The sequence below is a fragment of the Chroicocephalus ridibundus genome, chromosome Z (genome assembly GCF_963924245.1).
Source record: "Chroicocephalus ridibundus chromosome Z, bChrRid1.1, whole genome shotgun sequence".
NCBI classification, from domain to species: Eukaryota; Metazoa; Chordata; class Aves; order Charadriiformes; family Laridae; genus Chroicocephalus; species Chroicocephalus ridibundus.
Genome location: NC_086316.1, coordinates 35931398 through 36219755, shown reverse-complemented (window position 1 = coordinate 36219755; position 288358 = coordinate 35931398). Strand labels below are relative to the sequence as shown.

The window sequence follows — 288358 nt, the reverse complement described above, 5'->3', positions numbered from 1 at the left end:
ATATGCCTTACTTGTAATTTACACAATGAAAATAATGAGATGATAGACCCTATGATTATTTTCTTAACTATACATCATATTTTATTCAGTAAGGCATGACTTTAACCTGGGGTCTGAAAGACTAATCAGTGAGCAAAACCTTCTAATTAAAATGTACTTATATTTATAATATACTCTTAATGTTCCCTAAATCTTTAGCTGATGATTGAAATGTTTTTCTTGATAATAATACGTGCTATTTTATCTGGTTTTCTTTTTCTCTAGAAACATCTGTGAAACAGAAGGGATGAGACTTTCTGTTAAAAATTGTGGGAACACATAAAATATACAGTACACTTCCTGTTATAGAAGGCTATTTATTAGTCTAAATACTTGTGCAATATTTGGCAAATGATCAAAACTAGTTTCTCTTGATGTGTTTACAGTGTTCTAAATTAAAAGCAAAGACCATTTTTAAGTGACATTTGTCATACAAACTGAAATGTTGCTCTCATGCTGCATGTGGTTGTACTTTCTGCTTGACAGGATAAGCTCCAAATGTTGAGTACAAAGTTTGTAACAAAGTTCTTGTGAGAATTTTATTTGCCATCTAGCAATTCTTCTTATAAGAAGAACCAAAGGAGTCTTTCCCCCAGTGTCGAATTTTTTTTCTATGACTGTATGTTTACTTAACTTTCTGCCTGATGCTGTACTTAATCAGCTACACTGAGAGAAATTCTTTTTATTTCATTGCATATTCTGTTGCTCTTTACCCCATTTTAATGTTCTTTCCCATAACCTTTGAGTGGTAAAATGGTCACAGACAAAAACAGAAGAGCTCCCATTTCTCAAGTGAATGCTTCAGAAATGAACTAAGGCATAAATTTAGCAGAAGTTTTGAACAGGCACTGTTTTCTGCATCAAACTGTGAAAAAATAGCTTGGAGTGCTACAGAAATGCACTTTCAGTGTTACAAAAATTACTCAGCACCATATGCAAAACATTTTCTTTTCAACTCAGATTCAAAGCCCATAAAAATACAAACCCATTTATTAATTATCATTACTGTTTCCTAAGGGTTTTTGACAAGTCTTGAGAGAAAACTGGGTCAGTTCATAATAGCAGCTTTTGAGTGTATTTCACCATTACATATGTATTCAAACCCCATGCAACACTTAACATGTTGCACAGGAAAAATGTGCTTGGGTCATGTTTCATGTTATAAATAGACAGATAGACAAACACATACAATGTATCATTTCCAAGAAAAACACTTCATATTCCAGTAACCTGTCCCTCTTTTCATATCTCAGATTTAGTAATCTCTTTACTGAGTTGCAGACTGCCCTTGGACTTTTAGTCATCCTTGAATTTAAATAAAAATTATTGGCATCTGTAGTTTTATTTCTTTTTTTCCTTTACCTAAGTGCTTTAATAACCATGAATGGTCCTGATTGAAATTCAAATGAGAGAATGTGCTGCAGTTCAGGAAAGCCACCATATGCAGGCAACTGCCCTGTGGATATTTTAGGACTGTAGCTTCAGCTGAATCAGGGATACTTGGAAAGAGAGTGAGTAAAAAATTGCAGTCTTCAAAAAAAAATTTTAAAAAATTGTCTTGTGTCCCAACCCTTGAGTAACTCTCTAAGGAGTACCTCTCTAAGGAGCACCTCTCTAAGGAGCACATTTTACCTCCTGGTCAAAAGGCCTCAAGTGGCAACAAAAAGGGTTTTTTTCCTCTGAAGTGATTACAACATAATTAACAAAAAACAGTTTTTGGAGCCAAGCATTTTCAGATATGGTGCAGAAACTGTTTAACAAAGCTGAGGCAGACAATCCAATATAATATTGAAAGCTAGTTATTACACCACATTCTGTAAAGAAAGACCGGTATAATAAATAACAAATATGCTATCAAACAAATGAGCTATCAAACCACAGTTGCATGACAAAGAATACACTGTTGTTCCTTTGCCTTTTTACATTCTCCCCATTGCCAGCACCCCTATTACGTTGCACAAAAAAGATTCTACCATAACAAAATGAAATCCTTGTTGAAGACTGAATCCTGTTTCTCTCTTCTGATGTAAATATCGAGTAATTACAGTGTTGCCAGAAAATGTATGCCAAGTTAAAGGCACAATAAGGTAGTAGAATTGAGATTATCTCCCTGCACAGGAGTCAGGAAAAAATTTGGATGGAAAGTATTCTGTGTATACAAGAACACACCATAATATTGAAATTGATATTGAGAGATATAGTCTGGAGGGCAGGAGTAAACAAGGAGGCCAAGTTCCTTTAGGCTCAACACTACATATTTTCAATTTGTAAATATAATTCAGATTACTCATTTATGCTTAGACACCCATAAATGCTTTATGAGGAGATACAGATAAAGGCAGTAAAGATGCAGGTAACTGAAGAAATAAATATTTCAAACTCACCAAGGATGCTGAAATCAAAGAACTGGCCATGGCTAATTTGAGATTTTAGTCAACAGATGCTCATGGGACTGAACTAATGACCCTGTGATTTCCTTATTTTAGGAGATGGCTTCAGCAACTTATGGAAAATTTGAGCATCTGGAATGTGAACTAACTGCAATGGATGGGAAAACGAAACGGTTTCAACTAGATCACTACTGGTACTGAGGGAGCTTTCTGAGATCCACCCATGGGAATATAAAGGACGGAAAAAACATCTTTATCAATGACTGTGAGACGTGCAGTAATCACTCTTGAGCAGCACCAATGTATTTTAGGCCATTGTTATCCTGATACACTCCAATGCTCTTTTAGGAAAACAGTTCACTTCCAGCCACATTATAAAGACGTCGTGTAGAGAGAGGAGACTCTGGCATGAAGTCTGGAGTCTCTCTGCAATCTCGAGGCCACACATGGACAGAAAGAGAATATCTTCCTTAAGGAGTGTTATCACCTGAGTTTTACCTGAGCAGGCTTATCAGAAGAAAAATAAACACTAACAAACACTGCAGACTCACATGAAAGCAGCTAGTGAGTGAAAGCATCAGGTTAGCAAGTGTTACATGGACAGATTGTAACAGTGGTAAAATGGCTCAAGAGGCTCTCAGGGTTTTCTTAGTACTCAAATTCATTATATCACATCATACTCATAAAGTAATCTTCTAAGAGCCAGCTGACTTTTTGTACAATCTGACATGCTACTTAACTGTTTATCACATCAAGCATGATGATAATACATAAAAGTGAGGAGTCTGTAGCTTTTTTTTTTAAGTTAGAGAAGTCAGTTTCCTTCTCAACCATAATCCTGCACTTGTTAAAATGAGAGACTTCTGACAAACAGAGGGGTTTATAAAGAACTCAGAATGCAGATGAGTTACTGTTCTCTCTGCATGTCATCTACAGGCCACACTTTCATTTTTCTATATCTGAAGAGACTAGCGCACAGATACTACATAAACCACATACCAGGGACCCAGTACAGATATAGCAAGTTCCATAGTGGACTCTCAGATACAAGGCATTCTTTTAAATTTCCATATATCTCTCACTGTATTGCTAGGATTTACAGTGAAACTTGTTACTAATCTAGAAATTGATGTAGATTAATGCATAAACCAAAAGACTGTACCTTCCTTCCATATCTGTTAACACTAGCACTGATGAGTTATTCTATAGGCAATTAGGGGAAATCTTTGGATTGGTAGCCCTTGTCCTTATGGGAGATTTCAGATCTGCAGACATCAACTGGGAATACCATCCTGCTGTGACAAGCAAGTCTTGGGAAATTCCTGGAGTTGGTTGAAGATAATTTCTTATTGCGAGTACTCAGTGAGCCAACTGTGAAAGCTGCTCTTCCAGACTTCTCATTTGTGAATAGAGAAGGACTCATGGGAGATGTGATGTTGATGGTAGGTGGCTGTCTTGGCCACAGTGATCATGAAATGGTTGAGTTTAAAATTTTCAGTGTAATGAGAAAAAAGTTCACCAGAGTTGCTATCCTGTATTTCAGGAGAGCAAACTTTAAGCTACTCAGGGAGTTACTGTTGGGGGCGGCTAGCAGAAAAGTACAAGTATGCAAGAAATTCGAGGGTATGCCGACCTTGCAGACCTGAGACAAATAAATCTGAGGAGCCAGGGAACAACTGGCCTTGCAGGTCTGAGATAAATAACCTTGAAGAAGTAGGGAGTAGGCAACAAGTTATCACTGTAGCTTTTAGCACATTCCAAAACTGTAGCTTCTAGCATGTAGCGGAACCGCAAGTAGGAGGGATTATTGTAATGAAACATTTAGAGCTAAGCCAATTAGAAATGATAGAATTTGTGTAATTTATGTAACTGTTAAGTAGCTGTATAAAAGCTTTCCGACGCGTCTAATAAACTGACATCTTGCTTGCATCAAGCAGCGTCCCGTCTCTCAATCGCGGCAAATTGGTGACCCCGACGTGATGGGGTGGTGAACCGCCTAGCTGAGTGGCTTGCTGCGAGTCCCACAGAACTTTGAATGAGCTGCTGAAAGGAAGCAGGAACTGGCCAGGAATCCCTCTGGAGTTAAGAGGTGAGCTGTGGGAAACGTGGGGAATCAGATGTCCCCCGCAGAGAGAGACATATATGAGGTTATGAAAACGCTCCTCCGGAAACATAAAAAAGATATTTCCGGGCAGGACTTAAAGATCATGCTTAAGTGGGTACAAATCCCCACTGTTACGGCCTCCAGTATTTTTACCGGGGAACTTTGGGACGATGTGGGGGTAAAGTTGTGGGACTTAGCGATGTCAGGGAATGCCGAGGCTCAGCGTTTGCTTCCGTGGTGGAGAAATATCTTTGAGGCTATTAAGGCACAGAAAAAGGGCCATAAAGACTCTCCAGATACTAAGGGGGAACCTTCATCAGCTCCGCCTTTGCTTCCCCCTCCGCTACCTCCGCGACGTGCTAAGTCACCCGGACCCTTAAAGGTCTGTGCCGCAGGCTACCCTCCTGAGGAAGATCCGCTTGACCTGGGGCCCGTTGATCCTGATAAAGAGCCTGACTTGTACCCCCCTGACCCTCGTGATACGTGGGCGAATATTAGACGTCAAGCTTTAAAAGAAGGTGACTTGGAAATAGCGCGAACGATAGTCGCCCCTGTTATTTATCAAGGCCGGGGAGTGCAGTGGAAGGCTTTGTCCTTCCCGGTGATTAAAGAGCTGCGCCGTACCGTCACAGAACATGGGCTCTCTTCCCCATATTTTGCGAGCCTGCTGTCTTCTGTCTTTGATACGTACGTTATGACTCCCCATGATTTAAAATCGCTAGCACAATTGTTATTAACCCCTTCCGAGTATTCCCTGTGGGAGTCGCATTGGAGGGGGGGCCTTCAAACTCTCCTCACCAGCTACATGGGTCATAATAATGCTGCTCTTGCCGCACTGACCATGGAGCACCTTATGGGTACGGGTCAGCACTCTAATCCAGCGGCACAGGCTCGAGATTGTCCACGAGAGGCCCTGGAAGCGATCCGCGAAGAAGCAAAAAAGGCTTTACTTAAAATACCCGATTCCAGTAAACCTCAAAAGGCATTCACCTCTATTACGCAGGAACCTCGGGAGCCGTACATGCAATTCATTGATAGACTTAAGCAAGCTTTAGAATGCCAAATAGATAATACCGAAGCTCGAGAAATTTTGCTATTAAAATTAGCAGTTGAAAATGCTAACGCCGACTGTAAAAAATTACTTAAATCTCTCCCTAACCCAGCTCCGACTTTGGTTGAAATGGTAGAGGCTTGTAATCGTATCGGTACTGTGGACCATAAATTTGAAGCGATGGCAGCTGCTTTCGCAGCTATGAGAGGCATGTCTGGGGGAGGAAATTGTTACGGTTGTGGTAAACCAGGCCATATCAAACGAAATTGTCTCGCTTCTAATGGGGGGGCCAAAGCCCAAGCCCCTGGGATCTGTCCCCGATGCAGGAAGGGGCGTCATTATGCTAATCAATGTCGTTCTAAGTATAATTTTCAAGGGCAGCCGATACAGGGAAACCGCTTGCGGAGCGCGGGGCAGCGACGCGCACAGACAGAAGTATCGTCGCCGGTGAATCGAGCCATGCAGATGGGTGTGACCCCGCCACAAGTCTTCGCCCAGCAACAGCCGGTAGCGCCGGATTGGACCTGGCAACCTCACACGCAGTAACGTTGCTTGATTCCTCTGTTCATTTATTAGCAATTAATGTTTCAGGTCCTTTACCCCCGAAAACACAAGGGCTACTATTAGGGAGATCATCAGTTACCTTAGCCGGACTTTTTGTATTGCCGGGCGTAATTGATGCGGATACCATTGGGGAAATTAAAATCATAGCCTGGACCCCGTTTCCCCCTTGCACAGTACCCAAAGGAAGCCACATTGCACAATTACTACTGATCCCGCAGAACGCAAGCTCTCTTTCGCCTCACCCACCTCCGCAGCAAAGACAAGGAGGTTTTGGATCTACTGGGGATCCACAGATTCTCTGGGTACAGTCCATTTCCCAGAAGCAACCACTTTGTCAATGTACTCTTATTCACGGCACTCAGCAAGTAATCCTAAACGGGATTATTGACACAGGGGCCGATGTTACCGTAATTTCACAGGTGAAGTGGCCTCCACAATGGCCTTTGGCAGCTGTGCCTCAGGCACTAGCCGGAATCGGAGGAGTTGGTAGAAGCCACCAATCCTCGGAATTGATCCAAATCAAAGGCCCAGAAGGACGAGTGGCTTCCGTCAAGCCTTTTGTGCTGCCTGTTCCTATGGTCTTATGGGGACGTGATGTGCTATCACAATGGGGAACTTCCATTCAGTCGCATTTTTAGGGGGGGCCATTGAGGTGCGCGACACCCTGAAACTGACTTGGAAAACTCAGACGCCCATTTGGGTAGATCAATGGCCCCTGCCACTCGAAAAGCTTCGCGCTCTCCAAGAACTGGTTACGGAACAATTAGCAAAAGGACATATAGTACCTACTACTAGTCCTTGGAATTCACCTGTCTTTGTTATTAAGAAGCAATCTGGCAAGTGGCGCCTGCTCCATGATCTCAGAAAAATCAATGATGCTATGGTAGATATGGGAGCTCTGCAGCCAGGGCTCCCTTCTCCAACTATGATCCCCCGCAATTGGCATCTCACCGTTATTGACCTTAAGGATTGCTTTTTTAGCATTCCACTACACCCTGATGACGCTGCCAAATTTGCTTTTTCAGTCCCAAGTGTCAATATGCAAGCCCCTGTGCAACAATATCAGTGGGTTGTACTGCCACAGGGAATGAAAAATAGCCCGACAATTTGTCAATGGTATGTCGCTAAGGTACTTAGCCCTGTCAGGGTTGCGTTGCCTCAAGTTCTGTTATATCATTATATGGATGATATCTTGATGGCTGCGCCTCACCTTGAGCTCATGGAAAAGGCCATAGCCCTTGTCACGGCCGCTGTCAATTCGGCAGGCCTCTGTATTGCGCCCGAAAAAGTCCAGAAAATGCCCCCTTGGACCTACTTGGGTTGGCGCATCAGGACCTAGACGATAGTTCCCCAACCTGTGCATATACAAGCCGACATTAAAAATTTGCATGATGTTCAAAAATTATTAGGGACCATTACTTGGGTCCGATCCTTGCTAGGAATCTCCAATTCAGACTTAAGCCCTTTGTTTGAACTCCTCAAGGGAGATTCCGATTTACGCTCCCCTCGTCGACTTGGTCCTGAAGCCGCTGCCTCATTACAAAAAGTAGCGGAAGCCATTGCCTCACGGCAAGCACACCGCTGTGCACCTGAATTGCCCTTCAATTTAATTATTTTGAACCCTGCACGTCAGCCATATGCTTTGATTTTTCAATGGGACCCTAACAACCCTGATCCCTTATTAATCATTGAGTGGGTCTTTTTACCCAACCAGCCCACTAAAACAATTTGGACACAACATGAAATGTTTGCTTCCTTGATAATTAAAGCACAGCAGCGCTTGCTTGCCCTGTCAGGGATGGACTTTGCTTCTATCTGTTTACCTGTAACTAATATGTACCTACAATGGTTATTCCAACAGTCTGATGCTTTCGTGTTTGCCTTAACAGATTATACGGGTCAACTAACCTCACATCCTCCGTCCCACAAGCTTCTACATGCTCATTTTAACTTAATATCCATACCAAAGAGATGTCACCAGCCCCTCCAAGGCCTTACTGTGTTCACCGATGGGTCTGGAAAAACACACAAGTCGGTGATTGTCTGGTGGGATGACCGCTCTCAACAATGGGAGTCAGACGTTGAGACAGTCTCCGAGTCCCCTCAAATCGTAGAGTTTGCTGCTGTTGTTCGAGCTTTTCGTAAGTGGTCTACACCACTGAATCTTATTACTGATTCTGCTTATGTTGCAGGCGTTGTCGAACGGGCAGAGGCCTCGGTGCTGCGTCATACTTCGCATGCTGATTTGTTTGCTTTGTTGCAGGAACTTGTTTTCCTTTTAACCTCTCGAACACATCCCTATTTTATTTTACATGTTAGATTGCACACCTCTTTACCTGGGTTTATTGCAGAAGGCAATCGACAGGCCGATATGCTCACTCTGCCGGTACAAGTTTTACCTGACCATATTGCACAAGCTAAGCTTAGTCATTCCTTTTTTCCATCAGAATGCAGGGGGCCTCAAACGTCAGTTTGGCCTCACTTCTCAGCAAGCAGCGAACATTATCGCTGTCTGCCCTGATTGTCAAAAACATTCTTTTCCTACGGCACCAGGTGGGGTTAATCCCAGAGGCTTACAAAGCCTGCAATTATGGCAGACGGATGTCACACACTATCCAGAATTTGGGAGATTAAAATACATCCATTCCTCTATTGACACCTTTTCAGGTGCTCTATTTGCCTCCTGCCACGTGGGGGAGGCGGCAAAAGATGTTCACAGGCATCTGCTGCATGCTTTTGCTACCTTAGGCATCCCTGCACAAATCAAAACAGACAATGGCCCTGCTTATATCTCGGCTGCACTTAAAACCTTTTTTATCTCTTGGGGGATCACTCACATCACTGGGATCCCGCATTCCCCTACGGGCCAGTCCCTGATTGAACGCTCTCATCAGTCTTTAAAGCGCTTGTTACAACAACAGAAAGGGGGAGTAGGGACAGCCACCCCTGAAGAACGTCTGCAGAAAGCCCTGTATGTTTTTAACTTTTTAAATTGTTCTTTAATAGATAACAACCCTCCGATCGTTCACCACTTTAACACAAACACTTCTTTCGAAGCCAGCGTAAAAGCTCCAGTCCTGATCCGCGACCCTGAGACAGGTAAGGTCTTGGGGCCATACCCCCTTGTCACATAGAGCAGAGACTCCAGTAGAACATATTCATTGCGTCGCCTGTGGTAATTGTGACCCTTACGTTTTATGTGACTGCTATCGCTGTGGTAAGAGATGGTAGCGATGGTTAACATTGGCCAATAGATGGTGTGACAGTTGCCTAATGTATGAAGTTAGCATTGTAAGAATTTAGCATTGCAAAAAGAAAAAAAAAAAAAAAAAAAGGGGTGGGGGGAAGAGTCCGTCAAACATTATGATCCTGTTAACACTTTTTTGTATATGTGCAGCCTGGACACATGCCAATCCTTTGCCAGGGTACCATCCTCACCTTTTTGACCCCCGTCAAAACGTCTGGGTTACTCTGGCCAGGTCGCTCAATACAACTAGCTTTTGTGCCAGTCTTGCTACGCCCAGCTCACCCTTCATCACCTGCTTAGTAGGGGTACCACTGAATAACTCGACCTTTTTACTGTTTAATAACTCTATGACAACCTTACGGAAGCAGTACAATATTTCTGGAAGGCTTCTTTTTTCATGGAAAAATCTTAAGAACCTTTTTGAAAAATATGATAATTGGGATGATAAATTACCAATAGGGCCCGAGCCGCAGGAAATTGACTTAGTAGATTCTCTTAATGCTTCTCACTGTTTGTTTATTGGCCTTAGGTCATGGTCGGGGGCCCAAAAAGAGGGGCGCTTAGTAAAGGATTCTCCACTGACCGTCATCTCACCTATTGGTAATGCTACCCTCTGGCAACAACAATGGTGTTTGAGCATTGCTCGAGATGCCACTCACTCAGCCCCCGGTACCATGCTCCCTAGGCGGCTCCCCTTGGGGTTCTTTTTTATTTGTGGAAATAGAGCTTGGTCTGGGATCCCTTCTAACCCTAGAGGAGGCCCGTGTACTATTGGACAGCTTAGTCTTGGCACTCCTCACTATCATCCAAGCCCAAAACAGCGGTTACGTTTTACTCGTGACACAATACAAGCATTAGAAAATACCTGTGACGATAATGTTAAGCTATGGAATCGCTGGGAGGTTTTTTTTCGCCTCGCTATTTACCCCTGGGGTGGCAGCAGCGAGAGCCCACAGAAACTTAGATGCAATTGCCTGTTGGGTTGTTAAGCAAGCAAATGCTACCAGCCGCATACTATCTGAGATGGCTGAAGACTTGTCTACGGCACAACATGCAGTCCTGCAAAACAGAGCCGCTATTGACTTCTTGCTACTAGCCCATGGATATGGCTGTGAGGATTTTGACGGAATGTGCTTCATGGACTTAGAGGACCACTCTTCTTCGATACATAAGCAAATTACACAACTCCTCGCGCATTCACAAAAGGTGCAATCTGATACGGACTTCTTCGGATTGGGTACTTTGGGTGATTGGTTTGGGCTAAAGGGCTGGCTTAGGAGCCTGGTACAATCTGCTGTACTCATATTAGTTATTATATTGGTAGGCCTCTTGATTCTAAGCTGCGTTCTTTCCTGTGTCAGGTCTATGGTGACTAAAATTGTTCGATATACATGGTTTATTCAAAACGGCGATATTCCGAAGATTTACGATAGTGTTAGTTCTGTCCAGCTCACTGAGTATGATGACCTTTAAACCCGCGCCTCAGTTCTGCCTTTAAAGAAACAAAAAAGGGGGAGATGTTGGGGGCGGCTAGCAGAAAAGTACAAGTATGCAAGAAATTCGAGGGTATGCCGACCTTGCAGACCTGAGACAAATAAATCTGAGGAGCCAGGGAACAACTGGCCTTGCAGGTCTGAGATAAATAACCTTGAAGAAGTAGGGAGTAGGCAACAAGTTATCACTGTAGCTTTTAGCACATTCCAAAACTGTAGCTTCTAGCATGTAGCGGAACCGCAAGTAGGAGGGATTATTGTAATGAAACATTTAGAGCTAAGCCAATTAGAAATGATAGAATTTGTGTAATTTATGTAACTGTTAAGTAGCTGTATAAAAGCTTTCCGACGCGTCTAATAAACTGACATCTTGCTTGCATCAAGCAGCGTCCCGTCTCTCAATCGCAGTGTCCCCTGGGAATCTGCTTTTGAGGGCTTAGGTGTCCATAAGTACTGGTCAGATTTGAAGAACCACCATTTAAAACCACAGGAGCAGTCAATCCCATTGTGTCACAAGTTAAGAAAGCAGGGCAGAAGACCAGCTGGGCTCAACAAGGAGATCTTCTTGGAACTCAGGAGGGAAAAGAGATTGAATGATCGCTAGAACCAAGGTTAGGCTTCACAGGAAGACTACAGAGCCATTGTTCACATATGCAGGGAGAAGACGCAAAAGGCCAAAGCTCAGCTAGAGTTGAAACTGGCTATTGTTGTACCAGACAACAAGAAAGGATTTTTAGAGTATGTTAAAGTGTGTCCAAGGAACCGTACTTGTTGAAGATGGTCTCCTGGCAAATAGTGGTGCAGAAAAAGCAGAAGCATTCAGTGCTTTTTTTGCCTCAGTCCTTGATACTAATGATAGATCTTGGGCTGTCCAGTCCTCTGAGTTGGAGGACCACAACTGCAGGAACAGTGACTTTCCATTTGTGGACACAGAAATTTTAAGGGGCCAGCTCTATCAGTTGAATGTTCATAAGTCCATGGGACCTGGTGGGATTCTTTCCAGAGTACTGAATGAGTTGGTGTATGTGATGGCAGGATCCCTCTCATTAATCTACCAAAGGTCTTGGGTGTCTGGGGAGGACCCCGCTGACTGGAAGCTAGCCAATGTTTTTCCAATTTACAAGAAGGGCATGAAGGAAGACCCAGGAAATTACAGTCCTCCTAGTCTAACCTCAGTATCTGGAAAAATGATGGAAAAGATCCTACTGGATGCTACTGAAAGGTATTTCAAGGACAATGCCATCATCAGGTACAATTAGCATGGGTTCACAAAGGGAAAGTCCTGTCTCACTAATTGAGACCCTTCCCCAATAAGGTCGCCCGACTAGTGGGTGAAGGGAAGGTGGTAGATGTGGCTTTTCTGGATTTTAGTAAGGCTTTTGATACTGTCCCTCACAGCATCCTTCTGTACAAGTTGTCCAACTGTGAGATGATCAGGCACACGCTGCACTGGGTGAAGAACTGGCCTTTTGACATTAGGAAAAAATTCTTTAGCAAGAGGGTTGTCGAACACTGGAACAGGCTCCCTAGAGACGTGGTTGATGCCTCAAGCCTGTCAGTGCCTGAAAAAGAGTCATTTGGACAACACTTTTCATAACAGGCTTTAACTTTTCATTAGCCCTGGGGTGGTCAGGCAGTTGGACTAGATGATTGTTGAAGGTCCCTGCCAACTGAACTGTTCTATCCTGTCCTAACAAATGGGTTCAAAAGGGCTAGTTGAATCTGTTGAGTCAACAAATGGTTACAGAACGGGTGCTGCAGCCAGGAGCTTGGCTACTTAGACCTTTGTAGCTTGGCTACGTGACCATGGGATTTGCTTTGAGAAACGAGGGCTACTGAGGGCTGATGGGGTCCATCTGTCAAAGAAGGGGAAGTGCATCTTCAGTCAGAGGCTTGCCAAGCTGGTGAAGAGGGCTTTAAATTAAAGTTGCTGGAGGAGAGGAACATCAATCCATCCCACTCGCCAGTATGATGCCAGTGTCAGCAGTAGATACCTGAAGCCTGGAGAAGGATCACAGGTCAGCAGGAGAGCACCTGGAGTTAAGCACAAAGGAATTCCAGGCACTCCAGCCAATAAGTTAACTTCATGAGGGGCCCAACTTAAATGCCTCTATGCAAACACACGTAGCATGGGTAATAGCAGCCTTCGAGTTCTTAAAGGGGGCCCTCTTAAAGGTGGGCGGGACTCTTTATCATAGAGCATAGCGATAGGATGAGGGGTAACAGTTTTAAACTGAAGGAGAATAGATTTAGATTAGATATTAGGAAGAAATTCTCAACTCCGAAGGTGGTGAGACACTGGAACAGGTGCCCAGACAGGTGGTCAACACCCCATGCCTGTCAGTGCCTTAAGAAGAGTCATTTGGACAATGCCCTTCATAATGGGCTTTAACTTTTGGTCAGCCATGGAATGATCAGGCAGTTGGACTAAATGATTGTTAGACGTCCTTTCCAACTACCCTATCCTATCCTATCCTATCCTATCCTATCCTATCCTATCCTATCCTATCCTATCCTATCCTATCCTAAACAAATGTTTGTCAAAGCTGCTGAACCAAACGAAACCAGAAAGTCAAAACCTTCTGGAAGCTGTTGCACCTTTGGAAACCTTTGCTGTATTTCTCACTGGCAGTACTGTCTAATGCAGGACTTCAGCAAGCATCCCTTCATGGGCTTATGACAGCTGTGCTCTGGGTTGTGGCCACTCACATCTTGAAGACCTCCAGGCTCAGGGATCCTACAACCTTGGATGGGTTTTTGTTTTTTCTTCCTTATCTCCACCCTGAACCTCTCTAGTTTCAGGAGATGCCACTGTCTCTCACCCTCCTCCCAGGCAGTGCTGGGAAGAGCCTACCCCCATCCCCTTGATGCCTTCGCCACAGGTACCAGAGTGTGCCGTGAGGTGCCCCAACACCTCTGCTCCAGCCTTGAACCAGCCCCAGCCCCACAGACCCTTCTTGCCTCCCCTGAGCCCCTCTGGTTTGTCAACCTGTCTCTGGGACCCCAGAGAGGCCCTAGTCCCTGGATGAGGCCTGACCGGTGCTGAGCAGAGGGGATTACCCTTCTGCCTTCTGGCTAGGGGAGAAAGATAGGAGAAAACCTGCCAGAGTGAGACAAGTGCTGCCGTTGACCCCTGTGGGACGGACCAGGGGAGCCCAGAGGGCTGGCCAGCAGTGCTGGGCTGTGGGGAGAGCCTGGAGGACTTTGTCCTGCAGCCTCCCAGGGATGCACAAGGTGCTCCTGAATCAACCCTCTTGCCATATGTGCCTGCAGACATCTGCTATGGCCAGAGTGACCTGAGGGGGTCCTGGGGGGACACAGCTGAGGCCCTGGTGACTGGTGTGACTGTGCATCCCTCGCTGCTTACATCTGGGTGCCATCTCACCCAGCTGGCTTCTGCCTGCACGCCAGCTGAGCAGTTTGCAAGGTTGGTGTGTTGAGAGAGACCTTTGGTGCTGGTGGTGTGCTCGGGGAGCTGCTCCTTGCAGTTCTCCGTGCCTGACCCCAGAGCCCTCAGAGGACTTTCCCCCGCCCTGACAGTTTCAGGCAGCCGGGGCACCCAGGAGGTGCACTCACAGCAGCAGAGGTGAGCTGGGAGGGAAAACCTCACCCTGGGGAGATGGAAGGGTTTCTTTCTCGGGGGACCTGGGCATTTCTTCCACCCCTCCCCAGGGCCAGCCAATGACCGTGGCCTCTCTTCCTTTTCTAGCATGACACCAGCTGCTGCGGCTCAACATCCCCACCTCCCTCCAGCCCACCGCAGCACTTGGAGACCATGGCCACAGAGCTGGAGGACCGCTGTGCCATCTGCCTGGACAGCTGGGAGGAGGCCAGCTTTGTGATGCCATGCCTCCACCAGTTCTGTTATCCAGGCATCCTGCGGTGGGCTGAGAGCAAGCCTGAGTGCCCCCTCTGCAAGAGGAGGATCCTTTCTGTCTTGCACTCTGTGCAGGCGGACAATGACTTTGAGGAGAATGTCCTCACACCGTCCGTGACACCGTCAGTTGTCGTCCGCCAGGTGGGACGAGCTCCCAGGCACCCAGCTGCCCACAGCCCCCATCAGCCTGGAGCAGACCAACGGTGGGCAGCGGAAGAGTCGCCCAGGTGTTCTGTGGGTGACCTTCTGCCTGAGGAATGGTCGATCCTGTTCCGGTACCACCCAACGCTCCTTGAGACCCTGCTGCCCTGGATCCAACTGAGGCTGAGGCAGCTCTTTGGTAACAACCGGGTGGAGGCAGCTAGGGTGGAGGACACCATCATGGCCATCCTGACCAACCATGGGATGGATGAAGAACTGCTGCTCCATATGCTGGAGTTCTCCCTGCTAAACCACACAGTGACATTCGTGCAACAGCTTATCCATGCCGCTGTGCAACGGTGTGGCAGGGAGGCCCACCGGCTGCTGGGCCGGCGGAACGCCCATGTTGCCAGGGAACAGGAGGGCAGCCCCACGAGTGCCTCTGGCCCCGCTGCCTCCTGAGGAGGGTCTCCCGGCCCTGGCCCAGCCAACGCTGGCAGCCCTGCAAGATCCATCACGGACGAGCTCCCTGGCACCTCGTCTGCTGCCACAAGTGGGGGTCCCAGCAGCCACCCCTCTGCTCCTGTTGCCATTCCCGTGGAGCAAGAAGAGCCCCAGGAGGAGCCAGGGGAGGCTGTTCCTGGGCCCTCCACTTCCAGCCGTGGCACTGAACGCTTCCCTGGGGGACCACAGCGACCCCAAAAGAGGAGGACTGACAGCTCTGAGGGCTCTCCAGACAAGAAGAGGCCAGCACCACGTCGGTGACCATGGAGGATGCCTGCAGAGACAGGCAGACCCGGACTGGGCAGACCTGACAGTGCAGGTGGCATTGCTATCCTTGCCCTTTTCTGCTTTTTTCTGGGAGAGGTGGGATGTTAACGCTGACAGGTCCCTTGTTGTGTGCCAGGTACTACTTCACCATTTCCCCAGAGGCAAGTGCTGCCCAGCTCCAGGCCTGCATCTCTGCAGCTGGTCCCGGGGCAGATGTTTCCAGCCGGGGGCTTTCCAGGGCCAGCCTGTGCCCCATCGCCATCACCCAGGCCTGTCCTCCTCCTCCCCACACCCTCTGCCCCCACGTCCTGGGGCTCTGCTCTCCTACTAGCCTGCACTGCCCGGTGCAGCCTCGCCACGGCGGTGCCCAAATCCTCCATTCTATGCGGAGTCATGACTTGGTGCCGAGGGAACAAGGCCCAGAGAAAGGAACACTGTGTTCTGCTACAATGGCTCTCACTGCATTTTACCATTTTTTTCAACTATTTTATATAATACAGTATCAGGCTTTGATATTTTCTGATTGTTATACAGACCATTAATATCCTGGCCTTCAGTGCTGCATAACACAAATCCTGTGGAAATCCATGCAATATGTCAGCAATATATTTATATACAAAAATAAAGAGAATGTTTAGAGGTCCAGACTGCTGGAAAGAAATATGTTTAGTATCATACCTCAGAAACAAAGACACAATGGATGCTGACTCTGACGCATACAGATAGCAGGGCAGACTGATCTTTTTACATATGTAAGTTATTAACTTAATGCCAATTGAGGCGTTTGCACACACAAGAATCTGAGTAACATGGAAAAGCGTAACAACTGCCTGACGTTTTAAGTTGTGCATCCATTTGTAGGGGGAAGAAGGGATGGTGGAGGAAAAATTGGCCATGTTATCTGAGGATCAGTAGTATTAGATGGCTGTTTAGCTTCCCCAGAGCCTTTGGACTGATGCAGGCTTTCTCAGATCAGATCTCTCTCAGATGCAGGACAAGCAGAAAGGGCTTGCATGCAGGAGACTAAAACCCACATAAAAACACGGCAGAGTTGTAGGGCATTTGGTCCTCCTGAGCACTTCTGTTCATAATCCTATGGACCTCCATAGTTTTTAAGGAGGATGAGCTACCGTAACTCTGATCATGGCCATTGGGATTGGTACGCAGGTAACAGCTGGTCAAATCATAAAAAGCATAGATGCATTCCTGCTGTTTTTTGGAGTCCTAAACACAAATGTCTTCTGATGCTATCTCTTTCAAGCAAATAGACACTACGCCTCTACTCAGAGCTTTTGCTCATAATTCACTGTGTCCTTTTAGAGATATTATTGAACAAATAATAGTTGAATATCTGGCTGCCTTCTCTTTCATATGTGAGCAAGTTCCCTGTAACCCAGTGATATGAATAAAATTACTTATATACCACTGTTGTCTCACAAGGCTTGAGTTAGCCTTTGAGACAGAAAAATCAGTAGGAGTCCATGCCATGAATGAACTCTAAAGATTATGTCTTGGTAATGTTACACATCTTGAGTAGGTGCCTTATTCTACACCTAAGAAGTCTGCTTCATTAAGGAAAGTAGAATCTAGCACTGGGTTAAAAAGCTTTACGATTTGTCCTACTATTTTTAATTTGGCACTGTAATAGAACAGTATGTGCTACTCATTCTTATGCAATAAATACCAAAAATTGGTTTTTTGTATTCTTGTAGTTACCAAGTTTGTATTGTGCAATAAACTGTAAAAGTATTTTTAAAAAAATATATTGTTAATAAAGGCCATATTAATTGGATTCTCTGTGAGTTTTCTGCTAAATTCATTGCACACTGCTTATGTTCAACAGCGTATTTATGTATTAGCAAGTGGAAAAGACTTTTGAAAGTTGGTATTTTAATAAAATTTCAGAAATGTGTTTGTGGTGCGATTTTACTTTTCTGTTAAGTTCTACAGAACATAAATGGTCTTTTTTAGTCTCATTAACTGCTTACATGGACATAAGGGCCTTAATGAAAACACCCAAAATCATAAAAAAGGTTAACCAGGAATTGCCAGTTACCTGTCTCCTATTCATGAACAAGGGGATATTTGGCTGTACAGAATATTAATAAAATTTAAATATATCCCATGCAATATATAAGTTTTACTGAAGTTGAGGGATCCAGAAAGTTGTAATGTATGGGCTTGGTATATGTATGGGCATATTGACATTCAATCTTTGTACCTACCAAAATAGAGGTGTTGATAGAATATGAGGATATATGACTGTGTTTATACATAATTAAGTTAGGCAGATTTAACAGAGGACTCACACTTCACAGTGTTGATTAGCCCCCAGTTGATGTCACTAGGAAAAAACTTACTTCGCCAATCAACACTTATTTGCCATGGACTTTTCTTAAAACATTCCATGAAGCTCTTCATACTAACGATTATCACAGGCAAGGTTCAGAACTAGCCGAACTGATGTAGCATGGTAATTCCTGTGTTCCCATGAAAAATGACAATTTATATTGATAAGTCTCTGGAGTTCCCAGTTTCTGTATGTGGTTTTCCTTAACATTCTCATTTGAAACACTAGTTATTTTTGTTACTTTCTAGTCAACTATGTTCCTTCGCATGACAAAGATTCCACTTTCAGCATGTTTTACATTGTTTTGTCAGTTAATCACTGACCTTACAAGTGTTTTTATAACTTCAAGGTTGTGATACCAGTTTATACGCTCTTAAGTAAAGCCCATTTTGTGCTCAAACCAACCTTCTGATCTCCAGTGGAGAGACCAATAGACCAGACAAGGATGTTATTTCCATGAAGACTCGTTCTGTTTTCTACAGCACAGGGAAGGCAGGCTGGAAGGGCACGGCTACCCCATTTCCAGCTCCTCCGATCATACTCATATGTAATGATGTACCAGCTGAAAGCTGGAGCAGAGGAGCAGAGTCCCACTGAGCTCTCTCCCTCCCTGCCACCATCAGTGTGACTCTCTGTCTTTCCCGGTACCATGTGCTGAAGGAAAGTGTGCTAAAGACAGGTGAGGAGGGTGAGGGTCTCTGTGTAAGGAGGCCATCTACACCACCTTTACTGCAGTTGAGCAGTTGAGGTTTTGTCTGGCCAGTTTGAAACTGTAAGCCAAGAACAACAGGGCTTTGTATGTATGGCCCACACTCCTGCGTTTTGTAACTTCACAACGCCTGTGGAAGATATTCCAAATATTAGCTGCAGAAATCATAACTTCAGCACAGGAAGACTTGTCATCAACTGCAGCTAAAACCTCTGTATTGGAGTAGGACAATGAACATAACAGAAAGTCATGTTGTAATTAGATCTGGTTTTGAACAAAAGACAAATTATTTATTTCTTTCTTCAAATGAAGCATAACACTAAGGTATAAAGGAAGTATAAATAACATCTGATTGTGCTCCTAAGCTCCATGCTATAACTTTCTTGCAATGACATCCTTCAACAAATTAACTACATCATTACTGTTAAGTATTAATTGCACAAAACAGATACACAAAATATATGAGCTAGAAAGAGGACAACATTCTTCCATTATGACAAACAACTGTAACAAGAAATGGAAAAAAACCCAATAGATCTAGGCTTACACAGATGGCAACACTGAGAGTTTTAAGTCCTCTCCTTGAACACATTACATGTGATAAATAATATGCAAAATATTTAAAGAATTTTATTGTTGCTTACAGAAGATACTTAGCAAGCAGAGACAGTAGCAATCACTGCCTCGTGTCTCATATCCCCATCATTCAATGCAAATTTTTACATTTCATGCAATAATCCTGAGCTTATTTTCAGTAACATTGAAATGTCATCTATAGTAATTACCAAATACATACAGAGCCCAACTATGGGGTCTATTGTATTATTAAGGCATGAAAAAAGAATAACAGTTTATTAACTCTGAATGCCACAAATACAGCACAGCAGTTAGAAGGCTCAAAAAAGCTCAGAAAGTACCAGTGATTTCTGTGCCAAGGTCCTCCCAGTACATGGCTGTGAATCATCAGCTCCTGAAAAGGTACAGAATCAAATCCTGGCCTTGCTGACATCAGGGAGTTTTGCCATTGCCTTGACTGCTGGACCAAGCTTCAGAGCTGTCAGGAGTGACTCAGACTCCTCTTCATATCCCCAAAAAATTGACAAACTTCCTCTCACTCAAGTCAAGTATGAATTTAAAAAACAATACCTACATATTGTTTTCTTAATTAGTATTTTAAGCCTATGGAAAGGTTCCATTTATTATACAGTATGGTGATTAATAAAAAGGCTTTTCAGAAAAAGCTTGTTAGTCTGATTTATTAGGATGTTAAAAGAAGGGGGAAGTATCATGAAAAGAACCTCTGCCAAGTCTATGCTCTATTTATAAATTATTTTTAATTTTAAAATGAAAGACTTCGGTAAGCCAAACCAAGGATATGTGATGCAGTTCTAGTCTCCATGGTTCAATGGCTCTTCTCAAAGACACAGAGCACTGCAGCCCTGCCCAGTCATCAAGTGAAGAACTTATCATCTGCAGAAATCACGAGGGGCTAGTACTATCTTGGTTGCTCAGTTCTTCACATAGTCTCTATTTTAGATTAAGAAGTTCTTGCAAAATACCCTGTAGTGAGCCAGGGTGTTCCAGTTCAGTTAACTAAGCCATTGAAATCAAGGCCAAATAGGTGGTAAGTCTTGCTTTGTACTTACAGCTGCATTATGTCCCACACTGGGAATGAACTTAGCAGATGGTCTCATCTAACTCCGTTACTACCACTGCCTGCCCCTTCTGTAGATATTTGCCTAGCTGAACTCAGAGTTTACAGATCCAGTAGCCTTATCCTTCACCTGCAGGTGGCCAACAGCCTGCTGTGGAAAGAACCATGGTACGCAAGAGGGACAGACCCTTCTGTGCAGCCTTTGTGCATACTTCTTTCCAAGCTTGCACCCCTTGAACACACAAGCCACCCCTTGACAAAGATGGTTGTGTCCAATTCTGTCACTGCAAGGCTCTGAAAACTTTGCAGATGCATAAATCCAACTTAACTAATTTAATCTAAAACACCAAGTTATAATATTGAAAACATGGTTCACCACAATAAACCATTCAGGAAACTCATTACTGTCTCATCTGAGATAGGAGAAAAAAAGGTTGTTGATATTAGAACCCAGTAGGGTTAAAATTTGCATGGTTTTTGGTTAACTTCTACTAATAAATAAGTTACAGAAGGCTAAGGCTATAAATTGGTACTGTTTCATTTATAAATATTCACTTTATTTCTATTCTCTTCTAAAAAAACATATTAAGGAAAAAGGTGGCCAGAAGGATTACACATTGTAAATTGTAATTTGGTTGTTAGGCTGTAAAAACCAAACACGTAAGTGAAGTTGAACACAGTGTAAGAAAAAGCCAGTTTTTAATTAACAACTTATTTACAAGTTCATAAAATCAACTGAACTGGAGTAGATGTTCTGTGTTTGTCACCAATATTTTATTGTAACTGGTAACTTGCACGCTTTGTAGTAGAACAAAAAGAAAATAAAGTTCACTATATACAGCCTTTGTACAGGCTACTTGACTATACACAAGGCATAGTGATCATAACACAACCTATTCTTCATAGTAATTTGTGCACAAAAGGACACCAATCAGACATTATGTGAACATTACAGTGAAATGACATCACAAGTCCAGTGAAAATTCAGCATAATACAAAACATATTGATCTACTGCAAATGACATCCTTTAAAACAACAAGCCTTTATTCAGTAGTAACTTAACCAGAGTCTGATGCAGAGATTTGTTGTGTAGTTATAAGTCTTTTAAGTGAAGCAACCTCTGCAGATAAGTTTGCTATGCCCTGCTTCAAATACAGGTTCTCTGACTCAGAGACATTGTAGATATTGTCTTTTATTTCAACAACTCCAGTTTTGCAACCACTCTGAATTTTTACATTGAGTTCTTTCTGATGCCAAAGTTCTGGTTTAAGTGACCAGTCTTGGATATTAGTCACTTGAACCGAGAAAGGAGTGTGAGAAGAATGCACCAAGTTTTGCGCACTGTGTTTTTCAAGCTCAAAATGTCTTTTTGAGGACATGTCAATGGGTGATGACAATTTCTGTGTTGCATCATAGTCATTATCCATCGCTTCCACTTTAACTTGCATCGCTTTGGCTTTAATTCGAAGCTTGTGAGGCAAAGCTGAAGAATTCACTTCTGGAACTTTAACTGTTGCATGAACATTTTTATGCTCAACTGGGGAATGGATTGGACCCTTAGGAACCTGCTGCTCATCTTCTCCATCAGATGACTTTCCAACTACACCATCATCAGTTTCTGATGTTCTGGGGGAATTACTGGATGACCTATTAACTTGCAAGAGAGGAGGAGAATGTGAGTACATGTTAAAGGTAGCTCCCATGTAGTTTGGATATATGGATGCTTTATATGAAGCTCTGTCATCTCTTTGCTCTCTCTCTAATTCCACGGGCTCCTGTTTTATAATCTGGAACTTGTTTTCAGGACTTCTGCAGTTGCTTTGTATACGACTTGGTTGAGTATGCTCTACAGATGATATTTCAGACACATCGGACATTGAGCTTTGAGGAGAATGTTTAATGACAGAAATACAACTGCTACCAACTATAGATGGTTCATGTTCATCTACAAATGAGTTAATATTTGATTTGGAACTCTGATAGTCTTGGAAATACACAGTTGTTGAGCTACTGAGTTTCTGTATCTCTTGGGCATAGGCTGCAGAACTAATTAAACCAAATTTTAGCTTCAATGAGAGCAGCTCCGCCTTCAAAGTGGCGTTCTCCTCTCCCAGTGCAATTAGTTTGTTCTCTAAGACAAGGTCATTCAGTCGTCGTTTTTCACGAGATCTTTTGGCAGCTTCATTATTTTTCCGCCTTTTCTCCCAATACATAGCATCTTTCTTTTCATCTGGAATGAATTCTCGCTTTCTCCGGCAAGCTGAAGATTTGCTTTTTCCACTACTTGCTTCAGTAAGTAGCATATCTTCATTTGTAGATAATTCTTCAGACACTTCTGATAAAGTAGACTTAAGTACCATAATTTTGTCGACATTGCTACTTGTGTCAATAGGTCCGTGTTCCTTTTTAAGGGTCTGCATTTTTCTTAGCTGCATCAGAAACAATTTGTAGTAGATCTACAAGAAGCAACAGAGCAAGCTATTTCCCCTGTACTTTTCACTCCACAACAACTTGATAAATACAGTAATTTTAAATCCACACACATTCTTCCTTTTCTTTCATATTCTCAGACAGAAGTGTCTAGAATGAATTTTCTTGGCAGAGGGAATGGGAATCTTCTTAAAAATCTGGAATAAATAGAGAATTTGATTACTATTTAGGAATTGCTTGTTCAGGACATGCAAAAGTAGCTTTTGATAAAAAGCTTAGACCAGAATTTGGTTCATTACACCTGCTTTAGTATGACAATAGCTCAACACTGAAACAACTGAGATTCTAACCTTTATGATACCTAGGTAGCAGATTTGCTTCCAAAACAAATGCAGTACGATCCAAGGAAAAATCAATTAAAAAAATATTTGATCCTACAGTAATGTTGTCACAGAATTTTCCATGATATCACTAGCCAACCTAAACCTCCAACACATTTAACACTGCAGGACACCAGGCATGTTGATGAGCAGCACTGGAAAGTATCTTGTTCTTCCACATTAAAGCATCTCTTCTAAAAACAGCTGTGGTGTGTGATTTAGAAACGCTACATATTTGGGTCCTGCATGGATTAAAAATAACATAAGCTGATTTAGGAAAGCTGGAATGCTTTCTGTTGTCCGAAATAACACCACTATCCATTAAAGCTATTAAAGATTTAATTATTATTTTTGCATCCTATAGAAAAAATAGATAGAGATATATATCTATATACAAATGCTTATACACACACACTTGGAATTTTAAAATGCCTTTTTGATCAATCATATCTATTCAAACTAGTAAATGCACACATATAATTTGGGCAAATACCTAACTATTAAAAACTATTGAGAAGAAAAAAAAAATGTATTATTTAATTTTTTTTCTTACAAAGAAAACTTTTAAATTGGTATTGAAAAATACATTAGAGAAATAACATTTAATTAATAATTTGCATTTGAAAAATAGTCTTATTAGATCAAAGTTTAATACCATTGAGGCATGTGCACCTTTAGAAAACAGTGTTTGCATTAAAGTGGAAGTTTAGATCTAAAAGTCTCACCATTAACTAATGAAAACTAGCTTAAGCTTTAACTTCAGACATTTTAATCATGAAAATTGAACTTAGCATTTAAATTGGACTTTGTTTTATTTAGTCCCTATTAATGCAAAAATATTCTCATAAGATCAGTTGGTCTTGATCTCAGATACAGCTTCTAAATAACTCATTTTCCACAGTCAGTCACGTTCCTGGTAAAATAAATGTTAGTATGCCAAGTGCTTTTATAGAACTGACTATCAGTCAGCAATGATTCTTGCATGTAAAACAAACAAACAAAAAATCAGCCACTTCAGATTAACGTCACTATTTATTGGGAACGTTTTTACAATAACTAATGAAACTAATTTTAACATTATCAGTTGGGAAAGTTATAAAAGAATTAATGAATTGTATTCTGCCAGTTTCTCTTGCTTTTTCCAGAAGGCAGAGGAGTGAGTGATGTAACAACAATTAAGCAGGGTCATAAAGACTCAGGTTTCAAGCTGGTTTCTGTTCCATCAAACCATGCCAACCCTTCTGTCATGAAAAATTAACACATTTAATAGAACAGCTAAGTAGAAATTCCTAAAATACATGGTTAATTACTGACGTGTAACTATTTGTCTTCGATAATACAGCCTTAATGGAAAATAGAGTTAGAAGCCAGCCACACCAAAGACAGCATCTAACACTGTAGTACAAAAGCAGCTCTATGAATTGCCATGTTTATAGAGGAGAAATATACCTCCAATATACAAGCAATTACACAGTTAGATCCTGATCCAAAATTCAAATTGAAGTCAAAGGGAGTTTCCTGTCAAGTTAAATAGGAGCTGGATCAAATTTAAAAACAAAAATAAGCCCCAGAACTAAGTAATATCAGTTTGTCCAAACATTCAGTACAATTTGATTTGTGAAGAAGCTCTATAGCCATTCTGCCCGTTTCACTGATAGATGCAATCAATAGTTTAATTAATATGCATATCATTTTAAAGCTAATGCAACCCATTGCTTTAAAAAAAATAATCATTGTTGAACACACATAATTTAAAAATAAAAAAAAAGACAAAGCCACTCTGTAACATGACTTTACCTTAAAAGAGTAATACTGGAGTTTTATTTCATTATTCTGTAGCATTGGGAATGCACAGCTATTGATACGTAATTGTCTTGATATACTACAATCACTGTATTCACTTGTATCATTAACGACTTACGTGTTTCTGAGGAAATGTGTGCACCTCCTATGGCACACAGCAGGAAGCAGTATAGCATGTACTGAATACCTATGAAATCATCATTTGTCTCAGTACGCCTCTCATCCAAATCTCACTGGTCAAAGGGTTCAAAACAACTTTTATGAAATTTCGGGGCCTTACTAATACAGGTGTCTTACTGAATTTAACAGTACTAGAGAGCAACACTAAAAAACAAATAAAGATATTTATTCTTTTAGAAAAGGGATACTAACATGCATACATCTTTATTTTCTATATATTTATCTGCCATATACCCTGAAACACCTACACTTACTTGAAACAGTAGCAACAGCAAGGAAGTACTCGTAAACATAGGATTTGTGCATATTTTAGAAGAATGAAACTATACCTCTTATATTCCAATCTTTCATTTCCACACAATACAGAAGCAGCGTGTTTAGTCCAGAACAAGACTGTTTCAGGATAAGAACTATGACTTTGTGTCTATCTGTATGGTCTCCAGCTCAAAGTGATCCTGCCTTGGTGTTTTTCCAACACCAAATCTAGGTGTTGTAATCTAGGAAAAATACTAATAATGATAATTAGCAAAACATTGTTAGTTTGTGGTTTGTTTCCTTTTTCTAAATGAAGGTGGGCTACTGGCATAGTTCATCAGTATGACCATCTATCTACGTATCAGCAAAACCTCAATCACACGTCAAAACGTAATCTCCTGCCCAACACAGGCACTGAGCTGCAACAACACAACAACCTGTGAAATTCAAGTCCTTTGTTCCACAGGTATTCTGCAGTTTGAGCCATCCCAGTGTACAATCTGCTTACTATAGCACTGATAACTCTTGTTTTGGCCAGTCTTCCTGCTGTACACATCGTTCCTGACACAGACAGAACGTAAGTAGCATGCAAGTCTACAGCAAAATTAAGTGTGCACCAAAACCAACCATGTTTTTACATGCAGTATTCAACTTTGCTCTCTGAGTCCACCAGTAAAGCTGTCAAGACAGACATGTAACCCATTGACATAGTCCTACTGGTTTGCTATTTATGTAGTTAGTTCTAATGCCATTACTCTAGTGAACTAACAAAACAACAATAAATCTTTAGCTCTTCCCACATCTTCCTTGAGCACTTTTGTCATGGTAGCTGGAATTTCTGCTTTACAAACAGGAGTCAAAGCCCTTGTTTGTTAATACTTTTCCATGCGGATCAGCCCAATGCTGAGTCTGTAAACAAATTAAATTCCATCTGATGATAATGACAAAATGCCTTCAGTGAAACCAGCCATTTCACTTCACTTGCATTTTATAATTCCACTGGAAAACATCAGTATTTACACATAAATTAATAAACTGTAATGATTCCTCTGACTATATTTCAAATTCCAATGTTTTCCCTTATGATTAATTTTTCAATTGTTTTATCACTCCCTCATAAAGTGTTATAAACCCAACATTTAATACTGCCTTACATTAGTCATTGTTAAAGATTTTTTTTGGGGGGTTGTTTGATGTTAATGGCATTGAGTACCAATTCAACAATGTAATAACAGTCAACCCTATTGACTTAATTACATACCCAGTCTTGCTCCCACAGCAATTTTGCCATTGGCTTCAATAAAAGCAGGATACAATCCCAGATCCAAGCATTACTGAGACTGTTGTGCAGAACTCATGCTACAGAAGCAAGAAATGATGTATGCAGAAATCATGAAAAGTTAATTTATCCATAGACTTCAAAAAATACTTAAGTAATCTGATTTCATCAAAATAGTACATAAAGATCCTGGGGATTTGTGTATTCACACTGTAATAATGGAAATGTTTCAAAAAGTTGAAGGACAGGGCCACAATCTTTCCTCTCTCTCTTCTGTGTAATTTAATTACATAAGTAATTTCTACTGTAGAATATGCATGTGGGCCTCCCCATGTACTATGTTTCCCCACAGACTAACTGTGTATTATTTATATTTAGCAAAATAATTCATGCTATCTCCATGCGTAATTTTTCAAACATATTCTAGAATGAGATAACTAATTGTTTAATTCTATTGCTCTAAGATTTTGATAGTGATTCTATGAAACTAAATTAAATCCAATTTCTAGCAGTTGGATGCTCAAACACAATTTGCTTTTGTATCACCATGCATTCAAAAAATTTCTCTCTCAGTCCTTCAAAAATGGAAAAAAATAACGGCTAAGTACAACTTTTTGTTCTAAAAAGAACCATGCCTCTATCACCATAACCACTATATGGCAAACTGCAGAAAAACAATAAAAGCTCATATTGATATGTGTCTGTGCATGTTTTTAGCTGTTGTTGTCCACACTTCGTACAGGTATCATTAATTATATTATTGCTAGCATTCTGTCACAGGTTATCTATTTTGAAAACCTGTCTACATACCAGAAGTGCTATTGTAGAACCTGCTCATAGATACAAAAATAACCAGTTTGCATTCCAAACTTCAAAAAACTGAAGAATATAGTTTTCACTTTGTCTTCAGGGTGTTTTAAAAACGCTTGCTATCTGTCTCGAGACTTATATGAGGTGTAGAAAAAAATATCAATCTATCTCGGACAGGACTCTGAGTTTAAGCCTAGGTGGTGAATACACAGCGTGCCTTAACACTGATGAAATACTCTGGAGCCACTCCACCCCTACTGCTCTTCACAGACAAAAATTATGCCATGAAATTGTGCACCTCTCAGGTCTATCATGACTCACAAGTCCTCTCCAACAGAGGATGAGGCCCCATTCCAAACTCCACTGAAATCCTTCAACCTACTTTTTCTTGCCTTTTATCTAGCACCATTAGTAAAATTATGTTCCTGTTGAAGAAAAGCTTTAGTGTTGGCTCCACTGGAAGAGTGATATTATCTATCCCTAAGGTAGATTTGCAGGCAAGAGGGTCTAGGCAATGTGGAGTGAATAAAGTTCAAACTTTCTCGAAAAAACTAGGTGACTGCATTTTATGGTATGATGAACAGGTTATCCACAGTCACAAAGGGGAAAAGCATTTACACTACAAATGTTACCACCAATTACTGACATTATATAGTTGAACTCAGTGCCATTATATAGTTGCACTCAGACTGTGACTCCATTACAACAGCATGGAGCAATAGAGAACTATTGCTTCTGTACACAGTTCCCTTTTCTTACAACTTCACGGGCATCTTAAGTGCTTACGGTTTCAGGATCAACATGTAATTAGGTCAGTGGAACACTGATGATGATAGCTTTGTACAAGATGACCCATTTTTGCTAAAATGTTGATCATCTTATTGAAACAAAAAAATGGAAGATGTCTACACAATATAGTCCATTGGGAACATCAAAAATCATTTATTATGACACTTTCCAATCAAATATAAAAAAAACTAATGAGATCGTCATGGAACTTGGAACACTATTGGACTTTCATATTATCCACCTCCAAGCTGTACCCAGAAAGTTGATGTCATATATAATTTTTATAAAAGGCTTTCATTGTTAGGAAAATTACTTAAGTTACTGTTTATCTTAATAACTACAAATTAACTCATTAAAGTACAGCCTGTTTCCCAAAGGTAAATTACACAAATTATGCAAATAAAATTATTATTTGGATAGCATGAAACATATGTTAAAGCTAGCTTTTGCCCAAAAAGGTCAAGGTTAACAGGTTAAATTTGACCTATATTTTCTTCCATTTCCTTAGGAAGACAGTATGGTTCTATTAGAGCTGTTCAATTTTTCCAACACAAGCCGTTTACTGCTCTGATTTAAGGGGGAGGTGGGAGGAGCAGAGGGAATAAAATCTAACATTACTCAAAGTGCCAGGAAAAACTTTAAAACTGAGAAACAAAGGAAATGTGTATATAACTTGCGTAAACATTTAATTATATATATATATACACACTTTTTATATATATAGCATGTGTACATAAATCATGCCATTTTAAATATCACTTCACTTTCACATATTTTTAATAAAACCCCATTAGAAACAATGGTTACTGAAGTTACAGTACTATGACAGTATGCTTCTCATTTCAATAACTATGTGACAGCAGGAAAAAACTAGACTGCAAAAAGCTCTAACTTAAGAGTAACAATGTTCTGGAAATACAGTCTCAGCCTTCCCCTAGTTACGAACCATAAAAAAAAAAACAAACCCAAAATCAAATGTTAATTATTCTGACAACAAATGGCTTTCTATTATTGAACTGTGTTCTTAAAATGCCAATCAGGGACCAGACCTTCAGATGACCTAAATTTACATAGCACTATTTAAAGGCAGTAGAATTATGTCAATTAATCCCAGCTGATGCTCTAAACATGCATCTTGTTATATAACAACTGAAGTACAAATATGTAAAACAAACACTGCCTGTAAAACCTTGGTATCTACCATTCACTGCAAACACAACAGAGAAACAGCAATTTTTAGAGCTCAGATTCTGTGAGATGGTCCAGGCAGGAAAACCCCTGCCTATGCAGAGCACCATTTTCTTTACCAGGTTGTGTTCCACTTGAAATAGGTGGTGTCATAGCACTGACACCTATGCTGCTAACTGCTGTGCAGCCACCTCTGTGGCAAAAACTGTTTAATTATTCAAATACTCCACAAAAATTAGGCTTAGATAGAGCAACTCAAGAAAGGGGGAAAAACAACCCTATCTTTAATATGGCACTCTTTCTGATCAAAAATAGATTTGTGTAATATCTGTCACGAGATTCAGTCTTATAGTATGCTAATTTGGACATGGATCAAGGCAACATGTGAATTAGGAAAAAAACAGGATATCTAAGGAGGTCTTAATAATAATTCATTTCAGATTTACCTTTTAATACAACCAGTTTTTAAGAACGTTGCTTCTATCACATTTTGAGCCAAGTCCAAGTATGCCCTTGCTTACACAATCTTATTTTTGACAGTCATGTTTAGCATCAGTATTAGACAGTTACACATACCTTTTTTTAAAAAAAAAAAAACCCACGTTTTGTTATTTTCAAACACTGTAAAATACTGTAAAACACAGAAATCAACTGTCATTTTCTTTTAGAACCAGCAGCAGGAATTGGCCATCTATTTGCATTTTTTTTCTATTACATATCCTAAGCACATTTATATCTCATAACTGGCTGTAATGATCATGGCAAGGTCACCTAGAAGAGTCAATTAAGCTGATGAGTCAGATACATTGCTTAACAGTGTGTAATAAGACTCAAACAGAGGATTTTATTGTTCCTATTATTGCATCATAGTGATGTTATAACAGCAGTGAGATTGCTGTCTGGAAAAAATGATTGCATAAGGCTAGTTTGCATAACTATTTGTTAAAATAAGTCAATTTAAAATGAGCTAAAGGTTTATTTTATTTATGAGTTTTATTTGAAGATACAAGATTGAAAAAAGCAGCATGTTACCGGTATCTTTCACAGACTCCATTTGGACTTTATTGCAATAAAAACAATGTCTGTATGTTCTACAAATTTTGGCCAAAGCATGGGCAAATACTGTTCCTTCTTAGGATGAGATAAGCTGTGAGGAGGTCATATAAGTTCATATTGCTCATAGGAGGACTCTAAGCTTTTTGACACCTTTTAGATCAGTTCCTTAAAAAAAAAAAAAAAAAAAACAAACAAAAAAACCACCAAAAAAACCAACCCAAACACCACAACAGAAACTTGAGTCTTTGAAGTCAAATCCAGGAAGCTGGATATTTTAAAAGCTAGTTAAGAGTCCTTTGGAGACTACAATGAGTGAAAAATATAAAGTAAATAAAAATGGAAAGTAGAGGCAGATCATTCTGAAGAGTGTTAGAACTTCAACAGTCAAAGACATCTGTAACATGAGAACTTTGATAACAATAATTGTTAGTGCCAATGATATTATGGATCTTTATTCAGTAATCCTTGAACTTGTTGGTTTAAAATCAGGTCTTTGGACCAAAACCCGAATCCTTGTTCATTCAAGTTTTCCATCAAAGTCTACATTTTGATTGAATGAGGACCGTAAAAGCGATGCATATAGCAATACTTTTAACAAGGCTCTGGATTGAATTAATTATTGAGGAGTGCAAAGATGACTCAAAGTAGGTTACATACACAGGAGTGAACACAATGAAATTGAGTGCAATCATTCAAGTTACAAGGAAAAGGGGGGGGGGGGGGGAAGAGGGTTGTTTGTTGTTTTTAACACAACAGTAACTTCAAGACAGCTTCACAATCAAAGCTGTACTTGACCCCAACAATCAAGTGGCAGAAGACTTCATGCATGTTATCAAGAATACCACATTATTTTAAAATACTTTGCTGCTACTACCTATGGCAGGTAAGATAGCGGTTGTGGTACTCAATTTAGAGTCTGGAGGTTTTGGTCACAAAATGTTGGTTTCATCTACTTAGAAGATCGTTTTAGTCGCACACAAAGATCACCTCACCTTGAAAGCCAAGCTATCACCAGCAAGTTTCAAGCCATGCTCCCATCAAGCACAGATCACAAGCTGACCCCAGAGTACAGGACATCCAGCCATAGCTTTTGACACTGCAACGCCGAAGTGACTTGGCAAAATAACAGAATTGGGCAATGGCCATTTTTTTTTGTTGTTGTTGCTGCTGCAGTTCGTTACGTAAGGAAAACGACGAAAATACTCGTGGGGGTGTGCGAGTCAACCTCATGCCTACCTGCGCCCCTTTGTCTGGCACTCCCTGCCTGCAGGCCACGGTGGGACAAGGCGCGGGGCGGGGGGAATAGGGACGCTCCGCGGGGCCCGCCACAAAGGCTGCCCGGCTCCGCGGCCCACTACGTGACCGGCGGCGCATGGCGGCCCGGCCCGCTCCCCCCCTCGGCACGGCCCCGCCGCGCTATCAACCCGCCGCTCCCCCCCCCACATAACCGCCCGCCGCCGCCGCCCCAGCCCAGAACAAAGGGCTGAGGGGGAGCGCCAGCGCCCCCAGCCCTCGCTCGCCCGCCGCCGCGCCGCCGCCGCGCCCCAACGGCCACCAACGGCTCCCAGCGGCCGCTGGGGAGACGGCGACCCCCGGCAAGCCCGAGTCGGGGGGGAAGGTGGGCGCGCGATCGGGCTCTGCGTACCGGCTCCGCTCCCCATCGGGACTGTCACACTGACCTACTTGCGGTGCTGGCGGCTGCCCCGAGGGCCCGGCTCCGCTGCCCGCCCCGGGGGCCCGGCGGCACCTGGCCTTCCGCCCGCCGCGGTCGTCAGGGCACGGGCGGGACGGCTCTACCTCGCTCCTCCGGCGCGGCTGACATCTCCTAAACGCCTTCCTCCCTTAAATTAAACGTCGTTGTCCGCCACGCACCCCACCCCCCTTTTTTTTAAAAAAAAAAGAAACGACAAGTGAAAGCCCGTACCGGAGAGAGATGGCTCAGCGTCTGGGCGAAATGCCTTCCTAAAAATACAGCCTTATCAAAACCGTCTCTGAAGGCGTGGAGTTAAAAATCCGAGCAAATGGCCTCGAACGTCTTACACGCACAGCTCTGGAGAAAAGACCAGAAATAGCACATGAAGCCACAATTGCTAAAATGCGATGGGGCTAAATATAGACCGACACAAATCTCGTTTTAAGGCACCCGACACGCAGACGGCGAGCGCGCCTTGCCTCCCCACTTACCCAGTTGTCTACTTCCCCTATTAAACGCACTTTAACAAAATCTGTCACAGCTACAGGGGGTTTGGGGCTTTTTTTCAGGGCGAGATTGTCCTAGTTTCTTTGAAGCGAGATTATAAAATCGCATAATTAGCTCCCTCTTCCCAGCCCGGCTGCCAGCGAATTCTGTGGTTACATAATGCAACATTTCCAGGAACTATTATGCGATCGGTCCCGCAGCGCCTGAAAAACAGCGACAAAAGTGACGGAAAGGGCTGGGGCAGGCGCAGCCCCGCACGGCGGAGGGACGGGCCGCTGCCATTAATCCTGCTAGCCCGCGGGCAACATACCCCAGCGCCGCCCGGGGAAGGGGGGGATCTCGCCGGCAGGCTCCGGCAGTCAGGCGGTTCCCGGTGCCTTGGGGGCCGCGGTGCGGTTTGGCGCTCGGGACCCGGCCCTCCACCCCGCACGGCGGCCGCCGCGGCAGCCCGCTACCCCCCAGCACATTATGCAACGCGGGAGAGCGGCTCCGGCGGCGCTGCCCCGGGCTCGCCCTGGGGAGAAGCGGGGGGGGTGGGGGGGGTGGGGGGGCGGTTGCAGGGCGCAGCGTTAACGAGTATCCCCCGCGAGGGAAAGCGCTCGGCGGGCATCATCTTCCGGGCTGCCTCCCGCGCCACCACCCCTCCGCCGAGCCGCCCACCAGCACGAAGAGCCGCCCGGCTCGGCGGACCCCTCCCCGCCCGCGGGAGCCGGCTGGGCTAGCCTTACGCAACCGCCGCCCCCAGCCGAAGTGCGGCGCGGCGGGCGGACACCCCAACTTCATACCCGCGGACGCGCGCCTTCCTACCTGCAGCGCACCGCGGGGCGCCGAGCATCCCCCGCCCCGCGCCGGGCCGCGGGTAAGGAGAGGCGGGCGGTGGTGAGATGAGGAGGTGCGGTGCTGCGCTGTGCTGTGCAAGCAGCAGCGGAGCGGCCGGGCGGGAAGCGTGCGGCGGCGGCGCGGAGGGATGTGTGTTAGTAGGTCAGGGCTGCGCGGCGCGGGGCTCATAGCCCGCATGCCAGCCGCGCCGCGCCGTGACGGGCGGCCGCGCCGCCCCAATCGGCGCCGGGCGCTGCCGGAGGATGGCCAATGGCAGCGGCCGGGGGCGGGGCGGGGCGGGGCGCGGGGCGGTGTGTGGTACAGTAGGTCTGTGTGCTGGCGATTGCATAACCGCCGGCGGGGTGGGGGGCGGCGCGGGGCGGGGGGTTGAGCAGCGCGGGGGGCGTCGTCACTTACGTAACGGCGGCGGCGCCCCGCGGCAGCGCGCAGGGGGGCGCTCGCCCTGCGCAGCCTCCGCAGGGGCGCAGCGTCCGCGGCCGGCACCCCACTCACCGCGGGGGCTGGCGCTGCCGGGGCAAGAGGGAGCGGGGGGGCCGGGGTGGGCTCTGGCAGCCTTACCGCCGCCCTGGTGCGTGGCGTCATCAGGTCGTCTCTGTATGGCGTGTAAAAATCGCTCCCTCAGCCCCGGCGGGAGCGGTGTGGTCTCGGAGAGATTGCAGCAGAGCCGGGAGCCGCGGTCCGGGGGCACGTACTTGCCGCCTGAGCCACGCGTACGGTTCATCCGCCGGCGCATCGCCCTTCGTCTTTTGACGCGCGGAAAACAGTAATAATAATCGTTACAGGGAGGGGAAACGTAAAAGAGGGGAAGGAGCCCGCTGGCGGCGGCCCGGCTCCGCGCTGGGCGTGCTCCCCGCTAGTACGTCGGTTGGCACCTCGTACCGCGGGCTGCAAGGCTTGCGCCGGCCGCTGCTCGCCTTCACCGACCGTCAAGGGTGAAGGATTTTGACTATTTCTTCCGCCGGCTTCATCTCTGCCCTCAGCCCCGAGGCGGCAGCGCGGAAAGGCTGCTCAAAAGCGAGGTCGCGTTTTGGAGAAAGTCGCTCGCCCTGCCCCTGGTCCTCTCGGGGCCACCCTCCCCCGGCGCCGGGCGGTGCCTGCCTGCAGTCCCCCACCTCTCCCGCACCTGCGGGCCCGACTTCTTTTTGCAGGGCACTACAAAGGGCGGAGATTCAATAACAGAGCCTTGTGCTGTCTTGACCCTTGTTTAACCTCCCCTTTAGAAAATGACACATGGCCAGCAAGAAATCCAGTTCTCTCAGAATGTGTTTGAATGCACAGGCGTTTGATCAAGTGTGCAATATGTATCTTCATTTTTTTTTCTTTGCAGGTGGTTTGTCACTCCCTCTCTTATTTCCTTCACGAGTCAAATTTATGGAGACAACAAAAAAAATTCTTTATTAAATCCTAGTTCCAGAACATGAATGATTCCTGATTTCTTCCTGTTAAACACACTTACCAGAATAGCGCAGTCCTCACTAACATAGCCCTGTTATATTACTCTGTCATCCCATATTTATATGTCAGCAGAGGTAGCCCTCTGGAGCAAAGCAAACCTAACAGAAAGCAAATTTAGACATCAGAAGAATTCACTGAATACTTTTTGGTTTATCTCAGCCCTCAATCTTTTATCACCCTTACCCATACCATCCCTCCACAATAAATCCAAGTGCCTTGAATTCATTTGTATGTATCTCCTCAGATTATTTGTTATGCAACCCTAACAACCTTTACTGGCATCAATTTTCTCTTCCTTCTGTGTTTTAATATCTAGATATGGAGCCTTGTTAATGGCAACAGACTATGGGGCCCAAAATGACTGGAAAGGGGACTCAAAAGCAGCCCCAGTTCAAGAGATCAATTGCTGCCTCCATCTGTTTTTTTGCCGTGCTTCTGCTTGCCAGTGGATGCACATATATGCAAAGACAGTTGGCATGCTACTGGGGACTTTGGACGTGAGCTCTTGCAATAAGCTTGAAGACCTACTTGCTCATAAATATTGGTGGTCTACTTAAGGTCTTAGGAACACTGGAGAACCTATGTGAGGAAACTTGTGCCGCACACATTATGCCTGATACTATGCATATTGTGCTAATACAATGCACCAAGAGTCACCAGGACTGTCAAAAACTAAAGTAAATCCCCAAACTTCAGGCAATTTTCTAAATGGAAAGGTACATGCTGTTTTCACCACAGAAAATATATGTCCAGGATTGTATATGCCTTGGGCATATGCTTTCAACAACTTTAAATCTCGTATCTAGAAAAAATAAATGCAGTAACTCAAATCTGCCTGCATAACTTAGATTCTTGAAATATAGAAAGAAGACTCCAAGGCAATAATATCCTTCCTAAGTGGGTGAACAGTCCTGGAAATAATATTTCAGATGGAGTTTGGTCACCTATTTGGTTATTATATGTTTGTCAATAATTATAATCAGCCATAAAACCAGACCTGATCTTTCTCCCAGTTTCATAACAAAGATAATTTCTATATTTCACATCACTTCTACTCTGTGGAGGTCAGGAGAGTCAAAACTTTCTACATCAAAACCTGTTCTTACTCTCCAAACCTTACTGCGGGCACTTGGCAAATCCAAGGATAAGGTGAGATAGAGGGCTGAATGCTGATGTGGCAGAAGGAACATATTCATCACTTTTCCTTCTCTCCTGAGGTACAGAAAAAAAATAGCATGGATGAAAGCCATAGCCAGCATTCTGCACAAAGGGAGTCTAAGGCTTTTGGGAAAACTCTAAAAAGAGAATCTTTCTATGATTATCCACCTCTGCTGATTTTCCTACCAGAGGGATGAAGTAGGTCATGAAGATCTTTAGCGAAATTCTCAGCTGACTCTAGCATGGTAGGATTTATACTTGCTTTTAGATGGCACATTATTAACTTCAGCTCCTTTAGATTCATCGGTATTTATTACTACATGACTCGAACCCTCTTAACACCATCCCTGATTTTGGCTTAATGAGTATTGCTGAGCCTATACTGAGTCATAGTACTACATGGAGGGTCTAGAAAAGGGACACTGGAGAAGTAATTAACAAAAATACAGCAGAAACTAATGACTGTCATCTGTAAAAGTGATTGACTCCTTTGCATTCACTTGTGGCCATGCCTCTTGGGCTTTCTGTAATACAAACTTTGAGTATGACCCACCCTGAAAATCAGAATCTGTTGAAGTTGACAGTAAAAGTCCCAGTGCTTCCAAAGAGGAAAGGCTTTAATTCCTCACATTTATTATAGTTGACAATTGAAATAACATATAATTTGAGGAAAACAAGAATAAAAAATACTTTTTGAGATTATGATCTATTAAACATATTTTAATGATTTTTTTATATATGTGTGTGTATACACAGGCACACAAACTGGAATTAAATAAAGATATGTCGACTTCTGCTATAATCCTTGATTTACTTGCATTACATTCTTTATATCTGCAGGAGGTTTACTAAATAGAAATGCAATATGCAGAAAATAGGGATGCAGAAAAATATTCACCAATCTTTTTATATATTTAATGTGATCAGTGTTCAAAAATGTTTAATACTAACCAAGTCCTCCAGGGCTTCCTGCTCAAGATGAGTAGTAGTGAAAGTTCCATAAAATAGATGATATTGTGATTTATAAAGATCAAAGCCAGAAATAAAATACATTAAAGAAAAAGGCAAGTCATTTGACTACAGTTCAAAGTATTAATCAAAATACTTCCATGTGTCTGGGAACATTTGTGGAAACTGTACTGGAAAAATATTTGTGCTGTAATGTACTCTTGCTGAAAGCAAACCCAAGAGAAATAGATGGTCACATTGTAACTTACGCAGACATAAGTGAGGCAATGTTTACTGGAGCTGTTAAATGTGAAGAAACACCAAAAATTGCACAATAAGTGCATGGACTAAATAAAGAAAATTTACGTGATACTTTTGCACTACAACAGCCAACTTAAGATTGATGGGTCATTCATAACCTTCATGCAACATGAAAGTGCAAAAGCAAAACTCTGAATGGCTTTCATAATCTTAAGCAGAACTACAATGTAAAGCAAGCACAAAAGTTAGAAGGTTGTGATGTTCAAATATTTCAGATGTGTCTAAAAGCAAACAAAATTGTTCTATTTCTTAGGACAGAGGTAGCAATTCTGCCTGCAGAGCCACTAGCATGTTGCTTTACTTAGATTCAGAGATGATTTAGAGAACAGCAATATCTTCAGGACTGAAGGAAGTATCTGATTTCACCTGAATATTTTAAACAGAAAGAGAAGTATTTTCAAATGGTTCTTTAATTAATGAACACATAGGCTGCTAATGCAGATAACCCTGCCATAACTAAAACTCTGAGGTTCCTGTGGAATGTAGAAACATGTATTGCCATTCATTTTCAAGATTGGACAGAAAAAAAGTAACTGGAAAGCTGTCAAGAATGTGAAAATGTACCATTTTATGAAGTGTGTAGTATGTATACAGAAAGTGGGAAATGCTATGAATATCCCTCGGAAAAAAAAAAAAAGAAAGGATGAATCCTAGCTTCCCTCTACGTATGACTGAGCAGCAGACATGATGAGTAGGAAATCTGGAGTGCACCACATAAAAGCACTGGAGAAGGAAAGCAGCAAGCACACTGCAGTGACTGAGAAGGCAGGGCACCCACACACATTTGAAACGGAGGGAGAGATGACACACACGTAGGGAGATCAGCAGTTTCTTGTGGCCAACAGCACAGGAGAGAGACAAGTGAACGCCACCAGGAACAGCTGTTTCCAGCCTGTGGTGAAACAAACTCACCAGGCAGCACGCTAAGTTCCAGCTTCATGGCACCTTGCTCAGAGATTGCCAAAGACCAGGGAGGTTTGAAATGTGAAGTTACTCAGAGCTGCCTTGCTGATGACATTTGAATCATTCCAATTAAATGAGACAGACCAATTATTTGCAGGATTTCTGAGGCAAAGTGATGATTTCTTGAGAAGTAAGAACATTTCTACTAGAGAGGACCCGAAAATCCCTCATGTCTAGAGGCTCTCTTGGTCTACAGTAACTGAAGCAGTTGCTGACAGATTCTAGTCTAAAGCCCCAGCAAATTAAGCTTTCTGACACAGAAGAAAACAACCCCAACATTTTCACGTTTTTCCCTTTAAGATAGTTTTCTGTCCACATGGATATGAGCAATTGTATCTCCAAAACAAAATAAAATAGTCTTGCATAAAAGTTACTCAAATGACAGAGTTAACACGAAGACTGACTCATTTAGTCATTTAAATGAGATTACTCAAAAATGATGATACAAATCAAAAACTTCACTGCCTGGTCTCCAGCAGAACAAGACAAGGAAAAGTCAAAACTCTTAGGCAGAATTTTTTAGGTGTGACCTAACACTATTTACCACTACTTTTCCAGTTATCTACTTTTCTGCTTCATTTGTCATACTCCAAGGTGAGAGGTGTGTAAAGAAACCCGTGGGATGTTTTTTTTTGTAGTCATTTCTTATATACATATGAGACTTGGTCTTGGCATTTAATCTTTGTTCACATTAGTCATCCCACTGTCTTTGAGGATTTACATTTGTGAGTAATCCATACTTAAGTGACAGTACTAAATCTATAAGAAATGTACCTTACTTGATTTTCACCAAAATATTTGGAAGTGTAGTATGCTTGACCACTGAAGGCAGACAGACACTGAGGACAGATATTTTTCTGTGATATTGTGCTTTGAGGAGTGATGCTGAGAGCAACCATCGCATGATGGATTTTTACAGCCACCATAACAACTAAGAATAGTAAAATACATATTAAAATACCGAGCAGTTGGCTCTCCTATGACAGTAATTATCAGTGAGTCATTTGTTGAAGCCACTATGCTTTGCAAAATAGTTGGAAATATGTTCTATTGAAGTGAAAATTGAGTAGTAAACTTAAGGACATCAAGGGCTATAAAAAGTTTGTCACACAGCAATGATTAGCGGAAAGACAAGAAGAAGCTTTTGTTTTATGCAGGGGATGTCTGTGCTACTGTTTTATGGTTATTGTACGTTAAAGCTGTGCAAGCACTGGGCAGGCTAATTGTGAGAGAATGGAATATAATTCTTAGTCTTAGACCCTCTCTCTCAAGGACTGTAGACTCTGGAAAACACCCTTAGCAGGGATCACTGAAAAACATGCTCCTGGTTGTTCAACAGCTGTTGTTGCATGGACTTCACCATTTAAAGCCAGTCAGGTGGCTTAATTCAAACTTTTCCTCCTGAAATTCTCTGCTCAGCTACTTGGTAACCTTGGAGGACTACAAATAACATTGCCATCATTCCTTTTCACCCTTAATGTGCTCAGATGACTAAAGTTTTTCCCTATGTGCATGCAGCAGTGAGGTGCCCTTCTTGCAAATGAGTCCAGCTGAGACCTAGATATGTGGGAAACTGGGAACTCTTATACCCAAGTCCAGAGCAGGGCTTTGTCTGATACACAATCTCTACTAACCACTGCTGTTATAAACCCCTGTTGCACTGATGACTTCCTAACTCTTGGACTGCAGAGTTCTAAAACTGGCATCCAGGAGGGTGGGTAGAAAGTGGCCTAATATGCAAAAAAAGAGTTTAAAAGTCAGAGCAGACACAATGTGTAAAAGTGAGCCTGCCTTTTATAGCGTAGCCATCAGGACATGGGAGAAGGGTATCTGTGTCTCATTACTTACTTCAAGGACAGTTTATGCAGAGTGGGATGGACTGGACTCTGAAGAACATCCTTTTTTAACTGGGATAAATAGATAGTCATCATGGATTTGTGCAGACATGTTGTATTGATTCTGTCCTGAACAACCCTCTTTCCCTTCTAGAGCACCACATGCAAAAACCTACTTATTAGCTAGCTCAAAAATAGTTTTTTAAAAAAAAGTATGATGGAGACTTCCACAATAATGCATACATAGTTTTCCTCATTGTGTTTCATGCAAGAAACAGATGGCAAATGCAAAAATGATCTGAATGTAGTAAAAGAGTGGGGTTGGAGAATATGTAGTCCAATGAAGCCAGTAAGGCTTAGCAGTCTGTAAACAAAGCTATTTCAGAGATATCTTGTCTGTTAATGACTGTGCCTTTCCTTTAGATAGGAGATGAAAGTCTAGTGTGTTAATCTATTTCAACTACCATGCCCTTGTTCTTCATGCATAAACACCAATCCCTCAGCAATATTCAGTACAAATCTCTTATGTTGGAACAGATAGACGTGGATAAAATCTGTTGTGAAATTAAACTGGAACTAGAGAAAAGGAAATCCTCATTTAATGTTCCGTACACCTGTGTGGTTGCAACACTTACAGCGTTACAAGTATCTTCTCTCCAGAAAAATTCATTCATTTACGACTTCAGAGCTGCTGCTAACATAAGTCATAGCAACACCGGAAAATGTTAAGCTTGACTGTAATCCTGCTTTTACGTTGAGTTGCCTGAAACACAGGGCAAAGGTTTGAAATAATGCCATAAGTCAAGTAATAGTTTAAAAAAACCTGCAGCGCTGGTGGCAAGCTAGCTTTACCTAGTATTGCTAGCCATCCAATATTCCAGTGAAATATTTTTATGTTAGAGCAACTAGAGAAATTATTTGAATTAACTCTAAAAGCTGAGCTGTGGCAGGCCAAGAAGGAATGGGGCAACAAACTAAAGGGATGGAGTTTTTTCCCTGCTGTCCCGTTGTTACTGCCTGCACGTGGCACACGCTCTTGAAAGCCACTCAACCTCCCTTTGGAACATAGCGGAATCTGTCCCTTATGTCTGCTAGTGACGATGCATCCTATAGGAAAATTTTCTCAAGATTTGTTAAATTAGCTTCTGAGGTGCCTTTCCTCATATTCAAACAGAGAAGGAGACACCACACAGGGAGAAGGACAGAGCTGAGGAGAGCTGGTGTTTGCCCAGAGGCAAAACCTGATGTAGCTGCATGGTTTTGTGTTTGAGGTGTGAACCACTAGCTGTGAACTCTTTACCGAGTGGTGAAAGAACCATGGTCCAGAATTAGGTCAAGGTGATCAGGCTTCCACTGCTGGTGATGAAGAGTACAAAAAGATCTGCAAACTAAATATTCTTTCAAATGTCCCTGGAAAAAATCTGAGGAAAATAAGGGATCAATGAAGCAAGACTTCCTGATGGTGTTTAACAGTGAGTAAACATGGAAAGGGTAAGAGATTGTTTCTTTTTCGAGGCCAAATCCCAAATGTCACCTGTTGCAATTGGTGAAAATAAGCCTAGAATTTGTCTCCATAGTCCTTGGAAGTTCTAAGGCAGTGTTTTTAATTTGATTTTACTTGTGCTTCACTCAAAATGTGTGAGAAGAAAAATGTTATTTCCTTGGTACAAATAGTCTTCTCAAACATGAGCCTTTTCCCTTTTAAACTGAGTATATGTCTTGAAGGCACAAGACATGCCGTCTTGAGCTATGTGAGCTGAGGAAGCAGTTTTGATACAAAAGTCAGCTAAGGTAGTTGATGCAGCTGTACTCCTGGCTAGAGTACCAAAGATAAACTCTGCTTGGGCTAAATAGCCATAAATGAATGTTGTCAAGTCTCAAAAGAATAAACATGGACAATTCCTTCCAGGCTGACGTATTATTCTCTAACAAAAATCTGTTTTAGCTTTCTGTCAACAGTTTTCATGGAGATGAACTGGTGTTAGTTCCAGTGGCTGCTAATGGGAATGCAGTAAAATGGTTGAAAACACGTTTCATCCAAATCCCCACTTTGCCATCTTTGTTTATTGTTCCTCAGGTATTATTCTTAGAATAAAATCTGTTCCCTGACAGAATAGAAAAAAAAAAAACAAACCCAATAAACCTACTAAAAAGAAAAGTTTAAGAAGTGTTTAGCAAGACCATTTTCTCAGCCACAGGTTCTCAGCCCTCATTCCTACCCCAGGCCCGTGGATAACCAGCTTGCACAACTTGTTCGTCTATGGAAAACTTGGGATCAATGGGCAGCAGGCAATGGGGAGCTGAGTGACAGAAGCCCACTACTACCCATCAGCCTTTGTGTATCTCCTTCATATTAGAATCATAGAATGTTTGTGTTGGAAGGGACCCTTATAGGTCATCTAGTCCAACCCTCCTGCAGTAAACTGGAACATCTTTAACTATATCAGATTGCTCAGAGCCTCATCAAGCCTGGCCTTGAATGTCTGCAGGCACGAGGCCACCACCACCTCTCTGGGCAACCTGTTCCTGTATTCTTTTCTATTACATGTCAAGAGCATATCCTTTAAAGGATAGAGACAGTAAGAGGCCCCAAAGTTGCAAATAAAGATAGACTACCACTTCCAGAATAACTCACCCAATATATGTCCTATTCCCTTTCATGTTCCTGACTTGTTATTGAGGGGAAAAAAACCCACAAAACCTGATAGAGACATGTTGTTTGAATTGCCACTAACACTTGGGATGTTTCCTGGGGCAATCACAGACCTGTGCAGAACAGCAGGTGCATGGTGAGTCCGCTGCTCCTGAGAAGAACTTGGTCTACTATCCACACGCAATGCAGCCACTCTATAGTACACATCAGTAAACTGGGCTTAGTACAGGCCCACCATATGACAAAAAGGGCTCTGCTGCATATCCTCCCCAGCACAGAAAGAAGTTAACCTAAGCTTAGAGGAAAAAAAAAGTTGAAACACTTTTTTGCATACATAGACACTTTGATCGATAGGAGTCCAAGTAATTGAGCCGATTTCGTGACCCCCTCCTCAATGGGTATCAGATCCAGAACTGGAACTCCTCCCAAATAGGGTCAGCTGCAGGACTAACCAGGGCAAAAGGAAATGGGTATTTTGCCATCTTTCTTCCAGCCCTACTCCTCCTCACCCCTCATTTACCACCTCTGTTACAGAAGTCCCAGGCAAACATTGTTCTTGCCCTTCTCAGGGCAGGCAGCCTTTAAGGCTGGTAACCAGTCTAGCTGTGTGATGGACAGCCTGCAAGCCCAGGGTGCCCCAGCGCTGAGGCACTTTGTTCAACAGCCTGCCCTAGCACTGGGAAGTCTGAAGGCCTGGCATTTTTTCTCCCCAGCAGACTGCTGGGCAGACTGCTAAGGATCTGAGTTGGCAAGCTGGCATGAAACCGGGCAGGCTTTTGACTGAAACCTGCCTGGCAGGCGAGTTTGGAGATGTGCCTGTGTTTTGTCAGAAGATTTGTTAAAACAGACACATTCCCACAGAATGTTCTGCTTTCGATTAATCAGCATTTCAGGCTGGGTATCATGTTCCCCTGGAACATTTCTGACCATCTTTGCTGACGATTCGCTGCATGTTTACAGCACATCCCATTGCAATGATCCTTCAGTGCTTCCCACTCAAAATGGTCACGCTGACAAGAGTCTGAGTGCTACCCTGCAGGAATGCTAAGCTCCACTGTGCCCATCATGAATAAGGGCAGGGTACAACATGGGCAAAGACTCCAGGCCTCGACCATTTGACATTAGAGGAATACTTTGCAAGCAGACAGACAGAAAAAGCCTCTCCCATGTATTAAAGTACCTCACAAATATTCATAATTATGAGTTGCATTGCTCAAGTTAGTTCATCTCAAACAAACTTGCTCTCAGTTTGTAATTTAGTATTACGAATTATGGTCACTAAAACTGATGAATTAGGAAAATAAGGATATGGAAAACATTATGCAAGTTAAAGAAAATAAACTCCTATCATGCTCTGCTTTGTTTTCTCTGCTCTTGCTTCTTATTACACACCTCCCCCCTTGCCCCCCCACCCCCAACCAACTAATAAGTCTGGTATACACTTTAAAAGCCAATGTTATATGTTTTCATCCTTGTCTTTTTGAGAATAACAACAAGGTTCTGCTTGCTATGACAGACCTAACTTATGCTCAGGCCTTGTATTTCAAAGCAGTATTTGACACACAGGAAACCCAGAAGAGAATAAGCCTGTCACATTTGTTTTTCTTTTTTGTTTAACTGATTCATTTATTTTCTTTTAGGATATTGTAGGGCATCTAATGATTCTCCTGCACTTTCTTGCATCCGTGACTCAGGAGATAGGCTGGGTCTAAGAGAGGGGCCAAGCCACAAAGTTCACGTACAGATTCTCATTTTTCTAAGGTCTGAGGAAGTTCAGATTTGAGGCTTGGGGTTTGGACCATCTCAGGAATGTACAAGGATTAATTTCCTAGCTAAGTAATTTGACGCTTTTCTCTTTTCCTTCCACTCTTACCACTTTGGATTTTATTTCACTGATTGTGTTAGCTGTAATTGGAAAAATGAACAAAAAAGTCATCCCTATTACATTGTCTTTCTGCTGGGGGTTGGAAGGGAGAAGGAACACAGAAGTCTTCCACTGGATGATAATAATATTTCCCACATTTGCAGTTATCTATGGCTAACTAGTTACTGATATTGCTACTTAGCAATAGTATCTGAGTGCCTTACCAGTAACATCAGTGGCAATGACAAAATGCCTAATGGACTGCAGGACCGACTATTTTCAGGCTTTTCTTTTTCAGGTCAGATATCTCTTTTGTTGGGGAGTGAGGAGGCTAGAGTTGGCAATGAAAAGATATATCTGAAAGGAAGCATTTATGACAAAAAGGCTCTCTCAATGTAGAGAGTCGCGCTTGTTCCTGAAGACTGTCAGTCTCCAGGCTTTCTCATCATCTCTACTGAGGAAACTTAACAGAGGACATTTTGTTCCTAGTTCTCAAGTTCTTATCTTGGACTTTGAGATTAGTATTGTCCAGAGATGCACAGCTGTAACAATGCATGGGCTGATTTTTATACTACTATGAGACACAGTGGAAGCAGATAGCCCTACAACAGAATTGCTCCAATGCTTTCTGTACAACAAGACTGGGAGAGCAGGAAGTATAACTTTTCCCTCTTGATTTGCCCTTCATTTTGAAATTCTACAGAGATCCATACCATCTCACAATATCCATGTGAGTATCATGGACTTAGGGCCCACCTATAGGTATTTGACTAATTTAAACATGACAACGTGAAGAGCATTAACCTGCTTACAGGAAATCAGGCTTTGGATAAAGACCAGCTGCTGTGAGCTGAGATCAGGCAGGAGTGCTACTCTGAAAAGGTTCGTCTGAAAGGCACACAGGTCTCTTAATCAAAACAGCTAGAGACCCTGGTATTTGCATACCATGCAAGGACCCCCAAATGCGCTCCTCCAAGTTCAGTGTGCTAAAAAAAGTCATCCTCCCTGCTCATGAGGAACCTGTCCATCAGGAGATTCATTTCCAGAATAGATGACTGTAATATGGAAGATAGTGTCTGGGGCTTTAACACTTATTGTGGCTGCCTGACATCCCTCTGACTCAGGCCAGCATAATCAAATTAATCTAGCATTCAAGTTCTTTCTATGGTTTCCACTCAGCTTTTAATGCCAATTTAAGCGTTTGGTTAATTTAGCTTCAACTTCGTCAAAGACTGATTTTTGATGTTGGGCTAATTTTACTCTGGTTGTCTCTAGTTTTTGTTGTTTTCTGCAGCAGGAGATTAGAATCCTAACTCACCATAAAGTGTGCAAGTGCTGCTAGCTCTTCACCCTTTTTATTTTACTTTCTGCATGTTGCTATGTAATACCCTCTGCAATCCTTTCTGTCAGAAATCACACATCTGCATGTACACTTTTGAAATGTGTAATTAATTTCTTCAAGCATATTTGCTTTTTTGCAAGTTGGTGGAAAAAACCATTTTATGGCAATATAAAGCTTGGCCCTAGTACATAAGAAGGGAAGTAGTGGTAACGGGAAGAGGGAAGAAGTGGAGCTGTGTGGGATCACCTGAAACACACCTGGGATGTTAAAATCAAGGGAGTAGTTGATCCTGATAGCTCAAATAAAACAAGCTTCGTTTAGGAAAGGACTAAAGACCATGTTATGTTTGCTATTTAGCATTAACAGAGAAGTACCAACTAGTTTTTATTGGCTAGAAATAGCATCAGTAAGGTGACTATGGAGATACGGAACTATGAAGAGTATAAAGACTGGTGTCTCTAGTAAATGAACGATGTAGATCTGCAGGTTGTGACTCAAACAGAAACATAAACACTTTGAAGTAAAAGATCACGCTATGGGCTGTTACAGTCAGTACGTTTGACGGCCCACATCAGCAAAGGAATCTAACGGGAAAAGAAGGCAGGAACTCCTGCATACAGATGACATGGCCAGGCGGTAATCTTAAAAAAAAAAAAAAAAAGGTAGAGGAAGTAGCAAATTAATGGCAGTAAAACAAGGAAACAGACATAGGAGCAGCGTGAGTAAACAGAGGTTGTGGAGATCAGTAAAGATGCCAGAAGGAAACTGGATGCACAGATTAATGGGTCTGGACTAAATGAGACTAATGTCACTACTTCGGGCAAGTTACAGAAGTCAGAGAACTTGACCATGAGAACCAGTCTATACTTTGGAGTGCAGGAAGAGCCTGTAGTAAAAATATCAAAGATGTGGTATAGGAGAACCATATGCCACCAACCGGTGGGCAAGCAAGCACTGGTAGTGTTTACTGTATAACCTGACCTCAGATGGTGGCACATAATAATCTAGTTTTCAGTTAAATTTTCTCAAAGAGAACTGGGATATTCCTTCCATGTTCACTTTTCACAGCTGTGCTTCATGGCTCAAATTCACTCAGTTTATTTCAATCATAAATCTTGCCCATATCCTTCTGTAATTTGAAAAGAATTAGCCATAGGCATTCTGGAAAAAAACCCCACCCTAATAATAAGCCATATCACTGGATGCAGAAATACCACTTGTATTATTCTATATGAATTTAGAGATTAACAGCAACATAGAAGGGTTTTTTCCTCCCATTCTGTTCCGTCTCCTTTCTTCTTTCTCTATTTGCAGCAAATAAAAATAAATCTATTTTAATCAATAAAAAACAAATGTTTGTCACACAACAGTTTTCTGCAACAAACTAAACGAACCCTCAATGTCAACACTTGTGCCCTGACTGACTCTACCAACCAAGCCAATATTTAACTGACTGTTCATATGGAGTCTTTTTATGAGTCTTATTCTATACAAGGTGCAGCAGAAAGAACAAGGGTCTTATGTTCCTATTTGCAGAATTCTGTAGCTCAGGAGTACGCATTAGAGAAAACTTCTTTACTACAACAGGTACAAATCTTTTGACATGGGTATGCTCTAGTACCTCAGTGACTGACCTATCACCTGTTATCCAGGAACATGTTCTGCTACTCTTTGATTGACAGCCACACTCTGAGTGGCTGTCACACACACAGCCCTCACACTTGTCAATAGATTTAATTTAATTCCTGGCCTCTACAGAGTAATGGCCACACCTCCTCAGTGGAAGAAATGAGATCAGGCTCCTCTGTATCATGGCATATGCCAAGTTTAACTCCAAGGACACCTAAAGAGCAAAAATAAGCTTTTTGAGATTTGTACACCTTTTTGTGGGTCGTGGTTGAATAAACTCCATGAAAGCTAACTTTGTGTAGATCAGATGGGGTTTTAGCTGCACTCTGTGACCACCACATCTGTACAATACTGGCAGTTTTCATACTTAGACTGCTAGCAGGGACTTATGCAGTGAATGCTGCATCAGCACAGTGTTTTCTACTCCTCAGAACTACACTAGTTGCAAGCTACAGTGCTCTGTGTTACTGTTTGAAATGGCCATGCTCTGCACACAGGGCTGGGCCTCACCCAGCCGAAAATGTCGTGTGTTCAGTGCTGGCTGTGGGCTGAGCTGGTAGGTGTTTCACATCCGAGCAAAGCGAGCTCGAGTTTCCCATTGTGAAGCACCAGGAACCAAGGCTTTTATTACACGCTTATTAGAGCAGATGCTCTGTGGGTTGAGCTGCCATAAACTAGTTCTTGACTACTGTTACCTCGCTGCTAGTTAAGTTGTTAGTGTTCTTACTCACTGCAGGCTGAACTTTGGAGCCGAGCCAATTTGGTTTTTGTACTTTCTTCTTAAGAAGCAAGTTTCCGTCTTTCTGTTTCTGATGTCCCTCACCACAAATTCAACGCCTACTCATCTTTTTGACGTGTCTGAAGATGATCTGTCTATGGTTATTGTCATGGCTCACCAGCAGGGCTTTCGGGGAAAGGGACTGTCATAGACATGAAACTTCTCCAGTTATATAAATATCTGTATGGTGCTTCAGATTGGAGGGAGTCACTAGTATCCAGCTTCCTAGCAGGTTCACAGCAAACTTTGCAATGGCTGGAAGCTGTGAGTCACTCCTTGACTTCAGGAGTGAAGCAGATTAGCTGCCAGTTTACAGCTAGAAAAGCCTCCATAGCACCTGAGGACAGCAACACAGGTTCCCTAACAGCTTCTTTGTCTGACATATCTCTACGTCCTGTACATTTGTACAATACACACATATGTCTGAATAACATGGGTTTACACTCATGAATTTAAAAAATTTATTTGCTCTCTAAATTAATATCAGGTGTGTATTTCCATTTCTGGGCTCTATTTAAGTGTCTGATCATTACCCATGCACAGATGCCAGCAGTTTCTATTTCCTTTTGCAAAATGCTCAAATAAATCTGGGCATTACCAGCCATCTGTGTTTGTTGCTGAAGCTGCAGTAACATGTGCTATACATGATTGGACATTACTGGGCAAAAAGTCTTCAAGAAACAGGTTCCTATTTTTCAAGGATTGGTATATGTTTCCTAAAATCATACAGGATTCACTTTCAAGGGGTCTTGCTGCTACTATGGAACAAGTGTCAGAGCTGGTACTGCATAGACAAAACTCAACGTCATCCTGGGAACAATTTTATGAGGATGTCCGTGCTGTTTGGCATGTGCAAGGAGAGCTAGCCAGCAGATTTTTATTTTCTGAAGCCTGAGGTGCATACAGAGCCTGAGTCATGTGCAGGGCTTGATTTAGGTGAGTACCTGCCCAGTGCCACACTGTGTCGGGGATGTGGCACATCAAGTTCCCCCTTGAGATGGGATGCCACTAAGCAGCAGTCTCAGCACGGCTTCGTTTTTTTAATAAGACACATCCCAGGCAGTATTAAGCACTATGAGGAGATGCTCATCTAGGAAAAGCCAGCACATGGTCCTTACCACTGGGCTGGAGCCACTGAACCCTAAAGGCATGCCACTGTCTCTGTTTTGCTACTTCATCAGCTTGATCAGCTTTTTCACTCATCCAGTCATCTTTCTTCCTGACCCTCAGCCAAGTATTTGAAGAATAAAGATCATTACACTGGTTTTACATTATAAACGTCATTTTACATTGCAATAGTTTTGAGTTTGATAGAAATTTAAAAAAAGAGGTTAACTAGATTGGTGAGAAACTGAAAAGCAGTCACATGATGAGAAAAAGAGGGAAGAAGGTGGAGACAAGAAACAGCTGGGATGGTGGAAAGAGATCTCTACATCTGGCTGCACAGGCAACACACCCTGCCCAAACCAAACCTTGCTTAGACCGTATATATACTTTCATATATATACAAACTCCACTGGCTCTATTCACCATTCGACCTGCAGCAAACTTGCAAAGTAGTTGATATTGATGCAGAGGAGCTTTGAAAGTACACAGCCTGCTTAAGTTGAGTGTATTTTCTGCAAATCTAATGACCGTGCTGGTGAGCAATATTCTGGAGCCAGTTTCAGTGGGAGGACACTGATGTAACGGCACGCATGATTCAGGAACCCCCTGCAATGATAAACTGCCATTTTTATACACCACTGTGACAACTGTAGTGGGGGAAAGCACTATGTGATGACAGAGGTGAGGCTTGAAATTTAAAAAAGGATTGTAGGAAGTTTTCTTTTGTGATAGTATAATATTGCAGCGTACCAGACACAGCGTGTTCTCCCATCTCCACAACAAGAACACGTTAGTAATTTTGACCTTCACACCATGAGCTGCTTAATGTTTCTGCATGTCTGTGTTTCTTAAACATAACCATATTGCTGGTCATGATTTCCTGTGAACCGTGAGTTATTAGTATTAGTACTGCAGCTAGATTAGATGTGCAGAGCTGCTGAAGCTGTTTAAGATGGTGACAGCAAAGCAAGTAACTCCTACTCTCCTTGGACCAAACAAAAGCTTCAAGTAGTCATGCAAGCTCTCTAGTTTTAAAAACATACATGAAGTGCAGCCTTCAGAAATGTCTTCAAAACAGAGGTAAATTTAAAGAAATAAATTGGATTTTTCTTTACCATTTTCTGTGTTCATAAAAATGAAATTGCCATAATACGAACAGCGGGGGGAAAATAAGCAGTGAAAGAAAATCACCATTAAAGCATTAATCGTGAAGCTGACAAATGTATTTTCATAGTATTATTTGAGTTCCAAAGATAGCTCTGAAAAAGGAGGTCAGCCTGGAATTGGGGCATTAAAAAAATGTTGGTTAAAGACGGGAAAGGTCACGACTGTTTGCACAGTGCTCTACTTTCTCCATTTAAAAAAAAAAATACAGTTAAGGAGAGATGATGATTCAGTGCTGGAGGAAAAAAAGCAATGTGTGTGATTGGTGAGCACACTCGCCCCATCTATGAAATCATCTACATGCGTGGCTAGATGAACATCTGCTGCATAAAGTCAGCACTGGTTTCAGTATGCCACAAAACAATTTGGCTTTTGCTTTTTTTCTGAGGAACGGTACAGGAAGAATGTATGCTATACCCGAGTAGCTAATAATGTAGCATTTAATAATGGCACCAGTGAGCAAGCAATGCTAATAAAATTCAGTATCTTTGTCTCAAATGTGTTGTTAATCCAACATGATTCAGAAATGGATGAACGGGGGTGGGAAAGTAATCAAGCATACTTGTTTACGTTATTTCCTCTATTCTTTATCAAGAAAACTAAATGCCAGCACGTGATCAGCTCTGACTCCAGCACACTGCATTTGCAATGAATGTTTTAATGGACTGCTCAAACTGATGGCAGAATGAGAAAGATCATCCAATAAATTCAGCATATACATACAATATAAATCTGGCCTGTATTTATCAGTGACTAAGTATGACAGGGAGTAATAGTTTATCCAGGAAATTCCATATGCTACGTGGGCCAGATCCTCAGCTGGTATAAACCAGTTTAGCACCAGTGAAGTACTAGCAGTACAGTAGCGATGATCATAGCTGCCAAGTTTGATGCTGCACCATGTGTGATATTCTATGCCAATTATTTAACAAGCTTATCAGGTATTTGCATCTAATTTGCATATAACCAACTTCCTTTTTGAAAGCCTGCACTACTGCCTTGGGGGTGGAGAGCAGCCCTGCTGAACAAAACCCTCAGCTTAGCTACTGACCAGTCACCACTGGAGGTTTTCATAGCCACTCACATATCTGTAGTGCCTTCCCTGTGAGCAATAGACCCATACTACATCTTCTAGTAACTAAAACTGTTGCCAAGGAATTTGTGTCTACGGGCTGCAACTGAGAGTCCTTGCTTCTCCTATCCTGCTCCCTGTCCCCAGCCCCAAAATCCTGTGCCTTGTAACAGCCACAGAACATCAACTACATGTGAGCAGGTTTAAGTCTACAGATCCAGGTGAGGTTTATGCTGGTAAACTACAGCCAAAGATTATAATCAACAGTGCTCCCAGGCAATTAGTCTTCTAGTAGAGTGCTAGTAACCTTCACAAGGGAGATATCAGGGGTTCTAGTGAAGGTTTCTCTGTGGAAGTGACGACTGAGATTTGAGAGCCACCACTATGTAGGCACACATTATTTCTATCACTCTACCCCACCCTGTTCCTAAAAAGGCAACTCTCATCAACCCAGATATCGACAGCAGAAGACGGTATATGCAAATTCACCTCTCTAGTGCAATATTTACATCACAGGAGTATGAATGCTGACATTTACACATTTTTTTCTTTGACTTGGCTTTGGGATGACCACCTTGAAGGTGTTGCACAGTCCTCCTGTATTCTGCCAGCAGAGGAAGTGGTGGAGAAAGTCATGCTGTTATCTGCAGAAGAGCAGCCCTTCGAGTGCAACACCCTTTGGGAGTGCAAATGTTGGGTTTCAGGATTTCCTGGGTACTTGCTTCAGGAGTACATTATAATTTAGCAGTCAGAGATGCTTTGGGGCTTGGGTTGACTGCAGGAAACTAAATTCAGGAGAATTCTTTTCAATTCATAGATCTATCACTTGAGATAAAAGACCGTGCACATTAAAATGGAGACTTATAAACTACTATGCATTGTCTAACCAAGGATAAATACCTTTCCTGCATCATGAGCTTGGCTCCTTACTGTGAGAGGAAGCATGGCAAAGTAGAGGAGAAATAAGTCTACAATGCTTGAGAAATAACTCTCTAACTCCCTCTGTAACCTGTAAAATAGATGAACGGTTACTGGTTTCCTGATTTGGAGCAGGATCCATTGATAAGCAAGATCATGAAGTGCCCAGGAACACAAGAGGTTGTCTTTAAAAGCTGTAGTTTGCTGGCTGATGTCTCATTATACTTTCTCCTTAGGTTACAGAAGGTATGGGAAGAGCCCTCTGTCAGCAGAAGTGAATGGCTGAGTACTGCTAGCAGAAGAGCTAAAACACACTAGTAAAATGTGAAGGTCATATAGGGCCCACAACTTCTAGCTGGTTTGACGAGGGACCAGGCTTTGATATACTCCTAAATGAGCAAGGGCATCACAATCTGACCTAGATAGGAAGCTCGTGTGGGAGGATACCAGGGTAGTGACAACATCCCAGTACAAATGGTTACAGCCAGTATGAACTGAATGTCATACAACACATTCTCTGGAATAACAAACTAAAATAATGTGAACGCAGCAGAGATTTTCTTCAGCTGGTGCTGAGACTGGCTGCTGCTTCAGTTTCTTCCTTTGGAGCTCTCTAGAAGTATCCCACAAAACCTAGGTCTTAGGCAGTGTTCCTCCTTCTCGTTTAATCCTTTTTCCTTTGCTGTGTTAATTTTCACTGTGTCCCTTCTTCTGGCTCTTCATTCATTTGAAAAGCCAATATCAATACATTTTGGCCCGTGCTGTGCAAATACACGCCCAAGGTGTGCTCAGCATGGTATTAGCAATTCCAGCTCCAGCACCAACATTAGCTCTGTCAGTGCAGACATCAAATTGCAATACATAATCTTAATGCAACGCTGTCAACTGGTTACTTCATTATACCTACTGTATAGTATTCCCAGGTCAAAATTATATTAATAATAGAGTTAAGACAGTGAGCATAGATTAAAAATGTAGTAAAAATTAACATTATTAGCATTATCCCCAAAACAAATACTAGAAACTCCTAAGATTCAAAGTTCAATTTATACTAATAGAACGTCACAGTAAGGTCATCGAAACAACCTCAACTGTGACAAGTAGCAACAGCCTGCAATAAACAAGCAAGTTAGCCTTATAACAGCAACAGCTTCGGTAGCATGAAATATTCCTACAGGTTTAAAATAATTCTTTCTTCCTCATATGTTCTCTTTATAGTGAATTTATATATGAACGATAAATATCAGTAGTTTTGTTTAACAGTGTATGTAGCATGGCTTTCTTCTAAAATAGAGTGGAAAATACAGTAAAAATGGTTGTTATGTTGGACATACAAGCAGTTTTGAACAAAAGCCATGTGTTTTAATGCAAAGAGACTCCAAAAAAATTTAGTCTTAGATATGATATAAATCAGATCACCTGCTTTTACAATGTGTCTTTTGCCTTGCATTCACGGAGTTCATGGCAATAAAATAACATGCATCTTTAGCATGTAATTACATGTTCAACTGCCTACAGTGTAAATAGTGTGCCTTTTAAAAACAGTTACTGGCGTATAACTAATTAATGAAATTATTCAGGGTTATTGCCCACATACCAGCAATATTCGTTACAGAACAGTTTACATTCAGGTTTAACCAGTTTGCAGCCCTGCTGGCTTGCCACATTATTTTCCATGATAATGCTTTTATCTGGTTTAAGAAAACCGCATTTTAAGGAAAAAACAGCGATGGTACAAAATAAGGCTGGAAATAAATAACACTGAGGGCAAAATCCAGTCTTGGAGTCATGAAGCCACGTGCGGCTACAAGGGAAGAGCCTGTAGTCCACCAGGCTGCAGGCAGAAAGGGTGAGAGCAGCTGCTTGGGGAGGAGGGGGGCTGGGGGGGCACACATACTTGGCAACATGCTTTGAGAAGTTGCGTATGATCTCCCTCTGGGTCCTGTTGGGAAAGGTAACATCAGCTGAAAGGAACCAGGAGTTTCCCCCACAACCTGTCACTCAGGGTAGTCCTTGGCTGGAAAAGGACCCTGTTCCTGCGCGTGTTGCTCTGCCCTTCCTCTCTCTGTCTGAGTTCAGACTGGCAATTTTTTTTTCCCTTAACACCCAAGCCCCAGCAATGTGAGCTGAGGTTATGCCGTTGGCCCTAGAACTGTGTTTCCTTTGTTTGCATCGGTTTAAGCAAATTCCTCTTAATCACTTAATGTAATTTAAACATATAGTTGTGGGCCACATGGGTGTAAACAGGTCGGTACAGCACCAGAAGTGCTCGCGGAACTGCCTTTGCTTACACTGAAGGCTGAATTTGGTCCAGTATTTTTGCACAGAAAGGCAATGTGTAATGTTACTGCAACACATTTTCTCTGGCACTGTCTCACTTCTGTTGGCACAGACACAACTCTTTGATATTGAGTAGGTGAGTGATTTTTCTCGCCAGCTTTCTATCTGTAACTTTGACTCCCGGTAATATTTACTAGCTGCCATCAGCAGGGCAGCTTTTAAGTTTCATTTCAGTCGTAGGCCAGCCGTTAAAACAAAGCTAGAGGCGCTGCCTGTCCTGACAAGTCATGATACTCTGTGGTGATGCACTTCTGCGTCATCTCACAATGACAGTACGTGCCATGAGGAAGAAAAGGAAGGGGGAGCAGGCTTACGTCTGCATTTAGCAGCAAGCACAAACACACATTTCTCTCTTCTTGCCTGTGAACAAAATTCATCCACAGCTCTCTGGAAAAGAACAGACTGCAACACTGTAAAACAGTCAATAAAATTGGTTGGGGGAGGCTGGGTTTTGGGATGGGAAAGGAAAAAGGTGAACAGTGACGAAATACCAAATTTTACCTCCTACACCTTACATATTTTAAGACATTAAAGGAGGATAGTTTCACACCAACAACTACCCATAAGACACAGGAACCAACTTGTACTTTAACAGCAGCTTGTCAACTGCAAGGTATTTTCTATCAAAACATCAACAAATGTGATTCAGCCTGTAGGGCTGACTGTACAAATCCTACGTAATTTATTGCCTCCCTTCTTCTCTATACTGATAGCATACTGCAAATGCAATGCCTCCTTGAGTGCCTAAAAATAGAAATAATATTCTAATAGTATTACACATAAAATTCTAATCAAAACACGGGAGCTGAATTAGAAAGGTGCAGTGTTTCCCACCTATGCAGAAGCGTGTGCCTCACCAATGGGAGGGGGTTGGTGCAGGAGAAGCAAGGGTGATATTTGGCTCCACATGTACATGTGCTTTGCTCGATGTGCAGCTTCACACCACAGCCAGCTGAATGCAACTGTCAGATTTGTTCACAGGAACTCCTGCTCCTCGTCCTCCCGCCCCCTTTTGTTCACTTGCTCCTTCTCCTATCTCCTCTTGCTCTCAGGGGTTGCAGGGCTGGCCGGTGAGCAGCTTGGACAGATGGTGGATTAGCCCTTGCATTGGTTCAGTGAACTGAGCCAATGCACCCTTTGGCAGAAAGATCACTGGATCTGATGTATTTCTTACGCCTGCGTATGTGCTAGAGCTGCAGCCACCTCTGGCTCCACCTCAGGGACCCGACAGATGAAGTACCTTGCAATCCTGTTCCACCCCAGGCAACCACACGTCTCAGCTGGCTCCTTACAAAATGCTTTGAAGATACGTGGAGCAACAGAAATACTACTAAGTTTTGTTACTATGAAATGTAACTTTCACCTTCTCAGGAGTAGTGCAAGGGGACGTAGGTTTACCCACCAGTCAGATGCCAGAGGAGGACAATGCCAAGCCCAAGCTGAAAGGCAGCAGCAGGGCATGCTGAGGAGCCATGGGACAGCTGCAGTGACCCCAAGCCTCATCTAAAGCCAAACAGCTAACTTGCATCTGTGGGGCTGGCAATCAAGCACCTATTCCCAGCCCCTGCTAAATTAAGTTAAACAAAGACAGCTAATTTTGTAATTTAAAGTGACGGTGTTGACGTTACACCCAGTGCGGCTTTTCTTTGAATGCTGCCCGCCAGCCTGCCCTACTTTCTGAAGGTTGTGGGGATGCTGTAATGAAAGGGATGCAAATATTTCATAATACTAGCACATCTTCATAAAGGCACTATTTCTGAAAATTGCCAATCACCACTTGGGGCCTGTTATTGCGAGCAGCACTCGGGGCTTGCAGCCCGAGGAATGCCGCTGCCACTTCTGCACTTTTGCACAACTTGTTTGTCCTGTATCCTCCACGTCCAGAACGTTCTTCGCAGGTCAGATTGTAATCTTGGGTGAATTGTAAGCAGCATCGTGAACCTGGAAATGTCTGCAGAGATACATGATTATGCATGCTGTGTGCCCGAGATTAGAGCTTGGCCCGGCACCAGGAGTTAGGAAACCAGACCCTACCCAGGAGTTAAGAAACTCGCTTACATTTGTTGTGTACTATTTTAAACGTAAGAACAAAGAGGAAAACACTCTGCACTGATCCTTGCTGATGTGGAAAGTCAGACTAAGACACCTATTTATGTTTCACAATGTTGAGGAATATCTATTACTTCAGGACGACAGTCGCGCTGAGCCTGTTGTGCAACAGGGATTTACAAGAACTTCTGCAAACTTACCCTCTTAGGTACTAAATGAACTTAAGCCTCCCCATGTTTACTACACAAAGTTCATTTTAGCACTAAAATAGTTCATGGCACTGTTTGTCCCATACTTGCTTCACACCCTTCAGCAAGTGGCACGCCACGCGGGGCTGGAGGCTGATCCCCACTGACACAAAGGGGATCAGCCTTTGAGCCAAGAGCGGGGTTCCTTTCACAGGATTTTTCCACAGGTTGGTTGTTTTTTTTTTTCCTTCGTTTCCAAAGGGAACAGAATAAAGCCAATAAAGCCTCAGTTTCCAGGAATGCTATTTAAATGGAGCAAACACTTTGAAGCGTCACGTCTCTTATGTGAGCAGCTCAGGGAGGCTCCAGGGGTGGCGTCCGGTGGTCCCAGGTCACTCAGAGGCAGACGATGGGGTCTGGGGAGGTGGCCTGGGAGCAGGCAGCTCTCAGGGCTGTCGCTGCAGCCTTGTGGGGCTGCTGTGGCTGAATCACAAAGAGCAGCTGCGCACCCACAGCCTCGCCGAGAAGTCTTAAAAAGGTAGATGGGGGGAACCCCAGTGTGCCAGAGCGAGTTTCCCAGGCTGAAAACAGCTGTCAGGGCCTCCACTCTGGTCAGCAGTGAGCGCAAGCCAGAGGCCCAGCTTTGAAAGGTTTCTGGGCAAAGTGACATCTAGCCCTTGTAAAACTAGGTGCCGAAGTTGGTCTCTTACAGCAACAATTAGTTGCTTACATAAGTGACCTGATTTTTCAAATGCGCTGAACATCCGACAGTTCCCATGGACTCCAATTAGGGCTGCTGGCTGCTCAGCAGTTTTGGAAATCAGACCATTTCTTTGGATGCCTAAATATGGGCTTGGGGACGCTGGCTGTAGCCACTCCAACTTACAGATTCTGGTCATGCTGTTTCTGTAGCAGAGGCAACCCTAAATTAAGGTCAGCAAAGTTAGAAGTCATTTTAGAAAAGGACCCTGACTGCACTTTGAAAATCTGTCTGGTCTGCTGACATTATTAAGTAATTAAATAGAAATTCATGTATTATTTACTGATAATCATCTATAAGATAAAACAAGAGTGCACACATACTCCATCCTTTGGTGTTTGCTGTTATGCTTGCACTTGGAGAGGTGCTGCAGAACACCAGAAACTGATTTTAAAAAACTGTCCATTTAGTTCCAGTTGCCCATCACAAAACACAACGTACTTTACCATGAAGAAAGACTTGGACTTCCTTTCATAACAAAGAAAAGAGAACAGTGATAAATAAAAGGACTAGCAGGCAGCGGTCAGTGTTGAAACTTGTTCTCAGGTTGTTCTGCAAGACTTCCTTCCCTTTGCCCTCTCCTCCTTGCCCACCACAGGGAGAAATGCTCAGGGTGACAGGGAGCAGCAGGCTTCAGAAACATTCTGACAGTTACAAGAAATTTTGTGTTCACCTTCAAACTTCAGACGATCCAAAGGAAGCTCTTGTTTGCCATCAATAGTATTTAATAGTCATCTAACAGTCAGGTTAGCCAGGAGTGAAAGTATGCAGCACAATCTGAGTTTGCTCAGGTTCCTTGTAGCACTGGTGTGCATCAGACAAGCTCTGTTCGAGATAGTCATACCTCCGTTCCTTTCGCGAGCTTTTTCTATATACTTCTTGACTTCCAAGCCACTCTGCCAGCTCTCTCAGCACTGTCTGTTTAATGTGCCTCCACGCTAAGCTGGAAATGTGAAAATGAGGTTGTGAGCCATTGCAAGTTGTCTGAACAGTGACAGAGAAGTGCTCTTGCTAGAGTACTTGGCTTAAGCTTCTGTATTTGGGCCTCCAAAATAGGCATGCTTGGCAGGTTTGATGTTAAATGAATTACTAATACTGGCTTTCAGCAAATTTCCTGTAAAGCTTTTACACTGATTTATTCTCCTGGCAAGATTTTTCTAAGTTCTGAAAATGTATTTAGATATTATCACTAACTTATGTAACACTTACAGAGAGCATGTCAAGTAGTATGGAAAGGGAGCTAATTTTCATTTGTGTAGCTGATAGAATCACATAACTATATGTTTGCCCACAGCCTGTTTGCATGCTGATTCCTGTCCCTGTAATTTTAATATAATTATGTAGAATCTTCGCCATGACTCACATAGGAAACTTCAAAGACAATGAAGTTCATGCGTTTGTGTGCTATGTATTTCCCAAATTTAAACAGGAAAGTTATCATCACAGCATCCCCCAAGGGGAGCCCAAGTGATAACAGTTGCCTTCCCTTTCCCTGTAAGTACTACTCAGAGTAGTAACTAACTTTCTCACGGACATTCCAGAGAGGGTAACGTGTAACCTGCACCTTCACAGAAGGCAAAGAAATCCCTGCTCACCTCCTATAATGGATCTCTGCTGAATAAAGACAATTCGTTCTTAAACATATTTACTTTGAGGTGACAGGGGCATTTCATAGCCTGTAATAGCAGTTTCATATAAATATCCGTTTGCACCAGAGAGCTTTCCCTGTGGTATTGGAGGCAATGCTGCTGGTAACACTATTTGTCTCTCTCTTCTGTTTGCATTCCCCCTAAATGTCTAAACACCGAGTCCCTATCTTCTGGTGGGTGTTTCTTCTAAATAAATAGAAGAAGGAATAGTACTCTGGGGTTGGCTGGCATAGAGCTGTGTTCTTTGAGAAAACCCCCATCATTCCAGATTTTGATCATCTGGATGAAGGGGCCTGGGCATACTGCAGAAAAGTTAGCCGTATGGGCTGCCCAGGAGCTCCACTGCAAGGTGTTCAAAGGACACTCTGGCTGTACGGTCTGGAAAAAGGAAAGATTTTTGTTGCAGAGCTGAGTGGATCTTACTATTCAGCATAGGATAATTTCTGTATTTTTTTCTTTTGGGCCCTGTCCCATCACTGCAGTTACATTTAGAATTCGGTTTATTTTTACTGATTGCTGATGGGAAGGGGAATATTTACTTTTTTAATCAGAGAAAAAGAGAGAATGCCACTTTCACAAGACAACAAGAAACTGGGCTGCAGATCCAGAAGATCCCAGTGGTGCTACACATAGGCCTATAATTCATTGGTGAAGTGATGTTCTCAGATAGGTGGCAAACTTTAGAGACTGAGCCACTGACACCTGAATTTAAAAGGCACCTTCATTCCCTGAACTACCCTCACCTCTTTCTCATCTGTCCTTGCCTCCACCCTGAATCCCACAGCAGTTCTGTTGGTTCAAAGGAGGCCACAGCTGGTGCAAATTTCCAGCAAGCAGGTAATAGAGACGCTTTGCAGGTAAGTATGGGCTATGCTTGTTTACAGAAAGATCTTATCTCCGCTTTGATTGGAGGCCTTGAAAACATATTAATGGCAAAATTATTGCTTCTCCAGCTCCTGCACAGATCAATGTACTTAACTTTAGTAAACATATTAAATGCAATTCCAGTTACTGACTGTTTAGAAACAACTGGGTCAACCAAACTCATCCCAATAAAATCTTTCTGTCAAATGTTTGGCATACATTTTCTTTGTAGATTATACATGTATTACCCACAGAAAGCTCACCTTAATACTGTTCTTCTAAAAGATGACGAAGTTAAGCATTCAGGATTTAGGAAATCCCAGTGTTAAGGCCCCTTGCGCAACCTTAATTCAGCCTCTGTTGTATATATGTTTTGTCATCATTTATGGTGACACAATTCACATAGAGGTTTCTTCTCACAAGACCTCTGCCTCATTCAGTTGCTTAGGAAGGACAGTGCCCTGTAGGTGTTTAATATTTTATTCTTTCCTTGTTCAATACACTGTTACCTAATGCGTTATTCATCGAACACTATTCAAGGCTGCTCTGAAAAAAAGAATATAAAATTTCCTCGAGGGCTTTTCTGTGGTGCTTACCATAATAGTGCTGGAGTGATACACAAATGTTAATGAATCATTTCAAAGATTTAGAAGAGAGGCAGAGATTTTCAAAGTTGGTAAGCAATTTTAAATGTCTGCAACCTGTTTCTTGTGATTATGTAGCATTGTATTTTCAAAGCTCAGCTTCCACTAACTACAGTGCAGTTGTGAGCATTCAGCATTTTTGCAATACAGTCCTACAGTCTCAAGTCAGAAAACCAAGAAATATGGGGAAATAAAACTGGCCAGGCCTGGAAAGTCACCTGGAAGTCGCCTAGTTAGGGCTCCTTCCTGGAATAAGCCAGGTTTACAAAACTGGTCTGAACCAGCCTTAAATAGAATCTCTCATCATTACGATTCCAGTCTGGACTTGAGAAAAGTTTTGTCAAAACTGGAATGAGTACATTAGTGTCTTGATTTTGATAGACTGGCATTTTGTGACAAAAACATTGTATAGAAAAATTCCCAAACAGCTTCAGTTGCAACGAAGACACACCTGGAAACCAAATTAAGGTTGCCTCAGCAACATTCATTTTTTGATATTTCTTAGCTTTTTGAGTGGTTTAGAGTACATCCTTAATAAAAATCTTTTACCAGTGTGTGTGCGCAATCTAGTTCCATATCAGTAAATGCAGACATATTCGTATTTACATATGTGCACAGACATAGATATGCTTGGACACGGTACTACACGGACTATCTTACTTCCATTCGCACACTGTGATTAAGCAAGATAGGAATAGTATATAAACAAGCAGATAATCTGCTACTTCTGACATTTCATTTTTTTTAAACAATGACATGAAACTGCCTGAAGGTTTAGCTTACGCCAGAGGATCTCATTGCTGGTGATTTTCACAGCTATAAACAAGTGTATAAAGACAATAAATAGATTTCCAAAATATTCTTGTATTCAGTGTTGCTATATTATTTAAATCTCCAGACAGGTTTCTAACACATTCAGGAAGAATATTATGTGGGGGTTTAGGAGATGGGGAGGGAATAGGCTATACTTTTACCATAGATGTTATTCAGAAAGAATTTTAATAAAACCACCAATTGTATTACATCAGTGCATCCTCTTAAATCCCATGGAGATTTTCCTAAACAGAGCTAAGCCATTTGCTTCAACCATCTTATCTATTTCTGTCACTACACAAATCCCCTAAATATTTCAGTCACTGCAAGGCCAACTGAAATGGTAAATTACCTCGTATACTAAAGGGAAAACTTGAATAACACTAGGTTCAGATACTGCTGAAAATGAGACTGCTGGGATTGAAGACAACTGCAGGAAAATCAGAATTATAAGCAGTATCATCCCCATCCAACAATTACACTATTGCCTATTGGTAACATTCCTTTATATTTCTCCTTGCTTTGCTTTTGTCTGATGAGAGATTCTGTTATTTTCCTAAGCACATGTTGAAAGACAACTGACAAAGGATGGCCTCACCTATTATTCTTTGTAATGGAAGTGTTTGCAGACAGGTCACCAGAGGCTACTGCAGCTTTTGGAAAAGCTGACGATAATACAATGAAAGCATTTCTGAAACCTAAGGCTGCCACTACTGTACTTTTACTTCTCCATTTCACAGTGTCAAATGCTTTCCTTAGTGCCCCTTAGCTAATTCTGGAAGCGGGGACTTTTAGTAGATGGATGGTTTAACCTGGGAATAAAGGTAGCAGCACCAGGGGACAGACCCAAGTGGCTCAGATAAGATTCAAATTCACTTACAAACTTATTCATAAAATTCTACAATGAAGGACAAATCCAAAGAACAATTAGCTTCTGCCACTACATGAATTATCTTTCTAACATAACCACCAGAGCGTTAGCTGTGATCTCAGGAACTGACAATTCATGATGATGACATCAGCCTACAGAGGGAATACAGAAAGAAATGCATAGAAAGGATTATTATCCCCCCTTATTCTCTAGGATTATTACTTATGGTTTGTGGTACCATTGCGCTTGTGACACAGACATTCAGTTTTAAGCTTTGCCACTGGCTTTTATTTAAGACATCCTTATCAGGAAAAGACATAAGGATTCTATTTTCAGAAAAACAGCTCTTTAGTTTTGTGGCTTTTCCACAACCTTTGTAGGCAGTTCTGAAGTTTAAGTGAAGTGGGGAGGCAAATGACATCTTTACTAATGGAGAGCAGATCCAGAACACATACCTGTAATTCTCATGTACTTTTAAAGCACTTATTGTTGCATATTATTAAATACAGAAAGGACAATTCAGCCACAAAAGGATGACTGATCTTTCCAAATTTGACCTTATTTACACTAGTAAACAGCTTTCTGGCCACTCCAGTGTAAAATCATGTAGGACACCTTCAGGAAAAGGCTGAGCATACACCTTGCTGTATATGCCAGCAGATAGGCATCATTAGTGCAACCCCATCCCAATGCTTTGAAGGTGGTCCCAGTGCTCTGAACTTTTCAGAAATCAAAACTGCCTCAAATCATGCTAGTTCTGGCATGGTCATCTCTTTCTCCTGACCACCTTCAGGACAACTCCTGTACCACATTAAACCTGTACCACATTAAACACCTCCTCTTCCCATTCTCATTTCTCTGTCCTGCCCCTTGTCCCACCAGTGCTGGCCCCTGTGCTGCCCTGCTGCTCAGTGATGCAGGGAATTTGGGGTCTTCCTCTCACATCAGGGCATAATCTCTGGACCCAAGCAGCCCTACACCTGGCTTGCTGCAATGCCCTTCCTCAGGAAAAATGCGTGCATCGTCTGTTCTGCTCGCTGCTCGTATAACAAAATTGCCCACTGTTTGCCAGGGACTGGCCTCGAGAGCTTGGAGTGTTGCCATCCTGCTGTCAAACACCCACACTGCCACCCCTGTCTTTGTTTTCATTGATGTCTAGTACTTTAAAGCATTAAGTCTGCCCAGATATGATTGGATGTCAAGTGGGATGACAGTGTGGCAGTACTGTCACAGAGGAAAATTAAGACTGTATTTCTATTTTGGCAGAACCCAGTTGCTCACCTGGGACTGGAATCTCATTGAGTTGTGTCTTGTATCATTTGCACCTTAAGGACATGGACAAGATGCCTGATTGAACACATGTGTCTGCTTAGCATTTAAATTTTAAGATACAGCTACGTCTTCACTAGCAGAAATGCATATTTTCATGTGAACTGACTGTGATGCACGGATTCAGAAAATTCCCTGTTGGGCTTTTTAAAGAGGCTGTTGTATTTACATGCCTCCAAGAAGGAAGTTCAAAAAATTAAAAATAGTTCTCTCTCGTACAATGATGACATGATAATACCAGTATTTTTTCCCTGTTCTGAATCGAAACTTGTGCTCAGGAGGAAGGGGAAGGGAGCCTTCACCTCTCTTTTTTGGAACTCTGTTGAAGGCTGACACCAAAATGTAGTCATACTGGTTGGGCACATTGTTTTTCCTGAAAGAGGTCAGAGGGGTGAAATCCCAATTTCCTCTGCCTTCCCTGTGGAAAGAGGCCACAGCATATTTCTGCTGAGCAGCACTCTGAATGTTTTACTTTTCTTGGGAAATGTCTTTCTTTTTCTTCTTTAAACAATTTACGGCATTTTCTGAAAAGCGAGGGCAGCAGCAGTATGCTCAGATCAACTTAGAAAGCTAGAGGTTCACACACACCTCTGGACAAAGTTTTCCAATGGACGTTTTTGAACCGAAGTCAAAGAGGGAGGTCTAACCCCAGATTTGGTTGTATTTGGTTTATAACTGTTTGGAAAGCAGTGGCAGCCTCTCCTCAAGTGGAACCTGAGTAAAAGATGAGGATGAGGAGAGGCTGTAATTTCCATATAATCTGTGTGCACCTGCATGCACACAGGCACGCTCTGTGTTTTACAGATGAGTGTCTCCAACTGCAGCATCCCAGGTACAGCACCCAAGGGCTGCTCCTGATCTGTGCAGGTTGAGAGAAGTGAAGAGGCAGGTTTGGTGTTGCAACGAGCGCACGCTCTCCCAGTGGGCGAGGGTTGCCCAGTGACCCCCGTTCTCCTTCTGGTATGAGTGGACTCTGCAGCCTTCCTGCCGTGGAGCTCTTTCTCAACATCGTAGCCAAACCACAAGCCTGGAAAGCAACGCTGGAATGATCACAAGAGGGAAGAATGTTGTTGCCAGGTACTGCTCAAAGCCACTTCAATCCACTATAGAAAAGATTGCTGTTTGTTTGAAAGAAAAAGTGTACTGTACCTGTATGTAAAGAGCTAATTGAAGTCAGCAATAAAAGAAGGATTAGCTGATCTGTGAAGTATTTACTGAACTCCCCCAGCTACAGTATACAGTTTCCTTGAATTTAATATCTTAATTGTGTCCACAGTTCCTTTGGACACAAAATGAAAATGCAAGACTGCCATATTCCCTGGTGCGCAGGCTGACATCAGCTCTGAGTCAGTGCCTTCATCTCTTCATCTAACCCTCATAGTACAGAACAGTTGCTAGATACGGGAGAAAAGAAGAAAGGCGTGATTAATACTTGAAGCTGTTTGCTAGTTTCTTGGCAGAGGCTGTAGCAGCAATGATCAGATCGGTGCTAGCCTTCCTATACTGTGGTTTGCACAATCAAAGTCCCCTGAGTCTGGGTGCAATCTACAAAAATCCTGGAAGGCTGCGCTTGGACCATTGATTTCTGATGTTGCCCATTTCTAATGTTGCCTTTGGCTAATCTATTTTAAAATGGTTTTGGTTTTATTTTCAATAGGATCATTAGGAGTTAATACAACTGTTCACTCACTATGGGCTGTGCAAACACTGGAACAAAAATTCAGCCTGAATACTTTTCATTCTAGTGCCACCTTCTAGTCAAAGATTTCAAACCATTTTGCAAAGCACTAATGAAATAGCCAAGACTCATAACCCTCCTTTGAGACTTTTACATTTTCTGATGGTTCCTTTCCTCATAAAGAAGATGAGACACCACAGTTATAAGTAATTTGCCCAGATTTTGCAGCCCAGGACAACGGAATGCTGTCTGTGAAGATACATGCGGAAAATGACAATAGAGCCCTATGCTCCAAATAATACTCATGCTCACTTGTCCATGAATTAATTTTAACTTATTCCTGATAATTATCACTTGCACACAGGTTCTAAACTACAGACCCATAGGAATTAGTAAGACTCCATATCAGTTTATCCAAGTTCCTCTCTACTTCAGAATAAAGTTCATGTTGTTATTTTTAGACACCAAGCAATAAAATGCTTCAAGTATTCCTCCACCACCCAGATGTCATTAAAAATGGCTCTTCAACTATTTGATTACTGACTAATGAATATAAGAAAGAAAAAGAAAGGCAGAGTAAAACTGTTCAGCAACATCAAAAAATAATGAAAGCAAGTCTCTCATCCAATTTAAAGACAGAGATTTCTTTGGAAAAATAATAAAGCAGACTTGACAGTTTAGAAAGAAACAATTGCAGTTAAGAATGCCAAAATACAACAACAACAACAAAAATACAGCAGAAGAACAAAGTCGGCTAATATTGAGGCCACCAGACTAAACTTACACATTGCACAAAGATTATATTTTTTCCACAGAGAGAAATACCTCTCTACATCACTCTTGATAGGGAAAATCCCTTCCAAGTTAGATGTAGCAGCTTAGACAGGAGACAGAAATTCTGCATCAGGAAATTAGCCAGGTAATTAAGTATTTGTCAGCAGGAAAAAAAGCTACAGGCACAGATGGATTCCCAACTGAGATTTTTAAGCTTTTGGAAGTAATATCTTCTCCTAAGCTGTTTAGAATCTTTAATGATGTTTTTAAGTCAAGGGCAGTTAAAACTGAATGAATCTGATGGAAATATTGTCCCCTTTAATGAAGACAAACCAGTAAGTCTGTTGCCATTTGCCATGCCATTTGAATATCAAAAATACCTTCAAATAATTTGGCACACAGGTTGGAAAATCACATAAAGCTCTCGATTAGCAGAGATCAGGTTGGTTTCAGTACTGGCAGGTGGATAACATCTGGTAGTTTATGGATTGAGTCAGTAAAGGAATGAAAGTGACATCATTAAATGCCATAAAAGTTTTTGTTACAGTAAATGGGGATAATTATTGTAAGCATGGCAGATAATGGAGGAGAAGCAGATCTGAATGGCTAGAGCAGTGAGATCAGGCCAACCATTTTGCATGAAGAAAGGATTTGTACACTTTTGAAGGAACAGGTAGGCAACACTGACCTCTCTCTTCCACCTCTGCTTTTCAACCTATTAGGAAAGGACAAGTATAGCAGATCCAGAGAATGATAAATGAGGAAACAGTAATAATTAGCTAAGCCAGAGGAATGGCTAACTGCACCAATGCAGGCATAACAGTTAGGTTAAATTAAAGTTTTGCAAAATCTGCTAACAGATATCTACTGGTAGCTGACAGAAATATTAACAAGCTGCCTTTTTTGGAGTACTAGCAAAGGACATAAGTATGTCCATAACCCTAACACCTGACGTGGCTGAACTCCTCCAGATTGTTTTAGGCTGATGTTATCCAAGATACAAAAACACATTGGTGACTAACTTACTATCTGGCAAGTACATCTTGATTGGATGCAGCCAATGTTGTCTCCATTACTATGTCTTTTGTCTGCTCATATTCCCAAATACTTTTAGGAGACAAAAATAATTTTTGGAAGTGCAGAATTGGTGAAAGAAATTACCAAATATTTGCTAAGATATCAAGGACTCTTTGATTACCTTGCTTTAACAAGCAAGAGAATCCATCTGTGGGATTCTCAGGACGTCCCCAGAATCTGTCACAGTGAGCTAGGTGGGCAACAATGCTGAGATACCAACTTCAACTCACCTCAGACACACCTCTGCAGGCGACAAGAGTGACACAATTCACCGCTAAGATTACACAACATGTACCATTATAGACACCCCAATTTAAGTTCTTCTGAACTCCTAACAGGCCAGATACAGATAATCCATCTCTGCTATTCTGGTACAGAAAGTCCTAAAATATTTCATGTAGAACAAACAGTATTAATGGGCATCTTCAGAGGAGCCTAATGGAGTTAAGTGTCCAGATCCCATAAACTTTTCCGCCTAACTCTGATAAGCTCTGAAAATTCCAGCAATTTGTATAGACAGATGAAAATTACTTTGTTTTCCTAGTTTCATTTAAAATTACATTGCATTTCAAACCCTTCAGCTGAAATTCCCCTCAAAGTCCAAGAACTTTACAGTCATTCTTTCAGCATTTAATTTTCAACCAGATTTAATGTTGAAACACAAACATTATATTAGCTACAGTTCAGTCCTTTCCTAAAAAAAAGTATCAGCACCAATATAATGAGGATATCCAGGAATTTTTACCACAAACATGGAAAGAAAAGCCTTAGTATAAAATCTTTTACTTTGGTTTTTCATTTGTGGTTTGGGGTTTTTTCGCATTTTCTTTAAAAAAAAAACTTTTTGGGGATCAAGATATACGAGACAAACACAGAGGACTGTAATCGCAACTCTTCCTTTTCACTTTAACTGCAGGGTCCAGTAACGCCTTAAACAATTCCCATTTCCCAGATGATAGTAAGCCTTTTTTCCCCTTTTTCCCCCCTTTTTTCCCCTAGGAAAAAGCAGTCCTCCAAAGCACAAGAGAATTAATTGAAGGAAGGAAAGTCATTGGACTTTGAGATATTACAAAAGAATTCATATAAATTTAATTTGAAAAAGTTGTTATTTCAAACCTCTGAGAAAGGGTAGAATTTGCAGAGCACATGCAGAGGCAAAGAGGTGATAATTAATTCTATGGAAGGTCCAAGGGCAGAATTTCAAAACACAGCAGTGAACTTAGTAAGCCTGATACAGAAGACAAAAGTTAATTATATGAGTAAGTAGGGTAAAGCTTCTGATAAGGAAATTTCCATTGTATTTTGGTCCCTTAAATCAAAGGAGGGTGGCGCTCTCTTCAAGATTTTTTCCTAGGGGTAAAAAAAATTCATTAAAAGTTATTAATTCAGAAGCATTACAACAATTTCTTCTTTCAAGATAATATACAGAGATGTATCACTGGCTAGGAGAGAGGGTGGGCTGAAAGGTAACTGTGTACAGATATGGTAGACCCAACCAGAACATATGGACATTATTAGATGTCTAAAATGATGTAATATCAGGTAAAAGATGAAATTACCACTTCCTGTATAAGTACTATAACAAGATTCATGAGTATATGCTGTAAAAAGAAGTACCGTTAGCACACCGAAATGTGAGTGATAAGCCTAATTTTATTAATTCTGGTCAGTTATTGTGCATATTTAAAATCTGGATACATAGATGGCAACTTCAAAGCTTTCTATTACAGAATAAAAAAGGTTAGAGCCATACAGGCTTCCTCTAATATTTTGGTGACACAGTAGCAAGTTGGGTTTTGTTGTGGGCATATGGAATTAGTTTGCATTAACAGAAGAAATATGTGCAATACACCCAGAAGTGGTTTATCCTGCCACTGGAAGAGCAGTGCACATAAACACAGGGAATATCATCATGACATCCACACTACCCAGGCCTCTAAGCCAGTATTAAGACACATATTGAGCTGACTCAAAAAGAGCACAGCAAATACAGTAAACCAGCACTGTGTTGGAGTATCCTAAACCAGATTGAAAATGGGCCAAGAAGATGCCAGCCACACTAGCAAAATCCTAGGATTTTATACATGTTACCAAAAAAATATTTTTTTTTTTAATGGTACAAGCTGTAACATTCTATTCTTTTGCTTCTGTGTTGCAATTTTATTAAAGAAATTTGAAGATATAAGAAAGATTCAAGAAAAAGAAAAAAAGAGGTCAAATACTGAACGGACATTCATTTAAAGAATCCATTGGTCTTGTAAAACAGTTACTGTTTTTTCCTCTTTGTCTTCCAAATAAGATTATTTGTATTTGTTTCACTTCTGCCTCACAATTTAGAGTGCACTCAAAGAATTCCAGCATATTCATCAGGCATAATGTTTATTTCAGACACCCGTACAGCTTGTACCTCTCCACTGAAATATTTCTAAGTGCTCATAACCCTGGTCTTATTCAATGTTTTCACCCTCTTCAGCTCAAAAAATATTTAAAAATGTGTCAAAAGACAACACAAAAACCAGAAGCAGCTCAGAAAGAACTTTCTGATAAAGTCAGTCTGTCATCCATACAACCTAGTATGTTACCAAAGGAAGTTCAGAAATGGAGTAAATTGCTAGTTAATATCCCCGTGACTCCTCAATCCCAGATCTAGGTTTTCATTTCACTTTTGGTTAAACCAGGATTCACACACCTCCTTTTGCACAGCTCACACTTGGGAGTGAAGTACAAGATTTTTTTATGGAGCCTTATTTGTAGGCTCCACTGGGGAGAGTGGTTAGAAAGATGTGAGCCTAACAGGCATGGCTGCCATATAGGCAGCAAATGCTTCAGCCATGCAGGTTTTCTGCCTGTATGACAGAAATGCTCACAGCTACTCATAAACTTTATAGACTCCAATATAAAGCACACCAGCTACTCTTTAAAAGTTTTAAATAAGATCTGTGATTCTTTGTCACTGTAGTCCTTGGAGCACAAGAAGTAGTCCTGGAATTATTCACCAAGCACCCTCATTATCCTCACTCAACCCTCTCCTTAAATTTTCCCTTTTCCATGCTAAGCTCAGAATTCCACTGTAAATGATAAATACTCCGTATCGTGCCACTCAGTGCTACCTTGCACCTCCCTGTGCTCTAGCTCCAATCCACTGCACACACCTGCATGCTTTTTGAATTTCAGGTTTTGTTTCATTGGATCATTCCCAATAGTTAGGATGATTCCTTTGGCTTTTGGCAGACTCCACAGACTGAGGCTATTTGGCCCATTTTATTTTCTCTGGCTAGCTACCAGTTTGTCTAAGAAGCTCCAACAAATGCAGGCACATTTGATAGTGGTCCTGTCTTATCAAGAAAGTCAGCACACAAAGTTGTTTTTCTTCAGCTGATAAATACTGCCTACAGATCAGCACATTATTCAAAGAGGCCTGTCTTATCTTCTCTCCCTCTCCCTCTCCCTCTCCCTCTCCCTCTCCCTCTCCCTCTCCCTCTCCCTCTCCCTCTCCCTCTCCCTCTCCCTCTCCCTCTCCCTCTCCCTCTCCCTCTCCCTCTCCCTCTCCCTCTCCCTCCTCTCCCTCTCCCTCTCCTTCATCTTCCTCTCTCCCTTCTGCAGTGGATTCCATCCTGGTGGACACTGCCTTCTTGCTTTCCATAAGACATTCAGTAGAGACATGTGAAACAGTATTTTAGTATTTCAAGGGTAAGTTTCTTCCCCTGTTTCTAAGAGCACTGCCTGACAAATAAGTCTCTAAATAGCAACAATCAAGCTGTTTGCCCTGAAGGGGTCTGAAGACCAAGCAGAGCTGTTGTCTAGGGTTTTTGTTGTCTCTTCCCAAGCAGCTGAAATCAGTCTTGATAATAGGCACAGGCAACAGTGCCTCCTTTTTTCCAGGCCAGAAACATCCCAAAGAAGATCTGAATCATGGAGAGAGGTTTCCAGCAGGTGATTTAAACTCTGCAGTTTCTTTCCATGATCGTAAGTGCCAGAAGGACCTTGGCTCACAAACTGAAGGTCCCTTCCCTTTCCAGCACATGAAGGACACTGACAGCCACAGCACCCTGCAAAGACTGTCCCCTCACATTCCCAATTCCTGAACTAAAATGGCAGCTAAGCAGGGAGGAGATGCACGTCCAGATGGATGATGAAGTCCTCATAGCCTGCATTCCACATCTGGGTTCTTTACCAAAAAGAGACTTTCACACAGATAAGACAGAGGTATTCAGAAAAAAAAAACAAGGACCCTGAAAGAAAACCTCTTTTCACATGATGCCTATTTTTTTTTCAACTTCTTTTGTTCCTTTACAGTCTCTCCCACATAAAGGGGCAGCCTCTGAGATGTGAACAAGCTTGGACCTAAATTTGAGGTGCTTGTAGCATGCCTTCACTATCAAGACTTTAAAGAAGTTGAGTGGGGAAACAGAGAGTAACTAATATTGAAAAGAAATTCTTCTTGGCCTCTGTGCTATTCACCACCTTCATATTTGCCTGTAATACCCCAGAATCTGTCACTAACTGTCATAGCTACCAAGGGGGCAGATTTTCAAAGTTAAGTGCACGACAACATCCATCAAACAGTAAGATACAGTAGGTCTTAAATCTTTACTTCTTTTCACCAGGAGTTAATGATGCAGCCAATTTGGCCATCGCAAGGAATAGAAACAATAAAAATATAATGATTTAAAGAAAATAAGTTATGACAAGGCAATTTTAAAAATGTGCTTACAGTCACCGATCCAACCCAAAGCAAACAAAAACAATCATTTCACAAAACTGAAGTGTGTGCCACAAGAATGTACTGCTGGCTGGTGTTTTCAAAAGAATTCTATTGTTCAAAGTAGCTGACATTGCCAAAAGATACAATCATTTTATTACATTGGCTTAATGAACAGTAAACTCTGTGTACCATAAAATGGAGGAAAAACTGCAGGATTTTGAAAAGAAGCAAAATCTGCAAACTGAAACATTTCAGCTGCATGCTTTGGCCATGCAGCTGAATCAGTCCAAAGGAAATATTAGATATAGAAATGAATGACCCAAATTTTACCAAAGACCCAACACCTAGCTGTTTGTTTCTACAATTAATTATCTATAGACAACTATAACAGCTGAAGTTTGGAGATCTGTGCTTAGGGTAATTAGAAAAGGTATGTAAATTTAGACAGCTAGTCAGTGGAAAAAAAGGATGACATGATTAATCAACAGGATTAGATAGAAAATTTCTTTACATATAATCGTAAGGAGGAACTGCGCTTTAATTGTAGCATTGAGAGAATATGTCTTTCAAATGCTAAATTATTCATCGTGTTAGATACTTGAATGATCCTTTCTTAAATCTTCATATAGGATGTAAAAATTCTACAGACAATACTTAAGGGAAGATACTGCAGGAAAATTTATATGAAAAATGTAGAAGTCTCTCATCTGCCTAGACTAGTAAATAGTAAACATAAAAAGGGGAAAAAAGTGAAAAGAAGAAGGGAAAAAAAAACCAACCTTAAAGGAGAGCCATGATTTGAGAAGCCTGTTTCTTAGAACAACAAATAGTGAGTCATCATAATAGAGAAAGAATTAGTCATTCTTTGCAATGCTACAGTACATCCTCTGCATGAGTTATGCAGAAGATATGCAGAATATGGACTAGACTCTAAATCAGGACATAAATGGATGATTTTTAACAAAGGTTCAGAGAACAATCAGCCAAAGGCTGAAATCCCATGCATTATAGCATTCTGTATACTGCAGCATCAAGCCGTCAACAGAATACAAACTGGACTCAGGCAGGCTGATCAGAGATGCGGTTAATCACAGAGCCTAATCCTAACATCTCACACAGGGAAAGTTACCCTGGATTATAGCAAGAGATCTTGCCAGAATGAGGATGACAAGAACAAGATTAGGCATTCCTTGCAGAAACAAGTTGACTAACAGCTGACGTCATCTATAAGGATTACCAGTTATCTGGCTCCCTGATGCTATTTTTATAGGCAAATGGGGAAACATTGGGCCAAATCATCAAATCTTTTTTATGTGGGAAGTAGTCCAGATTAAAATGTATAAAACAGAATATTTTATTCTACCCCAAAATATTTTCATGTGTGAAGTTGTGTAAGTATCTTTACTTTGGGAATAAATACTCCAGTTTTACTCTTGAATAACTTAATGTGGAACACTGACCAATGAATGAAGACTTTTTAAAAAAACCTGCCTCTAAAAGGCAATTACATTAAACTTGAATGAGACATTCTTATTATGCTTTTGCATAAATGCTTAGAATATATAGTATCTTAAATTTAAATTTTACTTGAATCCTAGTTAACTTTCAATGTAAGTGTTCAAGGCCAGGCTGGATGGGGCTTTGAGCAGCCTGGTCTAGTGGGAGGTGTCCCAGCCTATGGCAGGGGGTTGGAACTAGATGATCTTTAAGGTCCCTTTCAATTAAGGTCCCTAAGCCATTCTATGATTCTATGTAAATAGAAATCATGTATTTTTACTTTTTAGATTAACCTGATTCGAAATGATACTGAATAAAAACCTGCACTTTTAATGGAGGATAAGTACGTCTATATAGAGATACATAAAATATTTATAAGGCAGTATATCATCACATTAATATAATTCTTAATTTCCACATGTGGACAAGACTTTTGTGTCCAGAGACTGACAATGCTACCTACATTACTTCTGTAAATAAGGACATTTGTACTCATTTGTAGAAACAATATCATAAAAGTATGCCAACAAAACACAGGATCAAACAAAACCCGAAATATATTCAAAAGAAGGAATGAGAGAAGCAATTCACTGCTCTGTTAATGAACAAAAACAGGTTTGTCTGGCTGTGGAATGCACGTTACATCTTGCACTGCAAGCATGAGCTCAATAATATACAATTAAGGAATCAGAGAACAGTTGTGGATCCATAATGGACAAAGGACACCCCAGAGCCCCCAGTCTTCTCAGTGGAAGACAGACAGTTGCCTTGTAGGAACGTGTTGAAAGCCTCCTGCCTTACTGCACTTTTACTGCCTCTGAAAGGCCCATATTATTTCTTCCCATCACTCTCTGTTAATGTGCCAATGTTTTCTGTTTGTTTCCACTACAACTAACGAAGTCCACAAACTAAAATGCAGCTGACTCAGTTGGACCAGGAGTGCTTTTTCTAAATTGTGTTTATATTTATGGCATGCTCAGGTTTATGCTGTACTCGGTATCTGTTCCAAAACATTTCAGTTTTAAAGAAGAGCCAAGTTAGCCAAAAGAACAGTTTATCTACATAAAGAAGTTATACCTAGAAATCCTGCCAAGTGAGAAAAAGGTCAGCTATTTAAGTAAGCAGCAAAGCTAACAAGTAGCTTCTCCTCCCCGAAGCCTGTTCAGATCTATCATGTGTGAACTGTACGTCTGAAGAGGGAAGAACTAGCATTACCATTGTCTTAACCTGACCATTCCACAGCTGACTCTTTCTTTCTTTTTTTTTTTTAATGAGGGCTCTTTGTATGGTGGGCACATTTTATTCTTATTTCCTGAGAAGTTTCATAATCTAACCTAGCTTTTTCTACAAGGACAATGGAATATATCTAAGGGGACTGAAGTGCCCTTTCTTTATAAAATGTGGTTACTTGAATGAATTTATAATCACCCAATTTTTAAGACGAGAACTGTGTCGGTATTTAGGTAGAGCATTCAAGACACCACTGTTTGAGTTTGGGGCTTCAGCTCTGGACCTCCCAAGCTCAGGTGCCAGTGAAGACTGGAGCTGCCCAGCATCTGATTACCGCATTCCCAGCTACCTACAACAGCAACTCCATGGATGGCCAGAACTGTCCATCTTTTTTGGTGCCAAACAACTGCTGAAAAAAGTAACAAGAATTCAAGAACAAGCTGTGTTTCTGCCCAAGCCCTCTGGGAGATGCACATTACAGTGGGTACTCTTAGAGCTCACCTAACCTTTGGCAACAAGTCACATTACAGTATCTTCTTACAGTATTTCTCTTGTTCCTAATGCTTCTTGTATTTCTTGTTTTGCAGGAGAAAAGCTTACACAGGAAGGGTGGGGATTGCCTCCAGCCAGCTTCACAGCTACCCTGGTGCTGACAGGACTTTCCTAGGAGAGAGATAGGAGATAAGGTTTTTGACAGCCTCAGGCTGAGGTGGGCAAGTAATTCCTCTCTCTTGTTTCCTAGGCAAAAACTCCAACCACTCGCTTAACCACTTTTGCTTAAGGCAAGCCCAGATACCATCTTCCTCCTCCTCCAGCCCAGTTTTGAGTCCTTTGTAAACAGTCACTTGTCTCTTGACTCTGGGGACAGCCCCAAACTGCGAATCTGTCGGGAACAGAAGAACTAGGTGCTTGAATAGCACGCCTTCACTCCCTGCACGGGCATGATTTCCAGCATCTTGCTTTTTTGCCAACCTCCCTGATAGCAACTTGGTCGGGAGTAAGGCTGTGATTTTCTCCCTGTAGCTCTTTCAAATCCCTGCTTCTCAGCACACACCATGTGGAGAGCTTATATGTGTTAAGTAAAGTCAAGTCATGTGTTGTTTTTCCCAGACCAGCCAAGCTCCACTGCTGGGTGTGTGAGGAGATCACCATCCCATGTCTTTTCCCTCTCTACCCATTTGCCTGGCTGCCGCTGTGCATTTTTCCAAACCATGCCATGCAATTGCCGTTGAGCATCCTTCTCCATTAGAACTGAGGTGTCAGCCTCTAGGTCGTTCAGCTAAAATAAGTGGTGCTACAGGAGCTATCCTCAAGGCATTTATGGTCTTTTTTTGGATCTCACGATTACGAGAGTTCAAAATATGTTCCAGAGTTCAAAGCCAAAAACAACATACAGAAAAAATCCTTCACAAATTAAACTTCTCAGTCTGACTTTGATATAGCGTGCAACTAAAAACTCCGCCCCCATAATAGTGATTAGGTCAAATTGCAGTGATTTGATAAACTTCAGTGGACTTGATACTGGTGAATACTGGTTCAGGTTTTCCCCTAGACAGCATGAAAATATTAGTCAGAGCACTTTGTTGGAAACTAGCTAAACTTTTTTTGCATTTGTGTGAAATAGGAAATATTAATAAGATTTTGAGATATTGGAGAATTAGATTAAATTAAATCCCTCATAGAAATGTTAGTGCCCACTGTGGTCAGGGTTGTGTTCCAGATTCAGTATCAAATTCAGTACGATACACACATTCCCAAAAAAGGATGCTGATAACTGAAATCAAAGTAATAATAAAGGAGCTATTAACTTGCTTTCTGATTGGGACTCCAAATTCTCATCAAATCAGGAGCAAATACAAAAAGTGATGCTGATCACTTCTATTTTAGGATTTTTTGATTTGTATTCAACATGCAGATATGGAAAGATGTTTTCTTTTTTCAAAAACATGCCTCGATTTTGTTGATTGTTGAAAATTAGCTTCATGAATATTTCAGTAAGGAAAAAGCATTTCATCAAGTATTCACCGACTTCACAGAGCTAATACACAATTGACTTAAAATAACTTATGTTTACAAGGCTGTATTACATGGAAAAAGAGCAACTTGGTTGGTCCAAAGCTGAGTATTATTCATCCCAGATATCAAGGCAAAAGATCTGCAATCCATTTGGATGCAATCAGAGTGAAAAATATTGCAAAGGGCAGTCCTTTCCAGGCTATATATTTTTATCTGGGTCAGGTCCAGAACTTCTGAACTGAGTGCCTCTATTTTGCCTCCTTAATCCATTTCAGCATTTCAGTGAATGGACTAGACAAATTCAGACAAAACGCTGAGAATTTTTATGGATTTAACAATACTGAAAATCAAAATCACATTAATATTTCTGATGATGCATAGCCTGTAGCAAGATTTCCTTGGGAAATCACAATTTTGTGACTGAGAAACAGAACAAATTTGACTAGCAGCTATGATAAGTAAGTACAAACATTCCTCTCTGACAAACTGGCTGGAAGCCCATTTACTAAAAACTGTCACTATCTTTATGTTGGTTTGCCAAACACAAGGTTACAAAAATTCTGTTGGGTGGGTTTGAGTTCATACATCAAACCTAGAAGGCATACAGACTTCAAATACAAAGTGCTCTTGTCACGTACTTACTGCTATTTTGAAGACACATTTAATAAAAGTCATCAATAACATACGTTTGCTAGGCTTTTTAAAGAAGCAAGCCACCATCCAATCAACCAGGGAATTCATGCTATAATGGGAATGCTTTGAGCCTCGATATAAAAGGTAAGACTCAAAAATAGTAACAACCCTATGTATAGTTTCTTAATAACAAATCTAATATTCCCCATTTATACTCTGCATTTTCTGAGTGGTAATAAACAGTGCAGTCTCTACGAACATCAGCAATACTGTTTTTAACTGCTATGCTTAAAAGTTTAACACTTTGGCTTGTTACCTCTTAGATTTCATAGAAGGGAGGATGTCAAAGAAACATTTTGCTTATATACAACACACTATGGAAGGCCAGGGCACTCTCCAGAGACCTGAAGAACAAGTGTAGAGGTAGTATTTAGGCTTATGTTTTTGGATTTATGCTGTTGAAACTAAATGTAAATATATATAATTAAATTTTTACCATGTAAATCATATTACCTAAAAGTATGGCCATCTCAGGAAACCAGCTGATCTTACAATTTTTGCCATCTTTTAAAAAAGATCTGTCTAGAAAGATATTCCACTGCTGTAGGTAAGTAAAGATATGCCAGTTCTCGCCAGAATCTGCACTAGCTTGAATGGATAGCAGAAAAAAATCTGTTGGACATACAACCCAGACTCTTTGGGTAAACAAATTCAGCTCAAAACCAAGAATTATGTTAGTTCTAAGGCACTAGTTCTGGAACAAGCTTAGGCTACAGATAAATGTCCACTCTTAATTAGAAGGTTATATTGATACCTGTATTAAATATCATATTTGCGTGACACTTACAAAGACACTCACTAAAATGAAGGCCAACTGGTCAATTACAAATGTTTCGTATAGTCTATCTGCATGCTAGCTTTGTCCAATGGAGTCTGATTCTGCAACCTTTTTAAATGAAAAGTATATCTTATAGGCCTTTACACAGACTTGTAAGTAAACATGTTACCCCAGTTGATTTTATCTGCTGAAGTTTTAAATGTTTTCTGTATTGAAGCCCTGCAAAAGTCTACCGATTGATATCAATGGTGTTGCTGCCAATTAATATATTTGAATTCTTATATTTCTGAGATGTATCAAAATTTTTCAATTGTAATCTTTGACTAAAGCATGTGACTTTTTCTTTTTCTAATTGAATTTGAGAATGATTTTGGAGAAAACTCATTATTCCCAGAGCATATTTGGCAGAATGACAAACAAAAACAATGCATTTCCCAGATATACTTCACAACTGGTGTTAAGTTGTGTAACATGAGCTCATCTGGACTCAATATCAGAGACAAGTAATTATCTCCCTCCTTCCCCTACTGCTCCCCCGAAATAAGGGAAAATTCATGCCATCAGCAGTGACATGACAATACAAAATGGAGTCTCAGGTATACACACATGCTACCTGAGAAGATCAAACTGCTGCTATGTGTCAGCGTGGATTTGCAATTAATGCTAACATGAAGATTTTTCATACCAAAAGAATGCAATTAAACACTGAAATGGTGCTGATTTGAGATACCATTGACTAGTTTGTGTCACAGAATGCCTTAATGAAAATCACTTTCTTTCATAGCAAGCTGTAAATGTTATCAATCAAAACCCAGTTGCCTATGGATGTGGACACCCTTTGAAACAACATGCTATCAGGATAAATAAGGACACTTCCATTTCTCAGCGTCAATGGAAAAGCGCTCAAAGCTTTTGGCTGCCTGTTTATGAATTTTAATGAGGCCTGGATTTGTCTCAGAAGGAGGCAGCCTTGGTTTTCAAAGTGATTCAGACAAGTTATTAGAAAACAGTACAAAAGCATGAGCGATAATATAATAAAGCACTTTGATGAAGCTATGTTCGGGAGGGGAAGCCGGCTTATATAAAATCACCCCTGCTGTTTCTCCTCCTCAACTACAAAATTACTAACTTTGGATCTCAGTTTCCAACGTCATTTTCACCTTTTGTCGCTAAATAGTTTGTGGTATGGAATGAACAGTACAAACAGAGGCTGATTGTTACATTTTAGTCTCAGAGGATGATTTGACACTTTTCAGCCATCAGGCAGTCACTGGGCAGACTCAAGTTAATTTTGGCTTTAGAAAATGTTTGCTTACTTGAATTACTTTAGCAGAGTATTTAAACCCAGAATATGATTTGCCTTTAGCAGAACCTAATCCATTAGCAGGGCCTTTGAGGTTCCCAGTCTCACCTCTGCTCCTCAAGTCCCCCAGACACATGCGCATCTCTATGTACCACAGCAGCCCTGCAATGCCTTTGTCCCAACTATGGCCATGAATGGAGGGAAAAGCTGCCCTGGCTGGGCCCAGGAACCTATTCCAGCCTCTTTCCTCACTGTATTTCTTATATTTACTACATTTCCTAGCTATGGGCAGGCCTGTGCATTGTTTTCTTATATGCAAAACAGGGAATATCACTGCCCACTCGTTTCTGCAGCAGCCTTGATTTCTTCCACAAGCCAGCCTTCAGGGCTCCATGAAAACCTGGGTTCTGCTGGCGTGGGCTCAGGAAGAAACAACAGGTAAAAAAAAAGTCAATATTTGACAAACAGAAAAAGCCAGGTCCTGCATAAGGTTTCCACAGCCTAGTGAGTCATGTGGAGTGAGAAAGGTCATGAACACTGGATTCATTAAAATCTAGTTGCTTTAGTAGCATGTCATGGTTGCTACAGAAGGCCAATGCTTAGAGCAAAAAGCCAGCCCCAGGGTAGTTGCCCTCTGAGCAGTGGATGAGCTATCAAAGGCCCCAGAGCTGGGAGGAAAAAAGGTACCTCTCCAGTTGGTGTAAGAAAAAGCCAAGCCAGGAACCCCACGAGTTGGGAGAACAAACTGATTTCTCTCACTCTCCCAGGTCCATCACCTCATCCGTCAGCATGAGAGGCTCCCCTCCATGCTGCCCTGTCCCTGTCTCTCCTGCTGGAAAAACATGGGGTGGGAGGGTCCCTCATTCACACTCCCTTCTGCAGTTCTTCCTGATGGAAAGATGGCATTTCTGTAAGATCTAGCTGGAGAGAAGAAATAAGTGGCATGACAATTCCTATCTTGATGATAGGGAGTAGAGTATGGGGTTGTTAAAAATCTCTCAGGGAAGACTTTTATTTGTTCTCTCATCCAAGTTATGTAGCACTTGCTGTACAAATCTTCAGGATCTCCACTTTGCTTTCTGAAGGCAGACACTTAAATGCAACAGCGAGTGGAAATCCCAGGCTTGTTAGGAGTCTATGTGAGTTTTCACATGTTCGAAAAAACTCTCAGTTCCTCCTTTGACCATACTGCCAGTAACTTCTGAAAACACCATTCTGCAGAAATGAATTAGAATCATGTAAGCTTGATGCTGCTCTTCTTTTCATGTTGCTATGCTCATTTTCTTCTACCTGCTTGAATTATTCTCATATTTACCTACTGGAATTTTTTCTTCTCCAACCTTATTCCATGTTCTCATATTCCTTGTTCATGCCTCTTTCTTACGCAGCAGTTCAAGACCATAATTAGTCTTCTATTTTCTTTTACCTTTCATGTTCATTCTGCTGCCTCTTTCTTCAAATGGCTTGCTTACACTGAGGTCCAGCTCTCAAATTCTTTTTAATTCCCCTGCACTTATGCGTAGTGGCACGCCCCATCTGATATTTTTCATCTCTGTTGCGTTTCCCTCATCTTTCCCATACTTGTCCTTGTTGTGAAAGATAGAGGAGACTGTATTCTGCATTGCAAATAAATAAACGGAACAACTGAGCCTTTGGAAAAATCAGTTTGTCATAGCCCCGAATGGCAGAGTCTAAGCCAAGTTAAGTATTGTGGTAGTATTCTTCAAAAAAAGGGTGGAAGTAGGTGGGAAAAATATGGTTCAATCCTAAAGTCCTAACGGGTTACTACTGTATGAGAGCACATGGTATGTTATATTCATCACACAATTAATGAACTCAGTTGAAGGTATAAAGCGAAGTTAGGAAGTGGTAAATTCATGCAATATATAAAATGCTTTATTCTGGCATTTAAACACTGCCACACCCAGAGGAAAATTTTTTGCTGCCTTGCCATATGTTAACCATTAGCCTAACACTAGAGCAGTTGTTAACTGACTCTGTTTACTGTCTGGGCAGGTGATAACCACACCTCTCCATGAGGAAAGTCATTAACATTTTCCTGAAAGGGGCATAAAATAGTTTGGAAATATGAAACTTTTACCTGTTGAGGGCTAGGGCATTGCTACAGCCACATAGGATATATTTGGATCATTAGCAAAAAAGCTCCCAAATCCCCTCTACCATCTGTAAATGGAAAATATAAGGACATATAAGGACTCACCCAAGAACCACAGACTAAGTCATGCAGGTGTGAAACATCACAACCAGCTATCAGCCAGACGATATCAAGTAAAAGACACTTTTGGATCTAATCTAGTACGTAGGTAGGTTTTATTCTCTTTTCATTGCTGCTCACTTGCTTCTGTAACCATTGACACCTTGTGACCTACATTTGGATTCTATCAGAGAAATTATTTTATATTATTTTAACTTAGTTTTTCTTAGATCAGTTATAGGGTAACTGGCAAATGTGAAGGTCTTTGTAGGCTTTGCAACAGTGAGTTTTTAAGCACATGGTAGTGTGCCAGTTTTTCAGACAGATCACAACCCTAGCACATTGCCGCAGGACATCTAAAAAGTAAGCCTGAATTTCTTGAATTTGCAGTGTTCAGACTGTAGATAATAGCCACATCTCTTCCACATTTTTAATTCCCATTAATTTTTACATTATCCTGGTGCCAGGGAGTCACAGTAATGGATTTGGGTCCCCTATGTGCTGGCTTGGGAAGCAGCCTGTAAGAAAACCACAATCAGTGCCTCTGTAACCCAAGTATAAGGAAACATGTTCTGACCCCAGCCTCCCAGTGACACATTTTATTGTCCACCAATGTATACTACAAAGCCTCATCTGCCAACAAGAGTTTATATATTAGGTCAGAAGATTCCCCTCCCTAAATGTTGCAATCACCCAGCTAAGCCACGTGAAAGGGCTGCAAGCTGGTCCAGGGGACAATTAAGAGAATTTCTGTTTACATGAGAGCCTTTTGCTCAGGATTTCCAATCTCCTGACAAAAGGGCTTCTTAAGAATGCAGTAAAGATTACGAAACCGGATAAGAACGTACAAAGACTTTAAACAGGGTTGTAAAGATAGGAATATTTATTAAAAACCGGGTCCTCATGCATCTCAGGGCACCCCATCTAAGGAGAACAATCAAAACATTTAACAAGCATGTTAATTTGGAACTCAGGTACTTCCTCAAATGTCTGGTGCTATGTTAAAATAAAAGTGGCATTTGTTGCCCAGTAGATGGACAAAACATTTGATACCCAAAATGGCAATTCAGTTCATTGAAATGCCCATGAGATGTGATGCCCATTTTGCTATGAAAGAAACAGAGGGTTTAAAATTTATGTAATGACATGACTTTCCATGTCCAAGCCATGGACAGCATTTGTAGTATCTGGCATTAAAGGTTAGGCATTCCTGGGTCCCAGTCCCAGGATGAGATTTGTCAGCTTGTTTGCACTCACCATAGAGTAAGCAGTGACAAGAAAGAAGTGCTTGAATATAAAAACAAGCTTTAACCTCATCAAGTGGGAATGAACTTCAAAACAGGAAAGCATAAAGCAGTACAAGCCCTAAAGCCACATTCTGTGTCTTGAGATGGAAGTTATGAACCACAGAAATCCTGTGTCAGCAGATCTCAGATCATGGCAGGCATGCAGGGAATAAAGAGATTATCAAAACTGGGATGAGCTAAACCCATGACGTACAACTCTGCAAATGATCTGCTATTCAACAGATGCCAGCACAGGGCTTTCAACACTGGGGACAGATGTTTGAAATGCTTAATGGGAGCAAGAAGCCCTGCCTCTGCACGTTGAACCTGCTCCTGGAGCGTCTGCAAGCACTTGGCCAGGCAAGTACAGCGGCAGTTTAATTTTCTGCTCCCAGAATGATGACTTCCTGCACAGACTGTTAGAGACCCTGCTGCAGATCTAGGTGAAATGATCATGTATTATATTTTCAAATAAGCAAGTCTCTGGCAACTGCATGAGTTTTGTTTGTTTTTCATACATACAAACACAGCAATTCTAAGCACTGCAGCTAAAAGCAAACGAATATTTGTTACAGAGGATGTGAATTCACAGACTACTAGGTACTCATAAATCCAGTCTCACAGTATATTAGAAGAAAATAATGTATTTAGTGAAGTGATCTATATCTTAATAAAAATACAGTGATTAATATTTCCAGCCACTGCAAACAAACAATCTTAAAAATATCCTCTTCGGTATTGGGGAATTGTACTTTTGTCATCATGCCATTTTACTGATGAGAAAATCAAGACCGCAGCTTCTTGCAAGAGGAATCTGTCATAATTTACATCTGATCTCTGAGGATGATTCCTCTGAGAGGAATCCTATATAAGCCCCTTTTCAGCTGTAACTCAAATTAGCTTTACTGCTGCTTTGCGTGTATGTGATTCTTTCAGGACCTCGAACTGGGAGCAGGACCATTTGAGATAAGGCTCAAATGATCAGCTAGCATAAATAAGCAGTCTGTTTGACTAGAACAATGAAAATACAAGTAATTATATGATCATCCTGTTTCATTTTATGGTAGTCTGAAAGTATTAAGCACTTCAGATTTCCCTTTCTTAATAATTACCATTAGGAGAAATTGTCTAAGTGGATAATGGCATCAAAACAGTAAACTTTACTGGCCTATAAAGTCTGTCTTTACTGACAACTGATTTGTTTTTCTTTGTTATATCCATTGCTTACTTTTTTTTTTTTTTTTAAAAGGATTGCTTTTTTGTCAGATACATAGAATTATTCTAAATACAACCCTGGGTTGAGGTTTTATTCTTTGCCTCATAAATTCTGAGGTTCATTCACAGATTTTTTTCTCTTAATTTGGAAAGGCTTATGGCCTGAAAGTGGAAACACAAAGACCATACAAGCATTGCCCTTACCTCTAGATTAGGTATCAGTCTGCCTGTTTAGCTGCCCTCTGGACACTGTAGTTTATGGTACAGATGCTGGTAGGAGAACAGAGAAACCAGGAAAAATATTTCTCTGTTCAGAAGATTTATACTCTGTACGTATGAAAGCCAAATTCTCCATCAATGGAATCTTTGGTCACCTTTTCCCCATCACGATGAGTCCCAAATGAAAATGGCACAGCATGAAAGAAAAATGGACAGATGGATATTCTCCATACCTGTATAATGAACTTCACCTACAAAAAGGCTGTAACAGTGGTTAGGCAGAGAGGACATCATTTGGTCTGGCACTGGAACAGGTTGCCCAGAGAAGTTGTAGATGCCCCACCCCTGGAAGCATTCAAGATCAGGTTGGATGGGGCATTAAGCAACGTGGTCAAGTTGGAAGTGTGACTGCCCATGGCAGGGGTTTGGAACTAGATGATCTTTAATGTCCCTTCTAACCCGAACCATTCTTTGATTCTACAATTCTATGGTCTTTTGGAGGTTTGTCTCCATGTTGTGGTTTTGGCTGGATTGGCCAATCAGAATGACAGATGGCCCGCCCCACCCCTCTCCTCAGAGAGGAGAGGAAGAGATAACAAGATTTACGAGTTTAGAAAAAGAACTAAACTACTTTAATGCAAATAATAATAAATAAGAAAATAGTAAATAATAATAGAATAATAAAAATTAAAGAAAAAAAGTATACAATATATACAAAACCATATCCAGCTCCCAGGATGATGACTGCATCGCCAGCAGACACAGGGAAAGTCCCAGACTGGAGTCAGTGATGGACAGGAGCTGAATTCTGGAACTAGAGTCAGGAATGCTAAGATTGGGATCAAAGGCAGATGAACAGACAGGGTCCTCCTCAGACGTCGGCCCTTGAAGAAAAAACGAGCCACAGCCACCTTGCCCCTTTGATCCCTCAGCTTTTATACTGAGCGTGATGCATTGGGATGGAATACCCTGCTGGTCAGTTTTGGGTCACCTGTCCCGTCTGCTCCTCCCTGCAGGTGGGACCCCTCTACGCTTCTCCCCTTCCCACCCTCTAACGGGGCAAACAGCGAAGTTAGCTGACCTTGGTTGTTATAGCAATAAGTCTAAGCAAGAGCCTCTGTGCATACCGTTCCTTGGTATAATCAGGTCTTACCACTCTGAGAGGGAACAGTTTCTGAACAATATGCTGTTAATTTCAGACTTTAGTCAGTTAGAAGAGGTCCAGCTAAAACGTAAAATTACAAATCAGAAAATTGTTTCTGTTTTACCTCAAAGCAGGACATTCCACCCCTTATTCCATACCATTTGCATCATGCTCAGATTACTGTCACTTCTGTTCCATCAAATATATACATATATATAGATACATAGATCTCTCACTTATGATTTTATATTTATACGCCAAAGTTCATTAAATTAATTTAGTTCATAATTGCAGGTTTTCATGTATCATAGCAGACTCTCAGGGCAGAAAAGGTGATGTAAACTTCATTGTGGTCCATGTCCACAGGTAGAATGTCCATCCTGAAGAATTTGCTGGACACCACTTGATGAAGCTGGCTCAGGTCTCATCACCACTATGTTATCCTGAAAAACACTTATAGAATGCTGTTAGTATTATATAACAATTAACACCATACAACTCAGAGTTGAGTATTTTCACCAACGGCTAAATTTCCTTGAGGTACAGACTGAATTTCTCCATTCTGCATCATCATCATCCAGGTCCTTGAGCAAAACCAGTCCCACGAATGGGTTTGCCTTTGCCTGAAGTAGAAGAAATCCAAACAGCTTTCCCCAGCATATTCCTTTCATGCACCACAGGGACCTTATCCCCTTCTATATTATGTAAAAGGTCTGATTGAGCAGGACCAGCTCGATTGATGGATCCCCTGGTGTTAACTAACCAGGTAGCTTGTGCTAAACGCTTGTCCCAATTTTTAAAGGTTCCACCCCCCATTGATTTCAGGGTGATAGGGGATGTGATATACCCACTCAATACCATGTTCTTTTGCCCAAGTGCTTATAAGATTATTTTTGAAATGAGTCCCATTGTCTGATTCAATTCCTTCTGGAGTACCATGTCGCCACAAGACTTGCCTTTCAAGGCCCAGGATGGTATTCCGGGCAGTAGCATGGGGTACGACATAGGTTTCCAACCACCCGGTGCTTGCTTCCACCATTGTAAGCACTTAACGCTTATCCTGACATGTTTCAGGGATTGTGATATAGTCAATTTGCCAAGCCTCCCCATACTTATATTTCAGCCATCATCCCCCATACCACAAAGGTTTTAACCTTTTAGCTTGTTTGATTTCGGTCCATGTTTCACAGTCATGGATAACGTGCGCAATAGCATCCATGGTTAAATCCACCCCTCGGTCAGGGGCCCATTGTATGTTGCATCCTTTCCTTGATAACCTGACCTGTCACAGGCCCACCGAGAAGAAAACGGATGGACAAAAAATGCTGGATTTTTCCTACAGAACTTTCTGTGTCTAGTTTAAAATGCCACTGAAGCTACAAACTGCCTTGGATATTCATAGGACAGTCCAGAAAACTCTCCTCTGGATATTTGAACAGAGGTGCCTAGGGATCTTGGAATTTATTTAAAGATTATAATATCTGCACAATGAAAATAATTTTTCAAGCTTTCAAGGCTTTTTTCTAGCTTCCCACATTTCTGCAGACTTGTGATTCCAAACTACAGTCATCATTCTTTCTCCACCCCTTAAAAATTGATGTATTAGGCTGATTCACGTTCTCTGTAATTGAATGTGAATTACATTCCCATTACAGAAAAAAATAAATACAATTGTTTCTGCCTGAAACATTCATTTTCCCAGTAAGCCACTCCTCCCCCCGTCCGACGCTGCAATGTTTAAATCTGATAAACATGGTGAAGAATCTTAGATTTTGTGGGATGCCAAGGCATTAGGGAATTAGCAACTGCTCTCCTTGTGTGTTACAGCAGTGCTAATAAAATAGGCAATTGCCAGAGATATTTTGTCCTTCTTTGTAATCAAAGGCAATTGAACATTGTTTACTGTGTGGTCAGTATAAGCCTGAATAATATGAATTATAATCACAAAAGAGCTTTTAGGTGAGTGGGAAATAAAAGCCAGGGGTTTTTTTCCCCTTAAAAAAACAACCAAACCCAGGAACACAACAAACACAATGCCAATTTAGTGCATTTCTGGGAATACTTAATTAGAACTATGTAGCGCAAGTCAATATTAAAGCTCCATAACAAATTTATACCTTTTAAAAATTCACTGGGATTCAAATCCAAACAAAGGCTGCTAAGTGACAGAGAAATAATAATCACTACTGTATGCTAGGATACTGGTTATAACAAATAATCATGCCATTCTCTGTTGCCAATTCCACAGAGGTCCAAGTAGAAAATATTCCCCTTGTGCTTTGAGAAAAACAAAAATAAAAATATTCCCAAACTTGTTCCCTCTGTACAGGTGTTAAATACTTCCTAAATGGAGTAATGGTCAGACAATTAAGAGGAGCACATTCCATACTCCAAAAGATCAGTACTTAGAACTAATTTATCTTTTGGTTGTTTGTTTTAAACTGTCATACGGGATACAAATGTCAAATAACATGCTGAAGTGCACGTTAAAGCCGTTAACAAAAAAAATTTTTAAGAGCTCCATGAGCTTTTCCACCACACATCTTCATCAGCAACAATACACCTTCTACAGACACCTTTCATTTTCCTAATCATTGTTCCATTTCATCTCAATGCAGAAACACACTAAAATTCATCCAGCTTCATGTGGCGACAATCTAATATTTGTATTACAAAGTAAGCTGATCTCCAAAAAATTTGGTTCCAATTAATTAGGTCTACAATTTGGCTTCAGGTTTTCTCTACATGATAGTATTACAATATAGAAACATTTTTCTTCTTCACCCACACTCTTAAAAATTGTGTCCAGACTCTTTTTTTACAGGTCAGGCACTGACAGATCTTTCTCTCAGCCCTAGACAAATGCTACAACACACCTTCCACATTCATCACAGCCTTTCCTTCTGACCTACCCATTTTGCTCACTGACTATTCTTCACAGCTGCTGCAGCTTTCCTTCCTCCTACACATCAGCCTAAGCTGTTCTAGCTTCTGTTGGTCACCCATGGTCCATACTCTCCCCACCCGTTCCAGAGGCTGACTCCTGCCTCCATGCAGCCAGCTTCACCGGTCATCACTTTTCCAGCCAGTGCCATCCAGCTTTTCCAGGCGACACTCTGAGACATGGAAAGAGTGCCCATGAAAGGGGCAACAGCCACCTCTGCTGTGAGGATGCTTGGTGAAATATTTGATGTGGTTCTGTCCCAGCCACACTTGTCAGTGTTTTCTCATCAGTACTTTCTTCTCCAGAAACTGCTGATTTTCAAGAAAGATTTAGTGTTTGACATTGCAATATCCTGCAAAATCATTCTGTGTTGCGTTGGTGCAGCAACTTTTGGCTGGTGGATGTCCCCAGCCCCCCAGAACCTGTGATGTTGGCATTACTGTATTAACGATGAACCAGAGCAGGGGGAGCAACAATCCACGGAGTTCAGATCTGACTTCTTTAAAATTCCAACTTTTGGCTTCCATTGGTCTTATTTACTTTTTAGCATCAAATAAAGCTGTTTTTTAAACCTGCTGACATTACAGGGCCATGGGAGAGAACTTATGAAAATAACTATTGGTGTGCTACATGCTGTACAAAGTACTCTAAGCATGATATTTGCATAGTTCTTCTGCAGTGACTGGATGAGCAAAGGCATGACATACAGTCTATGTTTATAAAATCTCACATAACCAAAAATTTTGTTCAAGGAGTTAACGTGGAGGAAGCATGAAAGGGTTTTAATATAAAACAAAAACACCCCATAACTTTGATTAGTACTTAGAAGTGAAACTTATCCCTAGGCCACCTCTTCGGCACACAGGCATCAGGAGAGCAGAACAGCATCTTGTTAGAGGGAGACCAGGCAATGAAGGTGCTAAATGAGAAAAAACATCTTTAGAGACCCTTAGCATGCAGCGCTTACTAGAAACCCAGTAAGTGTCTCAATCAGCGTACCTCCACAGACAAACAGGATTTCATAGTCTGATGTTAATTACCCCTTCCTTTATACTAAATTCTACCTCAGTGATCCTGCTGCTCTTCAAAGGAAATGTGAATAAGTAAAGGTTTTGCGTTCCTGGTAGTATTCATATTTCATATACACACTAAAGTCTGAACACATTTTTAAAAATTCAAGTGTAACTAAGATGTGACAAAGCAGACCATACATATTAAAGTGCAGTGTGGACTGCATATGCTAAAGTCCTTGTATCTATCTAGGAACATAGCCAGACACCAGCTTCTTGTCAGAAATGCTGTGACTAAGCACATGCATCCTAGGTGTTTTAATGTTTTGTGGTGTAGGTTTTCACCCTTTAGGTTTTGGTGTGTGAATTTCGTTTTCAAAATAAATGTTTGTGGATTAGCTTCGGTCTACAGACTACAATTTAGTGCATGGATGAAAATGAGAGAAACTCAAACCTAACTCACAGTATAAAATGCAGCTGGATGTACTGAAGTTCAGCTGGGGTGCACAAGCATGGATTTCGTTGGTGGTTACAAATATTCTGAACTATTTGAGCATTTCCAAAGGCAGTGAATATAACACATATTAACTTTTTCTTTATGAAATCACATTTTATTTTTTCGCATTCCATGTTGAAGGATGAAAGCTAGAAAAATCTCTTTTAAAATGCAGCCTGTTTTGCCTTGCCCAGCAAAACATTTCTTCCCTTTTCTAAACTATTTGTGTTGAAAAGAAATTATCAGACTGATTGGATTTACTTTTTTACACACACCATATATCAAGGCAATCCTGAGATGAATTTTATGTTCCATAATCCTGTCCATAAATATTTTTATCATTAAATAACTGCCCCCTTGAAATTCAAATCTATAACACATAATTGACACATTAACTCTAGAATGGTAACAGGATATGTAGAACTATTTTCAACTGCTATCAGTTGTACATGGCTGTGCTTCTGAAGCGCTTAGTGCACATGGATTGCTGATACATTTTCTGAAGGGGGTAGGCTTTGTAGAATGATTATTTCTGTAAAGAGATATATTGTAGGTTTTTGCCTTTACTTTCCATAGTGCACACAGTAATCTCTGTGAAAGTTAAACACATTGTAAAAAAAGCAGACCATATAAAATAAATTGAAACTGTATTTTAATCACATTTTACACCAGCAATGACATTGCTTTATATATCAAGAACACAAGATGCACAAATATTTCTTCATCTGGCTCCTGAGTTGAAGATGACATGACTGGAAAAAATTGCTTATACAACTAAAATTTCATCTGAATAGTTGCGTGTGTGATTCATGCCATTCTATTCAAAGTATAATTTTAGTCTACTTTCACTTGCCCTTGAAAATCTTTTCAAGAGAATCTTAAGAAACTCTGAAAGGGAGGGAAAAGATTGGAGGTAAAAAATATCATCTTTGTCCTCGCTGTATTAAAGAGGCACCAAAATACCTTATTGAGGTTATAGGCCATATCCAGTAAGAAATGTGCCACAATGCAATTCAGCAAGAAATTAGGTGTCTAAATTGTGATCCTGAGAGCCTTTGCTGCCCAACTCCACTATGTATTCCTTAATGACTTTGAGGGTACATCTGAAAAGCACTGAGCTTGTTGTTACAGGGAGCAACCTGGCCATAGCAGCAGGCACCTTGCTTAGGGTGGCACACTTAGGCTTGGTGTCTCTTCTCCCAGCAGTGAACAGCCTTCTGCCACTTGTAGCATCACCAGGCTGTGTACCCCTTTTCTGGGCTTCAGCTAGGCCCCAAAAGTCCTCCCCTAAAAGGAAATCAAGGCTCAATTTTCTTACAGATTGAAAGAGTGGATGTACCCCCAAAAGAATATACTAAAATACACAGAATCAGAGAGTCCCACAGCAAGGTCACTAAAGGAAAAGTTTTTATGATGTGATAAGAAATAACCCCATCTTTCAGTACAGCTGTGCCATGTCTCCTCCAAGGCACATACCTGACACAACCAGTCAGAAGACCAGGGTGGTGCCCATCATGTTACTAGCTCATCAAATTCCCTTGTACATGTATGCACACCTCTCAACAGTTGAGCCAGTGACCATTTCAACACATTTCCTTGTCATCTGGATTTATTAAGGAAGGGCAAGTTGAGTATTTTCAGCTTCTCATATGTTGAAAACTAAGGCCAAGTCCTAAGCAGCGTAAACTTACCACCTGGTCATCTTTATGCTTAAAGAAACACTGACTGAACTATCATCATGATCTGTGCCTATATTCTTGGTTAGATCCTGCCTACCTTTCGCATAGCATCAGTCCACTTTCCAAGGAAAGGAGTTGCTTGTGCTTGTACTCCTGCTCTGGGTGGTATATCTACATTAAAACAGACATTATACTAGCAAAAGATGTTTTTAGGGCTACTACTCTGCAAAGTACATATTAGAGGTTTCATATACATTCAGCACATTTTTGAAGATCAGTTTTGTGAACTGATCAAGGAGCGCCATCAAGGCCTTATACCATCAAGGAGGGCCATTTGGCCTTTAAGCTCTTTAAGCAATAGAAGCAATAAAGTCCAGCTTGCCATGACCAGCAAAATTTTGTACCTGTTACAGAATCTTCTTACATACTGCTCTCCTGAGTCTCTTTTAACAGGCCAGAGATGGGACATATCATAACTGCTCATCTGGAGCTAAGGGTACGCTTATGGTACCAGGCAATCTACACGTGCATGTTGACTGACTGGATCACTTCTGCCAAATACACAGTATCTTTGCAGCAAAAAATAACCTGTTACAGTGACTCAAGGCTCTCTCTTCCTACCCTCCCTGTCTCCTATTTAGAAACTGATTTCGACAGACATTATAAGAAAACATCTTTGAGACTTCTGTTCCTCCCAAGATGGCAAAAATTGGCCAACAGATTCAAAGTTCTCAAGTAAAATGGAAGATAGACAGACAGACAAGTAGAGGTTGCATAATCATAATTTCCTCAGGAAACCATGTTAAAAACAGATTCCTGAGCCCTTAGATGTAATAATTACAGTCATACCACATAATATACTTTTCCATTAGCATTAACTCACTGAATACAGATAACCTTTGGAATTTAAAGTGGATAACGCCCTTTTTTGGTCATTTAAAAAAAGAATTAACTCTGAGGCAATTAAGAGTCATTAAAGTAAATGATTCATGGAGACCCAGTTTTCAAATCTGAATGCCTAAGCTAGCAAGATTTCCACGTTTAGATGTTGAAGTAATATGCTAGAGGATATTTGTCACATACCCAAGTATTCTGCTGGAAATTTCAAAAGCCAGATATGGTCTTGGTCTCCTTACTTCACACAAAAAAAAAGATTGAATGGCAAATTTGTAACACATCTGTATTGATTTTTCTTACTACACAAATTCTCAACTTGAGGGTCTTGGTCTAAATAACTATACTGTCTGCCTATGATGATGCACATGACAGATCAGACAGGGCATATCATAATTTTCATGTGATCACACGCAGTGGAGATGTATTGAATAATTATTCCCTGTTCAAAAGCTGGTGAACTTCATATGAAGCTAGTACATGGCAATTTCAAAGCAAACTTCTTACAGCATGTATGAGTTCAGGGGTTGAATTTCTTGCCATGGGATGTTGAAGATGCTGTCACACAAACTGACAAAGGAACACACCAGTGACCTGCAAACTACAAATCACTGGAAGCCAAAGGATTATTCTGGAAAAGTTTCTCTTTATATCTTGGATGTCTGCTGCTGGCCACTATTTCTTAACGTTTCTTTGGTTTGTGAAGAAACAGGATTTTATTCAGGCAAGTATCATATACCTGTCAGGCATCCGGAATCCATACACACAGGAACAAATTCCCCTCTCTGCTCTTATGCCCTATGGTTGAGGACCAGGAGATTGCACACAGGTAGTTACTTGTTATTATAGCATGGAAAACATTCAGACCATTGCTGTTGTCCAAATGTCGAATTTTAGCAAGCAAGCGGAGTTAGGGGAAAAGGGACTTTCAGGTTCAAATCAATTCTCATGTTTTTTCAAGCTGAAACCTCAGCCTATGAAAGACAGGCCCCAGTCTTCCTGACATACTGCGACCTGCTACATAAAATGTTGAAAACAAACTTATAAATACTTATACAAACTTATAAACTTATACAAAACTTATACAAAACTTATACAAACTTATAAATACACTTATAAATACTTAAAGGGTGGGTGTCAGGAGGATGGGGCCAGGCTCTTTTCAGTGGTGCCCGGGGACAGGACAAGAGGCAATGGGCACAAACTTGAACATAGGAAGTTCCACCTAAACATGAGGAGGAACTTCTTTACCCTGAGGGTGGCAGAGCACTGGAACAGGCTGCCCAGAGAGGTGGTGGAGTCTCCAACTCTGGAGACATTCAAAACCCACCTGGACATGTTCCTGTGTAACCTGCTCTAGGTGACCCTGCTCTGGCAGGGGGGTTGGACTAGATGATCTCCAGAGGTCCCTTCCAACCCTATGATTCTATGATTCTATGAAACCACAGTATATTTCAACATCACTTTTAATTAGCTGTTTTATAAGAAAGGAAAATTTTATCTTGTTTTTTATTTTCATACTAATTGTTTTTGTATAATTTCTGTTGTTATTCAGAAGCCTTGTTTTATAAGGTGTTAAGTATATTTCCTGTTAAAAATTAGCACTTTTTTAACTGCAAAAACCACAGTGGTCAGAAGGCATCAAAAGCATTTTTTCATCAGAAAATATTTCATTCCTTAAATACGGCTTCACACAGACCTTTCATACTAATGCTTTATAAATTAACCATCAGGAATGGATGCCAAGTAGGTTATACGTTTTCTTGGTGAAGGCGAAATGCAAAAGGCCAACGTCCTATTTGCTCTGAAACAGACGACTCCTGTTTATGTCTTGTTGCCTATTTAATAGAAAAAGTTACATTTATATTTTCAAGGAAGTTCCCATGCTGCTTCTATGTACCTAGTATGAGACACTTTCCCAAATTAAATACACTTACGTTGTCCCTGTTTTGAAGCATGATAGTTAAGAGTGCATTTATAAATATGAAGAACATCCTATGCCCATAGTTTGTTTGCACAAAGTAAATTACGCTCACACAAATCAGGGTAGCATAATACAATGCACTTCACAGGAAATACCAGGGAACATTTTGTCAGATGAACTGCACTGAAAAATGGCATTTCAGATTGATGATGATTGTACAAATGACTTCAAGCATAAAAAACAGCAAATGCAAGAGATGTTGAAATTTTTAAAGTGAATGTAATAATTCATTTTTTTTTAACTTGAAAGAAAACTTTTATAATTTGAAATGAAATTAAATTGCTTGTCAAAGAGAGGATTTCATTTGTGCAGGAATTATTTTTATTTTGTTGTCCAGACACAAAATTGTCACATTCTTTATCTGCAGATCTCTGCTTTTAGGTAAAGTCAAAACGCGATGTTTGTGTAAAATTACATAGAAATTACTTCATAAAATCCCGAATATTGCCAAGATAAACTTCTAAGGCCACACTTATACAAAAAATACTTAGAATTTACTTGTTTAAAAGCCTAAATCTTACTTAGGGTTCACCGATTTACCTAAAAGTTGGCCTACATGACAAGTACACCTAGGGAAGGTACTTACACTTGTCGAAAAATGTATGCAACTTCATGATATCCTGAAGTCTCTATAATTTTGGGATTCAAACATGCATGAAATTCATATTATATGAAATAACTTTAAAATTTATCTAATACAAATTACATTCAAGTCTACACCAAACCAAACACAATTTCTTCCACGTTTACATTCGGAAAGGCAGCTTTTATATATTGTGAAATCAAAACAATATCAGGAGGATATCAGAATTGTGAGGAGAGTGCACAGAGAATTGCAAATTAAAACACAATCTAAATTCCCTTTTTCAAGAAAAAAACAATACCTGTTTGCTGCCAAAGCTTTAAAGACCAAATTGTGGAACCAGGCAGCTCTTGTAATCAGACTGGAGTGGTGAGATACTCTTCTGCCAATACAGAGAAAACACTTTCTTTAGTTATTCAACTAATTCAGTCTAATGCACATGGATAGCCTGAATGAGATATTAAAAAAACAACACCAAAACCTAGAACTTCTTCTGTTCCTATGAAACTGGGCCGAAGAACCTGAGATTTACCAGCAGTAGAAAGACTTGGTGATCCTTTCATTTCTATTTCTGTAGATAATGCTTTCTTGCTTGACCACATGCATTAATTTAGTATCTAAAACATACTTTAACTTTAGAAAATGGATTGCATATCCAACACGCTTATGATAGTGTACTGGTTAATAAAAATGCTTTTTAAATGTCATTTGTGTTCATTTTAATTGAATTCCAGCTCTGTTCAAAAGCAAGCTGACATCAATTGTAAAGAAAAGAATAATCACCGAATAAGTTAAAATTGCACCATTGACCAATTTTAACACAATAAGTTGCAAACTCCTTAAATAAACATGCACAGGTATATTACAGGTTTTTTGTTAGCCTTACATATAAATCTCAATGCTAAGTTTATTAATTTGATGATCCAAATGTTTTGGTTCTTACAGCAAATTAATGTTCTTTAAGAAACTAAAATTACTATTACAAAACAATAAAATAATTTTTATTAACTTTGCTTCCTTGTTAATGTAAATCAATCTACCTGGATGAAAAAATGCCTGGGACTACCTTAAAGTCTTGTGAGATGATCCTTTTCTTTCTGCAAAGGAAGATTCTAATTTTCAGAGAAGCCAGACCACGCAGATTTGTTGTTCTGTAGGTGCAACAAAATGATGTTGAATCTCCTGTGTCTTAGACTGGTCTAAAATAGGGCTGTTATTTAGTATGTTTTTCCGATAACTGACTCTTTATAGATGAATCATAACATGATGCTGGAAACTTGGCAATTACATCAATGACTCTGCACCATGCATTGTACGTGACCTGCATACTAAGGGAGAAGAGTACAAGTAGAAAGGAATGCTTTTGGCAGTTGCTGAAACTCACCTCGTCTCATTATATCCTTTGTGTGCACAGCCTGACTCTCTTAGAAGACAGATGTAAAACCAGCAGTGTCCTACAATCCACACGTTACTTGCTGTTACTGCTTGAGTTCCCACGAAATGCTAAAATAATGACTAAATATCCTGAGATATGCAGCTGAAAAAACTCCAGAAAAAAATATTCTGAGACAGATTCAGATTTGTAGTAGTGCTTACAAGATATTTAAAAGATTCAAGGGAAAGTTTTGATTGTGTGAGAAAGTGCAAGTGAAGTACCTAAGCAAAATTGGCCTGATTTTCAGAGACACTCGGCAGTTTGATCTCCCATATAGTTCATCTCTAAGATTATACAAAATAGTCTGTTTGTATAATCTACAGCCTTGAAAGAAAGGTCTCTTGTGATCTCTCATAAAAGAGTCTTGGCAGATAAATGTGAGTAACACAAAAGACGTTGTCTTTCTTTCCTGAAAGTAAGTGCCATAAGCCCAATAGGTTTTCCAAACACATTGTTACAAGCACTTTGTTCTAAGAGGATGAAACTATCTACAACACTTTTAATGTTCTTTTTTCATTAAAGCGTGTTTCTATTTGGTGGCTTTCATCCAACTTGTTCCAAATTGCTTTCTGAAGTGATGAAGAGTACTTGATGGAAATAGGAATAGCAAATACTACACAGAAAAGACAACAATGTCTGGGAACAGAGAAAAGAAGTCCAATCTGTTCCAAAGTGGAATTTTGTTTTCTTTCTAGCTAAAGAGAGAAATGTCCTGCTTCAGCATGCTTTGCCTGAAAAGGACTCAACGTTTCTAGGTGTGCAAATATCTGCCTTAAACACACACTATAAAAGTACATATACGGATAAACATGCACACACCTGTCAACTCAGACACATATGTATGTACAGTATATCGGTGTGCATATATATTCACTTCCTACCAAGTGTAGTTTATGGTTTACTGCTTCGAAAATTTTCATTTTTACTCTTACTTCCACATTGTCGTTTAAGAAATAGAAGTCACAGTCCTTGCAGCGCAGAAAGAATAATGCAGAGTGCACAGACTCTGAAACTCAAGAGTTGGTTTTCTCTTGCTACCATTAAAAGACCTGTCATTAATTAAAGGGCTAGGGAATTACGACAATGTCTACTGGCTACACAGGCCCTAGATACAAGTTAATTTCCCACCTTCACTCTCCCCTTGGACCCTTTCCTGTAAAGGCAACCTGCAGACTGGAAATGGAAGTGTACCATGTCTCACCAAGGGAAGACCATGTGTAAATACAATAGACGGGGCCTGTGAGGGAGAGGCATTACTATTTGTCCCCTCCTCCTCTGGCATTGCATGACTCCGCAGGGCTTGTGGAGCAGTAGAACAGCTATAGCGCAGGCAGTGCTCAGTATGCCAAGGCTGCGGCATGGGTGCCAGAGATTATGGGCTAATGTGCCTGTAAAACCTCTTCCCACACAATGCCTGAGGCTATGGGTTTACCTCCATCTTGTGACGTTACACTGAGATTAAAGACAGAGCGTGTTAGAGAGTCATCTGGGCAGAAATCAGGTCAGCCCACAATTTGCCACCACCACAATTAAGGTTCCTTTCTCATAGGATGGGCCAAGACCCAACCAGAGCTGTTCCCAAAGATCTAATCTTTATTCTACCAGCTGATAAAACTAAATGAGAAGCGTTAAGTGACTTGCCCAACACATCTTAAATATGATTTAACACAAAGAGGCCATGAATATTTAACTACTGGTTGGTACTTTTCTTGGAGCAACTGGAGAAAAATTCAATTCAGAATAGCTTTAAGTTAGAGCTCCCCACTGGGCCGTGGGAGACGGATGTCAGTCTCTGGGTCACAACAGGCAGAGGAGGAACTTGATCGTGGGTGGAGCAGGTCTCAGTATTGCTGTCTTTTTTATCAGAAAGTGAAAGAGCACAGGGGAATTCAGTTTTGTCATGCTGCAGAGGGGAAAGGCCTGTGGAGACCAAACCCTTGCTCCCCTCCGCCCTGCCAAGGACATTCTCACCAGTGAGAGCACTACTACCCAGTGCTTCCTCTCTGCCAGGTTTGCTCTCAGACTTTGTAATATAATACGTGTAACCGCTTTCATATGAATCCATATAGGAACACAGTAGAATGTTATGGTCTAATTTACTTTTGTAAACGCTTATATAAGGGCAGATAGAGAGACTGGATGACAGGTTCTGTCCAGAACCACCTTGAGCCCAAGATATTCTGTACCCAGTCAAAACAACACCCAGCTTGTATGATCTGGAGCTGTGAAATACAGATGGAACGAATACAGCTAGTATGTGCTTATTCATATAGTCACTTCAGAAGAAAATACTTCTAATAGAATGTATCCTGAGTACTAGATAAGACGAATAAGATTTCCCTAATGACTACTTTCAATCTTTGTTTACAACATGAAAAAAAATCTGAGACTCAATTATTTATCTATCCATTATTTATTCATTCACCTACTAGTATCTCAGTAAACTAGCATGTGGTTTGGCTGCTCAGTTTCCCCTAAGGATTCTGGCCAAACACTCCTGCACAAATGAAAGCCGGGGAGTATTTTCATCAGAAAACACAAAGAAAGCAGCCATATCTTTTCAAATCTCTTTCATTACAGCTTTAACTGGTGATGGACATATTCCAGACAGTCTGGTTCAAGCTTGGTTAAAGTCTTCAAATGTTTGGAGACTTCTGAAGGACTCTTGCGCTTTATTGTGCTCCTGAAAGTGGCTCCCAGAAAAACCTCTTATCTCTGAAATACACTGAGAAGGTGTATTTGATTACACATTCAAAACATAGAGGAGAAGAAATAAATGTAGGCTTACACACACACACACACACACACACACACACCACAACCCAAACCCACACACACACACACACACACACACACACACAACACAACCCAAACCCTGTCACTGTAAACTGAACTAGTTTATTTGAGGATATTGTTATTCTCAGAAAGTGTAACTCGCAACTCCAGCAGGCTTGCTCGGTCTCATTCTGAGTTCCCCTTTCTTGCTTTTTGCCTCAGAATTAGAGCTCCTACCCTCACTATGCAAAACCTGCTGCTTTCAGTTCACATTATTTCCCCGAAATTCATTCCTCTCTATCGCTTCTTTCTCTCTAATGAAGAAAAAAAAATTAAAAAAAATCAGTCACAACAAACAAAGAAAGTGTCAGGTTTTTATATCATTATTGTCAAAAAAGGCAAAATCTGTGGGGAAGGAAGGATTTGGGCAAAATTTGGTCAGGTTCTAGTGAAGAAAAATATTCAGAAAGTGGTAAAATCCTTCCATAAACCTCACCCAATCTTCGTCATTAAAGTATCTCACATCTCTGTCTTAACCACACCATCTTGTAAACCATTTACAGCTAGAGTTCAGCATTAATGCAACAAAGCTCAGCCACCACAGTGACTACCTATTAAAGTAAAAAAAGAGAGGAAAACCAAACAACCCCTAAGTCTTCAAATGAAAAGTGCCAGGAGACAGTGGCTGGAGGAAACCAGGTCTCGGTGTAATGAATGTAGCGGGAAGGGTCTGAGGGGCAGGAATATACCTTCTTTACTAAACGAGAGAGATGCTAGGAGGCAGGAAACTCTAAATGAACTGAGGTAGCATAGCAAAAACCAGTTTGGGGGAAGAGTGAGATTTGGGGTGGGACTGAGTTGTACTTTACCACTCACTTAGGTAATCCATATTTTAAACACAGTTGGTATACTCTGAGGAGAGCTATGGTTCACTAAGACTATATTATCTGGATATCTAGAAGCTCTGAAGTGCTAGAAAACTGTATCAGTCGCTGTAGTTTGTAATAAATTTTATCTATTAAATGGGATATAAAAATCCAATAAAAAAGGTTATAAATTGGGTTTAGAAATGGAAGCCTTCACAATACTGAAAGATAGAGCAAGACAGCATACTCTATGATAAAGTGGTTTAACTATGACTTTGTAAAGCATGGCTAAAAAAAATTTGTTTTTTTCAAGTCATCACCTTCACAAGAGGAGAAAATAAATATTGTGGGAAGGCACACAGAGGGTGTTGTTTTCATTTATAGCAAGACAAATTAATCCATCTCCATTTACTGTGACCACTGTCACTTCACTTCCTGATCCCAAGGACTATTTGTAAAGTTTTTTAAGATCTCAGGAGGCGGGGTAAGGCACCTCAGTCCAAAGTACTACAACATTATAACACTTCATTGAGAATGAAGTTCACCCCAACTATCATTTAAATCAGAATGAAGCACTGAGTCCCATACTAGTGGAAAAAAGATTTTGCCTTGGCTTTTGCCCAGGGCTGAAATTTTCTTTATTGTATATTTATCATAACAAAAGGACTATGCTCAAAGAATTCAAGGAATTTCAGTTTTTATAATAAAGCAAAACCTCTCTAATGACTTTGTAATTAATGTACTGTAATTCAGGAATATGAAAGATCTAGAGTTTTCAATAAACTGAAACACTTCACTGCATTTGCTTTGGTTCAGGCATGTCCTGCATTCACTTTCTCAGTAATCCTCTTTAGACAGGCAATTTACCTAAAACTAGCATAATTGAGCATATTTGTAATAATGCACGTGGTAATATGTCTCACTGAAGCATGTAACCTAAATTTTTTCATGTCAAAAAAAAAAAAGACAATAAATGATTTATGGCACTTCAGGACTCTAAGTCGTTATAACATACTCATCCACCTCACAATATGACATCCACTGCCCCATATGACATCATAGTGGTCAAACGTAAGCCATGACAAAATTAATTCCTAGAGAGACAGACACACTTTTGCTACGAGCTGACTTATTTCTGTAAAAACCTCTATCAGTAGTATCAGCGGCGTCAAGGACACTTAGATGGCTCAGTATGCAAAACAATTTTAGAACTGGAATATCTGGCTTCTGCAAAAACAAAAATTCTTATTCCTCCCACCCCACTTATGTCCTTGTGCTTGTACTACACGTAGCCCTGCAAAGCAAGCTGATAAAAACCTCTGTCATGCCATTGCCCAGTCTTGCTACAGTTGCTCTGGCATGGAACTAAACAAACCACCATAAAACACAAGAACTCTAAATCACAAACTGTGAGCAACATCTTAAGGTCTCGTGTCGCATTCAAGCTCTGAAATCAAACCAGCATTACCAGCAGGAATTGGAAAGAAGGAAATAACTCACTACTGGATCTCACCTAGGCATAGATGAGACAAAAGGAAGGTTGATTCCTCTGTCGACATTGTGGCCATTTTAAATAGGAAGAATAGTTGCAATAAAAATATGCCATAAAAATATTTTCTGTAAGAGAAGAAAGTCCTTTCACAATCTGGAAAATGCAGAGGTGGACACTAATGTGCCAGGTACTGATGGCTGCTAAAGACAAGACTCAGACTGGCTACTTCACTTCAGAAAGATTGGAGAAAACTTGATCGATATGCACTTGTATCTCTCATGGATGCCCTTTAGGCCATGCTTACATGTTTACCTGTTGTAAACTGTACTTTTATCAAATTCTCTATTATTTCTTAAAAAAATTCCTGATTGACAGGATAGACTGTGACATTTCATGGTATTGAGTTATGCAGGTATCTTTTAGTGGAACTTGCAAAAAATTCGGATTGAAACTGCCACTGCCTATCCTTTTCCTTTTATTTTTTCATAAGCTTATTATGTTTAATGTTTCAATGGAATTCACCAGGGATTTATTATAAACTTCAGTATCTTAGCCACATGAAGAGGGATTGGTTTGAGAGGGTTTTTTAGGTGTTGTTTCCCAATTAAGCATTACGTGCCCATTGTAGCTCCAACTCCCTCATGGTGTAACAGATGCCTTTGTACTTTAATTCATGTGACTTCCATGAATATTTATAAATATTAGTTTAAAAATATTCAGCTACAGTTATACTGTTCTATGTCCCCTAGTCAACAAGTAAGAAGAAGTGCTCCCCTTGCCACATGCTTAAGTCTCAGTTATTAATGTACAATAACAAACTTGAAACCCTCAGCTGGGAACATTATATTGTAATTGCTTAGTAGGCTATTAGGGCATACCTGTCTATCAGACTCAAAATACAGAAAATAATACTGCTGTTATGGGAAGAGAATGATTGATTTCTTGTGCCATCTCGTGGAAAAATTATTAATTGCAAGACAATCTCAAACTATTTCACACAGTTATGTATAAGCGGAAACGTCAGTAATGTGGTTCAAGCCAGCTTTGCTTCCTACACAAAAAAAATCTTTTGCCTATAAAGTAGTAACCTGGTTTGTTAACATCTTACAGTCAAATATTTTTGATCAGTCAACTTAAACTCAGTGGCGTACCTTTCTGTATGCCTTGTGATTGTGCAGTCTCCATCATAAAGCTCTGATTTATCTTCCTTGCTACAAACAATGTTTAGATCTTCCTTTATGTTCAGCTTTATATGGAAAGATAATATGCTTCTTTTAAAATTCATTGCACAACAGAAGTACTTATTCTCACCTGGACTACTGGTTGGAATAGATTTTTTTTCAGTAATTTTGAAAACTGCAAACTAATTGTTCTAACAATAAATATTCACTGATTGCTTAATTAAACTTATTAAAATGCAAATTGAAATCCCAAACCAATGACAATAATTAAAAAAAGAACATATTACCAAAATGATGAAAGATCAGATTTAACTTTTTCCATTATCCAATATAATGTTGATTAAGTATAATTGGAAAATGGGAAAGCACCAAAAAAGTCTGAAAACAGCTTTTGCAATGGAAACTTAAACAGGACTGTGTTACCTCCCACCGAGCTCAGAAGAAGACCATACAGTACTATTTTGCCAGGGGTTTAGGTCATCTTGGTGTTCTAAGTCTACTTGCAGTCCATCAGAATTTGAAACACAAGCTAAATCTTCTTTCTGTCCTCTCCCCTCCAGCCATATGATATTCCATCTGTAGGAAACCTGAACACTTATCTAAATCCCATATCTTTAATCTATAGACACTTGCTAAAGTACATTTGCAGAAGAACATGATGATAAACTCTGCAAAAACCCAGCAAGATTGTGGTGGAATAACAGTAATGCTTGAGGATTTGACCATGCAGCTCTTTTAGCATTAATGTGAGTCAATAAAGTTAATTTCTATATTCCACTTTGAAACTACATGTGTGAGGGTTTGATTATTTCATTTTATTTATGGTTATCCTTTGATAATGCTTTAGCATATGAATAAAACCAAACAAGATGACAGCAGAGCTCAGCACCATTTACTCATTGCAAAATGAACTAGAATTGCCTGGGTGCAGTCTAATCCAGTAGACATTTCAGGGAGTGCTACATCCTGCTCTCTCCTCCCTATCTCTCACTGGAGGAATAGCATGCTGTTTTGCTCTATTTCTGCATCTTTCTGGAGCAGATGGTGCTCTCTTACGCTACTGCATGACATATTCCAATCGGTCAAGAGTCCTCCATGGACAATGTCAAGACCAACAAATTAAGCAATTATTTAAATAAAAGCCACTTGACGTGGCAAGCTACTGTGCTAACATATTGCTGCATCAGCCTTCAAATTCTACTATTTTAAATTCTTCTGATGTACTAAATGCCCTTCCTGCTTCATTGTTGCTGCCATGGGGCTATAAAGCATGCTGAACCTGCTAGAGGAAAGTCGGTGCTTGTGGAGGAGAGCGGTTACTCTTTTGGCTGTGTCAAGATCTCATCACATGTGGGTCAATCACAATACGAAGAAACACAGAAGCATCTACTGTTTGTAGAAAAACTATAGCTCCACACAGCTTTTTGCTACAGCTCTGAGCCCTAAATCAGTGGCATAGAGTCATTGCCTGTCCTTCTTCTTGGCCACTTTTCTTAATCCACTACTGTGAGTGGATCCAGAAGAGAAACAAGATGCAGCCCCAGTCCCTGTATTACCCCAGTCTCAAGCACGCTGTGCAGTAGGAAACTGGCTTACGCTCCTGGCCGGCTATTCTCACCACCTTTGCTGCGTGCCCTAGTTTCTAGCAGCCTTGCAACTTCAATAGCAGGGTTGCAAATAACAAGGTGTCGAATTACGATCTCTCCATACAGGCCTAGTCCACGCTGATGTGAGAGCTGCCATGAGCCAGTTTTACTCTGACACAAATGTTTTTCTTCTTAATGTGGGACACAGTTTATATACTGTTCTTCATAACATAAGCCTACATAAAGATTTGCTCCAGTACCGTCTTTCATATCATTACCAAAACTGGACCAGTTGTGGCTGTTTATTGTTGACATTTTTTAATAGGAGCAGAACTGAAGTCACATTTCAGTCATAAAGAAATTAAGGAGACTATAAAATCTAAGTGCTGACAAAGTACAAACAAGTATGCTCTCTTCCTTTCAGAACGTGTAACGTACTTTCTTTTGTAACAAGAATTCATGTAAGTGCAGTTTCCCATTTGTTTTTTGCTGCTGCTCTATATTGCTGCAAATAGCATTGTTTTCTGGTAAAAATCTTCCACTCAGGATTAAATTATGATAGTATAAACTGATGTCAAAATTTTACCCCTGCTGTCTTCTCAAGTAACTTTCCTACCTTGCCTGTACATGCTGAGGATCCTCTTCCGCTTCAGCATCACTTCCAGAGCCCAGATCCATGCTCTCGACCGTGTGGATTTGGACACCTTGTAGATTGGGTAAGACAACTGAACATCTGGAGCTTCTTGTGTTGCTAGACTTAAGCATGCAAGAACACTATCCACTGAAAATTACAAGATTTGAACAAATAAAATTGAGGGAAAGGAACTTTTATCTCCTTTTTGAGACTTAGAAGTTCTGTTGAATCTTGTTTTCCAGGTTGTCTTTGAAGAATGAAGTACTGATACCATTTCCTGCCTCCGGGTGCAGTGCTTCAGAATTCTGCCAGATAGTATCTGTGTGACCTGGCAATGCTGTAGCTCCTGCTCCCCATTAAAAATTAAATCTAAGTACCCTAAACATAGAGAATACAATAAAGATTTCTGAGTTCAGGCCAAGTCATAGGACAATTTGGTAACTGTGTTAATGGATCCATATTCAAGGAACTGAAGTACATAATCATGATCCTGCGTGACAAATTAGATGGTTAATAACATGTAATCAGAATCACAGTTTTATGATCGTGTCATTAGTAATAGCTGTGTAACCCCAATGCCGTCAGAGGGAACGCGCGTACAGACCTAAGTGGAAATTGCCAAACTGTCTTGTTGATAGAGAAGAAGAGGAGGAGAGGTGGTGTGCCCTCTCAGCTGTGTTGGCTCTGCAAGGTTAACAGGAGTGGAAGGTAGTACAAACTTAATTTTACCATTGGAAAACCTGCCAGTTTTGCGTATTCACATTTCACTGTATAGCTAATGATTAACTTTTCTTCTCTACCCTCTTACTTGCTATCAGGCATTTTCTTTTCAGTACATTGATTCTTGACATGTTCTGTTTCTCCTATTTAGTCTCCTTTTACATAAAGCAGCAGTGGTGTGCACAGTGTCAACCCTTGGCTCAGAGAGGACATGGCAGTGACTTTAGCTTCTCTAGTCCTTCTACAAGGTTCCACAACTCACTTTGGTCCTTTGTATCTAAGTTGTGTGTGTAAAGCAGAGGGTATGACCAGCTGCGCCCCCATGGACGTCGGCCACAATGCCCTTATCTGTTGCAGCAAAACTGGTGTCAGCTTCAATGTTAACAATTCTTGTTAATGTAAGTCTATGCAATGGCACAACAGTAATGCATATTTACAAAGTGTTTTGGTGATTCTTTCTCAGACAGTTATAAATGATTTCTTAGATGAGAGCTTTTTACACTTGATGAATAGCAGATGATTGTCACTACTTTACTATTTAATTTTTAAATTAATTTGAAGTATAATTCTCCAACTATAAAGTGCTCTGAGACTACCAAGAAATGAAGCACATTAAATGAACTTCATTATAAATCATCATCTTTACATGACACTCGAAAGGATGCACTGGAAGAAATTAACGCATCAAAGCAGGATTCTCAATGTTTCATTTAAACAGCAAATGCATTTCAGACTTAACTAAAATGAGAAAACACTAGGTTGGTATTGAAATTGTGTGTAACTCCTACACCAGAGTTACATAAAACCCAAGCTTATACTTAGTAAGAGCATACCAATTTGTAAACCCTGTGAAATTTTACACTTATGCATTGGTTTCAGCTTCATGTTATTAAAAAATTCAAAAGAGGGTTACAAATCTGAGCAGTAACCTACAGTCTTATACCACAGATGAACTTTCACTAATTGTGTTTAAGAACAAGAAAAAACAGTAGTGCACAAAAGAAAGCAAACAAATGTTGCATTACACTTTCTACATAAACCCACAACATCTCCATATTGAAAAGAACACCACCAAACACACAAAACACAAATATTAAACTTACTTCAAAACAGTCATTAAACTACACTTCTTGAGGAAAAAAAAACCAACAAAAAAAACCACCACCAAAATTAAAAGCGACACTGCCAGATAAAATATGAAGTACATATTGGAAGCTGCATTTTGTAACCACAGTTTGGTCCAGTCCTTTGGTATGAGAAGAGAAAAGAAACAAGCTAGCTCTGAACTAATATGGAAGCTGCTAATTTTCTATAAACATATAGATATTTGCAAGTCTTTAGTGCAATAACAGTAACCAAAGGCATCAGGTTGAATATCCAACCTATTCAGCTGAGGCAGCCATGCAGAATATTTCTAATGAAACGGAAAACTACAAAGTAAGAAAACGTAACTATATAGACTGGTGTTCAAATCAAGTTTTAAATTATTTCAAAACAAAGCACAGAGGGTTTAAACTCTAGTAGAAGGTTTCTTGCGTTAGTCTTTCTGCTAAATGCTCAACCATTTAGAGGTACCATGTATTTATCACAGTGGCCTACATTAATCTAGGGAGACCACTGTTATGATTAGTTTAGGAACTTGTCTCTGCTCTACTCGTCCACTTTTTCTAGTACTTGCTACTTGTTTACAACACAAAATAAGAATGGAAAATACAAGTCTGAACAGTTAAATTTGTAAATTTTTCAAAAATTTGTCAAAACCAGAAACAAGTGCTGAGAATGAAATACTACAGTGAAATATTGGAAACCAAAATAACTTAAATTTTAGACATCACTCACCTCTTCAGAATTATTATAAAGAAACAGATATACAATATGCAGATTTAAAGCTGCAATTGAAAATACAGTATTAGAGCACTTTTTACATGGAGCTTCAGTGTTTTATTAGTAAAAAGGTTTGCTAAGGTTAGCCATGTTGAAGGGAATGCTATTTTCTGCACATCTACTGAAGAAACAGAAAAGAGAAGGCAAAATAAAAATTACCTAGAGCCATACTAACTAGATTTAAACTTAATATACAAGCTAATTCTCAGATTTCAAAAAGGATTTAGCAAAGAGTTTAAAAAATTTTAATCCAGCTAGTTTTTGAAATTTCAGGGAAGTCTTAGAATTATTGACAAAGACTTCCTGTAACAAACCCAATGAGCTTTCCTTGTTGGAGTTGATTCACTAATGTGTCCTCATTGTAAAAAGGTTTGGGGCAGAGGGGATTTTATTCTTCTGCGCACTTATTTGCTACACATGAGCAGACATTTTATGGTCAAGAACTGAGAGCAAGAAAGTATTTTACAACCCCAGACCAAAACCCCAGAAAGGTAACATAGCTGCCCTTGACCCTACACACCAGAAAGAAAAAAAGAAGGAAAAAAAAATGTGGTAGAGGGACTGCCTTTATTTTGCTGCAAAATAAATGTTTACTTGCATTTTCAAAGGAGAGAGGGGGGAGGGAAGGAAAACACTGACTTAATGGAGCCTAAAAGGAAAGAAAATTTGTTAAGTTCCTACATTTGTCCTTCCCTAGAGAATTATCTCTTTTAAATGCAAGACCCAGTCATGAAAAATGGGAAAAATAAAAGCTTTGTGAATGTAGGCGTGAAAAATACTTATACTTGCAGTAAACAGTGATGAGTCAATATCTATTTATTTGGAAGATTGAGTTGATATAGTATATAAACATAGGTACTTATTAAAGCCTGAGCCTCTGCAAGCTGACAAGCACCACACCTTTACTGTTTCTGTCCATGATAATCCTGAAGGGAAACATTTCTGTGCAACAGTTAAGTGTCCCTAAGGTCATTATGTAGTTTTTAATTATTTTGTTGGGAAAATGGAGCATCACACATTTATCTCTGATGTAAATGTAGTTCAGTAACATGGAGTTATGAGTGACCTTTCCTAAAACTAAAAAGGAAGTGAATACATAAGAAGGAGTGGCATATTCCACTTATTCTACAGTATTTCAGCAACAAGACAGATCTAAACCAAGATGTACAAGTGAATATGATAATGCTGTAAGTGCACTACAATAAATAATAAAAACTACAGACATAAGCTGTATAGGGACATAGCTATTTTCTTTCTCTGTATATGCCTTTGCGTTACGTTTTCATTGTTTTCTAGTTATACTTGCCATCTGCACCGAAACTGCTTAAAGAATGGTCTTTTGTCACTAAAGAAACAATGTATCATCAAGATGCCAAAACACAAATTCTTTACTTAAACAGAAGTAAATGGTAAAAATAGTGCCTTATAAGTAAATCTGCTGAAGCTACAAAACAAACTGTAGAAGAAACATCAAGTGCAATACGGATTACAAAATACGTGCATAGCTGCAATTGAAATTTATGGGAGTAGCAATAAGGGCAAATATATACCAAAGCGCCATCTGCAATAACAGGAGCACTGTCACTAGCATGAGATACAAAGTACAAAGGTGGAACCTTGTAAGACCAGTGTCTTGGTAAATCAAAATTACTGCTCAAATAAATGTACAGAGCTTCATTTTACAGGAGATGAACTAGGCAGTAAATGACCAACTCAATTACCTAGTTTTAGATAAGGTTGTCAACACAAGATATTTTGTTGCATAACAAAGGATTCCAAATTAGCTCATAGCTACAGTGCCATGATGGCTAACACATCTTAATAGTCTGCTATTGGCAATGCTATGCTCATACAACACTGTAACCAAATCAATAAAAACCTTTGAGAAAGTGTGAAATGAAGCATATGGGCAAATCTGTCTGACTATCACAACTCCTTGGGATATTCCAAAAGGCATCTGCCTCATTCAGTGTCCTTAATTTTATTAAACCTAGAGGTTTCCAGTGGCCTTTTTTTAAGATTAAGATAAATATAAATATTTGGTTTTGTTCTTTTTAACAACAGTGCCTGCTTTCAGGGTTACTGGTAATAGACTCATGTTTCTGAGAAATATGCACAAAGTTTGACCTATTAGAAAATTTATTGAGGGCCTACTGGTAAATCAAGGCATGCTGATGCACAATTGTATTAGGGGCTTTATCACGAGTTTTATCACAGCACAAGTTTATCAGTTCTCAATGATATGAAAGTACATGTGCAAGCTGAATTTCAAAAGTACATCAATGAAACTTCTCATTATGTATCTCTCTTGTGCCATGTCACACTTGTGAAAAGAGCTGGTGTATTTCTTAGAAGTCTTTCTGTGTCTATATAATGTCTATAATCATATTTTCATTGTTTATACAGTTACTTAATGCTGTCCTTTTTCAAGTACACTTTCAAAAATCTACCTATTGCAGACATACGAAAATATTCAAATTATCTCTGTGTTTCCATGGAAAATAGTTTCAGTGAAACTTTTCCCTTGCCCCCTGAGCCGCATCTCCACATTTCAGAAGTAATTATTTAATTAATTTAATAAGACACACACACACACGCACTTCATTTGATAGGCAAAATATCTACCATCTCCACCTAGGAATCACAGGTCAAAGCTACACTTATTGTTGAAATGCATCTTGTTCACATCCTCCAGTGATTCCAGAAGAAAAACAAAATGTTGTTAAAGAGGCTGTCGTTGTCTCTAACTGCACATCTCTTTCCCCAAGTATGCTTATGTGACCAATGGTCCATGAGGCTACCTATGGCATGATAAGCAAGGAAGTCCAAGACAGCGCTGCCATTTCCTTTAAGAAGTCATAGTTTCTGCACTGGCATCAATATTCAGTAATACATATTCAGTAATCCACCAAGGTAATGGAGAAAATTATTTTCTTAAACATGACTCTCAGGACATTGTACTCTTTGATTACAGCTCTCATTTTTGAGGTCTATGTTCAGCATTAGTCACAATAGCCTCAAGAATCATTTATGTGCCTTATGTTAAATATAGGCTTACAAGTCTTACCAGATCTGGGCTTATACGGAAAAGAATAGCAGAAGAATAGCCAAAAACATCAAACGTAAAAAGGAATCTTCTTCTTCCATATCCTTTTTCTTGTAAACTGAGACCTACACGTGGGTTTGGTGGTACAGTAAGGTTAACTCATTAAATAGAAACCCCCACTCTCTTGAAAGTGTCTTCTATCACAACTTTTGGCATTATTTTATTTCTGATATGCCAACTTTTCTCCTGTTTAGCATTAACTGAAAATCTCATTTCTGTTACCTAACAAGACCTTTATACAACCTGGACATCTATAGGCCTGAAATGTAAGATGTCTTAACAGCTGTGATCCCTTAGAAAAGATATATTTTGAAGTACTGCTGTTCAAATCCTTTTTTTTTAATTTTTTTTTTTATTTTACTGTGATAAGTGAAAGTCAAGACAAAGAAGAGAGCAAGGTCAGAGACCAGGAGCAAGCCGGTTTTACACTGACATTTTTATTTGATTTTCACTGCTTGCTGGAACTTGAATTGCAATCAAGTGAATCAGCCTAGTTTCTCTCTTCCATGTTCTATTCTAAAGGAAAGTAAGTTTTCAAAAAGAAGATTTTTAAATTATATCTAGATCAATGCCAAACCTTGTAACAATCAAGATTCTCTCCAGAGAACTGGTGATACAGCATCTCTCCCTGACTTCAGCAAAATCAGCACAGGTCTGGCAGAGTTTATCAGCTCGGTTCACTGCTGCATCTCACTTGCTCTTTCAAATGGGGCTGGGAGTTCTTGTGGGGATTGGACCATGGCACAAGCAAAACAATGTAATAAAAAAGAAAAATATTCCTGAGGTTGATTCTGAAATGAGCTGGGTGAATTTGTACGTTCTAATCAACATAAGTGCAGAAAACTATGCTGGACAGAGAAGTTATGACACACAAAAGCAAGAGACCAAGTTGATAATTTACAATTTCCTTCTTTTATGAAAATTTATAATGCCATGTGAAATGTCACCCTGCTTCCCAAAACACAAGAAATTCTTTGCCAGCAGCTCACTGGATTCCATCTGTGAAACAGTGGGACTAATTTCTCACTCTCTTTTCCTTGAACCTTTTCCTGGGATATTGCTTTATTTTAAAATAAAATTTAAAAAAGCATTATTTTTAAAATCCCTTTTAAAAGGTGCTTAAAGTGCACCCTTTGCCAAAACAGCATTTATTTGATTGTGGTATGTGAGAAGGAGGTTCAGTTCATTTAATACAGCTCTAAAACATTGGGAAATATTGGCCAGTTTTGCAAATATGTATTCATTCAATAGTCTGTTCAGCCTATGTGAGAATACAAAGGTATACACATGCATGTGTATACAGCAGGAATCTAAACAATTAAGAATTTAAAGTATGTTCAATTCACTTCAAGGTCAAGTTTAAAATTATTTCAGCTTTAATGGAATTTCCGTGAAAAACTGTTGAAGAATCAGGTCTAGCATTTCCTCAGAAAAATGCAAACTAAGGGCTTTCTTAGGAAAATATCATACCTTCATTATTTTGACATGACATGAAAGCCAACTGCATCCTGGGCTGCATCAAAAGAAGTATGGCCAGCAGGTTGAGGGAGGTGATTCTGCCCCTCTACTCAACTCTGGTGAGACCCCACTGGAGTACTGCGTGCAGCTCTGGAGTCCTCAGCACAAGAAGGACAAGGACCTGTTGGAATGGGTCCAGTGGAGGGCCATGAAGATGATCAGAGGGCTGGAGCACCTGTGCTATGAGGACAGGCTGAGAGAGTTGGGGTTGTTCAGCCTGGAGAAGAGAAGGCTCCGGGGAGACCTTATAGTAGCCTTCCAGCACCTAAAGGGAGCCTACAGGAAAGATAGGGAGGGACTCTTCATCAGGGAGTGGAGTGATAGGTCAAGTGGTAATGGTTTTAAACTGAAAGAGGGGAGATTTAGATTCGATATTAGGAAGAAATTCTTTACCATGGGGGTGGTGAGGCACTGGAACAAGTTTCCCAGAGAAGCTGTGGATGCCTCATCCCTGGAAGTGTTCAAGGCCAGGCTGGATGGGGCTTTGAGCAGCCTGGTCTAGTGGGAGGTGTCCCAGCCCATGGCAGGGGGTTTGGAACTAGATGATCTTTAAGGTCCCTTCCAACCCGAACCATTCTGTGATTCTATGATTCTATGATTCTCTGACATTGCAATGTTTAGCAGAAATAAAAAAACTTCACTTACAACACAGTATTCAGAGAAAAATCACTCAGGGAGAAATATTAGGTGAAAGTATGTACACAAGAAAACACACCCATAACAGTGCTGGAAAAATTGTAAGTGAAAACAAAGCAACTAGATAAATGTGGAAGTTACATTATTACCAAATTGCTACATTAAGGACTACTGTACTAAACCTTGTGTGTTAAACCCACATAGAGAACATGTAAATGGATTTTTATACAAAAACAATTAATCTAAAACCTGCACTGAACTTACCCAAAATGCCTTCTGGGACTCCAAAAAGCTTCTTCTCCCATCACTATGGTGCATGTCCCTGTTTTCAGGGGCCGGCCAGAAGCACAAGTGCTGGACTCAGTGGGAGGAGGCCTGCAGGGCTGCACTTCGGTCCTGGAGAGAGGAAGCGCTAACAACTCAGCCTGAAAGCCATTAACTTTCATTAACTTGCTGACAGAGCATATCCCTGACAAGACGAAGACAAGTGCCGCCTTCTTGTTGGTGCTTTTTCTGGAGAGGGCCAGGTGAAATCCCACCAGCCTTCAAGATGGGGTACAGCCCCCACACCCCACAACGTCTCACTGTGGCCCTGAGCAGCTGTTAGCAGCCAGCACCACCTTCCCTAGAGCCCCGTGGAGTTGCCACAGGAGCCTTGACGTGCTCAGTGCCCTGGGACAGACCCCAGGTAACAACCTCTTGGAAGAAGGGAAGAAAGACCCCAGAGCTGGGGACAAGCAGGGAAGGCACCAGGCTGTCCAGGGGACACTCAGCTGGGATGTGGCTCCAGCCTTGCCCCGAGGCTTCTTGACCCTCAGACTCCTACTGTGATGTTGGCGGTTTTCAATAAATGCTGCCATGGGGCAGAGCAAAATCTTGCTCTGATCCCACTCTCTCCCTTGCTCAGGCACGCTCTGTCAGATCTGCACCTCAGGCTGGAGGTGGACCCTTTCCAAAGCAGCAATATCACAACTGTCCAACTCCCCCTACCCTAAAAGCCCCTCATGTGTTAGCAGGGTTAAAAATACATGAACAAAATACGTATATTAACTCACACTTATTAAAAGCAGATTATTGCAAATATGTACGCTGATTTCCAAGCAAAGCCACAAAGGAAAAAAAAAGAGGTTTTCATGCATGTTATTTTGGCAAATATTTTTCCCAAGGGCACAGGCTAGCGAACAAAATGATTACAAGAAATTACAGTATGTACCATGAATACTTTTTGGTATGCACAGAACAATTTAAGGTGTTATAATGTCACACTGCCACATTAAAAAAAAAAAAAAGAAAGAAAGAAAGAATCTCAGGCTTTTAAAGTTATTCAGAAAAGAATACAATGTTCACTCTGTGTTATAGAAGCTATTAAAGAAAAAAGAGATTTTCAAACCATGCTTTAATAACACTGTGATTACAAGTTGGGGAGTGTTTATCTAAAAGAACAAGATGAATGTTTCTTATGGCCTTAATCCAACACCCTTTGAAGCTGAAGAGTTTTTCCCAATTACTTCAATGGGCTTTGGTTCAGGCCTCAAGACCATTTGTCATTATAAGATTCACCTACTCATTTCAGACCAATGTCCCCCACAGAAGTTTTTCATCTGCACACAGCATGTCTGTAGTTAGAGAGCCTGCACTTAAGCCCAAGAACCCTTCACCCAGTTGATACAACAATCTTCTGGGGAGCAGAAGATGCCTTTTTGTAATGCTTTCGTGCCATATTTTCGTGCTTGAAGAGCCACTTCGTGCATGCAGTGTAATCTATTATCAGGCTGGTAAACTTGTCTGCAGTATGAGTTCCCTTGTTCCTCATGATTTGCCCTCACAATACCTGTACGAAGCACCAGCAATTTTGTTGTTTACAGGAGAAACAACAACAGAAGCCTAAATAACTTACATGGGTCCCACATGGTGCCAGTGGCAGAGGTGGGCACTCAGTCCAGAGTTAACCCCATTTTTCAGACAAACAGATTTAGGACAAACACTCGGCCTTACTAGGCCTGTAGTTTTGAGTCTACTTAGGGCAGTTTAGAAGACATCAGCAGTTCAGGACCAGCTTTCAGCATAGGGCTCCTGCCTCATAAGAGATCCCAATCCCCTGACCTCCTCCAGCACTAATCAGTGGCTTAGCACCTCCAGTGTGGAGTCAGCTAAAATGACCGGCTTAAGATTGAGGCAGGAAACTTGCACCATTCCCTGCTGTGGCTTTTGCCAGGTGTACCAGAACTACAAGGAGGCCTGAGCTTAGAGAACCCCACCTGTTTTGGAAGTGAATTCCACATTGGCTTGGGCGGATTCACTTCTTTTAAGGGGGGGCAGCTCTTTCCACAAATGCAGCCTTACAGATACCAACAGCAGAAGACTGTTGAGTTGAACTGCTTACATCAGATAACTTGATAAAAGAATGAGTAGAGGAATTACAAAAATACTCATTAATTATAAGCAAAGACATTGCAAAATGTTGATGAAAAGCCAGTACTCACATTTTACAGAATGCAAAAGTGCAGGCCACAGCAAAGTCAGCAGCAAACTTGTGCTGAAAGCCAAAGACCTTGCTTCCATATTGGGAATGTCTGAGTTTGCAAGTTAGTGAAAAACAAAATCCTCAAACTCTTACCACTGGATGCTTTTCAACATGTCAAGACTGAGATCGCTCATAAACATACCTCTTTATGAATATATGAACTGTGTCTTTTAGCCTGCCTTTACAGAACGGTATTTCAAGTAGAGGAAATGTTCTAGTGGATGCTGTGGCTGTCTTTTGAGAAATACCTAACAGAGGGCATGGGCAAGAATGTGTTAAAGGAACAAGGAACAGAGAAAGCAAAGGCAGCATGAAATACCTTCGCTTCATAAAGAAACAAATTCTTTATTCCCAGTTCTCTCAGTGTTCACAGTGTAAAATTTGAAATGCTTCCTCAGTAATTGGTACCAAAATGATCACCACTAAGCTGGGAACAGAAAGATAAGCTGATGATACGAGCATTTTGTGTGGAAAAAAGACAGTGGGAAAAACTGGAATACAACATGCCCATCTTGGTATGTAAAGCACATAGCTATTAGCTCTTTTACAAGATGTTTCTCCCAACATTCAGGTTACATCTCAGATATATATTTAATTTAAATCTGATATAAAAGTAATTAAATGGTAAACCACATCTAATTATGAAAAAAACTTATTCATAGGATTAACAATAGAGGAAGACAAAGATCCATACTGTAGCTGTAAAACCTCAGACTAAATTGGGAATAATCAGCCTCAACTGAAATCATATTATATCTAAATTAAATTAATGCTATGCACCTGACGTGTTTCTGTTTTTCAATGACTTGCAGACAGTGCCTATGTAGTCAATTACTTCTTTAGTTTGCCACCTGTTTTCCTGCCCACCATCCCATCTGTTAATTGCAATATCTTTTGTCATTCTGAAAGGAATTCCTGTTATTTGTTAATGGTGGTGTATATCAAATAGTTACTTCTAAAGCAAACTAAGAATTAGAGCTGGAGTTCTTCATAAGATTGTTAAAACTGATTGTTATGAATGAAAATTACAACAACTCCCAGCATCCCCAGTGACTACTTTAGTAGTTTGAAAAGAAACTTTCAAAAAGTCTACGTGGAGGGTGGCTCCTACAAAAAATATCTTATTCAGTAACAAATATAAAATACGTGGCAACAAAAGCACTGCCTTTAAATCTCTGTGATGATTATTGATTATTACTTGGTGTAGGGAAACAAACATTCAGTTAAATGAATGAGGTAATTTTAATCTAATTTTTTCCCCCTAATTCCACCACTTTTAGAGTTAACAAAGAACCTACTGAACAGATGAGTTATTTCCAGTTTTAGAGGCAGGTCTTAAAAAGGACAGTTAAACCATCAGGTACACTGCAATTGAGATAAAGTAGAGTTCCTCTTTCAGATCAATAGAAATGAGAAGTAGCTTCATCGGATTCTGTGTTCCCTCAGTATTGTGTTATTTTAAATTCCGACTCTCCCGGAGATTTACAGCCCTGTGAACCCCATACTATTTCCAGCTCCTGCCATAACCTCAGTTATATTACTTCCCCCTGCTTGTGCAATCTTGCAGTATTCAGCTAAGATTTAGAGCCCTGTTTTTTCATTTAAAGCCCTGTTTTTTCATTTAAAGCAACTGGACAGGTCCTGGGTCAGGGAGAGCACTGAGACGCTCAGCGTGGCTGTCGGAGGCAGACCGGGAGCTTAACTGTGACAGTGACAAACCCTTCTGCAAGTCCTACACAGGGGCAGCACACCATGGGTGCTGCTAGGGGATACCTTGTGCCAGGCTCGCCCCCTGAGTCCTCTGTTGCCACTGCCCCAAGTACTGTGACAGACTGGAAGCAGTGCCAGGGAAGGACTTCACTTTGCACTAGGAGGAACTGGGTTTGGTTTCAAAAGACCTCACACAGCCCTGGAGCATGTCACAGAGAGGGAAAAGGGAAAACCACCTCCCAGTGAACTGTAATTATCTGAATATGCATTGCCTCTTGCTGTTTTTTATCTGTATGCATGCGTGTGTACATACGTGTGTATGTGAGTACACATTCACACATTTCATTTGACCCTGAACACAGAGCTATTGCCTTATATTCCAGGATATTCCAGGTCTTCCAAAACCATGCATGCATACACATGTGCATACACAGGAGTTGCCTTCTGTTTGAGGCCACAAAGTAAGCCAGGGGCCCAGCCTGCTGCAGTGGGAACCCAGCGTTAGGAGTCCCCACCGTGTATCTGTCAAGGAGGAGCAGTGTCTATAGAGTCCAGACACTACAACTCTTCAACATCAAACATAGGGCAAGACAGGAATATTAGGTGCAAAATGTTTTTACAGCATTTTTCTGGAAAGGAAACCCTGCCAAACCAACTCTCCTGCATTTATCACAGTATGTTCTGGTCTAGAGAAACATCTGCCTGACCAGAATATCATGGACTTCGTTTATCTTGCCAACTGAGCACATTTAGTCTTGCTCGATGGTCCCTAGATTGCTCAGACCTCATATTGCTGATTGAAGAAGCCAAAAACTTGTCATATCTGCAAGCTAGGCAAAATGGAAAGATTACACAAGATCACTTTTGAAAAAATGAGAACAAGATTCAGTTTTCTAATAAGACAGAACTAAACCTTGTTCACTGAGCCATGTCATTGTTCAAGCTCTATGCTGCTACTCTTCTAATCTTCTAATACCCCTTTCCCAGTGTCTGCGAAAATCCTCAAGAGTTGATTCCTGCCATTCCACTAATATTTCATAGATTTATTTATAGAACAGTAACATACATTGTTCCTTATAATACGAATTTAATCCCTTTTCTCAAATAGAGGATGGCTTTACTAGTGGATTTCTTTCTTCATATTTTGGGTAACTGAAATGTTGTTTTTGAGAACAGCTTGTGGTAGAGTTTGCCTGACTAGAAACAGAGAGTTGCTGTCTATGCAGGGTTAAAGTATGACTTAAAACCAGTAAAACATGGCTTTATTTGAAGATACAACTGTGCTTGTAGCTAGGTGTTTCATCCTTGCATCTGACATCTTTTGAGAGTGCTCCAATACAACAAGTGTTCCTGACCTCTCTCCCAGAAAGCGTCGGACCTCTTCCCTTCATTCCCACATGGCTGATGTGAGATGATTTCTCTGAACACAGAAGCAAGTGAAATCTAATGAACTCCTTAGATAATAAGTGAGAAACAAATTCAAATTAAGATCTCTACTAAAATTTTGAGGTACTATTACTGTGAAGTAATTTCCCTTTGACTTACTATAATGTTCGTAGCTAAGGCAGATACAGAAAACAAAGGGTTCATATATCCACAGCTAGCATGTCCTTCTGGATCAGACTTCAGGGAAACAATTAGATGAAACTGAGAGTAGTGACATTTAGATGAAAATGAAGGACTGAAGCTGCCCATCTAAGCTTGTAATAGTAAGGTCTATTTGTACTTATCAGTTTGCACGAAGGGTGAACCCTCTGTTCTTACACAGGTGTTTATACTGCACTGTTTATAGTTTTGTCTTCCCTATAGTTACCTATGGGTAAAACAGATGAAAACTCCCCACAATAACCCAGATCTCGGGTAATATCAGAACAGGATTCAGATTACTGTTCTTGCCAGGCTGCAGTAACGTGATGGGCATACCTACGGTTACTCAGTTTCCACACTCAGACTACGAATCATCCCCAGTCTTCCCTGCCCTGTGATTTTAAATCCATTCCCCATCTGCCCCCATATGCTTTTGCAAACAGGGACCACACTTGTTTTCAGGCACAGGCAGATGCCCAGTTGACCAAGGTGCTGTGGGATCCTATAGACCTTTGATTCTTTATGCTCTGGGACACATGAACCCTAACAAAGTCCTGTCATGGATCAAGACTTTGTCTTGGCACTTGTGACTGTGCTATACCCAAAGCCCTCCTGCCTCATGTTTCAGCTTCTCCGTCCTCACTTCTTTCTCACGAGGACTCATGAATACGGGCAGTGCAGACCTTCCAATTTGCTGATGCTGGGCTAATCTCCAGCCCTGGGAGGGATCCGTTCAGCACAGAGGTCCTTTGTCCTGCCCTGAGGTGAATCCCAGGAGCATTTTCGTGCTCAGCAGGCATAGGCTGCACATAAGAGAAGGGGCTGATGCCACCAGGTCTCCTTCCACCTCTTTCTCCAACAGCTCTTTCTTCACAACAGTCTGAGACAAGATCAGAGACCTGCACCATATCAGAGAGCTAGACTTGAGAGAGGACCGCTAAACCAGTTGGGATGGGTGAGGGGAGGGCATGCACCAGGTCCAGTGTCATAAACTACTGGAGACAGGGAAGAGGCAGTCTCTCTCAGTCACAGCCTCCTGCATATCAGTGGGCTGCTGTGAACACTAACAATGCTCTATCCACTTTTCCCAAGGTCAGTCCCTGTCTTCTTAGGAAGATCATATTGGCTGAAGCAGAGTAGGCAAGTAGCAAGTGGCAAGAGAAAACTTTTGAAACATCCCATACCCTTCTCAAAAACATCTTGCCTTCTCTTGGTCATCCAGACCTATATTTCTTGTGTAGAGAAGTTGTTATGCCACCAGCACAAACTCCAGCTTTGCTAGCCCTGGCAGGAAGAAGTAACTTTGCATGCCCTAGTGAGCAGCATTGTGCTGGTTTTGCTGGGCCCCAACCCCAACCCTTCCGTCCCTTATTCCCACCTTACCACCTTGTCCCATCCACATACCGTCACATCCCTTCCTGGGTTGTCCTTGGCCTTGCTTCCAAATCTTGAGGAAAGGAGATCCTGACTCTGGCTGGGTCTTTGCAGCAGACATCATGGGGCAGGGAGTAGCCTGGGGAGTTGCAGAGCAAGAAGTTACTACCAATACATATGACTTAGATTAGCCACTAATGTGTGGGTAGTGGTGCAGAGGTGGCCACCTGAGCCGCAGATGAGGTGTTTGCACGCTGTCACGGCTCTGACTGTTGCAGCTCAGGGAAGTGCATCCATATCAACTGATGGGAGAAAGCCCCTCTGTGGTACTGTGTGCATCACCAAGCCTGGCCTAGAGAATTGCATACTGCAATACTCTACCATCATTTTGAGAGCACATACACATCTTAGTGGGGATGGGAAAGTCAGTACAGGAGCCTGTCCTATTTTTTCTGACTATAGCTATTTATAGGCTGGAATTTATGAGGCTTGAAGAAGGGAATTAGGAGTTTCCCAAACTGCACACAAAGCACACAAAGTTGTAATGCTCTTTGACTGTTAGAAATGGGCTGAACTTCAGACAGTGCTGTACAGACACTTCCATTGACTGCCACTTATGAGTGTATTGTATCTCTTCTCTCACTGATGCATGTGGTATAACTGGACTACTTACTCTCCATTTTTCAGGCAGTAAGTTAGCAAAGGAAGTCAGTGTAGTTGATTAATGAAGTTCATTAATCTGAGAACATGAAACCTAGAAGAGACAAAGAACTTAAAGTAAATAAACTTCACATTTTTTTTATTTATTTATCCTTTATTTAGTAATAGCACCCAAAGCTGCATTATATTAACACAAGTAATAAAGCTTTCATATTTTATTCCTACCAGTGCATTTCCAAATCCAGGTGAAATGCTGGAAATAAGTAATGCTGCCATACCATGAACACAGGGTGTAGATCACAATGATACACAACTTACAAGTGAATCCCAAAATAATAAAATAAAAAGTTGTAGTTTAGGTAAGAAACCTGTAACATAAGGAACTGTGGCCATTTCTATTTCCACAAAGTACCATAACAAAACAGCAGCTGTAGGAACTATAAAGATAACATACTTAATCATATTTTTTGCATCACTTTATTGAATAGTCCATGTTGGATGTACAACTTATAGCTATAGTGTGTGTTGACTACAATGCTACAATGAGAATGTGTATTGCTTGTATTACAGAAAGGGTCATGAAATGTATGGACCTGTCTGCATGTTTAACAAAATGAAACAGCAATACAATAAAACTGCACCACGTGTGAATATTGTAAATGGTTAAGTTATGAAGGGATTCATTCAAAAATCCAAATACTTCAATGAAAAAAGGTATATAAAATGTAGTAAAATATAAATTACATTTAAGGGTCTGTACATGATTCATCCTGCAAATAGAAGCACAAAACCAGCACTTTGTACAGTATTGGTTATTTTGGTCTTCTAAAGTTCAAAGGTTCATTTTCACTAAAGAGGCAGGAAAAAACATGGTTTCACATGCAATCCAGCAGTAATTGCAGTAAATCAAGTAAGTCTATAACCCCGCACAAACCCCAACACTTTTACAATGTAGGAACATATATGTGGAGCCCTTTTCTATACTTGATAACCAATATGCAATTAAATTTGGATTGTTAAGTTAGTGCACACCTACAATATCCCCTACAATATCCCCATTTTTGGTTAACAGTGTATTAAGGCTGCTTGCTGCTGAAAATATGCAGCAGAGAAGGAATACTTTCATCCACAAATGCAGTCAGATGATCTCATCTGGAAGCTTCTGTCACAGTCATTCATTGGGAATGATGAAAGCAAGCCATCCTCTCTCCTCTCATGTTATTCCACAGGATGTTGTGGATGCTATAAGTTTATGTGGGTTCAAAATCATTTGGATAAATTCATGGTAGAAAATTCCATCGAGGGCTATTAAACAGAAAAAAGTTCCACTTCTGGCTTGGGAAGTCCCAAAGCCACAAATTGCTGGAGGCTGGGGAAATACCCTGGGGAAATTCTACAAGGGAAATTGCCCTTGCAGTCTCCCCTGGGCAGACATTATTGATGGCCTTTCGAGACATGCTACTGGGCTGGACAGAACCATGGTCTGACTCAGCACAGCCAATTTTATGTTCATTTTCCCTACTTTTCTGGTTACCGTAATAGAAACACGGATCAGTATTCTCAACTTGTTATTTTTTTCAGACTCAGAAAGAAAACACCAATCTTGTGTCCATTATCAAAGAGATAAATACTATAAACTAAGCTGTCCGTCATATCCAGGGCACTTCTTTATGCTCAGAGCAATCCTGCAACCATAGTTGGATTCCTTTTTGTGTTACTGGTTTAAGCATAATTCACTAACATTACACTCACATATCATGATATACATGATGTGCAATGCTACTCTGCAATACGTTGCACAGCAACAGTACATAACTGAAAAGCAGCTTCCCTCAAGAACTGTAGGACAGTAAAAAAGATTAAACCCAACAATTCTATACCATCATATTTGCAAAATCTGATGGTTGCAATGGTCAATAAACCCAGTATATCATTACTGCTGCACTTTACATGGGTGTAGGTGTTTTAGCTTTGTTTCTTTTAGTTAGATCAAAATCATTGCCGTTAAGCCTAAAGATCTACAGTCTCCATGCATGGAAGTGATGTGAAATTCTTAGTAATGAGGCCAAATTCCTTAGGCTTCTGATTGAATTTCTGCTTCGTCCATCTGAAGTGTGTCATTATCACCCAGCAATTCTGTTTCAGGCACGGAGCCCTCCTCTTCCTCCTCCTCCTGGACGGGATTCTGGGCAATGTCTTCTGTTCCATTGTGTGTGTCATCTGTGCCCTCTGAGAGCAGAGCAGCCCTGTCAGCCACCGATGCATTGGAAGGTGCTGTTGTTACATAGCCTGTGCTGGTGGATCCACTCCCGCTGTGGTGGGAGCCTGGTTTGGGAATGATCTGGGGAGGCATTTGCTGAGGAGCCATTTGCATTGGAATTTGGACAGGGTAAAAATTTGGCAAGTAAGCACCATAGGCAGGCATTGGCTGGTAACCATTGACTGGAATGTAGAGCTGAGGAGGTGGGACCATTGGTCTCATCTGCCCTTTCATTTGTATGAACTGTGGTTGAGGGAAAGCTGGAGTTTTCTGCTTTGGTCCAATGTACCTGGCATTGCTGACGTTGCTAACAGGGCTTGTGCTGAGAGAACTTGTTTGCGTGGTGTTGCTTGCCCCAGAAGTTTGCGCTGAGCTGTTGTAATTAGAAAGGTTTCCCCATGTTCTTAGTCTGTTGTGTATATCTTTAAATCTTGGTCTTCTGTTGGGAAATTCATTCCAACACTCCAACATCAAAGTGTATATCCATGTGGGGCAGTCGTCAGGACATGGCAAAACCTGTCGGTTCCTGATCATCTCGATGACATCCTGGTTAGAATAACCACAGTAAGGCTGCAGGCCATAGCTGAAAACTTCCCACAACACAACTCCATATGACCATATATCCGAATCAATAGAAAACTTGCCATACATAATAGCCTCAGGGGACATCCACCGGATAGGAAGAAGGGAATTTCCCATCAGTTTGTAGTAATCAGCAGCGTAAACTTCCCTGAAAAGGCCTAAATCAGATATTTTCACATTCAGTTTATCAAAAACCAGTATATTTCTAGTGGCCAAGTCCTTGTGGACAACATGGTGGCTTGAAAGATATTCCATTCCCGCAGCTATCTGAGTCACGATGTGGAAAAAGTCTGCTGGTTCCAGAGTGGATTTTACTGTCTTGTCATCGTCAGTGCTCCCAACGTCTGAATGTGGAGATCTCATCACCAAGAACTCATGGAGGTCACTGTGGGAACAATAACTAAAAATCATGCTTATGGGTTGTTCCTTCGTCACTATTCCCAGCAAACAAACAATGTTTGGGTGCTGTAATCGTGACCTCATCATTGCCTCATGTTTGAATTCTTCCCGAAGAGCCAGTTCTGCTTTGTCTTTGAGTGTCTTGATAGCAACAGCCTGTGTCTGTTCACCTGGTGCTGTACCAAAAAGATGCCCCTTGTAGACTTTGCCAAACCTCTCCTCTCCTAGTTCCTCCATAAACCGTACAGTGGACAGATTGATTTCTTTAAGTTTAGCCTGAAATTAAGTAAAGAAAATAAGTCAATAAAAAGTCCCAATGTTTTGTAAACAACAGAGTTTCTTATGAAAGAAAAGTTCCCAGTGGTTAAGTGCTCCAAATGGAAGATAAATTGGGCCAAAATTACTTCTCAGCTTTTTGTGTATTCACATCAGCATATTGATTTTACAGTTAACCTTGAAATGAGTTATACTATTATCAGAAGTGTAAATTGAATTATGCTGCAAGATGATGAGTATAATTATTTTTTCAAAGGAGCAACCATATTTCCTGCAAGCTAAATGAATAATCAGTTCAGAGTAAATCTGGCAAATGATGATGTCTGTAAACTGCAGCTGCACTTGCCCTACAGATCTGCCCAGAGGTGCCCACTGGACATGCGTCAGAAAAGCTGTGGGCACTGGCTGAGGAGGTGGCAGTCTTGGGGTGAACTGAAACATGCCTTCCATCAGAAGATGGAAAAAAAACCTCTCTCTTTCAGTTCTACAGTGGCAGATATGCCCTTTCTCCTCCATTGCAGTACAGGAACAGCCCCCACTGAAAAACCTCGTGCTAGCTTTGATGAAGAGGCGGGTAGAAGAGGAGCAGAAGGGAGAAGGAATTTCTCTCTGGTACATGAAGGAATAGGTGGCAAAGCCAAGAGGGAGAAATCCCCAGAGCCTCCCTCCTGCAGCTGGTAGGGAGAGCAAGGGAGTTTGTGATGGTGATCTAATGGGTTCGTCCTGACCAGCATGGGCTGGAGGAGCCCCCAGCCAAGACAGATGCAGCTGGCAGAACTTCACACATAGCGCACTGGAGCAGGAGGGAGCAGGGCAGGCTGGAAAGAGGATTTAACAGGTGATTTGGGAGCAAGCTCTGATTTTGGTGGCCAACAGACTATGGACTGGACCAGACAGTTTCCTGCTGTTAAAAAAGTTTCTTTGCCCTAGATTTCCCATAGCAGAGTCTCAGGCAATAATCCAATAATCAAAAGAAAAAAATAATAATTTATTTGAGTGGTAGAGCAGCAACGACAGCCTGGTCTGGGTGCCTCTGGAAGAGGACACAGAACCAAGAAATTGCTGGGCAATTATACCCTGACAATCCATGCATCTGCCCCTCATGTGTTCTTCATTCATGCCCCCAGGTAATTTGTGGTCTGAGGTCTTCTTATTCCTTATCGGATTCTTTCTCTGTCTCTGTTAACTGTTCTTATCTTGGCAAGTTGCATCCTCCTCTGACAGTAGCTTCCTTATCTCCTGGCTTGTACCAGTCTTAGGGCCTTCTTTTATGTAACTAAGTAGAAGTTTAAAACAAGTTGAACTTACCTAGTTCAAGGTGAAGTTCACAGTTTGCGGCCTAAGGTTTCAGCAATTTTAGCTACGTACGCTGAATGAGTTCTATATAAGTAGTACACCAAAGCAGCCTAGCACTAAATGATTAACTCTAAGTGATTAATTTTATTTAAACTGAACCATTAATATTCCCTGTTCTTTTACACAGTCCAGACTCAGCCATTCAACCTCCCCCTTATCACACAATTTGTTACAGTTGGTAATATCCCAGAAATATTCTACAGCTTCCTGAACAGATGTTGCCAATTGTTCCAAATAGAGCATTGTTTTTTAGAGCTTGCATCTTGTAAATGCTGTGATTAAAAATTCAACATTAGCTCTGAACAAGATTTTAGTGTGGAGATCAGTTAGTTGACCCAGAAAATAGCATGCAGGAGCTGAGGTCTGTAGACAGAAGTTCAAAGCCATTTTCACTTCACCATCCTTTGTGATACACAGCCTTAGAAATTTGTTGCACCCTGGCTCAGCTCCCTGCTCGGTGGTGGTTCAGAATACCAGCAGACTGAGCCGACAGATTAGACAAGAAGCCCCACTGTGCATGCTGCTTTAAACAAGCGAACTGGCCACATCATTACCAGGAAAGAAAAAGAGCTGCAGGCTGAAGACTGGATCAGAAGTAACATTTCCAGTCACTGGGACTGCAGGCAGAATGAGGACTGACAGGTAAAGGCAAATGTCATAAAGTACTTTGTCCTGGAAGCTGTTGCCCAAGGCTAGTATTTCTCGATACAGCTAGGGAGTGCAAGACCTAATTTTCACTGAAGTAGATGGCCAGCACAGTATGAAAATTAGGTCCCTTACAACATGGCTCAATTTGAACACCAACAAGCTGAGACTCTGAAACTCATGACACTTTGGAAATATGTGACCTAAGCAAACTCTGGAAAAAATACCTGTTTATGTTGATTAATGAGTGGCATTTCCATGTCCTGGCTGGGAGATGCCATCAGCTGGCGGCGCTGTGGTGTAGCAGCAGAGGCCTTCTGCTTGTTTCGGCACATGCAGACCAGAAAGAAAAGGCAGGCGATAACCAGAGGGATGGCTATGCTGGGAACCAGGATATACAGGATTCCCATTTTACTGTTGTCACGTGGACCTGTCAGGCACAAAAATGTTCATTGTTTACAATAAGTATTTTTAATGCAGTCAATAGAAAAGCAAAAAACCCCAAACATCCAAAACCAGTATGATTATTGATACTATATTTTAAACAAAAAGTGAACTCCTACAGCTTGAAAGTAGAAGTCACGTAACTGTCTCCCCCTTCTTCATAATTTTCCATTAAATATTTCAAAGAAGTTTGAATGGACAAAGCAACTAGTGGTATGAACAAAACTAGGAGCCCCATATTTAATGTGTTGACTATAACAGTATGTGGTTTATTTCACTTTATTTTTGAGGCTTCTTGTTGTGGGAACTGTGGAACATAGACCTGAGTATCATTGCATTATCTTGTTCAGGGGATAAAAACCAAATGAGTAGTCTTTTTATCACAGTATATAAAGCAATGTGATAAACCACAGCACAGCATTGCCATCTGGCCTTCTCGCCCAACTTCAGCCATTTCATCAGCGCTTTGTCCACCTTTTACTTCCCCTGGTACTACTTCTGCCCAGAATAAAATAAATCTAATTTCTCACTGGCAGAGATATTGTTTGTTTTGTACTTAATAGAATTAAAGTGTTTTTACGTTACAGTGAGACAGACATGAAAAAGCCATCAAAACACTTAATAAGACTGCTCTGGAAACCTCCAAAAAGTCTATTTTCTTTATACTTAGAGACCCTAGGAAAGCATAGTGATGTCCAAAATGTTCATTGGAACTGCCTGGGATGTTTTCTGCAATCCGCGGTTTTGCTATTTGCAGCTACTGCTTTCACCACAACCACATCCCAGTGTTATCTTTATACCATGTTACGTGCAATGTAGAAATTTATTATAAATGTCAAATCATGTTACTGTAAAAAAGTGAAGTAACTAAGAAATGTCATATCAATTTTGAGTGCTGTTAAATACCCAGGCAATCGGTAACAAAACCACTTTTATGACTTCTATGATACATCTGTTGTTGCAGGAAACATGCTTTTCTTCCTAATGAAGCACAGTATTAAGTTGCTTTGTTGCGCCCAAAGACTGTTACCACTATACCAGCTCTAGAGTGCAGGCTGTACTAAGGCAGGGAAGTGCGTGGGACAGTATTAAGCCGTGAGAGCAGTGCTTTTTATTTTTGCTATCAGTTGTGTGGTTCAGAGCTGCTAGCAGATAGTGTAGGACTTTTATGATATGATCATGTGTTTTATGACATCTCTGCTTCTGCACTTCACGTGGTTTCCTTCCGATCAAGCATGGTGCTGTATCTCCCTCTACAGGATCTGAAAATCCTTGCTGCCTGCAAGGTGCCATACAGGTCAAACACAATATACCATTGAGGAGTGTGAGCAAACCAAACGCGTATAGGTGATAAGTACGTCAAGTCTGGCATTTGACAAGTTAGAATACAAACTGCAGCAGTATCGTTAATTATTATCTCAGCTTAAGCACCCAATACATAATAAAAAACTGTCACAGTATCCCAGTTACACTCTCTGATTTCCAGAAAATATTAAATGCCTACAACACAAAACAAGGGTGCCATATTACAGCAAGTGAAACATTTAAAAGCATAACCCTCTTAAGTGAATTGTACTTGTAAAAATAGGGAACATTCAAAATTGCACAGGATTCAGGATGGTAGTAGGGGAAAAAAGAAAGAGAATACATACTACAGGAAGGTATGTCACACAGTTCCATGCGTACGTTTTTATTCTTTGTAAAACACCAGGGCCCATCCATCTGACCTCCAGGATTTCGGCAATATGCATGTCCTCCACCTAGCTCTGGGAACTGTGTGCTTGTCAGATCATGGCTGTGGGGACTCTGAGAGTCCCAGAGTTGGCAAGTGTGGCCAGACTTGGTAACACTGACCGTCCCTCTGTAGTCTGCTCCAGAACCATTGTAGCACTGATGATCTGCAACGTAGGGTTTGACAAAACATTGCAAATAAGAAAACAATCAAGGGCCTACAAGACCAAAAGGGTGAAAGTGCATAGACTATGTATGCAAAAAGTACTTGAATTTAGGTACTTCAGGATTTAAATGAAAGCTGTGGGTTTTGAAATAACAGTTCTGCAAGTATCTGTACTCTTACACCCAGTTATTTCTGGATTCTGCCCTAGAGTATCTCAGCTCTATGGCTATACACACCAGTATTTGGTAACTCTGAATGAAAGTTGATATTAAGGAGTTGGGGTTGTTCAGCCTGGAGAAGAGAAGGCTCTGGGGAGACCTTAGAGTCCCTTCCAGTCCCTAAAGGGGCTACAGGAAAGCTGGGGAGGGAGTCTTGATCCGGGAGCGGAGCAACAGGACAAGGGCTGATGGTTTTAAACTGGAAGAGGGTAGATTTAGATTAGATATGGGGAAGAAATTCTTTCCTGTGAGTGTGGTGAGACACCAGAACAGGTTGCCAAGAGAAGCTGTGGCTGCCCCATCCCTGGAGGTGTTCAAGGCCAGGCTGGATGAGGCTTTGAGCAGCCTGGTCTAGTGAGAGGTGTCCCTGCCCATGGCAGGGGGGTTGGAACTAGATGATCTTTAAGGTCGCTTCCAACCTAAATGTTTCTATGATTCTCTGATTCTATGACCCTGCTCCTAACTGTGGGTTCAGGCAATGGATATTCAGAATAGTCTTGTCACAGTTTGAACTTTAAACATCTCTTGGACCTTTCTTGTAACGTTCATTGTAGGGGGTGGTGATTAATTGCTAGGAAACAGAGTAGGCAGAAAAATTGTCAGCACATAATTACTGAACAACAGAACAGCCCTTCTACTCATGGGATGCAAATATAAATTCACAGAAGTGAGATCAGTGTTTTCACCCATCCTATATGGGTGAAGAAAGACAATTACACTCCATGCTCAATTTACAGGAGTGGAGTTCCTTATAGAAAGAATGAACATTAAATGTTTAATGTCTGAACAGTTTTTTCCAGTGAAGCTTCCACAGCCTATTTGAGGTTTATTGATAGGTAAACAGAACTCACAAATAGCTGTATGGGGGGACTCATCCAGAAAGGCAAGGACTGAGCCAGAGGTGGGGGCAGGCATGTGGGAAGGGAAGCCTGCAACGCATTGCTGCCCCTCGCAAATCTGAGTCAGATTGGTTGTGTGCAGAGAGTTTTGTAGCCCAGAATGGTTGATATAACCTTTTCAGTACTAAGCAGCATCCTTTAAACTTCCTTGCCATCCTAACTATACCCTAAAACAGTGCAAGGTTATGGTCAGTATTAACATGATCAAAAGTAGTAGCATCCGGTATAGCACTATATATCTATATATCTCTATATCTCAGTACTTTCTTTACATAAAAGAATGACTGATAAAATACTGTCTCTCAGACCAAACCTGAGGAGGTAACGAACCCTACTTTTTCCCAGCGATGACACACCCAGACTTACATCGGCTGAGTCTCTCCACGGGGATCCCAATCCTTATGCAGTTGGCAGCTTCCAAGGTGTCAGGTCGTGGGAGATCCTCACACTTAGGCAACTGTAGCTGCATCAAGATGAGGGGGTTTGACCTAGCGATGTTGTATTCCTGCCTACAGAGATCGTTCTCCAGAACTTCACATTCATCCCGGCACAGCTCCCGTGGCTTAGGCGTCCGAGAGCGCTCATCACACAAGGGAAACACAAAGTGGCAGAAGGATGGTATAGCAAACTGTGAGCACTGATCAGACAAATGCGTAGAAGTGCCAATCATGGTAAATGCAGCTAGAAAGGAACAAAAGTACTGCCTTAAGTATTAATTAAAAAAAAAAAACATGAGAAACAACAAAATTTCCACGTCATTTGCCTTTTATAACTTTCATATTTTCTTGAGGGTCTGAAAGCCTACTGAGCAGCAGGGAAATGAGGCAATTTCTGCTGTAAAGGAGAGCTAACAAATGCATAAACAAACCCACCATCCATCTCCCTCTGATGTCTGCATAGAGCTTGTAGTACCTTAGTTCTTAGCAAGTTACCCAAGTGACTAGCATTGAGCAAACTGTCAGCACTTGCCTAATTTTAACTTGAAAGAATACAGAGTAAAAGCAAGATACACCTGCCAGCATGTTGACATGTATTTCCAATGTTCCTAATTAGGTAAAATCTGAATGAGGAACACCTAGATTCTTCCTCCTGTAGACATTTTGATCAATAAACAAGGCAAGTGTTTTTCAAGTCTTGAAAGGCAAAAGGAAGTGTGCCATTGGTATATGAGGAGACATTGCTATTAATAGACATGAGAAGACTAACAGGCAGCAGTTTTGGCAAAAATGAATGTAATCAATCTCATCATACTGATCACATTAAGATGAAAGTCATAATGGATTAGGAACTTAATCCTGCCCTTCAGCATCTACACACTAACATATATCTGAGATTTTTTTTGCACATTGCAAAGAAAAGACAAATGTGCATATGCAGCATCTATCTGGGGATGAATGAAGCTTTAAATGCAGAAACATTCACTCCCACACTAGAAAGCATCATCTGTGAACGAGGTTTGCTAGACTGCACATTCCACCAACACACACTATTAAAAGAGAGGAAATGAGCAGTTCAAGTCATTCAGCAGTCTATTTACAACATACAAATTAATTCTTTCCATCTTGTCCAGCTCTCTTCTTTCAACCATCTACTTCCTGCTGCCACCTGCTATCAGAGAGTCTCCTGTCTCTTCCTAAACACGACACGTGCAACGAGCAGCCCCAACTCCAGCCTTTTGTACTGTTTACACCTTTGCTTGTTTTAATACAGGGATATTAACACAGGAATATAACTGCTTGTCAGTCATGTAGGGAACACTGCATGCAAGGATGGTATCAGGCCTCAAATGACAGCTGTGACACATGCTTGTCCTGAAGACTAACAGGGAAAAAATAAACCGGGAGGGGGGAAGCAGGCACTGTTGGCTATTTGAAATACCACACTAATTTTTGTGAAGGCATGACAGAATTTAGATAAGCATGAGTGAAGAGTGCACAATTCACAATCATGTCCTTATTTTGATGAGGGCTGCAAAAGCTGGAAGGATGGTGCGATGGCATCTAAGGGGTTTATTTTTTTAGTTATTAAACAGATATAAAACAGCACAACAAAGACATTGCTAGCCACACACACCCAGAGGTCAGGGGTCAGGTCTGTGCACTCTTTATTGTTGGCTTTCCAGTCTTTCAAGTCATGTCTCAAGTTTTTCTCCAGAAACGTCCTTCTTTTTTTTTAATAGAAGGCTACAATTCTCACCTTACCATGTGGCCAGGACCAAACAGCACCAGGGGCCATTGAGACAAAAAGAATGTCGTCAGCACGGCAGGGAAATGAAAATCCAGAGTGAAAATTCCCCATAGATGTCGCCTGAAACCTTATTAAATTTTCTTGGTGTCAGGCGGCAGGTGTCACTGTTTCCTACGCACAGCCTCCCCTTAATGCCCTACGGCTCTGGGCACAAGGGCCTTTCACCAAAAACGGCACTTAGAAAGTACGGGCAAAAGCATAAGCAAAATCTCAGCAGCAGTTATACAGCACATTTATTTTTTATTATCTAACACGTTACTGCAATTTCAAAAATACCCTGTCATTTGGACAGAGAACACCCAGTCTTGCAATACTTGTTTTATGTATAAGAAGACTTGTAAGAACAAAGTAAATTGTGAAATCCTCAGGATTATTTTGCATAAAGCATTTAGTATGTCCTTCAGATGTATATAGTTTGAAAATGCCATTTTATTGATGGATTACCATTACTGCCTAGCTAGGCACTAGGTAGCTCTAAGTGGTGGTTCACAGAGTTTTCCTGAAAAAGAACAGTTCCATCAGAAATTCTCTTAAATTCTAGGACAGACAGTACCAGCCCCCAGCCTCCAAAAATCTAACTGATAATCAGTAGTATTAGGGACCCAGGAGCCAGATCCATCTATGTCCATGTGGTATGTTCCAGAAACAAGTGTAAATTGATCAATAAACATTTTGTGGAATATATCACAGGTTTTCTTGGAGTTTTGTGTTTTGTTTTGCTTTTCTGTTTTGTTTTGGTTTTTGTTTTTTTGGTTGTTTTTAAAGGACATTATGAACCTGATTCATGGAGTTACAAATTTAATCGTTTCAAATAGCTGAACATTTCTGTATTGCTGAAAAACATCCAAACAGGATAGAGATTATGCTGTAGAAAAAAATTTCATCAATAGTATGTATTAATTAATGACATAATGGTAACAGAGGCTGGAATTACAACAGAGTACAGGAGAAAGAGGGAGGAGAATGAGTTGCAATAGCACAAGGAAAGGTCAGCACCTGGATTTTACCAGTCCAGGAATCTGATCACCATCTCAAGAACAGAAAAAAACGTGACCTGGATTTCAGGCTTGACAATTAGGGGCTGACAAGTGAAGTCAAACTAGGTATTTTGGCAACTAGGTATGTTAAAATGGCAAATTCAATTAGTTAACCATATATGGCCAGACACAAATAAGCTCCTACTGGACTGAGTTAATTGCTCATATATTATGAGAAACAGTTTGATCTATTTCATGGATTCATTTGCTTGCTCTTCTTCTGTACATCAGAGTCACAGCTGCTAATGTCAGCTAACGGAGGTCCAGTGAAGAAAACCCATGTTGATGTACAGCATCAGCAGGGGCAGAGGGCAGAGCACAGAAAGGTTGAATCTTTTTTTTTTTTTTTTTTTTTCCAATGTGAAATCCAGACTCTGATAGGATTATACAGAAGGACAGGAAATCCAAGGGAAGGCCACCATATATTTTTCAAGAAAATCAAAACCCAGTGATTTTATATTACATCACAAATTGAGTTTTTAAAAAATCTTCCATTTGAATCCATCACAAAAAAGCTCCAGTATAAACTACGAGCTGTTAAAAAGTCCATGCTCTGACATTTTAGTTAAAGACATGAAAAAAGCTTCTACGCATGAGAGCAGTAATTCATCTTCCTTGCTCCAAATTTTGCTAACTGCATAGGTGGGAAACTGGCTTACCTTCTCTAAACCTTAGTATAAGGATAAAACTGAAAAAGATGCTAGCACTATTTATACCTAAACTGGATACTTTCATGGATGTTTTTTGCCCTGCTACAGAGATATATAAGCTTACCAGTAATTCGGTTTTCAATTTCCCCTTGCATCTGGAGGGAGTCCACATAAATGGTCCTGTTTCCAATGATTCGTGCACATGCAATTCCCCTGTATGGCTGACAGAACCCATCTTCATGGTAATCTTCTCTGCAAAAGACAGGTTAGGATTTTATAAGCAGCAGTCTAGCTGTCCCCAAAGATTTTTTGCAAAATATATTCTTATAAAAGGAGAAAACCCCTAAAGACTGTAAACCTGAAATTGTTCCATTACCCAGGTGCAGCTTTCTCCTCCCATTCTCTCTACGCCACCTTAGAAGCATAAATGAGGCACCCTATAAGTAGTTAATTAGAGAAAGAAGTAAACCAAACCCCAAGATTAATTTAAAAATCACATGCTAATAGTAATGGGATTTGACAGATGAATCTATTAAAAAGCTGTTAGATTGAGACAGCAACATAGATCTTGTTAGATCTAGCTGCACCCAGTGCAATTAGGCAAACAGTTGGTTCTCTTCCCCCACCTCTCTCTCCATTTCTTCATTTCCTGTAGCGAACAGCAGAGGAGACATTGCCAAGCTTTAATTAAAACACGAAATAATTTTGAACTCTGAATTAAGTAAACAGAATAAAAAGTAACACAGGTTTTAACCTCCTTTCCTGTTCTCTCTAGCCAGAGTCAATACCAAATTCCTCTTCTAACATGTATTTTAATACATTTTTCAATTCAATGAGGTTTTGGGCCAAATTTTACTCCCTTACATCAACATAAATATTTTGGCATAAAAGCACTAGACTAAAGGCTCAGTGGTTCAACACATCATCCCTAAAGCCCTGGTAAATAATACAGAGCTGATCCATAGATCTTAACTGTCTGAGCACTGAAAAGGGGCTTCAGAATGAGAGCTCTCTCAGAGTTAATATCTAGTATGTTGTGTATTTCCTCTGGCATGGCACAGCCTCTGTGCTAGGATTCACTAGCGTGATGGATTCACATCATGCCATCCACTGCATAATGGACCAAAAAAGGCTTAAAACATAATCTAGAAAACCATGATTCTAGACTAACCTAATCCTAGGACACCCGAAAGTTTAATCGGCTTTTGTAACTTAACAGTCACTTGAAAAGTCTAAGGTACCTCTCCCATACCAGTGATTTTCGAAATATTACTTCAATACTCTTCTGCACTTTGTACTGTATTATCTTTGGATATCAATATCTGTTTTGTCACCCATGTTTCCACTTCTCTTACAAATACGTTCACCCTTCCTTCACATGACACACGAGCAGGACAAAACTGTCGTGCATATGTGTAAACCCACATAATTTCAGCTGGGCCAAATTGGCATGAAAACCTGCTGCCTAACAGCAGCTAGCCATGCTGAGCACACCACCCAACACCTAAGCAGTACTGAGTGCAGATCGTTATTTCCAATATCTTATTCTGTCTTAGGAACCTCAGTCTGTCTCCCTGATAAAGCTCATCTCTTCAGGGAAATGTTACCACTATTTCTTAAAGTATTAACTCTTTGGCAGTGGAAGGTTGGACAGAACCGTCCATACAGTGTAGCCAAAAGCTGGAACCATTGATCACCACTCGAGCAGCATGTGTCCCTTTCCTCCCAGAAAGAAGACAGGAGGTTAAGGTCCTGCCTTAACCTGACTCAGTCCATCACACAGCTGCTAGAAACGGTGATAAGAAGTGTCTCGTGAAGTTGTTGTTGGCCTTTATTTCCCATCACAGTATGATCGTTAAATATTCATAAAGCAACATTTTGTCTACAAACTCTGAAACAAGTTCTGCTTCCACAAAGATACGTAAGTTTTTGATTATAGTGGATAAAGTCAAGGAGGAGTCTTTCAGGATCAGTGAATTTCTGCAGTGAATTCTTTCACTCCCATAACAAAACCTTTAATTTTACAACAATTGAATCATGCCCGAAGGGACAAAAATATCAAAGCACCTTTTCTTTGCCTGTTTCATGATCCTTGACCACCTCACTAGGAACTCAGCAATTCCCATAAGGAACTCAATGAGTATGAAACCCCTATTTGACCTTCTTCTCAAGAGTAAATTCATACCCCTATCCTGCAGAACAAAGTCAGCAATGTATCTAACTGAAACCGTACATCACACTTCAACTCTCAGTGCAGGGCTATCTTGCCAGCACAAAAAAACCAAAAACAAACCAAAAACCCCCCACCAAACCTCTATAAAAAACAACACTTCAAACAGCATGGGTTTGGTGTCAAAACCAGTGTGATCTCTTACTTAGCTCAGTTTATTTATTTCTGTCAAGAACTTCTAAATACAGCTTAGATACCATATATACACACATATGCTTCCCTCTCCCATGTTATAGTCAACTGCTGATTAAACTAAACTGGATATGACCATTACCATGGATGCAAGCAAAATTAAACAGTAACCTGATGTCAGATGCTCTGGTAGAAGCTGGGCTGTTATTCTACATGCATCTTTGCCAGGTCAGGGAACTCAGTGAGTACAGTTTGAATACTACTAGTGATCAAGGGGACAAAATTACATTAGTCTTCTTAGGAAAACAGTTGATTTCAACAAAGCTGCAGAAGTGACAGCAGTTAAATCTCCTTACAGATTACTCTTTCCTTTGGCTACATGTGAACTCAGCGCATGGTAAAACATCTACAGCAAAAAGCAAGCTGGGGGGAATCTAGTAAAACAGCACAGAAGCAGCATCATGCTCAGTTCAAACAGGAGTTTTTGGAACCACGTGTGGCTTTGATTTGTGTTCCAAACCATATGCCAACAATTTAGTTGCTGATCAGAGCAAGAGTTAAAAGCTGTTGAAAATAGGCAGAAATACTGACTCTTCAATTTCCTGCTGCTTGAGCTGTAAAGTCTGCTGTGATCAAGAACCCTGGTAAAAACAGAAATCTGACTCCACAGGAGTAATCCAGAAGAGTTAAATTTGTTTCACTTGCAGAAATCCTACAAGCTAACCGCCATAGGTACTTTTCTACCTTTCTTCTTTATTGTTTCTTTCTGAATGCTTCAAGGTGGCATAACTTTTTCTCACTAGTGATTTTCTTCCATTTTTACATAACTAAAAACAGAGTCAGAGACATCCTATGTGTTGAACTTATTTTTTCACCTTTGTTGGAGGGGAGTCTCAAACACAGTGCACCTGGAACATGAATTTTCTGACAACTCGATTAGAGTGGATGTAATGTATATTCTCCTACTGAGAGAACTCTCCTCTCAGCTACTTGTCAGATGTTTGACCAGAGTTAGGATTTAAAAATTAAATGGTAAAGAATCTGTAAAGACAGACCTTCTATTCCTAGAACTGCAACTTCCATTTTTTAGGATAAACGCCATTAGTTTTCCAGGCCCATAAGGTCATCTTCTGCCAGAACATAAAAGTTAAGAACTAGTCTTTCTAATATAAAGCTAAGCAGGAGAACCTTTTATTTTGGGCATGCACAAGTAAAACCAAAACACTGATACTTCTTTTATGTACAATGTGGGGTGTCTCTAATATTGACCAGATTTTCCAGGTCTGGAAACATCTTGAAGAACCAAGCACTGATAAGATATTTACAAGTTCCTTATCACACATGCACTGCACCATCTGATTAAACACAGCCTGCCTTCAGGTTTGTGGGCAGAAGTCTGTATGAAATGGAGAATTAAGCAAACAAGCAATGTAGAAGAAAGATACAGATTCAGTGGCATGCTGCCAGTTGACTCTCCTCCCACTGACAGAAACCATATTTTCCAGGGACATCTGTGTCTACAAAGGAAGCACTAGAAGAACCATGTGCCTCTGAATAGCAATAAACTCAGCATGCATAAATAGGAATATGCCTAGGTGGAGGTCATGCAAGACTTCCATAAGGTAGATATCTCCTCTAGAAGCATATGGAGAGATTTCTAGGTGTACTGCATGTGCTGCAAAAACATACTGAACATCGCCATCCCCGCTCTCGTGTTAAGCATTACTTTAATTTCACATGTGACACAGAAAGAATACTGAACAAAAGCCTACAGAAGAAAATACCTAGGAAACAAAGAGGCTTTTTTTAACGGAAAATCTGAAATGCTGAAAGAATACGTCTGGGCACAATACACTGTATGATAGCTATGTAACACAATCTATTGTATGCAACTGGCACAGCTGAACAGTCCAGAGGGCATATGAAACAAAAAAAGTCCCAGTAAATAAAAGGCAACCATGGAAACTCTGTTCAGTACTAAAATCACCTTGTGAAGTACATAAGTCTGATGATAGCTTTCAGTATGTATTTGGTGCCCCTGAAAACATAGCGAGTGCAGACCTAGTAGTTTTGCTGAAAAGTAGAGAAAACACATGAAGGCGTAACAATCTTTAGCAAGGGTTGGTGAAGGGAGTTGAGAGTTACTAGATATTTATTTGCTAGTAAGATACCTTTTCTTCTGATTTCATCCCAGAAACTTAACTTATAAAGAAAATAGAAACTTGTAGGTTAAATCTATTTTCCTGAAAATAGAAAAGGTGCAACAATGGATCAGCCATCAAAAGAAACTCAGAAATCCTCCACAAAACTCAGAAAGAAAAACTGTTCTGAATGGATACATTAAAAAACCCAACTAATTTAACAATAACATACCAACCTACCCTTGTAATAAAATGAACAAAAATGTTATTTAAAACTATAATTTGAGAACACTTTATTTTAATATATTTAAATAATAAATTTAGAAGTTATTTGGAGGTATACTTCCTCAGCTTACACTTTACCAAAGTAAACAATACTAAGCCAATTCATAGAATATAATGTAATATTCCTGAAGTTAGTTTTAAAAAAGATAGTAGAAACTGTGTTACAGCAGTTTCCTGCAAGCAAACTAAATGCAGTTAAAATTTCCTATAAATTTTCCCACAACAAACAATGAACTTGAAGTTTTGACTCTCTTTCATCTTGTCCAGTGATTAAACAGCTTTTAAATAAAAAATGTTAAATACTAAGAGAGGATATTAGTACTCCCCTTCATATTCCATTACAAGCGGAGTTTCAAAGCAAGGAAAAATGCACAGAAAACCACAGTTAGTGACAGGTGAAGGAAAGGACAAATTATTTATATCATCTTTTTTGCTATGGGTAGATAAATGCAACGTTTGGTATATGGTCACTCATCTTGAAGGAAAATCTCAGAGTTTTTGATAGCTACAGCTTGAAAACTGATGGCAGAAGCCGCATAAAGCAGACAGTTATAATCAACAGTAAGATCACAGAGAAAAGGACAGGCATCGTATTTCAGATTCTGAGTTTACTCAGCCTGGTGTGTGGCTACTTCATAAACATAGAGCACACAAGTTAAATGACCTGCAATACAAAGAATTAAAGGAATAAAGGGTTTACGTTTAATCAAACAGAAGCAAATAACTCTGACTTGTGAAATGGGCATTATAAAGGGCTACACTAAAAAAATCAAGATTTTCTGTTTTTAATATACATATGTATTTATGGTTTGTTTATACTGCATCTCAAAATCAAGACCTCTTACAATCTGGCCTTACAGCCCTTGTAATTTGTTACCCTTACTCTTAACATGTATCATATCGTAATGCCAGGGAGTGAACTCAACTCACAAGGGGATCACTTTTCGATGGCTAAAATGAGTTCATGTCTCCAAATACTCCCTCCCTCCCACTGAAACAGGTCACAGAGAAGATCTGAGAGGAGGGAAACATACTGCCCTTGTCATATGCCATATGACATCTATAAAATTTGCCTCCTGTCAAAAACGTAGTGAACTTATATTAATGTTACTATAGAAAAATACCTGATACTTTCCGGTCAGGTTTGTATATTTATATATGTATTTGTGTATTTATATATGTATATATTTGTATATTTATATTCCCTTTCAGGGAAAATATCAAATAAAACACTCAATTTCTCGTGTCACCATGAATTAAAATTTGTCAAGAGTGTTGTCATTTAAAGTAAAGGTTACAATAGGCGATAAAATTGCTTCTTCTCATAGGCCGCCTGTTGTGGACAGGAGATCAATGGAAGTTTTACTACTGACATTCAAGGCAACAGGACTGGAGTATAAATAGTATAAATATTTGATGGAGGAAAACAATGGGATTTTTCAAAACCAGTATTGCCTGAACTATTACTGTTCATCCGTTGAGAAGGGTTGGGCTAATGCCAGGTGCTCCTGACATCGCCCATAACTTCTGCCCATATAGGGCAGAAATTCAGTACTACGCATAAATAGGTTGGAGGTTTTAGCGAAGTTTCCAAAACCCAGGTGTACAGGAAAACCTCAAAAAAACTCAACCCACAAACCATAAAACACCAAAAAGCCCACACTTGCACATCTGTGTCCTGCCTGCTGAAGCCAAGGATGGCAGGGACAACTTCAGTGCTGCATTGGTGAAGTTGCCTGGATGGAGGCACCCTGTGCCTGCGTCTTGGGAGAAGGGCTCAGGCTTCCTGCCCTGTCTGTTTCCATGCTCTAAACAAACAGTTTCATTCTCTGACCAAAGGTTTATCTGCAAATAACCCACCTTTCCGGCACTTAAAATCATTTGTTTGCACATCTTTACCCACGTCTAAAGATCAGCACTCCTGGGATATCAGAAAATACCCATTGAACTCATGGGTTAACACCTCAAAGACAGACTTCAATAAAATAGAAGAGGGATGTAAAAACTTTTCATATACACTAAAGGAATGTAATAAATAGTATCAGAAAAGAAGGAGAGTCTAGTGTTAAAAAGTCAAAAACTAACAGGCAGGGGAATTTGTATGAATAGTCATAGCTCAGTTGAAGTCAATGGACCTATGACAATTTACACTCACCAGGGATATGGCCCGTGAATTTTGCTACCAGATGCTCATCGAGTGTAACAACAGATCCCAAAAGCAAGATTCCCTTAAGTCTAGCATACAACTCAGATAAATATTAACAAATAGCCTTTACTTTTATGTTTTTATCTGAAAAGTAGCACATAACAGAATCCCTAAAAGCAAGTACTTAAGTATTTGTAAGTATAGTAAAAAAGCAAGTACTGTCACATTTACTGAACAGAGCAATTGTCCTGCATTTGATTTGAATGTTTATCTGCCAGCTCCTAAAAAAGCACGTTGTGAACTGAAACTCCAGATTCAATATCTAAGATCAGCAAAAAATAACAGTTGATCTTTATTTTACTGATTCTACTAAATGATAAATTTCTTAATGTTAATCATAGGATTTGACATACCTTTTTAAGCCAGGTATAAAGTAATTCATTGAAATGTCACTAGTAAAAACACAGCTGCAAATTCACTTAGTGTTTGTCACAAACTAGAGAAACCTAAGTTGTTTGTCAAAGAGCAACTTGCAAACAACAACCTTATTTTTAGCCTTTTGCAGTTATTTCCACAAGGGATTATAAAATCAGTATTTTTAAACACAAAATTCAGGCTCCAAAGTCGGTCTTTAAAACATAGTCCAAATAACGTTTTAAACATATATTCCGATGTAACCATGAAAGGAGGATTCTTTTAATGCAATGTATTTTAAAAGCATTTAAACAAAAGACACAGGGAGAACATCAATAAGGTTTAAGCATATAATTATGAACCAAATTGTTCCACTCACTAGGCATTGTCATAAGCGGCTGTCAGGTCTCCTAGCTGAGCTGTGTCCTTGCTAAAAGATATCACATTCAATTATTGAAGTGGATGAAATCACCGCAGAATGATTGCTTTTGTTTCTTTCACAGAATCATCCTTCATCAATCCTATAACGATACCCAGCACAGCCCTCACCAGCAAAGAAGTAAGAAAGAACTGAACTTATAAATAATTGTGTCAGGATGCTCATTAGATAACACTACATGCTGCTGTGGTTTCATGGTATCACAGGCATTCACATACTTGTTATTGCTTTACATATTTAGAAAAGTTTTCAGAGTAACCAAAGCTGTTGCTGTTCCCAAGTACAGTAATCACGGACAGAAGTATAGACATGGGTGGCAGGATGGATCTTGCTACAGTAACCTGTGTAAAACAGTCAAAGAAGTAAAGCTAAACAAGGACATCTAAGTCTGCAAGGAACAGAGGTTTGTTCCTGAAGGTATAACCAGCCATAATCCTCTGATTACTACACGTAACTTCAAACAGATGATTAATATTACTTCTACCTACGAACTCTCTCTTTCAATTTACTCAATGACATTTTGTTTGCAAATTTTGTAAATTCTCCCTCAGCTTTCACAGGTGTCAGCGTGTTTGAATGAAATATTGAGATCAGGTGAGTCAGCTGGCAAACCAGGGAAGGCTGCAGGTCTGTTTTGCTGAGTGTCAGATATTTTTAACAGAAACATCTCTGTTACGACCAGGGTTACGGGAAAATTGGGAAAAAAACACCAACCCTTCAAAAAACTAATTTCAACATATGGGAACACAGGCCTTGTCATGCAGCATTCCAGCTTCTCGCTCACCAAAGATTCCTTATGAGTCTCCCTCCCCACCCCTTTTTTTAAAGGCAAGTTATCCCTCTCAGAGTGTTACAACTGTCTAACAAATTGTCTCCCTCTGACACGCTGAAGGAAAAAAAACAGGGCCAATGAGCCCTCTGAAGAGCCTCAGACAAGCAGTTCCCTATTCCCCCAGCTGCCAGAGGAAAGCAAAATTCTTCTTTGCTTTTATCCTTCCTTCTCCTGCCATGTCACCCTGAGTAAGTACACACAGGTCAGCTCCAAAAAGGTCTTGGAAAGTTTACCAGCTGAAAATGTTATTATAATTGCTGTTGTATCCAGGTAGCAATAAAACTGGTAGGGGGCATCCCAGGCAGGGCTTCAGCAATGGGGCTGCCAGTCCCCTGGGGTCAGCTTAGAGGATGGAGGGCTCTACCTGGGCTACGCTGAAGGAGGGATGTGACTGAGAGGGCGGAGCTAAGAGGCCATGTTGACTGCCCAGGGGGATGAGAAAGCCATCGAGGTGAGAAAGAAGGAGCAAGGGCAGCTTTGATGTCTGTGATGCCATAGGAGGGAGGGAGGGATATCAGCGCTCAACAAGGGGGCTGCTTCGGGGATAGGTGTCCCTTTTTATGCCTGGGAGTGGGTGAGAGAAGGGCAGCCTGATCTTGCCTAGCACAACCCTCAACGCCCCTCCTTAAAAGCCACCCAGGAATAAGCATGATATAATAAATTCTTTAAAAAAAAAAAAATCCTTCAATTTTCAGGTAGATAGTCGTGCATTGTGATTCACCTACACAGGTAGATTTTTCTGCTGAAATAGAAATTTTATTGTTATTGTTTAAAATCCCTTGATGGATTTTTATACGTATGCCAGGAAGACAGGTAGGAGATAGAAAGTCTAGAAAGAAAAGAAGACTAAGGAAGCATCTTCAAAAATAGCCAGTTATGTAAATCCAAATAGAAGGGGTCATTTCACGAAAGACAAAGCAATAATTTAAAACAAAAAACTAAATCCTATGGAAGTGCCTCAAGCTTTCCGTTTGTTTTTGGTTTTCTTTTTTCTTTTTATTTTAATTGAATGATGGAAAATATAAGTTTTCTGTAAGATGCTTCCTAGCTTTTTGGTAGAGGTTAAAAAGCTAAGACATTTTTGTGAAAAAAAAAAAAAAAAATGCTTAAAACCCATTATTAATTAAAAATTATTTAAGAATTAAAAATGTTTTAACTAACCATGTCATTAAAAATGCAATCACTTATTAAAAGTATCTGAACAAATGAAAAAATTAAAATAACTACTAGTATAATTTTTTTCTATCTTCTTTTTTTTTAACATATCAAAGGCAGGTTTTCTATTTCATCTAACACAGATTATACACCTGATAGCAGAGAGCTTTGTAAACCAGCCAGAAATTATCATAGCATCATCTATAAATTGGTTACATAATTATATGTACATGCAAGTGTTCATATTCAAAGTCTTTCATAGAACATTTTTATTAAAACTACAGAAACAGCAACTGTTTATAACCTTGTAACACTGGAGGGTTAGTTTCACAGTAATCTTTGCAGTCTTAACAAAAAATTAGTGTATTCCGTTTATCAGAAAACCCCAGCATCAACTAAATTACTTCATTAAAAACGTCTAAGCAACAATATTAAATACTTGTTAGATTTTATATTGCTTTTTATAGATAAATATGAACTGCTTATTCTACGCAATGTTACAGAAAGTTACAGTTTGTGAATACTTCCCAATGTTAGAGGCTGTTTTCATAGCTGCTCTTAACTTTGTAGAACTTATTTTAGCTGAAATTTTCCACCGTTCAAAGATGATTTTTTTTTTTAATTAAAAAAAATGGTTCATGTATTTCAAAAGATGAGGTAAGAGAAAATTACCATTTTTCTCTTTGGAAAAAAAAAATTAGACCAAAAAAACCCAAAACCACTACCAGGAAAAGGAGCAGCCATTTTGTTGTGATGCTACCATGTTCTTCTGATTTTGAGCAGACACCTGAGACTTGCTGGAACACAGCTTTTGCTGTTCCCATGAAACACTACCCAAATTTGTCCAGCCTTTACGTCGTTTCCATCTTCATGTGCTCAGTGCAGCCTACGAGAATGTAGCTGATACATTCTCCAAAGACTCTGTCTACAGCAAGCTTTGCAGATGTGAGAAAATAAAACTGCTTGGCACCCTTATCAGGGCTAGTGCTTAAGGTTAATTGAGGCAATAGTATGAGGAGTTTGCTGAGGGCCCAGCAGGACAGGGGCTATCAAAGTGGGAGGAAGAGGCAGGTCAGGGATGTATGAAGGGGCTACCACCAGGACAGCAACAGTCCTCCAAAACCTGGATCAAAAACCCAATGTTTTTGGTGTCTCACCATTTCTTTCTGTCAATAGATGAGTAAGTATATGTCTCCTCTTCTGGGCTGGTCTGTACTGAAGACAGCAGGCTATTATTAGTGCTATCCGCTTGTGAGCTGGCTCCAACAACAAATGTCTGGGTGGTGCGGCTAAGGAATCCAGAACTCATGAAATAATTTTGGTGTATCATCATAATGCCACGTAATAGGATTGTTGATTTTTTCCAAATTAGGAAAATTAGCTTTTTCTGTGCAGGAAATTCTATGCCAGTTTCAATCAAAGCCTCTGGAGTTCTCAAGAACTGAAATTAAACAGGCACTCTTCTACTTCAGCCACTGGAAGAGGGTAGAAACCAACAAACTTTGGCTCTGCAGCTATCCTTTGTTAGGGCTGGGGGCACAGCACCCTGAATCACCCAAAACTGCTGGGACGCCTGGGTATCCACCCAGCCCTCATGTAATCCTGAATGATAATTTCCCCTTACTTTTCTTCCTTTGGACTTAAAGCCACTTACTGAATCTTTATCAGACCTCATTTCCAAAGACTTATCTCTTCTTGTTTTTATTTTTTTCAGTGTATAACCAACTAATGGCTGAATGTTACATTTTTTAATTTAAATCTTTGCACACTATAATAGTGGACACTGCTTTGTATCTCAGGCAAAGCAAAATAGTTCGCATTCCAAAATCAGAGTTATAATTTGTTTTTAGATGCCACACACACAGTGCTACGCAAACATTATTAGCTTGAGAGGCAGTGAATGGCAATTGTACCATCACCGCAGCTCTGTAAATTAGTCTAATCAGGTTTTATATTAATAAACTCTTCATGAATCAAAACATGTAGAAAACTCAGTTGGGAAATCAAATGCTTCTCCAAGTTTAGCATTTCATCGTTCAGTTCTTAATGCTTGAAAACTGTGATCCTGTATATACTGATATAACTGTCAGTCTGAATGACAGAGAATTTAAAAGTACAGTGATCACCCATTGCACAATCTTCCTGAGTGCCTGAGTCTTGGAACTATTGGTTTAGTAATACACTTGTGCTTTTCTCTCTTCTTAATCTAATGCTGAAATAAAAAATATGTAGCTAAAATTTGTTAACCCTGAGGTTGTCTTTTCCACATTAATTACCAAACACAGCATGAACATGCTACCTTGCAGCTACCAAGAAGAAAGGGGGAATATCGCCACAGCAACTCAGAGTCAAAAAGCAGCTGCAGTTTTAGCTTAGTTAACACAGTGCACTCACAAGCATGCTTTTGTTCTAAGTTTCAGGTTCCTGTGTAATTTAGCAGATCTTACAGCCCAGAATATGTTTTTATGCAACATGTAATGTTTTATGGTTTAACTCGATCTTAAGGGTCTTTTTCTATGTAAATGATTCTATGATTTTATGTAATAAACTATAATCTATTGCAGAAGAAAGTAAAAAGACAGTCTGCACTCCTTCTGTTGAAAGCATAGAAGATTTGTCACTATGTGAAACAACATTTTCTTATGCTGCTTGCTGCTGAGACAGACTCCTCTCTGGAGGAAAAACAGACTCTTTCTATTTTGGGGATTGAGGTAACGTTGCATGTGGCCTTTGGGGAGGTATAAGGTGCTCTGGGTGAAGAAATAACTGAATGGCAGGGCTCAAGGAGTTGTGGTGAATGGGGCTACAACTGGCTGGTGGTCAGTTGCCAGCAGTGTTCCTCAGAGTTCAACTCCAGGGCCAGTTCAGTTCAATATTTTTATCAATGATCTGGAGACAGGAGTCAAATGCACAGTTGGTAAGTTTGCTGCTGATAGTAAACTGAGAGGTGCTATTGACTCTCTTGAGGGACAAAAGATCACTTGCAGAGGGATCTAAATAGCATTGGACAATCATCAATGGCATGAAATTTAACAAGACCAAATGACAGCTTCTGCACCTGGGACAGAAGAACACCAGACAAAAGCAGAGAGGACTGGCTGGAGAGCAGCCCTGCAGAAAGGGATCTTGGAGTGTTGGTTGACACTAAGCTCAATATGAGCCAGCAGTGTGCCCTGGCAGCCAAGAGGGCAAACTGCATCCTGGGGTACATCAAACACAGCATAACCAGCTGGTCAAAAGAGGTGATTATCCCATTGTATTTAGCCTTGGGACGGCCTCACCTTGAGCACTGTGTGTGGTTCTGGGCCCCACAATTTAAAAAGGTTACTTTTTCAAGGTTAAGGTACTTGAATGCATCCAGAGGAAGGCAACAAAACTGGTGGAAGGGCTGGAAGGCATGGGGAGTGGCTGAGTCTCTGAGCTTGTCTCGTTTGGAGACAAGAAGGCTGAGTGGTGACTTCATTGCTCTCTACAGCTTCCTGAGGAGGGGAAGAGGAGAAGGAGGTGCTGATCTGTTCTGCCTTGTATCCAGTGACAGGACATGTGGGAATGGTTCAAAGCTGCATCAGGGGAGGTTTAGACTGGACATTAGGAAGCAGTTCTTTACCAAGAGGGTCGTCAAACACTGGAACGGTCTTCCCAGAAAGGTGGCCAATGCCCCAAGCCTGTGAGTGTCTTAAAAAGAGGCATTCGGACAATGCCCTTCATAACAGGCTTTAACTTTTGGTCAGCCCTGAAGCAGTCAGGCAGTTGGACTACATGATTGTTGTAGGTCTCAGCCAAGGGGAACCATTCCATTCTATCCCATTCCATCTCTACTCACTGTTTTGCAATCTGGAACTACTTTATTCGCATTAGGCAGGTGAAAAACACTGAGTTTTTTCAAGGTAATTTTGCAAAACTGATTCAGAGAAAAGTATCAGGATTTCTATATGCAGGTCAGCCTGCTGAGAGTGTCCCACTGAACTGAAAAGAAAGATTTTCCAGCTTGAAGCAGAGGTAAATGTGGTTTCTGGCCCTCAAATGGAACTGTTAGAAAACCCGGGGTGAGGGAGGCAGGTAGGGGATGGGGAGAAAGTATGTGTATGTGTGTGAACACATAAGTATAAAAACAAAGTTTCTGTGATATATCAAACATTGTTTATGTTCCACTGATGTAATTCTGTGTTATTATCAGATTGACAAAAATGAGAAATGGGACACTTATAATTGACATTTTTGAGGAGCATAAGAGAGACTGCTGATGAGACATGCTTCCTGCACCTTTCTATTTAGAATACTATTACCTCAAATACTTCAGATTTTGGACTTAACAGAGCAGTACCAATTTAAAAGAGCAGATTTCCTTAGTATATTTTCTTTCTCCTTTTTTTTGAAACAATGTCTTCTATCACTCTTAATGTTATTTAGTTTTGAATGGAAATGTTCAAACTTTATCAGTTTGTACCATCTGTTTTACCTTTTCCCAAGTACACTAAATTAGTTGCAACTATAGTTTGTTTGGTTCTTTCAGACTGAAACAGAGAAGAAAATAATACAAAAGTAGGGAAAAATTAGCCATAAAGTCATAAAAATGGAAAGGATGATTTATGATGTGGTATTACAACATTATCTCATTTTGTTAAATTACCTACTTTTCTTTAGAATAGTGTTCCTTTATCTTTGTGTCTAACTACAACATTCACCCTTTCCCTGTATGCACTTAGAGGCTATTCAGTATCCTAAGGAACTCTAATTAAACTCAATGTGGCATCAAATGCTGACAGGAAGTCTCAGGGACATATAACTGTCCTTTTGTAGCACATACAATAAATACTTTGAAAGCCATTTAAGCTACTGAACGAAGGAGAGAAGGAGAGGGAGAGAGGGAGGAAGTAAAATCAAAACAAACGAAAGATTGCTGGTTACATCAGGGGTGTCCAACAGCTGCAGTAGCTACTTGCCAAAAGTCCAAGGGCCATTACTACTTTGAATATCAATTTACATATATCCTTAAATGGATTAACAAATGTTTTATTTCGTTTGCAACTTCTTTGGTAGTTTAATACAAATTGATTCTTTGAGCTGCCCAAATATAAGCATCTGCTCTTGATCTGGAATTTGCTGGAAGAGGGCATGTTGGGGTCACATATTTACAAAGTCAGAGTTGTATTTGGCTTTTTGCCATATATTTCACATCTCAGAGTTGCACCTTACAGCTTGCCTGATAGGATAGCCTGCTGGCTATCAAAAACCTAACCACTGCTCTGCAGAGTAGGAAGCAGACTCTCCCAGCACAGAGGCTATGGGTAAATTCTCCCTTAAAGAAACCATTGACTTCCTTTAATACCCACCTACAAACTGAATTTCTAAATTTTGGAAAGCAGAACTCTTAGAAAAGAAAGTGTTTGTGTGCTTTGATGTGCTGCATGCTGTAGACCCACATATAAATGCAAAGTGGTAGGCTTTACATCCATTATGCTCTTGATACAAGCCATTTAAAAGTATCTTGACAGTACTGCTTATCACAAGTGGGAAGGTGCTTCCTGACATTTAACCCTAGGTTAGCTTAACTGTAAGAGTAGATGTAAGTGTAACTAATGGCTTCTTATTCCTAAGCTACTCGGAAACCTTGCCCAACAGCAGAGAAGTCCCATAGGGCTGCTTTCTTCTCTTTGCAACCAGGCTCTCTCAGCAAAGCAGTGCAAAGTAGATGCATTACACCATAAGTCTCGGGCATTTAATTTATACAGTAGCACAAAGAAACTAAAGATTTCCTGGAGGTTTATTTTAATCACCTTTGCATATGCTTGGCTTCCCTTTTGTTTTGGGGGGTTTCTGAACAATATGGATTAGCAAGCATAACAGGTTGAAACAAACTAATATCCTTTTTTCTAAATTCCTTGTCAGCTTCTTTCCTTTGTTTTGCCCTTCCTTTGAAGGAAAGGAAAAAACGACCACTTGCAAATAGTTTCCCCAGAGAATAAGTTGCAGAAATACAGACACTTGTGTCTAATCCAACATGCTATGGATATTAGTTTAAATACCCATCTGGCTTTTAAAATTAATCAATTTTGTAAGCATATATTCAGTTTATACTTCTATCACAAAATCATATGAAATGCATTAGATTGATCGTCATTTATGTACTAGAGATTAGAAAAGATTTAAACTGAAGAAATAACATATTGTGGAAAAAAGCTGGGATCTGGTGTTGTGCAAAGCAACCCCAACCAGTACTTCCACTGTTTTTTAACCCTGCCTTGACTTACACAGATTTTAGGTTTTTAATGAGAAAAAATCTATTTTTTGAAACACAAAAGTAAGATTAGGATAAAAATTTCCCAGTTTCCATTACAAAATAGAGGGACAACATCTTCTGAGTGTACTCTACAGCTCTGGACAGCCCAGAGTATAATTTTTAGTTATATGTTATTGATGACATGGTATACTTATGAGCCCTACTAGACTATATCCTACATAGCTAGAGCGAAAACAATAACTGTACTGAAAAATTACACTCTAAAATAGATAAGAGAGAATAGAGTATGTAAAATGTTTTAGTGCAGCCTTGGTTTCAGTTCCCTCCTTCATCTGCAAATTTCCTGTCTCAGCCTGAGACTCTCAAAGGACACTTAAACCAATAGCACCAGAAGCAGACCTGAGATTGTGGATCAAAATTCCCTGAAAGGAGCCCCAATCCCACATCAGAGTGAAATACAGCCTCCTCCCAACCTTGAAAGAAAAAAAGGAAACTAACACACAGGGTCTAGGAAGGAATTGTAGCATGTTCCAGCCAGATCCCCCAGATTGTATTGTCAGGGAGCCAGAAAATCTGCCAAGGCAAACTCGTGCTGTTTAACGTAGACCAGCCTGAGATAATCTGTGCCTCAGTTCCTCATTCATAAAATAGGAATAACATTCCATGCTTTATGGGAAGAAAATGTACCCTAAACATTTCAAAGTGATTTGATCCCATAATAGAGGAAGGCAAAAAGTTCCCAAGATCGACCATCTCCATTTGATGTACAAAACAAGGAGAGAAAAAGGTTAAACAACTTGCTGCAATCACACATGGAGACAGGAGAACAGCCAGAAATTGAATCCAGACCTCTAAAATTACAGTCCAGCATTTTAATCACAAAATCCTTCTTCTTCCTTGATTAAAACAGGAAACCAGAACACTAAGTATGTGCTTATTCTGTAACTTCAACATGTTACCACAAATATCTTAGAAAAATATATATACTTCAAATATGGTCATCTCAGCCAAGTGTGTACTTTGATGAAACAAAAGGCGTGCATGTCATTCTGGAGGAGGTTGATCGTTGAACACCTGGTCCTCATGGGCCTGAATAAACACTGTAACTTCTGAGCTAGGACAACCTTGTATTGGTTGTAAAAACATCTATTTATGTAAATTTTAAGATAATCTTGTATAATTTCCAAGAGTAAAAATGTTATCAGTTGCTGATGTGCACTGAAACTAAAAGTATTTGGCGTGCCATCTGCAGAAAGGAGGAAGTTAGAAGGGGTGCAGTTGTATGACCGTAAGTAAAGTGTTCCTCCTTTTTAACGTGATTTTGGGTACCTTTTCCATCTTATAAGTACATGAACATTTGCCACATCATGAAAACATACTTGCCCCCATCATAAGGCTTTATAAGTCCCTGTCACATCATGCAGAAAGTGCCCTTTGGGGTCACAGAAGAGATGTGCTCTGGCTATATGAAAAAAGCCACAGGATATGCACGCCCACAGAAAATAAATTGCCCTACCCCTCTCCCCAGCCTCAGGGTTCCTCATCAGAGTTTAAACTCAGAGGTGTTACTAGTTTTTAAAGATGTTCTCTTCTCCATTGTTTGAAAGAACTGGGTTTTTTTTCTCAACTACAGTTCCTTCATCACTTTTCTTCAATGGACTGAATCTTAAAATTTTTGCTGTTATCCCAAGCTACCTGAAGAAAATAAGGTATGAGAGCATGTAAATTTATTCTGAATCATTAATACCTCAAAAACTCCTCCCAAAAATAATGACCAATTTTACTTGATGGCAGTGTTTCTTCTCACCTATTTCTCCTTCTAAATGTCCAGCATAAGGCTGCAAACTCAGAACTGATCTTAGTCGGAGTTCTATAAAACAGGGACTTCTCAAAGGTTCTTAGAAAGCCTGATTCTGCTGCACAGGGATCTGGAAGGAGACATACACCTCCTTGCATCCTAAGCAGACAGTAGAAAGGTCGTGTGGAGAGACAGAGCCAGTTCTCTTCACATACGCTTGGCAAGGGCTAAGTTTATAGTCACTTCTTTCCACCTCTACTCTGTTGTGCCTTCCTCGCTTCTCCTAGAGCTTCATCAGATTTTCCAGAAGCCCTTAGAGCCAACATACTGTCAGATATCTTCCTTCTCACGTTCCCTTCAAGGTGGCACCACTACAGTCCCAGCCTTAATGAAAAATCTGAACAGCTTCAAAATAGGAATTTGCCCAATGGGTAAAATTCAATCTAACCTTGCAATTCAAGAGAAAAATACATGAGACCAGAGAACAAGTAGTCTTTTAGAATGACATTACCTTGTAAGAGCAACACCTCTAGAAAGGAAGGCAATTGTTTCTGCTGTTAGACTCCAAGAGATTAATATTCACTGCTTAATTTTAAATCATGCTAAAGAAACATTCTCCTATATTTGCTACCTGTTTATTTTGTTTCCACGTACTTGTATCTTTCTGAACAGACCGCATGTCTCTCCTTAGAAGGGCAAAAGCTAATAATGTTAATGATACAAAAGGTATGCAGTGAGAGAAAGAATTCAACCTGCTGGCTTGTCCTCTAGTAGAACAGTGCTATAGTAGCACAGTCCTTTGGGCACCAAAGGCTGGTCAGAGACTAGTTTTGTGACTGTGTTTTGATTTTATTTCCTTTGTAAATTAATTTGTACTAGCTATTAATACTTTCAATAATTTTAATACTTTTTATAAATAAAGTAATTTGGATAGATTGTATTTTTCCATTTCTACAGAAAAATCGTTAGAAATTTTTACAGATATGGACCGTCACAGGAAATAAAGATGTCTCCACCGTCTCAAAAAAATTCACAGTAGTTTAAGACTATGTGTTTGGTTGAAAATTTTTATTTTTAGATTTTTATGGAAATGTCTCAACTTCAGTACCTGAAGGTCATGGCCCTTTTTTGCAGTGGCAAGTCTGACTATATAATGCACATTTGATCTCTGGAAATCTTTAATTGTAGATAATTTCTCGAAATCCACAGCAGAACACATGGACTGCATAAAAATATCTTGCTAGATGGTATCTATATAGGTAATGTTTTTTATCCTTTAATAATTCATTAGGTATAGTTTTAAATCAAGTTACAATGGTTTTAGGTTTCAGCACTTCCACCGAAGCGTGTCTTTTTGGAAGCGTTAATGCCAGGAGAAACAGCTCTCAGGTGGCTCAACACAAGACTGTGCTGTGCAGCCAGCAAACAGAAAGAGCCCTTTGTTCCATGCAGGCTCCTTCAATGTAGTTAGGTATGTCTTTTGCCTTTTTCCCCCTTTCCTGTTTTCTGGCTTACAAATTGACCTGCATGATTTTATACAAAATATTCAGCAAAAAAATCACAGTCAGTTTCCGAAAAGAAAAAAAATAATAGTGCCAAATTACGAGATTTTATTTGAGGGACTAGATAGGAGGCATGGAGCAGAGGAAAATGGGAGCAATTGTGAGGAATAAGAGGAGAAAAAAAATAGTATTAAAAGTATTAAAAGGAGTACTAAAAGGAAGGATAGGAACTTGAAACAGGAGCAGGCGTACAGTGGGACAAAGATCTATGAACCCTGAAGGCTCCTGGACCTCATAAGTCTCTCACGACTTCTCACTAGACTTTTGACCTGAGCTTGTTTTTCTCAAGTTTCAGCTTTCTCTTCAATCTAGTGGATCTTAAAAAAAATTAATTTACCAGCAGCGTACTCTTCATTTCAGCTGATAATAGCAGGTCCAAAACAATGATGGCACACTACTGCTTCCAGGTCCACCACTGATACCATTAGTACAAGAGAAATTCAGAGGTGTCATAATCCAAATGACAAGATTTTCTTTTTTATTTGTTTTGTTTTGTTTTGTTTTTTTCCTTTATTTTGTGTTCAAAGCCGGCTGACCTGGTTTGAGTGACACAGGACTGATTTCTTTTTCAGTAATTTTACTTTTCAGTAAGGTCTTTTCAAAGACTTGGGAAAACTGCATTTTTGGAAGACTTTAGTGCCTGAATTTGTGAAAATGCTTGGTATGGTTTTGTGAAAATAGCTATGGTATATGGGTTCCAAGATCTCAATGTTTCCCAACAAGTCAGATGCAGGGATGAAGATGCGTGAGGCGCGGAAACTTGACCCAAGCTGGCCAACAGGATTATTTCATACCATGAACGTCACAATCAGTATAAATTTGAAAGATTTCTATGGAGTTTCTGTCTTTTATGATGGCTGCAATCTTGAGAACTCCTTGCCCCTGTGCTGGACCCCTGAGGCCTTCCCTTCCTGCCGAAGCCGTAGCACTCACAGTGTCTGACGTTTGCTGTCCACTGCTGGGAGTGTACAGCTTCCTGCTGGTAGAGCTGGCTGAGTATAATCCTTGTACATTTTATATTGGTATCGGGATCAATATTGGTACTTCAGTGTTATTAATGTTAATTATCTAGGCATTCTATTAAAACTGTTTATATTACAACCCTTGGGTTTCCTTGTTTTATCCGATTCCCTTTCCCAGGTGGGGACGGGTCACTGGGGGTTAGAATAATTATCTAAACAACAACAAATTGTTGTGGGTTCTTCAAGCAATAACACCAGCAATGGTTGAATAGTCAAGCAGAATGAAAGATGGCTCAGAAACCCTAATTCACTTCCACTTTTGGGGGGTGGTGGTGTGTAATTAAGAAATATGTTTCATGTAGTAATTTTTTTTCACTTTATCAGTTGGAATTTCTTTAATTTAGATTGGTTTCTGTAAAATATTAATAAGTTAATGCTCAGTACAGGAGAAGAGTTTGGGAACTATTAGGGAAACCAAAAGATACAAGGTCAATTATTTGCTCAATAACAAAAAATGCATCAATGTAAAACTTTATTCCCAGCTTTTCACCTTGTGCTCAAAGCTTGCAACTCTTCAGTTGCATTTGAGAGCTGTTCTTTGAACTTCAGTTCAGTGCTTCACTATACAGTTTATTGTCTCTTGTACCAGTCTCTCCCTTCTGATATCATGAAAGATCAGACAGATTCTTGATATCTCACTATTTTTTTCCTTTGTAGAACAGGTGCATAAGACTTTTCTAAAGTGCTGTAAGATCTGAAGTAGGATTTCAGTGGTTACCAAAAATGATTACATTTTTTTTGTACTCTGTCATGAACAGCTGTTTTTAATCTTCAATAGTTAGCAATCAATTTTAAGAAAAATATGAACACTTGTTAAATCCCTATTATGTTGAAATCCTTTAAATTCATTTACACTTTCTGTGCATATAAAATACAAGAATGTGTACTACGTGGTATTATTTTTATATATGCAAGACGACTGAGTGAGGTACTGTGTGGATCAGTGGTCAGCCCTCTGCAGTTCTTTAAAGTGTTTCCATTCAAGCCGTTGTGAGTTCAGAGATCACAAACAATGATCAATAATGTATTTTTGAAAAGCATCCATGTGTCTTTACAAGTTTGCTTTTACTCTTATTTTTAATTATTCCATCACCAAGACTGATTTTATGCCATTAACATGCAAAAAGGCCTCAGACTGCATTCCTCACTCCACTAATTGACGAAATGCAGAATCTATGTCAAGAAACTATACAAGATGCAGTATTTAAATTAAAACTAACACATAAAGCAATGATGATGAAACAGAACTGATCTATTTTCATCCTTATGCCTGGATCAGCAAGTGAGCCGGGGCAACTAGCAAAAATCACCTAATCACCACCATATGTCAAAATGACACTAACAAAATGAGGTTTTACCTAGCTACTCAAAGATGGGATTCTAGCCTTGTTTTATCTGACTTTTCAAGTTATAATAACATAACATGGGTAAATTTACAACCGTAGCAACCTAAGCATTTTACCCATTCATTTTTAACCACTCTTCCAGACCGTACTTGCCCTGTAAACAATTATTGTTCAAACATCATGACTTTGTGGTGTATTGCTTGTCCAAAATATGAAGTAAGCAAGAATAAGTTGCTCAAGAAAATTTGATCAAACCAAAACCCACTGTAACACAATGCTATCCCTGTCTGAAAAAGTTTCATCTATTCTGTGAGTTTTCAATCAAATTAGATAGTTTTAGCAAGCAAACTGTGGTTGCAGGCAGTGTTTACTGAGTGCATTAAGTAATTTTCCAAAAAGTACTTACTGAAGATTGTGATTTGGGCTGTTTGTTGGACCTGTAAACATAAAACAAACAAACATTGCTGGCAAGTTTGGCTCAAGGACAACAGCATTTAACAAGTCAATATTAATCTAAAGGATACTGTCTCTTTAAGGAAGGTTTGTCTCAAGATTCAAATAAAACCCTCTGCGTTCCTGCATATAATTATATATTGCTATTTTCAAAGCCACAAATAAAAATCATATGAATTTTCTTTCTCTCTGCTCAGGCAGCCACTTGAGTGGACTTAATTTTTGTTAGGAAATATCTCCCACCATAAATGCACAGGCTGTTAAAAAGACAATGCGTTATCTTGACACATCACTTACCTCTTAATAAGCCCCACCTGAGCCTTACTATCAGAGTTTATGGTAGTACAAAGGCATGCTCTTAACCTTTGTCACAGTGGGAACAAGGTCCAATACCCAGCACTTAATGAATCACTACAAACTAAACTGTGGAGTTAGCTATTTTAATTACAAAATTAGAAGAAATTTTAGGAAAATGTCTCTAGATTTTTTTCCCCATTGCTTCAGAAGGAAACTAAATAAAAGCTTGCCTTCCAGGCTGGATGATTAAGTGTCCAAAGTGCAATATAAGTACTTCTTGAAAGGTACAGTATACCTTCAGCTGTCACAGGGCAGAATTTGAGGCCAGGCTTCATGTAGCAGTACAGTCGAGGTATTCCACAAGAGTGGGCCCAGCATTATGAACATCACGTAGAAAATCACTTATCATTTTTCTTTTCAGTTTTTTTTTTTGTGAACTGAGTTCAGCAGTAGGGTGAAAACTCCAAGCAATAAAATGTTACCTTTTTCTACTTTATACTGGCACTTCTTTCAAATTTTTTCTTCAATATGTATTTACAGAACTTACCACCTGTATTTACTTTCTTTTATTACCAGTAAACAGGTATCAAGTTCAACTGAGAAGTTCTGCAATGGGGGAGAGGCCCTAGGCAATGGCTTTATTTATTGCCTTTTGTGTTGAGAATTCTTCTTAAAAGATAAAATTCATTTCTCATTATGCTATTGTGAAAACTAATACCTAGTCTATAAAGCAATCTGAGTAATCATAAAAGCCAGGAACTTACCAAGCCTTACAAACAACACTCCTGTTGCAGTTATCGTCTTCATCCCATTCGAAGCCACGCACTGGTAGTATCCTGTGTCTGTAGTATCCAGATCCTGAATTCTCAGACGCGAACCATAATCCGTTTTCCTGATGATAATCCGTCTTGGCTCCTGAACCACTGGGGCATCATTTTTTAGCCATCTGACATTCGGAGATGGATTTCCTGCAACCTTGCAGTGGAGGATTGCTGTTTGTCCCTGGACTACAGTGATATTGTTTACTGGTTCCAAAAAGGTCAGGAAGTAACCTAAGAGGGGAAAAGGTCAGAAAAGATCAAACTTCATTTGTGTTGCAATAAAAGGCTGCCCAAAGACACTTTTTTAACAGAGGATCTTGGAAATGGTTTCAGTTTTCTTTCAAGATTATACTCCGAAAAAAATGTAATTCACTGTGCTAGGAACATCATAGCATCCCACTGTACTTTGTCTTTCATGACTGACTTCATGTTTTTTCTTCAGGTAGGTATGCAGATTAGAAGGTCAAGCATGAATTAATACCATTACAATCCTAACTCCCTCTGTGGACACCTATTCTGAAGCAATAATGACTTTTTCTAGTTAGTCTTTTGGGAAATAATTAGTGTTATAACAGAAAATACACCCTTATTCCATTAAAGAGGAATCCCGGTTGCAACCATATTAGAATATCATTATAATTTTACCACTTAGTCTTCTTACATGATCATATATTTATCTTTAAAATAACTAAAACTGGAAAAGTCACTTTTAGGTATTTATTTGACTCGCCAGATACTGCTCTGACAAGAAAATCTTCAGATGAGCCTGATTTGGACAGGCTTATCTTACAATTGAATTTTAAATTTGATAAGGCTCACATTCAATTTAAAGAAAGGATGTCCCAGCTGCAGAAGTAACCTGTGATATAGAGGGCACTTTTAAATTGGTTATAGACTGCCATTTTTTACATCAAGTCCTAAAACAGTGTTAAATTGGACAACGAAAGGTCTGCATGGATATTGAGTAATCAGGTTTCATGGGTTTAGTTTTATAAATGGAAACTAAAAGCACTAATTTGTGGTTTGTTGAAAGCAAAGGGCTTGTCAAGAAGTGTGTATGCTGTATTGGTGATCTTAAGTTATAAAAAAAAGAAATAATTGATGGAAGATCACTGTAAAAACTTGACAATCAGAACTTCTGTATGTTATTATTTTTAAATTTAATTTGGTGTTAGGAGTCCTGCAAGTGACACACATCACACATTGACAGCTTGAAAGTATGTAATCCCACTGAAATAATAATGTAATTGTCAAAGCAAGTAAGAAAAGTATCTAGCTGTCATGCTCATGTGTTTGTTTTGATGAATTCATACCATCCAGACATAGACCATACGGAATACTTCATATTACATTACATTTTTATGTCAGCTGGATCCATATATCAGATAACTTTGATGGATGTCCACATGTGTCATTTCCTATCAGTTAAATTGTTCTGCAGTCATTTAATTAGGAAATAGCATATTACTGTGCAGGAATCTAACACCAGTAATGCAATGGTCAACATTCGCACTCTAATTGCTGAAATACCTTAAGAAAATTGATGGTCTGCTTTGATAAACCATAAGCATATGACCATGAAAATCAGTTCCTCTGTAATGGCTAGGTGTAGCACTGGAGAGGTGAGCAGTAGAAACATCAGAATATCATGAATTTGCAAAGCCAGATTTTGCTGGAAAACCGTGTTTTCCCAAGTATTGCGTTGTTCTCTACCATTGGCCTTTCAAAGAAATCCTGCCTTAATGAATAACATGAAAATACAATGTAGGCAAGTGAGAATTTAGTATGTCACTAAATAGAAAACAAAGTAAACCCAAATATATAATGACCACATTATTTTGTCATTTTTTTTCCTCATAAAATAATAAATTATTCTGAACGTACTTTCACATTAGTTTTCCCTATTTTTAGTCTAAAAATCTTTAGTAGACTTTGAAATATTTTGACAAGACACAAAAAATATTTCTTTTTAAATGTCTGATAAAAAGGGGGGTGGGGGTGGGGCTTGGGAGGGAGGAAGAACATTAATGTTTTCTGCAACAATATGCCACAACAGTATCATTTGTTGTGGTTTGTAGTTACATTTCCCAGCTGCAGAATTAGAAAAACTAGGATGACATTCTAGCAGTGAACAGAAAAACAGCAAATTACCTTGTTGATATAAGGAATAAAAGCAGTTGATTAAAACTATTACTTAAGCCAACATTTTAGATATATAAACATTTCTAGCAGCTAAAAAGAAAGCACAATCAATCCTAACACAAGTTAGAAAAGGAATTTTCATGGCTATTTCACTTTTAGCTCATTTTTTAGGGAGTACCACAACTTATTTTGCCACTTTTTAATAATCTGTATGTAGTTTATTCTCACCAGCACCACTGAGGCAGAGTACACAGTCAGGAAGAGAAGAAGTAAGCGCATTTATTTGAAATATGTTCGAAAAAGGGCTGTCATACTCAATAACACCACTCAAGTCAGAATAATCAATTTATGAAAAGAAGTGGAAAAGTGGAAAAACTGAAAAATTCTTCTAATTCTATCAAAACAGCTGGGGCATTGAGGAAGTGCAAGAACATCTGGTCATGGTAATGGTTTTCTATCTGGTGGAAGAGGAGTGGAGCCACAATGTGGGCCCTTGAAAAGACCGACTGAAGGAACAGTTCTGGCAAGATACAGATTGGATGTGGTCTGCAAGACAGGTATGAAATTGGCTCACAGGCCACACTCAGAGGGAGGTGATCAAAGGTTTTTACTGAGGCTGGCAGCCTATCACAAGTAGGGTCCTCCAGGGATTGATACTGGGCTCCACACTGTTCAACATGTTCACACATGTCTTGGGAGATAAGATCGAAAGCACCCTCACCAAGTTCTCTGATTAGACTAAACTGGGTTGTGATGTGGGCAGACGGGAGAGCCATGTTAGACAGAGACCTGGACGGGTTGAAAGAGCGGGCAAGCAAGAACTGTATGGAGTTTAACATGGACACATCTAAAATCCTGCACCTGGGTCAGAATAACCAAAGGGCACAGTACAGGCTAGGATCCATGTGTCTGAGGAGCAGCCTTGCTGAGAGGAAGCTGAGGGTCCTGATGAATAACAAGCTCAACATCAGTCAGCAGAGCGCAGCTGCAGCAATGAAGGCAAATCAGATCCCAGGCTGCATCTGCAGAGGCATTACTAAGAGATAGAGATATGATCATCCCAATCTATTCAGTGCTTGTCAGGCTACACCTTCAGTATTGTGTCCAGTTCTCATCTTCAAAATTCAAAAATGACCCAGAAAGACTGGAGAATGTTCAAAGGAAGGCCACGAAGCTGACTAAAAGGATGAAGAACCTGCCCTATGAGGAAAGACTTGAAGGAGTTGGGTCTCTCATCTCTGGAGAAGAGAAGGCTCAGGGAGGATGTCATCATAGTTTTCCAGCACTCAAAAGGTGTCTACAAAGAGGATGAAGACTCTCTCTTCACAAGGAGGCACATGGAGGAGACAAGGGGCAATGCATGCAAGTGGCATTAGGAGGGGTTTTATCTCAATAGAAGAAAGATATTTTTTGCAGTGAGAACAACTATTTGCTGGAAAACAACCTCCCCAGAGATGTGGTAGAGTCCCTATCACTGGAGGTTTTCAGGATGCAATTGGACAGGGTGCTAGATGATCTTGTCTAGGCTCCCTTTCCCAAAAAAGGTTGGACCAGATGATCTTTTGAAGTACCTCCCAACCTGGGCTGGTCTGTGATTCTATGGGCCTATGAGTCAGCAATTCTGGGTGTGGTGTGAATGTGTTCATACAAGGGAGGCAAAGGAGACGGTTTAAGGTCTTTTTTGAGAAGAAGTTGGGCCATTTCCAGCACGTAGCCAGCACAGAGTTACAATCATCTGTCTCAGAGATGCTCCTGATTCCTAAGAAGTGAAAGAGGTGGAGAAGATGCTTTCTATAAAGGTAGGGTCAATTCAACACTGTAAGTTGTCTGCCAGGGAATGTGGTTTTCATGTGCCATTTGTCCGCTTTTGTGCCATTGGTCAGCTTATAGTTTGCTCAAACACCACTATTTCACTTTTCCTGATTTAAAATGTGCCAGGTTAAGTCTTCTCTTCAGGTGAGTCAGGGATATTACATTCAAATAAATTTGGATGAAAACAGATACTAAATTTGCTTGTTAGGACCAACAAATGTTATTAACTCAAGATTAAATCCATGTTAGACTTTTGGGTTTTACCAGTTAAACCAGACTTACTGTAGGAAGTAATTTGGTCCATAGCTTTTAAGCAATCCAAAATATTTCATATGAATTTATAATCTGATTCTTTTAATAGCTAGAACAAAACTATTACCACCAAAAGCAATGACAAAGATTTATGTATGAATTCAGACCCAGTGTGATTAGATACACTTTCCCTGAAGTCAGTATAACTGAGTCAATTTCCTGCAGGTCAGAATTTGGCTTTAGTTCATTATTTCTTGTGCCAATTTTACAGGCATTTTTTGCAGTGTTTTATATTACCCTATATACCCTATATCAACTAATAAATATTTTAACCTACTGAACTTTGAAGCACTTGTGTTTTCTTCTGGAGCTGTAGAGCAACTATCCACTGTCTCTGTCCATACCCTGAAGTGCACACTCCCTGTTTGCTAGTTTCATTTCCTCTTTGAGAAATGATGAAGTCTGGTGTTTATATACTTACTGAATCTGAAGTAATTGTATGACAGGGCAGGCAGCCATTTGTTGGGCTGCTCTGTTATTTGGTGTCCACTTTAGATAACCCATAATTGCAAATCTTTCAAACAAAGTGGAAAATATAACCAGCTATGTTCTTAAGAATGTTTTCCTTATTTATTTTCTGTGATGATAATCAGCAGTTACTTTTTGTGATGTATACCACACCACAAATATTGTGTGGATGCCAGTTTGATGCAATGGTTTGGGGTGAAAACCAAACTATTTCCCAGGATAAAGTCAGACATTAACAATGTGCAGAGCAACTTTTTTTCCAGTGTAGTTCTTTTTCTCTCTTAATAAAGATTCATTTGGACAGGTACAGAGGAAAATGAAACGTGAAGGTACTAGAAGTTGTATTTAACTTGTGTCCTATGTTTTGTGATATGCGTCAGTCAAACAGTATTTTTTAAAACTTGAACAGATTTTTTAATCTGTTTTAATACTGACATACCTTTGAAACAGAAAATAAATACTCTCTATAAAATATTTTGGGCTTGCTACTTATAAACAACATTACTAAACTTGTACATGTCATATTATAAACAATTATATTTCTCTTGGGATGTGGATATTCAAATAGAATTTTTAAAAAAATCTGAATATAAAGGCTTGCAATTTTCTGTGTCACACAAATACTATTGTTATATACTATTTTCTATACTCTGGCTTGGTTCCAAGGGTCACTGAAATGAAGGAAAATGCTTCCTTTGCCTTCAATGGTCTTTGGTTTGTCTTAAAGTACTTCAAAGAGAAAAGTTATCTGGTGGATATTTCTGCTTTTGCTGTAGGCAAAGGTGCTCTAAATTAAATTTCTCTTTTATTATGGTTACTAACATAGTGTACAACCAATACCAATATTTATTTTGCTTGAACGGAGTAAAAACTGTTCTGTCAAGAAACTATGAGAAGATTATGCATCTTAATCTATATATTATGTTATACTATCATAGTCTATGCACGCTATGAATAAAGTAGCTTAGGGAAATGATTGACATGAATGCCGGCAAAACTCTCTCATATTTTGAAATGCCTTTGTTAGGTTGCCAGTACTTCATATTTTTTAATGGAATAAAAATAATATAAATATATCAAACAGAATCCCACAGCAAATCAAAATTAAGTTGACAGGTCTATTTTGCTTGTTTTGGCAAGAATATAAAAATAAACTTTTCCCACATGTGTCAAATCATTGTCAAGATATGCACAAGAGTATATAGTAAGCTAAAAACATAAAGGCTGCAACTATCACGGAGACCTCACATGCATATTATTTTGCTTAGTTTTATTTATATTATTCTGGCACTTAAATGTCCAAGTTATTAGCTCAAACCATATGTGCTGTGCTTGGCATATGCACAATACAAAATGATTGCTCTGTTTTTGTTATTTTAAGATCTTAGCTGTGATTTTGAAGTTCATTCTAAAAAAAATATTTTAAACCTCTTTAGTTACTTTAGATCAAGTTAATTATGACTTAGCTCTTTTCAATTCAAGTTTTGGTTTCTATTAATTTGTTGTTGTTGTTGCTTCTTTTCCCTACATTATTTTAAAAATAACTATGCATTCATAATTTTCAAACCAGCTTCATGATGGCCTCCATGAATAGCAATTATTAAAAATAAGCAACTTCTTTTATCTCAGAACTTCTAAGTCATTTATGAATATTGAAGTGTCATGAGATGGGAAGATATCATCAACCTTATTTTCCAAATGCAGAAAGTAAAGCAAAGGAAGTTAAAGTGACTCCCTAAATTCACACGTAGATTAAGTAGTAATATGTGTGAAACTATACTGAGTTTCACATCTTTCTGTGTTCCTGGGATAATGAGGTTATGAGATAATAAGATAATCAGCCATTATTGTGGAATAGTTGATTCCCTTTTCTTTCTGCATTGCACAAGGGAAACAAACACTGAACGTTCAATTTCCAATTTCTGAGAACCAGAAAGGAATATTTAAGTAATCAATTGCTAGACACCTGAAGACACAACAATCTCTTCAGAGCAAGTAGTAATTACATATATTTTTTATAACTTTTTAGAATACATATTTCTTGATACAACTTATGTATGTATTTAAATAACTTTAGATCCAACAGTCAAAAAAAACCATAAGCTCATCTGTTCAGTACTACAGAACAAACCACAACTTACGGCAAGCATTAGCTTTAGATACTCAAAATTTAAAATCAGCATTTTAAAAAAAAAAAAAAAACCAAACAAAAAAAACCCTAAAAAACACACCAAACCCTTTTTTTTCTGTGTAAATGTGTACAATTTAAAGCATTTTCAGATTCATGGCATAAAACTTTCCAATGTTCAAAACCACTAAAAGCATGTATATTATGACTTGTTTAGAAAGGAATGTGGGATTATTTTTTTTCCTCTCAGCCCCTTGCTTTTTTTCCCCTCCCTCCCCACTCCTTTTTAATTTTTGTCTTCAAATAACTTTTTTTTCATTTTCTTAGATATAAATAAAAGAACATGGTCTTTCTCACCACAACTCTTTCAAATTACAACTGTCTGTGATGGGATTTGAAGACTAACATAATATTATATCCAATACAGATGATTTGTTTTGGAAAACATTTTGAGTATTAATCTAATGATATATCGATTAGAGGCAAATTCATAGTTTCCCGTAATAAGACATCGTTTTTCACCTAGGAAGCATACTTTAGATTATGGAATGACCGATTATTAACAAGGAATGATTTGAGGAAAACAACACTATGTTTTCACTACAGTAAAAAGTATAAAGTGTTCACAGAAATGACAGGTAATCTATAAAGAATATCAAAGAGTTGCAGAATGTTCTGAGCTTATAAAAGAATTGAACACTATTGTAAGAGAAAACAAACACGAATGTTGCTGAAATTCAAAGCATTTATTTCTAGAGGTGTGTATAGCAACATTGCTGTAAGTACAAGAGTTTAGGGGACCTGGATCACACCATCACACCTTAGCTGGTGGTGGGAGTCCAGTAAAGTCACTCTTTCCACTAGTAAATCAGAACTGGAAATATATTGAGAAACACCATCCTAATAAGAAGGGGAGAGAGAAGTATAAGACTCATGATTTCTTGCACAGACCGTTTTCCTAAATACAAAGCAGTCTTACCAGTTCTTCGTCCCTCTGCTTTATTTAACCACAATACGAAGATGAGCAATCTGCAGCATATTGGAGCCAGGTTAGGAAATGGAAGGGATGTTGGCAACTCTCCCAAAATACATATGAGCAGTTACGGAAACTACACTGTTATATCCTGCCATGTAATGTTTCCAGATGAATTAATTGATACCTTTATAGCCTAATTTAATCCCATTATTTGCACCCCATCTTCCATACTATTTGTGATCTCAGTGTACAAAAATGCAGCCAGAAGCATGTAAAATAAAGTGATTTGGATCACATGCACTTCAAATGTACTTTGGAACAAATTACAGCCAATTCAGGAATGAAGCAGAATTTGCATTCTATACTACCAAAATGTGCACTTTGACCCCCACACTGAAATCAGTGGGCTTAAATTCACTTTTTAGCAGAAGAAAACCTCTTTTTGAGCAGTATTTTCTCATACTTGAAGGACTGAAGTTCTTACCTAGCTCAGGAATCCAATTCTACGGGATGGAAGGGTTCTGTTTTTGTTTTTGTTTTTTTTTTTTAATTTTCTGAACTCTCAAACTAGACTGTGAAGAGGCAGGTACCACCTGTCCTACGTTACTGCACATTTAGAAGCAGATCTTTAGGGGTAACAGAAGTGCAGTTAGGATGTAGATTGTTCTTTGGGTCACCAGTTGTGGAGATAAAAAGCCACCACTTTTAGAATACATACAAATGATCCCTGACATGTTACCTTATGTCAAGTCAAAGCAACCAGGATAGTCCAGTCATAACTTGGATTTATCATATAGGTACCCCTTGAAACAGAGTAAGTTTCGAGATGGACTTGTGTAGAAACCACAGTTAAGGTCAGAACCTTGAGACATCACATCTCCTGGAGCAATCCAACTCAGTCAATGTCTCAGCTATTGCAGGTTGCCCTTACTCATGCATTTCTTTAACTATTTAAGTGTTTTGCTCTAGTATTCCCACCACCAGACATTGTTTATGATGTAAGATTTTACTGGGAACTCATCTATGCATGAAGAGATCATATTTTACCCTTTAAAATCTTCCCCAGGCTTGTTTTAAAATTATGAGATTATGAGCAGTGAACCTCTCCTTCATGACACACCAGCAGTGCTCAGCACCAAAAAAACCACTTGGTTGCAGCTTGTGCCACAACTCTTGCATTTATCTTTGATTAACAGATATGTTCTTTTTCTTCTCTGGCCTTCAGAAAGAAAAGCTCCGTTGTTCTGGCCAATCCTCTGTTGCAGTGAGAGGGGGAACTTTGCTCCTTCCTCAGTATCACCTCCTTCCCCAGCATCACCTCCTTCCCCAGCATCACCGTCAGAAAAATCTGGGAGGAAGGTGGGAAGAGAGTGCAGGACCCAGCAGGCAGCAAGCCTGGTTGTTTCCAGAGAGGATCATGGAGCTGACACAGTTCTGCCTCTTGAGCGCAGGAAAGAGACCTTCCCAGGGAGAGTTTGTTGCAAACAGAAAGACATCAAGAGACACTCCATTGAAATCAAGATTGGGGAAAATGCGATCTTTACAAAGATTGACAGGCCTGGGAGGAGATTTGTGTTCAAATCCTTTTATTTTTAATGCAAAGCAGACCTAAGTTATTCTACAGCAAATGCTCACTGTTCTGCTCTGTTTTTCAGCAAAATGTTGCTCAGAGGCAGTGTCCTTCTGATGGTTCAGGTGCTCAATCAAAGGAAACAAGGGAAGATAAATTCTCCTCAAAGCCCTAGCTCCTCATGATCCTGTTCCATCAACTATCAGAAGGCTAGCTTCACTTGTACGGAAAGACTTGCAACTTATTTAAAGTGCACATTATTAATAATACCTTGTTTAACCTGATTACTTCTTTAGACACAACCATTTTTCAGGACTTCTGGAGGATTTAGAGGAGAGGGTGACCTATAATCTTAGTACTTCTAAAGTGGCTTTAACTATGCCCAAAGTTATTTACTACTATTTTCATACATGTTTTTTGTCTATTCTACAGTCAGTAAAAAATATAGGTCATAAACAAATCTGAAGAGCTAAACATTTCTCAAGAAAGGAAAGAAAGTCAATGTGATGGAAGAAGTTGAAGAACTCTTTGCAATGGTCTCAATAGTATGCACAAACTCTGAAGTAGAACCTCCCGATGATTTTTTGAAACCAAAATTGTTACCTAACTATGATACAGAAACACATGTTAACGTTGCAACCAAAGAAACAAAAAGTTTCAATCAAGGAACTTGTGCTTATTTGGAGAATTTTGTAGCCACGAAAATAGAAGGGGAGGAAAATGAGGCCATTTCCAGACCAGGTATGCTGGAAACTAACAACTGATCCTATACCAATGAGTCATATAAGAACAAGGGTGTCTTTTTTTTCTGAAGGAAATACAAAATCCTTATGATGTAGAAATGTTTGAGATGTGATTAACTACTTCCTTAGACAGGTATTGCCTGTGGCCGTTAAAAAAAAAAAAAAAGAAATAACTAATAACTGCAACTCCTTTCTCAGCAAGAATTTAACCAAGTAATGTCACCTGAAAAAACATTTTCTTTTATGTCTGTACCCTTAAAAGCTCAGGCACAACAAAAGTGGAACCAACTTGCCAAGTAAACAAGCCTGTCAGGTACGGTTAAAGATTAAACATGGACCTTTTCCCATCAAAAGTAATGGGTACATGGGATAAAATGACTTTTGAGTAGTTTGAGGAGTTTGAGAAGGTTTGAAAAGAGTTTGAAAGGTTTGAGGAGTACACCAAGTCCTGCTCACAAATGGGAGGGGCATGGTCCCACATTGATGATCAGTGGGAACGTTCTTAGAGTTATGCAAATATAAACATGTCTTCTTTTATCCAATTAAGGATAGAAATTCATGTAAGATTCTGGAAAAAAGCTTCTAGTAAGCACAGTCAAGATAAAAAATCTAACTAGCATGCAGGTGAAGCACAGTAAGGATTACATGACATTGTATATCTATGAGAACAGAGACTATATTTGAAAGTATACTCAAAATTTATGTTCCTTTTAAAGTGAAGTAGCAAGAAGAACATTTGACCAGCACCTCAGAGCTTTGTAGGCTTCAATATGTGTTCATCTTGCTGAAAATGCTAGTGATAAGGTAGAAAGCAGCCTGAGCTCTTCATATTAACAAGATTATCTGGCATTTTTTCTAAGCATAAGGGTTGACTTCTATCGCAGTGCACTCATACAAAGAGAAAAAATCTGTACTACAGGTGAGAAAACATGTTTCTTCAGGTAGAACACTGAAAATGTCCTGTTTGAGGAAGCTGCATCAAATTGGAATTGGAATCACAATTTGCAGTAAATATGTGTATTTTCAGATCCAAGAGTAGCATTTGTATTTATAGTTTAAGTGATAACGTATCATAAAAAATTCTCATAACAAGTTCCTAGAAATCCTGCCATTACACTCTGTTTAAAAAAAAAAGAAACCACTAATGCTCAGAGCTACTTTAAAAGTAAGTATTCATGTGTTAGAGATAATTATCTCAAACCAAAGATATTTAGAGATACCAATACTTAAGATTTACCTATAGATGCCAAGTGTGGCACTGTACAAAATTAAATCATTGTCACGGCACCAACGTGACAGAAAATATGCTAAGAAGGTATATAATAGCCCTTTGTGTTTGGGTCAAACATCTAATCCCTCAGTGTGGGGGGACCGAACATGCTTAAAAATTAATTTTATAGACTCTTGTAACCTTACTATCCCTGCTTAGAATCAGATGTATTAAGTTACACAAGGCTGCCTTTCTCACAGACTGGTATTCACAGGTAAATCAAGTGAACATATAATAACAGGATTTTGCTGGTCCTTTATAAAGTATGCTTATATTTGGCAGGGAGAAGAAAAAATAACTATAATTAATTTTACCTTTAGGCGTTGGAATTGGTCTCTCAAGTCCATCTGCATGACCTAAGGGGTCATTTGAATCTGGAATTTCCATTTCACCTAGGAAAAAAAAAAGAAGATTTTTTTGAATTGAGGTTTTGGGTTAATCTTTCTCTTAAACAGCATTATGACAGTGAGTTCAACAAACTCATTCAGTTCAGATCCTGGCTCCAGAGTAGCACACAGGAAACACCAACTAGCAAGGTCAGCATTTTTCCATTGTGGATTAGAAACCTTTACAATAATTTACCTTGTGGACTTACTTTGTGCTTGGCAAATGTGAGTAGCATTAGAAATCTCTTTCTAGGTCTTACCAGAATAAAATTCACACAGTTTAACAAAGAATGCAAACATTTCCTGAAAGCAGTGCTGGCCCAGCAACTTAAGCAGTACTTGAGCTTTATTGACAATCTCAGTTACAAAATGGCATAAATCTGCTTTTGAAGTTACATTACAGTAATTCAGATTCTATTTCCAGAAGTCAGACTCATCATCTCTGCTGACTTTCTCGTCCTATTCTCAGCCACCTCCCTAGAGGGTATGTCCCAGAAATGAAAATATGATAACCATTAGCCAAGTATTCCAAAGGGTGATGAAGTGGATGAGCATCTTTCTGTGTGCCCTACTTGTTTGTGCCTAGCATATATCAGAACAAGGCAGAAGCAATGTTTAGCCAGCAGTTGCTGCAGACAGCAGACAATACTTACATGCTCCTTTGCTTTTTTGCAGATCTTACAATACTTTGACTATTATAAAATGGGAGTTCACCTGTCTGCCATTCCTTTTGAAAATATGATGGTGTGAGGAACAGAGCTGAACTCTGAATCAGATAAAGTTATAGGGGTGCTTTTAGTAAAACAACTTTTCAAATTATATCCCCTATATTTTTGTATTTCCTAACTTACATTCAGTCATCCAAATTCCTTATCACCTTGGCATATGACCAAGAGAGCATGCAAATCTAAGGTCATCAAGATCCAAAGTTAAAGATCTTGGGTTTTTTTGTTGTAGATTTGTTAGGGGTGTAATGTTTAGGGTAAAATGAAACTAGGGAAAAGGTCCTCCCTGTTCCTTTTGTCCCCATTCTCTTTCCTTCAGACTAAATCCTACAACACTCTGACTACAAGTCACAGTGATGAAACACAAGTAATGCCATCCCTATCTTCCACTACATTATGAAAGAAGAAAAGAATTGAGACTGTCATTATTTTTCATTTTTCCTGTATGGTTTTAACCATTATCTGAGAACAAAAGATCTAACTAACTGACCTTTCAGTTTACAAGGGGAAACACAGAAACCAGAGACATCCTCTACCTCATGCTGGGTCTGAAAGCATTAATTTTGTCACAGTACTGACACCTTGTCACTACTTCATCTCCCACTGCTTGAGGTTCCTAGCCTGGCAGTACTATTGATTCCACTTGATTTGTGTGCCCATTCCCAGACATCCCAAATAGACTGATGGTAAAGAAGGTGCTGTACCCCTGGTAAGACACTCTCAAATTGGAAGAGTGAAGACTTGAGCAGACACCATCTTCTGCCACTCCCAGCACTGGCAAACGGAAAGGGTAGATAGTATCCATCTACAGAGTACAGGGAGAAAGGGAAATGGGTGGCCAAGGTGTCGGCATGCTAAATTGCCATTGTAAATCCTGTGACAGTGTGTCTTCACACCCCTGAGGGCATGGTGCAGACTCAGTGCCTGACTTTTTACTTTACAGAAGTTTTGTTGAGTCGTTTGATTCAGTGTGAACTGATGAATGCCTGTTGTGATATTTCTGTTAAATTTCAGCAGAGAAACATAACATCTCATTTTTACCAAGGGGCTTCAAGGCAAGTTCAGCTCTATTCCCTTGCTTCTGTTTGACCTCCTCTATGTCGCACAAGGAATTTAGAACAGGACAGCAACATTTACTGGCCATAAGGAAGATAAAACCAAGATGTGACATTGGAGTAAAAAGAAGAGTAGGAAGAGTAATTGTTCTTGCAGTCACAAGCACCTGCACTTGGCTTGTTCTGGTGCTTATAATCCAGCAGTACTCACAGGACGAAACACTGTTTGTAGAAGCTCATTCTTAGGACAACTGGTGCCTTAACACTCAGACCTCCAGAATCCAAACTGCCTAAGATCTGGGTGGCACTTTTGTTTAATACCACGTGTTCAACTTTAAAATAGTTGTTTCCATTTCTTCAACCATTTAGTGGGATTCACAACAGGAAAAAAATATTGTAAGCTCAGTTAAATAAGCACAGAAATGTCTTGCTCTCTCTTCCCTCCTTCCCAGCCCATATCTCTTAATTTTTAAAAGCTTTGCAAAACAAAGATGGAAAGAAACAAAGTATTCACTGGTTTGAAAATGTTTAAGTAAGTTTTGTGTGATTCACTCATGCTTGATATGTTTATGTCTGGAAAAAACATTAAGCTCCAGATGTGCTTTGCCAGAGAACAATTAAAAAACATAGACACCACCTACCAGCAACGTCTCCATAACTGAGCAAAGTTAAAACTGAAAATCTGTTGCGTACATTGTAAATTACAAATACAAAACAGATCTGTCACTTAAACTTGCTTTTATGAAAGAAATATGTACCTTTTCTGTAATCTGCAAAATTCCACTTGTACCACATTTCTTATGATTTCCAAGCCTTAGCCCTAAAGTTTCTGTACCTCAATTTAAAATACCAAAAAGTTATTACCAATATGAAATATTAAGTTTTTTACATCATAAATGCTTCTGGATCAGATGACTAACTAGTCACTACAACAAAATAAAACCTTTTCCTCTTGAGTTAAACAGAATTAATTCTGCAGACAAGAACAAGGAAAAAGCTGTGTTTTCCTGGTGATTATTTTCAGTGCTTTCTGATTTTGCATTAATAACATTACATTTTTCCTGCTGTGAGTAAATCCGTGGTGTATTCATAGAATCATAGAATGGTTATACTTGGAAGGGACCTTGAAGATCATCTAGTTCCAACCCCCTGCCATGGGCAGGGACACCTCCCACTAGATGATGTTGCTCAGAGACCCATCCAGCCTGGCCTTGAACACTTCCAGGGATGGGGCAGCCACAGCTTCCCTGGGCAACCTCTTCCAGTGTCTCACCACCCTTAGAGTGAAAAATGTCTTCTTAATATCCAACCTAAATCTACTCTCTTTCTATTTAAAATCATTTCCTGTTGTCCTATTGCTACACTTCCTGATAAACAGTCCCTCCCCATCTTTTCTGTAGGCCCCCTTTAGGTACTGGAGGGCTGCTATAAGATCCCTCTGGAGTCTTCCCCTCTCCAGGCTGAACTACCCTAATTCTCTCAGCCTGTCTTCATAGCATAGGTGTTCCACCCCTCTGATCATCTTCATGTCCCTCCTCTGGACTCACTCCAACAGGTCCATGTCCCTCTTACGCTGGGGACCGCAGATCTGGATGCAATACTGCAGGTGGGCTCTCACCGGAGTGGAGTAGAGGAGTAGAATCACCTCCCTCAACCTGCTGGGCATGCTTTTTTTTATGCAGCCCAGGATACAGTTGATTTCCTCAACAGATGATAATTCCTGTTCTCATTTTTATTTAATTCCCCTCAATGTGGTGCAGATACACTCCTGATTATGTGCCACCACAAACTCTCTGCAGTCTTATTCTTCTTTTAAGACCCCTACACAACTGTGCTCCTGTCCACATTTGATTTTTAACTTATGTCCCTTTTCCCACTTCGTTTATTCAGTATTTCAGTAAGGGTATCCCAATTTGTTTTTTTAATTCCTACTCTCTGTATCTTTTCCTGGCAGCAATTTTATGTGTAGTTCCACTATGTGAAGGGGAGAAAAATCCACAAGATAATTCTAGGTGTCCAGGTCTCACAGTAAGTCTTGATTAGTAAGCAGCTACCGCTAGAAAAGATATAATTGTTCACTAAACTGGTTTTAGATGCGACACAGATACTAGTCACATCTTTTTTTCATGTTTATTACAAATAAAACATTGTCATACAATGCTAAGAATAAAGGTATACCTGCAAAACACAAAACTGGCAAAACAACAGCACCTCACAAAACATGTGTTATTAAAAATGGATGAGAAGATAAATGCTCAATGTTCGATCCTTACTTGTGATATTATTGACTCACACTGGCAAGAAGTATGCTAACTAGCATGCTACTACATAAATATGTAGCTAACTGAAGACAAATCAATCACCATGGTGTCTGAAAGTGTCTCAATGAATATATCCGCATTGGTGTCTGAAGAACCCCGCCAGCAGGCTGGACAACTGTGCAGGTATGTACAGAAAACAGATGCACAGACTTGTACAGTCCAAGCCTAAAACAATTCCTGGCAGAGGGCTTTGGGTGGCCCAAATGTTCGTGGAATGGAGAAGACAAAAAAGAAATGGCTAAAGGGTATACAGGCTATCAAACTCTATTACTCAAGGGTACTAAAGAAAGCAAAGCAGAGAAGGAATGGGAGCAAACACAGACCTGAATGAGAACAAGGGAGACAAATGGAAAGAGGAGAACATGGGGAAAGCTTATTCTTAATACAAGATTTGTTCAGAACTGACCATGACTTCTGAGGACTAAGATCTTGACCTCAAAATAGTTAGTTCATCAAAATGGAGCTTAGTTATCAAAAGCAGTAAGGAAAGCAAATCCAGACAGTATTGGGTATTTCTAGGAAAGGAATAAAGAGTAAAACTTAAAGCATCATTATGCTACTGTGTTAATCTACAGCCTGCTCTCACACATTGAACATTCCGTGCTGCTGAGGCCCTCTCATCTCAAAAAGGGTACAGAAGAGTTGAAGGAGTTTCAGAGAAGAGCAGTGAGAATAATTAAAGTTATCGACCAGGTTTTGTACAGCTGCTAGGACTTTTCGATCTGGGAAGATGGCTGGTGTTAACGACAGTAAAGGTCTACGGAATCATGAGTCTTAGAGAGGATAGACCAACCTCTCAGTAAAAGAAATGGCAGTATGGAGGGAAAATGACAAAAAGCAATTTCAAAACAAAGTTAAAACAAGGTCAAGTTTTCTCAAACAGGATGTAGTTAGCCTGTGGGCAGAGTTCACATGGGCTACACAGGATATCAGGCAAGTTCATGGAGAAAAGTCCATTCAGATCTAAGTAATTCATAGAAATCCTATGTGGGCAAGGAAGTCCCTGAGCTCAAAATGGCTGGAGGCTAGGTAAATACCCAGCATAAAGTAGTACTATAAAGAAGTATGTCAGATGACTTCTTACACGTTTACTTCAACATCTCCTTTTTGCTGCCATCAGAGCCAAGATACAGTGTTACACAAATTTGTCATCTGCTCCACTATGCATTTTTCACTTGCACGTGTTCTCGCTCAGATATTAAATGTATCACAGCTTATTTCTGAACACCTACTTCTTCAATTTACATATGCAGTGATGGTGTCAGCTAGAAAAGATCACTAGTGTCTGTAATCCTTGTACATTGCATGACCAGACAAGAACAACATAACTAGAACTCAGCCTGAATGTCAATTGCCAGCATGGGACAATGTATGTGCCAGAGGTGCCACATGTCAGATCCCCAGGAATACCCCTCTTTTCAGGGACCACACAGTCAATTAGAATGCAGATGTTGTAGAGGTACTATTTAGTACCTCGTTTAAACTGCTTACTCTCAAAAAAAAAAAGATTTCTTAACTTTTTAGGGCGATAAAGGAAGCTATTTGAATTTAAGGAAAATCTCAACTGCAAAAGAGAAACCATATTTAAAGTCCGTGTTTCATATTTCTCATGTACAAAATACATTCTGTTCCTTTGACTTACTACAGCAAACTGCAGCAAGAAAACAAGCAGTACAGAAAATCATTTTCCAAACTGAATATAAATAATTATTGCTTCTGTTGTCAATTCCCTTCTCCTAAAAATATGAGCAAAACTTGCTTACTGACAAATTTCAGTGTATGTAACCCCACTGCTTCATTTTAGGCACCAATGACCAACAAAATACACAAGCAAACACCCAATGCTATTGAGAAAGGAATGCCCTTTCACACATTCGGAAAATAAATTGCCCAACTGATCATAATGCCAGCTCACCGGGCATACACCATTCATCATAAAAGAGCTAAATTTTTCCCTCTGAAATAGTTATGAGTTCACAGATCATTCATTACTTAAGAGGTAATTACAATAAACAGATTTCAAAATGCATATGGCCACAAGCAGACATCAAAACAATACATTAATCTTCATCAAGAAGCCAGGCACAAGGAGGCAGTTATCATAATTGATACCAGGGAGACAAACCAAGGCCTCAGCCTCACACAGGAAGAGAATAACAAAGTCAGGTATTTTGAACTAGACTGGGCTTGATTAGTTTAGAGCAGTTAGGGGCTGGCTAATGCAATGCCATGCAATGTTAATAACTGTCTTTCAGTTCTTGCAGAGCACAGATGAAACCTTAAAAGAGAAATTGCACAAATAGTTACTATTATTTATTAGAAAAGGATAAAAAGGAGTGCCAGAGAATTATAGACCCATCACCTTAACTTCAATTCCTGGAAGAATAATGGAACAAAGAGGTTTTAAGCAGTTGCAATAAAGCAGCAAGATGAGTAATAACCAACATAGAAGCCAACACTGAAGTGTCTTACATGGATTAGAACTGAACGTAAGTCAACAATCTCAAGCTACTGCAAACAAGGTAAACATCATACTAGGACACATAAACAGCAGTTAATCCTTCTAGTCCACTCAACACTAGTAAGGCCCTGGAGTGCTTTCTCCAGTTTTTTGCATTCCATTTCAAGATGGATGTGGGTCAAACTGAAATACTACAACTAGTGCTGTGAGGATGGTCCACAAAACATGACCATGACCAACAAAACGAAAAAATGAATGACAGCTATGCCTGCTTAGTCTGAAGGAGATTAGGCATGAACTGAGAGGTAGTATTCTTTAAACACGCAGGTCTCAGAGAATGAAATTTTCCAGGGTGGCAGGACAGGCAAGCATATACTGCACATGATACTGCACAGATACAGCTAATGCTTCTTCTCCCAGGGTGAAACAGGACCTCCTAAGACCTTTTCCAGTCTCATGATTCTATGAAGAAAACAACCATCCATCTACCATTGTATGCAAAATCCCAAAGCTTAGAAATAAATCCTTCAACACTAACAATTCCATATAGCTACAATTTGGGAAACTGCAGATTTTTGTTCAGCCATTCCTTCCACTCATCAATAATCCTGTTTCTGGCGCTGAAACTATTTTCAGATTTAAACAGCAATATGCAATCTTTGCTTCCTGCGGCTGTAACCTTTGACTCAGGTTCTAACATTCTTCCAATAACATAAAACTCCCAAACTCCCTCTCTTCAGCCTAATAATACCCTCTAATATTCTGTTCTTTTCTTCATAAAACTTTGTTGACCTTCTGTCAATTACTAACCTCTACAGCTCCCAAACAAAGGGCCCACTGTACCCTTTGATTCAGCTGCCAATCTGATTACTTTGGCTGGGGGAGGCAGGCTGCTTGGGTTGCTGAATCAGGGCCTTTCATTGAAATTTCTCTTTTCCAACATCTGCAGCCCCTGGCAACCAATTGCAGAGTGGGCTTGGCAGACCTGTAAAGGGTGGTGAATAGGCTACAAAAGGTGCAGTTTGTAGCATAAAATCAGTGCACCCCTTTCATAGTGATGGCAGATTAGAACCTCCACAGCACGCATTGCTTAACTGCTGCAGCTTCACATAAAAATAGCTGAAGGTGGGAGAAATAACCTGCACTTTTTGTTGCATTTGCTCTACTCAGACAAGTGTGAAGTCTGAAAAACAGGCATTTCTCACCTTGCTATCAACTTCCAAAACGTACTGTTCACAGGACAGTATGTTAACCAGTTAATCTAAATTTATTCTTTAGCCATCCAAAATTCTTTAAAATTACTTTCAGCTAAATTCATAGTAATAAAAAGCTGTCACTATGAGATCATTAGAAAGGGAGTAAGCTTTTCTAAGCCTGCTCTGTTATAACATCAAAATAACATTAAATATTATATTTAAAGTAAAACTAACACCAGCCTGCAAGTCACAGAACCTTCAGAAAGCTGGTAGAACACAGAGACAAGAAACATTTCACAAGACCCAGGGTTGAGTTATACAGAATACATTCCCACAATTTATAAGCATTCCTTATTGAAGCAAATCTCTTGTTCCACTAGTGTGAGTTGTCCCTTCTTTATAGTTGTGGGGGTTTTTTTGTTTTTGTTTTTCTTCCTATTTTACCTTACTAGGTTTGAAACAGTTTCATTTCAGTAGGTATCAGGAAAAATATTCTGTTGCAAAATGTGGGAACTACACTAGGGGACAAAGGCAGACCTGAAGTTTATGATCTGTAGCAATGAAAAGGGCTTAATTATTTGTTTTGGACAGAAAATTTATTATTGACTTAAAATAAACATAAATGTTAAACCTTCTTCATTATGCACAGTGAGACCTCATTCCTCAAAACCATCTTAACAGAGATTCAAAATCCTATAGTTTTACATATTTTTATCAGTTAAATGCATAAAGAGGGCATCTGCATATTGCATTAATCTCTGTTACTTTTGAATGTTTGTGTTCACAAACTGATCCAAGATAGACTGGTTGTCTGTTTTGGAAAACTAGTAGTCAATTGCATGAAGAAAAAGTTGCTTTACAAATTTCTCAATATTCCGGCAGGAACTTCCTTATTTAATAAAACAATCCTTATTAATCTACTATAAAACCACTCTAAAACACAGTCAAAGGAATCAGCTGGCCATCAGCACAAAACTTCAGAGAAGGAATGATTCTTGATTTCCACACAGAGCTGCAACAAACCTCCAAAAGTATACTGAAGAAGAAGTATACTGAAGATGCAGTTTATCTCCTATAGTCATCAGCCAGGCGCCTCACCAAGTGCTATGAAGTCAGTGTGAAAAGAACAAAATCAGATAAGACATTTAAATTATTATTACCAGGGATTCAAACACAGACTTCAATGAATACATTGATTTATTTTAATGCCTCATACTGTTAATGCATATTTTACATTAAACCACACAGCTGCATTTTCAACTGCACTGTCAGTCTTTACCCTTTCATTATACAGTCCTCATCATGGAGCTTAGCTATTAAATAACTTAGATTCTTCCTCCTGAAACTCGTATTTAACACTTAAAATGAGAGTGCAGGAATGTTAGTGAGACAAACCAAAGATAAAGATTTATTCAGATTTCATTCCCAGAGGAACCTTCATTAACAGCCATTGCAACGTTACAGTAAACCAAACAGAACCCATGGAAAACAAGATACTCAGTTTAAGTCATCGTTTTCAGTGCATAAAGAAGTTCTGAAGATGATAAGCTTTGGATTACAAATGATTCCATTAGTTTACAGCTAAAGCACTCTTTTGATAAAGCTACAATGAACTCCAGCTCCTCTTATTTTACAACACAAAGCGGAGATCATTAAACAGGAACCCAGCCTGTACAAAGAAATATCCAAACCCTACTTTCAATTCTTAGGACTTCCTGCAATGTCCTGGCCAACTCACCTTAGGCCAAACTGCTAAAAGTATTTGATGCCAAAAGATGCAGACAGATGTCTACCAGGATTTTCAAAAGCATGTGGGCACCCAAATCTCATGTCTGCAGTAAATATCCCTTAATCTTTTGTACCTCAGTTGCCCAGGGGCTGAGAGAGGGAAAGGTTAGCTCCCTGATGTTGTTCCCAGTGCAGTTGCATGAGTGTTTGAGTCAGCACAAGCATGGAAGCAAGAAGCTGGGGCAGAGAAAAGGCAGGAGGAAGTTTTTTGATGACTGTGGTGATCTAAGCCACTTTGAACAGATCATGGAATTCCAGACTTAAACTCTATTCCTGCACACTGCAGCAGTGAAACCTTGTAGACACCACAGAGTGCTAGCTTTGCTCCTAGTAAAGAAAGGCAAAAATTAAAGCACTATTCGGAAACAAATTAAGATGTAATTATGCCAATAAAACTGTTCTGGGTGTTTAATAAATAAGAATGAACTCTATGGTATTGACAGCATAAAATACTTGAGGCTTTTTAAACCACAAGTGCATTACAATGTCATTTCTAATTCAGCAACGGTAGGACTAAGTCTACTAGCTATCACAAACATAGCTTTTCTGTACAGCTATATGATGAGCAGTCCAAGTCAATATACTGAATATAAAAGCTTATAAAAGCCTTGAACCATGGAAAGAGCACGAGGCATTCTGGATTTCATAACAAACAGTCTTTGTAGGCATTATGCTAAAAAAAAAAGTAAAAAATAAAGCAATTGTGGGTACATTCCAAAGCTCTTCACCACCTCAGCTGTAAAATCACAGTTTAAACACAACCAATAGAGGCTCTGAACACACCTGCAGTAGCTCAAAGAACACCAAGCAACATAATAATTATCCATGGCATTATTACGTGATTGATTATTTTACTGCTTCTGGCTGTGAAAACAGAATAGTCTCAACCAAAAGGCTGAAAATAATCATGATTTATGAGTATAACACTCCATCAACTGGGATAAACAGTGCTTTTTTTTCTGAAAAATAATTTAGAATCCAAAAATGCCAGTCCTGTTTGCAGCCTTAGGCTGAAATCTTTAAGACTCCAATTCAGAAAACACCCCTAGTCAGACAGACACTTGAAATTGAGCTTATTTCTAAGCACACTCTTAAATGCTTTCCTATATTTGAAAGAAAAAATGACATTAATCTCCTTCTGTCTAGGTGGTAATATAAAAACCGCACAGACCACAACTGAGTGTAATAGAATATAGTAAAAGCTATACTAGCTATCCTAGTGGTTATTTTTACTGGGTTGAAACTACAGGCAGTGGAACAACTGTAAGTGTAAAAAAACCTTCCTACAGTTTGTTTAGTTTTCACTCGCTAATTGTATTTCAAAAGCAGAAATTACAGCACCAGTCTTGGAAAGTAGGGCAGTTACAGCCAGCCATTCTGCTCTCTGGAAAACAGTGAGAGTAAACAGCACATTCAGACTAATCAGAGCATTTTTTGAATGATAACAGTACTTATGGGTAAGTATTATAGCTATCTTCCTGACAGAAAGCTTACAGTGGAAACCAAAGAATAATCAATTCTCAACCCCGCTGCCTGATCCTACACACTATTTTGAGGAAACTGGGCACCCAGGCAGGAAGCCTGGTTTATAAGTATTCTAAGAAACAAAGGCTGGGAAGTGATGCCATGATGTGGCAATATTCATCCTTAAATAAAATCATTAAATAGAAGCTCATGTTCTTTCCTGTCACCAAGCATCACAATTTTAGAAATGACTCAAGTAGATAGAAAAGTGTGCTTCTGGCTATCTGGAGCTCTACCTACCCACTTTAGATTTGTCTCAGCTAAGTCACATTAGAACATGATTTTACAAAGTTATGCTAGTAACATACATAACACCAGATACTGTGTTCAACGAGAACACAGTATTTAGTCATTAGCCAAAATTATTTCTTTCTATAGGTTTTGCTCATGACTAGTTGGCATAAAGTTAAATATACCAGATTCAGTTCTTAGGGAGGCCAAATTTCTTTTTAACACAAAGTATCTTGGTTTCTAGATCAAGTGCTTAAAATTCTTGATTTTCTACTGAAAGTCCTCTTTATAATAAGTAATTAGTTATGGTCCATATACAAAAAAAAAAAAAAAAAAAAGAGTAATTCATCTCCCTCTCTAACAGTTCAGCTTGTACTGATGGCCATGGAGCAAGTATGGAGAGAGCAAGTCACTGTGCGGGTGATGTGGCCAGGCAAGTCACACGTGAGCACCCCAAAAGATTTGTGACAAGATCAAATATTGGTGGTGGTTAAACTGTGTGTGTGTGTGTGCGTGTGTGTGTGCATTTGCGCATGCACATTTGCCTGTGTGTGTAGAAAGTGGAGGACAAAGATGAGAAAAGATGCCAGATATGAAGGAAACTAACACCTGATCTATATTTTAGCCATTGAAAAATACAAACCAGTTATTCTAACTGAAAGTTTTAAAGATAAGTTATTGATTTGTTTAGTAGGTTTTTCTACATTTCCAGTTACTTATATAGTATTATTTATTAAAATAACATTTATAGTAAAGTTTAAATAATATTTGTATTTATTCATTTCAGACTAAATGTCTAAATCACACAATATTTCTGCTAATGAGCTGCTTGTCCAGTCTAGACAGGAAAAATCTTTTTCTTCCTACTGGAGAATTTGTTTGACTTCTTGGATTATAACTGAATGCATACAGTGAAGTCAAAATAGTTGTCTTCTCTGAAACAAACTCCCATTTCTGTTTCTCCTGTTGTTTAAACAACTTTCACTGCTACAGGGAAAAAAATAGCACAGATGCATAAGTGGACTTTGGTACAGTTGGTCCTTGTTGTTTGTCTTTAATTGACAGAGACAAGCAACACTTTTCTGCATGAAAAGAGATGGGATATTATTTGCTTATACTCTTCTAAAAAACAGTGATAAAAAAGAGCAGAGCCCAGAGGTGGAAAACAGAGTGAGCAGAGTGCTTCCAGATGTGGATACATGCCGTTTTCAGTGGGTGGACAGTGAAAGAACTAAATGAAAACCCGGTCACGGTCTCACTGACAAATAGCTAACACGGCCATTTCCAAATGACATAGTGATGCATAGGAGACCCTTTTTGCCATATCTGCCTGCATGCAAAGCAAGGAGGGGCTTCCCTCAACTAGCAGTACAGAGGACAGCCGGGCATGCACTCACTAGCAGGCGGGCTCAAAGCTCTTGGCAGCTTCCATGGAACTGCTACATATTTCCCCAAACTAGGCAGGGATTTCCTGAGCTGCCATAATCATTCCTCATTATCCAGTTTAATGATTGTAACTGATGCTAATCACGAGATCAGCCTTAACTATTTTATTACAATTTTGTTTCAGTAGCAAGATTCAAGGCTGCCACACTTTTTTGCCACACATGCCAGTTTAATGAGTCCTGAAAGCAACATTTGTGTAAACTGCACTTTCAATGTTGCATTTTACCATCAAAGAGCTTTGAATCTTCCATGTATAAACTCCTGTTTGGCAAACCACAAACTTTCCCACCTTTTTGTTACTGTGATGGCAGGACTGACATAAGTCGGTTTTGCTTCTACAACCATAAAAAATACTGTACCTGTAAAGCACCTGTTTTCATGACATGTAAGTGAGAAACAACACAAACAACCTAGTTTTAGATTGCAAGGTTAACTCATGGCACTGAGCCATGACCTCAGATTCTTACTTATCTATTTAACAAATCTTGCCTGAAAGTCACATACAATCACAGCTGAGATTTCATAGTCGTGTTTTCAGAAAAGCACTCACTTGAAGCAATAGCTTCTTATTTTTAACTAATGCAACAAAAAAAAGCTCACATCTGTGAGTAAACTATTGCAGTCATAATCATAGATGAGAGTGGAACAAGCTGAATGGAACAGCAGCATTTACTGCTGGAAAATTGTTTGGTTGCACCCCGAAGTGAGAACTGCACAAAAGGCGATGGCTACTCCAGCAAGTGCCAAACATGCTGGTCTTCATTCCTAACACTTCAGAGCCATAATGCAGATCCCTTGGCTTTGGAATTGAAGGAGATTGTGTTTTAAGGAAGAAGAACATTCTTCACAATGAGAATTAAAATTGGAACATACTTGTATTCTGTTTTCATGCATTTTATTATGTTTCAACGCTTCAAAATATACATAGCAGGTATTCTGCTCAGATCCAAATGTTACTTCTATATTTGATACATTCCCTTGCAACCTCTGTTTACTTAATCCAAGTGGACAGCTGTGGTGTTCATTATCCTTAAACAAATATTTTCACAGGTATTACTTACTTGTGTTATACATTACCATAAAGTTTTGCAAGCAAAAGCCAACCATGCCAATCTAAATGTCCTCACATATGAACCTTTTGAAATGAGTGTGAGCAATTGCCAAATAAATTGTTTCAAGTGTATAAGGAGTTGCTTTCCCTCATGTTAGTTATGGACAGCTTTAAAACTACATTAGCTCCAAAGTATAGAAGGACTGCTAACACTAATAAGCAGGAGAGGATGCTAGAATCAGCATAGATCTGTATATACAGCAATCAAAGCAGCTGTCATAGCAGAGAATAACATTAAGAAATTACATGATTTTAGGTACTTGTAGGAATCTAAGACTTGTCGATAATGAAGCTTCAGGGCTGTGTGATGTACATGTGTGGTGTACATGGAAGTAACTTATGCATAGTTGGCACTTACTGCACAATGGAAAGACAGAAAACCGATGATCTTAATGAACAACATTTTAATTGCAAACGCTCTTGCTTATTCTAAGATACTAACTGGGTTTCCTCTGGTATTAAAATAGAAGTAGAATAAAATCTTTCCATCCTTGCTTGCACAAGTAGTCAAGCCACTTTCCTTGCACTATATGAATTTCCCAGGTCTGCTGGTACAGACCCCATCAGATAATTACCTGAGCTACTGAGCAGGCTGTGATCTGTGGTATTTGGCACAGCAGCTGATTCAGAGAGGGAATGGCCAGAAATGGAGAAAATGACAGTTTGAGCTCGGCATGCGCAAATCAGGTCCTTAGTCAAGATCGAAAGGAGTCAAGCTATATAAGTGACAACAGCCTACCCAGCCAAACAGAATGGAAGAAGGAAAGTCACAACAGTACAAGACAATTGTTTGGCAAGATGACTTCAAAGCAGAGTGCATTTCTTCTCACTCGTCTGACCATTTTGACCATTTTGCTGCACACACTAGTCAACATAATATGAGGCCAACAGTTTGTTTCCCATCAAAAGCATAGATTTCCTGTTATGAAATAAGCCGAGTTGCTTTGACCTGACAAAGCTCCACAGTAAGAGAAATGGTTTTCTGATGGCTGCCTGGGGACTCAGCCCCATTTATAGTAAATAACATTTACATGACAAAAGACTACCATAAAAATTAGCAACCACAAGCTATCTTTGCAAGCAGTCACAAAGATGCCATCATTGAAGCGGTCAGAGGTAACAAATACCAGGAAAGTTTATTACCTCTGCCATCAATTTCATGAAAATAGATCTTTTTCTTCTCTGGTACTATCATTAATTTCTCAGCACTTACCTTTTTGAAATGTTTGTTATTTATAACAAAATTCAACTGCAGCCAAATTTTTAAATCTTGACAGAGTACCTGCATTAGGTAGCCGTTACTATGTTACTAAATGTTTGGGAGGTTATTTTTCCTGGTATGTATGCATGTTCCCATGCTTTGGGAAAATATTTAGGGAATTCTGTTCAAGGCACGAAGTGAAATGCTGACTGCAACCTAACCATTAGCTGTTTTAAAAAAAAATGCATCTTTGAAAAGACTGGAGTGCACCGCACTTTCTATCACTAGACAAGAAATTAAGAATACACTGGGAAAAAGCTTCTCTGGATCTTCCACTACCTCAATTACTTACTGCTTCTTAAGTTTTCTACAAAGCAGCCAACTTGAAAGAGACGTGGTGATTTACAGCTCTATCAATGTAGATAAGATCTGGTCAAAGATCTAAAACAAAACAAAGAACTCTGTTTTACTCTTGGAATGGCTTCTCAAATATTTAAAACTACTATGACCTAGAAAGCCAACCAATTGATATATTGCCCTTGTCATTCTTGGCTAGTTTGTTTTTCACTAATCTGTCTCTGTATTCTGTCTTGTATATATTAATCTGAAATACCTAACCTCATTTGTTTGATAAAGTAGGCACTGTGCAGATAATAGGTTAAGTGCTCTGCTCAGTTACTTGGCTGTCCATGAGTATCTCCTGACTTTGCAATATGGCAGAGACATCTTCTTTGCTAGCATGACTTTTCAGAAGAAAAATATCATTATAAAAACCTGCTAAGATGCCTCCTAGGATAATGAAAGGCATACCTGAAAAATATTCTAAGAATTTTTATTTTCTTTACTTATGAAATTAAATTATATAATATTTGCCTTTTCTCCTACTTGGAAAAAAATGAACAGTAAATTACTTCATTCCTTGAAAAATAAAATTCTCTGTATATTTATAAACATATGTATCTCCAATAAAATTAAAAGTCAGTCAAACTGCTAATGCGGGAGCTCTCAGTTACAACAAAAGATAAATTAACTCCATTTTCTCCTTATACTTGTCTCACTGACACAACATATAGGAGTCTTCATAACATAGAGAAGCAGTCATAAACCTGAACATGGAAACATGATGCGTCAATCTAAATATAATAAATGAACACACACACAAAAAAAATATTGTGCATATAGAGGAAAGTAAACAGGCTGCTCTACATATACATATTTCTCCCTCCTATTTTTCTCCTTTTCAGCACAAAAAAAGTCTAAAAAAAATCCAAGCCCTCCCTCCAAGACCTGTAAAAGAATCTAAATTTCACAGCTCATGCAGAAATTGTAAGATAAGTTAAAATTGAGTATCTGGTGCTGCAATTCTTGCATGCCTAGAATTCCTAACAGGAGTTTGAGAAAAGAACAATAACAGATTAGGTCCTTAGTTGGCATAAATCCCTTTCCAGGAAAAAGTTTTGCAAAATGGCAAAATTAAAAATAAATTATAATGATGAAGTAGGAGATTCATAGAATGCAAAAGTCAGCTTTGAGGAACATATATCCTTGCCACAGCACGGCAACTCAACTTTTAGTAGTCACAGAAGGACTGAATTCCTTTGCCATAATCCCCCTTCTACCCATCACTTTCCATGAGACAAAGGCTACCGCAAACTTTTAGTCACTTGTTTTGGCTGGACTTTGTGAGACTACTTCATAAGCAAAAGAGGAAGCATACATACTGTATTACGTTACTGTAACAAGGCTTTGAAGCAGATTTGAAGTGACCTTATTGACCTGAGTCATAAAATGGTAATTCTTAGTGGACCTATAATTTATGATAAAATTTGACTTGAGCAACAGCCCCTTGCTGCTTTAGCTACTGCAAAAGGCTATATCGCTATATTTTTATATTTTAAAAAAAAGAGAATTATAACAATGGTATTAATAGAGATCCAGTAAATTAATAACAAGCAAGTCAACAACTTTTGCATTTTTCTTTTCAAGTACAGAATTTAACACTCAACACCAATCTCAAAGTGCTAGCGTTTCAACTACAAGTATTATATCAGCTAGGTTAGTACAAGATCCAATTATGTCATTTCACTGCAAAAGTGTGCCTAATGAGGTATACCGAGCAAAATCATTTATTACAGGACACAAGTATCATTGAATCTCTGTAGTTTTCCCACATTCCAGTGACTAAGCATTCAAAAGAAGATGCTTAGGTGCAGTTGTGCTTAAGAGAGAATAATAAAGTAAGACAAAGCCTTTATGTTAAATTGACATTTTCCTCCACAGACTTTCTAGCTAAGGTTTGTGAGACAAAGAGCCCAGGGAGACTAAGCACAGGTTGGCAAACAGCAGCAGGAACAAAGGCTGTAATTACTACTGATCCCACTTCAGTCAACTACAATATAAAAAAGGATGATCAAAATTTAGGCTTGCTTGGAGGACATCTGGAGACTAAATTATAATTCAGTACCAATAGGAATGAAATTATTAAATTCAGCATTACCCCAGCCTTCTTTGTAGTACTAGATGCTGCAATTTTCTGAGAGTTGTTGATATTTTAGTTGTGGGAAATCTTTTCAAGAGTAAACTTTATGCATAACTGATTTGAAGATGATTACAGGACTCAAGGATAGAAACAAATAAGCTCGTGTCAAAAAATCATGTATTAATTCTTTGCCATACCCTGTGTAATGGGCATACAGAAGCATGCCTTTAGGATGGGAGTGTTGTGTTAGTTGTAAATGTGAGAAGCCCTTGAAGTTCAAAGTAGTTTAAAAAATCCACACCTACTCAGAAAAGGATTTTTTAGGAAAAAAAGTTTTTTCAGATTTCAAAGTTTTCAAAGATAAGACAAGTTAAGAAATGCACTTGTATTTATATTGTCTTTCAGATATTGTAGACCAGAAGTGACCAAGACATAAATGTTTAAAAATCCCAAGCATTTGAAAATGTGTTTTTTATTATATTACCAGAAAGCAGTTGCTACACCTAAGAGAGTGTTCAAGTTTTTGTTAGTAAATGGTTTTTTGCTTTTCTTCATGGGGAGAATAGGGGCATTAATCAGAGTCCATGCTGTCACCTCAAGCTGCAGCTTATCAGGTAACCTGGTGTAGTACTTCTTGTCTCTGCCATTTTTTCACCTTTAAGTCTTCCTTTCAATCCAGAAAAACAGAGACAAAAATGCTTTACCTCCTGTTTGTACCTGTGATCCCCTCGCTATGGTTGAGGTGGTTAGACATTATTTTTATTATGCATAGAAATAATTAAAAATTCTGTTAGTGAAAATAATTCCCTATGTGAGCTCCTTAGAAGGTGACATTAAAACACACACGTTGGGTAACATTTTTGAGTAAGGTGCGGGTGTGTCTGAGCCACACTGCACAATGCAAAACACCACAGTCCTTGCAAACTGTATCAGTGACCTGTGTGTACTGTAAGGCTTGCTGCTGTTGGAAATGAAGAATCAAAGCGGGTATCACCATCACATTGACCACTGCTCATGCAAAGGACCTCTGAATTTGCTACTTACCATTCAGAAGCACTTTAAAAATCCCTGATATGACTAGAATTAGTAAAGCCAGTAACAAACTGATTGCTTTCTTCCCACTTGCATTTCCCCACTTTGCTGTTCTTTTCCTAGAAGTGTGAATGCTTAGGTAGCAATCATTACCCCAACAAACATGGGTGGACATTCTATTCAGAAACAGCAGTGTTGCTTTCTGTGAAACATACCACTATTGTATTGCAATAAATAAAGTGAAGGTTCATCAGTCTAATCAAAGTAGGTAGTTTTAAAAAAATAGAACATTTATGGAGAAAAAACCCGCCTTGTTAACTAACACAGATTCTCACTGTGACTGTTTCAAAGCAGGCAGCTAAGAAGAGTGCCCTGCTTTAATTCTGTGCCTTCACTCAGTAACGTAGCACAGCAGCTGGGTAGTTTATGATTGCTTGTGTAGTCAAATTCTCAGACTAACTGACAGTATAGACTACAGTGTTTCTGTAAATATTCTGGGTAAGAGCCATAAAATATGAACCATTCTCTGTTTATTTAAAAAATTCCCTGTACCAAGGATACATTTCACCTTGGTGTGCTCATGGTCAGTCTGCCCTCTCTCTCTTTCTGTCCATCTTTCCCTCTTCTCTTCCCTGCCTCTCTCGCCCCTTCTCCCCACCTCAAAGAAAGCTCTTAGCTTTCCCAATGTTTTACCTTTACCAGTTTAAGCCAAAGGACTTGCAATAACTCTAGTGAAAATATTTAATTTTGCTGACTTAGAGTTAGGTTTTACAAAGTTATGTTCTTACCAAAACTGACTGAATTTCTGAGGTGTTGGTTAAGCCATTTTCCACTGTGGTTCACTGAAATTACAGGTGTGTGGTTAACTTTAGGGTAGAGGGGAGAATGGAGTTGCCTCCATTTACAGCCTTAGATATGGGGACTTAAAGGCTCAGATCCAAAAATCTTAAATCTCTTCAGCTAGCTAAGCATAAGAAAACACAAATTTTTTAGATTATAATCTGATTAGAAGCACACTTCTGACTTAACTATCTTTTAGTATTAAATTAACTTTAAATCTTAACATGTGAAGGAATAAATTTTAATTAGTATCTTTTACACTCCTATTTTTCTTCTTTCTTAGTTTTATCCAGGGAAAAGATGTTTATAACCAGACTTCTCTAAAATGTTGACTCATCACTCATCATGCAATAGAGCACTGTAGTCTGTTTACGGCACTGCAAAACTTAATGCATTTTGTGGAATTTTTTTCTGCCAGATGTTGCCCTATTCAAAATTTGTACACAGCAAAAGAAGCATAACAGTGAAGTCCTGCCTTTTGGCAAAATGACAAAATAGACATACATTAAATGTTGGCTTTCCAGAGTTTACATCACTCACACCCCTCAGTCTACAAGGACCTACAAATTACAGCTGTCGAAGTTTTTGCATAACCTAAACTTTCAGCTCTAGAGAACTCTTACTTGTCTACATTTATTTATATTCTTGGTAATGGAGTGGTTCATTATTTATACTAGCTGTTTAAACAGTAACTGGGTTGTTTTAGGAATTGTGCGTTTCTGCAGAGATGGACTGTGCATTTTATGTATCTGAAGAAAATCAAGATTCATCAGTGAAGTAATTTGACTTAAATTTTTACAATCATAAGAGTAAAATATTTTTCCCTAAAATCTTCTGCAATAGGTTTTGCAAGCAAACAATGCAGATTAAATTACTTCTCACATCTACTATTCGTGTTGCTTGACTGTTAGGATTTAACATTGTTAAATCTATAAACAGACATTGCTATATTTTCAAGTCTTCTTTCATTTTTAAAAATGTATATGTTTGCTCATGTGTAAACAACAGCTCTGGAGACATGTGTTACGGAAGACTTATTACCTACATACTAAACAATCTCCTAACTGAACTTAAAACTGAGACTGGTGCTCTGCAGACCTTCAAAAATACAAATGGGCAAACCTTTTCAAATAGCGAGCCTTTTGATCTTGGAAATTCACAGTATGCACAGAAGAAGCAGGAACTCTTGCACTTCTTATCGCAAGCATTTTGAATGCATGTTTCCTTTCAAAATTGACTGCATCAACAGAATTGATGATTATTTGCAGGAAATTGGAAACCTGGACTGTGTATGAATGACAGATAGCTTGCATTATACTGCAAAGAGAGTGTTAACATAGGTAGGAGTATGCTGTATACGTGAATAATTATGCACACAGTAAATAGTAATTTGGATTTTTTCTCTTCTCACTCCCATTCCTCCAGTATCTTTTAAGAATTTTGAGACATATTCAATAATGTAGAAATTCAAGTAATTTTCTGAAAACTAGTTCAGAAAGTCAGTAAAAGACCATTCCCACATTTCAGACCTTAAAAGCCACTTAAGAAAGAAGTTAAAACACTGGTAGTGACCATGTACCCAGCACAAAGGTGAGTGTTTATGACCTCAGTGAGATGGGATTTCCATTTCCTTTAATGAGCCAAGACATCAGGCCCGCACTCTTAACTAATGCTTACACAGAAGCAGCCCCTGGGACAATACGTCTGTTTCTGCGGAAGCAAAGGAAAGTAGGTGTAGAGAAGGGGCGGGGGCAGACGGGGATGGGGACTTAGAAGAAGACTTGCGTAACTAAACCAAGACAAAGATGGTAATTATGGTGTAGCTGATCTGTGTGCCAGAAAGGAGAGGAAGAAAGCACAACTGTGAAGTTTTGCCCTGGGTGTCACTGGTCACTCCTGTATTCCTCAGCTCTGGGTAGCACTGCATGTATTTTTGCTCCAAAGACTGAGCCCATCAACAACCCTGGTCACCACAAAATGCTAATTTCCAATTTTCTGTCTCTAGAACAATGGCTCTGGTTCACAGAGCACAGTGTTTTTTCAGAGCGTTTGGATTTTGAATTTGATGGGATGACTGAAACTTGTGTTACCCCAGCTTCCCTGTCATAACATTAATGCTGGCAAAGACAGTAAAACTAAGGTGCTAATTGTACCAGAAACTATACGCAGTATTTAAAGGCACCTTGTTTACTTCTATCATTCACTGTTTCTTCATTAAGCAAACTGACATATCTCAGACCTACAACATGTGTAAGCCAAGAAGTTAAAACTCTGCCTTATCACAATTGAGGGGTAGGCTGTAGTGTTTAGCCCAAGGCTCTCAAAGCATGCAAGCCTCATGAATGGAGAGTGGAGATTGGCCGGTGAGTTACGAAGGGCATATCTGCCAGCTGCACGTTCAACATCTGGCTGATCAGCCACCCCCCTTGCCAAGCAGCATGTTCTGCAATTTCGCTGTGGCAAACCAAACAAGAAAGGGGAGAACTTCCATATAGAGATGTGTAAAAAGAAAGGCAGGAAGGCAAAGAGGAAGCAGGGGACCTGGGGAAGTCTGGAGAAGTCTTCAGAAGGGAATGGGGAGCTTGGATATGGAGGGACTGCAGAACTCCAAGGGAAAAGCTTAGATGTAGTGGTATATGTGTAGAGGGAAAAGAGGTCCCAGTGGGGAAAAATAGGAAGCCCACTGGTAAAAGAAGTTCTCAACAGAACACCTACCCACTTGTCTAGTATAACCTTAACCTCCTTTAACCATACCATCTAAGCATCAAGTTTTGGTCTGCGTAGCCTCAACTACTCTAACCTCACTCTCACAGATCAAAAAAGGTTAAAAGTAAAACAAGTCTTGGAAAGGTCTTTGGAAAACTGATGAAAAAAAGAGTTAAAGAGGAAAATAATCCATGGCATTTGAAATACAACTTTGTGGTCACAATTAGAAAGCCCTTGATGAACAAGATATATAACATCAAGCGCACAACTACTTTGCTCAAGGATATTCATAATTTGAAGTCATATATTGCTTTATATTTATTCCTAGTCTGCTAAGATTGAGTCTGCATGAGCACTAGCATTGAGTTTATTTTTAGAAGAATACACTAATAGCTTAATTTACAGGCAAGAATGAGAGACGTTTGGGTAAAATATTTTTTAACTACAAAAATAATTAAATGCTGGATTGCTAATCCTCTTCCTGGAGTTTTTCAATTTCTTAATTAATATCTGGGGAAAGCTATTAGCTGCAGCTCATTTGTTGCAGCTGTAAAGTGCTGTAAAGTGCCAGACTGAGTCATTTCATTAACTACTGTTTTTGAAAGAACAGCTTGCTATCTAATTCTATGAAGTCATTCAACCCCCTGGTAGCGCATGTCAGGAAACGTAAACCAACCCAAACCTTCTCCGTTCACTGTTTCTGAGAGCAGACTGACAGCGATAGAACCAAAAACAGGGAAGGGGAAAAGTGCACGTGGTTTATATCTGATCTCTTAGCCTTCTTCACAAGAAAATGTAATCTGCACATACAACATATTATGGTCTAGTCAAAAGCCTCATCTTCAAGCAGGGTTTTAGCTGTAATCTAGAAATTCATAAGACCTATGCAACCCAGTCGTTCTACAATCAGAATAATGAAGCTTCTGCTGTTATGGAAAATGGAAACGTAACTTTGGTTAAAACAGCCATACAGGTAGCCATGATTGTTTATCATCTTGCTTATACCAAGCAACCAAAGTGCCAGCAGAGAGCCAAAAAGATTTTAAGTAAGCAGAAATTTTACATGTCTTTGATTCTTAGCAGCCTACACTTACCACTTAACATGCTGAGGTATCAAGTAGATGCAAGAGTTATGTCTGATGTAAGACACAGGATATTAAATTCAGGCATTTACTCTTCTTAAATCAACTAGTCCAGATCTCTAATGCTACAGATGCTAGTTTATGCGTGAAAAAGTACTACAGACCCTCATCATTCATTGTAATAACCATACGGTCCAAACAGTTATTTTCTTTTGAAAAACAGCTTTATAATAACTAAGTAGTACATTTTAACCTCGTAGCAACTTGCCTCAAAGCATCTTCTTTCATTAGTATGGTTTGTCATTTTACAAAAATATATACTAAGGCTATTTGTATTCTACACAAAGCTAGAATGTAGGACTTGAAACAGAACACTCAACATTTAGGGTAAAATATGTACATTTCAATTCCGAATGAGCCACTAAATCAGCCAAAACTTGCTTCTGACAGACTACTGATGAATTATAGGATTTTCAGTAATCCTCCAATAAACAAAGTGAACACTGTTCTTCATGCAGAAACTGCTGGTTAAATCACACACGACATAGATCTGGTATTCTTGCTGGAAAATATGACATTACTTTGATTGTCAGACAGCCTTCTAGAAACACTCAATTTTCCAGCTTGCCTGTGTATAAGCACACAGTTTAAAAGAAAAATTATGTGATAGAAGTCATAAACATACCAAAATCCTACCTAGCAATATAGATCTTGAAAGAGTTTTCTATACTTTGGATCAAGGGAGAAAAATACTTTCAAAAATGTACTGTGAAGGAAGGAAGAAGGATTACATGAAGCTGGAATTATTTTGCAAAAGAAAATGAAGCCTGTCATCCCTCTCTAACAGACTGTAAAGGTGCCTAACATTAAAGTCAGTTTGTCACCTGTAAGAGGTAGAGTTCTGCATGGCATTTGGAACAAGACTTGCTTTGCAATGGTAAGCTCCCTGTATGTTTGGCAGGGAAAGAGTACCACCTGCACTACATGGCAAAACTTTTTCATTCAAGGCCAAGGTCACATACACCTTGATGAAACATATTTGTTTCAAACAAGCTTGTGGGGCAAAAATGTGGTGTATGTACTTCTCTCTGCTTTAAAGTGAAATTTTGCCACAGCAGGAATTGTTCACAGAATAATTACAACTAAGACATCTATTCTAACTCTTGGACAAAACAATTAGCTCGTATAAATGGCAGATTAACAGAACGAAATTATGTCATCACCCATTTGTCTGCTTTTGAAGTGACGAGCAAAACTATGTTTAGTGAAGTGCGAAAACATATCAACCCTTTCTATCAAATTTCCTTTCTTCAGAGAGTGAGCTCAGATCTCCATAGGGATCTTGGTGGGGTGGATAAAAATGAGAGCATTTTAAAAATAGCTGGCTTTCAGATGTTGCTGTTATTTTCTTTTCAGTTTCCCCATTTATATTTAAATATGAAATTATTACGTTTTGTGCAAAGTAATAATCTGGGAAACACAATTAAGCCACAAAAATATTCAGTAGTATTTAAAATGTTTAAGAAAAATCAAATCTCTGAAGAAGTGGTAGCCAAACACAAAGCAACTGAAGCTAGAATAAGCTGAAATGTTAAACCAGCTTTTGACAGAAACAGACTATTCCGCAGGTGCATAGTGAATATTTGCTTCATTCCAAATTTCAACTACTTCATTCAAAGCTGGAAAACCAAGTGGGACTTTAAAAGCCAGGAAACCCTATTTTCCCCTTACAATCCATGAATAAAAATGAGGTGAGAGGCTGAGATCCAGTTTTAAAATCTTGAAGCCCATGGTAACGAGAAACAATCAGTTCAATTCACTACTATAGATAAAATTGTATTTACTAAGCTAATATGTTTCAAATTAAAAACATATTTTTGGAAAGTTATTTTCTCTTCCATACGCATGTCAAACAGATTTTATTTTACTATTTTTTCCAAACCTTGTTTTATGCACAAACAGCACAACCATTGGTAGTAAGTGCTTGTACTAACATTGTTTAAATTCTGTGAAAATGAGAAAACATAATAATTGCATATTAACGTACACTGCTGCTAAAGTGTACTGCCCCATTACAAAAAAGGGGTACCAGTAACATACTTATGAACCTTTAAACTGTTTGAATTATCAAAGACAACCAACCTTTCCCTAAAAAACAAACAAAAAGATCAAACCCAATAATTTTCCTATATTCCAATTTAAATTATACTCAGAGGCACTTAAGTTACTTTAAATTTTTCTACCCTGCTCTTCTTTGCCTAAAACTTGGAGGAAAAGGGAGATCAGTTACAGTCCTTGGAAACAAGTTAGTTCCTCTACTACACACATTTCATGTTTCTTTCACAGCAGCAGAGCTGAGATTACTTCTATTGAGGAAGAACACAAAATTTCATTTTCTTCTTTTGATAAAATCAAAGTGATGAAAATCTAAGCTCTAAAAACATGGTGGAATGGAGCTGACAGCGGGATTTGCTGGTTGGCACCACCTCTCTCCATTATCTGAACTTTAAAAAAAAATAAAATTAAAAGAGCTCATTTCTGGTTTAAGGCAAATTCCCTCCCTTTCTCATAGAATCATAGAATGGTTCAGTTTAGAAGGGACCTTAAAGATCATCTAGTTCCAACCCCCCTGCCATGGGCAGGGACACCTCCCACTAGATCAGGCTGCTCAAAGCCCCATCCAGCCTGGTGTTGAATACTCCCAGGGATGGGGCAGCCACAACTTCCCTGGGCAACCTCCTCCAGTGCCTCACCACCCTCACAGGAAAGAATTTCTTCCTAATATTGAATCTAAATCTACCCTCTTTCAGGTTGAAACCATTACCCCTCGTCCTATTGCTCCACTCCCTGATAAAGAGTCCCTCCCCATCTTTCCTGTAGTCTCCCTTTAGGTACTGGAATGCTGCTATAAGGTCTCCCCAGAGCCTTCTCTTCTCCAGGCTGAACAATCCCAACTCTCTCAGCCTGTGAAGAGGTGCTCCAGCCCTCTGATCGTCTTTGTGGCCCTCTGCTGGACCCATTCCAAGAGGTCCATGTCTTTCTTGTGCTGAGGACTCCAAAGCTGGATGCAGTACTCCAGTGGGGTCTCACCAGAGTGGAGCAGAGGGGTAGAATCACCACCCTTGACCTGCTGGCCATACTTCTTTTGTTGCAGCCCAGGATGCGGTTTCTCATCCCCCACAAAGACATTAAACAACACTGGTCCCACTCACCCCTGAGGAACGGCACTCGTCACTGGTTTCCACTTGGACTTAGAACTGTTGACCACAGCCCTTTGAGTGTGGCCATCATGAAGTGGTCCATCCATCAGATCCCTGCCTTTCCAATTCAGAGACCAGGATGTCGTGCGGGACAGTGTCATGGCACAGGAGCAGTATTTTCCCTTTGCCTTTATACAGCAAGTCATGGTCTCTGTGGGGAACGATAGAAGGAACTCCCCCCAAATTAAAATACATCAGCAAAAAGGATAAGAGAGACAATAGCCTAGCCCATCTAAGACTAAGAATGCCTTTGCCTTAAAGTCTCAGGGTAGGAGCATAACACTTTGATATATAACGATACCTCCATAATTACTGACACTGTACGGTGAAAAGACTTCATCAAGTTGCTTTCAATTAAGTCATTTGACATTATAAATTTATCTTCAGTTTTCTGACAGAAAGGAATGAGCAGGGAGTGCTACAAGGAAGTGTTTTCTGCAATAGTTGCACAGATGAAGTCAGACCACTTCAAATACCTAGTATGGGCTAGTTGCCTAGAACAGCTAGCACTCAGATTCAAACAATTTCATACTGAACAACATTAATAAACACATTGAGGACAATTTCATGAAAAATAAAGAATAAAATAGTGTTATTTTTTTCTTTTCTTTTTTTTTTTTCCATTTGAACACCCAGCAAACTGCTACAGTTGCGTTTACCAACATAAGCAGAACTAGCTTAGCCAGCTTTGTCGTTACCTAAAAACTTGTACCACTGACAGTCAATTTGATGCATCCCTGGTCCCACTCTAATGGCCTGTATTTTAACCAGACAGTTCCATCGCTTAAGTAAAATATAAATTGTTTAAGAATGGAAACGGCAGGTTGTGGTACAACTTAGGCATTCTAGAGCAAAACCACAGTACTAAGGTACTATTTTTTTTCCCATTACTTTGCCAATTTAATCAAGCTTTCCTTCCCCAAGACTGATTTCCTTGCTAATATTGCTTGGCATTAAACTTGACTGTCTTTTTCTGTTACACAATTTATTGGCATATATTTAACAAGAGGTTTTCCTCACATTCTTGATCTTAGCACTGCAAATAGTATGTAATAGTATATAGTTTATTTAAAGTCTCCCTGGTTCCACTAAACTTCTTCAATACCTTTTTAAGATAAAGTTATTGCTATTCAAATGAAGAAAATCCATTCAGACAGCTACGTGGTAATGCAGAAAAATAAAATCTAAGTTTTTTATTGCAGATGTACCATATAGATATATTGTTGAGACAAACATATAGATATATATCATATATAATTGCTTATGACAATCATATATGCATAAGTTTTAACAATTCCTTTCTTTATCAGAGAAAAGCAAACAACTTATCTTATGAAACTCAATTTTCTCACAAACCAGAATGAGTTACCTGAAAGGTATGAAGCTGATCCGGTTTAACTACGCTGATATAACTCTAAAGTTGCCTGAGCTCTGATACCAGTTTAAGCAGTAAAAATTCTAGAAAATGGATAAAACTGTACTGCTATAAAGATGTTTGTACCCATGACCTTCTTACATATGGGTGGCCCCGTAGACATTCTGATTGTCAGTGAACAGTCACCCCATCATTATCCTGTTTGCTTACAAGATCAGCAAAAGATGAAACTGAGGACATAGGAGACTGTATTGAAGACGATTGCAGTATGACAGCATTAAAAATTCATTATTTTAAGCAGTGTTTCAGCTTTCCAAGCCATTTCCTCCCATCCCCATCATGAGGTCCAAGCACACATTAAAGTACCTTTGACTGCTCCCAGCGTCAGGCATTTTGCAATCACTACATGACATCAGGCATTAACCTCCACTATGTCAGGAGATGGGTCACTAGTAGAACTTGCACTTGGAGAATAGAATGAAGGAACAGAAGAACATAGAAAAGACCTGAGTGGTGCTCTCTGTGGACCCTACCTACTCACCTGGGCTTGCTTTCCAGTCAGAACCATCTTTCCCTTCGTCTTGCTCTACATGTTCTCTGCACTGGCCCCCCACAGGCTCAAGACTGAGCAGATGGAACACCTAAGTCAGAAAACTCTGGCTTACTGGATTTCATACAGCAGGAACTTTAAGCAATGTAAGACCCTGACTCTGCCATTCACCTTCAGTACTATGCAAGGTGCCTACCTGCACAATGGGTTTTCAGAGGCTGGCAGGAATGGGCTTTCAGAGATTGGCAGCAATGTGTTAGATAGAGTTGGAAAACCAGTCAGCTTGCTGAAGAAGTGAGTTGTCCAGCCTTTCCTGGGAACACCTCAGTGGTCACAGCACTGAGGAGCCAGTGGCAGGTGAAATGACATCTGGCCTAAAACGGCATGACCAAACATGGCTACAACTACTTGGAGTGCTGGCATGTATGAGTGAAGAAACAACAGAAGCTTTCTTTCCTGGTAGCTAGACAGAGATTCTTTTTCTCCAGTGTCCAGCAGAGAACAACAGAAATGGTTTTCGGTTAGACCACAAAAAGGAGACAAGGAGCAGGAATACCTGGGAACATGGATCCTGCAACATCTGAAAGCAGATGGGAAGGGCAAAGTCACCTCCAGCTAGGTACAACTGAAATAAGCCCCACACAACCAGTTCAGAAATACAGCTAAATGTTTATTAAAAAGAAACCAGAAGTAATATTGGCTTGATCCCAGGACCTATATAGTTCATATATAGCAGCTAAAGCCAGTTTATGGTGGTTATGTGACCTGCATTTGAGGCAATAAGCATTCTTCCACTGACCCCAGATAAAACAAGTCGGGCCACTCTTGAGCTGAAATAAAAATATCTGTGACATTCTACCAATTAATGTATTTAAAAATTATTTTTTTTAAAAAAAACATGTTACTTTCTTGCACAGTCATCGCTACACATTGCTTAAATTGACAGTTGTGGTCACTGCCCACAGCTGATGTCACGCTGGTCTAACAGTCAGTGAACCATCACACTTAGATTTTCAATGTTTTCCCAAACATATAAGTACTAAGCTTGTAAACCCTGCAGCATTGTAACTATGTGGTAGCAACAATATAATTAGAATTGTATTGATGAAACAGGGACAGTTCTGGGGAAGAAAAGGAATGGCAAAGAAACATCGTTAAGTAACAAACTAATAAATACAGGATTCAGCAACTTAAGTGCAACATACAGTGTCTGTCTTCTTCTATCGTTGAAGCAGAACAGGCAATAGCAATCCAGAAGACCTCACTAGAACTGATTTTAAATATCCTCAATTCAATATATTTAATATGTATTTCAGTGTATCTGGTTAAGGAGAAGTATCTTCTCTTTCTCTATATAAAAATGAATAATCTTAAGAGACAGAAATGAATACTTAACTCTTGGTAAATACTGCAAATGCTAAAGGCTGAATTTTCAAAAGAAGACAACACCCCTAAACACTCTTTCGCAGAACATTTTTTTCACAGCTGCTGAGCATTGGGTAGTTGGGAATCTTATCATAAAACCTTGATTTCCAATTGTAAAATTAAATCTGTGTGTGTGTGTTTGTGCGTGTGTGTAATACAACAATTAGAAAAGCAAAAACTAGGGAATTAGTTCAATCAAACTCTTACAAAAGACTAAGGCTACAATTTAAGTTCATAGTGCCTATATGGAATAAACCTACTGTGAAATAATTAATTTTCTAAAACAAATATAAATTTTATACTGGCTCTGTCTGAGATCCACTGGAGAGAAGTTGGTTAGATAGTACAGGTTGAGAACTCATGCACTCCTTCTGCTCCTGCATTTATAGATGAGGGCTGGAGGATCTAATGATGCTGTGTAATACGGATTTATTGGCTCAGACTGATGATAGACCAAGTTTCTTAGAGGTTGTATAGTCAGCAATGCCACTGGTCTCTCTCTTATTTATACTTTGGATTTATATTTCTATGATTTGAACAAAGTTTTATCCAAATTCTTGAACCCTCTCTCTTTAGCCTAAGTATCTGGTAGTTACAAGCTTTATAACCTTTAACACTTACCACCTCAAGAAATCTGCATCAACAAAGAGAAGAGTCTTGGTTGTTAAAATGTGTTTTCACTAATATTCAACAGTTTTAGAAGATTTATTAGAGATATTTTCAAAAGTTTAACAAATGTATGCTAAAAAGTATCAGTCTAGCTAAACAAGAACATAACTATTAAATATTTATTTTGTTTTTCTATATTTTTAATGAGAATTTTCAGCACATTTTTGATCATCTGTTTTCTAAAGACCTACGAAAACATTATGAATCCTGTACTACACTACCTCCGTGAGCTGAAGGCAAACAGATCAGCTAACTCTCATGCTCCTAAGCAAACATTTCCAGAGAACCCCTCTCAAATATACATTAGAAATGTTCTTCAGAAGCCAAAAGCAAGTCCCTAGAGTCACATGAGGAAAGACAGACTTGTCATGCCATTAATCCAGCTCTTTCTCCTTACCTCCTTAGTTATATCTCAGAAAGCGTAATTTAATTAAATTTGCAGTGCCCATCAACTATAGTTATGGACTTAGGTGGAAAAGAGGCCTCAAGTTAAAGAAAAATTAATGGAAAGCACGTATCTTCATATTGAGCACTCTCGATTCTGTTCCAAGACCCTGTTAACAGAATTACCTGAAACAAACAAAACCTAGGGCACTATACAGTGAGTAGGCGAGGCCTTTAGCTGATTCAAGTGAATAACAAGATTTTACTACATGACTTAAGAAAAGCTTTCTAGAAAAGAGGAAGTTTTAGCTGAGCTGGTTATCCAGGCACCCCAGAGACACCTACTGTTACCCTGCATTGAGAGGGAGGGCATTTGATAAGAGGAGCCCAGTTCCTGCAATGGAAAGAAAAGCAGCATTCTGTTGCCAACATTTTTAGGGACCAAAAAGTAATCATTCTGTATGAACCAGGTGAGGCCAGCTCAGGCTTACCTCCTGAGATATAGTATGGACTCCTGGCAAAAGGTAGCCAGGTCCCAAGCGTCAGAAATAAGAGGTACCAGAGCCAGCTCTTGGACAAAGAACCATGGTTAAAGACCATTATGCAACTGGAAATACTTGTGCAAGGGCTAGAAAAGCACTGTGCTTATGAAAAAGAGGTAAAGACTGCAGATACAGAAGATCAGCCCTCTTATTTGTGAATCCCCAGCTGGTAGGTTACAGGGGTGCCTCATGCTTATCCACTGGATACGCTCTGCTCTTAAAATAGGTCTATAGAGAAAGTTACAGCCCCATTTTTCAGTCTCCTATCAAGTGTCTCTGCCCTTATGCAGTTACTGAAATCCAGAACATGTTTGTAATGCATGCATGAGGCACTTCACACTGGAGATGCAGAAAAGTTGGAATCACAGAATCATAGAAGAGAATCATAGAATAGTTTGGATTGGAAGGGACCTTTAAAGGTCATAGTCCAACCTCCCCTACAATGAGCAAGGACATCTTCAACTAGATCAGGTTGCTCAGAGCCCTGTGCAACCTGACCTTGAATTTTTCCGGGGGTGGAGCACCTACCACCTCTCTGGGCATCCTGTGCCAGTGTTTCACCACCCTCACTGTAAAAAATTTCTTCCTTATAGCTAGTCTAAATCTTCCCTCTTTTATTTTAAAGCCTTTACCCCTCATCCTATCACTACACTCCCTGATAAAGAGTCTATCCCCATCTTTCCCGTAGGCCCTCTTCAAGTACTGGAAGGCTGCTATAAAGTCCCTCCAGATCCACCTTCTTTCAGGCTGAACAACCCCCAGCTCTCTCAGCCTGTCCTCATAGGAGAGGTGCTCCAGCCCTCTGATCATTTTTGTGCCCCTCCTCTGGACTTGCTCCAACAGGTCCATGTCCTTCTCACGTTGGGGACTCCAGACTTGGACACAGTATTCCAGGTGGGGTCTCACCAGAGCAAAGTAGAGGGACAGAATCACCTTCCTCTGCCTGCTCACCACGCTTCTTTTCATGCAGCCCAGGATAGCATTGGCCTTCTCGTCTGTGAACGCACATTGCCGGTTTGATTCCAGCTCTTCATCCACCAAGTCCTTTTCTGCAGGGCTACTCTCAATCCTTTCATTCCCCAGCCTATATTGATATCAGGTATTGACCCAACCCAGGTGCAGGACCTTGACCTTGGACTTGTTGAACCTCATGAAGTTCACACAGGCCCACTTCCTGAGCCTGTCCAGGTCCCTCTGGGTGGCATCCCTCCTCTCAGGCATGTCAACTGCACCATTCAGCTTGGTGTTGTCTGCAAACTTGCTGAGGGTGTACTCAGTCCCGCCGTCTATGTCCCTGATGAAGATACTAAACAGTACTGATGCCTGTATGGACCCCTGAGGGACACTACTTGTCACTGATCTCTATCTGGCCATTGAGCTGTTGACCAGTACCCTCTGGATGCGACTAGCCAACCAATTCCTCATCCACTGAACAGTCCTCCCATCAAATCCATAACTCTCCAATTTAGACAGAAGCATATTGTGGGTGACTGTCTCAAAGCCTCACAGAAGTCCAGAAAACATTAGTTCTTTTAGACCTTTACGCTCAAAATGAAGACAGTAAGGGAGAAGATAGCTATCTGATGTATCTATTTCTCACTAGCTTTATGGTCTGTTCTGTTTTCCCTCAAGCAGTGAAAAACTGTGCAATGTATGCTTTTCTTCTCTCATTTCTCTTGTTGCCCATAATAAATTAAAATTAAAAATAAATAAAGGTGGTGAGAGAAAGGCAGAAAAAGGTGAAAGTAGTAAAAGGTACTCAAAACACTGTAGTTCCCCTAAAAAGCAGCCATCTCTCAATAAACCTGGACATCTACCAGCTGAAGGGTTAACAAATTTGTTTCTAGCTTTACTTTTCTTAAACAGATGTTCCACACAACATTAAATAGGAGCTAGAAAGAGGGGGGAGGCAGAGAATGAACTTTGGTGTAATATGGAATTTTTAAAGGCATTTCCTTCTCCCTAAGAGCCAAAAGCTGTGATCACTTAAGTCTTTGCCTTTTTAAATATATATTCATTTTGTAGCTTTTGCCAAACTAAATGAATCCAGTCTTTGAAAACCTTTTTTAAAAAAAATTATAATTTTCCCAGTCATACTTGAAGTCTGACTTTTTTCCAAGAATGTCAACAAAAATGTATATGAATTTCTCCCTTTACAATGAATTCTTCTTAACTGCTCAGATATGTGCAACAACAGTAAGTTAGTGTTACAGTGTTACAGATCTTAAACTTTCAGATCTAAATAAATTCATTTTACTCAATAATTAGGAAAACAAACACTTATTTCTTCCTGAAAGAAGTTTCTGTACTCTTTATTCTGGGGTTGGGGTTTTTTTTTGGAGGGGGAGTTGTTGTTGTTGGTTTTTTTCTTAATTTGCCAAGGGTAATATCAAGTAATGATAACACAGCTGTTGAACCTGAAATTCAAATACTGCTTAGCAGTATAGAATAATATCATCAAATTTTATAAAATACTTTCTAAAACTGCATTTGGGAATATTTTTCTTAATGAACATCTTAAAGTCAATCATGTATCCAAAGAACATTCTATCTTTCTGACTATGCAGATGTTTGATATACCTTACTCTTCCTTTATATGAAGTCCTGAATGGAAGGATAAATGATTCAGGAACACAGACTCCCACGTAAAATAGTTCTTTCACTCCTGAAGATTTATAAAATATTTTTAAAAATCAGAATATTTTTAAAACGTTAAAAATCAGAATGTTTTTATTTCCCAAGTAACAGCAGAAAGGAAGAAATTTCTTATCTGTTGTAGTAGTTATACATCTGCTGAACTGTATTAACTACAAAAACTAGAAGGAAAAAAGAAAAATCAATTTCACTAAAATTGTGAAAGCTGTTTTGGTTTCTGAAGGTCCAGAATAATCTATTTCTGATTTTTCTGTATTGTGCATATCTACATGACACGTTGATATCACTTTTCCCACTCGGCTTTCTCATCTCCAACTTCATGACTCTTACATTTAAGAAAAACAACCTTGAAAAACATTAGCCAGTTTTAACAGGCATAAAGGAAGGTAGGTGGGAAAAGAGAACAACAGAAGAATACTGATAAATTATGGATGATGTGATAAAAAATTCTTGCTGGGTAGGGCTCCATGTTTATGTGTGTGTTGACAGTGTTCACTGTAGAAACGACCTTTAGTAAACCATCAATAGTAGTCAACTGGACTGCAATGTGGAAAAAAAACCCACCTAAATCAGTTAAGTACACTGAAGAAAAAGACAACCTTAGAGACGTTCAAAACAACCAAAATTAAAGTAGCATTAGATGATTCCCACTCAGTATTGGTGAGGATCCTCATGTAGGTGAGGATTCCCGATGCAGACGCCACTTATGCAAAGAGGAGGAAACCAGTGCATCAGTTTGCAGTTCTAACATAGGAAAGGTATCCGTCCTGGAGGACAAATAGGAGTTTTGCTTTTGCAATGTATAATGCAATGCCCAATCTTTACAGACAGATTTTTAATTCACTTCAATTCCAAAACATTAATGGAATGAAAATTTTTATTATTCATCTGCTTTAACCAAAGTTTGTTGTGTGTTGAGAAGTTCAGTTGGGTCCCAAGCTTCTGTTCCAACAAATGCAGTATTTTGCCTCTTTACAAGCTCAAATACTAAAGATCATTTATTTCTCGTTCTCTGCCATACATCTGCTATGTTTAGTCACTGTATATCCAATAGCTAAAGTCGAAATAGGGAAAGGAAGAAAGTTTATCAGAATCTCAGTAAACTGAGAGTAAATTGTGTCTTTTTGAAGGCTACACAGTCCAGCACACCAGTAAAAGCTCTGAAGTTCTGTTATGCTACAACTTCCAGCATTCTTTCAATGCAAACTTTTATCAGAAACAAAGGCATTGAAGTCAGTGAGGAACTTCCTGGTAATAAATAGTCAATAATTACAATAATAAATAACATTAATAATTAGCAACAATAACAAAATCAGTTAAAATAACCACTACTGACTTGGCAATATATGGGACACTAGAGTTCCTGATACTATAGTGCTACTTCAAGCTCTACAAGAAGGATAAGCAAAACATACAGATCAGGCATATAGTGAATAAATTTCAAGATAAGATATTTTTATGCATTAAAAAGATGTACTTTCCAGAGCTTTTGAAATGTGAGCAGTAATTCAGGGCATATTCTGCAAACAGATGCGATTTGACTGTAGTAGAAGAACCAAGCTGGAAGTCATGACAGAACTCATGTCATACACTCTACAGGGAAACACCCATCTCTTAGGAAAGCCGGCAGTACACAGCCAGCTTCTGGGAGCTATCATAAGAGCTACAGAGACAGTTGTGTTCTTTTCAAGCTCTTGCATGTCGTTTTTCTTTCAGTATCTCAGACCTGCAGGAAAGGTGGCCTCTACTGCATCTTGTGCATCACACACGTGATGAAAAATAACAGCAAGAGAAGAAGGAAGAAGCAAAACACAAGCTGATTCATAGACCACTCATATCTCTGACTGAAAGCATACGCTTACAACTTCAGCAAAACCAGAAGCATACTACTTGCCTTTTAACTGCAAGGAAAGTCAGTAATAGCCCAAATAGTCCAGATTTTTCAGCAGGGATAAAATAAAATGGCCCTCACTAAAACAACAGCTTGAATCTCTCTCTCAAAACCCTTCTTGCTGTTAAGCATGTGAAAGTAACTTTGTATTTTCTGGTGATGACAGAGGTAGCTGAACAAATGCCAAATACCGTTAAGAGTTGTTCCAAAATCTCCAGTCCTCCTGAGATTTCAGAAGTAGTTCTGTAGACACCAAAAAGACTTTATGAAGCTGGAGTGCTGCTCATGACAGCACCCCAAATTCTGGACATTTGGTTAAAAAAAAAATCTTTGGAAATAATCTGTGATATTTTCACAGAAATTAATGAAAATAGTCCTCAGAAGATACTGAACATGATTAAAAATGTAAGTTGCATTCACTTTTCAACAGTGATGTTGCAAAAGAATTGTAATTGTACATCTTTATTGTATTTGCCACTTTAGAACAAAAAAACAAAAAACAACAACAAAAAAAACCAAAAAAAACCAACAAAACCCCATCCCTTGAACAGTGAATAAACAATTATTTACATGTAAATAACTAGAAACTTGACAGTCTTTTTTTATTCTCCTTCTTCTTTCCGTGTTTTGTTTATACTAAACATGACCCTTCTGGTGGAGAACGGTTCACGAGGGAAGAGAAAATGAACTGTGTGTTCAATGCATTAAGACTACGATGTCAGGGCCCTGCTGTGCAGAGGCCAACATTTGTATACAACCATTACTTACTCTTCCTAAGCATCAAGTAACACTGGAAGGATAACAGAAATACAGAAGATTTTAAATTCTCCTCAAGTTTCCAAACACAGACAGTGCACTGAGAGAAACTAAAAGTAAAATGTCCTTTTCGATACTTAGTAAGGTAACTGCTTTTTCAAAATCTGTTCCCCTTAGCACAAGCTATTTTCATTTAAATATTTTGGGGGGCTCACTGCCTGCAGAGCAGCTGTACTTTGTCACAGTTTGATGAAGCAGACCTGCTTTGACAGGGAACAGGGTTACTAAGGGCTGTCATTCATATACGCTGAACCAGAGCAGGAGATCAGTCACTTTCTAAGCCCATGCCCTGCTCTTTATAAATATTCCCATGTGTTTGCAATTAGTTAGTGGGCTGACTATTCCGGCAGCAAAGGTTATTGAAGGCTGTTTTCCAGACATGGGTTGGTGAGTTTTTTTCCCTCTGCACAACTAAGACTCAGTCTTAGCATGTTTAATAACACCACAGCCAAACAGTAGGCTCCCATACACATATATCAAAAAACATCTTAAAAGGAAGAGTTTATCGCCTTCCTTTGCAAAAATTGGATGTGCTTTAGATCTAAAGGGCCACAGAATGCAATTGTGTAGCTTTCAGCAATCTATGACAAGCAACAGAAGCCCTGCAAAGCACAGAATATTTCTGAGTCTGGTTTTAGATGCTGTAGTGTTCAGAGTGCACTGAATATGGGAAAGGATTCAACCCCTGCTGTCTGAAATTTCATTGCACTAATTGTTTAATTAAGAAATTTAGTTAGTTAAGTATTCTCCTCCAAGATCTGTAAGTATTTGCCCAATTAATGCACTATCAGTTTATCAGTTACATCTCAGTAAGTACATTCAGTTGTGCATGATAGAGGTGCAACCTATAGTTTACTGGAGTAAATCGTCATGGCGTTCAAGAACAAGTGGCGTGACATACCACACATACATCAAAATATCACATTTCTGTTTGTTCTCTTACATCAGATGGTAACTTCAGTATCAACCTAAATGCCTGTATCTCTTAATTACAAGTAGAAGGTTTTGCAAACAATAGTGGAATAACAGTACATAAGGAACATCATCAACCAGATACAGCATTAAGGGTTATTCATAACATACCGCTACAACACTAAAAAATATGCTGGATTCAGAACTAGCACTGAATAAAGAAATATAGCATGATTAAGTTACTTTGTAAACAATGCTTGCATTTCAGTAGGCTGTCTCTATTGTTCACTGAAATGAAAATCACAGTGCTTAGTTTAAAATCCTTGGATACAAAAGGTGAAAATAAACAAAGTGCTATAGTGCTGTAGTCTAAGGCCTGACGGGATTACAAATTTACTAACCAAACCATCCTTTATGGTTTGTGTGGCTTATGAACTTAAAGTAAGCATTGAAGCTGTAGCATAAAATATGGGTTCTGCTATTTTGTGACAGAAATAGGTGTCTCATTTCTGACACGTGAGAGAGGTGACTCATAGTACTGTCCTGTGATGGCCAAGAACATATGAAGAGAACAAGAATAAACCTAACATTACTGCTAACATAAGCCACTGTTTCTTGTCCAAGTCATCTTATTGTTACAGTCTGCCTGTTTAGTGCATTACAGAGAAAGGCAATTGAGTCAATACTAAGCATTAGATGCACAGTCAATAGGAGCAGCAGTTAACTCATGTGATTTTCTTTGTTACAAGAACAATTTAAATATACAATAAAACCTGCCATTTTAATTTGTTATGGAAATTGAAGGGAATTTAAAATATATCAGACTACGAAAACCTGTGCTTGTGGAACTATTGAAGTCAGGACAACTACAACATATTTCACCTTTCATCCTTCTACATACAAGCTAGACCAGCAACATGTAATCATAAAGAGGATAAAATGGATTGTTCTTGTACAGCACCATTGATACTTATGCATTTTAAAGACAAGGATCAGGAGAGAACACAGTCAAAAGAGTTGACTCTGCAAAGGGCTTTCACATTGAGTTACAATCAGTGGGATTATTCACATGACTAAATGCAACTCATGCTATGAATTAGACTTTAAATTAAGAAAATGTCAGGATTAGCTAACACACAAGAAGGATGACAAAAGGTCCGGATGAAAGTGAGGAATCTAAAATTATGCAGTCTTCAAGGAAGGCAGCATACCATGTTGGTATTTTAAAAAGTCTGTTTAAAGGGAAAATTATTAGATGATTCTCAAATTTCATAGCTACACATAAGCCATAACCAATTACAGTCAAACCGTATCTCCATATTATATATTTAATACAGATGGGTTAAAGTGCAAGACTAACATCTAGTCCTCTTCAGTGTCTGGAAGGAAATAAGAGTTTGATCCAAAAACCAAATGCAATCTAATTTTTCCAGTACTGTGTCAAATACTGACATAACCTTACAAGGTAATTTGATTTCATGATACTTTTACCATTTGGGAATAAAACAGCCTGATAGCAGCTTCCAAGAATTCATCATAATTAAAGCCAGGCACAATCATAACCAGGATTTGGGCATGAGCCCAAATTATAGGTGAAATTTCATTCAGATTTGCCCTTTAAGTTTATCTCCAATACTTGTACTATTAAATACGCAAGAGAAACAGACCTGAATAGAAACATAAGGACATTAAATGAAAATTGTACTTTTAAACTTTTTACTATTGCAAATGAAAAACAAAATAAATGCTTTGATTACATAATGAAGGAAAACAAAAGAGAACCAAAATGAGATCCTCATGCGGACTGCTTGAAAGGATCAAAGTCATTTGATCAGTCATTTACAGTTCTAGAGTACCAAGACTGACAAATATCTGTACTCTACAGAAGGGTGAAAGTCTGTATTGCTGCGTCAGTACAGGATTATACCTTCCTGTGTCCACTCTATTATGAACAGCATAAAGGATACAAATCATTTCACCATTGTCCAGGAAACTACTTGAAAATTCCTGTCTCAACATTTTCCAATGACCAGCACCTCTCTGTACACAAGGAAGTTCCCTTTATATGCAGATAGTGCAGTTTAACATTGTTATAATACTCTGACCACCAATGTCAGTTGCTTTCCATAGCTAACAAGTTTCAAGCCAGCACAGTATCTCATTCACAGTTGACTGTAGTGAAGGAATGCTTGCAATAAGAAGGAACAAACAAGCAGATAAAAAGTAGTAGGCAGAACCAATAATATGATTGCACAGCATACTCTGCATTTATTTTTAATTTCCCATCAGAAAGTCAGTTGTGGTCTTCAACTGCATTTGCCACCTACGATTCACAGTTGCTAAGAGATGTAAATATGTAACAGATCAGTCATTCATCTTTCTGCCAATGGAGAATTACTGCATACAGTATGTTTTCTAGTGTTTATCCAGCTCAGTTTTATGATTTCCAAGAAATGGAACCTCCCTTGAGAAACTATTCCTGACAGTGACAGAAACCTTCTGATGATACAATGCATTATATTGACAGGTAAAAAAAAAAAAAAAAGAAAAAAAAAGAAAAAATAAAAGCTTGCTAAAATTTACTGTTCTTCATTATTTTACCATACCCCTTACTATCAGTGATGCTTACACCATGTAAGTATTTCTGTGCTTGGCCCTTCCTATGCCATCATCACTTCTTCAAAATGCTCATATCTAGCCAATCCTCTTCATATGTTTGTACGCGTATATACAGGGTTTGATTATTTTTGTTGCTTTTCTGCAAGATTCTTTCCTTTCATTATCTATTAATGGCAAATTCACATTCACAACAACCTAGCAAAACATTTTCCCATCTCACAGAAGAGACTGTTTTACACAAAACTGTTCCTATCTAGTCTTCTTGCCAGCCCAGCCCTTCTCAAGTACATTCAGAGACCTTTCCTTCAGAAGCCACACTGTCTTAAACAGTCTTTACCTCCCCTGCCCTGACAGCTTTTTCTCAGTATGTCTATGATAGCAGTGTATCTGTTTAAACAGCCATGCTATGACGTGGATCAAGCAACTAACCAGGCTAAAAATAACCCTGCAAAAGAGAAAAATAAATTATTTTTAACACAAATCAGTTTTCTAATCCACTTCACTACATGGGTGCACACCCAGTTGTACCGGTTGATAGATGGGTTCTCCAGAGACTGGAATAAGCAGCAGAGAGCAATGGCTGCAGTGCAGAATAGCACTGCCAGAAAAGGATACGGCCATGAAACTATACCGTTTTTCCGTGAAGAACATCTTGACAGAGAGTGCCTGGAACTGCACTTCATCGCCTGCCCAGAGCCCTGTGCTGTGATGAAGTGCAAGGAAACACTTGTTGGTGTGAGATACAGGCGAAATCAGGTGAGAGGATCTATTTTTATTCTGTATTCCAAATAAAGCAATGTATAACTTTAAAAGTAGAACAAGGCAGTATATTTTGGCCACCAGTGAAGTTAGTGTAAGGATTTCTATCCCTCATCTCCACAGAAAGTTTTTCTGCTGCTTCAGCTATGCTCATGCAAGCGTGGTCATTGATACAATGGATAAGAAACTTCCCAGGTTTTAGAAAACAGGTTCCTCATTTAAAATCTCATCTTTTAATAACTATGAACTTCAAAATAAAACAAAAGCCTTGAGAGAAAAAAAGAGAGAAAAGATTTCCCATGGATTCATTAAAGTAAGTATACATTGGTGAGATATATATATATATATATATGCATAGATATATTGGTATGTGTGATGTGTGTGTATATATATACATACACATATATATACACACACCAATATATATAGAGAGATATATAGATATATTGGTAGATAAGGGGAGAGCAACTGACGTCATCTACCTGGACTTACGCAAAGTGTTTGACACTGTCCTGCATGACATCCTGGTCTCTAAATTGGAAAGGCACGGATTTGATGGATGGACCACTTGGTGGATAAAGAACTGGCCAGATGGCCACACTCAAAGGGTTGCGGTCAACCGTTCTAAGTCCAAGTGGAAACCAGTGACGAGTCGCATTCCTCAGGGGTCAGTACTGGGACCAGCGCTGTTTAATGTCTTTGTCAGACATGGACAGTGGGATTGAGTGCACCCTCAGCAAGTTTGCTGATGACACCAAGCTCTGTGGCGTGGTCGACATGCTGGAGAGAAGGGATGCTATCCAGATGGACCTGGACAGGCTTGAGAGGTAGACCCATGTGAACCTCATGAAGTTCAACCAGGCCAAGTGCAAGGTCCTGCACCTGGGTCATGGCAATCCCAGGCACAAACACAGGCTGGGCAGAGAATGGCTTGAGAGCAGCCCTGAGGAGAAGGACTTGGGGGTGTTGGTGGATGAGAAGTTCAACATGAGCTGGCAATGTGCGCTTGCAGCCCAGAAAGTCAACTGCATCCTGGGCTGCATCAAAAGAAGTATGGCCAGCAGGTCGAGGGAGGTGATTCTACCCCTCTGCTCCACTCTGGTGAGACCCCACTGGAGTACTGCATCCAGCTTTGGAGTTCTCAGCACAAGAAGGACATGGACCTCTTGGAATGGGTCCAGCAGAGGGCCACAAAGACGATCAGAGGGCTGGAGCACCTCTCCTATGAGGACAGGCTGAGAGAGTTGGGGTTGTTCAGCCTGGAGAAGAGAAGGCTCTGGGGAGACCTTATAGCAGCCTTCCAGTACCTAAAGGGAGACTACAGGAGAGATGGGGAGGGACTCCTTATCAGGGAGTGGAGCAATAGGACGAGGGGTAATGGTTTCAACCTGAAAGAGGGTAGATTTAGATTCGATATTAGGAAGAAATTCTTTCCTGTGAGGGTGGTGAGGCACTGGAGGAGGTTGCCCAGGGAAGTTGTGGCTGCCCCATCCCTGGAAGTGTTCAAGACCAGGCTGGAAGGGACTTTGAGCAGTCTGATCTAGTGGGAGGTGTCCCTGCCCATGGCAGGGGGGTTGGAACTAGATGATCTTTAAGGTCCCTTCCAACCAAAACCATTCTATGATTCTATGTAGGGTAGGTTAAATGGGATCGAGGTGTCTGTGGATTGTATTGGATACAGCAAACCTCTGACAAGGATTACTTTTTCGAGTGACAAAACACCGAAACTATAATACATCACACTGTTTTTATTAACTTTTTGTTACCTGGACTGAGAAAGACCTGAGAACCTATAGGTTTTCATTTTTTTCTCATCATGGTATGGTTAAAAATGTAACCTGAAGAAACAAAATGCAAATTTACTGCTGGAAGAAAATGTCACTTATATGTGTTCTCCTCTGGGACATGACTGGTTGCCATACCCTCTCTACCTCATGCCCTCCTCCAATGGGAAGGCAGCTACCCGTTCATACTACCTGCCCCAGCCTCTCATTCATTGTGCTGGAGTTCTCTCTTCCCTTGCACAGCCCTCTAGCCACTATATTCTCCCTTATATCGCCCTCTTTCTGCTTTGCTATCACTCTTCTCAAGTTGTCATTCCGGATTCTCATAGACTCTCCGCTATTGCTGCACGTTCCATCTCACCATCTGTGGCCCTTTCTCCACAGTCTTCAAAACAAAGGTCAATGCTGAGAGGCATTCCCCAGAAAACGGAACCAGATTATTAAGTGTCTTCTTTACATCGAACACTGAAGATTTTTTACTGTATAATATGCAAGTTAGCAATTTTATTGGTAAGAGCATTTTATTGGGAGCATTCTTTGACTGAGTCATAATTCCGTCTCTCCCCTTCAGATCCTCAAATGTGACTGATTTTACCTTTTGCTGCCATAAGGATTTACATTAATTCCATTGCTATGACATCTCATTTCACTTTCTGCAGACGAGAACAGTACCAAACTTCCACTGAGATGCAGGGAACTTTATTACATACTCACATGAGAAGACCCAACTTCCTTAATAGGATCTTCAAAATCTTATACTACTCATGAAAAGAATTTCAAGCAATTCCAAAGTAGGAAATTAAAAGCAAATTTGAACTAATACTGATTTTAAATCTTGTAGTGGGATAAAAAGCCTTGCTTTGGTCAGACATGCAGTCCAGTGATCTCCAAAGCAGAGATACAATAACTGTTCGAGGATAAATGATGCACTACATGAACTGGCAGCCTGTAATAAAAATAGATGATCAACTCAATGATATACATACGAAAGATCAGTGAAAATCCATGAACTAAAGAACTACATTTTGCATCAACTGAAACAATCTTCAGTTACCCTCCAGGTAATAAAGGCATGAAATATATCCTCACCCACCCAAAGATGAAAGAATATTATGGAAAGAGCTTTGTGATTATTCAGTACAAAGTATTCTACATCATAAAAATATGCCTGTGCTTGTTGCAAAACTTTTTCTATATTATATGGAAAGCAAACACTATGAACCTAAACAGTGCAGATAAATCATACAGTAAAGATCTAACCTTGTCTTCATCAAGGCTTTCAACACAGTCTCCCACAGCATCCTCATAGGGAAGCTTAGGAAGTGTGGGTTAGATGAACGGTCACTGGGGTGGATTGAAAACTGGTTGAAAGATAGAGCTCAGAGTGTTGTGACTAGGAGCACAGAGTCTAATTGGAGGTCAGTGACAAGTGGTGTTCCCCAGGGATCAATACTGGGTACAGTCCCGTTCCGTATATTCATCAATGACCTGGATGAAGGGATAGAGTGCACCCTCAGCAAGTTTGTTGATGACACAAAACTGGGCGGGGTGTCAGCAGAAGGCTGCACTGCTATACAGCAAGACCTGGAGAGGCTGGAGAGTTGGACGATGAGAAACCTTATGAAATTCAACAAGGGCAAGTGTAGGATGCTGCACCTGGGGAGGAATAACCCCATGACCCAGTACAAGTTGGGGGCTGACCTGCTGGAGAGCAGCTCTGTGGAAAGAGACCTGGAGTCCTGCTGAACAAGGACCCTTGTGCCCTTGTGGCCAAGAAGGCCAATGGCATCCTGGGGTGCATCAAGAAGAGTGTGGTCAGCAGGTCGAGGGAGATCATCCTCCCCCTCTACTCTGCCCTGGTGAGGCCGCACCTGGAGTACTGTGTCCAGTTCTGGGCTCCCCGGTCCAAGAAGCACAGGGAACTGCTGGAGAGGGTACAGCAAAGGGCTACCAAGATGATTAGGGGACTAGAGCATCTCTCTTATGAAGAAAGACTGAGGGATTTGGGTCTTTTTAGTCTGGAAAAAAGACAACTGAGTGGGGACCTTATCGACACTTATAAATACTCAAAGGGTGGGTGTCAGGAGGATGGGGCCAGGCTCTTTTCAGTGGTGCCTGGTGACAGGACAAGAGGTAATGGGCACAAACTTGAAATTCCATCTAAACATGAGGAGGAACTTCTTTACTTTGAGGGTGGCAGAGCACTGGAACAGGCGGCCCAGAGAGGTGGTGGAGTCTCCATCTCTGGAGACATTCAAAACCCATGCTATGCAACCTGCTCTAGGTGACCCTACTTTGGCAGGGGGGTTGGACTAGATGATCTCCAGAGGTCCCTTCCAACCCCTATCATTCTGTGATTCTGTAATATATCATACTGATGACAATTTCAGATTAAAAAGGCTGCAAAGGCTTCATTGCTGGTCCTACAGAGGTAGCTTCAGCACTTTCTTTTGTGCTCCTTGTTCCATGTTTTGAAAATGCTCTTAAGAAAACCTTAAAGATCTCATTGCATGTGGCTCCTTACCTATGCATCACACTTCTGCCTTCTCTACTGCCTTAGCACAGTAAGTGAAAATTCATTTTGCAGTTCTGGCAGGGTTACCTACACTCCAGGCACCTTTCTTCCTTTCTTTAAAGGACGGGGGAAAGGAAAACAGCAATTCAAGAAACAGCAGACCAAATAATTGAAGCAATATCTCAAAAGACAAAACAAAGGCAGCGCCACAGAGCAACAAAACCCTTTCTATGATCAAATTTATTTTGGCAATTATTACTGCTCCCCTTCCTTTTCCGAATGGGAGGAATGACAGAGGGGCCTGCAATTACCCTTGCTGTATAGACTTGGATAGTGTAGGAAGGGAGGTTGCATTTCTTCTATGATTTGGATTTACCTTTATGTTTACAGGAAGCCAGCCATAAAAAGCTAGGTGCAATGCAAAGATAAGCAGAACAAGAGGCTCAGCTCCACTTGAAAATCTGGGGAAACTGTCTTCTCTGAGCAAGGTTGGCATGATTGAGAAGAAAATCAGGAAGATAAGAGTACAGCAATAGGTAAATCAAATCATTAGGCAGAGGATGGAAAGAAAGGAGAAAGTGCTAATAAAAATGAGAAAAGCAGTTAGGTATGAAAAAGAAGTAATTGATTGTGCCTTATACAGCTAGAATTTAAAGTGTAAACACTCAGAAGCAACCAAAATGTGATCAAGGCATTTGCATGCTGGGATTCATTAATGGGCAAGGCTTCAGAACAGATTTTTAAGGAAAGAATAATTACTATACAGGTAAATTGCAAACAAAACAAATTATAACATAGGATCTATAATAATTCTATCAGTTTTACCCAATATCCTTCTCTAATAACAGCACTGATTTTACAGACAATGTCTTCTAGCTAGATTAAGTAAAGCAATTGATATATGGAAATTTATACGCAGTGTCAGATGAATGATAGAGTACTACAAGGGCAAACCAAAAATGAGGTTGTAATAAGTACTGATAAAATGAGTTTAAGACTGGCATAAGAACATTAGGGAGGTCCTAAACAAACTGGTGCTTGGACCAATCTTGTTTAATATTTTTACTGATAATGCTGGAACAAATATCAGAAGATTGATGATGAAATCACTTAATCACATGCAAGTGATGGCATTGTAAAATGCCTAAGAAGAATGACCTTGAGGTCTGGATTAGAAAAATGGAATGAATCAATATAAAAATCATGAGATCGTGGAGTTAGAGACTAACATAAAACTCCATGGTATACTGGGAGCTCATCAGTTAATTGAGGTGAAGATGTCTGAATGCACTGGTAAAACACAGATGTGAAAGAGGAAAATAAGCTCCTTAAACATATCAGGCAAGACATTACAACACTGCAGAACTAGCACTGTTGTATATCTTATATAGAAACTTGAATTAATATCACATACATTGAAGAGTGAAGCAGAAAACAGAATACATGCAGAGAAAGGAACTGAGAGATAGTACTTACAGAATATGTGGAATCAAGTTTTGCTTGTTTCCCATAGCAAAATAAAATCAAAGAGAATTCATGTCTGCTCCCCATGGAAAGTTCGAGGAAGGTAACCCCACAATGAAAAATAACTACTTGCACAAAAATAAATAGATATAAACAAGAAGTGGACAAACTTACACTCAAAACTGAAGATTCCTACCTGTTAAAGCAATCAAGTGCTGAAACAGCCTTTCCAATGGGAGTATCAGAGGCAAGAAAACATTAGCTGTTTTTCATACAGGCTTCGATAAGTTTAAGAAAGGGCTTATATGGCACAGTGCCTTCAACTGCAGAAAACTGCTTAGTGATGCAGGAGGTTTCTTATAGTCCTAGGAAACCTGCTTTTTTCCCCTTGGGTTCAACAGCTCATAAAGAATTTGGATTTCCACTCTTTCCCTTCCAGCTGATCCCTGTTACAACTTATTGGCTGTGAAAAAGAAGTCCCTGAGACAGTACAGAATATGACCACCAAGAGCCACAGTGATTAACGCCAGAATGAGGAGGAAACAAGAAGCCAGAAATGTGCTTCACACTTCATCCTGCAGATGTGGACTGACCCAAGCAGGATATACCCCAGATGGGACTTGCCTGACCGAGAAGGTGACAGGCATGTCACCCGAGCCACAGGGTTCTGGTTTGACTAAGTTTCACATGAGACTCTGGAAAAAATGTTGGTCCAAAACAGCACCAGAGGAAAACAGCTGTGGACAGAGGGGAATGTGATTGCCCCTTTTAGCAGCAGCAACGTTACATCAGCTTAACTGTAACGTCAAATCTAAACATGTGCTGAATGTGAGCTAATTCAGTGCAAGACCAGCTTGGGTGGCTCTGCTTGGTGCTTATAGCACTGGAGCTCTGGGAAGTGTTATCTGAAAAGTCACAGCTCAGTCCAGCTGAGATTGTTAGTGGATCCTAGCAATCTTGGTGCAGATCTAGCAGCAGTGAAGACACACCTGAAGATGAAGATCCTTGGCTGAGTGTGATGGCTTTTGGACATGGAGGTGAGGAGGCTGAAGACGAAAATCTAAACTCTGTGAAACTCAAACACCACTTTTTTTTTCTCAGCTAGGCCACAGCCCCATAAATCCACTTCTCTAGAACACATAGATCATAGCTTTTGGTGTTGTAATTAAAGCTGTATACAGCCCCTTTTTCTTTCTAAAAGCTTGCAGCTAACCTTTCAGATACACATATCACATAATTCTTAAACCCATCTACCAAAGCAGCAGTAGGCTTCTGAAATGGAATTAGTCTTTTTTTTCTACTTTTTTAACACATTGTTTTGACAAGAGGCAATTTCTGAATTGAAAAGAAAGTGATTTCAAAATTAAATAAAACATTTCTCCCCAGTCCCATACTTCATAAAGGCACGAACGTTTAGATGCAGTGCAAGGGTTTACCTAAAATTTCCATTTCTCTTTACTCCCACAAGGCCCAAGATAAACAGTACTCTAATAAAAGTTGATAGCATGGGCTCTGTTCAAGTGAAACCACTTTATAACTTGACCAAGTGTGTTCTCTGCCAGGAAATGATTGCTTTTCCAGTTCAACCCAAGAATGTTGCTCTGTCTTATGTCTGCTGGCAACAACTTCTCTGTTTATGGTTGGGCTAAAAAAAGGAGGATTCAAAGGCTAAGTTTAGGCCTCAGATAATGGTGCTAGGATTAAGATTTGGTCCTAGATTTTACCATACCTATCATACTGGTTTGTGAAGATGAGCAGACAAACAAGGAACATACCACAAGTTACATCGGTTACTAAGCTTCTGTTTTTCTTCACCTTATGCTTATTAACTACATCTCAATTTAAAAAAATCAGATCTACAATAATGAAACCACAAGCAAGTATGATTTATTTAACTTCCTATAGAAAGTTGACAATATCACATACAATTATGTCAAAGCCACTGTATCAGAGATTTCTTGAAAGAAATATCCTTGTACTTTACTGCAGAAGATCCTTCCTGATCAGTGCAATGCAAAACCAGCACTGTAATTGGTAAATATCTTGCAAGATACCACAGCATCAACCTTTAAGGAACAGAAGGAATTTGGTTCCTCCCAAAAGAGAAAGCCATTCAAGCCACATAAAAAGTACTGCTGCAGGTCACCATGCAGCGCTCTCACCAGGGAGACTTGTGGTGGAACATGCTTCGAGCATTCCATGTATGTCTAACACAGAGAGTGAAAACTAAAATCAAACTATCCCCTTATCCTGCACTCAAAAGCAAAGTACCCTAACATTAAGCTACATACTGTAAATGCATTCATGGGAATTTCCCAGGCTTAAGGAATTATGAAGAAAACCTAGTATAGGTCACAGCGTTAAAGAGTTACACTTCACTGCCTGAAACTCTCTGTAAACATCAAACAGCCTACACAGTGACACTCCATTTATTGTTCTACCAATACATTGACTTATTCACTTGGAGAAAAAAATTATATATTTTTTTCAAGAATAAAATCCTGTTGCAGGGAAAACTGTCTAGAGTTGGGGAATTTTACTTCAGTTGCCGTGCAACACAAACCTCTGATCACTGATTTGGGCATTGAGAAAAGCGACATAAACTATTAAGCAAATGCTTACATAAGAAATATCCTCTTCCTTCCCTAGTCTCAATTTACCTAGTTTTCACAAAAGTTTAAACTCAATCCATTCACATGGCTCTGGCAAGGCAACAGGCAATATAGGAGGTCGAAGGGGTGCACATAATGGATTTTGTCTCCTACCCTGTGCTTAGGATTTCTGCTGCCGTATGCTTAACAGTTTGTTGCAGCTTCACATGGTAGTTTCTACCCTTCTGTTCCTTGGTGCCCCAGCAAGGGCTACCTGTGGGCTGCAGTCCCCCAAGAGTGTTCCTGACCTAGCCTGGGTTGCCTGTGGGCTGGTGTCTTTCGGGAGTGTCCCACTCAGTGTGGCCCACCCACGGGTTCCCCAGGAGTGCTGCCCCCTGCCTACTTACAGCCTATAACATATGTACATTCAACCTATTACTCCCACCCCTGCAAAACATCTTTGACACTAGGTTACACAAGTTAACACCGTAACAGTCTGGATATATTTTCACTAAAGACCTTTTGTATCAGAATAATTTCAGGAGGGAATGCCAGAACAGTTGCAAGAACACTGATGGATGAAAGAAATAGTCATCTACAATGCAGCTATGGAAAATTTTGATGGATATGTACAAGCAAGAAGGGTAGAGTAGGGGGAAAACAGCTTAAATGAACACCTACAAAGAAAAGCAAGATGATCAGAGGGCTGGAGCACCTCTCCTATGAAGACAGACCAAGTGTTCAGCCTGGAGAAGAGAAAGCTCCAGAGAAACTGTAAAGCAGCATTTCATTACTTAAAGGGGGCCTACAGGAAAGATGGGGAGGGACTCTTGATCAGGGAGTAGAGCAATAGAACGAGGGCTAATGGTTTTAAACTGAAAGAGGGTAGATTTAGATTAGATATTAGGAAGAAATTCTTTCCTGTGAGGGTGGTGAGACACTGGAACAGGTTGCCCAGAGAAGCTGTGGATGCCCCATCTCTGGAAGTGTTCAAGGTCACGTTGGGTGGGGCTTTGAGCAGCCTGGTCTAATGGAAGGTATCCCTGCCCAGTGGAGGGAGTTGGAACTAGATGATCTTAAGGTTCCTTCCAACTCTAACCATTCTATGATTCTAAGATGTGAACATATAAATTGAAATGTCCTATTACTAGGCTGTCACAAAATTTTTTTATACAAGGCTCAGTTGTTAAAAAAATTCCATGGCAGTAGGCTTACCTTCACAGCCTGAGAAAAAAAGCCAAGCATAATTACAGACCTTCCAACAGTTTCCAATAGCTTCAGCAGGGAAAGCAGAGCAGAGTGAGCTTTCCATTCCCACAGCTCTTCAGGTCACACTCAACTACTCACAGGTGACGCAGATGTGCAAGTCTATCCCTGGAAAGAAACACTTCCTACAATTTAATACAGCTGCAGAAAGACATGTGAAACCATGCCTCGTTAACAATTTATCCATAACTGGGAACACTATTAGAAGTAGTCTAGAGTTGTATTAAATCAAAAAGGACCAGAATACCATTATGACAAATCTGTACCAAGTTATAGAATTGACCTAGTTTATAACAACTGTGTTTACAATGACACAGCACCAGAAAAAAGCCACCTAGATTCTTGAAGTACTAGCACAAAGAACGTAACATGTATTTGGGAGATGAATGTCTAACACACAACTCAAACGAACACCAGTCTTCTTAAATTGATACTTGGAGGCCTTCATTTAGCTTAAACAGTTTACTTCCAAGTCCTTCTGCATTACTCAAGTTGGCGATGCACACTACACCTGGGAAGCTACCCTCATACAGGTTTAGGAGAAAGACTTTTTCTAAAATAAGCTCTTAGACACACTTCTGCCAGTATCTTGTCTCGGTTGTTACTAGAATTTTTTAATTGTTTGCAACATGAAGCTTTTTATTGCAAATGAAGAACAGGGATAAAATAACTTTGGATAAAAAGTCTATTTGTTGAATGAAGAAATATTGTAGACTTAACCTAAGGAGCTCAGGATTTAGCACTAAGCAATAGGCAAACTGCACAAATATCTTCAGAGAAAGGAAGGCGTAGAGACCTAAAAGAAGCACAACTGCCAGAGGAATTATTACATCAACTCCATTTTTCTAGAGGGTTTTATATACAGAATAACTGGGCAAAATGAAAGGAGACTTTCTCAAGCACAGGGACAAAAATATAGCAAAAAATATACTTGCAGGGGGAAAGAAAAACAGCAGAGTAGTAATATAATACTGACATTTTAGAGACATGAAGGTAAAGGCAGAAGAAATAATAATTCTGGTGTATGAAGGGCTTTTAAGGCGAACAGAATATTCAATCTAATTTTTTTAAAAAGCCACTTAATGGACTCAGGAAAAGGTAGAAACTACATAATCTTAAAATTCAACATCTTCTAAAGACAGAATGCAGCAACATCTCTGGAAAGTGATGCAGAGGAAGACCAGAAAAGATTTAAAGCCAAAACTGAGGAGAGGGGGGAAAGAAGGGGGAAGAGAAAGAGGGCTGTTGAAGAGCAATTACAAGGATTTAAGAGGGAAAAATGAGGCCTTACTTTAGACAGTTGGCAAGGGCAGCAGGTTAGCCGTAAGAGATGTCAGAAACACTGTTCTGGAAACAGAAGCAATCTGATCTGATGACCATATTAACAATACTAGCAAATAGAAATATTTAGAAAATAAGTACATTTCTTAACCAGAAAAATAAGTGAAAGTTTCAGGAGTATTTCAACAGAGCCTTGCGATACGTGAGGATTTTTAGTTTATTTTTAAAAAAATGTTATTGACATAGATATGACTGGGTTAGTTGTTGAAAAACTGGACCTTGTTACTCTATGTCTACTCACACTTTACTCACAGGCAACTTCCATAAGGTCAGAGTCAGTACAAAAACCTGTAGTTATAGACATCGTACTTAATCTCAACTTCTTACTGATACATTGTTAGAGCCTGCTGGTTGTTGCAGTCAAGCACCACACGTCCATCTATACAGCCCTGATTTCTGCAGCTAGGAAACATATAAAGATATTGCTGCCTGTACACCTAAAGGACTTACCAAAAGTAGATGGCACAATAATTTCTGTTAGAAAGTGAACTGATGAAACAGCATATATACACTGTATTAATACCTATATAGCACATGGGAGTTATCACATTCACGTATTCCTCCCAGGTGAAGGATGCTCAGATTATTATTTCTCCAATTAATGGGTATAGAAATATTCCCAAGGTAAGAATTTGTGCCTGGTGTGAACAGTACCATGATGATGCTGGGGTCTATATTTGATCCACAAATACAGTATGTGCTATAAACAAACTGCTATGTCACAGAAGCCATAAACGTTAGCCTAAAAGCAGCTACGCAAGCCGAGGAAGGAAAGCGGAAAAAAAAACTTTTTGGAAGAAGAAAACATCCAATAAATTTGGTAAGGTATTGCATGTGCACTTGAGAGGTGCTGGAAAGTGTCCAAAGAAGAGCAACGAAGCTGGTGAAGGGTCTAGAGAACAAGTCTTATGAGGAATGACTGAGGAAATTGGGGTTATTTTTCTAAAGAAACAGGGACTGAGGGGAGACTTTATTGGTGTCTACAACTACCTGAAAGGAGGTTGTAGAGAGGTGGGGATTGATCTTTTTTGCCAAGTAACAAGTGATAGGACAAGAGGAAATGGCCTCAAATTGCATCAGGAGGGTTTAAATTGGATATTAGGAAAAATTTCTTCACGAAAAATGTTGTCAAGCATTGTAACAGGCTTCCTGGGGAAGTGGTTGAGTCGTCCCTGGAGGTATTTAAAAGATGTGTAGATGTGGCTCTTAGAGACATGGTTTAGTGGTGGACTTGGTAATGTCAGGTTCATGGCAGGACTCAGTGATTTTAAAGGTCTTTTTGAACCTAAATGATTCTACAATTAACCTCTTGTTAAGTTTTGCTATTCAACAACACACAGACTTCACAAAGGACAAATGTCCATTTTCTAATCCTTTTCTGCTACAAAATAAAAAATATCCTTTTGTTCTGAAATTAACAAGCTGCCCCTGAAATCAATGTATTTTTCATTTCTAGAATGGTTATTTAATTCTGCTTATCTGAGGATAAATGCCATTCCCACTAGGGATCTGAAATTCACAAGCCACATTGACAAACCAGCAAAGACGGTTATGAACGTGTAAGAGCAATGTTCATTGAGCTTCATTTGCTGCCTATTCATTTCAGGATGAATTTAAAGTTCTGACTTACACTGCTCTCAAAAACTGAGTGAGAGTTTAATGTAAAGAAAAATCATAACCCCATTTATCAAATATTAAATACTACTTCTAAAACTCTATGTCGCAGGAGATTGTCCAGTTACATCATATTCAGATCTAAATACAAGAGCTAAATAAAACATTCTTTTATAATTGCATCTTACCATAAGCATTAAAAGTCAAGTGAAAGCAGTAAGGAGGAAGGAGACAGCAAAGAAATATGAAAGAAGGACCATATACACCACTAGACAAGGTTCACAGTAACTTCTTCTGTGGGACTGTAGTTAAATACAAAGATGCTGGGCACCTTTTGGGCATATAATACATTGACAATACCAATTGGCTCTTTTGTAGGGTGAAATGCATTTGTATCAGTTAACTTATTTGGGAAGCATAAGATACAGAGATGCATTCTATTTTCCATGTTTTCCAATTGGTGTACATTGGCACATGCCTATTGACTTCAACAAGGCATTATGTCAAACTCATTCAATCTGAGGATCTCTTCTGGGTACAGGTTCTCACCAACAATCTCTCCAGTCACAGAGTGCAAGACAAGTTCATGGCAGACAGAATCACAAATGAAGCTTATGACCACACATGATAAAGCAGCATTGAAGGAAAAGATGATCTTTGCTTTTCTTACACAACCAGATTTTTCAAATTCTGGGTAACATAAAAGATGAGCAATTTCTTCATGTAAAAGAGTGCAGCATAAAAAAAGACAAGGATTCCCATCCCACCAAGCCCTCTGCAGCTTACCTTCCTACACAAGAGTATTGTTTGTACTACAGTAGCTGATTTTTTTCTGCAGAGATTTGCAGTAACGCTAACTCATTGCATGCTGATGCCTAGAAAAGGAAACATAAAACTTTCCATGGGACTGATGTTTGCATGGGACATCATTTCACAAATTTAAAATGAGAACCAGTGCAAGACTAGTTTGTAACAATGTTAAATCTTTTGAAAAACAGTGAATATATATGTCTTTAAACAGTGTTTTAAATATTTCAAGACACAGGATCTCACAGAAAGAATGTAAGACAGAATTTTTTTTTTTTCATTTGAATTATTTATCTTTCCCCAGTGTCTGCTACTCCTTTCTAATCTCGCTTCTTTTGTTATTCTTCTTTCTTTCTTTTTTCTTTCTTTTTCTCTCCCTCCCTCCCTCCCTCCCTCCCTCCCTTCCTTCCTTCCTCCCTTCCTCCCTTCCTTTCTTTCTCTTTCTCACTCTCTTTCAAAAACATCAAAACCATCATAATCTGGGACCAAGAAAATTTGAAAAACATGGGACTCAGATAAAAATTTCAGTCATACTATACATATGGGAAAAAAAATCATATTCATAGGACTTTTTCTTTTTATTGTGGTACCATGACAGGTGAGAATAAGTTTTGAAACTTGACTTACTATAAAAAACTTATTATAACTTCTGGTGCATCCTCCATAATGAGGCCTTTCTCCTGCAATATCACAATGTAAGCTAATAAAAACAACTGTTTGCAGGATCGGGACTTAAATCCTTCCAAAAATTTTTGTACTGTTAATTACATTCATGTTTACATCTTTATATCATAAAGGTGTTCAAAACCTAGTAGTAAGAAAAAACGACATGCTGATTTGTGCATACCATAACAATAGCTGCTAAATTTAACTGTATATTGATAACTTCCATCTGTACCAGTGAATATTAAAAACACAGGCAATCCAGAATGAAGCAATTCTGTCTCTGGCAAGTGTTCAAGCCACCCATAACAGAACAGAAAATATTCACTAAGGGTTGCCTTTTGAATTAAATCTACGTTTTCAAAAAGCAGCTTTTTGCTTGAAGAAAAATGTAGAATTCTTAATAGGAAACCCCCTTCATCCTCCTCCCATGGATGCTCATTACATGAGCACACCTTGGATATTTTTAAAGTGCCTCTTCATTCTACCTCTTCTCACTAACTAAAATAGGCAAACAAAATACCTAAAACTAAGATGGAAGCTGCTACCTCATTTCTGTTGTCTTCTTGACGTCAATCTGTGAATCCCAAGTTTTGCACAGGGTCAGCAACATTGCAGATCTGTACAGCATGAGCAGCAGACTCACCAGGTATTGTGGAACCCCTGCCACAATAATAGACCATGTTTGACACACAGCCTACAGTTATGGTCTTCTCTCCTTTGAGAGGCAATTATTATCTGTAAATCACCACAAAGAACTGAAGATGATACATTCTAATTCCTCTTTCTCATCTAAAATAGCTTGCTACACTACACAGAACTGGGGTACGCGAAGCATTCAGGATCTTCAGGATACAGGGACTTATCTTCTGCTTAGCTTGCAAAGAAGGCAAGAAGTGGTAAGGCTCACTGCTCTCCCCTCTTCATTTGCACCTTGAAGGAGCAGTAAACATTTTTGGACTTGCATTCAAGATACAGATATTTAACTTTTAAATTACACAGTCTCCTAGAAATATAAAATATATTTTTCTGTAGCACAAGAAAAATTATGTTATTAATTATAACAAAATTTTACATGGAATCCCGTGGCTGACTTAGCTAATTGCACTGTACTCTGTTCTTTTTTTTCCAATGTAAGTTGTAGAAGCATTGTCTGAATCTCTCTATATGGTGATGAATACCCTTGATTACTGTCTGTCATCAGCAAGGACTTAAGTATGGCTCTATTCTAAACCTTAACAGGTTTAGATCATAGTGTTTGTGGTCTTCCCCACAGCTTAGGGGACATTTTAATTCAATGACTTAGTTCCTAAGGTGATCAAAGACTTGCTTATGAAACAACACAGCACAGTGACCAGTATAAAAATCATTCAAGCCAGCATGGTATTGCTGATGCTGGAGGTGGGGGAAAGCAGCTGGAAGACTTCCACTGCCCATGGCCGTCAGGGCTGCCTGGGGTGTTTCTGTACAGCACCGCGTGAGGTTGTGCCTTGCAGGCAGGTGATCACAGCCTTTTTCCCTCACACTGGCAAAGAACATAAAAACTCTTGTTTTGAGCTCAAGCTATCCCTGAAAGCAAAGCCGGAAGGTGAGTTTTGTTCTTTAATGCCCACCAAATATTTATTGACTACCTGGTAATAAGTAAAAGCTGGATCAAACATTAAAGACAGTGGGGTTATATAGATGTAGTTGCAGCATAATACACCATTCTCAATAGCACGTAAAATGTAAAACCTATGCCTCGATCTAAATCCAGAGCCTAACTTACAGAGCTGGTAGATTTTCGTGTGTGTATGCATGTGCACATGCACTTGTGGTGGGGTGTGCATATGTGGTTTGGGAGGATGTATGTATCTGAATGGATGTAGGTGTGTATGTAGGGTGGGTTTGTGTATAGGAGGGTACGTGCACGGGGGTGTAGATGAGTGGGTATTTGCAGATAAGCATGTGCAAGTAGGTAGGTACAGGGGCACATGGGTATAGGGTTGTACATGTCTGTAACTGTATGTGGAGGTCCAAGTGTGTGTGTGGAGGGATGTCTAGGTGCGTGTGTGTGTACATGCAAAAGTGTGAAAGTGTATGTGAATTTCACAGAATGGGTTGGAAGGGATCTTAAAGATCATCTAGTTCCAACCCCCCTGCCATGGGCTGGGACACCTCCCACTAGATCAAGTTGCTCAAAACCCCTTCCAGCCTGGCGTTGAACATCCACAGCTACCCTTAGCAACCTATTCCAGTGTCTCAGCACCCTCAGAGTAAAGTATTTCTTCCTAATATGTAATCTAAATCTATCCTCTTTTTGTTTGTGCGAGTGTGTGATGGGTTTTGTGTACAGTTGTGCACATGTGCATAGGAGTGTGTGTAGGATGTATGTATGGAGAGGTCTGTGTTTCTGTGTCTGACCAGTGTGTAGTGCAGCATGTAGGAAATATGTGTATGGGGTGTCATAGGGATGTGTAAAGATGTGTGTGCAGGAGGAGAAATACAGAGGTGTGTGTTTGTGCAGGGGTTTGTGCTGACAGGTGTCTATAGGTAAGAGCGCAGGGGTGTGTATGTGGGCACAGTATAATCCAAGCATATGTAACATAGTATTTAATGGAATATAGATTTTCAATATAGAAGTCCATTTTCAAATAAGTACTTTTGACAGAATTTAATACCGAATTATACTTAAAGATAATTCAGACTTTGCTGGGATTTCCATGATGTTTACTTTACCACAATCTGAAGAGTTAAATATGCATTTGGAGAAGCAATCAGTATACAGGCTGAGTATTTACAGGTTATCCATTGACACTGATTTCTTCAATTTCACAAGGAAACAGTGACTAGCCAGTTTCTTTGAGAGACTTCGTAGCCCCAGTGTCTCTAGTTTAGTGTTTTGCATTAGCCTTGGATTTACCCATAAAGGGGATCTTCTACATTTTCCAGCACCAATGTCATTTTATACATAACTCAGCATTTTATAATATATTACCATGGTCAAGGGAGAACTGTCTTTTGAGAAGCTATTACATTGTGTCTTGTAGTTCGATTTATTAGACTGCCATCCATCATGTGACTGAGATCTTACTATAAAATACATTAAACTAAGCCAAAGTTTTCATAATTACTCTCTTTAACATACAGTAAAAGAAATATTTGCATTTGAATTCATTTGATGTTACAATTAAACTTCATTTCTAGGCTTTAAACATAATCACATTTTTAAAAAATCACCCATCAAAAGGGGTGTTCAGGAAGAAGGTACAGTATTTCAGTACAGAAGGAAAACAAGAGTACATAAGCAGGACTTTTAGCAAAAGAAGTTATCTGTGTACTCAAGAAAAAGAAAGAGAAAAAGACAACATTGAAGGCAGCGCTGCTCCCTAGGCCCACATTTTTCAAAGAGAAGAAAATCAGAGCATCTGAAACTGAAGATGCATTTCTAAAAATATGGCTATAAGATCCTTGGCATGGTACGAGAGATGAACATAGGAACTATGCTGTAACTCTCAGCAGCTAGTTCTACTTGCATCTCTTTGGGAGCTATCAAAACTTATATACATCTTGACTAAATAGCGCAAGGAATTATTGACCTGAGTGACAAGGCAGAAAATTTACCCTATCTTGCTTTATCCCCTAATCAGTTGTCAGGCAGTTCCTGCTAAGTAATAAGGACAAGGACAGGATGTTTACCACAGAGCACCTGTAGCCACTTCAACTAGGGTTACTTCATAGCATTACCTCAAGGAGTTCCAGGTGCAAAAAGATCCACTCTGCCTGAAGTACGTTGCTGTGAAACCTCCACACTATACAAGCTCCAACAGCTCTCTAATAAGGACACAGGAATGGGACACTCTTTATAAGTGTGCCATCTAGACCTGAGAGATACTAACTAGCTAGTCTTCCCTTCCCATGTTGCTGATTTTCTCACTACTGAGCAGTGGCAAGTATTGCAAAGTAAATACTGCTCACATAATGTATTTTCCTTTATACTGAGGATCATGGATCTGATATCCTGACTTTGAGCAAATTCTTAATCAAGATTATTTTTCTTAATTGACAACCAACATTCATAAGGATTTGTTTGATGATGAAGAAGGAAACGAAGCAATGAAATAACCATAATGCAACTTCGGTGAAAAAAAAAAAAAAGCAGGTGGGTAAGAACATTCCAGACCTTCTTAATAAAGAAGGAAAGGGCAGATAAGCATCACTTCTGCCTTTCACAAATGTTGTGTTTCCCTAGGCAAGCACTGTGGCTGGTTACCCAAGTTTGGGGGAAGGAAGTGGTAACTTAACAGGAAAACAAAGAAACACTCTTTCTTCTTGACAGAAAGCTCTTCTCCCTCAGCCCATGAATGTGTGAAGAGTAACAGAGAGGTGTAATAGATTAATTATTTACAGTGAAGAGTAATGGATTTACCACTACAAAAAGAATATCACTAGATAATGCTGCAGTTTCTTTCACTCATGAAAGGCAGGTAGTAATTACATACCCACATAATTTTTTTCATCAGAAAGTTAAATCGAGGGTCAAGTTAGACACTTAAGATATAAATTTTTAAACTACAACATAAATGGCTATCTTTCTGAAAGCACTTATTCCATTAAATTTTACATACAGAAATTGTTGAGAAGAATTCTTTTTTTTCTTATCACTCTGGTACATATGATGGTGGTCCTGACAAACTCTGTCTTTGTTGTGGGTGCTTTGTGTTAGATGCTTTTCAGTCACACAAGAAGGCTACAAATTCTTTTTCTGAGGACCATAACTAGGACTTATTGCTGAGCCCACATGAAACCCATGCAATTATCACCACTAAGGCACTGCTCAGGTACACTCTAACAGGAAAGACCAGGCTCTGTCAAACGAATGATCCATCTCCTCCAGTACCCAGTCTCCCACAATGGTCTATGGCAATTATCTTGAAAAGAGTATTAAAAAATAAAGGGGAGTTTATAATTGTGTCTCCAGTATATTCTCACACCCTTTAGCTGCCTGCAGCTGGAGGTCTTCCTGAGCTAAATACGGTTTCTTGGTGTTTAATAGCTTCTGGAAATTCTAATGACCCCTTAATGTGCAGACCTGGAACAAGATGTATGACTTACATCTTTGAGAGAAAATTGATAACAAAGACATGAAAACATACAACTGGCCACGTTGCATAAGATCAAAGGACCATTTAGCCCACTGCTGTGTGTCTAAGAATAGACAAAACCAGATTCATATATAACACTTCCCCTTAATAGTCTTCCAGCTTCAAACTGTTTTCAGGCTCAGGAAGTTCCTGAGGTGGATGTATGCTCAGAAACCCTCAACAGCTTTCTCTTCCATGACCTTGACCAAAACTCCGCCTGAAACTACATTTTTGCAACCAACTTCCCCAACATCCTTTGGCAACTGGTTCCATAACCCTATTATCAGGTCCATGAAGACTCATAGTCCTCAGCTTTATTTGATGCCTCTTAGATATTCCAAGCCCTGAATTAACTATACTACTTCAGATGTTTCTTTAAAAAGTGAAACATGGACATGAAGAATATCTTTCAGGAAGAAAAATTAAAATTAATAAAGTGGATGTGGTAAATGGCATTTTGATACAATTACAGAAACCATACCTGTAAGTTGCTTTTGCAAATTAAATAGGCACAAATATCATGTTCTCAAACAAAAGAGGTGTATAAAATAACAAGACCACGGCACTTTTGCTATAAGAGCACTTCCCTAAAATCAGAGAGAAGGTGAGGTGTCTGTGTGCTCTGAAGTGAAAACTAGATTAACTTCTGTAAGAAAACCCAATAAGCAAATCCTGGGCAGAGAGTCAAAAAATACATTAAAATACAGATACAGAAAAAACACACAGGATCCCGATGGTAGCCATACTTCTCAAGAACAAGGCATACCTCAAAGCCCATACTGGTTCAAATATGGAACAATAGCACTTAAAGCTTTAACGTAATAAAATATCAAGTAATTTTTAGGGAAAAAAAAAAAAAGAAACAAAACTCCCTCCTCCTTTGGACTGATTCCTGGCGCCACTGGTTGAACAAGGAACCACAGGCAAAGCATATTTACAGCAAGCTTTCCAGATTGTGCTGCAAAAGCCAAGAACCTTTTCTGTAAACTGAGGCCTCAATCCACCCCACACACTTCACATTGCAGCTATGTGCATTTAATAAAAGTTCACATTCACATTTTTACTTTTCTCGTTACATTGTTTATATTACTCTGCATTAATTTCCTCTTTGTAAAATCCCCTAAACTGCTCATAAAACTGCCTTAAAAAGAAGTAAAATGATCCAGCTTGGAGATCAAGGAAGAAAAATGGGGCCATTTTTCACTAGAGATGTAAAGAACAGAAAAGAAAAATAATGTATCACTGATTGCTGTACAAGGCCTGCCAGCAGATACGAATCTGGATTGTTGTATTTCAGGATTTATCCCACAACGGTACAGGATGGTATTTGAGAGAAAGCACCTATATTTTAAAAGGTATTTCTGAGCATAGAAATACAGGTATGTGTGATCCTCGTGGAAGCTCAATGGAAACAGGAAATCCATATACAACCAAATTTCAATAAACCTCACAGGTTTGAAAATCAGGTCCTGAGTTCCCTTGGTAGCTATGAAGATGTATCCCTATGTAACCTGAAACGAAGACAGGGTCACTCATGTGGAAAATGAGGTGAGATGTAAATAAGTAACATGTTGAAAAATAACTGTCACAATACAAAAATCAAGAGGAAAAATCTTAAAACTTAGATTTATCATAAAGGAATATACAGGCAACAGAGATGACTGTTCTCAAACAGCTATTCCATATAGGGATTTATACTTAAGTCCCTATTTTCATAAATCTAGTTAAAAAAAAAAAAAAAGAAAAAAGCTTAGGCTGATGACAAGCCCACTTGGCATGAGCTGCTATAAATATTGCAAAGTTTCCATTTCTTCCTCTTTAAAAAAAGCACAAATATAGTCCTTTTATGTTCTCATTTAAGTAATCTCTTGCAGGTTCCACACAGACCCATCCCCATGAGTAAGACTTAAATTCTGCTATTACGAGCAGAAAGGATAAAACTGCCCTTTGGCAGAAGTATTGTTTTTGTGTAGTCAGACTTTTGGATTTCTACCACTTCCCTTGTTGGCTTCCATTCTTCCCCCCATTCCTGCTGCACACATACTGGACCTTTAACTTGTGCTGCCAAACAACATCCCTCCAAAGAGCACATCAGGGGAGAGAAAAAAAGAGTGGGGCAGGGTGGAAGGGGGGCCAATTTTGCTTTCTGATGTTGTGTAACAAACAACCCACAAAAGGATTTTGAATCAGCAGAAAACAGTAGGGAAATTACTGTTTATCCCCTAGAAATGATCTATCTTCTGCCCAGAAGGGAAGCTAAGACACCCACTGGAGTTCTACCTGTGCTGCTCTGGCTTCATTGATTAGCCTTGGTTGGCAAGTCACCATACGCATTTGATGGGAACATTTACTATTATACCCCAGAAAGCTGTTAATCAGAATACTGTTATTGAAAACTTGCCATAGAACACAAGTCAATCTGAACATTATCAATCATTCAATCTGAACAATATCAGACATTCAAAAGCCAATAATCACCAAAATAAATTATTATCAAAACTCTAGCTTTTGCCTCCATCCATTCTGACTCACTCTGAACTATGCCATTGGATTCTTAAATCATAATTGTTTTGCAGGAAAGTTAGATAACATTAAAAAAAAAAATCGACTGGACTTCACTCTAGATTCATAGCTGGCAATTTCAAAACTAATGATGCTTTGAAACTTTAGAATAATCACTGGGACACATTCTAAGGAGGCCTGAGTTTTGGCAGACAGCACTCAGCAACTTCATGAAACTGGGTTCCTTTGAAGTGCCCCTATCTGTGTATCAAAAACAACTAGATTTTTCAGTCAAAACATTTTCTGAGGTCATAAAGAGATAACAGGGAGAATAATAGGGCAATATGCCCTATTTGACATTTGAGATGTCTACGTAGAAGTGTCCAAAGTCAGGAGAATAAATAGGAAGAACTTTCAAGTCTTTAGAATCAACCAAAATTACCGCTGAATCCACATCACAAAGGCTGGGGATAAATCTCAGGGCTGGAATTGGTGTGTAGGGGTGAAATGAATTTGCTGATCAAATACAGCAAGGTGAAAAGAAGTGAGAAAGTATTATATTGTAAATAAAGAACGCATACACTTGCTCTGAGGTTCAGGAAGAGTTGGGAAGCAGACTTTTAAGTATCTCTGAACAAATACAAAATGTGAAAAAAGAGAGGACAGTCACATTTTGTTGCAGACCTGCTATAAGTGACTCGATCAGAAGGAGAAATGTGTGATGTTTTTCTCTTAAGTAACTAGTAGAGGCATCCAGAATAAAAGAGTTGATAGTAATGGAGACTTCATCAAGAAACCCACAGATGAGAAGGAGAAAAGACAAAAAGGAACATACAGGCAGTCCAACAAGATTTTTGAGAACATCTTTTAGGTGAGGCTGATTTATGTTTAACTCTAAGTAAAGGAGAGATGAGTCAAGAAACAGAAGCCAAATTAGTGGTCACAAAATGACAAATTATTTACTCCATAGGAAACAAAAGAAGATTGACTAATCAAAAAAAAAAAACCAGAAACCAACCAACAACCCAACCAAAAACCAACCCTAATGCAATAAAGAATGTTGTATTCAGAAAGGGATACAATAACATGCTACGGATATTGGTAAGCACAGTGCCTGTGGATTAAAATCTTGAGTAAAAAGAAGTGAAGACAGAATTTGTCCCAACACAGAAGAAACAAGAAGCAGAGGAAGGGACCAATGCAGCTGTGTAAGGCCCTCTTTATAATAAGAAAATATAAAAGGAATTTTTAAACAATCTAGAAATAAGGACTTGTGAAGAATAATTAGTCATAGTACAGAGGAATTATAGAAACACACATGGTTAAAACCAGAAAGACCAAAGCATGCAATGAGTTATAGTCAGCATGGATTCAAAAGACAGTAATAACGTGTTCCCTATAAACCATATGTTTAAAGAAAATATAAAAAGTAAAGTCCATACTTAACTGGGAAAGAAACAAACAAAAGAAAAAGGCAGAAGTTCTTTTCTGAAATTTGTTTTTAAAAACTGATTAATTGTGACTCATATTTTTAATAGAGAAATATGATCATAAGCTTGAATAGACCTACAAGAAGTAAGCACTATATAAATTGGAGCTATTATTTAGGTCATCATCAGGGTCTGGTCTGTCATCCTCTGTCTGACCAAATTCCTTCCACCAAACTCTTTCTCAAGGGCTCATTAGATGTGAGCTGTGTCCCCAAGTTCCCACCTCATACAATGGATAATGTCATCTCAAGGCAGGACCACGTGTGTGCATACAAGGTTAGATGATCAGCAGCTGTGTGTCTACATGACTCTCCGAATTGGGGAGGCATGTCTGAATGTCAGTCATGCAATATATCTTGACTAGCTACAGCTTCTGACCTTCTCTTCAAAATAGGGATCTGGAACATACGCAAAACGTATCAGTTAGGTGGAATCACAACTAACTGAAAAACTGTCTGGCCATGGAGGAATTCTCCACTGTCAAACTGGAAGAGAAGCTCCAGTAGGATTTCGCAGGTCTACTGCGTTGGATTTTATTCTTTAACATATTTTCATTAGTTACCTGAATGGTAGATTAGAGTATAAATGTCAAACTTGTCACTCCCATGCAGTAGGTATCATAAGCAACCTGAGGAATGGGCTCAGAGTCTAAAGTGATACTCACAAACAGGAGGAAGCATCTAACATCAAAAAAAAAAGAACTTTAAAAACATCTGACATATGCAAGATTTAGTAACTTTTAAAAACCACAACAGTACAAAATGAGGAAAAACTACTCAGGTTACAATACTGTTGAAAAAGTTCTGGCTGCTGCAGACAATAAAAAAGTAGACTGTTGGTGCTTAAGACTTAAAACCCAAGGAAATCTTACCGGAGAGGACTATTTTGCTCTATTAGATATTGATGAGGACTGGAAATAATTATTCTGCTGATTGGGTTGCAAGGTCCTTGTCAAACTTTGAGCACCACTGAAAAAACTGTGATCAACAGAGAGATCCAAAAGCAACAGGAAACATGAATCAAAGAAAAATTGCACAAGCAGGTTTAAGCATATAAAGACATAGGTAAGCATTTGTCCAATGTATAAAAGGCTGTTATAAAGAAGACAGAGAGCATCTGTTTTAATTTCTACTACATGAAGAAGGATAAATCAGCTTAATTTGCAGCCCAGAGGATTTGGGTTAGAAACCAGGCAAGCATATCTTATTTTGAGCATAGGTAAGTAAAGGGACACACAATATATTCACTGGAGATATTAAGGAGAGGATAAACATCTGTCAGGACTGGTTTGAAGTACACATAGCCTGCTCTAGAGCATGAGCTTGAACATCGCCTCTTGTCTATTTTAAACTTAAAGTTTTCCTGAGACCTTTAATTTTCATTTTTATCCTAAAAATGAAATATCTGCAAGGAACTGACAGATTTTTTTTATTTTAAAAGTTACTTAAGCCTTTAACATTTTAAAAGTTCATTCCTAGAAAATTCCTAGATTATTATTATGCCAACCTCCTCTTCCCAGGTACAGGCTTAGTAGAAATGAAATAGCTACCAAGATTTGGCTTGAAATTGGTGAAAGAGGAAGGAGAAAATACATAGGTAAAACTTGCTGGACACAAAGTAGGCATCTCATGAGCAAAGGGAAAGGCAAAATGAAGATAAAGGACAGAGTAGGGGTAAGCTATGGCTAATTCAAGGGACCTGTGGTACTGGCAGGTCTGAGTCACCACTCCCCAGGTCATGGAGGAAAGCACCCATACAGATTAAGCTTTCATTCAAAGGACACAAGCAAAGCAATGAGTAAAAGCTTCTTTGTGCAGTCCAAGCAGACATGAAGCACTTTAAAATAACAAAACAAGTAAGAAAAACCTGGAATTCAACCTTTTCATATTTGAAGCCAATAACCTTCTTCTAAAGCCCTTCCTGATTTAACATGCTTGAATTTGGCTTTAATAGCTGTTAAAGGGGTGCTGTCAAGAGGTGGCTTTTCGAATAAGCAATACTCTGTTATCTCTTCCACTCCCTCTACCTACCTAAAAGAGTAAAACTAATATGCAATTGTCAGTTCTAGACACCCACTGAGCCTAGATTAGGCCTGAAGTCATACTGGCAGGAGATGAAAGTAAATTCTGATCACAGTCCAGAGGCTGATTTAATCTGGGAGAAAGGAGAGGAGATAAGTGGGTGTGTTAATTCCTGAATTTAGTTTTTTCTGTTCATCTTTGCACTGGAAAAGAGGTCAAGCTGGAAATATTTAAAGATGGATGAATATACTGAAAAAGAAAGGTTTTAGTACATAAGCCAACTTTCATAAAAGACTGCAGGCTTGCATACACTGGAGGAGAGTGAAAACATGACTAAGTACCTTCCTTTCAGAAATGTAGAGGTGGAATATTAGTGTCTCTAATATTTTGCAGAAGAATTTTTCCACTAGCAAATAAAAATGATTGGCAAAGATAATGGAACTAAAAGTAGTAAAACAGAAATATAACAGGCATGTTTATCTTCTGAATAAATGAGTATAAATTTGCAACTTTAAATTATTTATATAATTAAATAGCCAAATATTAACATCTAAAGATACTTAACCTGCACTTACATTAATTACAGCCATGGTGGTGTTTTGGTTCCCTCCACAAAAAAAAAAAAGTTAAATAACTTAAATAAATTAACTTTGACTGCAGCAAAATTTTGTGGTCATTATACAGCCATTATCCTAAAAAAAAAAGAATTCAACGCAAGTCTGTTTAAATTCTGTCCTATCATCCTGTTAACAGAAGTGTTCTTCTGCCAGTTCTTTACTATCAAAACTATCTGTTTTGTAGATCAGATTCCTCCAAAATCTAGTTTAATACTTTTATATTTTCCACACTAACAACAAAATACAACACCAATTGCCAAAAAAAACCCAAACCCTCAAAAAAACAACCAAAAAAACCAGAAGGTAAAACAATTCATTTCAGTGTTTCTGCACTGAAACTAGCTTTAGGTGATTTTCACCTAAACCTATTAATCTCATCTAAACCTCCAGTAAAAATTTGCTGTGCTGCTCCCAAACCTCAGGAAGCTTCTCCTAAGTGAACCAAACATAAAGAAATCCACACTTTCTGCACATCTAATGATCATTGGGTGGTCCAACTACGTGATAGCATATTCCACAACTGTCTGGAAAGTGGACAGCCAGAACAGGGAGGACATGATCCCTACTAGTCACTATTTTTTATATAATTTATTTCTCTCCGTTGCTAACATACCTTTTGTAATGTTTTCCAGTAGTTTTCTTTGGAAAAAAATTTCTAAAGAGGGCATAGATCTCAATCTGAAAACACTGTATGGAAACATATCTATTTCTAAGAAACACAGTTGAAACACAAACCTTACGTGAATCTGAGGATAGCAAACTTTTTCCCAAAAAATATTCTCATATGATCATCTGCCCACCCTTCATCTACTTTAAATGTAATGCCACTAGGAGAAATTCGGTACAGATCTCATTTATCATGAAGAAAATGTTCAGTAGGAAAATTATATTATTCACTGGGTGGGATGTGGGAGAATGTGTGTGTGAGGGGGGTGTGTGCAGATATATATATGTGTGTGTGCAGCGTCTGTGTGTGTTATATGGAAATAATCGTTATGGTTTTCTTTGTTTCAAGTTACTGGCTTTTTGCCCAAATTTTCTCCCCACCTAATTTGTCAAAGTGGGTAATTATCTCACTGCCATGAGCACTTAATAAACATTCAAATAATTTCTTTCTTCAGTGTGGGTAACCCTGAAATGATGATACACTCTTTTTCTCTCTTCCAAGATTAATCCATTACTTATCCGATCATTTTTTCTTCTTCAGCTGATAGCGTCACGTAGTTCCAGTTCCAAACCATAGAGTCCCAGCTAGACAGTGTCTAAGTGTAATCCCCTTCTTAATAAAGAAACTAACTCTGCAGGTTTGCTATGCATTGCAAAAAAGCAGAACAAGTTGAGTTTTTTTAAAGTTGTCTCAACCGTTACTACCCATATATTTTTAGATTTCTCATCTTCTGATGTTGTGAAGATGAAAAAGGTTACTAAGCATTTTCACTACCGCAGCTGTGCTATAAAACAATGATGCCAATATAAGAACATATACAAGCAATCCAACCTTAAACCCCCACATTTTTCAACCAAACTCTATCTAATCCAAAAACTGAGTGCAGTCACGCTACTGCTGTTTTTAGGCCGCGATGCTGCTGCACACTGTCATCAGTCCTAAAGTTGTGCCTCACTTCTACCACTCAGGCTTGTCTTGCCTTGTATTCTGCAGTTCCTCCAAGATGGGTAATGGCTGAAGCCTCCTGTGTCTCACCAGAAATGATCCCTGACTCTGCAACAAAGACCCAGAGAAGTGAAGAAGACACCAGACTGGTTTTCCACTCCAGACAATGAGCAGCTGAAATGTGTATTTATGCTGCTGTTGAATCCCACAGCCAATGGGAGAGAGAGTACACCCCAAAGACCCCAGCAGAACATCTGGGGGAAGACGACAACTCTTAACCCTTTGTTCACAAGGGAATCAGTCTACTTGGGACTGGGAGCCAGTGAACAAGGGAGATGGGAGGAGGGAAAGAGGGAGTAAGACTTATTTTCCTATCCACCTCCTTCCAGAAAGTCATTCACTTCTGGTCAAAAGGTTTAATAGGATAGCAATTTTTTTTCATGCATATTATGAAATGTCCAAATGGTATTTCCAGTTACTAATTTTGTCCTCGTTTCAGGGGAAAGAAGCCAGCTATCTTCCTACCCACCCCAGAACAGAACCAAGCGCCCTCTTTATTTTACTATTCTTTTTGGGGGATAGATTTTTGTGTTGTTTTATTATTTTAAGAGATTTATGTGTTTACACAAACAGATGAGACAAAGATAAGGCAGAAGAGTTTTTTTTCTCCCCAAATTGATTTATTTTATTGTATCTGATCATGACGGTGACTGAGACAAAACATTCCAAAAGAAACACAGAACATTTAATTCAAACATGTAAAGATAAACATCACCAGCAGGTGAAGAACAACTATCTGTTATATCACAATATGACCAGAGTAGTCCTCTGTGGGTGAGACTTCCTTTGATGTTGATGGAAACCTGCTTTTCAATTAATTCATAAGAAGGGAAGCACACATATTTTCATTGCAACTCCCAAGCCAAAATCTCACAATAGTATATAAACTCTCTATTAAATGCAGAACGTTTGAGCTTTAAAAGAAAGTTATTTATATCATGGAATCTTTCAGTCAAACAGTGAACTAATGTTGACTTACCACCAGTCATCTCCCATTAATGATACTTGAGTATGAATATTACAATTGTGCTTATGATGGGAGAGGAAAAAAGAAAAAAACACAAACCAAGAAAATAATAAAACTCTTACAAAAATCTAATTACACTTTTGATCTGTAAATTTTGAAAAAGTAAGTTAAGAACAGAAACAATAAATGGACCAAATTAAAAAAAAAAAAAAGGAAAAAGTTGGAACTTAAGAACAGGTTTGCTTAAGTCTTCCCATTTTTATGCTAATTATGGCTCCACTCTGTGCAGTTTCATAAGACACATCACTGCATTCCAGGGTTATTACCTCAAAGATTTCCAAAGCAATATGCTCAGTTTACTCTCAAGCTCTGCAAATTTGACCTGCAACCCATTCATCAAACCGAGATACTTCCCCCTTGTATAAAAATCAAGAATAAAGATGAGCAAAATTCTGCCATATGTGATACCTCAGAAAAATCTATCAATCATCTCCATCAGCATAGCAGAGATTGCTTTGCTGCTTTGTCAGTAAACAGAGTGAAAGATGAACAATAAGGAAGGAAGACAAAATCAGATGGGATGGATGACAGAATTACAAGTTTACCACGTTATCACTGTAATTGTGTATGTTTTAGTGTGGTAGATGTCTTCTAACTTTAGCTGAAACATCACCATCTCCATCCAGCTCTTCAGTAAAGCTCACTGGTGTCTCTATTTCGTAGCTCAACTGGAGCCACTGACAAGATTACAGAATGCTTGTAGGACACTGTGCAAAGGCAGACAGGTTTGCTCAAACTAATTTCACTATCAGTACATGCTAAACTGGCTGACTTCAGACAAAACAGGTAGGCAGTGTTGACATGTTCAGTATCTGGAATTTCCCTGGCAGTAGGCAGCTGCAGATATAGTATATGGTGCAGATATAGTATATTGTGCAGATACATAGATTCTTTCTTAGTAGGAAATATGTAGCAAACACTGTGTTTGATAAAGAAAACGTCTATCTCCCTTGCTGCCACATACAATTTAAAAAAAAATAGGTCTTGACCTGTGAAATTTATGCATTTTATACTATTCTAGGTTGATGGCTTGGAAACTGATGGCAATCACCATAAATACCAAATAAACTGGGCCAACCGAAAAAAAAAAAAAGCAGATGTTTTCTAATTGCTGTTTTCCTGCCCTGGTAACATTTCTATATTAGTGACAAGAAATACTACATAAAATACATTACTTTTAAAATTTATTAACTAGCAGGTTTTTCCCATTCTAAAACCAGTGTGCTAGGACTGGTCAATATGGCACTTTTTTTTTTTATTTATTTCTCTGAATACCTAGCTAACCAGACGGCTAAACAGAGAGTTCTCTGCCTGAGTGGGAACACAGTTAAAGAGCTTTCCTAAGACTTGAAAGACAAGAAGATGAGACTGGCCCCTTCCATGGTCAGAAGAGATGGTAGTCACTCCCTCAAGCATCTCTGATTTCCAAGGGATGAGATAGCAGCTGAGCAACCAGCAGTTAAATCCTTGCATGTAAAGCCAGATCCGTCTGTCTTACCTCCAAACAAGACTCAGCTATGTGACTTCTCAGGAACGCTTTGAATTTAAAATAGTAATAATTTGCTACTATTTTTACATGAAGAAAAGATGACATGTATTGAGTCTTTCCCCTGAAGCTGAAGATACAGCTTCAGAAACATTGAGAAAAAACCTATATAAAATGTCTCACCCACAGTTTTTGGACAAACCTGTCTGATCTGGTCATGAATTATTAACTGGAATGTCCCTCTGTTATGGGTGTACCAAACACCTATGACCGAGTACAAAGGAGAAACAACCAAAAGTATCAACAGTGGTCCCCACCGTTGGACTTGTACTACTTGTACTTCAAATGCTTAAAAATGAAAGCCCACTTCACAATCCAGACTCGCACATTCATGAGTAGAAACATAGTTTATTATTTCTTAATTTTAGGGTAATGTTTACAATATGCTCCCAGACTCAATTTGGAATTTCTGATGATAAGTTAGCTCATATTATGTTGAGAAACATTGTGTAATTGTCATCACAGCATTAGGAGTTGATAAAGCCCTGATATAGACTAACGACCTTCTACGGCCTGGGCCAGAATGCTTCTCTCTCTAACACTGGGTGTAGATATATATAAAGAGAGAAAATGTATATCAGATGTATTTATTTGTATTTATATTTCCATGTACTAGAAGTACAAAGAATGTAGGCTAAGCTGCATACAAAAAGAATTTAGAATCTGCTATTTATTCAGATCTTCCCTGATTATATACTTGGAAACAGCTTTTCTTGGGTAAAACTAAAAACTAATTTCAAAATTTGAAAGAACCACCGGACACAAGATTTTTTTGAGTTACCGTAACAAATTATAATCAAACACAAAAGTTCTATTGTAGTTTTTCAGATTAAAAGTGGATATAATATTTTTCCAGAAAGACTGAATAATCCAACAGTGATTGGCTTACATTTTCTTTCTGGTTTTTAAAGTTGTCTTATAACTTGCTATCCAGTGTATTACTGCCTGAAAGAAACTTCAAATAGGTGACAGCTGACAGCAACAGCGGAGTTTTCTCTGCCAGAAGTACACATTAAAAAAAAAAAAAAATTGCAAGCATGCTATGCTATTTAAAATGAGACTCTAAGGCACCACAAGAAGAAACCCTTTATAAATCAAGGGCACACTGTATACAGTAATTCACTTACAGTACTGAAGAGAGATGTTGTTAAAATCTACTAATCCATTTTTGGCATGAACTGCAAACAGGCGAGATAGTTTACAAATACAGGTTATAAGCACTGTTGCTAGAGCTGCCATTCCTGTGATCTCAGGCAAATTCTGAAGCATGTTGCTTCCTTTCTGAAAAGCTTAAATATGTGGCCTTCCCCCACACACCCTTAGCTCTGGACAGTTGAATCATTCTCACAGCAGATAAATCTTTCTGACTGCTGATTATTCTGACGGGGGAAAAAAGGCACTGTGTGTGACAGGGTCCTTTTTGTTTCATTACAGGAACAACAATCTGTTTTCCATTGAACAGAGTTTTTACTTCTCCCTCCAGAACATTTTTCTTTAATTATGATAAAAGACAGTAACTTAATCAGGCATAAATCCTGTTCAACTGAACATAAGAAAATAAAGGGGTTAACTTTGGAGGCAAAAAGTTAGACATGTGACCTCTCAATTACAACTCTAGATAATATACCACTAAACCACTGACAAGTGAGAAATTGTTCATTCCTCAGATATGCACTAGTATCACTAGTGAAATAATTCAACAAATGCACAATCATGTTTATTTTTATTAACATGTTTCACCTAGAATGTAACTATTTGGTTATAAAATGATCTTGACTTTTACTCCAATAGTGAGCCATATGTACAGCTGCTGACAGAGAAAAACATTTTCTTTGTAATATGCTATTTGTTTCAGAAACTCTGGATACCAGCACCTCAGTTTGCCAACTAAGCTGGGAAAAATTAGAGGTTGGGACTGATACCAGTAGGCAAAGACCTTCATAGTTGAGCTATCTGATATGTGTAATACAGGTAAGATGTATATGAAGCCTAGGATCAGCATCCTCAGAGTATGATCAGTATTCTCACTCATTGCCAAATCTGAGAACTGGCACAGCAAGTTGCAGTTTTAACTCAGTTTAGTTGTTGGAACCAAAACTTACCTCAACCAGCTAAACTGCAGCAGAACTGGTCACTATTCACACAGAAACAACCATCAGTTACTTTTTAAGCTGTGAATAGGCTGTCTGTCTTTTAACTCACTCGAATGAAGCATGTTTAAGCAGGACACCACCTCCACCCATCTTCTCAAGGACAATGCCAATATCGCAAATGACTCGCCTCTTAGAAAACTGGAAATGGGGGGACAAGAGGGACAACAAGGTCTCAGTGGAGCAAAACGAGAGGATGCACCAGCAAACTTGCATGCGAGGGAGCCTAGAAGTAGGGACACGTGAGCAGGAGTTGTGAGAAAGACACGGGAAGGTCACAGTACGACAAACTAGAGAGTTAAGGTATCTGTGGGACGGAAGCATGAGACATTGTCAGACATAGCAGGGAGACAGCAAGGGAAAGAAATTTAAGGGCTGAAATTTGGGAGTCACTGGAAATATGGATAGGACACGAAGAATGTATTCTAGCTGAACAGGCATTGACTGAATCTCACTGAGCAGAAAAGGCCACAGGCAGCTTGTTGGCCCTGAGGACAGTGAAACAGCATGTGTCATGCCCACGTACCTGCAATCTCTCCTCTCACTCCCAAAGAGGCTGGCCATATCAAAGCTAACCCTTGCCAGATGCTCCCCGCACATTATACTCCTGCACTGTTAGAGTTAGACCTACAGCCTAAAACTATGGCAGGAAGCATGCTCCTCAATAAACCACAGCCAGCTGCAAGCTGGCATCCAAGCTTCAACCTACATCCTTGTTTGCTTATGATAAGGACTCCAGCCAAAGCTGCTGGGGTAAAAAGATGATAGACATTGCATAAAGACAACAGGGACAAAAGTTCACCTTTAAAGACAACCTAGGGAGTCATAGGGAGCCCCCTAAATATGGAGGATGGGGAAAATCCCACACAAAGACCTTGGTGGGCAGAATAGATGGATTGCATAGGTTTATGCAACAAGGACAGTGTGCAGACTATGCAAAGTACACAAGTGCTCCATTCCTCCCACAAGTAGAAGTAGTTGCCACTACCAATGACAAGGTCCATCGGTCATCACACTGAGCTTCCCCATTGAGTCTCACCGGTCATGTCCGGTTTGTAGTTTATACCTTCTTTGTGTAACTAGCACCAAGGTAGCAGTTTTTAAGACTACAATGTCACTATACAAAAAAGATAGATTTGGTTAATTGATTAAAGACTTTTCTTTGGTTGCTTAAGTTAAAGACATTTCTTAAAGCTGAATAAAATGTTGAATGTCGAAACTACAGATGTCAAAAGGAAGAGAAATCCCTTGGGTTTGGGGTTGGTTGGGTTTTTTTGGCCAGTCTGGAGTGCATTATTTCAGGCAGCGTGGAGCTGCCTCTGGCTATAGTTACAGAGTAGACTTTAAATGAAAACTGGTGTTGGTCTGCATAATATTTTGTGCACCTGGGGAAAATATTTATCCAAGCAACAAGCCAGATCTGTGGCAACCAAATATGTTGAGGACTTGCACTATGTTCAATGGAATCTTTGAAAGTACCAGCAGACACTTACTGTATTTAAGCTAGCTTCTTCTTTCTAAAATTTATGAACAAAACTTAGCAAAAGAAGTATGTCCTGGTTTGATCATCATTATCAAATTGAATTAGAAACTAGGACATTCACACAATGTGGTCTAATTTGCTACACAGTTAATCTCATAGTATGTATTTTGAATATGATTTTTATAATGAAAATTTAGGTTTACGTGGATCACACTTGTAATTAGTTTTCCTGCATTAGGCATTTAATAACTTTAAAGCTTAGGGGTTTAGTATTTTAAATATAAACCTACCTTTTTAAAAATCATATCCAGACTTACTCATGCACATCAGTTTTTTTCCCAGAGCAAGCATTCGTTATATGCCATACTAGCTTTGCAGTAATTCAATATCCAAATGCTGGACTTTTAAGGGTGTGTGATGCTGTACGGAATCATGAGTGGAACCAGCAATGTTTCCATATCAGGGAAGCAGACAATTTAGAGTACCAACATTCTTCATTTATATGGAAATCTTAGTATATAAACAAATATACATTCCTATGCTGCCATGCAGTCCCAACATCTCTCTGTTCATTTTAGTGTGCTCCTGCATCTAACTACTGGATTATTTGGGACACTGGGGAAGTTTTAGCTAATGCAAACTTAATCTGAACCATTTCAAGTACAGATCACTGTCTATTTTTCTTTCCTGAAATAAAATAAAATATGACATCCACTTCAAATACATCCAGAGCCAAATTACAGTTTACACTGTCTCTACCCCCATGTGTTAAACCTCTCTTTGTAAAAGAACTCTATTAAAGAACGTTTCTGTTACAGAAATGCATTTAGATACCTTCCGAATTCTGATATAATGAAAATTTGTTAAGGTAGTAAGATACTAAGTCTGTAAAGAGTTTAATAAGTAAATGCTCTCTGCGTTCTAGATGACATCTACACAGTTTCCTTTGACATACACAGGCATTTTTCCTAACTAAGTATTCCTTCTCAACAAAAGTAAAAGTGGAATTGATGATGGAACTGAAATTTATGCACCGGAGCACAGCTGCCTCAAGACATGTCAAAAAGCATCCTCAAGACATGTCAAAAAGCATCCTCAGCACATCATCAGCCCTGCCCTGCTCTTTAGTCACATGCTCCTTGGGGTAATTGGTTTTTGAAAGAGCTTAGACTATAAATTACCTCAGACAAATTGATTTTCATTTTGTCTTCCAATGTAAGAAGACCAGAGATGCCACTTAAAATTATGTTACAGAGATTATTTCTTGTCCCCCAGTGACTACTTTGCCTGGACTATGCCAAATCCAGTATACAAGCCATCCTTTAGTACTTCTCACCTGCAATTTATTTTACATCCCTACGTAACCCATGCTGAGACAGAGGAAAATTATAATGGCCACCTGGAAAGTGGGTAACAACAACTCTGCTGTGAAAACCACCAAAATAGCCCATGAGAGACATGCTAAAGCTGCAGGGGACAAATTTGAAAATTAAAATCATAAATAATTCTGAGAAAACTTGATACAGAAGGTCTATTCTGACATCATCTTAATGTGAATATAATTTTTCAGAACACGTAATGTTAGGAATGAAAATAATATTATGGCTTTACTACCTCAAATCTTTTTACAACCTTATACTCTGTTAACTGAAACACATCTTTAGTCCAGAAACTATGCTGTGTAATGAGAATATAGAATTCTAAGCAAACACATTTATTGCAAATTTCAGTTCAAATTTACAACAATTTTTAAGTACTATTAAATGTATAAAAATCCTTTCAGGTCAATACATCTCAAAGTATATTATCCATTTATATATAGCCACAGCTAGTTTTAGAAGCCCAAACTAAGCAAAATGAGGAACATGAAATTTTGGCTTATCTTTTTGAGGTGACTTTGTTTGACTATGCTTCACCGATTAGTACTTTTCAAGATGAGGAATGAGCAGGGCTAGACATTACAGTTGAAAATAAAATATTTTTTTTTACACCTTCATTCAGTTAATTTGCATTCATGGATTACAAGTGTAGCAAAATAAGTGAAAGCTGACAGACAAAAGAAATATTGGTGTTTGTCCCCACACTTGATTTTCCAAATAACAGGATGAAGATCACATATTTACTTTTACTGCTGAGCAGGATTCCTTGAGTCTTTTTCTTCGTTTGTTATGTGATATAACACACTGTATTCAGAACATGTTTGGTCCAAAATACAAAGCACCAGCTTTTAGAGATAAGTCCTGTTCTTTAATCTCTCTTTAATTTCAAAGTATTTCGGGGCGGGGGGAGGCGACACATCTATTGGCTATTTACTTACGTAAAAGTGATACTCCGCAGTCCAAAAGTGCAAAGTTAGAAGTGAGAAGGAGATGCCAGTGAACAATCTTTGATAACTCATTGGGCTAAAGAAGTATTACCAGACTTACACAGCAATATGGATTGCATCCATATAATACGATTATGCCTTTTATGGGAATGCTGTAGAAAACATTTAGCAGAAACACTACAGAAAGGAGTAGAACTACAAAGTGGGAATGCCTAGGGTGTTCACTTCTTCATCACCTTACCTCACCTCTCAATGTTGCTTAAAGGCTAGACACCAGATAGGCAGCTAAGTCAGCAGCATAACAGCCAACAAGTTTATTCAGCCACTTTCTGAGACTTCTCAGCAATCAGATTTGTTGAGTATCAGTTGTTTGTATCTGAAACAACACTACACCAGAGCCAAATGCATAAAAAGTATTGCTGATAATAGACAAATGAAATACTGGATGTAAAACAAAAAGGAGCAACAGCTAAAACTGGCAAACCTGAACCAGTACTTGCTGAGGATTCATTCTCAAGAATAGTTGGTAAAGAAATGCTCTCAGATATCCCTAATGTTTTTAATTATCCCAACCTACTTCATACATATTACTGTAACAGTTTCTGAAAGATCAGCTAAGAACCATCCAATATTAACAGACTGTTTAGTTGTTTCTTAATATAAATACCAGTCTGCCGCCTTTTCAATTCCTTGTTTAATTGGGGAAGACATCATAAAGATTACGATAACATTTAAATCTGGTATCACCCTTGCTTGTTGAGAAATTGCCGGATTAGAAGGAAGCAAAGCTTCCTTTTTGCTTTTCTTATTTTTATCTTTTTTTTTTCTTTTACTGCCTTAACAATCCATTTGGCAGAAGAAAGAAGCCTTGTTTGTTGGCAGTGAGGAACACAGCCAGAAATCTGTGGTTGGACCAAAAAAAGTCACTAGTGCAATAATGGAAAACATAAACCCTTCAAAAAAGCAACCAACAAAGAAAAACAGGCCCCACTTTCTTAAAACAGTGAATCACGTATATCCTCTGTCCTGGAAATTATTTACATCAATTAAAAAATAAAGACTTACCAATATCCCATCCAAGCCTGGAAAATTTGATAGGGTTGTTTTTTTTTTTCCTTAAAGTTATAGCCTTCATTTTAAAGTGTATTGCCTGTTCTTTCTCCCTCCACCTTCTGCTTGCAAAATGACACCCTTACAGTTGCAAAGATAATATTCCAAAAAACAAATGCAATGTTTTGACCCCCAATTCACAACTGGTATAATACAGTATTAGGAGTCTGAGTAAGTTTACAATTGCCATCTGCAACCCCACAGGCAGTAAAACTACCATGTACGAAGTCAGTTTCCCATAGCTTATAGTGTGAAATTAGGGGCTCAATTTACTATCTAAGGAGACACACCCAAAAGATAGAGGCCAGGAGTAATAAGGGTTTTTCTTCTGTGTGATCTCGTTAATATCCTATATGATCCAGCTATATGTGGGGAGCTGTACAATCTCCCGGTCACCCAGGTGGATACAGAGTTTCTCCCTGAAAATGAAGAGACAGAAGTAGTGTTTACGATTGTACTAGGAAACCAACATCCAACAGAAGCACCCAGGGTCATGGAATGGAAAGTGATGAGGCTGACAGGAGAGAAAAAGAGGAAGGCATCATCCCTCACAAACAGCCTCCAAAAATGTTTTCTATACCTTCAGACACATAAAAGTAATTCCTGCTCAAACTCAACCCATTCAGCTTTTCACAGCTGCAATTCAATTCTCGAACTGCATACAAAGAAAATGGGTTTGAAGTATATGCTGAATGTTCCAGCTCTTCAGAGCCATTAGCACTTCATGTCTGAGCTGCTTTTCTCCAGAGTGCGGGGGGGGGAAACAAAAAACAATAATAAAAAAAAAAGACAACACTCACAAACCACAAAAAAACCACAAGGTTATGTGATTCTCACTAGATGCTGGAACGATCAGCTCTATGGCAATCAAATCAGACAATCAAGATTTTGGTATTTGTAGTTTATAGTCCACAGATATTCAGAAAGAAATGTTCATACAAAAGAGAAGGGAGGGGGTGGGGTGTAGAGAGGTAGGGAATGAAAATAGACACCCCAGTGTAAGAACTGGAAGCCAACTAATTAGTGTTATTTCGAAAAGTCATTAATTCATAATGGGGTGTAAATTGATTAATTCTTAAACAAGAAAAACATCACATACACTTCTTCACACTTGAATATACTCCCAGTTTCATCCTCTGTTACAAAAGCAAACCACATGTACAATAAATTCAGCAGGCTTAAACAGAATGTACATCAGGTGAGCAAAATTAAAAAATGAAAAGAAAGGTTCAATATAAAGCATTATTTTAAAAATATGTTCAAGGTGTTCTTTGAAAGCAACAGAATCACAAGGGCCTCATTGTTCCTTCAACTGACTTTATGCAACCCTTTCTAAAACATTGTTCTGTTAATTTCTCCTGTGCTGCTTCTGCTTGGCTTCACAACTTCAGCTGTGTCAGACTGACTTAGTTGGTCAGTATGAGTATATGTATATACAGAGTTAAGGCTAGGGCTAGAATCTTCATTAACATTTTTATTTTTTCTGTGTGCAGGCGTGTCACTAAGTGAGCTTAACTTTTCTTTTTTATGAATGGCATTGTATTTTTCTACCATACCTATGTGATGGCTTTCCCCCACCCCTCCTATTTGTCCATATTTTCTTTTCCCTCAATGTATTGTAATATCTGCCTTTACCATGTGATGGTTTTGATCTTGCAAGCATTTAAAATCTTTTTTTAATCTTCCAATCAATTTTTTTATCATCAGTTCAATATGATTAGAAGTATTTTATTATATACTGCACTATATTTGTATCATGTTGGTATGTCTTCCTAAACATAAAAACTGTGGAGGTAAAAATGTGCTTATGATCTTCCATGTGCACATGGAAAAATGTGGTAGGTACACATGGTTAGAAAAAAACAGTTTGATATTTTGAAAACTAGAATCTGCAAAATGAAGGAAAACAAAAATATTCCAAAACTGCAAATACTCTCTCTGTGGAAAATCTTACTGAAGCTTTTACAATAGCAGAATTTCTACTTAAAAAAAAAAGTTAGAACTTCATGAAAATAAACTATTTTTGCCAAGTACTTTAAACCAACACATCTAACTAGTCTTATACCACCAAAAATAAAAATCTTGTGCATGCAAAGACTGTATGAAAAAAAAAAAAACATTATTTTCTTAATATGTTTTCAAGATCAGGCTGGTTATTTTATTTTAGAAAAGACTTTAATATATCCTGATTTTTATGAGTTCATAGGATCTCAGTTTAAAGAAATATTTTCAACATCTTTTAAAAATATTGTAAACGTAGAAGATCATAAGTACATTTTTACCTCCACCTCAGACAGCATTTAAAGCAGAGACACAAGATTACAAACACTTATATACTACCAAGTCTCCAGATCAGACTTCAGACTTCTCCTGTATCCTGAGAATACCAAGTTGTTCACTTTTCAGTTGACACTGGTAATTGCATGCAAGCTGCAGGAGGTTTATACATCCATTTTCCCAGGCCCAGTTAACTTTCTGAAATAGCCTGCAAACTGTAATAGAGTTTTCCAGGAATGCACCTTCTAACTCCATTTCCTGTTGCATTTAAAATCCTGCCAAAGGAACATTTCAAAGCAAAACGCAGGATGTAGGCCTATGATGGAAAGTTCATTGAAGGCTTCCGAAATCACAAAAGTGGACATGCTAATTTAAAAATGAGATGCGAAATTGTTTATTGAAGGAATAATGGACTATGATGTTCACGTGGGTCTATGAAATAATGCTAACAGTGTTGCAGCCCCTGCAGACTTGCTTTTAATTTTACATAAAATGTTGTTATTGAAATATAGCACAAGTACTCCTGGAATTGTTTGTATTCCCATCACTTTGCTCCCTCTAATATCTGGAGTAAAACAGGTTTTGAAGGAAACTCCTTTAAATACTGCTGGCTGACAACAGCGGCCTGCCCCAGTCCTCAGTGGAGCCACTAGGGAGCTCTGCCATCGCCCTGAGTAGGAGCAGAGCCCGGGGCTGGCCTCCTCCAGCTCCAGTACCCAGCATACGGCAACATCAAAGCGGCACTATTTCGTTGGCCCTGTAACTCACTTCCTGGGGTTAACTGTAAAAATAACACCACAGTGTGTCAGTATGCCTTGTTGGTTTCTTCGGTACATAAACTGCTCAGAGAACAACTGAAGACTCTACTTCAATGGCTTGACAAATTATCTGAAAAAGATATCTGAGGGACCTACGAGGTATTTGCGAGGAGATGTGTTAGCAGTTCTCCTCCAACAGCAGATACCATTCTTGGAAATGCTTTAATCGCTATACCTTAAAGGAGAACAGAGGCTTTTGACAACACTAGTGAGCAGTAACTGTGCCTGGGGCATAGCTGTCAGCAACAGCTTCTGAAACCGACAGCATCTTCTCTCAACATGGCAATGTAGGTGCAGAGCTCAAAATGACTGACACTGTGATCCTGAAACGTGCCAGAGACTCTTTACCACATAAAGTGAATAATCATGCATTTATACACCTAGGAAAGTAAAATCCTGTCTTATTCCTTGTTTTACCAATACCATTTCCTTCTGAAACCTGCAAACTTGCAGGGAGAAGCAACATTGCATTTGGACAACATTATTTTCCAAGTGATTGTGAGCAGAAAGTTGCATTTGGATCTTGGATCCAATTGGAGCAACTTCTGGAGGGAAAAAACATATGCAACAAATGGGTGAATGCAAGAAATGGTTCTGCTACACAGGTACAGACACAGAACAAACAGTCTTCAAAGTACACAAACACAGAAGGAAAAATAACATGGCATGATATGAACATATCACTGACTTCTGCAAGCACCGAACTTGACAGAACTGAGGCTATTTTAGTCACCATAGTAATGTTCAAAATGCATTTAAGAGGTATTGATCTTTTTTGTTTGCGTGCTTTACTGTTTTCCACAGTGTTCTTATTTACTCAGAAATACATGAGAATAGCATTCTTCTATGCTTCCCTATTTGGCAAAAAAGATCTGTAGGCACTTAAAAATCTGATTCTGGACTAAGGGTAGAGTTTTGCTGCAACCCTTCTCAATGAATGCCACCAAATGTAGCCTTTTCATTTTTTTGTTTTTCTTGTGGGAGTTTTTGGTGTTTGTTTTTTTTTTTTTAAGTTGTCATTATCTGTATTTAAGGAACAAATTTTAAAAGAAGGACAAATTTTCTGGAAAAAATCTCCAGAATGGTTAAGGAATTGAATGCAGATGTCATATAAGAGGTAACACCTCTATTGCAATCACAGGTCAGTGTTAGTTCTCCTCCTTTTCCTAGGAAAAGTATGTTTTGAATAATGGTACTCATGACTCTTTTTAAAGGGAAATTTATTTCTGACAGCTGCTTTCATTTTACATACAGAAATATTAAAGTCTGTGATTATTACTGAGGACATATAATTACAAAAAATTTAACACTTACTTTCAGATGTTCCACAGATTTCCTCCACCCATCTCCACTAACATGTCACTTTCATGTAAGAGGCAAAGAAATACTATACCATATTATTTTAAGATAGTTTCAGTTTAAATTATACTGGCTTGAAAGCATATATCTTTTTTTAAAAAAAATAATGTTATTTTAATCCCTCTGCAGTTCTATTTTTCTTTAGACTTACAATTGATTAAAACAAAACAATGTTCTCTCCAAACCTGCATATTTTTCACTGTTTTCCCATCCTTCCTTTATCATCCTAAAATACTGTACTCTTACAATATGGAATTCTTTAATCAGTCCTGACATGCATCTAGTTTTTACTTGGACCAGCCCCAGGAAACACAGTCGTGCTCTACTACACATCATTTCTCTCCAAAACCTCTCTTTTCCTTTGGGTAACATACTTCATTTCAAAACATACCTTCCACTACAAAGCAAGACTCTGGGCTTCTCTAAGGGTTAAATTAGAGTTTGAATAATTGATGCACAAGCAGAATTCTAGTTTAGTTGACAAATACTACTCTCATTCAATCTGAATTTTGGCCAAACCGGCTGCAAAAGTAAGCTTTGGCCTGCCTAACCAATTGCCATACACTCTTATTGAAATCTTCAGTGTTTTTTAAAAGACCTAAACTTGAGAGTATGTTCCAGGACCAATGATTCTTCAGGTTCATCAACTCTTATGCGGTATTTAACAAAAAATATTACAAAATAAATCAGTGAAACATCAAGTCTAATTATTTCTTCTGCTACAATGATCACCATTTGGGAACTCAGCCCAACACTGCCATTACGATGGTAGAGAACCAAGAGATAATTTCCCAGTACCACACCATTGGCAAAGCAAAAGATAGACATATACTTTTTAATAATGCTAATAATGATGAGCAGAGGCACATCTTTTCAGAGAGCGAGCCTCCTGCCACAAAAAAAAAAAAAAAAAGAAAAAATACCCATTTCAGAGAATAGGAATACTTAAAACTATATATAGCTTTCGTAGGCCAATAGGTTTGATCCAAAACCCATTAAAAAGAGTTACTCTGCCTCTTACTTTTGAAGAAGTGCCAGTAGCCTTACCAACATATTAAATTATGTGCAATTTTGGGGCTCTGTTTTTCATCACCGTGATGTAGCCCTAAAGATGAAACTTTAACTTCATGTTACAGCTCTCTTTTCTTGAGGAGAATATTGGTTATACATCTGTTTTGTATACAGAGTTCTCATAAGCAACAGAAATGCCTCCTTCAGCCATCTCCTCCACTCTTTCTGAAAAAGTGTTCTGCTGCAGGAGAGACAGCATCCACTAGTTCTAATTTAATCATATTGTGCTGTTTCATACTCAGTTTAGACACAGTCATGTTGGTAAACATACATCACAGTAGCAAAAAGAAACATAGGAAGACTTGAAGGACGAGATTTTGGAAATATCTGATCACAGTCAAAACAGACTGAGACAACTGCCTTGGTGGCAGAGAAGCAGGGAAAACAATTAAAAACAAAACCAACCACAAAGGAATTAAGCCTATGACTTTTTTAAGAACTGGTATAGGAACACAATATGATGTGATCCTAGGCTTTACTCCACAAAAGCACTCTGGTTTGGAGCATATAAACCACCCATACCTTCAGCAGGTCACATGCTGGCAGCTCATGAAGAGCCGTTGCAGGGCTGCTTGGGACTGGAGAGTTTTACAGACCATTGTAAAATGCAATGGGTGCTCCCTGACCTGGATACAAAATGTGCTATTAATCCTTTTTTTCTCTACACCAGAATACCTTTAGTTATACTGGGCATCAAATTTACAGACTCAAGTTAGGATTTTTAAAAACAATGCAACCGTAATTCAATTTCTGCATCACAATAATTAAAATACAAATAAATACATACATATACATGCATACATATATATATATGAAATATTCATAAGGTCTTAATCTACTCGGGAAACAATGCTTATGAAGCAGTTTTGTGTTTACAAGAAAAGTGGCATCAGAGTCTACTCATGCTAACCCTTACACAACACTTTCCTCCTGTGATGCAGAGCTGGGGGAAGAAATTTAAAAATTCCCTTAAGAATTTTTAGAAATCAGTAAATCAGAGGTCTCTTATACAACTGTATTTTGAGCTGTGTTTTTCCAACAAAAAATATGCAAATCACAAGAGAAAACTTAATCCTTTTTCCAAGGCTCCGGTGTCAAGTCCTTAAAGCATGTGTCTAATACGGTTAAGGCTGTACGTTGTTACTGCAGCAAAAGATAATGTGCGTCAGCCACAGGAACGAGCATGCACATTTTATGAATAATGCAACAGGCAGACAGGTAAAACTGATACCACAAGCTGCTGACAGGTGAGGCAGAAACCCCCTCCAGGCAGCAGGGACTGAAAGGAGAAACTCTTATTTTTGGGCTGCATGTATCCTTTCCTGTAGGACCTCATTCTCCTCGAGACAGGCTGGCAGCCATACTCGTCTTGTAAAGCTGGTACTTCATTTGAACATTAGACACAGTAGCTAGCTGAACAAACAAAGCAACGTTGAGTCAGCATGTCACACAGCCTGGTCAGACTAGGACACATTCATTACCTCGGGCCTGTTTTTTTAACCAAGTAGGATTTGCACAAGAGTAGAAGACTGGGTTCGCCATGCTTTACACGGGCATCATTTCTTGTAACATTTTCCAAGATGAAGTTACTTCGATATTTGTCAAGCCAAACTTCAGGCCGCTGCCTAACGGAAATCTCTTTTGATCACAGCCTTTCCACCGGTAACTGACACATTATGGGTTCTCGTTAAGAAAATGAAAAGAATGATAAGTGCTTTTTGCCTTGAGAAGTCAATAAAAACAATCTTATCGTCTAACTGTTGTTAAACAACTGTAAATACTTAGGAACCTAAGAAAAAAGGGATTTTATTTTCATTCAATTATATAAACAGATCAAGGCACACTTCAATTCTTTTGTGTACGAAAATCTTTAATACTTTTTTTTGCTTTGTTGTCAGAGATAACGTTTTTTCACTCAGGTTAAAGATAAACTTTAAGCCTCTTGTTCAGATAAATTATCAAAATTCCAAGCCTGATGTTTGACCTTAATCAGTAGGACCAGCCAGAGGACTTGATTTTCTTGTGCCAATTTATGCTAACTTTTGCTACAGGGTTTATATAAAAGCAAGTGTCAGTAAAGGCAAGAATAAAAGCTCTATTATATTTGCTCTGAACTATATGAAACTCACTAAAAATTCTGATTAAAAGACTCTCAAAGCAGAACAAGAAAACTTTTAATGCATCAAAATGTGAAATATAAAAGAAACTTGAGTTTACAATATAGTAGGTTGTTATCATGGATAAAAACAGAGAGAAGTAAAAGTATTTTACTACGTTAAGTAAAAAAGAGTTTTGATGGTCTGTTAAACACCTTTTATACTATGGTCAGTAATGCAGTAAACAGGTTTTGCACCTAAGCAGGTTTTCCATGTAACATATTTAAATCCCAGGAGGAGAGTCTGGCCTCTGGCAGTCAGTGTGAATCATCACAACTCCAAACATCTCTGGAAATTTGCTTCCATATTTTGACTGCAAGCTTTTTCCTTGTTCTGTAGCCACCACAACTTAAATAAAAAGAAGTCATTTAAGCACAGCATGAGCTGGTTTCAGTCTATAAATAAACCTGAAGAATTAATGACAACACTAATTATTCTAGGTGGAATGCTGCAATGATTGCCGCAAATATTTTGGGCAGTTCGGGACTTCCTTTCCTCTTAAGAGGTAAAATAGATTCGTATTTCAGTATTATTTTCAAACACTGCCAAATAACACTGTGGGGACTAGGGTTTTAAAAAAAATATTTTGGAATATGTTTAATTTATCATTATCAAATTTATCATTAAAATGTATTGGGCCGTGTTTGAAAATGGAAATGGCTAGCAAGCTTGCAAACTGCCAGTAGTCCATCACTTACACAAATACACACACATTTGTCACAACAAACATGCCAAATTTTCTGTTTTGACCCTAAGCCCATTTATACTTCTATTGCAGAATGGTGAAGGCTGAATATGCCTTTCAAACAGCTCCCATAGGCCATGCGTTATCATTGACTTTAGCTTATCTAGTAACACAGGGAATCCTCTGTGGCTGTTGCCCCACACACCCTTTGGGCAAGAGATTTCCGTCCTAGTGTCCTAGTTGAGCACAGACACTGCGGTCAGATACTCAGACACTGCAGTACACAATGCAGTACACAACTGCGTCTCAGTACACAACTGCAGGGGCAATCGGTGAGGTGCTCAGCTTTAAGTGTGAAGGTTTTGAATGCAAGGTGGTGCTCATCATATGAAGCTTTAGATAGACCTTCAGAAGATCCCGTGACACACCCATGCATTAAGCTTACTTGACAAATGGCCACTTACATTCTCTTTTTCCATTTCCAAGTGATCTTCAGGAAAAAAAACAGGCTTCATTTAGACCTAATCTTAGAGAAACACTAATGCATTTTATTCCCTCATGATCATATCAGCACATGTGCTGCCTCATTAACCTCATCAACAACGTTCTAACCAAGAGATGATGGAGGAATCTCATGCTTCAAAAGCATATAGCTCAGTTATATGTATTACTCAAACCAAAATAATATTCATGGAAACAGTAAAAGAAAAGTCCAATAAACTCTGGTAACTGAGCTCCCATAAGGCAAGCAGTGCTAAATCTTTTCCTCTGAGGTTTTCTTTAGAAAGTAAGATACTGAGCTGTCACATCTACAGCTGAACATTCACATGTTCCCAAAACTTCAACAACAAACCCAATCAAGATCAGAAAAAAAAAAAAAATTTCCAGATCACAGGTGATCTCTCAGCAGAGCAAGCAATACAACTAGTTCAAATGAAGTAAAACTCAGCCTGAAAAATCAATCAGATGGTGTCACAGTAATCTGAGAACTCCAGGAAATGCCAGAGTTGTCAGGCCACCACCTTCTCAGTAACATTTCTCCCAAATTAGAAACTGGATACACTAGGTCACTAGTTGGCAAAACTCCCAGCCTCCAATGATGGCCTGTCAAACAAGAAGGGCAGGCTTCCATCTCCTGCACTACTGCAGGAGGTCCTGAGCAGAATCAGTGCTTCACCACAGAAAAAGAACAGACATACTTTTATTTTCTGTAGAGCACTGCATTCCCCAGCAAACTAATTTCTTCAGAATTCACAAAATGAATCTTCTCTTCAAAATGTTCTAACTTTAAGATGTTGGGTAACTTGATCTATTGCTATGTGAGGTACTTCACTGAAATTATAAATTGCAACTGGGAGTACATTAGGAGAGGAGCAACCTGATTAGTGAGGTTATAAAAACCTCACAGTAACTCTGTCAATAATATCTTTTACATGTTGATCCTTTTGTAAAAATTGGGATGGGGGGAGGTGGTGGAAGATGGAGTATTAATAAACGGTCAATAAAGATTTTTCTAATAGACTTCCATGGAACAAAAAAACCAGCTGCTTCTAAGTCAAGTTACAATGTCAAGAATACCTTTGCTCACTTACTTCCCTTTCCTTCCCGACTTTGAGGATGGCCTACTGCTACAAGAGCTCCATCCACACATATTATGATAAACAGTGCCACAGTCAAACGTGGACATCTTGTATGCCTTTATTTTAACAGTCCTTTATTTTAGCCACATTCTAAAATGTTTACGTGGCTCCCAAAGGCAATGTAAGTACCCCAGCCCCTCTAAGAAGCTGATTCACAGGAGGGAGATGTGATCTCTGCTCTTCAACTTGAGGAATGAAAGCTCTGCACAATACCCTGTGGCTGTGAACACCCTGAGTCTCCAGAGCACGGAACTTGACATACGCCTTAACTTCTTCCCTGCCTGAGAGCCTAAGCTTCTTTCCAAAAGGAAACAAAGTTCATAGGCCCATTGCATACCCAGTCTCACCCTCACATGGAATCAAGCACCCTGGGATGCACATCGTGAGCCCAGAATGAGCAGGCACATACTGAAATGCGTCTGTCTGCAACATGCAACAGGTCATAATTGAAGACATGAGTGCAAAAGAAAAAGACAAAGTAATTGACACTGCTGAAAATTCAGATAACCTTAACTAGGCTACAGTCCATTTTTACTTACGGAAACTAGGATGTCAAATTTAACTTAAAGTGAGGCTGTAAGGCCTTTTGGAACAGAGATTCCCCTGAAATGCCATTTCACAGAGGCACACTGTGCCAGTGTACTTCAAGTTAAACATTTACTAGACACTTGAGAGAAACAAAACACTAATATAACTAGGGGAAAAGAATCTCCTAGATTCTCTACGAAGGTCACATAAATTAAATGAAAGTCAATCAAACAATTGTTCTGAAAAACAGAAGTATAAAAATCATCAGAAGAAAAACAGAGCATGATACTAACTCACTTTTCAAAATGGAAGAAAACAGAACAAAAACAAAAAAACCTACTCCTATTCTTAAAGGACTGGTTGTTGAAATCTATCAGGATGAATCAACTTGAAAATATCTTTTGGGAAGGATTTAATGGGAATTTTTTACCAGCCAAGCTGAAATTATCACCCTTGGTACAGCATAAAATAGGTAGGAAATAATCTGTAGTACAAATAGCATTTTAAAATTCCCATTAGCTATGTAGGGGTTTTTTTTTTTTTTGCTTTTAGATAAAAGCATGGTAGCTGCTAGAGACTGCACATAAAACAGAATTCAGAAAATTACAGGATAGATTTATGTGAAAACATGCATGGTTAATTCTTTTTAATATTACTAACATGCCAAAAAGTCATGACTTATACACAAAGTAAAATAAAATACATACTTATTCAAATGGCAAAATAACTTGTAATAAGTCTTAGTGTAATTTACAGGAATGGCACACGTTCAGATGTAGTTTTTGGCATCTATATATCTGTGATTTGGGATAAACTAACTTCACTGAAGCAGAACTGGAAGCCAAGCCTTTATCTTGCCAAGCTGATTGAGGAGACAGGAGCACTAGTCTGGCAAACTTAAAAGTTGGCTTTTGATGAGGGAAACCAGGCTGCTGGAGGAGGGGGAGAGGGGGAAGTAGACAAGACTAGGTCGAAATGTCGCCAGACTGACCAATTCTGCTAGGAAAAATGGAAGCTGTACATATACATCAACTTTGTGCCTTGAGATCACCTCTCTGTCATCACAGGGACAGCAGTGGCACAAGGAAATACATCTTCCTATCTAAATCTGGAATATGTACAACACCAAGAATTGTTATCAGGGAAGAAAATATTAAGTCACACTTAAGAGTTTAACTCATGAATATCAGCGTATCTGACAAGAGTGTGAGAGGCATCTCACTGCAAAACAGCCATCTCCTCCTCTGAGAGGAGAGGAGCAAGGCTTGCAAGTGGAAAATAATAGTTTGTGTCACGGTATCAAAACATGGACCTGAAGATGAGGTAAGGAGCTACCAAGGAGGTATCTGCTAGCATGGCCAGGCCAACAGGCTGGTGAAATCCTTGAGGCAGCAAGAGCCAGTACCTCATAGGCCACCTGGACCCACCATGGCTTGTTTCCCCTATCAGGGGAATTTGCTGTCCGTACAGGCATGGACCAAGCAGACATGGTTAGCTTCAGGGTTGTGCACAGCACCCACACCCTGCACCACATGGCACCCAGACACTACCATCACCTTTTTGAGGAAGGGTACAATTTGTACTGAAGGTGTTGAGGAATTGCTGTGAGGACAGGAAGCCAGACACAGCCAAAACTGGGATGGACACCTTCAGCCCTCTCTTTTCACATGGCAGCTTGCTGGTGTCGGTGCAAGATCACCTACTACCGCAGCAATTCACCTGCTGCTTCCCCAGCAGCTACCCCTGGGCAACACCCACAGCATGGGGCAGAACAAAATCATCTCACAACCTACCTCTTCAGCCTTTCCAATGACATTCTGATGACAGACATCAGTCCAGCAAAAAGTCAGGCTTAAATCAGAAATAACCTGAATGCCAGCTAAAGCAACGTATTTCATAGAATATGAAATAGAATGGTTTAGGTTGGAAGGGACTTTAAAGATCGCCTAGTTCCAACCCCCCCTGCCATGGGAAGAAACACCTCCCACTAGACCAGGTTGCTCATAAACATACAGAAAGACTAAAGGACAAGTATCCAGGTTATGTGGGCAACAATCCTCCAAAATTTAAAACAATGTTGTCAGGAATTTGCATCTTCACACAACATGAACAAACTTTTCACCCAGTATTTTCCAAATGTCATGACAAACAGAGCTAAACTCTAGCAGCATCACCCTATGCTATCATCACTAAATCAAGTATAAATAAGGCCAGTTAATAGACACAAACTTCATTGCAGCACTTAACTTTTTGTTCAGAAAAGTCTGAGCAATTTTTGATTCTTAGTCATCTCTTGACACCCTCCAATAATTAAATATGTTCTGAAGGCCAGCAGAGAAACACCATCCAGGAGACCACAGAGCCATGAAATAATTTTACTTTTGAAATGTGCTTAAGTAATATTTCAGTGTGAAGAGACAGACATCTTTACTGTGCACTACATTCCTGTCATTCCTTCCTGTCCACAGGTTCCTGTTCATGTTCTTTTCCCCCTGTATACAGAAAGCCTTCTTTCTCAAAAGACACATTGCACAGGGAAATTTCAGAGCAAGCTACATTTACAGATGACATGCTTGAAAGTTTAAATTATTGAAAAAATACTATCTTTAAAGAAAGAAAAAAAGAGCAAGAGAGAGACGTAGACCAGATGGTGTGGGCGGCAAAACAGAACAGTACAAGAGTTATTAAATTGCATCTACTAGGAACTCTTTAACTGGCCAAGAATCAGCAAGACAGGTTTCCAAGTAAGTCTGAATATTCAGGGCTAAAATCCTGGGCCTGAAAGTAGCTGCACAATCAATATCAAAAGAGTGACACTGTAAACATACCATTGAGGGGAAAAAAAAACCCCACAACAAAAAACAAACAAAAAACCCAACCAACCAACCAAACAAAAAAAAAAAAACAGAAGACCTTTAGCGTTTGATTTATATGCTTGCCACAGATACAACAGTATATTGGAACTGAGCCACCTTTCTGATAAGAGAATGTGAATGCTGGCTTCTATGCAGAGTAAACTCCTCTACCAAAAATATTCCTTTTGCACGTTATGTGTTACGATGAGAGAAAAAAAGTCTTATAGAATACTTAAAAATTTCAAAAACATACGCTTTTTGAAATGAAAGCTGCAGATACCCTGTACTCATGAAAATGAAGTCAATTAAACTTAACAAGCAATTTTAAACGTCGAAGTTAGAAAATTCTGGACAAACTGCAAAGCATACAGGTGCCAATGTTTCCCAAATTTGCAAAATGCAACACGAATCACAACAACTCATATTGACTGGAATGCAAAGAACTAGTTTTTCCCTTTCCTTCTTGCACTCTGATCTGCGTGACTGTAAACACTGCCCGCTGACAACAGAAAGAGGGGAGAAAAAAAACCTGTTGTGAGAGGTTGAGGTCTAGAGTAATACACCAGAAACCATTATCAAATGTATTAGACTTTCAAAGAAACAGATGGGCTAGGAGAATGTTCACCTAAATTATATTAGGCAAATATAATGGCAGCTCAGATCCCGCAGGTCTAGGGCAATTAGGAAAAGGAGTGGTTTAAACAACAAGAGTTCTTGAGGCTAGACAGCACTTTAACAACTCTTTCTGAAATATAGTTAAAGTATACAATGTAAATAAAAGAATTCACAAAAGGATACATTGCCTGCTAAAGGGAAAGGGCTTAGGTCAGGTATTATCAGTAATTACAGTTATATAACCTCATCTTCAAAGCATTAAACAGGGAGGATACTCAGCTCTCCACTGCGCAGAGTATAGTTCCTATTATGGATAGAGAGAAATTGAAGTGTTGATGGCAACCTCAGCCTGTGAAGTCAGTCCATGTGAAATCAGCATGACAGGCAGAAGTTTGACTCATGCTTTCTAAAACTGAAAATTATGATTTTTGAAAGGTTAGAAAAAAGGAAAGATTAAGGATGCTGTAAAGCAGAACCACTGAAAGAAATGAACAATGCTTTAGTGAAATCGGGGTTGTGTTTAACTTAAAAGGCAGAGTAGTCACAGGGGAAGATCTCCAAGGCTGAGAGGAAAGCTGGAATATCCCAGAGCCCTAAAAACAAAAGAAGGGTGAGAAAAAAAATGTATATTTACAGTATTTAGTTATTTTCTTCTAACAATCCAAGAAGTTGTGGGAAACGGCAAGGTTAAGTCATTGTCTTAGGATTCAGGCTTTCTTTAAGCCTCCAGTAATCAGAAGTTATTTCTGCTGTCAGACGTAACTGTGGATGTCTACACAGTAAGAAATGGTGCCTAGGAAAGCATAACTCTGAAATAAAGCTCAAAAGAATATTTAACGTTTAATATTGTCAGCCTTGCTCTGAGCAGGGCCTGGACTGCAAGAGGAACTGAGGTCCAATCCAACCCTACTTATCCCAGATTACACATATTTCCACTTCATTTTTCTGTTCAGTGTCTAGTCTAACTAATACTCTATTGTTTTAACTTTTTGCCATTCCTTTCACTATTAGGTTTGGTCATCAGTTCATCTTGCAACTGAACATCTGTCCCGTCAGGGTGTCCACCGCTGTAAATGAGAATGCTTGAGAGCAGCTCTGAGGAGGACTTGGTGTTGCTGGTGGACGAGCAGCTCAACTTGAGCTGGCAATGCGCTCTTGTGGCCCAGAAAGCCAACCACATCCTGGGCTGCGTCAAAAGAAGTATGGCCAGCAGGTCGAGGGAGGTGATTCTGCCCCTCTACTCCACTCTGGTGAGACCCCACTGGAGTATTGCATCCAGCTCTGGAGTCCTCAGCACAAGAAGGACATGGACCTCTTGGAATGGGTCCAGCGGAGGGCCACGGAGATGATCAGAGGGCTGGAGCACCTCTCCTGTGAGGACAGGCTGAGAGAGTTGGGGTTGTTCAGCCTGGAGAAGAGAAGGCTCTGGGGAGACCTTATAGATGCCTTCCAGCACCTAAAAGGAGCCTACAGGAAAGATGGGGAGGGACTCCTTATCCGGGAGTGTAGTGATAGGATGAGGGGCAACAGTTTCAAATTGAAAGAGGGTAGATTTATATTCGATATTAGGAAGAAATTCTTTCCTGTGAGGGTGGTGAGGCACTGGAACAGGCTGCCCAGGGAAGCTGTGGCTGCCCCATCCCTGGAAGTGTTCAAGACCAGGCTGGATGGGGCTTTGAGCAGTCTGGTCTAGAGGGAGATGTCCCTTCCCATGGCAGAGGGGTTGGAACCGTTCTACGATTCTATGATTAAATCCAGCCCATCAAGAACTACCCCACACATGGCCATTGGCCAGGCTCTGCCTTTAAGTGCCCCAGCACTCTCAGAAAGACATCCCTCAGTAAAAACGCAGACATAAACCTGAACATATGCAAATTGCTGTAAATTAAAGCAGACTCAGTACAGAAATGTCCTGTGATACTTGCTCCACTAAGATAAAAAGCAAAAAAAAGATCTAGCTTTAGATTCTGCCTCCACGAGCCTTATACTCATGAGTGAACCTGAGAACAAAAGGTACAGGAAAATACACTGCAAAACTAAGCCAGAAAAATAGGCATTTAGGCAAGTGAACGCTATCAAAATTCAGAGCAGCCTGAGCATCGTTCTAGGGTGGTGAAAAATCTACACATTCTTTAGCATATCTACCAGAACAGCATGAATTAGAGGCATAAAGACAAATTTTTAAATTATCTTTCATTTTAACCAATTTGCCTTTAGTGTCAAAAACAATCTGTACCCTGTTAGCAATCTAAAATACCCCACCTTTCTGATTTGCACTTGGGAAAAAAACAAAGCAAATAATGAATGGTTATAAACTGTAATCAAGTAATCCAAACAACAGCATTCAGACATCTTTTAACTAAATATTAATAGAAAGACAAAACCCAGGTATTTTGAAATCCAGTAATAAGCAATTGCAAAGGCATATAAAAGTCCAAGATTAAATCAGTTCCTGTATCTTGATCCATGGCCAGAGGAATGTTGTTATTTACAACATCTATATTGCTTCAAGGGGAGGCCAGTTGGCTGGAACACAAAATTTCTAATCTAAAACATCTTCAGGAACTAGAAACATCATCTGTCAAGTCTAAGAGACTCCAAATTTAATCTTTGTTTGAATGCTTATTAATATCCTCAGTGTGACTTCATTGATTGTAACAGAACCGTGTCAACTTAACAACAGCTGAAGGCAGGTATTACACTTTTTGTAGTATTACCCTGTAGCCCGCACCAGCCTCTATATTCTGCAATCATATAAACAGAAAAAAGGGTAAGAAGAAAAAAAGGAACTGCAGACAAGATGCCCTAGTAGTGTGTGGCACTCCTGTATTCAGCAGTATGCAAAATCCTTCTTGGAGAAAAAGAACTGTCCTGCCACTTCATTTAAAGATGTGCATGTTTCTTCGTATGCACTTCCTCTTGTAAATTAAAAAATATATATTACACACACTTATTGCAAGCAAGCTCTTTCTTCTGGCCAGCCAATATCTTCACAGCCACCCTACACATCTATGAAAGCTACTTCTCTAAACTCCTGATGCAGGTGCTGCTTCCTTTTGACAGCAGCAGGATGGGTGCCTGGGTAACATTTTAGCTTTCTGGTCCCAACAAAGCTTTCCACCACCCAGTCTCTTCTTTCAGACCAAATCCCTGCTCCTATGCCCACAAAATTTCAACTTCTTCCCAAACCTGAAAGTCTGTCGGCCACAGAAGGACTTTCAAATCTTTCTATTTACTGAGTAAATGATGGCATATGGAAGCTGGAATTGCCTTTAAAAAAGAAAAAATGCCTTGACAAATTTGCTTTTTGCTGTTCCCCAAATTATTTCAAGCAACTATATCTCAGGAACTTTCTAATCACTAGATACATTGCTTTCAAGAACAGTCATTTTCTCCAAACATATACTACAACTGTAAGTTACAATGGTTCCATGATTCAATTATTCTCCAGTTGTCCACGTACTTTTCCCCATTTTCTGATAAATCCATTTTAACAAGAGAAGATCTTAGAGTCAGCTATTTTAGAACGATTCTTAAGCTTCTTTCCAGTAATTACATGCCTATTTTTCTCCTATGCTTTCTGTTTTAACCTGCAAACAGACTTTTATACATCTCTTTACAATTCTGGTTAGTTTTAATTTGCTCATGACACTGCTCCAGAAATGCTGTAAGTTTTTGTCATTATGCTATCAATCCCCCTTTTTTAACCAGTAATCATTAAGAGTGAACCACAGCAGTAGGCCAAAGCTATTGAAATGCAGTAAGAAGAGCTTAAATTTCTTATTTCCTTGGATAAAAATGTAAGCAAGCTAGTTGCTTTACTTCTACTTGAGTCCAAATCAGCAACAGGAATTTCTGGTATATTCTTACTTTATTTTTTTCTTTTAGCATTTTGATCTGTTATTTTTTCTTTTTAGTATTTTACTAACTTCTCAATTAAACATCATATTGTGCATATGCACAATCATGTCTGGTGCCACATGTTCATGGACATGCTATATGGAAACTTCTGCTCACACAAAAACCTCTGCTCTCAGCACACTTCACATACCTTCCTTCTGCCTCAATTTCCTCATTTATATGATAAATAAGACCATCTCACTTTCTCATGCAATTTGAAAATCAATTAGCATTTATAAAGTTCTTTCACTTTGCAACAGGAGTTTTAGGAAGCGTTGCTGAGTCCACAATACAAGTATCACTGACATCTACAACTGTGTCAGTGAGTTGCAACTCCCCGCTCTGTTTCAGATGTTGGACTCTAATGGTTGCAGAAGTAACACAGAAACTCATATGTGGCAAGTGAAATGTCTTTCAATTTTATTTTTATAAAGTTATACTATAATCATGTAGGTCACATTTTTTTTTAATGTACATCATCTATTCAGGTAAAAACCAATTATTGAATGTTCACTGAGAGAATCTGGTTTCTTACGAAGTTGAGAACTCCTTATTACCTTCATCAAAGAGGTATAAATGCTAACTTAATTAATAAGCTTTCACTAGCTGTCTTATACAAGTGGTAGAGATTGCCTCCAGAACAGCACTGCTGCACATGTAATTGAGAATGCCATTACCTGAGCAACCTATTCCAGTCTTACACAGCATTGCTTTATTAATTGCTAGACTCCTATACAGAGACCTCTAATTTGTCATACAATCTGTATGTGTGCATGAACTTTGCAAGCCACTGGCAAAACTGTTTTATTTATGACACTAATTATGAGATACACATTTAGGAGAGTGTTAACCATATAAGATAACTGGTTTACAAGCAAAATAATATGCAAAATGTGTTTATAAAACCAGGTCTTATAAAGTTCATCTCAGCAGATGGGTGCTTGGGGGGAAATGGCAGAACAGTATAGATTTTTACAAAAATAGTTTTATGTGGTCTTAGTTCTGAACAACTCATGGTTCACATACATCCTTCACTGTCCAGTCTTGTGGAGAGACAAGCAAGCATGGCTTTAGATGGTCAGGGTTCACTCAATATTGTATGCCAGATCAATGAAACCATATGGTGAACTAGAAACCATCTTAATGCAAAAACACACATTAGAGTCAGGAAAACATGACTTCCTGAAGATTTCTTTTGTCAGAGCTATAATCATACAGGTGAAAATATACAATAAAAATTGAGACCAAAGCAACTCTTCTACGCTACACAAAGGTCTGAACGCCTAGACCAAGACAGAAATAGGGATTACACAGAAATGGATGTCCAGGTAACTGAAGCTCAAGTAAAATTAAGCCTCCAAGAAGACAGTAAAAATTGTTTCTGTAAAGCTGAGATGGCACTTTAGAGATAATTAAACATAGCCAATGAATTAGTGATGTAGTTCACTAATTACTTACTTATCATGTAAGTCTTAGTCTATTATTTATTGCAAAATTCAATACATGACAAGTCATGCCTGGTAAAGTCTGCTGATACACAACTGGGAAGAGAAAAGGCTCACATAAAATTTCTTTAGTACATGGAGAGACACAGAGATAACCTATTACTGGTTCATAGATGCAACTGAAATCCCAAAAAAATGCTGTTTTCAAAACCTTTGACGATGAAGCAGTGGTTCATACAGAAATCTTTTAAAAAAACTGTATTTGTTTCTTCTGCTTAGGTCTTAACTACTATGACTGTAATTGTATTGTTAAACACAAATAAGAACCATGCAAAAATGAGGGAAACATCTGCTGATAACACTGTTGTTGTATGACAGACAACACACTCCCAAGCGAATATCACAAATGCCAGCTTCAAATACTCAGAAGAACTTAGCACAGCATTCGGTAAATCAGTCAAATGAGTTTTGAGTACTGAAAAAATGAGCTCAGGAACAGGTTCTTAGTCTTCAGTTATATTTTATAGTTTGCACATAGAAAAAAAGAGTACGAATTTAACTTGGTTTCTAAACTAAAAAATTTCCTCCCTTGGATAGCTACTTGCAACATTAATCTATCTGAAATGCTTTTCCTATAGTAGACATCAAATTACTTAAGTTTCGAGCAGTTCCAGATACTCTACTTATTTAGGGAGTTACTAAAAAATTAAAATTGTTGCATTTAATGACATACAATTTGAAGCTAAACTACTTTATTTGCTAGTTAAATAGCATTTTGCCCCACTCTAAATTTACCACAAAGTAGAGAATTCTTACCACTTCATAAATATCTTGTTAACAGTTAAACTATGAGCTAGGTAAGACACTCCATTGCAAAATAGACCACTAAATCAACTAAACTTATTTTTGTTAAAGCAGCAAAACAAATTGTAGGCTTTTCAGAAGGGAGGGGAACTCTGACGGTTGAGAGAATGATGACTAACAGTATAAATGAAAGTATTGGCTTTTTTCTCTTGGGACTCAGGAAGGACCCTTTCCAAATTATGGTTTTAAAATAAAGACATTTGGGAGTCTCAAGTCTAGGTCCCCTTTGGACATTCATCCAAATCCCTAAACCACGACATATTTTAGAAAAACTTGGCAGCCTCTGTACAGAAAAGCCCAGGACTGACCTAACTGACTCAGAATTACCAAAGAGAGTGGTTCCATCAGTTCAAAGGAGGAAGAAAAAAAAAAGGAAAAAGGGAAAAAAAACCCCAAAACTAAATGCAAACATATTAGAAAAAACAGCACAGAGAGAAAACAAACAAACAAAAAACAAATAGACCCCACAAAGGGGTTGCATACATCAGACATGTGCAAAGAAAAAGATCATAATTTTCAATATTTCATAAGTATAGTTTTGACCTGAAGAAAAAAAAAAAAAAGCATGTGTATTTTCCTAAATAACCAGAGTCCACCATTGTTTTTACACTGTTATGGCTCTCCAAGTGACAGGACCTGTAGATGGTAAATTTGTTAATTACTTCTTCCTTCATGCATCTATCCACTTTGAGTGTCTTAAATCGGGCAAGACATTAGAAATACCCAATCATCACAGCAGATGCAACTTCACCTCCCTTCTTTTTCTCAAGTAAAACTTAAGATCTAAAACTTATACAACTCATGGTGAAAGACATTGTCATTGCTTACATTGTAAGTCCTGAAGACAAGGAAAGTATCCACAGTATAAGACAGGACTTGCCCAAGCACAGTGTGGTGTACCTATACCACCCAGCCGTGTTGGCATGGCAGCAGTAGAAGTTTCTAATTCTCTGCCAGTCTGCACTCATGAGGATGTTAACCTCCCCTGTACTTCCTATCACACTTTCTCATAACCCTAACCCCATTTACACGTTCCACAGACATTTATTTTCCTCATAAACTGATCACAGTCCAGCTCCTCTGCTCAGAGAAGCCCATCCACCCCAGCCCACTCCCACCTCATTGGAGCCGTTCTCCCCATCTCACCCTTTCCTGGCTTTACTCTTCCAACCCATGCAAAAAAAGTACAGGTGCTGGTATCAGCAGTTTTCTCAGGCAACACCAGTTATGAAGGAGCATGTTGCTAATGGCTCAATTAGTCACAGAAAACCATCTGTTTGGAGGTATTTTTCCTACCTGCTGTTCAGGCATTTTTTTCCAGACAGCTAGAGGCAGCCTCTATACATTGCTTTGTAGTGCTTCCTACCATTGATAGGCAACTACAGCATATTTGTGAATTCCTAAGATATAAAGTGCTAGGTAATCAGCAAAGAATTAGTCAGGAACAAAACAAAACAAAACCACCCACAAAACAAAAAAACCCACAAAACAAAACAAAACAGAAAAAAAACCCACAAAACAACAACAAAAAAAAACCCCACAAAATAAAATAAAAAAAAAAACACACAAAACAAACAAACAAAAAACCACAAAAAACCCCACAAAAAGTGTCAGAATTAAATGCTTTGTAGGGAAAAAAATAAAATCATAGGAAACGTAAAATGAAGGAAGAGGACAGGATAATGGGAGTTACAGGCACCAAGGAAAACCCTATAGAGAGAATGACAGGTGCACATATTTATTCTTACATTATTTCTATAATTCTAAGCCCATAATTTATTTCAGATAAATATTAATGCTTAAAATTGAAATTGTATCATATGCTCCCAAATGTACAGTAGGTTTGGTGAATTGCCTTAGTCTTGCAAAATGAAACTACTCACACAATATGAGATTTTAAAGAGCAAAAGAAGCAGGAAAATATTAACCAGTATGACACTAAAGGATACAACTTCCACCCATTAAATTGATGCAGACACGAAATTAATACATAAAGAGAAACTACTATTTACAGCAAGTTTTCTAATGACTTTGTCTGAACTCAGAAAAAAAGATAAATGAATCTTTGAAAATAATCAGCTCTGAATTCTGTCTTTCAAATTGATGAATCTCATTCTCTGATAGAGTGTGACAACATACCTTACCACAGTTACAGAAAGTTAAGTTACAGAAAGGCAAGTTTTTTAAAAAGAAACCACAGCAGCACAGACTTAGACACGTCACAAGAGTTTCTGCTGGGGAAAGTTTAGCTCCCAAGGACTGTAATATGACAACTCATATTCTGTATTGAATGATAGCATGAAGCTGAGGTGCCAGCAGGAAATGAAGGTGATCACTAGCTTGGGGGGAACTGTCCCACATGACATTCTAACAGGTGAAATACGAAAAAGCTATGTAAAGACAAATTCCAACTCATTGGAAAACTATAATAGTTAACACTCAGTGGTTAACTGATATGATGGTGTTTCAAAGTTTCAGAGCTATGGATACCTCTCCTACTGAACTCCACAGGCAACACTAAGCTGTTAAGCGTTGCCAATATTCTAATCCTGGCAAACAAAATAAAATATCAACAAAAAATGGTACGGAGCAAGTGGGAATAAAGATGCACAACTGAGTGAAGACAGGCAGAAGGTTTTGTACTTAAACCATTGCATTGGTACCAAACGGGGACTTGGCAACAATTCCACATGAAAGATCTGGAGCAGATCAGAACTTGAGCAATGCCATCCTGCCACAAAACAATCAGACATCACTCTGGGAAATAAAAACAACGTCATCTGGTAAATATAGGAAATAATCCTCTCCCTTTAGCCAGTGCTGGTGCAGCCTGAGCTGGAATACACCAGTTTTGGTTGTCTCACTTCAAGAAAGATGTTTTGGAGCAAGTCCAGCGGGGAGGAACGAGCACAACCATGAAATTCAGAAAACATGATGTAAGAGGAAAAGCTGAGAAAAAAAGAAGGGGGACAAGGGTGTCCCAGGAGAGATGCCTACCAGGAAATAAGATAATTTTTGAAAAGTGTGCATTTCAAAGTTTAAGGAACACTTTCAGAAGTCACACACACACACACACACACAAAAAATACAATTACAAGGGGTAGAGTAATAAATTGTAAGAGGCGGTAACACACTCAAATTACAACCAAGCATAAGTAAGCCCTAAGCCTGTGTGCTAGCCTGTGGAAGCCACTGAGTCTCTGTTCCTGTCACCTCTTGAGAATAGGTTATGCTAGCTACAGGTGATTCTGTCTTGAAGAACAGATAATCCGACCTCTCAAGATCTTTTCTGATCCTTTTTTCCCCAATCATACTATGGTTACAGAAGATCCAGAGCTTCCTAGAAAATATCACAGGCATAAAGGCACTTGAAGAATTTCTACAGAGCCTAACAACGCAGTACTGAGGTTTGATTTTTCTCTATTTCTTTCTAGAAACAATATATCACATGCCAGTGGCCAGCACGAACAAAGATGACATTTCAAGTATTTCACTGATCACTAAAGACTTGTCTGCAGGAAGAAGTTACTACATCTAGTTTGCTCTGTGGTTTCACACTGAACTAGTACTTTCTAATAACTACCTCTGTGGGCACAGTAAGTGTTCAGTAAACGTGAGTTAACATTTTCCACTTTTTGTAATTTTGAAAATGCGCTGTAAACGGACACCTCTGCTTTTTGCAGTCCTTTCCTGTGTAAACACATCCTCCCCAAGCTCCAGAATCAAAACCACTCCCTAGTTTTAAATTTGTCATTTAGATTACAAACGGGGATAACTTCTGAAACCTGTCTTTCCTAACTCTACATGCTCTTGACTTTAACTGACACCATCCTCTTCAAAGCATTCTCTGCACTTGATGTGTTCTTAAATAACACATTGACAAAAAAGTGTATTTTTCTCAAGTGCAACATCATCCAAAAGCTCTCAAGACATAAAATTTGAAAGAAATGTGGGTGGTTTTTTTTTCTTGTTGCTTTGAAAACCACAGTATTATGAACTTTGTAACGGATTCTGCTACCTCTGTTAGGGAATAGATTTCTGAATCCTTTTTCTACATTGACACAGAGAGAAAAAGATAAATGTGAGATCAGCTTTAGAAAACCAGATTTAATTACTATCTACAATTTCAGATATTAATATCCAAATTCACTGTGTCTGCAAAATGAAGCATAAAGAACAGACTCACCCTCTCAAGATATTTATTAACTACTGCTTCTGGTCTGGCTGGAAATACTTCGGAAAAAAAAATTCAATTTGTTGCATTAAATTGCTTCCAGGCAGAGCTAGGAAGCATAGTTATTTTTAAAATTAAAACAGCAGCAGATATATTTTCCTCATGTAGGTTTGGTTCAGATCCTGTTCAAGCTTGTAATTCTATCTACATAATACCACTTTCCCCTTTGTAAAGGTTTCTGGTCGATCACAAAAGGAGTCATCATTAACCACCACTATAACTACAATTTTTAAAATAATTTTTAATGTTTAAGCTCACCCTTCAGCTATTGAGTTGCTAAGGTACCACAATTTTAATTTCTCCTTCCCCAGTAAAGAAATTTCATATATAAATATAATTCTCTGGTTTCTCTGTCACAGGCTCCTCCCCGTTTTTTCTTTTCAACTTTATGAAAAAAAACTTTTATGTCTGTTCTAAAGAAGCATGATTTGTATTTGTCAACAGAAAATTGTAAGATTTAAAAGAGTAATTATGGCTAGATGCCACAAGATTCTTATTTCCTCAACTTAGAATATTCAAATATTCAAATAGCATACTCAAAGCTTTGGCAGATCTCTAGAACCTTTGCAAAACTCTCCTTTTGTCCATTTCATTGTTTGTTGTACTAAAAAATCTCCCTTGTTTTATTAACTTATTTAATTTCAAAAGATCATTCATTCTTACCTAGTACAATGCAATGTACAATTCACTAAAATTCAGCTTAAGAAACAACTGCTGGAGATTCCACTGTTGAAACACAAAGAGAAATGACAGAGAGTATTTGTGGTGAGAATAACTACCTGACAACTAATTAAACACTTGTTTGCAGACTAGACTTTCAAGGCAGGCGAGATTTTTCTTATTTAAACTGCCCAGGTTCAGCTCAGCTCTGCAGAATCCAAATCTTAGACAGCCATCAGTTACAATGATATTGTGAAAGCGACTCTAAAATTTCTAACCCACACAATTATGTTAATATTTCTGCATATCACACTTTCTATCTATGAGAGTGTTGTCCCACGGCAACTTAAGCTACTCAGTGCTAGGTGTAGCTCCCCCTCCCTTGTGCTCCTGCTCCTGGCCCTCCAGCCACCCAGTCTGGTCCCTTCCACACACCAGCATTGGTGCTCCTGGGGACAGGAGGGAAGCCAGTTCAGGCAGCCCAGCCAGCACTGGCTTCGATCTTGCAGGGTTAATTTTTGTCCAGTCAGCTCTCTGGTAGATGGTTTGGGTAGTTTTGCGCTACTTGACAATTAAGACCGCAGGGTAGGCGCAGCTCAACGCAACTTTTTATAAAGAAAAATGCTTCTCTAGTGTATCAGCAAAATCTGATCGAACTCAAAATCAACTGGGCTAGCTTAGAGCAAGTGAACTGCAGGATTTTGTTGTTGTTGCCTGAAACAGATTGATGAACATCCACCCACTGCTCTGACAGGAAAGTTGGAAGGTGGTAACATCCTGCAGGAAGGACATCATGAAGACCTGGAGAGGGGGGAGGAAGTAACTTCTTTTAACAGTACTTTTAGAGATGGATGACCACTGGCCATGTGCAAGAAAAAAAGTGCAACAGTTACACCTTGTTAAGGGCCTTAGAAGTGAAAGATTAATGTCTTACAAATAGAAAAGTACAAAAGGAGTAACTTTAAGATCTTGCTGTGAAACACAGCTCAAATGCCTGAGCTGTGCTGAGTTAACCAGCACAGAAAAAGCTTAGGAGCAGGTTATCTCTGCGCTTGAATTTTGTTCTTTAAAAAAATCTTTTGAGTGTCCTTTACCTCCAAGTTAGGGGTATGAGATCGATCCTGTTGCAGAAAGGAAAGAAAGATCTTCTGTTTGTGCAGGAGCCTGCCAGTTTCATTAGTTTGAATTGGGTAGAGTTCTGTGATTCCTCTTTTAGATTTACATATGATGAACTTATTTTTGTTTACAGTTCATATGAAATAGAAGAAGAGAGTGTTTCTGACTAGTAGAAATTAATTATTTACAATAGTTTTTATACTTTTTTCCTCCTAAAAAAACACAAAATTCTTCCTGTCTTTTGCTGTATGTTATCTGTCCTCTGTCTACCCTATAACTGAATATGTGACTGCATTATTACTTTGATAAGGAATTAGTCCTCTGATACTTTGATTTATGATTCAACTAGACAGTTGTATATGTTGTTTTGAAAAGTAAGACTTCACAATTTTAGGAGAACGCTAACAGAATTTATCCTCTCTTTATACAACTAGACAAGTCATTCTACTTACATACACAATACCACATAAATAATAATGCTAAGGCATTAAACTACCAAAAGCAAGGAAAATCATTTACAGAAGCCACTTCATCTTGAAATAATACTTACCAGATGAACTGTTAAATGAACAGCGTAGAGCAGCGTTGATGAGGACAAGGGTCAATAACCTGGAGTTACAGAATTAAATGTTTATGCTGCTCATATAAAAAGAAGTGTCCAAACAGAGCAATTAGAAGATAGAAATCTAAGTTCAGTAGAGGTTTCATACAATTAATAAATATATAATTCATACAATTAATATATATACAATATATACATAGGGATTTTTCTTTCAAGAAAGAACATCAAACGTGTGTTTGCTGTTTCTCTTTACAAGTTCACATCACTTGAAGTGGAAGTATCAAATGTAAAATGTACTTAGACGCATATCTCCCATGTGAAATCAATGGAGAGCTCAGTGACAAAATATCTATGGGAACAAAATCGAGTTTCCTGATTGGACTACTCACGCTTCCAAACTAGACACTGGCCAAACTGTGGTTTGGAACAGTTCCTGTCGACTTCACTTTGCTGTTCCTGCAAGCAGTAACCTCACAAATTATCTTCCTACTGCTCCAGCAAAATCAATACAGCGGAAAAAGGAAAGGTCTTACTGCTTTTTATCATGCTAATTCTTTGCTCATCTCTGCCCACGTGGTCTTTCACTCCCGCAGAATCCTTTTTCCCTATGATTACTTTACAGCAGAGTCATCTTGCTGATTCAACTAAATAAACAAAGAACTTCAGGTGCCCGTGAAATGATGCCCTCACAACTAGAAAACCTTGAGGGGATGCCAGTAGGCTCTGCCTCGAACTCAGAAGGAACAGCTACATAAGACCACGCCCATTCTTCAAATACCTTCTACTGAATCAGTAGTTTTGTGATATCCTTCCTCTTCCATCAGCTATTGTATAACACACTTCTTCTCCACCACAGACAGGCATGCATTGGGACACTTTATATATCAAAACCAGAAAGCATCAATATAAACGTAGAGTAATTCAACCAGTGGACGGCAGCATAGCCCCTTTCTTTCATGAAACAGTGCACACTATCGATACAATATGTGTGCACAACAGTTCATGCAGGTACACACAAGCTAATTTCAAACCAGCTCAGAAGCATGGAACTGTGCATAGGATACCCACACTGCGGCTTCAACAGGCTTTGCAAACTGCTCAAGACCAGAGCTACCCCTCTGTGAGCTAGCTAAGCCTAAGGTAGGTGGAATACATCTACTTACTCCCACCACAATAACAGTATACCATTAGTGAAATGCATTTCTATTGTGATTTCTTGTTTTCACTGAAATTACAATGCAGATTTGATTATGTTCTTAAATGAAAAATTTTGTCCACTGCCAGTTAAAAGACAAAGTGATACTCTACAGCTAAGGGATCACCCTGACTCTTTGAAAAGCATCCTTTGCTGCCACCAGAAAAGTCACATACATATTTTTTAGTTTCCAAAGGTATTACAGGAAGCATCACTTGGAAAAAAAAAAAAAAAAAAGTGGAAATCCTTTCCCAAAGTAGCTGAGGAGAACAAACAGATGTAAAGAGAAGAAGTTTGGTTGTGAGTCAAGTCTGTGGAGACCATCAGAAACAGTATCTAGCAGGATGTTTGCAAATGAATATTGGTGCATGGCAAAGGCTTGGAAAAAGTAAATGCAAAAAGCTGGTAAGGGACATTTCACTTCAAACTACTTACACGTTTAGACAAAACCAAGAGGAAAGACGATCATTTAAGTTAAATTGTTGTTTGTCCCAAACGGTTATTAGCAATGCTGCAGCAGTCTGCAGTATGAGTAATAATTAAAAGCAGGATTAACAAACAATGCATCTTCTTTCAGTGCAGCAAAATCCAGTCGTTCCTTTTCTTTGAAGCTTTAACTACTTTGTAGTCAGTGGATTAGAAGACTTGAGGACTTGCATACTTTCCAGACATGCTGAGCCTAATGACAACTTCCTTTACAAAGCAACAGCCTCACAATGAATAAACAAACTTAAATAGCAAGCTATCCTTTGCAGAGAGAACATAGTGACAGATGCTATAAATTAGATGGAATACTGTGAGTAGCATTTCTTCCCTCTGAGCAACTGCACAATGCAACACAGAACAACTATAGAAAGATTTATGTACAAAAACCAAAGGATATTTGCTTAATACTGTTTTTTTTGCCTGCAATGTTCAAAATCATACAAAGCTCTTTAAACGAAATTCTCTCAATCAAAAGTATGATTAAAAACTTCAGATGCTGACTGCTTCTAGCTGACATGATATGAATATATTGAATATAAAATGTGAATTTAAGACTCTGAAGATAAGCCATGAAGAGGACTCTACAAGCATTCTGTATAGAAAATTCTCATATCTATCAAATAAAACTCAGTATTTATTACCGTTTTTTCGTTTTTCATTTCGCTCTCATCGACTAGTGTGCTAAGACTGTCAGTTTTCTAATTCGTGGTCAAATATATTTCCATGCCAATGACAGTTCTGAAAGCTATTCACACCTTACACAAAGTGTAGTGAGTTTAGAGAAAAGATCAGCTTTCCTGCAAACAATTGGAAGCTCTCTAAACAGGATTAATTTGCCTCGTCTGCCAACTGGTCCTTTTCTTCCTGCATCTTGCATTTATATGCTGTTTACAGTAGAAAAGAGATTAAGGAGAAAACTGCAATTCCATCACAAATGCTTAACATAATCAAGGCACTCAAGGGGAAAAAAACATTCAGTGGCAACCCTTGACCGAAGGATAAACTTCACCACTAAACTACTTAACGATTTAATTAATGCTAGAAAAGGTTCGATTAAAGTTTGACCTAAAAATAGTTAATGTAGTCAATGTCATTTATTAAAAGCTATGTGAAGACTCCTTGTATGCAAAGCTGTATCGACTTTTACTACATGACCCATGTGCAATTTCCAGTGCTGAATCTCATTTATTAAAGTCAGGAGGGAGCTATAGCTAAATCTCATGCAACTTTAAAGATTCAAGCATTTTACAACTTTTTGTAGTTAGGCATTTAAAGGCATTCAGAAGTAAGCGGTACTTGTATTCTTTCATCCACTAATATCGTACTCCAAGAAATTAAGGGTTTTTCTGTATAACACTAGGTAGACGTTTACAAACTTCACTGCTTGCAAAATCATAGCAGAGTTACCATTATGTTTTCATTCCCAGACATTCTGCTGACAGAATTTTTTATTATTTTTTTTAAACCTTTTGTTCTGCATACTTCCCCAGTCATGTGAGTACTAACTTCACGTTGATTAAAAGTCCTTTCTTACTTAATGGCAAGGGGGCAAAAGTCTATAAGCCGAGTACATTGTGCATCACCAGTTTCATGAAACGACCATCTTAGTTTCTGTTACCTCTCACTTGGTCATCTTGTAAAGTGAGCACTGAAAAGGCTGAAATAACATTTTCAAAAATAAATGTTTAAATGAAACACAGATTACCAAAGACTCGGTTTACCATTAAGCAAATATAATTAAACAGAAGAATACTGCTTAACAATATAAGTACACAAGTATTTATTGCTGTGATTATGGGCTCTCAACCAGTATGCTGCACATTTAGTGAAGAAAATGGAGTCTCAGACTCCGAATCCACACTTTCCACAGGTGGTTGAGACGATTATCACAAACCCGTTTACGGGGCAGCATTTAAAACAAAAGAAAATAAAAGACAGTCCCCAAATCCGCTTTTTACAGTAGTTTGTGATTTTATACCGCCTCCGAGAAGGTTGAAACGTTCTCACCAAATTTGAAATGTCTCCTGGTGACACATGCAGGCAGAGCGAGCAGTACCCTTGCCCACAAAAGACAGAGATGCGTTGCCACGCTCGCAACCCGAGCCGCCCGAGCGCTTTTTTGTCCCGTTTTGCCCCGCTGCCGGGTCGCTCCCTCCGCGGGCAGCTCCACGCTTGTCCCGGCAGGGCCCAGTGCCCGCGTCCCCCCCGGGGAGCCGCGGGGGAAGGGGCGGCAGGGAGAGGCTGGCAGTGGCAGATGCACAAGCGTCAGGGTACGCGGGCTGCAGGGGGGCAGCAAGGGGAAGGCTTGCGAGGGAAGGACGGAAGGAAGGGAGGACGGAAGGAAAGCAGCACTTCGGACACCCTGCACGCCTCCCTCCCGCTGCGTCAAAAAAAAAAAAAACACAGACCCAGCTGCCCGGGGAATAAAGTGGGGAGAGGAACAGAAAGCCCGGCACCCTACTTTGCATCCCACGGAGGGCGACCGCCATCCTCTCCGCGGCCCCGGGAGGAGGCGCTGCCTTCAACCACAGTTCCGACCCCTCGCCTCCCCCCGCAACACCCCCCAGCCTGCCCCCGCCCGGCCCGGCCGGCCGGGAGATCCCCGGAGCCTGGGACCCTGCAGGAGGGGCAGAGCGGCGGGGCCGACCGCGCAATTTGTTAGCGGGGCCCCCTTCAAAGGGAGCAATAAAGGCACTAGCAAAAATAAACGCGATGGGAACTGACCCCAAACTCGCGAGCTGTAACACGCTCGCCTCCCGCTCTCCTCCCGGAAAACCCCCAGACCTCTAGCTTTCTGCTGACCCTCTCCCTTCACGGTAATGCAACAAATGGCAAGACCCAGGACCCCGGAGCTGAATAACAGGAAATATAGGCATCTGTCACCTCCCGGGGAGAGGTAAAAGGATTAGCGAAAGCAACAAAGGGAAGAAAAGCCCTTTCAAACATGCAATTGATTAACAAGTCCCCTCTAATCTGCAGCATCACTGTTTTTCTTTAAAGACATCATCGGTCTCCTCCTGCACTTCGGTGCAATTAAGTTAAAGCCAGGAAGGCGGGGGGAGGGGGGGAAGGCTCTGCTTGCCCGCTGAGCTCCTGCGCTGCCCTGAGGGGACAGCTCGGGAAGGGTTACAAACCTGGCATGGAAATGGTGCCGCCTGTCATCCCTCCCTCAGTCCCTGGGCAAAGCGCCCCGGGAAGGAGTTCGCGAGCAAGGTTTATCGGCTGCAAAGGGGGAGAGGGCAATTTTCCAGAGAATGGTTTCACGACAGATCAAAGAGCTGAATACGGCAGCTCCTACCTCCCCGGTGTATTTCACATCCCAGGAAAAACGAAAACGTTAAACCTCCCCTTTTCTGCTCTGAAAGCACCACACATTTTAGGCGTGCGTGGAGAGAGGGAAAAAAAAAAAAAAAGTTTATGCGGCTTCTTTTACAGGAACTGTAACTCTTACACCATCGCGGCTCTCCAACCCCACACGCTCCCTAAGGTCCCTATAAATCACGGCGCTCGCCTCGGAGATGCCGGACAAACTGGCAACTGTTCAGCAGCCGCACTGCCGCTGCCACGGCGCAAGGTCAGATGTTAATAAGGCAGTTTATTCAACCCTAAAAACAATCGCGGAGCTCGCTGAACCGAGTCCTAGTGTTTCCTGAGTGTAAAGGCTGTCCTCCTGAGTCCCCGTGGATCGGCCAGGCACACGAGGAAATGGGACCCTCTAAAGCTCAGAAACACACAGAATGAGACCCGCTGAGTCTCCATCAGCTGCAAGCACAGCGACTGCCCCCTCGCCCACTCAACTTTAACCACCACCACCACCCCCACCCGCCCCTTCCTCCTGGTTCCCGCTGAGATTCTGGCAACACTCAACGGCCCAAATAATAACACATTATTATAACCCTTCCGAGGGGAGGGCTGGAGGGCGGGCGGAGTGAAGGAGGAGGCTCCACTCTTTGCTACCCACCCCCGGCAACAACAAAACCCCGAACTTTTCCTTTGTTTTCTCCTTCTTTCCCCCTCCCCCCCCCGCCCCAGTGGCCACCATCCAGCCTGGGTGCGCTGAACCGGCGGAGGAGAGGCGCGAAGCCGGAATGCACTCGGGGAAAAAGTTTTAGCGAGCGAGCCCTCCTCAGCCCAGCCACCGCTGCCCTCGTCTCCTGCCAACCCCCGCCCCCTCGTAAAAAACCGCAACATCAATTTTACTTTTTGCCAAGAAGAAAAGAGAAAAAAAAAAAGGAAGAAAGGAAGAAAGGAAGAAAAAAATCACGAACATCAACCACCAACACGGGATGCTGGCGGCTCCTCCGGTCCCAGATGGATGCGCGCAACTCTCCCAGAGACAGGCGCAGCTTTCCCTGCCTCCCCTCTCCCCGCACACCCCTTCCCCGAGGGCCGCAGCATCCTCCCCTCGGGCCGGGGTCCTGCTCCTTACCTGCCGCGCGGAGGCGGAGGAGCGAGGCGGCCGCCAGCAGGGCCAGCAGGCGGCCCGCCGCCCCCCGCCGCCCCGCCGCCGCCGCGGGGAGCATGCTGCCCGGCCGGCCGCCGCGGCGGAGAGCCCGCGGGGTAGCAGCGCCTGCGGGCGGAGCGGGCTCCTGCTGCTGCTTCTGCTGCTGGTTCCGCGGGCGCTCGGGGCTGCCGCAAACTTCTCCTCGGCACCGCCGCCCCGGCCCTGCGCTCCCGCTAACGGACTGTGCCCGACTGGGGGCGGAGGAAGCCGCCCTCCTTTCCCCTCCTCCTCCTCCTTCTCCTCCTCCTTCCCCAGCATCCCAACGTCACCCGGGGCAAACCCGACAGAGGGGAGGGGAGGGAGAGGCGCGGAGGGGGCGGACAGGACAAGGACAGTCCCTGTACTCCGGCACCCTCTGCCGGGGGCAGTCCCCGCCTCCTGCCCCGGCCCGGGGGGAGCCCGCACCCGCCTTTCCCTCCGTAAGGGGCAGGGCGGGCCTGGCGACCCCCAGGAGCCGGCAGGGCTTGGGCCCCCTCTTAAGGGCGATTCCTGGCCCCCGAAGCCTCGGAAGCCTTCAAGCTTTCTCAGAAAAGTCCCCAAAAAGAGTCCAAAACCAAAAATAAGCGATCAGGCGGCTCATCGACCAAACCCACTGCTGCTTCTCTTCTTTGCCGCATTCCTCCTCGCTGCACAATTGACGCTTTTTTTTGCACCCATACAGCGTTAAGCGGTTGAAAACAGTTACTCCTGTCCCCCAAACGTCCAGGGTCGTCGGCCCGCAGCACATGCTCTAAAGGCAAGGGCCACCACCACCGGGACCTTCCCCTATGTGCTCTACTGGTTCCCTCTTGTTAGGGTGTTAAAAGTAAATTTTACTTTCTATCTTTAACAGGCAGATAATCATTCTCCTTCCAGTAAAGCTCAAAACATTCCAAAGTCATTTACTACCAGAAATAAGGGCATTCTGAGCACAATTTAAATATTATTTTCAAAATCCTTTTTGGTTCATTTTTTGTGCAGTTCAAAGAAATCAGCATTCTAAGATAATGCAGAACTGTGAGCAGCCATCTGTTAACTGTCATCTAAACTCCAAGAACACAGTAACACCTGAATTTGCCATATTTTTTAAGTCATATTTTAACAGCAAATTTAATCAGATGTCTTCCCTATAAATACAACTTTCCTATTGGTTTAGGCTTCATTTCTGAAGATTTGATGCTGAGTAGTGCTGAATACATACCAATCCTTTCAAGTTCTTCCCTAAATCAAGCTCTAAATTCACAATTGTCTCAGGAAATTTAATTTTCTATTAAATTTACTTCTTATTGCACATAAGGGCAAACGCTACAACATGTTCTTCCTTCCCTCTTTTACATTGCATTTCTTTCCTCTCAGGTCTCCAGTTCCATCTTGAAAATTCTTCTGGCACCTAAGGATGACAAAGGGAGGTCCTGATCCCTCTTTGACAGGAATGTAGGACTGACTGAATTCAGTCCCTTGCCATCAAAGCAACACATTTTATAATCCCTTTCATAAACATATGAAACCTAATGTAAAAGTAGTGGAGATCTTTTTTATAAGCTCCACTCTTTAGATTAAAGGCTGCTCTTTGATGGTTAGAAACCTACGGTCCTAATTTCCAGCCTATATGTATTCATGACCAGTTTATACTCCTTATCTCTTGTGCCACTTCCCACCTCTATGGTATAAAATGACCAGCATCACACCTCAACCTTTATTTTGTTCCACTAAAAAAGCCTAAATTTTTATATTTCCTCTGAAATGATCAGTTCTGCGTTCCTTGATCACCCTAATCATTTTTCCTGCCACTTTGCTTAGTCCCCCATCCCCCTGTATTTTTGGCAGTCTGATTTAGTCTTTCTGAAGACGGGTGGCTCAAGCTTAGCATAGTTTTGGAGATGCTTTCTTTACCAGAGCACTTCAGATTTCCTTTCTGTGCTGAAAAGACGAACTGATAACCCTGATGATCATGCCGCCTTTCCAGTTACAGATATTCTATGAAGTGTTAGAAAATCTACATCCTCTCTTTCTTTATAATTTCCAGTGTATACCTAACAGCAGAGAACTGCATCAAAATTTTATGTGTCTGGCCTCGTAAATCCCTCCCCTCCCCTTTTTTTGTATCTCAAGTCATCAAGACCAGTTCTTTCTGTAAGATATCCTGCTCCATCTTTCACCAAGAACACCTCTTGGTTCTGCATCAGCAAAAAATTTTGCCTGCACTTTGATAGTGTGTAATAAGGCTTTTGTAAATAAATTAAATCTATATTAACTATCAGAGATCAACAGTGAAGAGCATCCCTACACCTAATAGTTTGCATTTTAAAATTTCTCATTTTCCTCTCTTCTGTCAGCTCACCATCCACCTTACACTCCACTGAGGAATCTCCACAAGCTCCATCTTCACCCATAACCTCCCATATAGAAGTGTATCGAATGTTCAACCCAATTCCAGGCAAATGAGATCTAGTATGTCCTTTGTTTTGAAAACTACTGAAAGGAAGCTATTAAAGTCACCTGGCATGATAGTAATTTCTTAAATAAGTTTTATTCTATTAACTTCCATGTTGCTGTTTTTTCTTCCAAACTTTGTTCTGGAGCTTTGTAAATTCCTGAGGCCAGACTGACTGATCTGTAGGTATCTGGATGACTTTTTCTCACTCTTCATAAACATCATCTACAGACTGAACATTTCTCTGGGGAAATGGGCAAGATCACATAGCAACATAAAATGATACAGTAAGCATATGAAGCACATGAACTGAGGATAACTACTTACTCTTCAGCTCCTCTCCAAAATAAAGGTGTTACTTGCCACTGGCTATAAGTAGCCAGTGTGTTACTTCCCAGTTACATGGTACCGCACCTTCTTCAGTAGATTACACAGGATGGGTAAGGAAAGGAAAGAAAACAAACGTAACCAGGCCCGCAGTTGAATATCTTCCTTCTCCTTTCCCCCATTTGATAACCACATTTCTTATTAGGTGATGGTATTAGTTTTCTAAAGCAGGGCAACAGATGAACTCAGTGTCAAGAACTATGCCCAAGAAACTAAAGCAGAGACTGTGCTGTGAGTTTTACAACAAAATTTAATTAGTTAAAACCTGTAGCAGTTACCTGCCTAAAACTCTACAAGCTCTGAATTTATGTTCCTCTGGAGCTTATGATTTTTCATCCGAGTTTCTTACCTTCCAAACATAATAGGAGAAAAAACTGTTTGCATAAATTAGTGTACATTTTGCATAATCCACCCAAGAAATAATATTTTGCTTTTTTTCTCTGATGATCTCAAAAAAATCTTATGAAATAACTAGGGTATGGATCTAAGTCACTTTTGCATTTGTGAATAAATTAGCATTTGATAGAAACTTTGTGAATAATTTTTCTGACTTAGTAGGGGAAACTTGTCATGCTATGAAGGCTAAATGACTAGACCAAGTTAGGTATTGAGAATTTCAGTAGTCTTCATAGCCACAAATGATTTTGTCACTGGCAACAAAAACTGCCCTTTCATATTTCACATTTGCAGGGAGAATCACTTGATAGGACTGAGGTGAAGTCACTACAGTAAAGAAACCACAGAAGAAATTCTTGCTCTGTGTTATAGAAAAATATGTACACCGGGGAAAGAAGCATGGACAACTGCACATTTCTTCTGAGTTGATTCACCCTATTCGTGTAAGCCATTAGAGTGTTCACTTGTGTTCTGCAGCATATGGTCCCAAACTGCTTTGTCACTATTTGATAAAGAAAAAGCTGTGCGTGTATTTGTTTGCATGACCATATGGTAAGTGCCTGATACGAGTAGTTGAGAGCAATGGGCAAAGCTGGAATTCAGCCTGAACTTGCCTGGAAATCCCTGACAGAATTTGGATGGATTCCCTTTGCCATGTGCATCTGCTTTCATAATAAATATAACAAAAGTAACTTTAAAGAAAATGTAAGATCACATGTGGTTCAAACGTCAAGGTCTTTGTGTCCCTATAATCATTCTACAAGCTTAGATAAGTTAATTGGTGCAATATCTTTATTCAAAAAATTCATTCCACACTGGATCTTTCTATTACTATGATAAAAGCAGTGCAGTGCAGATACTATGATATCTATTACTATGATAAAATCATAAAAATATGATAAACTTTATTGGAAACATTACCTACATGCTTCAGGTTTGCAGAATCACCTTATGGGCTTTCTTGTACAATGTTAAAGCATGTCCCACAGAATTCTGCTATAGGCCAAAACTGAAAAAGGGATTTAAGTATCTAAAATAGGATTCAGACAGGCTTCAGACACCCAAGTTCAAATTTGTAACACAAAAATGTACTTGTTTAATCTTAAATGTCTTATTAACTGTATTCTCTTTGGTGTAGACATTCCTTGCACACCCAGACATTTATACATCACCAGAACTGCCCCAGCCATAGCAACAAAATGCCCAGTTCCACTGAGGTCCAGGAACTTTCCCAGCACAATGCTTAAGGTTCTTGACAACCTGTGACTGATTCTGACCATGCAAATGGTTTTGGTTGCTGTCTTCTGAAAAGCACAGCTCAGAAGGAAACTGTGGTGATGGTACTCAGTGTTATGTATTGGTCCAGCAAATACCAGCCAAACCATGAAGAGCTAGGCTTTTGACCTTTCTCAACATCTAGGCCCTCAGGGAGTGACTTGGCCACAAGACACTATACAGACGAGCAGGGCACCCTCTACCCCTCTTACTGAAGCTGTGCCATTGCATGTAAACAAATGTGAGAGTCTTGGGATGGAAGTGAGAAGGCACAAGGGGAAGCCCAGCTGTGTGTCTCAGCCACTGAGCTAGCTGGGGGAAGCCCATGAGACTGGTCACCCAGGTAAATGTCACAGTTAGAGATTCGTTGAATAAAACCAAAAATAGTTTTGGAGCAACCACTCAAAGAACTGTGTGTTCACAGTGTGCCTGCACATCTCTGATTTTTTTTTTATTGAAACTTGTAACTATCAAAATAAAAAACAAGTTAAAAACATCAGAAAACCTTTTCCTCCACTCGAAGCAAAATAGTATCAAATTTTAATCCACACGTTTAGACCATTATTTATGATGCTTAAAATATACATGACATTGAGATACATATATGTATATTAAAATGCCACAATAAATATTTTGAAGGAAATATTTTACCTCCAGAAAGACAAGCCCATTTCTAAATGGGTTCAGGAGTCATCTCAGTTCTTGCTTTTGTTTCCAGCTCTACACATGCAAATGTATCAAGCAGTACAGAAGCCTCAGAAGCCAGCCCACCACAGAATAAACAGATCTGACAAGTATTCACATCATCAATGCTCTTTTATAAAGAAGATCACTTAGGGTATTTCTCATATCTAGAACCAAAGGAAACAATAAACACGACTTTTCGTTTATTTCTTAAGTTAGGATGCAGACAACACCCAGAGAAATAGAGCTGGTTCCCCTAACTTGTAAAATCATGCTCACCTGATGGTCTGAACATGTAATGCCTTCTCAATCCCCACAGTCATAAAAAATGAAAGGGTGAAAAAGCTGTATGACTTCCTGAAGATCAGAATCTGAATAGAGAATGGGATTTAGGTTTCCATTACACAAATTAAACAAGAACATGAGTGTATGAATTAATTTAATTTAGAGCTCAACTAATCATTGAAATTGTTATTATTACACTAAAGAGTGGTCTTGGCATTTAGTCTCTCATACTCCAAAAATTAAAACTGGTCTTCTTTTTTTCATATAATTTTCATTATCATTTGTTGTTAGTTGTACTGAAATACAACTTTCAGTTGTTTATTCAGTTGTTTAGGTCAGCCATCATCATGGCACTAGAATGCTACAGTTTTTTTAAATAACATATGAACAATTACAATTGTAACTATTTAACTTACGTGCTCGAAAACGAGTTCTAGCTGTCAAGCTGGAGCACCAACATTCAGGCATTTGATGGATTTCAAATAAAAAAAAAAAAGGCGTCTATGTGCCCTTAACACCCTAAGTTATTCGCTGAGTTCATACAGGACTATAAATCCATTACCATGCTCTCAGTACAGGATACTATGCTAAATACTGCAGTTTTAGGCAACACTAATATTGCAATATTCTCTCAGTGAGGCAGACACTACAGTGTAAGTGGATCTAGACACCAGGGAATGGTACACTATGCAGTATGAAAAAATAAAGTTCAATTTCAAAATGCATCAGATCTTCACAAGTCACCACAAAACTATATATTGTTTTATTTTGAAAGGTCACCATCTGGACATGAAGATGTCAGACAAACACTGAACTGAACCAACAGTTGAAGAGTCAGCATACAAGGGGTATTAATGATGGAGAATGCTCTTTTGAGAGCCTTGATGTGCATGTCAGTGTCTGAAGGACAGTTGAGGGGGAAGTTGGGAGAGGGGAAAGAAAAGGTGAGGATTTTTTCAGTTTGGTTTGGTGTGATTTGGGGCTTTTTTTTTTAAATTTTTTTTGGTTGATTTGGTGTTGTTTTGGTTTTTTTTTGTGTTTGTTGTTATTTTGTTTTGTCTTTAAAATTAGGCTTATCTAGAGAACAGGCAGTTTTCAACATCGGCACACTGGGGTTAAGAGCCACAGACAGGAATCTGAAGTTGTATGCTCTGTTCCCAAGAGCACTTAAGAGTGCACCAGATGGGAGATATCTCATTACAGGCTTGTCAAAAGTGCATCAAAGAATGCCTTGGATTTGCCACAGACATGAAGTTTCTTGCAACTCCTCTGCCTTTGCAGTCACAAAACAGACCCCAAATGGACAACAGTCTAGCAGAAGCGGGCTAAACACATTGCGATCCTGCACTAGGGATCAGCCATGTGGTAAAACAAAATTCCTCTCCTTCCCTTTTCTCCCCCCAAACTCGGGGTACATATGGCATACACACATAAGCGAGCAAGAGCAACCATGGGAAGAACTTCAAAGACAACACAGAAACAGTAATGGGAACTCAAATAGAATTAAAATCCATTTGGTGCTGCTGTATTCTGTGGCATGGAGTAGATGAGTGCTATTGGCTCTCACTATATGTTTTCCGGTGTTTTCCCTTTGGTCTACAACACTGAGGAAGACATTCCTGCCACATTTTTCCCTCCTCTCACCCATAGTCTGAATTTTAAGACTTATGAAAATTCAGCATATTGATGAATATGAAAATATTCAGGATATCATAAGCTAATAATGTATTGTACAGCATACATAGACCATTGAGTTTGAAGAATGGGAACTTAAGAGAGTGACATGGGCTCAAATAGATGACATCCATAAATATAACTGCTTAACACACACAAGCACACAAAAGTAGCCAACAGTAGAGATAACAGAGACTTCACACAGAAGTACACTAAAGAAAATGGATTCTACTTCTCAAACTTTTTAAAGACTGTATAAAACCTTTTCTCCTCAGAAAGATTTGCAAAGCCAGTCAGCTGGAAAGAAAACAACAACTGGGTTCCCAGCTCCCACACGGATCCTTGATTTTCTCTTCTATTAAAAGCAGTATAGTGCTAACAAGTAAGATTATTTTAAAATAGACTTTTTTGTTACATACAACTACAATGTGGCACTGTGTCTGAATCAGCTATCAAATGTTTTTGATCTTGCTGTGCTACTACCTGTTTGGTTGGTTTTTTCCTTCTGTGTTTCACCTTCTCTTTGTCTGTGCATGAGTCCCATAAATATATACTTTATAAAAAATAGAAAACTGAGATACATCTGTTCCCTTAAAGATGCCCTCTACCTCTTTTCATTCCCTGTGCTGGAATAGGAACAATCTGAACAGTTA

General features: G+C 39.6%; 2 protein-coding genes across 9 annotated transcripts; both read right to left on the bottom strand.

The window, feature by feature from the left end:
• Nucleotides 1-19004: 19004 nt before the first annotated feature.
• On the bottom strand, nucleotides 19005-34179 carry NFIL3 (nuclear factor, interleukin 3 regulated). 7 transcript variants are annotated; one of them, XM_063321492.1, is made up of 4 exons: nucleotides 33569-33822; nucleotides 32746-32964; nucleotides 32486-32611; nucleotides 19005-23018 (listed from the first exon to the last, which is right to left on the bottom strand). In XM_063321492.1, exon 4 carries the CDS (start codon nucleotides 22824-22826, stop codon nucleotides 21450-21452), a length of 1377 nt encoding a protein of 458 aa, XP_063177562.1. In that variant the 5' UTR covers nucleotides 22827-23018; nucleotides 32486-32611; nucleotides 32746-32964; nucleotides 33569-33822; the 3' UTR covers nucleotides 19005-21449. The 7 variants fall into 7 exon arrangements, with proteins under 7 accessions (XP_063177562.1, XP_063177563.1, XP_063177564.1 ...); XM_063321493.1 differs by lacking the exon at nucleotides 33569-33822 and adding an exon at nucleotides 33072-33533; XM_063321494.1 differs by lacking the exons at nucleotides 32746-32964; nucleotides 33569-33822 and adding an exon at nucleotides 34160-34179.
• An 87702-nt stretch (nucleotides 34180-121881) lies between these two features.
• On the bottom strand, nucleotides 121882-280820 carry ROR2 (receptor tyrosine kinase like orphan receptor 2). 2 transcript variants are annotated; one of them, XM_063320935.1, is made up of 9 exons: nucleotides 280517-280820; nucleotides 169383-169460; nucleotides 157591-157878; nucleotides 156483-156513; nucleotides 134458-134585; nucleotides 130766-131080; nucleotides 129038-129283; nucleotides 127169-127371; nucleotides 121882-124940 (listed from the first exon to the last, which is right to left on the bottom strand). In XM_063320935.1, exons 1-9 carry the CDS (start codon nucleotides 280608-280610, stop codon nucleotides 123498-123500), a joined length of 2826 nt encoding a protein of 941 aa, XP_063177005.1. In that variant the 5' UTR covers nucleotides 280611-280820; the 3' UTR covers nucleotides 121882-123497. The 2 variants fall into 2 exon arrangements, with proteins under 2 accessions (XP_063177005.1, XP_063177006.1); XM_063320936.1 differs by lacking the exon at nucleotides 280517-280820 and adding an exon at nucleotides 279222-279236.
• Nucleotides 280821-288358: the final 7538 nt, after the last annotated feature.

What these genes read in the sequence shown, in the direction of transcription:
- NFIL3 (XM_063321494.1), bottom strand. Translation starts at nt 22,826, where the DNA reads ATGCAGCTAAGAAAAATGCAGACCCTTAAAAAGGAACACGGACCTATT.
- ROR2 (XM_063320935.1), bottom strand. Translation starts at nt 280,610, where the DNA reads ATGCTCCCCGCGGCGGCGGCGGGGCGGCGGGGGGCGGCGGGCCGCCTG. An exon ending in ACCAATTCCAACGCCTAAAG is followed by an intron (nt 157,879 to 169,382) that starts GTAAAATTAATT and finishes TTCCCCTCTTAG; the next exon opens with GTTACTTCCTGACCTTTTTG. An exon ending in GTGTGACATACCTTCCTGTA is followed by an intron (nt 127,372 to 129,037) that starts GTATGTATTCTC and finishes TGTGCCTGACAG; the next exon opens with GTCCACGTGACAACAGTAAA.